At 42.5% G+C, this 258,945-nt stretch overlaps 17 protein-coding genes, 6 long non-coding RNA genes and 6 other non-coding genes across 46 annotated transcripts; 16 read left to right on the forward strand and 13 right to left on the reverse strand.

The window, feature by feature from the left end:
- Window positions 1-45,019: 45,019 nt before the first annotated feature.
- Window positions 45,020-73,926, reverse strand: LOC125972032 (uncharacterized). The gene is made up of 4 exons (XR_007482673.2): window positions 73,597-73,926; window positions 49,405-49,488; window positions 46,915-47,044; window positions 45,020-45,219 (listed from the first exon to the last, which is right to left on the reverse strand). It is a non-coding gene; the product is annotated as an uncharacterized lncRNA (long non-coding RNA).
- A 1,319-nt stretch (window positions 73,927-75,245) lies between these two features.
- On the reverse strand, window positions 75,246-93,053 carry kdm4b (lysine (K)-specific demethylase 4B). Of its 2 annotated transcripts, none has more exons than XM_049717279.1 (22): window positions 92,897-93,053; window positions 91,603-92,041; window positions 90,859-91,034; window positions 90,274-90,388; window positions 89,531-89,724; window positions 87,285-87,334; window positions 86,106-86,209; window positions 85,103-85,240; window positions 83,468-83,664; window positions 83,130-83,377; window positions 82,888-83,030; window positions 82,656-82,791; window positions 81,805-81,965; window positions 81,178-81,382; window positions 80,429-80,505; window positions 80,276-80,331; window positions 79,531-79,639; window positions 78,885-79,073; window positions 78,457-78,648; window positions 78,185-78,304; window positions 77,929-78,021; window positions 75,246-77,652 (listed from the first exon to the last, which is right to left on the reverse strand). In XM_049717279.1, exons 2-22 carry the CDS (start codon window positions 92,011-92,013, stop codon window positions 77,074-77,076), a joined length of 3,693 nt encoding a protein of 1,230 aa, XP_049573236.1. In that variant the 5' UTR covers window positions 92,014-92,041; window positions 92,897-93,053; the 3' UTR covers window positions 75,246-77,073. The 2 variants fall into 2 exon arrangements, with proteins under 2 accessions (XP_049573236.1, XP_049573229.1); XM_049717272.1 differs by having other exon boundaries at window positions 81,805-81,968.
- A 292-nt stretch (window positions 93,054-93,345) lies between these two features.
- Window positions 93,346-100,944, reverse strand: uhrf1 (ubiquitin-like with PHD and ring finger domains 1). The gene is made up of 17 exons (XM_049717303.2): window positions 100,798-100,944; window positions 99,082-99,244; window positions 98,709-98,975; window positions 98,191-98,342; window positions 97,679-97,894; window positions 97,357-97,472; window positions 97,069-97,255; window positions 96,870-96,993; window positions 96,564-96,671; window positions 96,302-96,406; window positions 96,025-96,131; window positions 95,770-95,932; window positions 95,549-95,686; window positions 95,358-95,454; window positions 94,766-94,914; window positions 94,481-94,579; window positions 93,346-94,391 (listed from the first exon to the last, which is right to left on the reverse strand). Exons 2-17 carry the CDS (start codon window positions 99,232-99,234, stop codon window positions 94,245-94,247), a joined length of 2,328 nt encoding a protein of 775 aa, XP_049573260.1. The 5' UTR covers window positions 99,235-99,244; window positions 100,798-100,944; the 3' UTR covers window positions 93,346-94,244.
- Window positions 100,945-101,409: 465 nt separating this feature from the next.
- On the reverse strand, window positions 101,410-108,471 carry kcnn1b (potassium intermediate/small conductance calcium-activated channel, subfamily N, member 1b). The gene is made up of 10 exons (XM_049717289.2): window positions 107,452-108,471; window positions 106,286-107,233; window positions 105,543-105,965; window positions 105,360-105,455; window positions 104,457-104,875; window positions 103,787-103,928; window positions 102,979-103,089; window positions 102,773-102,900; window positions 102,463-102,532; window positions 101,410-102,109 (listed from the first exon to the last, which is right to left on the reverse strand). The coding sequence occupies exons 2-10, from the start codon at window positions 107,216-107,218 to the stop codon at window positions 101,825-101,827; spliced, it is 2,607 nt and encodes an 868-aa protein (XP_049573246.1). The 5' UTR covers window positions 107,219-107,233; window positions 107,452-108,471; the 3' UTR covers window positions 101,410-101,824.
- A 146-nt stretch (window positions 108,472-108,617) lies between these two features.
- ccdc124 (coiled-coil domain containing 124) lies at window positions 108,618-110,937 on the reverse strand. The gene is made up of 5 exons (XM_049717334.2): window positions 110,624-110,937; window positions 110,025-110,202; window positions 109,724-109,913; window positions 109,497-109,602; window positions 108,618-109,326 (listed from the first exon to the last, which is right to left on the reverse strand). The coding sequence occupies exons 2-5, from the start codon at window positions 110,181-110,183 to the stop codon at window positions 109,122-109,124; spliced, it is 660 nt and encodes a 219-aa protein (XP_049573291.1). The 5' UTR covers window positions 110,184-110,202; window positions 110,624-110,937; the 3' UTR covers window positions 108,618-109,121.
- A 56-nt stretch (window positions 110,938-110,993) lies between these two features.
- LOC125966855 (uncharacterized) lies at window positions 110,994-116,446 on the forward strand. The gene is made up of 3 exons (XR_007480552.2): window positions 110,994-111,138; window positions 115,299-115,390; window positions 115,763-116,446. It is a non-coding gene; the product is annotated as an uncharacterized lncRNA (long non-coding RNA).
- On the reverse strand, window positions 111,431-115,878 carry cluap1 (clusterin associated protein 1). 2 transcript variants are annotated; one of them, XM_049717315.1, is made up of 14 exons: window positions 115,781-115,878; window positions 115,317-115,358; window positions 115,054-115,165; window positions 114,691-114,775; window positions 114,407-114,586; window positions 114,039-114,134; window positions 113,863-113,946; window positions 113,645-113,778; window positions 113,261-113,402; window positions 112,658-112,730; window positions 112,422-112,559; window positions 112,222-112,271; window positions 112,033-112,077; window positions 111,431-111,735 (listed from the first exon to the last, which is right to left on the reverse strand). In XM_049717315.1, exons 2-14 carry the CDS (start codon window positions 115,336-115,338, stop codon window positions 111,565-111,567), a joined length of 1,332 nt encoding a protein of 443 aa, XP_049573272.1. In that variant the 5' UTR covers window positions 115,339-115,358; window positions 115,781-115,878; the 3' UTR covers window positions 111,431-111,564. The 2 variants fall into 2 exon arrangements, with proteins under 2 accessions (XP_049573272.1, XP_049573280.1); XM_049717323.1 differs by lacking the exon at window positions 112,033-112,077.
- A 465-nt stretch (window positions 116,447-116,911) lies between the features above and the next one.
- Window positions 116,912-117,025, forward strand: LOC125976501 (U5 spliceosomal RNA). The gene has a single exon (XR_007484381.1). It is a non-coding gene; the product is annotated as a U5 spliceosomal RNA (small nuclear RNA).
- A 904-nt stretch (window positions 117,026-117,929) lies between these two features.
- On the forward strand, window positions 117,930-118,041 carry LOC125976492 (U5 spliceosomal RNA). Its single transcript, XR_007484372.1, has one exon. It is a non-coding gene; the product is annotated as a U5 spliceosomal RNA (small nuclear RNA).
- A 917-nt stretch (window positions 118,042-118,958) lies between these two features.
- Window positions 118,959-119,072, forward strand: LOC125976493 (U5 spliceosomal RNA). Its single transcript, XR_007484373.1, has one exon. It is a non-coding gene; the product is annotated as a U5 spliceosomal RNA (small nuclear RNA).
- Window positions 119,073-119,996: 924 nt separating this feature from the next.
- Window positions 119,997-120,111, forward strand: LOC125976503 (U5 spliceosomal RNA). The gene has a single exon (XR_007484383.1). It is a non-coding gene; the product is annotated as a U5 spliceosomal RNA (small nuclear RNA).
- A 1,295-nt stretch (window positions 120,112-121,406) lies between these two features.
- On the forward strand, window positions 121,407-121,520 carry LOC125976490 (U5 spliceosomal RNA). Its single transcript, XR_007484370.1, has one exon. It is a non-coding gene; the product is annotated as a U5 spliceosomal RNA (small nuclear RNA).
- Window positions 121,521-122,100: 580 nt separating this feature from the next.
- Window positions 122,101-122,313, reverse strand: LOC125976485 (small nucleolar RNA U3). The gene has a single exon (XR_007484365.1). It is a non-coding gene; the product is annotated as a small nucleolar RNA U3 (small nucleolar RNA).
- A 1,947-nt stretch (window positions 122,314-124,260) lies between these two features.
- Window positions 124,261-127,219, reverse strand: LOC125972633 (uncharacterized). 2 transcript variants are annotated; one of them, XM_049726467.2, is made up of 11 exons: window positions 126,804-127,219; window positions 126,421-126,566; window positions 126,221-126,333; window positions 125,981-126,137; window positions 125,828-125,914; window positions 125,647-125,730; window positions 125,464-125,556; window positions 125,289-125,384; window positions 125,035-125,135; window positions 124,796-124,970; window positions 124,261-124,677 (listed from the first exon to the last, which is right to left on the reverse strand). In XM_049726467.2, the coding sequence occupies exons 1-11, from the start codon at window positions 126,862-126,864 to the stop codon at window positions 124,531-124,533; spliced, it is 1,260 nt and encodes a 419-aa protein (XP_049582424.1). In that variant the 5' UTR covers window positions 126,865-127,219; the 3' UTR covers window positions 124,261-124,530. The 2 variants fall into 2 exon arrangements, with proteins under 2 accessions (XP_049582424.1, XP_049582416.1); XM_049726459.2 differs by having other exon boundaries at window positions 125,644-125,730; window positions 126,804-127,216.
- A 5,188-nt stretch (window positions 127,220-132,407) lies between these two features.
- Window positions 132,408-146,446, reverse strand: slc5a5 (solute carrier family 5 member 5). Of its 3 annotated transcripts, none has more exons than XM_049726658.2 (16): window positions 146,272-146,446; window positions 144,797-145,169; window positions 144,392-144,457; window positions 143,020-143,071; window positions 138,627-138,694; window positions 138,326-138,480; window positions 136,148-136,288; window positions 135,866-135,995; window positions 135,521-135,609; window positions 135,218-135,330; window positions 134,567-134,637; window positions 134,312-134,398; window positions 134,024-134,220; window positions 133,769-133,866; window positions 133,411-133,496; window positions 132,408-133,021 (listed from the first exon to the last, which is right to left on the reverse strand). In XM_049726658.2, the coding sequence occupies exons 2-16, from the start codon at window positions 145,166-145,168 to the stop codon at window positions 132,941-132,943; spliced, it is 1,806 nt and encodes a 601-aa protein (XP_049582615.1). In that variant the 5' UTR covers window position 145,169; window positions 146,272-146,446; the 3' UTR covers window positions 132,408-132,940. The 3 variants fall into 3 exon arrangements, with proteins under 3 accessions (XP_049582615.1, XP_049582623.1, XP_049582632.1); XM_049726666.2 differs by having other exon boundaries at window positions 144,800-145,169; window positions 146,272-146,444; XM_049726675.2 differs by lacking the exon at window positions 144,797-145,169 and having other exon boundaries at window positions 146,272-146,437.
- Window positions 146,447-150,034: 3,588 nt separating this feature from the next.
- Window positions 150,035-158,556, forward strand: jak3 (Janus kinase 3 (a protein tyrosine kinase, leukocyte)). 4 transcript variants are annotated; one of them, XM_049726542.2, is made up of 24 exons: window positions 150,035-150,175; window positions 150,736-150,970; window positions 151,063-151,180; window positions 151,484-151,601; window positions 151,699-151,844; window positions 152,016-152,319; window positions 152,903-153,019; window positions 153,109-153,266; window positions 153,331-153,442; window positions 153,517-153,697; window positions 153,846-153,970; window positions 154,191-154,322; window positions 154,431-154,518; window positions 154,870-154,994; window positions 155,074-155,212; window positions 155,401-155,552; window positions 155,629-155,779; window positions 155,900-156,027; window positions 156,346-156,535; window positions 156,730-156,854; window positions 157,293-157,465; window positions 157,833-157,950; window positions 158,022-158,135; window positions 158,217-158,556. In XM_049726542.2, exons 2-24 carry the CDS (start codon window positions 150,772-150,774, stop codon window positions 158,403-158,405), a joined length of 3,402 nt encoding a protein of 1,133 aa, XP_049582499.1. In that variant the 5' UTR covers window positions 150,035-150,175; window positions 150,736-150,771; the 3' UTR covers window positions 158,406-158,556. The 4 variants fall into 4 exon arrangements, with proteins under 4 accessions (XP_049582499.1, XP_049582514.1, XP_049582506.1 ...); XM_049726549.2 differs by having other exon boundaries at window positions 150,091-150,175; window positions 150,716-150,970; XM_049726557.2 differs by lacking the exon at window positions 150,736-150,970 and having other exon boundaries at window positions 150,067-150,175.
- A 240-nt stretch (window positions 158,557-158,796) lies between these two features.
- LOC125972729 (zinc finger protein 665) lies at window positions 158,797-162,157 on the forward strand. Its single transcript, XM_049726686.2, is given in 2 exon segments — window positions 158,797-159,154; window positions 159,772-162,157. Coding segments are annotated over 2 exon segments (2,085 nt in total). The 5' UTR covers window positions 158,797-158,961; the 3' UTR covers window positions 161,664-162,157.
- A 37-nt stretch (window positions 162,158-162,194) lies between these two features.
- Window positions 162,195-166,299, forward strand: LOC125972710 (oocyte zinc finger protein XlCOF6). Its single transcript, XM_049726645.1, has 2 exons — window positions 162,195-162,525; window positions 162,870-166,299. The coding sequence occupies exons 1-2, from the start codon at window positions 162,333-162,335 to the stop codon at window positions 164,801-164,803; spliced, it is 2,127 nt and encodes a 708-aa protein (XP_049582602.1). The 5' UTR covers window positions 162,195-162,332; the 3' UTR covers window positions 164,804-166,299.
- A 1,499-nt stretch (window positions 166,300-167,798) lies between these two features.
- Window positions 167,799-190,606, forward strand: palld (palladin, cytoskeletal associated protein). 5 transcript variants are annotated; one of them, XM_049726487.2, is made up of 20 exons: window positions 167,799-168,622; window positions 175,904-176,079; window positions 176,227-176,296; window positions 176,377-176,494; window positions 176,580-176,642; window positions 176,717-176,858; window positions 177,039-177,062; window positions 177,949-178,068; window positions 178,532-178,889; window positions 184,624-185,295; window positions 185,799-185,943; window positions 186,075-186,176; window positions 186,974-187,198; window positions 187,309-187,458; window positions 187,710-187,798; window positions 188,142-188,274; window positions 188,859-189,066; window positions 189,277-189,442; window positions 189,531-189,664; window positions 189,945-190,606. In XM_049726487.2, exons 1-20 carry the CDS (start codon window positions 167,799-167,801, stop codon window positions 190,106-190,108), a joined length of 4,083 nt encoding a protein of 1,360 aa, XP_049582444.2. In that variant the 3' UTR covers window positions 190,109-190,606. The 5 variants fall into 5 exon arrangements, with proteins under 5 accessions (XP_049582444.2, XP_049582449.2, XP_049582466.2 ...); XM_049726492.2 differs by having other exon boundaries at window positions 186,078-186,176; XM_049726519.2 differs by lacking the exon at window positions 167,799-168,622 and adding an exon at window positions 172,575-172,660.
- Window positions 190,423-193,492, reverse strand: LOC125972736 (centrosomal protein of 135 kDa-like). The gene is made up of 7 exons (XM_049726699.2): window positions 193,034-193,492; window positions 192,698-192,843; window positions 192,385-192,481; window positions 192,158-192,242; window positions 191,820-192,092; window positions 191,338-191,476; window positions 190,423-191,223 (listed from the first exon to the last, which is right to left on the reverse strand). The coding sequence occupies exons 1-7, from the start codon at window positions 193,300-193,302 to the stop codon at window positions 190,976-190,978; spliced, it is 1,257 nt and encodes a 418-aa protein (XP_049582656.1). The 5' UTR covers window positions 193,303-193,492; the 3' UTR covers window positions 190,423-190,975.
- On the forward strand, window positions 191,375-192,963 carry LOC137840681 (uncharacterized). Its single transcript, XR_011087581.1, has 2 exons — window positions 191,375-191,513; window positions 191,615-192,963. It is a non-coding gene; the product is annotated as an uncharacterized lncRNA (long non-coding RNA).
- Window positions 193,493-195,996: 2,504 nt separating the features above from the next.
- Window positions 195,997-216,304, forward strand: sh3rf1 (SH3 domain containing ring finger 1). Its single transcript, XM_049726634.1, has 12 exons — window positions 195,997-196,343; window positions 197,559-198,034; window positions 208,529-208,804; window positions 209,147-209,242; window positions 209,468-209,767; window positions 211,180-211,290; window positions 212,422-212,549; window positions 213,042-213,212; window positions 213,513-213,799; window positions 213,925-214,205; window positions 214,335-214,666; window positions 214,746-216,304. Exons 2-12 carry the CDS (start codon window positions 197,666-197,668, stop codon window positions 214,912-214,914), a joined length of 2,520 nt encoding a protein of 839 aa, XP_049582591.1. The 5' UTR covers window positions 195,997-196,343; window positions 197,559-197,665; the 3' UTR covers window positions 214,915-216,304.
- A 333-nt stretch (window positions 216,305-216,637) lies between these two features.
- Window positions 216,638-219,965, reverse strand: LOC125972759 (large ribosomal subunit protein uL18). The gene is made up of 8 exons (XM_049726735.2): window positions 219,834-219,965; window positions 219,330-219,399; window positions 219,137-219,252; window positions 218,929-219,063; window positions 218,524-218,726; window positions 217,053-217,230; window positions 216,876-216,964; window positions 216,638-216,798 (listed from the first exon to the last, which is right to left on the reverse strand). Exons 1-8 carry the CDS (start codon window positions 219,834-219,836, stop codon window positions 216,699-216,701), a joined length of 894 nt encoding a protein of 297 aa, XP_049582692.1. The 5' UTR covers window positions 219,837-219,965; the 3' UTR covers window positions 216,638-216,698.
- Window positions 219,966-220,569: 604 nt separating this feature from the next.
- On the forward strand, window positions 220,570-233,868 carry evi5b (ecotropic viral integration site 5b). Of its 4 annotated transcripts, none has more exons than XM_049726579.2 (20): window positions 220,570-220,836; window positions 224,759-224,973; window positions 226,374-226,563; window positions 227,512-227,736; window positions 227,820-227,894; window positions 227,993-228,118; window positions 228,204-228,347; window positions 228,521-228,610; window positions 228,674-228,771; window positions 228,867-228,927; window positions 229,014-229,067; window positions 229,741-229,773; window positions 230,314-230,460; window positions 230,945-231,076; window positions 231,233-231,373; window positions 231,548-231,706; window positions 231,829-231,975; window positions 232,042-232,137; window positions 232,958-233,053; window positions 233,375-233,868. In XM_049726579.2, exons 1-20 carry the CDS (start codon window positions 220,819-220,821, stop codon window positions 233,684-233,686), a joined length of 2,559 nt encoding a protein of 852 aa, XP_049582536.1. In that variant the 5' UTR covers window positions 220,570-220,818; the 3' UTR covers window positions 233,687-233,868. The 4 variants fall into 4 exon arrangements, with proteins under 4 accessions (XP_049582536.1, XP_049582545.1, XP_049582563.1 ...); XM_049726596.2 differs by lacking the exon at window positions 220,570-220,836 and adding an exon at window positions 221,471-221,739; XM_049726588.2 differs by lacking the exon at window positions 229,741-229,773.
- Window positions 224,980-226,228, forward strand: LOC137840682 (uncharacterized). Its single transcript, XR_011087582.1, has 2 exons — window positions 224,980-225,540; window positions 225,933-226,228. It is a non-coding gene; the product is annotated as an uncharacterized lncRNA (long non-coding RNA).
- Window positions 233,869-236,224: 2,356 nt separating the features above from the next.
- LOC125972753 (zinc finger protein Gfi-1-like) lies at window positions 236,225-239,671 on the forward strand. 2 transcript variants are annotated; one of them, XM_068652167.1, is made up of 5 exons: window positions 236,225-236,356; window positions 237,297-237,533; window positions 237,662-238,023; window positions 238,522-238,659; window positions 238,781-239,671. In XM_068652167.1, the coding sequence occupies exons 1-5, from the start codon at window positions 236,281-236,283 to the stop codon at window positions 239,123-239,125; spliced, it is 1,158 nt and encodes a 385-aa protein (XP_068508268.1). In that variant the 5' UTR covers window positions 236,225-236,280; the 3' UTR covers window positions 239,126-239,671. The 2 variants fall into 2 exon arrangements, with proteins under 2 accessions (XP_068508268.1, XP_068508269.1); XM_068652168.1 differs by having other exon boundaries at window positions 237,665-238,023.
- Window positions 236,995-238,981, reverse strand: LOC137840680 (uncharacterized). Its single transcript, XR_011087580.1, has 3 exons — window positions 238,847-238,981; window positions 237,644-238,686; window positions 236,995-237,530 (listed from the first exon to the last, which is right to left on the reverse strand). It is a non-coding gene; the product is annotated as an uncharacterized lncRNA (long non-coding RNA).
- Window positions 239,672-254,287: 14,616 nt separating the features above from the next.
- On the forward strand, window positions 254,288-257,722 carry LOC125972743 (zinc finger protein Gfi-1-like). 2 transcript variants are annotated; one of them, XM_068652165.1, is made up of 5 exons: window positions 254,288-254,419; window positions 255,360-255,596; window positions 255,725-256,086; window positions 256,585-256,722; window positions 256,844-257,722. In XM_068652165.1, exons 1-5 carry the CDS (start codon window positions 254,344-254,346, stop codon window positions 257,186-257,188), a joined length of 1,158 nt encoding a protein of 385 aa, XP_068508266.1. In that variant the 5' UTR covers window positions 254,288-254,343; the 3' UTR covers window positions 257,189-257,722. The 2 variants fall into 2 exon arrangements, with proteins under 2 accessions (XP_068508266.1, XP_068508267.1); XM_068652166.1 differs by having other exon boundaries at window positions 255,728-256,086.
- LOC137839552 (uncharacterized) lies at window positions 255,058-257,044 on the reverse strand. The gene is made up of 3 exons (XR_007482915.2): window positions 256,910-257,044; window positions 255,707-256,749; window positions 255,058-255,593 (listed from the first exon to the last, which is right to left on the reverse strand). It is a non-coding gene; the product is annotated as an uncharacterized lncRNA (long non-coding RNA).
- Window positions 257,723-258,945: the final 1,223 nt, after the last annotated feature.

Genomic DNA, 258,945 nt, shown 5'->3' on the forward strand with positions numbered 1-258,945 from the left:
CCTACCGGAGTTGTGCTAGTTCATAACGTAGATCACTCATGGCGTAGTCATAAATGTACGGTTGACAATTTAACCGATAGAAGTGGATACATTGGAACATAACCTACACTCTAAAATATTATTTGACATGGTATTAAATGCGTGGCTTTACAAAAATAGTCATTGAAGCGCACCCTTAGCCCTGAGTGCCATTGGCATGAGGCAAAATGCTTGAAAACACACACTCTCGCCCAATTAAATAACCATTCTGAAACACAGGACATGTAAGATAATATTTTTTAATCATTAATTACACCATTATAGCTCAGACATTTATCTAAACACAAATAATTAGTGACGACCCCACAACTATCGAAACACATCAATGATATAAGCTGGGTGACATAATCGTCCTTGACATTGGTACATAATGTAAACATTAGCCTAAGTGCAACTCAACGTGGCCGCATTGATCGTAAGCAGAGCTGTGGACAGTATTCCTATGCACATTCTCAGCAGCATGATGAAAATAAAATTGAACGTATTTTTTTTATTGTCGGACTCGGTGGACTCGGTCAAGATCAGCACTGAGTCCGAGTCCGGCAAAAATGACCGAGTCCGAGTCCCCGAGTCCGAGTCCACAGCCCTGGTTAGTAGGATTTTTTTTTTTTTTTTTTTTTTTAGCAGATTCTACCAGAAACGTACAAAAGCCCCAGACTTGTTCATGCCACAACCGGGTGCACAAATCCTAGTCTTTTTATTTGTAGTTTTCCTTCATATAATCTTGTTTTGAAAAGTAAAGTCGTGAGATGTGCAAAAAGGTACAACTAACTGATGTTTTTCATCAACATCTTCCTAAGCCATCCTTTCTGATCTTGTTTTAATTCCGAACTTGTTTCTGTCATGTCAAAACAGCGTGTGGCTCCAAGTATGCGTCAAGTCAAAAGGCGGCCTTCAGCTCATCACCATCCTCCTTGAAGCTTTTGTGCATATTTGAGTGCCTCCGACGTTTGTCAGTGAGAGCAGACTGGGCTCTGGTTGTACTCCTTCTCCTCAGCCTTTTTTCCCTTGTCTCGACAACAAAGCGGTGCAGAAACAGGGAAGAAATAAACCACATGAGCTGCCAAAACACTGAGTTGAGGATGCTGTGTCTTGGCAAGCTCAGGAATTTTAGAGTCTTCAAAAGTGAGGGGAAAAAAATAAAATCCTTGTAACGTCTTGCCTTGTGTTAGCCTTTAGAGTTTTGCTCCTAAATCACACTGGCCAACTGTTTTGGTCTGTTAGGTTGTCTATCCACAGTCAGCGGTGACTTTTACATTTGCCGACACCCAGTGGAGTATTCAGCCTTGAAAGGTTATGCGAGGTTTTGACCCAAAACAGCTCCATTCTCTCTCCTCTCTCATTCGTTTCCATCAAAATCTCCTCCATGACATTGAATCTATTTTTGTTTCAGAAGCAAATCCTGGATATGTGTGAGCCCAAACCATTGGAAAATAACCGCTGTCTGCCAAATGCCTTACGTTGCACACGCATATTATACACACACACACACACACACACACACACACACGCAGGCACGTTCACACAAACATGGCGCCCAAAGCAAAAAAAAAAAAAAAACATGACCGTCCTGTATTTTCAGTGAAACCTCAATATTTTATGAGCGCACCAAAGACAAGATATCTGAGGGGAATCCTCTGGTGGTAGCTTCTTATTTTTAACATTGCAGCTATCACAGTCACCCCTTGTCAACCATATGTGTCATAAATAATACCACAAAAGAGAGACAAAAGAGGGAGTGTGATGCAATTTAAAAATAACGAGAGGTTAAACTGACTTTAATGTATCAGAAATCTGCATTTTAATCGTTGTAATACTACAGTGATAGAAAGTAAGAGGAACTTTGTAACAAAAAAATATGTTTTCAAGTTGTTGTTTTTTTCAATTACAAGTATGAATTGGTTGGATGAGTTGTCTTTTATAAAACGTGAAAAAACTCATACAGGCAAGGCAGACTATACTTATTTAGTTAATTTAACATGTTTTTGTTCATTTGTTTGTTTTTGTTGTGCACAGTTCAATCTCACCTGTCACTGTCAGCATTTAGTTTTTGGAATTAAGTTTCTAGTGAAAGTAATATCCAAGTGAATATAAAATGGAACCATTTTTGTGTGGAGAGATGAAAATGGAAAACCATTATCTCAAAATATCAAAATATGCAAATGAAATGAAGGTAAAATAATATTCAGTCTGTACAATTTTACCGTAATTTCCGGACTATAAGCCGCACCGGACTATAAGCCGCACCAGCTAAAATTCAGGGATATTTTAGGTTTTTTCTTACATAAGCCGCACTGGACTATAAGCCGCACGTGCACGAGTTTTTTTACAAAGAAAGACAGTACACAGAAAGCCGTAAAAATCCATAAATACGCCGCGCCGCCATTTAAGCCTCAGGGTTCAAAGTAACCTTCTGAATAAAATGCATTAAAAGTTCACATTCATTACAACTTGTTTTTGATGAGCAAAATGTCAGAAGAATTGAATTTAAATGCTGATTGATTGGGTTTTAATACAATGCAAATGGTCCAAACAGTGCCACTGCTTTGTGTAATCTCTGAGTCACACGGCAGAGTAAGAGAAAGGGTTTAGAGCCCTTTGACGCAGGTCACCTAGCGTGCATTCCTACTAAAACTCATAATAGTCACAAGCAACACAGCCAGAATAAGCAGCAGCCATAGTAGTGTTTCAAAATAGTATTTTTGTTGTTGTTTTTTTCTTCAAGATACCGCACAACAGTGGTCCACAGCCTTTTTACGAGTGTGTAAAAGTGATCAAGTCATCACAAAAATCACGAAAAAAAATCTTATATAAGCCGCACCTGACTATAAGCCGCAGAGTTCAAAATTTGGGAAAAAAGTCGCGGCTTATAGTCCGGAAATTACGGTACTTGGTTAAGTAAATGATTTGAATCAATGCTTGTATTTCTAATCTTCTAAGAGTTTTCATGCAAATAACATGGGTTTTAGAATCCTACCAAAATGTTCAGAAAACAAACAACAAAAACAATGAAACCAGATGAAAGATGGTGAGAACATGCAAACGCCACACACACAGGAAGGTGGGAGCCAAGAAATTCAAACAAATATACTGTATAATTAGGAGAGAAAACGAAAACCTACCAATTATTGTCTTGTTGCCCAAGTACGAAACAAGAAAAATTTATGTCAGCCTTTACAATCAGCCAGTGGTTGGTTTTAATTTCCCAGTGTGGCAATAATCGTTTTCCACATCTGAGGACAGAATGCCTCAGATTCAAGAAGTGCCTCCTGTTCTTTTAGCAAAATGATATTGTGAATATGTGCGCGCAAAAATAAATATATTCAAAGCAAACACAATGCTTCCAGGATCATACTGACAAACTTAAGTTGGTGGACATATGAGGAGGATGCCCCATAGGAACATTCTTCACCGTCTGGGAGACTAGCCGGTTCTCTCCAACCATCCATTATGAATGGAGTCGAGTGTCACCCATATGCCTCATCCTGCTCTGGGCAGTCAGCGTGAAATATTCACCTGTTCCACTCCTTAAGTAGAGAGGCCAATAAATGGAAATAGAGGAGCTGAGGGAGCTCCTCTGTCTCTAAACACTGACGCCAGCTCAATTTCACAATGAACCTCCCATTCTACTACTGCAGTCAGACTATGAGTAGAAGCAATTTGTTTGCTCAGTCAATACCATGCGTGGGACAACAGTAATGTTATACATCATTTCCACTGTTCCAGACTGTTTTCCATTCACAATGTCCTACTTAGTATGTCAATATATTTAAAAGTGCTTAATTGTCGCGTGCTGGTCTTCAGGTGCCAAAATATTTGACGACTCGAAGAGAAATTAGTCCGTCAGTCTGTCTACGGTAAAACCACAATCTATACGAGTCAACCTCTGGTTTGAACTAATTGGGACAGGAGAGAAGCACACCCTCAACACAGGGTCAAAAGTTCTTTTTATTTTATTTTTTTGCAACATCTCTTTAAAACAACCACAGATATATTGAGCTTTTGAGGCCCCATTTTATTGGTACAATGTAACAATCTTTTTAACAATGATACTGACCCTGCCCCTACCCATACGTAGAAGTACAATGAAAACTTAAATTGTCCACAGAGTATTGTATAATTTGCATCAACTCACACTTTCAAAAACAAGCCAGTCTGTACTTGTCTTAAAGATGAACCAATCCTGTCCAACAGTCAGACAGTATAAATCTGATAAAGCCATGGAAACCGTCCTCTGGTCTCCAAAAAAAGACAAACTAAGCCTCACAATGCATTTGTCCCCTTGTGATATGCATCACATTGAATACAAACAAAAAGCACAATTTCAGTTTTTAATAAAACACCTAGTTTACGTTTGTACTTTGAAGTAGTAATAAGTCAGGTCCATCACCAGGGCCATCAACCTTGATTCATACTTACACTGCCCACTATCAGCACCATAATGAACTAGTATATAACCCTTTCATAACTTTCCAAGTTGGGCTGTACTGTCACACAAAGGGTCAAGCTGAAGCTGCATATCTCTTTGCCTCGAAAGGTAACGTACCACATACTTTATGCGCAAAGAAGAAAGTGAGAAAATGCATGAAGGGACGAGACAATCTGTAAAGGTATGGAAGCCATTAAATCCAAATGTTGAGTGGTAAGGCTGACTCATTGATTTCAAGGGGTAAGCTAGTCTATAGAAGACGGACTGGTGAACAAAGTTAACGAGATCAAAGCTCGAGTCGGGCAGCCTTGTGCAGCAGTCCTCATTAAATCTCATGGGGACAAAGAAAAAGGCTACAGAATAAAAGAACCTTGATACTATACTTAGACTAAGGCCAGGAAGTAGTACAAGATGGAAGCAGTCAACATTGGTGCCGGACTACGAATGACTTGTCACAGAAAGATTTCATAAAATAAATAATAGTTTTATAAAAGGTCTTTAATTGTATACATTAAATAATAGTACGAGTAGCGGCATTGTTCAATGACTTAAACTCGAATCCCACTGAGTGGTGACTGTTTGCAAATGTTTGCGAAAGCAGCGAATGATAATTTTTTGTTAGTGTTTGTTGAAGCTTGCAAATGGTTGACTAAATCAAAACCTACACACAGACTCATTATTATAAGGAATTTTGTTCATTTAAATTTCTTATTCATTTAAATGTCTTATTTATGTGAAATTACATACTTGCAAGAGCCAAATCCATATCCTAAATGTTCATATTAGCATTTTATCTCACTTGGTTACCTCCAGGAAATGTGGCGCCCTGGCATCACTTCACACTCCACTCACTCTATTGATTCTGTCCTAATGGATTTAAGTGGAATGTCAACTATCTTTTTAGCAGAATGTTCCCTGCAGTCTTCATTGATGCCATCCTGCATGTTTTTCAACAGAGGTAGCCCTCGTGTGGTTGTTGGTCACTAATATAGTTAATGAACTTACGTGAGTGGTATATGCAGCCATATACTTGAGATACGATCATATTTGTTAAAAGTTGAGCAGGGTATGTTGTAGGGCTTTTTTAAATACCGTATTTTCCGCACTATAAGGCACACCTGATTATAATGAATTCAATGAATGACCCATTTTAAAACTTTGTCCATATATAAGGCGCACCAGATTATAAGGCGCACCTTCAATGAATGGCCCATTTTAAAACTTTGTCCATATATAAGATATATACATTTGGCCCGCGGGCCAGACTTTGGACATGCCTGCTGTAGTGGCTCAATATTGGTCTATATATAAGGCGCACCTGATTGTAAGGCGCACTGTCGGCTTTTGAGAAAATTGGAGGTTTTTAAGTGCGCCTTATAATGCGCAAAATACAGTAATACAACATTCACTACTCGTTTTTCCCAAACGTTGCTATTTTTGCAGCATCATAAAAGTATTGATCAGTGAATATCTGGATCATTCTGGTGGGGGTTTCCTAAGCAAGCATTCAATAAATGTGTTGATGTTACTATTTTACAAAGGCTTTCAACCACAACCAGCAATGTGCCGGCCTTCCAACTAGTTTTTTTTTTTTTTAATATAATGCAATACTAATAAGGAAATGTTCTACTGAAGCATAAACACCAGTTTAAGCCTTACATCACATTCCATTTACATCACCTTTGGCTCAAAATGAAATTGGTGATGCAGTTTTTGTATGTACACACTGTTTGAGGAGGTAACATTCGATGAGAGGGCTTGGGCATATCACTTATTGGCTTCTATTAGGCATAATTAGAGATAGAGAAGATTTGTTGATGAATGGCCTTTGAGAGGGTCTTTCAATTCAAAATTGTGTTTACTGGCCTAGGGGAAACGAGTCTTTCATCTCGTGCAGATAAGAGTGTGATTTGTGGGCCACTCGGTGGCCTCGTGTGTATTCTCAGGTTGGATTGTTGCCTTGCTTTCTTCCATCGTCTCACCCGCTGATTAATGCTGATATTTGCCTAAGCTTCATAGCTCCGATGAAAAAAGACTTGCGATAATGGCTTTTTCGTTCATTTGCGGTGCCTTTCCATCTTTCTTTCTGTGTGTGTGCGTGTGTTGTGTGTGTGTGTGTGTGTGTTTGTTTTTATATGTGTACGTGTGTTGAAAGTTAAGGTACAGTCACGCTCTGTCAACTCCAAGAATTTCTTTTGGGGGGCCCAGAACTTGATGCTTACGGCCTTGTTGAGTTAGCATAGCACTAAATTCAGCACATGCCCACAGCGTTCCAAAGAGGAAAGAACTGACTTATTTTTCATGATTTTGCAACTTTATACCATATTTTCCGCACTACAAGGCGCACCGAATCATAAGGCGCACCTTCAATGAATGGCCCATTTTAAAACTTTGTCCATATATAAGGCGCACCGGATTATAAGGTGCACCTTCAATGAATGGCCCATTTTAAAACTTTGTCCATATATAAGTCCATATATTTGGACACGCCTGCTGTAGTGGCTCAATATTGGTCCATATATAAGGCGCACCGGATTATAAGGCACACTGTCGGCTTTTGAGAAAATTGGAGGTTTTTAGGTGCGCCTTATAGTGCGGAAAATACGGTACTTGCCATTTTTAGTCATTTAAATTTGGTAAACAAAGACATACTGTCATTTTTCAGGGTGAATTTATTATGTGAAATACTATACATTTTACAGAGGTCACCCTTTTTCATCACTGTTACTAGCAATAGAGCCAAGCCCTTGTCAGTATTACAATTTTAGGAACATCTATTCCCTGGAAAGCCCAAGTTTATTCACTTGCTTTACATGTGTGATTATTAAAGGAAGAGTAAACAATAAAGTGACTGCTTACTAGAATCTTGAAAGGATTTTCTCCACATAACAAACTAATTGACAAGAAACAATAGAAATCCCACTCAATTGTGGCGACTACTGTGCACATGATAATAAACAGTTTTAATCATTACTGCCAGTCACATCATAAGACATGCATTGAAAGCCCCTCTGATACATTGACTTAGGATTTGTATTCCCATTTGATCCGAGAATAGCAGAAATCGCACGCTGAGAACTTTTTTGAAGAATTTTTTTTATCAAAAGATAAAAACTGAAGAGAAACCTCTACTGAAAAGATATATGCAGAGGATATACAAAGCAGTGTGGTGACTTCAAACATTTAACCATAAAGCCTATAGCTTCTAGTTTGACACTGAACACATTTTTACCCTATGTAGACCGAACTAAAAACAATATTCTGAAAGGTTATCATCATGCATTAATATTAATAATAAACCTGTCCATTTTCTGTTTCTCTCTTCCGCCGGCTAACCTGAAACCTATCCCGGTTGACTTGGGGCAAGAGGTGGAGTCCTCAGCACATTGCATGAAACATAGTAGCTACCAAGAAACCATTCACACTCCACTTGGGAGTCTTCAAATTCTCTTGACCCAACATGCATAACTATGGAATGTGGCAGGAAGCTGGAAAAAAAAAACACGCAAGTTCAGGAAGATAATGCAAACCAGAGGGCCAGAGTAGATGTTCAAACCCAGGACCCTTTGACTGTGTGGCAGAAATGCAAACCGCTAGTCTACCATGCATCCTATTATCGAAGGTTTTGGTGAGAAATAAGACCTCCTTGTCAAAAAAAATTCATTTTTTAAATATTTTCAGTTTACATCAGCTACACTTGCGGAAGTGGTGACTGGCATGTGCAATACGTGCAATATACCGCACAGGGCAACATTGCTGGTGGGGCTGCAACATTGCAGACCGCCAAAATAAATTGCGGATTGCAAAAATAAATTGCTATGTAAATATTTGTTTTCCTATGTAAAGGCATGTTAGACTTGTTAGTCGTGGGGATAGATAAATCTCTCAATATGCATGTGTGAATATGACTCAGTGCTGATGCTGAATCATGAACCAATCTTTTAAACAGCTTGTGAGCGTAAACTAATTCCAGTGATTCGGTACAGCCCCAAAAACACTGAATATAAACAAGGTGGTAACGAAATACTAAAAAATAAAGATGATTAATGTAGAACGATTACGACAATGGTGTGTCTATACTTCAGATCTGATCTTCGGCCTTTAATACTAAAAGCTGAAGGTTTTCCAATTGTGCACCCCCTGAGGTGCCTCTCATCTCACTGGATCAGGACTGGGATGGTCACCCAAATTCCACATCGACAGAACATAATCTTAGCATCTCAGAAGTAAAGGCCACCTCGCCCCTGGATAAAGTACACTTACATTAGTTAGTACCTTTTCACAAAAGAGATCAATTTATCCTTGGCTGTCTAGATGTCAAGGCCAACTCAAAGGAATTACACTTTAAAATCATTGACTGAAGTACGTACTTCTGTGTTGTGAGTTTGAGATTTGCTGGAGGGGACAGGCATGAAATTCCATTGACACTGTCTAAAAAGCTAACTAGAATTGCCTTTTGGAGGCAATTAAGTGAGTGGGGGTTGGTCTGAATGGTTTCTGAGCTGCTTTAGGTTTAATATCACTTGTTTAATTATGCCATAATTCTGTCCTGTTGTATCAGTTTGTCAGTAGCTGACGTTATAATGGCACCACTATATTATGTTTATTTTTATAATACCATTATGTTTTGATATTTCTAATTTTATTACCATACCACAAATAACTACTCTAAATCACCATAAATCAATGATTCATTTAGATTTGTGGCATTAATCAATACGAATGTGTCTTAAACATTAGTAGTGCATATATATAAAATAAATATTTCCATTCAAGGTTAATATGTCTGTCTCTTCCTGGGGGACCATTATTTTGCCCATTATGCAAAATGTTCCAATCTATACACAAACATAATAAGATCGGGGAATTTGCGAGTTTTAATTTACAGCTTTGCATCTTGCATTATACTAATCAGACAGAAATTCATACCATATTTGAATTGCTCAAAGCTTTCCCTTAAGATCAGCTCGAATGCAGATGAATGCTTGATATTGATATACAAACCAAATCAACAACAAATGGAAGTATCAGCAAGTTGTGGTACTCGAGAAAATCATTTTTACTGATGAAACAGCTGCATACACACAAATGCATATACTCACACACATACACACACACAGAAACACAAACTGAGCGTTTAATCATTTGCTATGAGTGTACAGATGTAAAAAGTGCTGAACGAGCAAACCACAGTGAAGTAAGCATTACTTTCCTGTTCCATAGCTGACTTAAACTGAGGCACATGTACGTGTCCAGCTCCAGTGTTCCAAAATTTACCTGACACTGTATCCAAGCCTATATCTAAATTTGGACACTGTTTTAAAAAAGAAATAAGTAAATTTAAAAAAAGGGAGTGAAGTGTCAACCTTCACATCCCATCTCACCTTTCTTCCAATACCTTTAGCACTTTCTATAACAGCTTTGATGATACATTCAAACACATGTTATTGGTGGAACGACTGCATCTCTAGTCCTTGTCAGTATCATTTATACTTTATAAGAATATCTTTCATTTTTCACATGTCCTGAGTGTTAGTCACCTAAATGTTGAACAGAGGCTGTGATTTACCGAAGTCAAATTCCTTGTTTGACACGCTCAAACATGGCGAATAAAAAACTCTTGAATCTTGAATTTAGTATACAGATCAGGGACCTAGACAAAAAGGCCATTAAACCTCTATTTTAAAAGGAAAATAAAAATAATAATAATAATAATAATAATAAATAAAGCAAAAAAATGCAAACAAACCCAGCTTGATGGAATCTTAACAAGGATTTTATTTCCTCCTTGGATCTCATTGGCCAAATTTTTAGCCACATTCTGACACACACAGACACATTCACACACAAGGTATTCAGTTGCTAAGTCATTTTTCTGTTTCACGTAATGATGCCAGTCGTATCAGTCAACGCGGTGCAGTTGGCAGAGTCAAAAGACCTAGTCAAGCACACTGTGCCTTCATGAGTTAATTGGATGTGAAAAGACATGAATAAGATTTCGATCCTTTAGTTCAGCAGAGGAAAGAGGGGAGAACAGAAGAGCCGGAAGGTGTGAAAATAGATGGAATTGGCAGGTGGGATTATGTAGCACCTGTGCAGTATATTAATTCACTGCATCATGTGGCAGTCTTATCGAGACCTGCTCTACTACACTGTGCTGTTAAAAGAGTTAGCATCTAGATGGGCGGAAAAAGAACCGACGGTAGCTTGCCACATAGTGGTACCTGAGTTATCTTCAATATAGTTCAGCCCTTAAACTTAAACTTTGATGCCCAGTTTGGGAAGAACATACCCTGCCTCCATCACATATTGATGGCAACTGGGGTAATGTTCCTACCGCAATGTGTTTTTTTATCTTTCCCATTGACTTGAAAAACAAACTCTTTTGAAAGATCAATCTAGCTAGCCTAGAAAATCTTGAAAAGAAGATAAGGTAGACTGTTTTTGACATGGGTTATTGTTGCAGTCTGGTCCTGGTCTGGTCCTAGCCTAGAAAATCTTGAAAAAGTAGACAAGGTAGACTGTTTTTGACATGGGTTATTGTTGCAGTCTGGTCCTGGTGACAGATCATTTAATTGTATTGTAGGCCCATGCAGGCTGGGCGTACTATTGTATTCTATAGATGACACAAAACTAAAATACACATACTGTATTTTTTGCACTATAAGGCGCACCGGATTATAAGGCGCACCTTCAATGAATGGCCCATTTTAAAACTTTGTCCATATATAAGGCGCACCGGATTATAAGGCGCACCTTCAATGAATGGCCCATTTTAAAACTTTGTCCACATATACGATATATACATTTGGCCCGCGGGCCGGACTTTGGACACGCTTGCTGTAGTGGCTCAATATTGGTCCACATATAAGGCGCACCTGATTATAAGGTGTCTTTTGAGAAAATTGTAGGTTTTTAGGTGTGCCTTATAGTGTGGAAAATATGGTACATATACATTCATAAATCTATACATGTGTATATATATATATATACCCTGCAGGAATCATACGGTGGCCAAAGGAAGATATACAGACCACAGATATCAAGACACGGAAGCTCCTAACCATGCATGGAGGGTTCCATCCCAAGTCCAGCACCCTGAGACTGTACACTAGCCGTAAAGAAGGAGGCCGAGGACTGGCGAGCGTGAGAGCCACGATCCAAGATGAAACATCCAAGATCCATAAGTACATCAGGGATAAGGCCCCAACGGATGACGTGCTCAGTGAATGTCTCAGACAATGGGCATCAAAGGAAGATGAGGTGCTGGAGGGACCATCATGGGAGGACAAGCCCCTACATGGGATGTACCACCGAAACATAGCTGAAGTAGCTGATATCCAGAAATCCTACCAATGGCTAGAAAGAGCTGGTCTGAAGGACAGCACAGAGGCACTGATCCTGGCTGCACAAGAACAGGCCTTGAGCACCAGAGCAATAGAGGCCCAAATCTACCACACCAGACAAGACCCCAGGTGTAGATTGTGCAAAGAAGGTCCTGAGACAATCCAGCACATAACTGCAGGGTGTAAGATGCTGGCAGGTAAAGCATACATGGAGCACCATAACCAAGTAGCTGGAATAGTGTACAGGAACATCTGTGCAGAGTATGGACTGGAAGTCCCAAGATCCAAGTGGGAAACACCTCCAAAGGTGGTAGAGAATGACCAAGCCAAGATCCTCTGGGACTTCCAGATCCAGACAGACAGAATGGTAATGGCGAACCAACCGGACATTGTGGTGGTGGACAAAGAGCAGAGGAAAGCCGTTGTGGTTGACATAGCCATCCCAAATGATGGTAACATTAGGAAAAAGGAACATGAGAAACTTGAGAAATATCAAGGGCTCAGAGAAGAGCTGGAGAAGACCTGGAGAGTTAAGACTTCAGTGGTACCTGTGGTCATTGGAGCACTAGGGGCAGTAACCCCCAAACTGGAGGAGTGGCTGAAACAGATCCCAGGAAAAACATCTGACATCTCAGTCCAGAAAAGTGCAGTACTAGGAACAGCAAAGATACTGCGTAGAACCCTCAAGCTCCCAGGCCTCTGGTAGAGGACCCGAGCTTGAAGGGAAAAAGAGACCACCCACGGGGGGTGAGGAAAAGTTTTTTTTTTTTTTATATATATATATATATATACTATATATATACACACACACACACACATGTATATATATATATATATATATATATATATATATATATATATATATATATATATATATATATATACTTACAGTATATATACAGTATAAAATACAGTAATTTTATAGTAATTTCTCAAATCAAAGTTACAAATATATACTATTATATATTTAAAAAGGGGAAAGATTTGTGCTGAGATTATTTTAGTGACCTCTTTGCACAATGTTGTATGCCTTTATTTTATTAAATCCTATACTTATGCGCATTGTCATTACTGACCCATCTTTCCGGCAAATGAGCCAGAAATAAAACAGATGATGTTCCACGACCTATAAGCTGCAGTTGCTGAATAAAATATACCTGACATCTAAAGAGCTAGTGACTTGTCACTCCAAATGACAAGGTGGGCATACAATCGACTCGACACTCAGTGGGGACTGGGAGTGCCCATGCAGACCCCCTTGAAGGCTGTAGCAACCTCACAACTTCGGTGCTAACTACTAACCAGCAACGTTCAATGTATGTTCCCCTCTTAAAGCAGAAAAGAGGTGGTGGTAATTCACAGTCCAAATGGCTCCTTCACCCAAGCATTCTACCTCTTTATATTGGCTGCCATGCAGTATAGTGCATTTTTCGAGGCTAATTTATACGCAGACATGTTTGCTGCATCACAACTTCAAGTACAAGCTTTGCAAATAAGCATTATTTGGTCTTAAAAATAATTGGTTGCATTAAAAGGCTCGTGCGTGCGTGCGTGCGTGCGTGCGTGCGTGTATTTCAAAAATACCTCAGTGTTGAGAGTTAAATGAGAATTAATGTCAGAATAAACATGCAAATATTTTCATTAGATTCAATCTACAATTATGCAAGTAGTTTTACTTATGACTTGCGTATTCCAGAGAATTGATCGGCAGCAGAGGTTACTCTGCTTTCCAGTCACTTGTGTGTTTGTCCTTTACCAACAGCCACCATCACACACTTACATTAATCATCACAATTTAGGTTACCAAGGCCAACTTCAACTATACACAGTTGATTTAAAGTGTTTTTTTCTTGTCACACTCATGTGGTGGTCATGCTTCTCAAAGGAAAGCGTGCGAGCAGAAGTCACTGACCTCCGCTTCTTGCTCAGGCAGCATTGAGAGAGGTCGGGAAGCTGAAGGGAAGATGGCATTTGATTAAAGTTTCTCCACCGTTTGTTCTAACATGAATAATTCCATATGAAGGGTGTCAAAATGACTCAAAAGCAAAGGCTATCTGCGTACCTGTACAATCTTATGCATAGTAATGAGGCATAAACATTTAAATATTTGGATAAAACTGTGGAGCGTTTCTGTGAAGTGATGCTTTCGATGTGTGTGAGTGTTTAAAACTTCACATCAAATTAGATCTGAAGAAAAATTATAGTACATAAAAATCAGTAGGGTAGAATGTTTTCTTTCTTACAGCATAAATCTCTGAGTATCAATATGTGTCCCAATTGTGGACCAAAAAAAAAGAAATTGCTTGACTTTAACTTCCTAAGTTTCTGTGGAATTGCGTTCCCTCTTTGGTTACTTGGTTGCTCATTATTATCCTGCTCACCACCTTTCACTGCAGCTGACATATTGAATACCTTCCTCCTTGCAGGTTTGTCCCGGTGGCAATTTTAAGTGTCGACAGGCAGATGTAATCCACAAGCAGATCCGTGGTATCCAATGTTACAGCCAGCTTTCCCCAGAGTTTTTCCAATCAATAAAGCAATGGGAGATTACTTTTTTACACAAGTAACCAATCATAGAAGGGAAGGATAGCGGGTTAAACACTCGGGGGTATTTTCCTCCCCAAAGCCGCCACTGAAAGAGCACCCGCCTTATGGGAATATTGGATGTCATGCCATTGCATTGGGTAGGGGGAGAAATTCACAGATCCACTTGGAGCTGAAACATAGCAATCCTACTCAGAGGACAAGAAAAAGTTGCTCTTGACCTTGTGACGTATTGGATGAGGAAGTGTTGGATATTCATATGTTAATACAAGTCTCCTGTGATTCAGGTATTAAAAAAATTAGTACAAATTCCAATTTCGGTCAAGCTGAGATATTATCTAAAACACTGGTGTCAAACTCAAGGCCCGGGGGCCAGATACGGCCCACCACATCATTATATGTAGCCCGCAAAGACAAATTGTGCATCAAATTCGTGTGTCATTACAAGAATTGCAAATTGTCTTCACTTTTAATATATATATTTTTTTAATATTTGACCAGTTTTTACTCGTCTGATTTGAAAACGAGTTATTTGTCAGTTTGTTTTGTAGCTTTTACTGTATATAATATGAGGTGCTCATACATTTATTTGGGTTGACAGTCATAATGGCCCTCCGAAAAAGGCTATGACTACAATGCAGTCCGCGAAAAAAATGAGTTTGACACCCCTGATCTAAAACGTAAATACAGTGATCCCTCGCCACTTTACGCTTCACCTTTCGCGAATGTGCGACTTTGCGGGTTTATAAGTCACGGGAGAACAGCGTTTAAATACACGCTGAGAGCGCGGGGCGTGCCTCTGAGCAATGTGAGTCATCACTGCGTACACTTGCAGGAAATACGATGATGATGTGTATGCTCTTTGAGAATAAATAAACACTATTTTAATTTTAAAACTGCATCTCAAAGTATGGGTTTTTATTCATGTATAATGAATTGAAGAGACTAATTGAAATCCAAACATGTTTTCACAGCCACTTGATACATGAGCTTTGCCTTCATATTGCTCACTGTATTACTCAAGCTGCCTTTACGCTGTATGACTCAAATTGCCTTAACAATGACAAGATCACATTGTTTGATTCCCTGCACTACCAAAATTGAGTGAATTGGATTTAATAAACAGAAAGATGAGATTGAAATGTTTAGAGGGAGAAGTCCTTGAGATGAACTGACAATTTAAATACAATGATTTACAAAATGTTTTTTGTGGATCTGGGAAGGAGGCTAAAGACATTTTTGGGGGAAGAAAAAAAACAAACAATTCGCTACAAATGTGGTAGAATCATTACCACATATCAATATATGTTGAATAATTTGTTTGAAATCCCAAACTGTTACCATTCTAAAACCTTTACTGTACAAGCAATATTTTGTTATACAAAATAACCAGATGTTAAGAAGGTAAGGCATCTATAAGGAAATGCTTTATTTATTCAATTTATTCATAAATAAGGCATTTCCTTATAGATTCCTGGAGGCTAGTCTCCAGCACGCTAGCATTTAATGGTACACTGAAGATAGGATAAAAATTAGCCCAAATTGTAAATCAAGAGCAGAAGCAATCATGAATGGCCACCGGCAATGACAATCATCTGCTAAACTGGCCGGCAGATTTAACAGTCTAGTGTAACATATGGTTGGAATGACTCAATAGCTTATCAGACCACCTAACCAACCCTTTAGCTTCTTCTTCACAATCAGACCTCCTGAAACCCCCTTTGCGAGATATCATCATATTTTTCGTACACCTCCTTCGGCAATATGCAGTGCTGGCCACATCAGCCGCTATAGTGGGTGCCCCTGAGAGAGACAGAACGAGGAGGAAAGATGGAGAGAACACATGCTGACAAGCACCGTGTGCATCGGGAGGGGATCTGCGTGAGTACGTGTGTGTTTGACCAGCACACTTTCACGTGCGCATGAGCAGCCTGGGCGTGTGTGTGTAATTTTCACTGGGGTGTTTCTGCAATTCTCTGGATCCATGCAGAACGTGCAGTATGCTTCTGTACTTCTGGGGCTGTGAAAATTGTGGATGGGCACGGCTGGGGGAATTGTGAATACTTAAGGAGCATGGTTGGAAAGTATTTATGTGTGCAAAGACACAATGTTGTTGCATAGAGGGCGCTTCCTCTGCACAGAATGTTTTGTACAACAGAACATTATCAGAAAGAGAAAGTTCTTATCAATTAAGAGTACAGCACTAATTTTGAAGAAGCCAAAAAGATGGGAATGGGGGCATAGTTATGAGGAAGATGAGTGTGTTTGTATGTCAGGATGGTCGGCAGCTCACGTTTGTGGGCGACTGTAATTGAATGTACATTGAAATAAACAAGATGCCGAGCACATTCATCTGCCCACACAAGCCGAGTAGCTGATTGAATTTGTTAGTGTATTTATTATTTTCATTAGAGCAGGGGTGCCCAATACATCGATCGCGATCGACCGGTCGATCGCCTAGACCAGCATGGGCAAACTACGGCCCGCGGGCCACATCCGGCCCACGGGACCGTTTAATCCGGCCCACCAACCCTAAATAAATTGTATTATTAAATATTTTTTGGGGGTCATTTTGCCTGCAATGACTGTGTTTCCCCAGTAGATGGGGAACCACTCGCCTGCGCATTTACTACCGGAAGCCGTGTCAGAAAGCTCGGTGCACACTCACAAGTGCGTGTACGTACTCAGTAGTACGGAAATGGCGCACTCGCGCCCTATTTGTATCAGTGCCGAATTTAGAGCGTGGGCTGTAACGACAGCATTCTTGTAATTTGCGCGCCGACCTTTCGGATACAGTTTTACGCTAAAGCCACCCACAAACCTTCCCCTGGAATCCTTCCATTAAAATGAGTCGCCCAAGGAAAAGCAAGGTGGACACTGAGTGCCAAGTGTTTAAAAAGAGTGGCCAATTTAGCTCGACGTACGCGACGTGACGTTCAGCCACATAAACATCAACATCAACCCGTCACAGATCTAGGTAAACGGACCAACACCTCGGATCTCTCCTAAGAACAAATTTCACTCCAGACTATGACACACTAGCCAAAATAGGGAGACAAACAACACTGTTCCCACTGAAAATGAAGGGGAGGCTTTCAAGTTTGTTGTAAAAAGATGCATTTTGAATATGATCTGTACAAATAGCAGGGATTGAAACTAGCAACCATTCTCATTTTCAAACAATGCAGGATGCTCAAGGATGCACCACCTGTTTGTGACTAATCTTAACCTGTAAAGTTCTTAAGGCTTACTTTAAGGAAGTGTTTCCCGTTTCCTCACCTCTGTTACCAGGTGTTTGTGAGTTAAAACTCTGCTCTGATTTTCAGATACCCCTCACCGTGTTGCCGTTTTGATTATTTTATTTGGATGTATGCTTTCACCGATTCTTCAAGATGATATATTTGGTCAGAATGTTTGCCGTTTGATGTGATCTCATAAGATAAACATCTTTCATTAATCTGACCTGCAGGCACTGAAGTGATGGAGTCTGTTATTCATAATAACAGTGTCGTATTTTATGAGAATCACTGATAGCAGTTTTTTAGGGATTTTTTTTTTTTTAAATGCTGTTAATAAATGCATTTGTTTTCAAAACACTTTTTTTGAATATCCATGCTTTACTACCTACTAAAGGCCAAAACCTTTCATGCAATGACCTTTACAGGTCGGTTATATTACTTCACACAAACACTACATCCATCTGCTCCTGGTTCGGCCCCCCGGTCAAACTTTAAAACCCAATTCGGCCCGCAAGTCAAAAAGTTTGCCCACCCCTGGCCTAGCCACTACTGGTCGATCGCGTGGCATTAAAATGTTTTTGGGGTTTTTTCGCACTTGACGCGTGCGCAAACAACGGCGCTATTAACACAACACTGACGCTCGCGAGTTCCCTCCAATTGTCAGATCCCTGTTTTTTCTCTTAAACTTAAGAAAGGGTATAAAAAGGGCAGCTGGACATAGTAAAAAGATTTTTTTTTTAAATATATATATATATATATATATATATATATATATATATATATATATATATATATGTACATATATATATATATATGTACATATACATATATAAGTACATATACATATTTTTTTAGTGGGTAGATCTTTATGACTTGGTCATTTCAAAAGTAGCTCGCGAGCTGAAAATGTTTGGGCAGCCCTGCATTAGAGAATACATTCCAAAAACCATTTATAACAAAAATATAATGTGGATTGGTTTTGCACTGGGTGGTTCTCTGGAAGTGTGAGTCAGAAGTGTCACACGAGAGACAGGTCAAAATGGGTACTTTAAAGAGAAAATCAACCCCCAAATTTTCTTTACAATAATATGTTGTATTAATTTTGCATTTGTGGAGAATGAGTTAAGCATAAAAATTTACTTTTTTTGTTTTTATCCGTTTGAGGGGGCGGCCATATTGCCACTCTCTGGTCACAACCAATCACGGCCCAGCATCAGCAAACTCGCTGATATTCACCAACAATGCGAATCTCTGTCTGAAAATCAAAATGTCTGAAGATTTAATAATGAGCACTAAAGACATGGCTTTATAGCCTAGATGTATTTATTTAATCTCTGACTGCAGGACAGAAATTTCTCTAAAGTTGAATGTACCACGGTTGGTCCAACTGTCGCCATTATAAAAACTTCTGAACTTTACAGACAAATACCATTTCACCATCACTAATCGTCAGACAAGTTCAAAAGATGTTACTGCTGTTAAAATAAATATTCACCAGATAACACGCCTTCGATCATAAAGATGACCATTGACATGTGGAAGTGGAACGGGAGAACCTTTGAGGTTTCTCCTTTTTCACCCACAGTTCCGTTTTGATGGAATAACAAAGAACATTTGGTCCCGTCGGATCATGTTCTATATCGTCAGTGAATTCATAAATAAAACAGGGTAAATTTCAAATGACTAATGGCTTCCGCTGGAAAATGTTTTGTATGTTTGTTACACAAGATAGATAGATTATGTCTGCTGTTGCTAATGGTCCTGCATCATTAAGATTTAATAGCAGTATTTCCATGTATAGAGTAGCTTACAGACTTACAAATGCTCTTAGAGAAGGTTTTCAAGGAGGGGCTGGCTTAGTGGAAGAAAAAGCGGAATTATATATTTGTTTTCTTTTTCCCAAAATGTGTTTCGAAAAAAAATCCCACAAAAAGAATGTTAAATAAACCTAGTTGATTGAGAGTTCTCAACACAGCATATCTATAATGTTTGTCATTTTTCTTGTATTTATTATTTGGTAAATCATAAACGATCATTTCCAAACCTCAAATTACTGCCGTTAGACACAGACAGCACCTATCTGCTTGTAAATTTGAGTGAGGTTATTAGATGATACCCTGTTGGTTTTTATGCAACATAAAGCATGCCTACACTTTTATTATAGGCATTTTCCCTCCCCGCGCACACAACCACACACAGGAATACGGGAAAAAGGCTGACTCACCACAGCTTCATTACTCAAGTGAGTTATGAGGGTGTTTACACACTGATTGATATTAACCCTCTTTGTTTAATCTCCCAGGCCTGCAGACCACGAGCCAGGCAGCATGTTTGCAGGATTGCATTAGATTGGTGGAAGGTGCCTCAGAAGAGTGTGCAAAGTTCACAGCGCCCTCTGTTGAAGACTAATACAATTGCTCTCTGGAGCGCTCTCTCTCACTCACACTCTTTCTCTCTCACACTCTCTCGCTGTCTCTCTCTGTCTCTCTGGCGCTCTGTCTGGCTCTCGCTCTCTCTGGCTCGCTCTCTGTAATGGGACTACGTGTTTGACGTAACATTGCATTTAATTTGTATAATTGTATCTATAATGTATCTGTGTAATTTAAACAATGTAAAAAGAAGTGAAAAAATGTATACTTTGACCTTTGAAAAAATGAATCGTATAATCTCATAGCAAAATGAGACTGCATATTGCGCTCAAGCAATAATGATCATTCCCGAAGACTTGACATTCATAGGAATACTTTTACAGTTGTGTATTTATTTACATAAAATAATATACAGGATGTACTCATATGTAGTATGCCTGCATACAGGAGATGCATATACAATGGCACCCTGCATAGTTATGGTTCGGCATTTGCAAATTTAACTATTTACAGATTTGTATCTACCTATTGTTTGTTGTTCACAGGAAAACTCACCTGTTTGCCATTTCCTGTAACATGGCAAAAAAAAAATCTGAAAAGTGTTTGTTTCCTTGTTTTCATGGTAAAATACTGTGAACACTGTTGACTATATCCCCTGCTCCGCTCTCAGTCGCCAACTCGTTCACCCAATCACAGAGCTAATATCAACCGAGACAGCGGTAGTTTATAAATATGATGGCAGTGCCCACTGGCTGTTTTATTTGCATTTTGTGTCATTATGTAAATAAGATGACAGATTGCTAATTAGTTCATACATATAACACCAATTAATACAAAAATTACCTTGAAATCAGAAGTCTTTTTAATTTACAGGTCTTAATGATATGTTTATTAAATTCCCTTTTGAACAATATTTAGTAAATAATCACAGTCCCTTGTAAAAAAAAAAACTAGAAAAAGTAAAAAAGATTAAAAGCGGACATGTCTATTTTTAATCGGGCAAGTGAAATGTAGGTGTTTGGGGAATGTATCCAAGCTCGTTTCAGCCTGCCCTAGTCGCAGCATGGCATTGGTTGACCCGTTGACCCTTTGCTTGCTGGAAAAATAGGATCTGCACTCAGAGCCAAAAGTGAAATCGAGGGTCCATAAATTGGAAATCTTGGTCCCTTGTGTAGGCAAGGTGAGGACACAAGCAGTTTACTAACACTGTCTCCAGTTCCGTAATATTAATGTGATACTCTAAGACAATCATGTAACTACTAATGTTGTTCTGCATGGCATATCTGAGTCCAACAACTTGACACACTCTTGCTTTCTAGATTAATGTTGTCCTTAAGAAGTAGAGACTGAAACTTGAGAGAACATTTTTAGAACATCTAACCAAACAATTTGAATTAAATACTCATTATTGTTGTGCATCCAATCATATGTCAGCCATGATTTAACACATTTTTGTACCAATTCATTGCCAAAGACAATCGTGCTTTGCCGTTGTTGTTTGCAGTTCTGCACCACTGAAAACTACAAAGTCAATAATTAAAACATTTTTCACATGAATATATTTTCTAACAGTGGCAATCAAAATTGAATACTGCTATTTGTAGTAATGAATTGCATTAGATTGCACAGGTGTACTTAAAATTGTACCTGTTGCACTTCTTTTTTTATGAACTCCAACCTCTGAACCAAATGAGATCTTGTGCATTCATCCTGTGCCGCACTTGGATGTGTTTTAGAGTATATATTTCGAGATGCCTCTCCATTTTGTCTGCTATGGTAAGGTTTTGAAAGAATAGTACATTGTATTCCTACCAGGTTATATTACCCTGGTGCTATTGTAAATGTTTGCACCGAAATGTCTCAGCTCGGGTTTTGTTCATTTTAGCAAGGTTCCAAGTCTTGAGCAACATGTACAATGCAAAACCTATCAAGCTGATGTTGCTCAAATTGTGTACACTGTGTTTGAGGTCAGACAAACTTAAATTGATGCAGCTATAACAAGGGAAGAAGATACATTTGCACAAATCTTCAAGGCATAGGCCATGCTTCAAAGAAACTGTACTTTTTATTTTGTTTTTTCACACCATGCATAATCTTTTGTAACCTTGTCCGGGTCTTCAAACTCTACAAGGAGTTTCTTTATCATAATGGCTTGTTTTTTTGTTTTTTGCTCTGATATGTATTGTCAGTCATGTAAAAGAATTTCTGTTCAGTCGATCGACTCTAACACTGCACTCTGATGAAGGTGTACAAACATCACAAAGAGAGTCAAGCGAATTAAAGGACCTGCGCTTCAATTTCATGGGGTGCTGGCTGTAAATTCAAAGAGGATAAATAAGTTAAATAATTTCTGCCGAGCGCTGTAACATAACATGAATGATTGATGGCATTTTTCAATGCGCTCTACATCAGTTACTTCCGTCAAATTGCAAAGACCCAAGTGAACAAGCAATCAGGCATTACTGTATAAGCACATCCACAAGTGTCTACACAAGCGAGTGTGTGTCTGAGTGATTTTCACCTGCAGTGTGGTGGTAGCGTGAAGGGTGCTTCAGTCAAATGCTGCTCATTTCCACCACTCAACTCGCTCTGAGCCTCATTTGAGGCAACACTTGGCTGGCTGAACAGGTGGTGACATCAAGAGTCAAACCAACCATGTAACTATTGACTGGTATCTCCCACCACAAGGCTGTATACTGTACAGTAGACCAATGCTTACGCCACAGTGCTTGTTATAGAGTTTGCTGTTTTATTGAGAACAGATTTATTTCCTCACTTCAACAACTGTTATGACCTCCTTGGCTCATTAGGAGACATCCTTGTCATGTCCAAGATACCACTCCCATGCCAATTTCAACATGAGATGAACCTCATGTGAATACCATACAGCTGCTATGAAAAGTCAACAAAGGAATATAGCCCTAAAATTTGTTGTGGGGAATAAGGCCCCTAATATAGAGAAATTTGATGCGACTCTAGGGGAACATCAAATTCCAGTAGGTAACCTTGAAAATAATCCTTCTTTTCGATGTAATTGACAAATTGTCACTAAAAGGACACACAAGAACATGGTTTTATAAAAATCCATTCAAATTCACAAAAGACCTCTTTGCTAATGTAAAATAATGAAATCCTTGAAACTACAGAGCAGGATGTTTTCCCAAATCACATCACACCTCCTAATCTTAATCTCCAAATTTTTCTCCTAATTTCAAAATGGATGAAAAAAGGGAATATGGTACAGCATAAGCAGACAAGGTCAGCATCATCCCCTAGGATGAAGTTACACAAGAACTTGGATGTTTTACATTATCTTTGGATGCTTGTTAGGATAGTGCGGTAGAAAATTCCGAAGGTGTGGCTCTTGGCAGTGGCTCTTGAGTACAAGAGGAATACTAAACGACCAACGTCTTTCCCCTGACACTAACAAATTCTACCAACACCATCAGTACCAGCATTGATCAAAAAACAAAAGCAAAGTTAAAGTTAATCGCCCTCAGGTTCTGCAACAAGCAGGTAGGAGAAAGATAAATACCTAGTGATGGGCAAAAGAATTGATGGAGCGCTATCATGGCTAACAACAAAATTGGATACTTCATCAGATCAGCAGCAGTGGTAGCAGGTTATAATGTAATTTATCTTTTTATTATACTTCTTCAAACCACTTCAGGTATAGTAGGTGATCTGGGCTTGCTATGGTCATGAGGCAAAGTTTTTAAAGCAACCCAGTGTTTAATCAAACTGATTTTGAAGATTATAAAATATATTAAATTGAGCTAACAAAAGTGATTTTTTTTTCCTGTTTGTCGAATGATGCTGCAGCGAGTGGCAGTTTCTGCAATCAGTGTGTACGCTGACATCAGTGAGGCAGACTGCAAAAAAAATCGCAATGAGCGTTGTTATAAGCCCGTTAACGGCAAACCAATTAAAATGCATGTTTCTTTTTATGGAGAATAGTAAAGTGGACGGGTCGCCACCATTTGCATTTCCAAGAGAGGAGCCAAAAGTAAAAAGGCATCCACTGCTTTGTTCTTAATGACAGTAAATCCATTCAATTTTGAACCGCAATTACTTGAAAAAAGGTCAATGGATGACATTTATCTAAAAAAAAAAAAAAATTGTATAAACAGCTTGATTTTAGGAAATCTACACCGTGTTTATTAGTGACAGTCCGATTTCAATTGAAGCTTTTACAAAAAATTAACACAATAATTACCTTCCCTCGCAACATATTACATTACATTAACTTTTGAAGGAAAGTAATTATAAACTAATTACTTTCTAAAACGTAATCTGCCCAACACAGACAGCTTCGGAAGAGAGGAGAGCTGATGTGTTGCATCAACTCTCCTGTTCTGCCTTGTCTTAACACTTCTCTTCCAGTTCTTCAAAACACGTTTTTCATTAGTGTCAATCGGCTTGGTTTGTTTCTCAATAATACAATTCATCTAGCTCTTACTGGTGGTTTCTGTTGTTTTTGGCAGTGTTTAAGCAATTTGCCTCATTCACCCGACTAAAGTCATTTGCAATGTAAATTGAATATCTCTAAAAAGAGGCTGTTTGGCAAAATTTTGTGCATGTGGATACTCATATAAAACTAAAGAAAAAAGCTTAGATCCCAAATGAAAGCTGAATGTCTTATTATAGCCTACCTATGATCTTTCACAAGATACACTTTGACTTAAACTTCACCAAAAATAAGAAAATGCTGAAACAGTGAGACCAATTACTGGAGAGCAAAAGATGAAAAGATGAATGGTAGACAAGAAATCAATATTTATACTTTTATTTGCAGGCGCTGAGGTGCCTTGAGAAATGAGTTTAATGCGGTTGTGATCACTCTTAAACTAACTCAATACAGTCATATCTCAAATAAACCTTTCCTATTGAAATAAATGGAAATGCTAATAATCCATTCTAGTCGTCATCAAAATAACAACAAAACGTTTGATAATGTGTATTTTAATAAGAAAAAATATCACTGAATGTGAGTAGCGTTATATTACAAGCTTGCTCCACTGTTGCGCATCAGCATTGGCATTAAGCGAGCGGAGTGAAAGGCTCTTTGTTTTAAATAAATAAGGTTTAAAGCTTAAACACTTGTTTTGAATAAAATTGTTGAATATTGACCAAAACTGCTATCATGGAGTGACTTGAGCCACCATACAGCATTCGATTCTGAAGTCTGAGGCTCACAAGGCAAAGCAAAATTTACAAGACTGCTGTCTCATATCTTGGAAAACTTGTGAGTCGGATCACTTGTCAATTTATGTCACTGCATGATTTAATATTTATAGATATTAACTTGTTGGAATGGGAGTAAACTGAAAGAGGCTCCACAGCAAGTGTGAAAATGCATCACAAAATTCACATTGATGTCACTTGGTCAGAGGCGTGATTAAGTTGTTACCAAAAAAGTAATCATACCATTCATTAATTTTGTTCCAGTACTTTTGTTCACCTAAAATCTACAAATAAGTTTCATTTGTGTATTCAATCCTGATCTATTTAACTGGATATCAAAACCGATATGAATTCACTCTCCAGCAAAAATCATGTGCTTACTTGTCCCAATACATTTGAAGGAGTGTGTACATAAATGTGTTATAAAGCCTGCCCTCAACTAAGAGAAAAAAAAACTATCTGCTCCTTGGTGGTCCCAGCTGTAGTTACTGCTGCCTACAAGTCCAAACTGAGAAATTAAAGATGGAGGTAAGCCGGTCGTTGTGTGTATGTGCAAAGTTGTCTGTGTGAGCCACAGGCAACCAACCAAAGCCGTGGTGGTCAGACATTCGCCTGGAAAACACGAAGCTGAGAAAAGATAAAGCAGAAACTCAATTCTAAGACGGCGCTGTGTCCCAAGCCAAATGACAGCTTCCAGGTTTTTAAGCCTCTTACAGGACCAGCTTGGCTCCTTGCCCTCCTCCCTCGTCACTCATTCTCCTCATGGAAACGGTATCCACGGTAACACCGGGTGGCAAGGTAGCAAACCAAGCATGACAGAGATGGTGGATAAAGATGCGTAAAACGAATCAAAGACAGACCCAGCAAAATCTATGTGCAGCAATCTAAATCAGCAATGAATCGCAAGTATTTTGCTCAACAACTCTTTTTAGTCCACCTTAACAGTAACTGCTACCAACTGAATTAAAATGGTGTATCTGAATCAGACCCCTGACCTTTGACAAATTGCCTTACTAAACTGGGCCTGCCATTAATTTTGTTTCCTTTAAGGTATTGCCTAAATGCTTTCTACTTGAGGATGAAAATGCAGAAATCTCCCAACTCTTTAAAAGGTAGACTGTAATCTAATCAGAGACGTACTGAATGTCTCTGCACTGATTATTTATTTACTTGTGACAAGCAATCAATCAAAGAGATGCCATGAAAGGTGCTGGATAAGTGATGAAAGAAAAAAAAAAGACAGAAGAGCAACAATACATGGCAAGAATGCAAGGAGATGATGGTGATGTGAGATGTTGCCTCCGCAGCCCACATTATTGGCTTCTCTGAATAATTCACCTCCTGGTTGCTTTTTTTTTATTTGAATAAAATAATAAGTGAGGCCGATTCCTGCATATTTGCATGAGACAAGAAAATACAGCAATCTATATGCATGTAATTTCATGTAAGATTTTGACTGTGGTAAAATTATCATCTGAAATAATGGAAATCTTGACTGTCTTCATGTTTTATTTTATCTTTTGAACTCATTTTTTTTTCAACTGTAACAAAATGATTTTCTGTATATATTTATTTTTATTTTGCACAGGTTGTACCTAAAATATTGGAATCAAATGAATATTGAAAAAAATTGCAGGTCATTTAGGTTCAACATGATTCTATACAGTCCATCTGAAAGAATGCGAGGATTTGTCTGAAACCAGGGATTTAGTTTTTCTTTATTTTTTTGTCTGTTTACTTCATTTTTACACATCTCATCCACAATGACTGCAATGTAGGTTCTGGGACGAGCTTCCCCGGCCCTGTGCTTGCATTCGTGGGTGAACGTGCAACTGTGAGCTCGAATGTTCTATTACACAGTGAATTTTATTTTATATTAGCCATGTGTAAAAAGAAACCCAAATACATTTTTAAATAAACTGTAACTCTGTATTAGTACTACCAAATTGTCATTCTATTCAAATGTATGATCAAATGGACAGAAGATGATCTTAACGTTTGATAATCATGTACAACTAAGACTTTTGCTTTCCTCTGCAGTCACCAAACAGGGTTTATCTCCCCCTCGTAATTAGCATACCATTTTCAGCACACAATTTCACACACGGTAAAGCAAAAAGAGGTAGTGCTTGTTCATCACGACTTTAAGGCCCATGTATGTACGAGCCCTCGTGAGTCACATGCTATGTTCTCTCTTGGGTCATGCAAGGCTTGATAAAATACAATTTGATACGGTGACAGTGTGGTCCACCACACTGAATCTAATCCCCTTTCCACAGCCACTCTGTCTTCACCACAGTATGAAGTCGAAGTGATTGACATTATAATAGGCTCAGTTAAATTATGATGGAGGTCAAATTAGAATTTAATCATCTCGCTTTTACTCCTCTCCCTTGAGGGCAAAATGAATAAACATGACGAGTACAAGACTGATGGAATGGTGATACAAAAACTGATAACCCTCAATTTTTACTTTTGTTACCGTTTCAAATCATGAGGGGGGGCGTAGGGGGGGGGGGGGTCTCGGAGTGTTAAAAAGACACAAAGTGTATACAACATTGCCTTAGTAGAGATAAGGTTTTGATTGGAGCCATCATCTTGTTCGCTTGTAACAATAGCTTCAAATAAACAAATATCATCGTCGGATTTTTTAAAAATATTGTTATTTATTTGTCCATCACAAATCATCATGGATCATGGTCTAGGATTGGTGCTGATTCTTATCCTGGTTGCTTTACAATATCTTGGAGACCATTCCAGTAAAAGCTGACGGTCACAACGAAAAGCCAAGCATATTTTGAAGAAGATGAAATTGTACCATTGCCTAGAAATTCTGTCCAAAAATGTTTTGGTAACAAAGGCTAGCCTTGATGTCCAGTCCTCTCTAGAAACGTATCCATCGATAGCACTGCAGACCTACCTACACCAGTTGCACAAATAGCCTGTATATTATGCTATTTACTGTATATTATTGGCACATTATTGTCAAAGTCCACAAAGCACATGTCCAAGCAATGTTGCAAAGGAAACCATAACGATGCCTCAGCTCCATGCTGATTCTGATTCTGATGACGATCTCATCCAGCTCAATGGACCTGTCGCCGAGGAGCTTTTCAAGCAATTCAGTTATTAGAAATAAGAAAGTCCACCTCAGAGTCCCCAGACTTTTTTCTCATCCAAAACTGAGTCTGTTGAATCAAGAAGGTCTTAGAAATACACCAACCCACAGAATATTTTGAGCCAAGGTTCAGAAGTACCCCATGTAAGCATGCATGTTATTGATATGCAGCACAATCAATTCAGTACATATTTGCAGAATATCGCTTGAAAATGCCCAGGAAGCCCATTGTCAAGCAATTTCATTTAGTCAAAAACATCTGGCATTTTGAACGGGCCATTTTCTCATTAATGTTTGATATGTAAAAAGCTTTTCTCTGATTCTGTTCCTGTTGAATATGCAAAACGTCTTTCCTCTAATTGGCAGTTAGCTTCTTTGGTGGCCATGCCGGGAATTCACAGACTGACATACCTACGCACTGAGAGAAATTGATGGTTTGAGAAGCGAGCCTGTATAAGCTTTTGTGGCTGCAAGTACAATATATTGTACTTTATGACAAAGAGTGTAAAAATCAAGGAAGAAGCCTGTTACCAAAGATGACGCGTGAGACTAGAGCGTGTAGATATTTTGAGGGTGCCTTAACCCATTTATTGACTGTGACTGCCGCGTGGCTTGCATGCATCCTCCACGAAACATGCCCGTACATAGCACATATAAAGCTCAAAAATGCTCGGGAAATTATCCCACAATAACCTGAAAACATTCATTCCTTAACTCCTCTGGGGTTGGCAGGTATTGCAAATTTTTTGGCAGGTGCGCAGCTATTTTTGAGTTGAGTTGGCATGTTACAACCAATAAATTGGCAGGTACTCCAATAATGAATAGAAAATCTCTAACAGAAAAATCTGATCTACTCATTTCGCAATTCTTTTGCCGTCTATCATCTACTGCAAACAATCGACAAACTGCATAAATGTATTTATATAATTATTTGATTATTTCACATATTTCCATCTCTATTGTTGAATTTTAAAACATCAATCGAAAATAATAAATATTTAACTTTAAATGATGGAATACTTAAATGGGATTTGGAGATTTGTGTTTTGATGACCCATTAGTTGTTTTGGTCATGTCTCTCCTCTTGGGCTTCATTAAATCCTAATAATGTGAGAGTGTTTTGATGATTTGGGGTATACTGCCCTTCTTCTTCTCCACTCTCCCCCCGCATCCACCCCTCATTGGAAGGTCAATGGTGTGTGCCAGATATTGACGCACACTCATGATCAGGGTGGGCTCAATAAAGTACTCAAAGGCCTCTCATCCCAAAAAAAAAAAAAAACAGCTGGGAAATGCTCCAATATGCCTTCGACCCTACTGAGGATAAACTGTACAGAAAATGGATGGGTGGGTTTCTATGAGATTAGATGAGGGGTGATCATTTTCAAAATAATTGCTCTTCCATTCTGAGCATAGTATCTTTTACAGTCTCCATTCATTTTATTTATTCATTTTTTAGCTATGCCACATTTTTTGTAGCAATTAATAAGCAATAACACAATTATTTAATTAAAGTTGAAAAACGTTGCATGCACACAGACACACGCGCGCACACACACAATTACACGCGGATGCAGCCAGTAATTTTCTACATATACTGTATTAGTGGGTATAGATGCGAATTGCCTATTCCCATTAGTTCCATTCATTACACACTAGAGAGAGGCCTGATGTATCTTTTCCCCTCCGCCATCATAAGCTTCAGATTGGTTCTGGTTGGTTGGTGAACCAGCACCTAGCCGCAAAAAAAGCATATTGAGCTTCTCTAGAACTTTACTTTGGGTCATTTCATCAAGGGAGGGGCCTTTTGATTAACTTTCTGCCAGCCTCACTGCTTGAAGTACCTAAAGTATGATTTTCATGAGGGCTCAACAGTCCCCCAGATTCTAAACATTAATTCAATTCCGCTTGGGGTCACGTTAAAAAATCTTTGCATATCCAGTCAAAGTAAATGGTTCAATGTAAACTCAAATTCTGGCAAACTTATTTATAATACGCATTTTTGCTGATTTTCAAATGATTTTTAGAAAGCACTTCATTTGTTATCATACCTGGCGGGTCCAGTTTTATTAACTCTTATTGACACTGGGCATTTCAGTACATTTCCTAAAGATCAATTAAGCAATTATTTTTATGAAATATATACTACGTACATATATATGTTTTCAGATTCTCAGTCTGTATTTTCCTGTCTCCTGTTTTTGACGCAAGCAGTATGATGTGTCGAGGTCCGAGGAGTTGCGAAAGCGGACGACAGAATCAAAAGTGATGCATTCCTATAAGAGTGCAGGTCTGTAATGTCAACTCTAATCTGCTTTAAATCGTTATCTTGCAAAGTTCTTTCCAGTTTCTGTCAATGTTTTTTTCTAAATGAGCAGGCGTAACAAACTAGTAAAAGTAAATCTGTTGTACATAGTCTGAGTTCACCATTAACAATACATACAAAATAATGACTTTAAGTGGTTTCACATTTGAGCTGCTGCAAAAGAACACAAAGCAATGTTTAATGGGCTTCAGACCTTCTCTAATGCACCATAAAAATATGAGCATAATTTTCAAGTGAGACACAGGGAAAATTTTCCTTGCACTTTTTCTGACTGCAGTTTTTGTCCCGTTCAGGTTTTTACTATCCAAAAACAAACTCTGAACCAGAGTCCGTTGTGAAGGAAAACAAGTGCAGTGGCAGAAACTGTTGGGGAGCATTTGCAAAGGGAAGCTAAAGAAATGCAAAGTTCTAGTCTGGTTCTAAGCAGTGATTCCACGAACAACCACTCATGTCTTAAAAGTTATGAGATGATCTAGTCCAGTGCTTCTCAACCCCAGTATAATGTATAAAATACAGTAGCATAGTAGGTTCAAGTGTTCATCAGAAACAAAGCAAACATGTTACTCCTAAACAGTAAATGTAATATCATAAATCACTGTAACATTATGCACAGATGCAACATCACCACTGCACTTTGATATAGTAAAAAACAATCTGAGCAAATCAAAATATATTGTACTTATAAGATAAATAGCAATCAAACCTCAATAAATATCTCTCAAAAAAAATGTTGACTGATTAAATCAAATGTACTGTATTGGACTTAAGTAAATGTATTATCACAGCGTGGTCAGCATGCTATTCGTGTGTTGTGAATTGTGTTGAATTCACATTCAGCCAGTTTATTGGTAACAACTATTTTTGAAACTGGCACATTTTAAGGGTGTAAATGTCTCTTAAATGTCACAAAGAGGAAGCAGTCGCAAAGGTTATTTTTGACCACTCAAAGTGCATTCACACACAGCAGCACATATCTCAATCAACTGGAATATTTTTTGTCTGTAATGTCTTCAATATTATTGGCAGTGAAATTTGGTGCTTGATTGTAAAAGGAAGAAAATATTGACTCTCAAAATGGACCAGCATTTGACCATCCAGTTGGACCATACATTCTGAGAACTACCTGTAAATAAAATGAGATGGCCAGGTGAATATATCAATTTTTATGGTTTTCACAGCCTTAAGGACCCTCAGACGAAAACCATAACTATGATGTGGCCCGCGATGAAAAAGAATTTGACACCGCTTCAGGATGTTATTTAGTACATATTTGTTCTCTATGTGTTCCTCAAAATACATCATATTGATGTGTTTAACATAGAAATAAAGAGGAAATCGTACGAGGGTGTCGCACAAAAAAAATTGTTAATTGTTCATATTCAAGTTACACCACTGTGTACAAACATGTCAAATACCAAGTGTATTATTTCTTGCTAGAGATTTGGACCTTTGGACAGTCATCTGACTTTATAGATCTTTTGTAAACGGATAATATGCATGCAGAAACACTTAAGCCCTTGGGCAGCGGGTGCAACAGTGGTGGGTTACCTTTCTGCAGGCTATCATCATGCACTTGACAGCAAATGGTGTCAGATTTAATTGGAACAAGCACAATGTAATGGAGCGTGTCAGATGGCTTCCACTGTGCCTGAGAGGCAGTATGGTTTCTAGGTTTCGCTATGATTGCACACTCAAAGTGATGGAAGGAAGGTGAGGTAAAAGTAAAGAAATATGAATAGAGAGTATGGCTCATATTTTATTTGAAAGTAACAACTTAAGCATATAGAAATAGTCAAATTGGGATACACTAATATAAATAGCCCTTACTGACTGTCACGTGATCTAAATAGCATTCTAAGTATTCATGTTAGTAACATTCTCTTGTACCTCTATATTTAAGACTATCCTCATGTGAAACATCCTCAAAAAATCTTTAGTAATTGGATAATACATCAAAGAAGGAATATCAAACGCATTGATTTTGATTCATTTGCAACTTCTGTTAGTCATGTCTGATGAGATGGGTGTAGTGCTGTTGCATCAGAGGGCTAAAGATGAAAATGGCGTCTAAATGGAGGAATGAGCAAGATGGAATCTTGTAAAGGACTAGTGTCATGACGTGGCGGTCATGGGCAGCCTGTAAGTTCTGCCACTGGGAGTTGGACAGTTGTAACTTATTTTAGATTGACTGATGGGCACTGGAACCCTTTGGGGGCTGTCGGTTGCATCGTAGCAAAAATGTCGACCCACAAACAAGTGTATTGCATTAGGTAAGATTGGACGGAGCTCCATCTTTGTTCCTGTATTGTATATGTCTTAGTTTAGTTCTTTCTGATGGCCTTGCAATTTACTAATAACATTTTCTTTTCAGCAGTGCCCAGTGGGGATGGGTATATTAATTATTAAAAATGTATAACATTGATATAATGGCACTGTCCAACACTGTAATGAAAGTAAATTGAATGGCCATTTTTTAAACGCCTGTATTTAAACCAACAATGCCATCTTGAGGAGTAAAATAAAATACAGCAACTGGTTTATGAAGCAAATTTGAAGCTTCATTTTCTCCTCACTACAAAACAAATACCAAGCAACCACAGAGTACAAGGCTGGAACGCAAATGGTGTGGAAAGCTTGATGTTCTGACAGTGTCATTGAACAACCTGAGCTTAAATACTCAGAAACATCAGGTCATACCCAATCCTTTAAGACAAAATAAAGTTGATCTAATTCTATATGACAAAATAAAGATGACCAGGTCTTGGAGAAGTTAAGGAAAGTAGTAACGATTGCTCTGTTGTTTTTTAGGCTGTGTGGGTTTGTGTATGTACAATGACTTGCTCATCCTGCAGCTTTCTGTAGAGCTGTTGCAAAAAATAGCAAGCAAAGGCAATGTGCTGTAGGTGGGCTGAACACTTTACGCGCGCAGAAAAGGCTAGGCTATGAACAAGAGAAGCTCAAGTCATATGTGTCGTGTACATGACTAAATGCGTGCGGGTGTGCGTGCGTGCATGTGTGTGTCTGCGTCTGTGTGTGCGTCTGTGTGTACCTGGTGTACCTGGTTCGTAAGCACAGCCGTTTGCACAGGCAAGGAATAGTCCTGCTGCTCCTGTGTCTCAGACTGGTACTCATTTCACCATGTGTTCGATGTTATTTTAGTAGGAGCTGTCAGAATCGAGCGAATACTGCATGAATGCTACACGATTATTTGGTATCCCTGTATTGTTTCTCATTTTCTTTTTTCATTCAACTCGTGTGTAGCATCCCACTTTTCCTTCCTTTCTGCTCATTCCTCCTCCATCTTCTTTGCACCATTGCCAGACATTTAAAGTGTGGGGCAGGTAAGATTTCTGTCTTCTCGCTGTTAGTGTTAACTATTAGTTTACAATGGTTTAGTACGGCCAACACTTCATGCTTTGTATTTTTTACATTGCATTTTTTCAATTATATGGTCAACAACTTAACTGAATGTTTTTAGCATTCTTTACAAGGAGTTTTGAAATGAGCTCTGGAATGAAATTTTCTGCTGAAACGGCATGTTCTCTCTGTGCTTGTGTGCATTTTTTCATCATACTATTGCTTCTTTATGCAGCCAGAAAAAGAAAATTCTCTATGGGCTCTATTTTCATAGGCAGCACACCTGTGCTATGGAGTGAATGGCAGCAGATCCTGATTTTCATACAGGCACAAGGCTTGCTGGATTTGTTTGCCAATTTGGCAGACTGGTCTTTGCTAAGCTGCATGGGCAGATGCAGCAGGAGGACTGTCTTGGAGACAATTTGGAGGTTGGAAAGTCAATCTAAACCTTACATGTGCTCATATGATGCCTAACACTGGCACAGGGTTGGCGGCTGGTATATTGAGACAGTATCTCATTCATAAATATTTGAACAATGGGAACACGTGTACTTGAGGGGGTGGGGCTACAAATGCCTACTTCCACAGGTTCCACAGTGCTTCTTCTCACTGATCCTCCTCTCATCTGTGACATTACCAACATCATGTCTCAACTGCCTTCATTAACATAAATACAAATCAATCGCATCTGTACAGTTGATATGATCACTCCTTCTGCCACCAAGTAATGATAACTGCCACTTTGCATAATTAGTATGAAGGACTACACTGAAATAAGAACAATAATAAAGTCATAGAATTACAAGAACAAAATTGTAAATTCATGTAAAAATGAATATTCTTTTGTGAAAGAAGTAATATTATCAGAATGACCGTGGATTATGTTTCACCACCTAACTAGTTGCAATTTACTAATTGGAATTATGTTTTTGTATCATTTTGACTTCTTCTCTACAGAGTTTGCATTTTTACTTTGAAGTGGCCCAACTATCTATTTTTATATTTATTTTATTTATATCTATCTATATTTATTTATATTTATTTATAGTTATATTTATATCTATCTATATTTATTTATATTTATTTATATTTATTTATATTTATTTATATTTATTTATATTTATTTATATTTATATTTATTTTTATTTATTTTATTTTAGTATTTTATTATCTATTCCAACATTCTATTTCAAAAAAGGTATCAATGAGCCACAAAGTTGCTGCAATGACTTAAAGTCAATTTCACAACCAGCCACAATCATATTGCATTTAACGCTTGGCAAACTGACTTTGTCATAATTTTACTCTTGTGTATCAATACATTTTGGAAACTTTCAACTTTTACTATGGTCATAATATCCAGTAAAATTATGTTCAGCAATGCTTTGCTACATTGCTTCCCCCTTTTTCATAGCTATTCTTTCCTCTACCCACTCTCCATTTGGGATTTTGTCACTTGTTCTGTGTCGCACTCTCTCCCCTTCACTCCATCTGTCAACCCCTTCTCTTTCTCTTCTTTGGTGCTGTGCTTCTTCTGCTATCCCACACTCCCTGTCTATCCTCGCTTCAGTCAAGCTCTTTCACTTCCCACCTCGTCATCAACACTCCTGCTTAGCGGCAGCCAAAACAGCCTCCTGCCTTCCACTTTGAAGCAAATGGCCGTTCGTGTGTTATATCGCAATACATTTTTTTCCAGGTTTTTTCTCCATGTTAATCAGTCAAGGCAATTTACTTTGCTTTCGTGAGCAGTAGTCGCATAGATACAGTATAGCCACATTACATATATTTAATAACATTTAAATCATTTAGTTTTGCACAAGGTACATACACAAATACAGATTACCTGCAATTGCAACAAAGATATATCATATATCACAATTTCAGACTAATTTGTTAAAGCCCTCGCAATGCTAAGGTAAGGAGCATACACTTTACAATCATGTTCTGAGAATTATTATATTGTGCTAGTTAGATCTATCTCTTCTACTGAATCTCACAACAGATGGCTAGGCTGGTTGGCTTCCCCAACATATTCTCACAACAGCTCAGAACTACACACTGCCTTTGGGTTTGAAGCAAAAATACCTGACAAACTCATTCTAGCTTACTTTTAGCAAAGTGGGAGATGACACATACTGTATATTTATATTTTCGGTCATAATAACTACCTAAAAATCATTCAGTATATAGTACATCCAGTATAATCTTGTTATACCCTCTTAATGCATGTACTGAATGCATTTTACAGACATAATCTTGCAAAATGCTTGAGCTCCAAACTTTTCAATCATGTTTGCCTTTGACTCGTATTATAAGCTGACAGTGTGAGAAGTCGTGCAGCTTTAATGATTCCTGTGGGGAAAGTACTGTTGCAGGAGCAAGTCGTTAGAGAAAGAAAGAAGTGTCGAGCGAAAAGATAAGGAAAGAGGAAATGGATGTTGAACACAGCATTTTTGACATTTCTAGGAGACATATTGAGTAGACAATATGTAAATGAAATGGAAAAACTAGGTTAGAAGGCTCACATGAATGGTAAAACAGCAGCCGGAGAAGAAATCATAAATGGAACTTGAGAAACTTTTAAAATATCAAAACTATGCAATTTTCGAGAAATGCAACAGTGGTGAAATTAGGTCACTTTTTTTAATAAAATCAGAGGGAAAACAAGTATATATATTCAATACCCTGCAGAGTAAAAGCATCTATATCAAAATTTACCAGTGTTGTTTTAGGATTATTGGTGCTAAACTGACAGGTCAACCAATATGTGTTTTAGATTTGTTAATTTTTTTGTGGTTCGCACATCTTCTTTCAGTTCTGAGGTTTGGGGTTCAAATCCGGCCTCCGGCCTCCAGTCGAGTGACGTTCATGACTGGTGAGGCACTGACTTCTCTGGATTTGGATATAAAATATGAAGCCCAAAATATTTATTACATATTTGAATTTTGACCCTTATAAAAACATTTATTTTCATAAAAACATTTTTTATCTCACTTTTGTAAATAAAAAATTCACGTTTGGTACCATAATTGCATGTCTGCTGTTTCTGACCAGTCGCTCTCCAAACAAACAATAGAGATGAGAGTCACACAATAGAGACGGCTGTATTTATGTCACCTACGATTATCAAACTCGACTCACGATGCTTGTTTTCATTCATGGGTTATTCAGTATGAGGGCTGACTCAGACAGTTTCATAGGTCTACTGCAACATGTTTGGTAATTTTGGGGGATGGTTAGGTAGCTGGATTTATGGACATATGTCTTATTTAAACATTCTAAAATATTTATACCGACACAAATGAAAATTTCCAATAAAATTTAGTAAACTAGCAGTGCACACAGTGTTCCGGAAGTGTTAAAAGCAAGTATAAGCTCTGCGTAAAACATTTTTGTCTCAATGCATTTATTAAATAATACATTTACAGAGTATTTATGAATGTAGGAAATATAGGGTGAGCATAGTCATGAGTCATTGACCATCAAAATTATTTTGTGTAAAACTAACACGAAATAAATAACACAAGCAATGTGCATACAGCACAATAAATATTGATATGATTGTCTGCTTAGCTATAGCTACAAACTATGCCTTATCATTATGCTTAGTTATTTTATACTGTGCCCTAACCTTTTCCTGTCTTGTGTATTATGCTAACATAATAAGTGTACAGTGATCCAGATAGAGCACATGTCTAGAATACAAGACCATCTTTTTTCAGCATTAGGCCAAACATGCATGTAGTATAGTTTCCTCCTGTGTTAAGTCGCTGCCGAGGACAGCGTTGACCTTTTAAGGGCTAAAGAAAACACATCATTTTAATGTTGCTGAGACACTGCCACTGTTACTGGCTTAATTTACATTCCAACTCCATTCTGTGATGCATGTTTGCTGGATGTTTTTTTTTTTTCTTCCATGAACAAGTGCACTTTTTATCTGACATTCTATAAGTCGTTCACTAATGGCAAAAAGTGTCACTCATACAATTTCATAGTGTCTTGTGTAACTGTACATTATGTGTAATATGTGTAAGCAGTGCTGAAAATGAAATTAATATTAAAAAAGATTGTTATCTCTTTTCTGTCTAAAGCACCCAATTGATGTCCTTTCATATATTTTTCGTACAACACAAACATGCTCAAATATTCTACAATTTGCCAGGAATGAGGGAAATAGGGAATGATAGCTATCTAAAAAGCATGCTGATTCTGAGAGCTTGCATTTTGCACAAGGTGATCTGTAAAAGGTCATGTGCTTCCTCGTCAGCCATTGTTACAAAAATATCTTTGTAAAGCTATCACACTGTTTAGAACTAGGTGTATGTACAGAAAATACAGAGAGGAGATGGAAAATGTCAGATAAATGTCAAATGCCTGCTGGCTCTGTCCGTTGTATTACACCAACTGAAATGTTCTCTCCAGGGAGGGAGGTCGCAGCCAGGGTGACTGTGGTGTTTTGAGGTCAAGCTTGTTGAGGCTTTGAACAAGGCGATTGCTAATGCACTATGAATACATTACGAGGAATAAATCAACTATCGGGTAGCTGAAGCAATGATCAGTAAATCATAAGGGCTGAAGTGAGATGAAGTGAATGTGAAGGAATGGATAGTGAAAGGGTGTAGACAAAGTGGTCAAAGGTTGTATCTGTCACTGTGATATTACTACTATCTATGCAGAATCCAGATAGAGTCAGGGCTCCAGACTAATATTTGTTTTATTTGGGGCACTGTAGACCTTATCTGAAAATTTTACAAGCGCACATTTTACAAGTAAATTGACCTGCAAAGTAAATATTCAAATTTCTCTCTAAACTAAATAAATAAAAAAGTGGAAGAAGCTACCATTATTTTTTCTAATTCAAATTGTATTGTACACATTTCGACACAAAAGAAACCCCAAGTATAAGTTATACAGATTCAATACTTAAGATGTAAAGTTCATGTTCATACCGGCAGTGTGAGCAATATTGGCGGATTTTCCACTCTCCACAGGTTTTCAAGTATTGACAACACTACACCTGACCAGTTCAGGATTAGTGTCCTTGGAAAAGGAAGGTGATTGGGGAGGAAAGAGACACTGATCATCTTGTTGAGTGTGCTACAGCCTAGCCCAGCTGATACCAGTCGAAAGGCAGACTACACCCAGTCAAATAACCAAACACCCACATCCATACTGTCATTTAGCGGGGATCTATTCCAAGCAAAATGTAACCATTTAGGGGCACTCTGGAGCCTTGTAGAAATAATTTGTGTAATGTATGTAGATGTATGCATGATTTAATGACATATATGTGACACAAGCGCAGGAATTAATTGATAGCAACGCTCACAGATTGATGCATGAAAGGATGGAAGATGGTTGGATGAATGGATCATGGCTGGATAAATTACACAGCATATGATTAATGGAGTTGGGTAGAGATGAAGTGAGATTGTGGTAAAATGGTTGATATTGCTCTATGTAATTGAAAATGTGCTCATTAGCTTTGCATAGATTTTGTAGATAGAGGCCTGGATATAAAAAAAAGTGGTATGCAAAGTAATAAAAGGGAATGTGACCATTTGTCCAATGGTCAATACAACGATAGATGGTTAATACAGTTGTGAGCCTGAGGAACTGAATAATTTATACTTGTCACAAATCACAAGTCTCTCCATAGATGCCTCTTGTCCTTGCCGTTTTCCAATCTTTTGATTTGCTTATTTGTGGGGTTCTAATTTATGGTTTAATCAATTATCCATTAAAGCTTCTTTCACATAAAGACTACCGATGGTCATTGCCAGCAGTAACGTTGTGCTTAATATGCATTAGCATGTCCTCATATCCCCTTTCAACATTAATGGGCTGAGGCACTATTCCAGCTTTTATTTTGTAGTTTGTCTGTGGATTTTCTCCCTTTTTCAGATTAAGTTTCATACAACATGTGAGATCTCCACAGTGACACTACCATTTGGTGTGATGAGAGCAACTCGGATAGTGCTGCAAAAAAATATCTTCGGTTCAATTTGCAACAGCAATCTTGCAAAACTGATGTTTTTCATTTGGGTTATTAAAATGTTAAAACCGTTCCAAAAAAGATACACAAGTGTTATTCATGGCAAGCAAACACATTTTGATTGCCAGTGTTGCTATGAAATGATAACATTAACAATTACCTCCAAAATTCTGTCATCAAAGGGCTGAACTGTCACCGTTTTTACCTGTGATCAGTCCAACATGATTTAATGTCAATAGTTAATTTAATTCTATCAGCACAATTGGAGTGGTACTAGTTATTGATCAAACCAACAACCAAGTATTTTCAGTTTTCTAAAATTAGAATGAAAAGCAGCCATGCATCTCAAGTCTCCATTTGGCCAACAATCTGTGAAATTGACCTAATGATCCGAAATGCTCAGAAATTCATAACTGGGCAGACAAGGTACCCATGGTGACAAAACCTCTCACTGGAGGGACGCCATTGTTTATCAAACTATCCACAGTCAGTGTTTCATGAAATAAAACGCATATCCAGAACAACCACAAACACAATGAAGTCTAAATAAAAAGCATAATTTTGCTGAGATTAAATTATTAGATGATGCAATTTACTTTGATATTGTTTTGCTTTTGTTTACAGTTTGTAAAAAAAAAAAAAAAGACACAAAAATGTTAACTAACTAATCCAAATTCTTTACAGTTCTAAACAATGCTTTATACCGTGGGTGTCAAACAAATTTTTTTCACGGGCCGCATTGTAGTCATAGCTTCTTTGACTACAATTAGTCAAAGAAGCTCTGACTACAGGGCCATTATGACTGTCAACCCAAATAAATGTATGAGCACCTCATATTATATACAGTAAAAGCTACAAAACAAACTGACAAATAACTCGTTTTCAAATCAGACGACTAAAAACTGGTCAAATATTTAAAAAAAAAGATATTATTAAAAGTGAAGACAATTTGCAATTCTAGTAATGACACGAATTTAATGCACAATTTGTCTTCGCGGGCCACATAAAATGATGTGGCGGGCCGTATCTGGCCCCCAGGCCTTGAGTTTGACACCAGTGCTTTATACTTTTTACTTTATTCCTGTTTGTCTTACGCATGTGTTGGACAAGATATGTAGTATGAAGGATATGTTGTGCATTTTATTTAATCAAACCATGACTGCGGATGATAAAAAATTACTTTTCGGTTGTTATTTGCTTGCTCTGGTGTTGGGAGTCATGATGCACGGGTGTCAAAATGTTCGCCTTGATGTGGCTCTGCGTTTGTATTTATCAACAATGGACCAATCAATCATCAGGTCTTAGAGTCACTACACTCGCTTGTTTACTTTCAAACTCAGATTATGGAAAGCATGATGTGATCGCAAGACTACAATTACCGCACCCTAGAGCCCTTATACTCGTCAATGGAGACTTCAATCTTGCTCCTCTAATGCACGAACAGCTTAATTGTCTTACCAGAGGGAAAATCATTCTATACCTCATCCATGCTTAATATGACTGGAAAGGGAAATCTTGTGTATTTTCTGTAGAAAATAAAACATTTAGTTTTTTTATGATTGCATTACTGCATCAATTATTGTGTTTTATGTTTGGCACATATTTATAGCAGTTTACAGCGGTTGTTGTGAAAGTTCTCCACACGTACATAAATAATACATATATAAAGTTGATTTGAGTTGACAGCTCGCATTCAACTGTTTAATCAGTAGCTTCTAAAACCTTCCAAATTGCTTTAGTTTTATTCTGTTTTAATGCAGACTTTAGCACAAGGACTATCACTATCCTTATCCTTATGTTAACACTTTGCAGATTAGAATAAACAATTTACTTAGGAAACCAAAGTTTTGTTTGCGATAATCAAATATTCATGAAACACAGGGACATTTGGTATATACCGATAAAGAAAGATTTTAATTGGCAAGATTATTCAAGAGTATGCCAACCTTTACAAGTTAATGCTTTGCTATGCAACATGCAGAGTGCGGGTTGTGCAATATTCTGCCTGTTTTTATGGCTTGAAGATGGGACAGAAAAGAAAAACAAAATAGAGGCCATTGGTCAGTACTGTCTGAAATACTAAAAAGGAGCAGTTGAATTTTCACTTAAATGGAACTTTATGGTTTGATTGAAGCCCAAAATTATGTTTCTTCAATTTTCCAGCATTTTGTCACATAAAAGAATATGCTTAAATAGCATGAAAACAACAAGTGATTTATCCAATGGTGTGTTTGATACATGGCTGCTTGTGATTTTAAGCATTAGCCTAAAGAACATTTGGCACGTTTTATTGGCGAGTGTTTTCAGAATGGAGAAGTTGGCGGATTGATGGATGACTACTAGATTGGGCTTGGATGCGTTTCAGCGTTTTTCCATGGATAATAAGCAGCTAATAAGAAAAGAGAGGTCGGTCAGGACTCTACTTACTGAGTTTTGCTGATGTGGAAGCTAGTGAATAACCTACGTAACCTTATCTATCAGCAACTGTGGGGAGATGAGTGTGGTAGCATAAACCATTATTCATCCAAGAGAGCAAAATGTCATAGTCCGGTAGCACTCATTCATGTGGCACAAAAGTTCCAAAGTTCAGGTGTTCAGTGGCTAAGCTGCATGAAATATGTTCGCTACAATGTTTGGCAAATGTTGAGGAGCACTATTGCGTACTAGAGATGATAAAGACCAGGGATGGGCAATGTACATGCTGGAGGGGCCACAATTTTTCAAAAAATCTTTGCAGTTTGTAAAATAAATAAATAAATACCCGCCCCTCGCAAAAGAAAAAAATGCAGGTCGCAATGCAGAATTGCCCATCCTTGATATAGCCTGACTTATATTTGATGTCCACAAGACAGTAGTCCAACAAACCCTTTAAACTTTCTGAGCCTATTTTTAGTTTTTGTACAGCATTTAAATGTTCATAAAGTTGCTGGCTTGTTATACATACAGTAATAGTAATGTGTGTTATTCATTGCTAGGGAATTTAAAGAGGGCAACTCAAGGTACAGTACATATTGGGCTATTAGGTTCAAATTTTAACTTTAGTGCTACAACATTGCAAAATTGAGAAATTTAAATTTAAACAGGCAAAATAGTCATCAATTATTCTGCGTATCGCCTTTGAAGCTTCCAGCTACAATATCAAGCCGGCACAAGAAAATTGTGCAAAAGCAATCAAAGATCAAAGCTAATACCTACAAATGCGTACAGGTCAGATAAAGAAGCAAAAAGAGCTGATGAGATATACTGAGGAGTAACAATGTTCCTGTAAAACTGGCTACATAGCTGTTAAATATTCCAATCAATAAGCAATAGACCCAATACAAATGTTGAGTTGCTTTTCAGTCACTATTTTTGATCAGCAAAACAAACTGTGGTCGATGTAGACAACAATTTCCATGGTTGTTTGTCCTTTAATATCTTAAGGTGTGCGTGCAGTCTATGTGTTTAGAACAGTTGAGAAGGATTTCACTGAGGTCGTCACACTTCACGCAACAGGACAAAACGGCTCCTATTATCCTCACTGTGAAAGCCCACAAGTATATGTATCACTGCTGGAAACTAAAAGATATTTCCTTCTCCCGATGGAGGCACAGAGCCTTACAAAGCCACAGCAAGGTCTGGTCATCACCTTGAATGATACTGAGATTATATCGCCTTTACCTTGAAGGTAGAGGATAAAATAACATTGCTGTGTATTTTTGGGTTCAGTGCCTTATGAACTGCCAAGTGATACTGTATGTACTTTATGTAATAATTTAGTAGACAAAGGCCGTTAGTGATGGAGGAATGGGCTTTCGGCATCTGCTTTGATTGATTTTATTCATTTAAATAAAAAACATTCTTCCAAGCATTTCACACTAAATTTAAATGACAGTTATTCTCCTTTAGTTTGATGTTGAAACAAAAAAATATAGGAGTATCGTCTTGTGAGAGTGTCTGTCAAGTATGCAGACACTGGTGTCACACACTTGTTGAGTCACTTGAATGTGTTGTGCGCAATGTACTGTGTTGCACACTTAGCTCCAAAATCTTTTGTCTGGTAGACATCGAGAAAATCCATCTTATATTGGTCTGCTCCACACACATCCTGCTTTGCCTAACCAGTCTCCTTTTCAGATTTGTGCCTCACTGCTTCAACCACAGGGTTGTAGCTTCGAAATCTAGGTGAAAAATCAAATAGTGCCTCTTCATAGGGCGTCTTCTAATCAACTACAAAGTTGCAACACAATCTGGCTGGATAAATCTTTTAATGCCTCCACCTACGGCGTAATGCCTCCACCACAGGTAAACAAACTAATCCCCATGTAACTCACTCAAGGACAAGGAAGGATATAAACTATAAATCTTCAAACCCAAGAAAGACCATGAGAACCACCAGATTCTTTGCAAACAATTCTGTAGAGCCACACTGTTAAACATGAAAACCCGTCAATGTAAATTTCATAAAGATCTGTAAAGGAAAAACATCTGTAAAAAAAAAAAAAAAATCAGTCCCTGAAGGTTTTCCTCAGAAGCTTTTTCTCTTTTTAATTCAATGTTTTCAAGCACTTCAAGCACTGTGATGTTCTAGGACAGAGCACTCAATCACGAGTACGTTCAACATGGCAAATGGAAATCCATTGTCGCTTAAAACACATGACAATGTTTCCATTAAAAGGCTCATACTCTCCAATTTATTCAAGACTTTAAATACACGGCTTTCATTTTGAGCTGAACCGCAATAGGGTAAACCGTATCAACAGCAACGGGCATGACATCACAGCATTAGTTGCAAAGAGCCCTTTGAAATTGCAAAACTTACCAAAGGCTTGAATATAAATATGGCATACCTGTGCAACACAATCAAATGTAGATTTAGGGAGTTGACACTGACCTTTCATCAAATAAACATGAATCATCCTCTTAATTCTGAAAGCAAGACTCCATTAAGGCAGAGACTTTGTCTGAATAGGTTTTCGAGAGCTGACAATACTTTACAGCAATTCGCAATTTGGACATACATGCAGTTCATGATTTTCCGGTGCAAATAAAATGACTCTGTATAGTGTGTTGCAAAGTAGTTAAATTCTGTGATTTATTGAATTTCGGGTCCCATTTGCCTTATTGGGACTTGTATCATATAATGTACATACGGTCATTCACATTGAAGTTGGATGAAGTTCAATGTTCATTGTTTTTACACAACTTGCTCTTTTTGAACAAAGAGCTGAGCGTCAAAATTCACAAATGGTGTTGTTTTTTGATTCTCCCAGTCTCTCTATCATCATTGCAACCTGTTGATGACACAATAATTGTGATTATAGCCTAGCAGTGAGGTAGTTTGTTGATCAATTGTTAGGTCTTGCCTTGGTCTCATGATGTCAAAACGTGACAAGCATGACGAGGACTGTTTAAACAACAATTTTCAATACATATATTGTCCTTGTCCATATATTGTCCATGTCCTATACTGTACTGTAGTGTCCCGTACTGTGCCGTGACGTACTGGATTGGATTGGATCGGATCGAGTTCATGGATTAAGCTGTTATACAGTGATCCGTCGCCACTTCACACTTCACCTCTTGCGGTCTATAAGTGACGGGAGAATGGCGTTTAAATACACGCTGATAGCGCAGGGCATGCCTCGAAGCAATAGTGCTTCACTGTGGGCAAGTGCGGGGTGAGAAACACTACTGTTGGAAATTTCAATACAATGGTGTTTAAATTTCCAAATAATACATATAGCATTTCTACTTCGCAGATCTTCGTTTATTGCGGGTGGTTCTGAAACGCATCTCCCGCGATAAACAGAGGATCACTGTACTTTTTTGAATTGACGAAGCATTAAACTATTGGACATGTGGATTCAAACCTTTAAATTAAGTTTCATACACTAAGGTTCACCATAAAGGTTCTAGGATTATCTTCAAATTTCACCCCAAAACTTTTTTGTGAGTGTTAATTGTTCAAGTACTTTGCAATTCTATTGCACCACCATGCTTTTTGCCCTTCCAAGTTGAGGTTGTTGTTGCCTCATATTATGTCTGAGAAGGAAAAATGTGAAAATGTAGAACTGTGTTAATATACTTTTTCTCCCCTTTACCTTTAGATAAATTGAAATGTGTTTCCAACACTTGTCCTGAAGTGCACAATTGTCTTTTACTAAAATGATGGAAATGTCTAAAACTCAAACAGCATGTGTCCTTGTTTCACAAAAGATGAAATATTACCTGAGCAATGCATGGACCTTTTCACTTTAATTAAATGAGTTCAGAACACCATAGACGTTAGTTAATTGGCTATTAGCTCAACTTTATACATTGAATTAAGTAGAAATTAACCTTGCAAACTCCAAAGGGAGCCAGCTGCAAAATTAGATTCCCTATCACGGACATAGAAACAAGATAGTCCATATTTCCCATTGGTGTTTCTGTCAGTTTTTTTTTTTACCCAGCAAAAACAACAACATTCATTCTTTAATAAATGCTGAGCGTTACTTGAAATTTTATTTTATTATTATTTTTTTTATTATTATCATGTGTATTTTTTTTAGTTATGACTATTTAGGTAATCAAAGAAATAATTGTTACAGGGGAGGGAAACTACATAGTTACTCAATGCAGAACTCTGCAAAAGCTAATGTACAATGCCCTTGGTTCTTTTTTTCACAAGTCAGCAGCCTGAGCATGGACGGTCTCCATTGAAACATCACCATTGTCCATCAGACTACTGACTTTCCTACTGCATAAACAATAAACCATGCAACATCATGTCACAGTTGAAATACAGTACATGAAAAAATACTTTAAGCTAGTCTGAGGGCAACACTTACCGTTTGAAAACAGATGTGAAAAAATCCTACCATTAATGATTATAAATTATAATGTATATATGTCAGTAGTAGTCTGCATATTAGGATATAATGACTTGTGAAAAACAAGGAAATACCTTTAACAAGCAAGATCATTTAAAAATAATATTTACTTACCATCCTACGAAAATATCGCATTTTCTTTCACAGCTATGCAGATGACAGTCCTATGTCCCGCTGAGCAAAAAGGATGTATCCTCCTTAAGACCACCAAGATCAAATTATAGCCTGGATGTCATTGAATTTCCTAAATTTCAAAGAAGAGAAAACAGAAATTATGGTTTTTGATCCCAGTGGCCCGTATACATCCCACCCTGGAGTCTTATTTTAGGGCAACAGTCTCGAACTTGGGTTTTAAGTTGGACAGTGGTTTTAAATTAGACCGCCAAATCATTGCTGTTTTAAATCAAAACAATGAAGTTTTACAGGAATGCATGCTTAAACAAATGTTGTTTAACTATTTTTTTCAAATGTACACCAAAGAGGGAGCAACCTGTTGTTCAAAAAGAAATGCATTCCACAATTTGTGCACAATTGACTGCAAAACTCTTTCACCTTCAGTTTTGAATCTTGTGTGAGGAGCATTAAGTAAAAGGCAGTCAGCAGACCAAAGTGACCTAACATGACAATGAAATGAAGGCTGATCCACCTAGTTTGCAGAGCCTGACCACTGAGGACACTTTAAGTGCTGATTTTTTTTTTTTTTTTTTTTTTTTTACTGAATCCAAATATTAACACGGAGCCATTGCAACAAGAGTGATGTGGCTGCATCTATAATTGTGAGTCAAAAGACTAACAGCAGCTTTTTGAGAGAATTTGAGATGGTTTGTGACATTTTGTTCATTTAGGTGAAAAGAGAATTGAAACATTTGAGATTGTTTGCTCACATTTGAATTCTCCACCTTTAGCCACAAACATCACCACAAAACTATGACAGGCTTAAATGCCTCCTGCAAACTACTAATTCAAAATTCTTAAGTTTCATTATCACCTCTGTCTCAGTTACCTGGTACCATCTGTGTTTTTCCCCCCCAAGAATATTTCAAGACATTTGATATTTATAAAATTAGGAAAGATTATTCTGATAAAATGTGGGCATTGTCACAAAAAAATACCGCCCTAATCCCAGTCTGGGATTTTTATTTTAGATGTTCTATTTAAAATGTTAAATTTAATATATTAACAAGTAGTACCATTAGTAAATATATTCCTGAAGTTTTTCAAAAAGTTTTTGTAAAACACTGTGCGTCATGAGACTTTGATTTCTTCACTTGTCAGTTTTAATTTTACACATTTCTGCTACGTTTTGTAAAATACCCTGTGTGACCTGGTGTCAGTACCACACACTTTGCAATATTTCATTCATATTCTCAGTTTTATGGGCAGTTTCTAAAACCTAATCTGATCAAATGAGCTATTTTCTCTTTAGCTCATTCTTTCCTGAAGGTTGCGGTGAAGGTTGGTAGTAACTATTCTTAGTCTGCGCTCCATTGGCTCACACACAGCAATTCTTTCACTCTTTATTGTTCACCTCCATTCCTGGAGGGATGACGTTCTGGCACTTAGTGAAAAGTTCTCCTTGCCACAGAGATGGCATGCATTTGCAAAGTTCTAGCAAAGGATAAAAAGTCATGAGTATCATCTTGTGAGAGTGTCTGTCAAGTATGCAGACACTGGTGTCACACACTTGCTGAGTCACTTGAATGTGTTGTGTGCAATGTGCTGTGTGTTGCACTTGAAAGGTTTCTGATAACATACACAGATGGTGTCGTTCCCCATCTCGTTCTCTGGGCAACTAGTGGATTAAGCTTGGTCTCCACGGAAAAGGTAGCAAGAAGTATTTCCTTCCGCTTGACTGAGCAGTATTTCCCTTACTTTGAGCAATTCTCTCAGAGGAGAATACATTGATTCAAATTAGAGCTGTTGGGTTCTTGTGTTAAGACCTAATTGAGACTAAGTTGTTTTGGTTTTGTTTTTTCTAATACAAAATCCAACTGAGCGGCACAGGAGTTCAGCAGTGTAGGGTTCAATTCCAGCTCCCTGTGTGGAGTTCGCATGTTCTCCCCGTGCCTACATGGGTTTTCTTTCGGTACTTTGGTTTCCTCCTACATTCCAAAAACATGCATGGTAGGTCGATTGCTCATTCCAAATCGTATGTAAGAACGGTTGTTTGTCTATATGTGCCCTGTGATTGGCTGGCAACCAGTTCAGGGTGTATCCCGCCTCCTGCCCAAAGTCTGCTGGGATAGGCTCCGACCCGAGTGGAAAAAACAGTATGAATGAAGGAATTAACGAATGAATGAATTCTGACATGATGCAGTTGATACAATCACAATGTCATTTAAAGTGTTTTAACTTAACATGAATCAGATCCCCAGAAGGCCCCTTGAAGAAGCCTGCACTTTGATTTATGCATTTAATAATGTGGATTCAATATGCATATTGTGCCCTACTTGATATGTTATTCACATGAAAATATATCTAAGCAATATTATGGTGGCAGTCGCTGATCTGTAAGGACGACCGCATTAGAACTGGAGGGTTAAGGGAAACATTGCAACCAACTGTTGGTGCTATGGATCACTGGTAGTGTCGGGGTTTATTCACCCTGTGATTGATCGGCTGCTTGTCCAGATTGTAGTATGCCTTTCACCCGAAGTCAGCTTGGATAGGCTGCAAATCCCCACAATCCTGAAAAGGATAAGCAGTTAGAGAATGGAAGGACGTTGGAGAATATCTGGTTGGGGGTCATGAGGTTGTTGATGGCTTACCAGCCTTAATGCACAACCGTTTCGGGCTGTAATGTATCAACCTGAAGGGAATTCCCAATGGATAACAGGCCCCTGATCTTCAGTTACATTGTAGTTTGCCCAGATAGGCTTTCTACAGTATACACTTCGAGTGACATCAAAACTACCGTATTTTCCGGACTATAAGGCGCACCGGACTATAAGGGGCACCTTCAATGAATGGCCCATTTTAAAATGTTGTCCTTATATAAGGCGCACCGGACTATAAGGCGCATGTCAGATTTTTAATCCAAATCAAATCATTCTCCATTTTATCTTTTTTATTTCAACTTCAGACGCAACAAATTACTTTATAATCACAAAATAATGATCCATAGTCTTTTTGATTCATGATTCAAGTCTTCAGTGGGCCACTTATGATCGATTCCATGACACAATATTTTGGACCAGTTTACATTTAGGAATTTGGTCCATATATAAGGCGCACCGGACTATAAGGCGCACTGTCGGCTTCTGAGAAAAGTTTAGGTTTTCAGTTGCGCCTTATAGTCCGAAAAATACGGTAATCAGCGGTGCTGATATAGTAATGGCTGACATAAATGACAGTAATTTAAGTCTCATTCTTGCAGCAACTTTTTTGAAAAAGAAGCAGGTACTGCACGACGCTTCTATATTGTACATATTTTACTGACTCCATTTCTATCAATCAATTTGTCCAGTTACTCTCTAAATGCCTTTTTAGGCTGCACTGAAGCCCTACTTCAGAAAGCATCGATACAAATGGTCGATCAGGAACAATGTGGAACAATGAAGTCACTCTAATTAATTGTTTCCGTTTGGGTTGTACTCCAAACTGTGCAACATTTTGAGGCATTTTGCTTTGTAAGTTCCAATTTGCCATAGATGTGATTTGATTGTTTTGCCGGTGCTCATTCACTGCTCCTGTTCTTGTGGTTGAAGATAATGCGGGTCAAGCAAATAATGCATTATTTCATGGTAACAAAATCATGACTGAAGTTGGCAGACACTTGTGTATACAATCACACTCAATAATATCATGTCATTGTTTGTGAAGTCTTTGCTGCGATCATAATTGAGCCATTGTAGCACAACACTGATCACGACGGTGCTTCTCCGCTGATTATATCTTATCGTGTGTTGCTTTTGGGTTGTCTTACTTCCCTTCAGCTCAGACAAATGTTGTGCAGCTGGCCAATGAGCCATGAAGCGCACTTGATTAATTGAAAAATCTAAAGCGATAAAGACCTCAACTGCTGCTGCTAAGCCATGGAGCATAAAATGAGGTGAAGAGAAGGAGGGAAGAGCTTATACAACTACAAGTTAGTCTTTAGTTGATTACTTTACATTTCTGGAAAACATTCAATCTTTCAAACGTTGTCAATCCTAGGCCTCTGTGCGAAACATTCAGATTTTGGTATTGTATTGTACTGTTAAAATATGATTTAACCAAGTACTGTACTGTTTAGTTTTATTAGCTTTCTAGCTTGTTAACAAAAGACACATAGTCAAATAAGTTCGAAAGATCTCCCTAATTTGAGGCGGGGCATGCTTTGATTCAATTTAGGGGTACTTAAGGAACCAAATGGGCTACACAAATGGTGTCACACACATTGTAAAAGGACCTCTGGATGAAAGATGGACAAATACGGAAATTGATGAGTCTTCTGCCAAACCTAATTTATTTATTTTTTCAGTGAGCGCTACCCTGGGGTGCAACCTTGTCTTTGACATGGATTTAAAAGAAACTAACACACGGAAACCCTGGTGATTTTTCATCTGCCCTGAAACCCACTTCCATCCCTTTACTTTATCACCTCATTAGCGTGCAACCCCAGAGTATTCTTCAAGGTGTTGTAGGTGTAACGGCTCCAGATGCATGCTCTCAAAAGTGCCACTTTATTTGTTCCCTGCTGTTCACAGCAGCAACCTTCACCTACGTCTCTAGCACACCTGCTGCATTGGTCTATAAGGAAAGGGATGTACGGCAGTATGTGCAAAGGTATGCCCTGGTTGGAATGCTTTCTTGTTATTGTAAAGAAAAGCTAAAAGGCTTTCAACGTAAACAGCCACGCTTTCCCCACTGTGCCTCGGTCATCTTTCTCAAGAGACTGAAGCCTTTCTGCAAGTAGCCAAGGACGACACTTGGGGCCCAGAGTTAACAGACTGTGTACAACTGTAGTTTGACAGCAGGAGCTGTCAGATGGCATCTTTATTAAGTTAAATGAGGAGTCCTGGAGGACAGCACAAGCATCTGTTTCTTTTCTTCAATGGAACTCAACTCATAGAAAGGAACAACTTCACCAAAATGACAAAAGTAAATGTGACATAACGCAATGATGCAGCACAGTCTGCAGAAAAGGAAATAGAAAGCAAACTGCACATGTGGTTGGAGCAAAAGAAATTGTGGATTTTGTGTAGTTGTTTAGTCACAACTAAAACTTGATAAAAGTTGCAATGTCTTGTTTTAATTTCTTCATGGTAGATGAGCTTAACATATACATAGAGAAAAGTAGGCAACTACTTTTTAGGCCAATGGCTTCTGCTTTCAAGAAGATGCCTCAGTTTCCTCTCATGATGAAAATGTTGATTGGTTTAAATGACATTTGCAGACTCTCAAAAACATTTCCTCACTAAAAATGTTTCATTAAAATGGAAGTTGGAGGAGACAGTCTTTGCGAATGATTCACGGAGCGTACCTATTTCTCAGTTTCCACTGAGTTTTTTTTATTTTTTATTTCACCTCTCAGCAGTTGGTTGAGGATTAGTGTTAAAAACAGTTCACTTGCTCAATGGGGGGTCCTCATCTGGACATTGAAAACATGCAGAGCACAGAACTAAGGCTCCAGTTCTAATTTAACTGCCTTAGAGAAACAGAAGGTTTAGACTTAAGCACAACCTCCTGCCATCTTCTCAGACATTAATAATAAAATAATTTTAATAATATTGAAATATGCACACTGTGTATTCGTTTTTAATGTGGATCCAAGGTTTTGGGTATTTAATATCAATCTCTAGGTTATACTCCTCTGTCGGAGGACAAACACTTTTTCTGTTTTATTTTTATCATTTTAGTTGTTCCTAGTTTATCAATCTGTTTTTCCACTTATGGGCCCATGTCTCAGTTGACCAGTGGAATTGTATAGTTCTTGGTGAAAAATATCTAAAGGTCAAAATGGCGCATTTTACCAGCTAAGGGCATCCCTGCCAAAATAAACAGAAGTACATCACCATCCTACAAAATTGTGTTTAAGGTCATTTTAGAATCAGCCTAAGCCCTCCAAAATAATTTTGTCCTTCTTGTAGTCTAACCGGCCCCAGGCAAGATTAACATTTACCTTGGCTGGTGCTTCCCGTCCTTCATCAAGAAAATGTTCAATCTCTTGTGAGGTCAATCTGCCCTGATATATTTTGACCATTCAAGCTGTGGGGTGCTATTATTATCGGATGTCTTTGCATTTTACCCTTTCCAGCATGAAAGGAGCTTACATCACAGAATATGCCAAGTACATTGCAACGCCTTTGGATCTCATTGGAGCGCCTTATTCGTTTTTTTCTTTAATCGTGTCACCATCTATAGCATTCTTTATAAGATATACTGCTAAATGTACTCTGTCAACTCACACAGAAATTGATAAAAGCACTGACTAAAACAGGCGATTACCATATTTTCCGTACTATAAGGCGCATCGGATTATAAGGCGCACCTTCAATGAATGGCCCATTTTAATACTTTGTCCATATATAAGGCGCACCGGATTATAAGGCGCATAGAATAAATAACTCAACGTTGCTCAAACGTTAATGCAATCACAATATAGTAACACTCGAAATAGTGAAAACAATAACAATATATCAATAACTCAACGTTGCTCAAACGTTAATATCACACAACACACAAAATAAACACGTAAAGCTTACTTTAATAAATTAGTCCTCATCCACAAATCCATATTGGTCCATATACAAGGCGCACTGGATTATAAGGCGGACTGTCGGCTTTTGAGAAAATTGGAGGTTTTTAGGTGTGCCTTATAGTGCGGAAAATACGGTACACAATTTCTTGATTCATTTTTTTTAACATTGTCATATTTAACTGTCATTTGCATTCTTGTGTTTCTGTTTGCAATGTCATTTACACATGCTTCATAATAACCTTGATGGAAACTGCACGATTGTGGTGATGCAACGACTCAGCAGTCACATCATTCGTCAAATATGACTTGTTTTATGGCCGCCAAAGTGCACCTGTCCTTTGGAAGCCACTAAACAAAACATGGACTCTGATAGGCTGAGGTACAGCCACAAAATAATCGTCTCAGTGGCTTTTTTGTGACAAGATGGGATGTCGGTTTGCATGAAAATTATTTAATTTTCCCCTGTTGGTTGGTGCTCTCTGCTCCTCCCCAGTGATCACATAGCATTGTGAGTATTCCTCTTCTTTTTCCGGAGCAGTCGCCACATCTGACACGCCACATGTTTTATTGCCCACTAAAGCATAATGTTCCACTCCCCTTTGATATTGAATTATTTATTTATTTTCACGGCAACCCGTAAGTCCCCATGAACGATTAGGCGCCTCCGGCCAGCGGCTGCAGGATCTCGAGGGGTATTAAATATATTGCTGGCATTTGTTTCCCACCTCTAAGTGGATTGGAAGACTATACAGACAAATACTCATCCTAAAAAGCAGAAAAGCCTCAAGAACAAAACAAGTGTGATCTCTGCTCTCTCATTATTGCATCCGCCTGTCTGGTGGCTGTAGAAGGTTTTCATTGTCTGACGTCGATTGTTCTGTTTGACTAATATAGGTTGTCGTCTTGTGACTTGCGTCTCGGAATGCATCGGACATGATTAGGACACCTGAGACTATAATATGGTGTTCCATCTGACCTGCGTGACTTTTTGGGTTGAACAACCTTAAAATGTGTTTCAAGTCAAATCTGGCCTTGCTCATATTCTCCTGTCGATTTAAGCGTGTGTGCCGAGGTACAACATCATATTACGATATTAATGCTCATTTAATATGAGATTGTTGTTTATTGTTATTGCAGAGCTTTTCTGCAAAACATGGATTTTAAACTTGATGTCATCTGTTGTGAGTAATACATGGACATAGATTCAATCAAACCAACTTTAGCTGAATGCAGAAGTGCTACATTTAATCGATCAATTTATAATCAAATTAATCTCTAATTAGTTTGGATAATCAATTAATGGTTAAGCAACCTAGAACTTATCTAAATATTCAAAGCTTTAGCCTCTCAACAGTAAATATTGTCTGATTTTTTTAATCCTCTATGAAAGCAGACAGGTTATCACTGTGATTAATCAAAATAAGACATTTACAAATGTCTGCTTTTACTTTGGAGACCAATGATCAATATTTTAGCCAATTTTGTAACATGTTACAGACCAATCCAAGAGTAGGGAACAAAGAACAATATCTCTATCATTTTTTTAGGAGATGTGGATATAAAATGTACTTCCACTCACAGTTAGGAATGTTATATTATAATATATCTACAAACTACTGTTATACATGCATGTATAAACATACTTAGCAGAAGAAGTACTGTATATCTGTTTTCTAAGCTATGTACAGTATGACGATACTGGGCCTTTTATAGTATTTTCTAGATAAGAGAGGCATTTGTACCGTGTCTTGCTGCTATCTGTCACCAGAATGAAAGAACAGCAAGCTATCAGAGGAAATGCCCCCAAACCCCTCCTTTTTCCATATCACAGAGAGCAATGCCACAAAGCAATCCTTCGCTTTGCTTTCTGCTGACTGGCTAATTCTCTGAGCAGCAGTGGATAGAGAATAGATGTTATAATAAAGATGGAAGTTCTTTGAAAAGTTTATGCTCCTTCAGTTCTACTCTGCTCCAAACTTACAGAGACCAAACGCGACGAAACTGCTGCTTTATGTCTGTAACTAATAGATTGGATTTTCTTTTTTTCCATACTTTGACTATTCACCATGGGCGGTAGACGAGGAAATAATTCTGAAAACGTAATGATGTTTTTATGTTTTTAACGTACAATAGGTAAACTACAAAAAATTACTCAAACAGCATAATGACTGTCTGGAATGTCATTTCGAAAAGTTATTTTCCAACAGTATGAATGAGGAAGAAAATTTTCATCGTGAAATTAAAAATGCATTTTGCTCAAGCGAAAGAGTCTCTGATTATCCAAACGTGTCATTTGAAAAAGCGGTCATTTGTGTGCATGAGTGAGCGAACACATTACAGCAGATGAGCAGCGCTGCTTGGCAACCATCACTCGGGTCTCTTCCAAAAGATGTGACTTAAGTAGGCAAAATGGAAAAAGTGGAACTCTTTCCACAGAAAATCAGGACTGTCAATCATCAGTGATGTGCTAAAAGCAGCCCAACTAGTTTGGATCTTAACTTAACTGATTTTCTTCTCAACTAGTGAATTTATAGGCACACCACTTATTTTTGGGGTATTTACTTAATTCAGTTCTGCAAACATCCCCTGATGCGCTGACTTAGACACATTTTGCACGCATGCTAATGACAAAGAATATATTTTATGTTTCAGAACTTTCATAATCAAATAAACAATAAACATAAGTGACACAGCCAAACAAATTACCAATATTTATTTTCTTAGGTAACACAAAGTATAACAAAATATTCCACAATCAGAGGACACCTGCAATAATTAAGTGCGTCAATGGATTTAATTTAGTTGTGACACTGCTTTTACAGAGCATTAATGCATAGAGGAAGGCTTTTTTCATGTTGAAGTGATCATCCAGCCAGTGAACTGTAAAGCTAAGCAGACCTACTTACGCCTTTTCATATGTCCATAGTAAAACTTAGGTCACTTAGTCAATCATATGATAAATGTGTGCAGCCATAACATCATGCTTAGCAGAAAGATCATCAAAGTAGAGGCAGCTTGGCACGGTACACGTGGCCTCCAAATTTGTTAATGCTTTGTACTCAACCCAGGAAAAAAGGTTGGTTGGCAGGTGACATAATAGGATTTTGTCATGAATAGTGTGAACACTTCATGAATAAACAAAATATTTACCACTTTCTCATTCAGTGCAGCACTTCGCATTGCTGCTTTAGTATATTAAGTACATTGCTCAATTCATCATTGCAATTCTTAGTTTAAAGGCAAATATTTCAATTTGATTTTTTTCTCTCTTTGGAAAGATTACACCAGTATTGCCATTTGCAATGCAGTTATCCCAACACAACAACCAAAAACAATTGGCCATATTTTCCTTTTAAGAGCAATTGAAATTTTAAAAATAACGTGTCCTTCAGTGATTAGCACTTTTGTACTCGGACTTTATTTTGATTTTACACATACAGTACACTGGAATCAAACATTTTTTAGTTTTGACCATTTTCATGTTTGTTTCATTCTGCTGAACAATAAAACAATTCATTTTCATTTGTGTTAAACCCAAACAAATGACAAGCAGATAGAAAAAAGTATAAGCCATCCATTTTCGGAATGTATTCCTGCTTTTGTATTCAAAACTTACAGAGCCATGTCAATGTAAAACTGATTTCCAATTTCCCTGCCACAATCTTAAGCTTGACTTATGAATTCCTTCAGCCTCTGTGGTCAGCAGATAAAACATTACTGTTTCGTGTGCTTACATCTCCTGTAGGCTGTACAGAAATCCTGCTGGTGGAAAATTTTGTAGAATAGTGCCAGCAGTGGCAACCGTTATTCCTAGCCACACTCGACTGGTTCACCCTAATAAGTATGAGTGATCGTATCAATACTGCATTCTTCAGAATTTCAATAAGCTTGCGTCTGACAGACATTGATTCATTACTGAATCATTAATACATTTATTAGAGTTTTCAGAGATTGAAAAAGGAAAGAATGTCATCGTACATGCAAAGCTAAGCATGTGTAGTTGACATTTAATTTGTTTTTAATCAGAATAAATTGCATCAAATTGAGATTTTTTTTTTTAGCCAAATATGAAATTGCTTCAACTGCCCACTGTGGTTCATGAGACAAGTGTTCAATGTTGTGCTGTAGGTCACTTTCATGGAGTCTCTGCTTACAGTTTCACGGAGGAAATGAAGTCCTGACTGAAAATGACCAATTACGTAAGAGAGGTTTTGCTTCTTAACTTAAAATGTAATATTTGTGAGAATGGAAGTCTGGTGTCTGGTAATTGAATGAACACAAGGAAAATATACATATCACCATTGTATTATTATTTGATTGTCATTAATCCTACACTAATATAGGCACCATATGTTAAAAGTAAATTAAAACAGTTGCTCCACAGAGAATGAAAAAGTGGAATGTAAGATTGGGGAAAAAAACAAATTAAATCAAATTATGATTGATGTTAGTGTCACAGATGGCTGAGGCGTCAAATACGGTCAAAGTCTTTTTTTCCAGCTGAAGTTCTACACGGTCAACTTTAACGCCCCACCCAAACAGTTGTGGATGATCTCATTAGTGTCGCGACAACTTTGCGGAACAAATTGTCCAGATAAGTCGATCCCCCAACGCTGAAGAGAGGCACCGTGAAGCATCAGCCGACATTTTAACGGGGTCCTGTCTCATCTGGGTGAGTGCCTCTACAAATAGGGCGGATAGGGACAAGAGGGGAAGGAGACGGAGGTGAAGTCAGAGGTGGCAGATGAAGGAATCAGCCGGGTGGAATGGAAACCCTGTTCAAGGTTAATGAGCAGAAGGATAATGTTTTAGCGCCAAATACGACCCTGTCACTATCTGAGAAAGGGATTATGGCGAGAGGAGGATGTCAAGATAGTGTATATATGGTGTGCCGATGTGTTTGTGCGCGTGCATGTGTGCATGGGCGTGTGTGTGTGTGTGTGTGTATGTATCAATAATCTCTCAGAATCATCGTCTCAATTAAATTATTCATATGGGTTATCGTCATCTCAGGATGCAACATACGATTTTAGCATGCTGGCCAGCTTTATGTTCTATGGTGGCTTGGTCAGAGCAAGCCAAGTTTGACGACAAAAACAGGTCTGTAGCGATCTGCACACATCCAATAATTACATCATACTCGCCAGAGATATTACTATTTTATTTACTTCGTATTTTTGCCATGTTATGAGATAAATATCGATTCCAAACCGCCCCAGATGTACAATATGTGACACAGTTGCAGCAGCCTGTTGTAGCATTATTGTAACAGCCTATTGTAACTCTTTTATTTATTTCTCATTTATTGTATTTTCCTCCACCCTTTAAAATTTGTTTTTAGTCCCAGGCAGCCACCCATGCAACCCACCCTCTCTGCTCTACAGCATTCAAACCACATCAATGTAACACATTCTGTCAAAAGTCTGACCTTAAAGACAAAAGCATATAATAACACAGTTTCACCACACTTTCGTGGGCTATGTGGTGGCATCCATCCACCCATCCGTTTTCTGTACCGCTTGTCCCCACCAAGGTCATGGGCGTGCTGGAGCCTATCGCAGCAGTCACCGGGCAGTAGGCAGGAGACACCCTGAACCGGTGGGCAGCCAATCGCAGGGCACACAGACACGAACAACCGTTCACACTCGCACTCACACCTACAGGCAATTTGGAGTGCCCAATCAGCCTACCATGCATGTTTTTGGGAAGTGGGAGGAAACCGGATTGCCCGGAGAAAACCTACGCAGGCACGGGGAGAACATGCAAACTCCACACAGGGAGGGCTGGAGGTGGAATTGAAACAGCACCCTCTGAAAAATGAGGTGGATGTGCTAACCAGTGCGCCATGTGGTGGCACATCCAACACAATAAACGAGGAAATTAAGAAATGTGAACGCTAAATAAAACACCATAGTCCAACTAAAGCTTGGTGAATAGCATGTTTTTATTTAAAAGGCATGACTTTTCACAAGAATCGGCACTGATTAGCTCACACTTGTTTAAGTGTTACCAAGCTCGTCTTGAGCTGTTAATTTGCCTTGCAGTCTGTTGGACACTTTGAGAGAAAGTTGCGAGTGCCAGCCATTTAATGAGGAAGGCAATAAAAAAATAAATATCTATACAATTCTAAAAGAGCTCGAAAATGTTTCCACTCCATCCCCTTGTTACTGGATTCATCTTCAACATTCTTCAGAAAAGGTCAATGTGAATTTTTCATTTGTCCACTTAATTAGTCGTTTATATTAATTTCACTGCATTTGTATATGTAAATAAATAAACTGTATTTTGCATGTGGAATGGATTAATTAGATTTATATTACTTGCTATGGGAAATATTGCTTTCGATTTTATATGATTCGACTTTCCGGAACATACTAATCGCAAAAATGGAGGGTCCGCTGTATTAGAAATAGAAAATTCTACCTTAACTTGTTCGCCTAAGCCAAAAGTCGACGATTCAATCTCAAAACTTTACTAAACATTAATATAATTCATGATGATAGTTTAACAAAACAGAAAACACTGATCAATAAATTTGCAGCAAATCATACATCACAGTACTATAGAGGAAGTCGGGCGGTATGTTAGTTATTATTTCAGAGGCCAGAGAAAGTGCAATTTCAAGTTATTTTCGCCAACCAATTTTGGCCATCCACCGAGCAAAAACCTTCCAAGTTCTTCATAAAATACTGATTCTCGAGAGGCTTGAGGAGCGAGGCGGAAGGCAGAGTGCAAGAACCAGAAAGGAGGAGGAGGAATAACAGAGAGAATTGATCATGTGCTCCGAGTAAGCTGGCGCATTGGATGTATAGAAGAAACGCGAAAGAAAATGAGAGGATGGAAAATTGGACAATCAAACAAACACACAAACAGCAGCCAGACAATTTCAGAGGGTTGTAGCGACGCCCAATCGATTTGCTTTCCTTCATTCTCAACTGAGTCGGCCTCCACACTCAAAGTCATATACGCACAGTGATCTGCTTTATGAATACAATCATCCACGGGAGTGTCTCAGACGGCACCAGCATGTTAATATTGAATAATCACTCCCTCGTCTCGCTCACTTGCTTTCATTCTCTCTGAATATGCAATTTATTGACAGAATGAGAATCAAGGCGACTAAAACAACAAATTAGAGGGTTGGAGAGGCAACACTTCCGCTCCGAGTGACACAAGTTCAATTATAGCGGAGCATTATGTTTGGCAAACACAACCTAAATAATCAACATCATAAATCAAAATTTTTACAGCAACAAAATGTCTGGTATATATGACTGTGGCTTTTTTGGTAAGGTACTTAAATGACAAGCACAGAAAGTATTCAGGTTCCCCTGTTGACATTTAATGTGGTGAACCTGACGCATGAATGAATTATGTAGTGATAAGCAGACTCCCGTATTTTCCGTACTATAAGACGCTACTTTTTGCACAAGCTTTTAAACCCTGCGTTTTATAGTCCAGTACTGCTTATCTATTTGCTTTTTCACGACTTTTACGATATTGTATGATTTGTGCATATTACCTTATATATAGCAATAAAACATTAAAACACATGCGGCTTATAGTCCAGTGCAGTTTATATAGAAACAAACCAGAATTTTCCCTTAATTTTAGCTGGTGCGACTTATATTCGGGTGTGTCTTATAGTCCAGAATTTACAGTAATTAGCAATTAACCAAATTGTTTCGAGTTTAATGGAACAGAAAACATGTATGGCTATGTTGATTGTTTTAATTTGTGTCAGCCATGATTGATTGATCGGGATTTTTTAGATGGACAGACTCACACGGACAAACACACAGATACATAGTAGTCTGTATATTGAACACAAGCCCCCAAAGACAATCACCAATCGTTTAATATAGGAAAGAAAATTGTCCTTAAGTACGTCGATAATATTATCTACGCTGTTCAAGGGTCTATAAATCAATTTTAATCAGTCAAGAAGCCAAAAAATGACCTCTGGTGGAAAAACATGAATATACCTTGAAATGCACTCTGACTCACACATACAATCAATTAACTCCTGTGACTTCCTCTAACAATCTCTTCCTAACACTTCATATATTCTTCTTTCACTAAACTCCCGCTCTGTCCAACTGGGGTCAATTAATCATCAAATACTATTTGCATATTTGCAGATGGGCTATGCTAAGCTGATTACGGCCTGTTGAAGAGCTGCTGATTCAATCGGGCTTATCCTGAGTAATAATGCAATGAGGATTTGAGGAAAACAGATTTGGAACTATCTGACTTGATCTCATCTGTAGAAGCCAAATAAGAGATGACACAAACAAATGACCAAACCACATGCGTTGCTAGTATTTTTTTAAATTGAATTTCGGCATCCATAAAATGTGGGATACGTTATTTATTTATTGACTTACTGACTTACGTTACGTACTTACGTACCTTATATACTTCCTTACTTACTTACTTACTTACTTACTTACTTACTTACTTACTCTATAAACAAGACAATTTTTTTATAATAATACAGAAGTAGGCTAAAATTTAATATTTTAATAACATAAATACAGCAAGCCCTTGCCTCAAAAATGGTTTGTTCCACCCAATCCCTCCGCATTTTAAATGGCAGCACGTGAAAACATCCAAACACCTAACCTAGTACATACAATGTACGTACAAAGCAATATATTTTAATTGTCTGCTTTCATTGAGCATACATTGACTAATTTACTAGATAGCCCAAGCTCAAAAATATGTGCAAAGAACTATACTTCACAGAAAAAATAAATATGCTATACCACAACCATGTTATTGGCCTCCAAAACTGTTTCTCAAATCTTCTAATAACCAGAGAGAGTATAACCTTCATCAGAACCTTTTTCTTAATCTCGCTCCTTGTTGTTTCTCAGCCATAACACCTTCTCACCCCTCCAGCAACTCCTGCTTTTTTAATTTTTCTCAAACTTCTCCATCTTCATAAAATGGGGCTTCAAGACGGTGGTGTATTACTCGGAGATTACATCGACGGCTTTAATTCCAACTCTACATCTACGGCTTTAATTCCAACTCATGAAATGACACCCGTCGTGCCACCAAAGCAAGGCCTCCTCAAGCTTCTAGCACACGCAAACACTCATGTGTATGAGAAATATTTTTATATGACGACACCAACCACCTTATCAGCAGTGCATTTGTTGATTATATTTGCTAAAACTTCATCATTTTGATATCATTACAGTGTATTATATAATAACTGCCCTTATGCATAAAATGAATCCTATAAGGCAGGATTCAACAACATGGTGCCCACACCCTGAGATGACATGACCAGCCCTATTCTAAAATTAGCTGATATAAGGTGCATCTACCGTATTATCCGCACTATAAGGCGCACCGGATAATAAGGCGCATAGAATAAATAACTCAACGTGGCTCAAATGTTAATGCACTCACAATATAGTAACACTCGAAATAGCGATAACAGTAACAATATATCAATAACTCAACGTTGCTCAAACATTAATATCACACAACAGACAAAATAAACACGTAAAGCTTACTTTAATAAGTTAGTCCTCATCCACGAATCCATATTGGTCCATATATAAGGCGCACTGGATTATAAGGCGCACTGTCGGCTTTTGAGAAAATTTGAGGTTTTTAGGTGCGCCTTATAGTGCGGGAAATACGGTAACTTGTTTTTACTATGAAAACAACAACTGTATTTTCAGAAAATGCTTAAAGAGGAAGTCAACCCAAAAAATATTTATTTCCAATTATGTCACATGTACACCCACTAGTCTAAACATTCTAATTATAATTCTGTGTGTTGAATATGAGTTAAGCAGCAAAATGCACCCGTTTTTATCCATTGCAGGAGGCGGCCTTTTTGCCTTTTGTCGATTGAAAATGACATCAAAATTGCCAGGTCCCAGGTCACAACCAATCACACCTCAGCTTGAGAAAACTGGTGCGCCATGATTGGATGTGACCCAAGACCTGTTGTTTCAGAAGTGTGTATCAAACTGCGTAATCGGCACCCAAAAAGTAGCCATCGATTCCAAAAACGTCAGCGACATTTGGTATAAGCACTTAGCTAGCTCGAACACAAGAGGAAAGGCGTCCACGAATGGTAGTGACAACCAAACTTTCCAGAGATTGTCTAAGTCAGTTTTACTGTTTTTCTTATTCCTCCAAAATGAATTCTCTTGTCAATTTGTCTATGATAAGATGCTGTGTACGCCACAAACGAGAATGTTTCAACAGAGCAGAACCCACCATTGCTCACTCAGCTGGACAATAGTTCTGCTTTGTTGCTGATAATAAAGGGTGTCATCACATTAAATTCAAGCAGTTCCACTTTGAGTGGATGGAATATGGTTAATTCAAGTTGTAATTTCTTTGCTCCTCACTAACCCTAACGATTCCAAACAATTTTGACATAAAATGTGGTGCTGGCGGAGAGGGCGAGAGCATAGTCGCATAGCCATGTGGAGTCATACTGCCCTCTGGTGTTTACATGAAGCTAATTTGAAATTGTGCAATCATGGGGGGGCAGCAGAGGAAGTGTGTCTGATGAAGACAATTAGAAGAAACAGGACAGGATTAAATGCAGCAGCAATTCAGCTACACATACATTTTATGCCTCAAGGTGCTAATGTGTTGAATTTATTTTTATTCACGTTTGTGGTAGATGGGTTTCAAAATCATACCAGAACCAGTTTATTTATTTTTTTATATTACCAATGTGAAATTCACTATAATCTCTCCCTGTCATCTGTATTTATAAAACCAAGCCAGTTAGACTAAGTGGAATAAGTTGTGTGTACTGCCTTATGATAACAGTATTATGATAGTTTTCTACTCTTCTGTTATGGTTTCCAGTTTTCCTACAAAAAGACACTCACTCTAATGCAAAGGACTTTATATAGTGAAATGGGGAGAGACATTTCAAAGTTTTGTCGCTGTTCTGCATGTTGCAACAGCAACCCAACACTGCTGCGACTCACCCTTATTGGGTGCCCATGTTACCAGAGCGTGTTGTGCTGCACAGCATAAAAACAATGTCCTTCCCTTGTCACAAAGCTGCTAGTGCTCCAAGGAATCCATGTTGGAATTCAAGGACACCAAAGCAGCGTTGGTGTGTTGTGGGTTCTTCAAGGTTAAGTCAAATCAGCAGCTGTGAGACTCATGCTGTCTTTGTGTGGTTGGTTTGAATGAACACTCAAATTAATTTATAGTTCTGAAATGATGGATGACTGTGGACTTAGAAACAAGAATGCTATATACTGTGAGTTTATGGAAACTGGATATGAGGACACTGATATTAAATACACAGTATATAGGGGCATTGTGGCCTCAGATGTTGTTTAGGGGCACTATATAGGCTTATAATGAATACAAGCTCTGAGTAATGTGATTTTAGGGATGAGGTACACAAGGAGATTTTGGCCTTATGAATATCTATTATTGTGGTTTGAAAAAGACACTTTGGGATTGCAGTTTATGGCCCATAAATTGTGGGGACAAATGGCATACAGGAAATATTTGTAGAAGAGGATTATCAAATACATGTACTGGTAGTTGCAAATTTCATATTTTTCTTTTTGTCATTTTATGATCTTTCCTGTCTTTACCTACAGTTTTAGTAGTTTAAACAGTAGGTATCATGAAGTATTGTAGACTTGATATATGGGGACAACGCAGGACCCTATTTTGGTAGACCGACGCTCGCGCGCTCAACGTTAAAATGGGGGCAACTTGAATTTTTTGCCAGTTTAAGTTTAGTCTGCCGTGTTTATGGAGGTGCTGCGGTCATCTGGGTATGCTATCAAATGAAGCAGCCTCGCCCCCTGATGCACCTGCTAAATTGGTGACAGAAAGAAGTTTGCCCTTGGCGCATCGTCATTTTTGTGAAGGGGCAATGGCTTAATTATGCGTGTTTGTGGATTTGGAACACGCGCTACCCTCATGGGGTGTTTCTGCCACGCCCACCAGCTCAACTACTAATTTTGTGAGAAAAAAAATTCTGGACTGAAAAAGAAAAAAAAACAGGTCTACTGCCAGGCGCAGGCCGTCAAAACATCATGGAAATTTCAATATTAAGTTCAGTGGCAATATAAAAGACAATGATGCAATTAATGGTATTCTCGACAAATTAGACATTAATTTGTTGGGTATAAGGTGGTTTTGTGCCATCACAAGTACAAAGTAGTACAAGTAAAGTGCAGTTTGTATTAAAGCATAATGGTTACATGTATTAAACACCATGGTTTGCCAGTGTTGATGTACTAATGTAAACGTCGCGTCTTTTGGTCCAAGATAAACACTTTCACTTCTCCGAGCAAACAGCCTACAATTTTCTACAGCTACGAGGGACACACAGCCAATTATATTTTCTTCCCCTCTGGAGTCCATTAATCACCTCGACACAAAGGCCTTCCTTCCCTTAAAGGAAACTTCTGTCCTGCTATCACACTTCATCAGATTAGTGGTTAATTAAGAAATATGTCCCAGCATTTCAGTTTTAATTATCCGAATGCACGCCTCTTTTGCAAAGTAGCTTTGTGGTGACATGCACTGCAGGGAGGGCACCAAGTGAAAACAGACTGTGGCCTTTTGTGAAAGTAATAAGTTTAGCTTAATGATGATGGAATGGAAGGAAATGGTTCTGGGCAAGAGTGTCTCATTGGGAAGTCACTTGTGAAGTTGTGAAGTGTGTGCACATGTCACATTACAAGAATAAAGTGCATAGATATACGCACTCTTGTCACTGTAAGTTGAAGAAAAGAAAAAAAGAAAAGCTCAACGGCATCACAAATCACAGCCTCCAAAATTACAATTGCTCCCTCCTGGTCGTCACATCAATATGTCTGAAGTCAGAACAAAAATAAGGTGTTCATGGTGAAGCTAGTGGGAGGAAAGTTTACAGCTTCAACTATGCAAACTTCTGCAGTGACAAGCAAGAAACCAACTGACATATTTCCCTGTGCTTGTGTGGGTTTTCTCTTAGTAGCCCAACTTCCTTCCACATTCCAAAAACATGTCAGCTTCATTGAAGAAAACACTCAATGACAGCAGTACATATTTCTACCAATTGACTGTTATTACCGTCTGGCCAGTGGCAAAAAGTTGAACGAAAAACATTTGAAGTCATAAAAGTGTTTTGGTTTTAGAAAAAATGACTATCGACTTGAAACAAGTCTTTCCAACAGAGTCACTCAGCTTCTCCAGGCCTTTCACTTTTTCTTAAGTGCTTCTCATGTGAGTTTGCTTTTTCCTCTACAAACACCCATACTAGTTTGGCGTTTTGAACATGCCACAAATTATGTGGGTCATGTAGACCGGTGTATCCCAACCACTGTGCAGCGGCAAACTGGTGTGCCGTGAGAGACATTCAGCTATGCCGTAGGAAATTGTCCAATATTACCGTATTTTCCGCACTATAAGGCGCACCGGATTATAAAGCACGCTTTCAATGAATGGCCCATTTTAAAACTTTGTCCATATATAAGGCACACCGGATTATAAGGCGCACCTTCAATGAATGGCCCATTTGAAAACTTTGTCCATATATAAGATATATACGTACATTCAGCCCGCTGTAGTGGCTCAATATTGGTCCTTATATAAGGCGCACCTGATTATAAGGCGCACTGTCGGCTTTTGAGAAAATGTGAGGTTTTTAGGTGCGCCTTATAGTGCAGAAAATACGGTAACTATGGAGCGCATTGTAAACAGGATTGCCAAACCACTGGTCAATTAGCACAAGGCTTGGTCAGCCACTTGCAAATCGTGTTTGCATGGCTAATCAGAAAATCTTGAGATTTCATATTTTGTCAGTCTGATAATTGGCACATAGTATTCAGCTTAAGTGAGTGCTGCTGTGCGCTTTCGATAACAGTGATGGTCTGACGACTATGGTGCGTTTGCAAACTGATGGAAATTCCAGCATGTAGTTCAACCGGAGAACCTGGATTATCCATTCTTCACCAACATAAACTACACAGACAAATCGTGACACCTTCATTGTGATAACCACTCAGCTGCTGCCAGAAACAGCAGGGTGTTTTTAACTGTGACTTTGTTCTTTTTCTCACAATATTTACAGAGCTAGTCCAAATCAGTAAACAGTCATGTTGATTTTTTGGGATTTTAATCAAAATCACTTTCAAAAGTTTATTCCCTTTTAGTCACTTTTAAACAACTTTGCTAACACCGAAGATGCGGTGCTTCCTCTTCTACATTGCTTACGTCAGACTCATCATCAGTTGCAGAAATTATCGACACAGGCCTAGAGCGCCCTCTTGCGGTTTAGTGTGAAAATAACATGTGAAATTATTTAATAATGTGTTAATAATTTCACCCATAAATCGCTCCAGAATATAAATCTCACCCAAACTAAGAAAAAAACTGATTTATAGTCCGGAAAATATGGTACTAAAAATGTATAGATTAAGTGCTTCATAGTCTGATGGGACTAACTTTAGGGTGAAGGTCAGATTTAAGATTTGTCAAAGGTTCTCAGACTGCTTGATTAGATTGACTTACGGTGGTTGTTTCAAGACTTTTTGCCAGGAGTTCTAACATACATAAGAGTCATAAGACAGGGTGGCAGTTACATAAACCTCTCAGAAAATTCTCAAGCTGTAACTGAAGTTCCAAAATAATGGTGCCGACCTGACTGAATGGCAACCAATCCTGGGTAGGCTCCACCTCGAGCCCAAAGTCAGCAGGGAGTTGGCAGTTTGACAATAGGAAACTTTTTGGTGTTTTCAATTTGAAGGAAAAAAAGATATCCAGAGGTTGATTGCAGGATGAAATGAGGAAAGGCTATAGAGGGGTGTTTTTTTTCCATTGACGTCTGAACAGACAGAAGTTAAAAACATATCAGCTGAGGGAAAATGCAAATTGATTTGTGTTTGGACATATGAACAATTCATTGTGTAGAATGAGCGTTGACACCTATTTTCAAAAGTATCCAGACTACTTTCTGATTGTGGTGTGTCGGGACTGGGGGTGTACAATAATAATGATAAATACATAGGGTCGTAAGATACATTTCAGATAATTCATTCAAAAGTATCAAAAAGTGTTCCTGAAATCATGCACGACCCACTCCTTTGTGATACCAGAATTATTCATTGTTCCTTCATTTACAGTAATAGCAACTGGTAAGACATTTGCCATCATACCAAACTGCATGATTAGCTATTTTCCATAAATGGGAACAAATATAATCTTTTCTATCATTACACTAATCTAATTCAACTTGACTATTTTCCCCTTCTGATACTGATCTAATTCCGGTTTATTCTAATGAAATCTATGCAATGGCGCTGCTGGTGTGAAGATTAATTATAAGCATTAATCTCTCCTCTCGTTTGGATTATGTAACCAAATGTCTTTCAGTATTGTCAGTGACAAACTGAAGCATACAGCCAGGGTGAGACAACCACATGGAAAACAAATAAAAAGCGTATTTAATATGTACATAGTGAATGAGCAACACAAAACCCACAAACATGCGGCAACAAAACAGCGGCAACACGAAATTGATTATCATTCCATACAAGCATCTAAACACATGAAAAAGCACACTGTTACAAGACGCAATTCTCTTTCCCATTATCACTCAAGACCGTGCAATAATATATGAGACCTGTATTTACATTTGAAAACTGTCAGGTTTGTGTGACTGTATCCGGTATGCAGACTCATTCATTGCCTGCAGGACTGCATGCAACATTACCGACTGTGCAAAGTACCTAGCAATCAAGGGCATTCTTTTACTTAACTTCAGAGTACCAAGAGTTTATTTCAGCTAAGATGCTTGTTTGAGTGAAGCTTTTTATTTCTTGAAGAAATTGTGTCTGGATGGAGGGAGATATTGAAGAGGGAGCAACAGCATATTTTTGTTAGTTTATACAAACTTATATACTTTTCATACTTTTATACTGTTATACTTATCATGTTAATCAATGTGTACATATTCCTATTAATTTATATATTTTATCATGCCGATCAATGTGTAACGTATTTTCCGCTAAGTGACCTAGTGGTAGAGTGTCCGCCCTGAGACTGGAAGTCTCATGGGTTCAAACCCCGGCCGGGTCATACCAAAGACTATAAAAATGGGACCCATTGCCTCCCTGCTTGGCACTCAGCATCAAGGGTTGGAATTGGGGGGTTAGATCACAAAATGATTCCCGAGCGCGGCACCGCTGCTGCTCACTGCTCCCCTCTCCCCTAGGGGATGGATCAAAATCACACAGGGATGGGTTAAATGCAGACAAATTTCACCACACCCAGATGTGTGTGTGACGATCATTGGGACTTGAACTTGAACTTTATAAGGCGCACCTAAAAACCTCAAATTTTCTCAAAAGCTGACAGTGCGCCTTATAATCCGGTACGCCTTGCATATGGACGAATATGGATTCGTGGATGAGGACTAACTTATTAAGCTATACGTGTTTATTTTGTGTGTTGTATGATATTAACGTTTGAGCAACCTTGGGTTATTGATATATTGTTATTGTTTTCACTATTTCGAGTGTTACTATATTGTGATTGCATTAACCTTTGAGCAACGTTGAGTTATTTATTCTATGCACCTTATATATGAACAAAGTTTTAAAGTGGGCCATTCATTGAAGGTGCGCCCTATAATCCGGTGCGTCTTATAGTGCGGAAAATACGGTAAATACTCATCACTTTATACAAACACAGTGCTCCATCAGAGCACAGCCACAGCACACAGAGCAGGTAACATTCCACTACACAAGGCACAGCTCAGTAACGCCATGACACTTAGATACAAAATATGTATTCAGTAGATAACAGGACATTCAGGTGATGTTTTTCCTTCTTTTCCCTTCCCTTTTCTTCTCTTCCTTATTCCTGCATGTGGACATTATAAAGCCTTCTGACCGGAACGATGACGTTGTTCTTTCATCTGCTGAAGTGCCTTGTGCACTGACTGCCATTAAACAACCTAAGATCTTGCAAATAAAGAACCAACTGTTACTCCACATCTTTGTTTTCCTTGCTCAACGACGGACAGTAGAGCACACCTGGACAAGAAATATTTTTTTTTAAATTTAAGGAGTTGAAGACAAGCATCAGAAAATGGTGGAATTCTTTTACAAATGGCTCAGTGGGAAATTGAAGAGTTTAATCTCGTTCGTGAGCTAGATGATGGTTTCCAGGGTACATTTCAGGCTGAGCATAGAGCACTGTTTTCCGCGTATGTCACCTCGTGTACCCCAAAGCTCGTGATACTAAGACATTGTTTTAGCAAGGTTTCCTTCTTTGTCCTCATGCCATAACCTGTAAATACATCCGGCAAAGTAGCACTAACTCAATCCTCCAATCTCTCTCTTATCTGACATCTCAGCGCTGTCGAATTGAACATTTTAATTTCAGATGCCTTGCCATTGCAAGCACAGTACAGCTGTTGCATCATGTCCTCAATCCATTAGCTTCACATACTCTAGAAGAGTTTCACATATAAATGCAGCATTTAAATACACAAGTATCCATCAATCCATTCATTTTACAAACCGCTACAGGGTACACCTTGAACTGGTCGGTAGTCAATCACAGGGCACATATAGATGAACAACCATTTACATCTTCAAATGAAATTGGGCCAAGGCCACAAAAGTGAGTTTTCCTCCTAAAATCTTCCTTATAATGTAATTAAAAAACTTCTGGCAAAGGAATGAATAAAAGGCCTCAGTTCAGTAGCCTTTGTAACCCTGGCATAGCAACAAGCAAAGATTTTAACGGTCTCGTAATGGGTTCGCTAAAAGCTTGCTTAATTTGTTTTCTCCTGTAAATGATCAAAACTCCTTTTCTGCAACCTCAATAGTGATCTTTATCACAGAACGAAAGAAAATGTTCACTAAAAGATGAAAAGGACGAAAACACCACAGGCGACAGCACTCGAATGGGCTAAAGGCTAATTGTGTCTGAAATGAGATTTGAAGCAGCTGAATTAGCAGAGGCTGCAGCAAACACAAGTAGAGCAAGGGAATGGGGTAAACCAGTAAAAATAAGTACTGGTCACAAACAGGTAACAAATGTAAGGCTGGTCATGTTGACTTGAAACCCTTTAAAGCACAGATGTCAAACTCAAGGCCTGGGGTCCAGATACGGCCCGCCACATCATTTTATGTGGCCCGCAAAGACAAATTGTGCATCAAATGTGTGTGTCATTACTAGAATTGCAAATTGTCTTCATTTTTAATATATGTTTTTTAAATATTTAACCAGTTTTTAGTCGTCTGATTTGAAAATGAGTTATTTGTCAGTCTGTTTTGTATCTTTTACTATGTATAATATGAGGTGCTCATACATTTATTTGGGGTGACAGTCATAATGGCCCTTCGAAAGACTACAATGTGGACCATTGTGGCAATCGCATAGTAACACATATTTTCTGATTACTGTTTTAGGACAATGATTCAGGGATTGCTAAATAATCCATATAATAAAATATGAGAACATTATTTACAAGACAGTATTCCCCTACTACTCGAAGGAAATAGGGACCAAGCTCTGGCCCCAATAACAAAAATCTACACCTCCACACCTGCCTATATGTGCAACAAGATGGCAACATAGCACTACTTTTTGAAGCACTACTTTTGAAATGAAGCCCTTCTCTTCACCTTAACAGGGTTGGCCACAAATATAGACAATAGTTAAGTATACGGAGGAATACTATTGTACAATACGTAACAATAACTACCGTAAGTGGCTTGACAAAAATACACTCCGAACATTTTGTTTGTGTTCCATTTGGAAGTGCATGTGTGATACAAATGATGAATATGTGAATGCACAACTAAAGTAGTGATTATGTTGTTGCATCGCTAGCTGTGCTGTCAGCAGGTATGGACACCATGCAAATGTGAGGAGATGGATGAAAGTGGACTCCTTTGAAAGGAGGAGCCTGGGAGATTAAAAAGAAACAGGCTGCGGTCGCTCAAAGACTAATGGGCCGATTAACAGCTTCAAGGGGGCGGTCGTTTATTCGTCATGTGTGACTGAATGGAGATTCACTTCATTAATAAGGCCTGGCACTTTCCGGCTTTGTTTCCCCCCCCCTTCTCTTGTTCGCTACAAAGCCTCTCCTCCTTCTGATTAATGAATGAAGAGGAAAGTGATGAGGCACAGCAAACGAGAAAAAGCTGTGTCACCGAATTGGGATGCTCCATTGTGATGGTTAGCTATAAAAGTAAGTAGCTGTACACTCAAAAAAGAATAAGATCATGGGAGCAAGCAGGCAGGCAAGACGTGTTTACTCTGTAGGGTGTCCGTGGTTTTCCTTAAAAATAGGATGAGTAGCTCGGGCAACCAGTAGTGGCTCAGTGTAGCTATGTATGCTGGATCACGAGAACCCAGATGATGTAGCCGGAGCGTCTGGTTATGATGCCTCCTGGACTTCCTCCCAAGCACAGAGTAGGCCTGGGAATGCCTTGGGATCCCCTCTGGAAAAGCTGAATTAAAGAAACCTGGCTTCCTTGCTTAAACCGCTGTCTCATGGTTTGAATAATATCAGCTTTGTATCTAAATTACGACTCAAAATTACATACTGTGTACCAGCGCCATCATAGAGAAAACAACAATACCTGCTAGATTTGGTGGGGCACTCTCCCACTTCTTTTGTCAATTTTATTCTACAAAAATGGAAACTTTTCATAACACTGGGTACATTTTGTTAAGTGCCCTTTCCAAACACTATAATGTCAGATATTTCTAGATATGTAGCTGAAATAGATCCCAGAGGAACTTATCCCCTTCCTGACATCGCTGCAAGCCATTCAGCATGAAGGAGTGGGAGCTTTCAGCTCTGTGTCAAGGACAAAATCACAACATGTACCTCACAGATATATTCTATTTCAAGCATTCGCTAAAAATACACTGTCACTTTTAAGGGTTAACATAAAATGAAAATGAGTAAAAGCTAAAAAATTGATGGACTTTCTGTAATGTTTGTATTCTTTAGGTTCAGTGTTTGGATAAATCCCTGCACCTTGGGCTGATTGAAAGCCAATCGCAGGCCGCACACAGACCAACAACCATTGACACTTACATTCACATTAATGGTAAAAATGTTTTGGCTAATAACATACCCAGAAATGTTGGAGTAGATGCATGGTTTTAAACGTCGTGTAGGAGACAAGTAGTAGAGTCTTCCCACAACTGGAGGGAAATTATGTTCTCATTGCGGCTCGTCAAAAAGTCCAGTTGGGTCAACGTAAAGTTTTGTCCTTTATGTCCTCCTTTTGCATTTGCATCTCTTTAGTGTTGCCCCTGGGCGGGTGCAGCTGATAGAGAAATCAAACTGTGGGAGCAGTTAAAGTAATTGCCAACCTGGCACATACCCAGCTACTCTGCAAAGACACTCCAAGTCCCTCAGAATGTTAATGGCCACCCTGGCTGGTGAGGGCAAACTGTCTTGGCATTTGCAACCAGCCGGAAAAGGAAGCGTGCGTACGCGTGCGTGCACACGTACGCGCGCACGTGCATGCGCGCGTGCGCGTGCGCGTGGATGGGCGCGCGTGCTGGCACCAGGAACTTCTCGCTCTCAGTTGTCCTCATTGGGCTTCTCCCAAATGTATGAGCTCTTGTCAAGGTGAATTCGGTTAGCATATTGAGCATATAATCAATAAATTGAGAATGACGTATATCCAAATTACTATATAGTGATTTATATAATTAATTTATTTATTCAATTTATTTATATTATATATATATATATATATATATATATATATATATATATATATATATATATATATATATATATATATATATATATATATATATATATATATATATATATATATATATATATATAGTGTATAAATTACTATATAGTAATTTGGATATATACATCATCTTAAAGAAGAACAAAAATGATCGAAATGGCTTACCTCTTCGGGGCATGCATTGTTCGTCAAGGGATCCGGATTGACATCTGCCCAACAAAATGTTTACTACACATAAAGGTGAAAGGCTTCACCTTGCTGTTAAACTGGTCTTTTGGGCGTCCGCACAAGTTGAGCCATCATTCACAATTACGTATCCCTCTGGGCAACAAATTATTTTGGAAATGAATAAAGAATACACCCTTCATATGTCGACGGTTGTAATGACAAGTTGTTTTTGCAAGCAGTGTTTACCTGGCTTGTTTTTTGTTTTTTAAAGATAAAGGGCAGACATGAGCAGTAATTGCATGGGTTGCCTATGCACGCTTCAATGTTTTTTTTTTTTTTTGGTCTCACACACGGGAATCGAACTCACGGTGTCGGCACTCAAGACAGGCAGAACGCTTCAGTTTTTTTTTGGGAGGGGGGGTCTCATACAGACATTCATACCGTCATGGGAATCGAACTCATGTTGTCTGCACACAAGACGGGAAAGTGCACCCCGACACCATAAGCAACTCCCACACATTTCTATGTTGACCCTTTTCCTCGTCAGACTGTGACATCATGCGGCCTAGCAGTCTAAAAATAGCATGTGTGGTACTTGTTTCCCATCCAACAAAAACTAACATACTCAAAACCAGAATTAATCTTTTTATCTACATGAGGCTACTATTATTTTGAATACTATTGTATATGCATCTTAGGAATTGTCCATGAAAATCTTCAGTTTCCAAGTTCAATGAAATTTCTTGTATTTGAATTATGAATTATTCATCTCCTCTTCACTAGGAGTTCTTGGTCCAAGGATATGAACAATTTTGACATCATGAGACCTTACAGACAGATGATCTGGTGATGAGCAAGCCACTTTAATCCCTAAGAAATAACTTTTTTCATGGTTTCATTTCAATTGGACACAAAACCAAACATGTTCTCAGTTAAGAGAATGTGTGGGGGGTGGTGTTCATGTTTGACATTTACAGATTTCAATCACAATACACAAGACCTATGCTATGTACAAGGTGAAAGTGGAAAATAGTCCATCAGTAGTTTAAGATCTCTGCAACACAAACAGCCGTAGAAAACAAACAGATGCGTCTTCAAAGTGATCTGCCCAGTAAAGCCTGTAAAAAATTTTAAACGTCCATGTTTGCAACATCAATCCATAAAATGAAGATTAGAAAAGATACATAGTATAATCATACGACATAGAAGTTATACATTGCATCATACCTTCGGGTTCCTTTGTTTATACAACAAATTTACAAAAGGAAATTGATGATTTTAATGGGCTATATTACCAGAGGATCCTCACCAAATTCTCTTTTATTTAGCAGTACAAAGCCCTCAACTTTATTTTGTGAATGTAGGAACCCTGAGACAAGTATTGCAAGGGCGTCACCAAATGACCATTAAATAGTAATACATACGAGGTCTTTTTTTATTAACTACCTTTATATGTTCACAATGCATTCCGTGGACTGCCCGAATATCTGAATACGTATCCTATTAGACTTCATTCAATATCAAGACATTTAAATACTGACTTTACCAATAATACATTTTATACCCATTGTCCCATTAATATACCTCTTGCTGGAAAACACTAGTGAAAATGTTCTGGTATAGAACATTGTAGATGTGCGACTTTAGTTTTAAAGCCACACTTGGCTCGACTGAAAAATAGATCTTTATGTTGCTGGTTACTTGTACATTTAGAAACGAAACGATTTTGTACAGGACGCCGCCTAATTAATAACTACAGGGTCCGGCAAAATGATCTGACACATTTATAGGTTTAATAAAATGCAAATTAATGAAAAAAAAGTTTATTTTTTATTTTTGAAAAGTACATATAATGCCATTTTGTTGTTTTGTTTTGTTTCATTTCATTTCGTTTTCCAATAACGTTATATGTTTTGTTTCAGTTGCTAACATGAATTGGACTGGTGAGCATCGTGCTTTGATTGTGAACGTTTATCAAGAACGAATCTGTAACTGCAACACAACAAGCGTTCCGTTGGTGCTTCAGACTTGGTAGACATGATCCTGCTCGAAACACGATCTTGTTATGGGTTATTAACTTCAGAGCCAGGGGATCAGTATTGAAACGAAAATCTACTGGCCGAACTCCAGAAAATGTGGCAGCGGTAAGACCAAAATAACATTATTCGAAAACGAAACGAAAATGAAACGAAAAAACAAAACGGCATTATATGTACTTTCGAAATTAAAAGTTTGTTTCTTTAATTTATTTGCATTTATTAACCCTACAAATGTGTCAGATCATGTATTAGCTTTCTGACAACAACGAGAGCCAACCATTAATTAAACATTGTAACGAGGTACTGAGTTGATACCACCCAGAGGCAACACAAGCAACAGAGACAGTTCAAAATAATAATATTAAAAATAACTTCTGGAAAAACTGCCTTCCACCACCAACTACAAAATTAACAATTTTAGCAGAACAAAAGGGGGGGGGGGGGGGACCCCCACGCCATCTTGCTGCTACAAAAGCGTCACTGCAATGAATTTGTCAAAAAGTTACGTGCATTAAAAGAGTGGTTTCATATCTGAGCGCTGTTGCAACACACGTCCAGTGTTTGCAGCACTCGCCACACTTTCCCTCTATTAGCATCCATTCCATTGAGAATAGCAGAGTGGAGCTGTTGTCTAAAACAGAGTTCCTGGCGCCTCGTCCTGGGGGAAATGTGAATGCAGGAGGGTCTCCATGTAGGAGACGTAGCCGCTGCTCGGTGTGTAGCTGTCTGACGTGTTCTGCACGGGTGGGGGCGGGGGCAGTACAGAGGATTGTGCCGACAAAAGGGGATCCGAGTTCAACTGGCACCGGAAAGGGTTGGGCTGGGGCATAAGTGTTGGGTCAGAGGCCAAGTTCAACTCTGTCAAAACGTGGGACAATGCGCCGCCTGTGTCCATCGGAGCCTCGGGAAGCATGGGAGCAGCACGGGGGGGCGCTGATATCGTTGATGCTCTTGCACTCGTGGAGGACAGAAACTGTGAGACTGGCACTTTACTTGTGCTGCTATACTGCATTGATGCTGGTGTTGCTACAGGGGTGGTCGGGTGGGGTGAAGATATCGTCGCCATAGGGGTATTGGCGTGTTGGGTGGACGTAGATGGCAAAGCGCTGGTGCACGGAATCGGGGTGGAGTGAAGGCAGCGACGCTTGGCTGCTCCGGCTCCATCCGCTCCATGGGCTAAGGAAGTCTCCTCTTGGGATGTAGGAATGGCCTAAAACACCCAATCGCGCAGTACTTTGAATACGTTGCATCCATTCATGCATTTTCTCTAGCTCTCCAAGTTTATATAGAGAAACAAGAGCAGCTAATAAATATGTTCAAAAGCTTTGACGAATAAGGAGACATTTATTTAATCTAAAACGCCTGCTGTGATGTCATAAGAGTTATCTGACCATCTTCCTTCTAAATAAAATAAGGATGAATAAGATTTTGCTTACTGGGTCCCCATTAAATAGAAGCAAACAACAACCCCCAGAGAGATACTCACAAGACGAGTCCTGACCCTCTTGGGCAGTTCCTGGTCCAGCAGATGGATCTCTGATTGTTTTAGCAACAACTGACTTTTGTCCTGAAACTCAACCTGCAGATTATAATAAAATGTAATTGGATCATGGTAAAAAAAAAAAAAAAAAAAAAGATCAAGAACTAGGCATCAAATTATCGTTACATAATGTGAGATGATCAGCTGACTTAAACAGTCATTGAAACCAAAGAATTATAAAAACATAGTAATTCATTTTCACCTGGTAAAACTTGTGGGTGTGTTGTTTGACAAAGGAAGCATTGAGATCTTGCCCGTCGGTCGTGCTGACCACGATCAACTCCCCCACATCAGGAGGACCTCTATGCAGGCAGTCATGACTCTAACGAAGACAGAAGATGAGGGGTCATTTTCTAGAGTATGCTATTTTATTTTGTGCTTTTTATAAACAGCTACAATGACACATTTGTGTTAGTTTAGGAAACTTGGGTTTGTCCCTACGATCTAACACTCCCTTGGCTGTAAGGCACTCACCGTTATGTTTTCTGGGTATATGTTGTCACAGTACGAGCCGTCGTCAAAGTTGACCTCGTAGAGGGTTTGCGTTGCCATGCCGATGATGGTACAATGGTAATACCAGCTATCGGTGTTGCGGCCAATTACCCTTTGACCCAGTGTCGGGCCCTTGGGGATTTTGGCTGGTGTGATTTTGGCTGGTGTCCGTGGCTGGGGGGGAAGAAAATACAGTACAATAAAAATACACTCACCCCAATATAGGCTTTATCGTCTACGAGGCATTTCTTCAACAATGCATCCAATGTAACTATAAAAATGTCTGAAAAGCTAACTTACTAGAACAGCTTAACTTTATTTGAGGTTTATTAGAGGCATTGTGAATGTTGTGTGAAAAGTGGCAGTTTACATCCAATTAAAAGGAAAACTGCTGTTAGATTAACCCTTACCTTTGGAGTTGCTTCTCTATGCCTGTGACAGGTGACAGATACGACGTAAGGCCAGTCGGCTGGTCTCATAACAACTCCAGCAATTTGGGCGCAGGTCACATGAAAAGATGTTGCGCAGTTCTCTTCTGAACACTGGATGCACGCACCACGGTTCTTATTTTCACTCGTGCTATAGCAGAACACGCAAATCTACGATGGGGGCAGAATATAAAGACAACAAGGACACTGTCAGTTTTCAGAATTCAATACTGCTATCATGCCATCAAAGTAAGGGGAGGTTTGTCCATCTTGATGTCCTTTTGGAAGACTTGCATCACATGTTCCATCACAGTTACTAAGCACCCCTTGGGGAGAGTATCCATTCTACAAATTGCTTCATTTCCTCAGAAGATTGAGAATATTAAACCCAGCCCAAGCCTGCCACAATTCTGGTTTTGCAGCAATTTGAATCTACTTTTGATAAGTCCATTTTCCAGTCACTAAATATCCTTCGATGTCTTTAATGCTCCTTTACCTGCCTCATGTCAGCTCAGCAGACCCACATCTTTACTTGTACCATGAGCCATGTTTAACCAGAGGCTAAACCAGGGTGGAGGCTCAATATTGTTGAAATCAACATGTGTGCTCGAGATGCATGTTCACTTACCAGATTTTTCCGTGTTTCTGGAACTGCACTGACGTCCACTGGCTCTCTCTCACTGGGATTGAGAAAACGAGCTTCGGCCACAGCAATAGTACAGATGATGTGGACCCATCTGGAGCAGACACACCAATGAAACTTTAACAATAACCTCTGGTCATACAAAGTGAAGCCCCGCCAACAACTGATGTTAAGATGTGCCAGTAGTTTTGCTTGCATTACATTACCAATTTAAAAGTCAAAGCTCAAATCAAGTCAAGTCAAGTCAAGTTTATTTGTATAGCCCTAAATCACAAACAGTCTCAAAGGGCTTCACATAGCCAAAATTGACAATTAATGGCTGACAAATGAAACACATTTTTTTACCATCCAGGAAAGGGTCTTACCAAAGTGTGTGTGGTTGCGTGTGTGTGTGTGTCTGTGTGGTTGGGGAGAGCGAGAGTGAGTGAGTGAGTGAGTGAGTGAGTGAGTGAGTGAGTGAGTGAGTGAGTGAGTGAGTGAGTGAGTGAGTGAGTGAGTGAGTGAGTGAGTGAGTGAGTGAGTGAGTGAGTGAGTGAGTGAGTGAGTGAGTGAGTAGGGGAGGGAGAGAGAGAGAGACCAGAGCGAGAGAGACCCGAGAGAGAGAGAGCGAGCGAGAGAGAGCGAGAGCGAGAGCGAGAGCGAGAGTGCGAGAGCGAGAGCGAGAGAGAGAGAGAGAGCGAGAGAGAGAGAGACAGTTCCCTTCTTGGCAATGTCCCTGACCACAACCTACCTGTTGTCATTGGTAACCTTCAAAGCTCCTCCCCGCAAGTTGCAAAGACAACACTCCTGAAAATGTAAATACATTGACAGGACAGAAATGTGTCTTAATTCAGTTAAAACAGTCACATTTGCTTTGGGAATTAAAGTAGTAAGTGTCACATACCACTGCCCAGGCGCCTACGACACATCGAGAGCATGTCCACTTGTTTTGGACTATGTCTGGGTTGACGCCATAACAACCTTTGAGAGAGAAAGTAATGTGATTTAACTGAGCGACTAATTTAATCAACAACTTAGAACAAAAGTAGCGACAGTCATTCCTATTTCTTGTTCTCATCAATAGAAGTGCTGTCCCCCCCCCCCCCCCCCCCCCCCCCCCAGCTGAAACAGCTGATGATTGTTGTTTGCCTCAGCCTCAATGTATTTGGTCAAACATGCATTTTTGCCGTGTATGACTCAATCTGAAATTACACTATGCCTGCCATTTCTTTTCCAAATGTAAGACAGGGAAGAGTTTTCTGAGCATCAGGGTTGTTGTTTTTTTCTTTAGCCGCTTTGCTACTAAGTGTTAAATAGGTAGTCAAATAAAAAGGACATCACATTACCCTCATCAAAGGAGCTGTTACGAATCTTCTAAATTACTCAATTTCAGCCTGCCACCTTAAAATTCAACACAGGCAACATTTCAAATTTCCATGTCGGAAAGACAAGATTGACCTCTCAGATGTCCACAATTCATGCATAAAATGCATTCAAAAGCACACGGCCCATTGAAGAACTGTGTAATACCTCCAGTGTGCACCTTGTTAAGCCATAACAAAAGCAAACAGCTATGGTCAGAACTTCATTTTATATGAATGCCGATGAAGCGCAAGTGGTCTTTCTGGTTGTTTGAAATTCTTTTATACTTACTGGCATGAACCTGCATGTTGCATGAGGAGCAACATATCAAGACGCTGGTTCCATCCTCCCTAATGTAGTTGCTAGTTGGGAGAGGTTCAGTGCTGCCTGTCCCAACACTAAAGCACATCTCAGGGACGATTGGACGAGTACGATCTCCATGGCATGGAATAGGGGTGCGTTGGCTGTCATTTGCAATGGTGGGCTTATTGTGCGGCTAAAAAGACAGAAATATAAATGTGTGTACTTAAGGTACAATTTATACAGATGCAAAAATATCAAGCTACAAAAATGGTGTTAAATGTGACCACTTCCTCTTCCGATTTCCAAATCTTTTTTTTCCGCCAAAACACTATTGCTATGGTGCAATCCTTTTTCCCTTTGGAGTGATTGCTAAGCTCAAATGCAGAAAGAGTAATGCACCCCAGGTTCCAGGAGCAACATTTTCATGAGATTAAAAAAATAGCAGAAGCAAGAAGACAGAGATGATTCATAGATTCATACCTGCAATATCAGTTTTCACATTCAGTATTCCAAATACTTCTGTATTTTTCAGAGTTTCTAATTACAATAATCATTAGTTCGATTCCTGGATTACTTGTACAGTAACTTGCAGAATTGTGTGATGTGTGTAGATACCTTTTTGTAAGGACAGAAGAGGGAGCATACAGCGCAGTATGGCTCAAGTATTGACACAGCAGAATTGAACGCCTTCTCAGCCAAGAAGTTGCGGGAGCGATTCTGCCAGAGGTGATCTTGTTTCTCCATGCTGCTTTTCAGTGCCTCGGGTGAGGAAAGCTCTGCTGATAAAATTGTGACAAAGTTTAGAATCTGAAAAGAGTAGCAAGCATTCAGCAAGAAAAGCATTCTGTTTGGGAATATGGGGCGCTTAAATATAATTGGCTGATGGACACAAATAGCAGAGGCTTCAACAACTCGCTCCCATCGGTTGAGAATCAATTTTTCAGTGATTCCCCGGAGCTACTGATCCAGACAATTTGTCAACTTTGAACAGGACACAGGAAGATTTCTCAGGTTTCAACTTAATAACACTTTTCTTACACCCGTCATTTTCTCTTATTGCTTGTCATCCATCCACTTTCTTAAGGATAAGCCTTTAGTTGGGTCTGCAATCCCAAATCTTAAGTGGCTTTGATAAGAGTTCATTAGAAGTTATGAACCCTGACTCAATAGCTGACAGTCAGCACACAAAAACAAAATATAAAAAGCCAAGGCCTTAACACCTTATTTTTATTGACACTAAAGAGAGATGAGACTATCAGTAGTTTGTTTTTCTCGCTCTGAAATCAATAAGGGGGCGGGGGGTCTCTCAAATGGTGTAGTGTAGTGGACGAGACAATGGCCGTAAGGGGGGAAGAAAAAAAAAATTCAAAGAAGTTAACGGTTTAATAAGGGTTAGCAGTAATCAAGGGCAAAGTTGTATTTTCACTTTCTATGAAAGTGACAGTAAAATAAATATGAAATCATACCTTTGGAACCACTCGGATCTTGCTTGACAACGGACAAAGGAGACCGCATGGGTGGTTTGGTAAGAGGGTGGCGTCGGCTCTTCTTAACCTGTGTGGTCACCTTCATGTTGGGGTAGGTTGCCTGAGCAACAGTTTTCTGTTTCATTTGTAACAAACCACAAATCATCAAGTTTAAAAACATGCTTGTGTACTACAATCTATATAATAAATTAGAGGAAGACTAATATTATACCTTGTCGCAACTTATTTCTTCTGTGTCATCTGACAAGACAGACCGTGACGCAGCAAACTGTTCGAATGCTTCTTGAAATCCAGTGATGGCGGTCGTTTTTGACATTCCATGACCATCCTCCGTCATGCTCTGCTGTTGGGCCTCTGGTTCAGGCAAAGATGAATGAAGAGGAAAAGGGTGTCTTATTTAAATTTTGCATGAAAAAAACCTTTGACGCTCAGAATAGCTCTCAAACTCCTTACTCTCTTGAGCTGAGGTTTCAGTAGCTCGTGAGGCAGCTTCAGCAGCCTCCTGGTCCCTACGCTCCAAGGCCTCAAGGGTGATCATGGCCTCTCTGGCAAGACGGTTCTCTCTGTCCTGCTTCCGCTGAGCTTCCCGCTCTTCGACTTGACGCTGGTAGTCAGCAGCATTTAACTCAATGCCTTCTTCTGCCAGCACCTTCACCTCCTCAATCTTGAGACGGCGGAATTGTTTCATTTTATGCATGGCCCTGGGATGGTGATGACAAAGTCAAACCACATATGCATATAACTTGTATTTTCTGTGCAACCACACTCTTAAAATAGAGACGCGGCTTCACCTCCGCAGAAGGTTGGCTCTGTATGCGACACGATGCTGTCTCCAGCGCTCCAATTCTGGGCTGCTCAGCTCTGTGATCCGACTGTGGTCCAACGTTATGATGTCTTTTCCTTGCTTCCACAGATCATAGCGATCCGGTTGGAGGCAGCGCACAAAAACATCCATGGAGATCTTGACCATATCTTTACGGCAGGTGCACTGGAGGAGAAAAAAATAAGTTGAATCAATCACTTTAGAAAGAAGTCTCTGTGGGGCCATGCTCAATGCACTCAATGTGTTTGAAGTCCCTGTAAAGTGAAAAAGAAATGTCTTCTAAATTTCACACACTTTGCCAAATCAAACAGCATCAACAACTTGTACCAGCACCAAACTGTCCCCACATTCTCTGATGTCTTATTTCTCTCTGATGTCTTGTACCAATAGGTATGCTCAAGTCTGTTTCACCAAAATTTTAATAAGACGAGAGTTTCAATACAGTGATAACACAACTCTCCAGTATGTCCCATAATTAAAAATTCCACCTATATTCAACATTCCAAAACTATACATGTGCTAGTTTGCGGCTGCATGGAAGAATCTCCTTCACTGCTGGAGCAAATACTCAGTTTTGGTGTCCAAGAGAAGCACAAGATAGAAATGCTTACTCCGAGTGTGTAATATCAAAAGGGCACAATCTGAGCTATAAGGAAAAACATCCAAATGAAAAATACAATTGGGAGAGAAATGGAGACAGATTAAAACAAGATGGAGGACTAGGGGTGGATGAAAATATTTTGTTTCCTGGCTTGCTGTATCAAGCCTTGTGTTCAATTACCGAACAACAGAAGGGGCTGCTCTGCCCAGCAAAACAATATCTAACCTACACTGCATTTGAACACCACTTGAGTGGCACAAACATTAATATATGTTGTCTTGTGGATGATGAAGGAAAACTAAGTGGGGGGGCAGAAAGAGACATTGTTTCTGTCATTTAGTTGGCATTTAAAAAAGGACTATTAAATGCCTCTCTGCCCTCCAACACAAATAGTCTCTGAAATTGGCATCTATCACTGGCCATAGAAAAACTGGAGCATGCCACACAATAAGCCTCCACTTCAGACACTTGAGTGCGGGTATGGTAGATTTCAAATTATTTAGTTTCACTCTTGGGGTAAATAAATAATAAATCTGTCAATGCATCTAAATCAATGCCACAGCTTCTCAACTAGCCACACCCATGTGGAAAGTATGAAATGTTTACTACAAGGGTAAAGAGAATATAGCCTTTCATAAGGTACAGGATTTAAAAAGAACAGTTTCATCTCAAGACCACATAGTCCAATCGAGGTGGTCTCAAGAACAATTCCAGTTCAGAAACTGCTAATTAAAACAGCTTCAAGTCAGATTTGCAGTATACCGAGTTCTAAGAGACAAAGGTAGCCTAACGTGTTATGGCATCTTTCACAAAATATTGGTATGGTACATGCAGATCAGGATAATTTTTTTATTATTATTATTTTAGGCTACAAACTGTATGTATGGTATACATTTTGGATCATGACAACCAGCAGTACAATATAATCAAAGTTCACAGTAGGATAATACGTTTTGATGTGATGTATACCTAAAAAAAAAAAAAAAAAATCTATCATCTTACCTGAGAAGCTGTTTTGCCGTAGTCAACCCAACGCAAAGTGGCAAAGTTTGTGGATTCGGCACAGTTGAAACCATGGTTGAAGCCAGCATGGTAGCCATAAGGAAAAGTTATCATGAATTCCCCTTCATTCTGAGTTACCTGTTCACACAGACAAACATTTATTTATTTAGATGCTGTACACAATAGTTACTGAATGCACACACAAAGCTTCTAAGCATATACAGTCTTTTTTTTTTCCACATTTCTTTCTCAATATTTTTAAAGAGTGTTATTGGGTTTTTTTTTTGGGGGGGGGGTCGCCTAAAAAAGCACATTTATTTTGCTGTCATTTATTAAAACAGTAGAGTACAACTGCAGCCAGCCATTAGCATTTTATAGTTTCTCACATGAGCCATTTGAGAACTAAGTGGCCACTTTTAAGAATGTTTTAAGTCCACCCAATGCAAAGGACAGTTGTCATACAACACAATTTTCCATCCATCCATCCATTTTCTGAACCACTTAGTCCCCACGGGGGTCGCGGGCGTGCTGGAGCCTATCCCAGCCGTCATCGGGCAGTAGGCGGGGGACACCCTGAACCGGTTGCCAGCCAATCACAGGGCACACAGAGACAACCATTTGCACTCGCACTCACACCTAGGGACAATTTGGAGTCTTCAATCGGCCTACCAAGCATGTTTTTGGGATGTGGGAGGAAACCGGAGTGCCCGGAGTAAACCCACGCGGGCCCGGGGAGAACATGCAAACTCCGCACAGGGAGGGCCGGAGGTGGAATCGAACCCACACCCTCCTAACTGTGAGGCGGACGTGCTACCCAGTGCACCACCGAGCCACACAACACAATTTTGACAACCTCAATTATAAATTGAAACAAATGCTGCATGAATTTTTGCTGTGGCAATTAATAGCTCCCAGCTAGCAGGACAAATTGTAAAGAAAGTTTAACCATAAAATGTGATGAATACAGAAATGTCAGTTTCCAATTTTTGAAATTGCTTCTTACCCTGTCAAAGGGAATACTATATTTCTTCAGGATTGATGGAGAGATCAAAGTCATCTTGTGGCGAAGAAAAGCATCACACCCTTGGGAACTCCCAGGGAAGAAACCTGCAAGGGAATACAAACAACACAGGGTGTTGTGTAAGTCTATGTCACTTTGCAAAAACTCTTATCTTGGCAACTGGCAAGACTAGCAAGATAATAGTGGTTTAGCTTGAAAGGTGAAATCATTTTCTTAGCGGCAATCTTGCCAGGCTACTGTTATGTCACAATCAATGTTTTTTCAGTTTACGTAAAATGTGGTTTGCTCTGATTTCATTGCTATTTACTAATTATGCCATTCACTGGAAAGAAGGTGTTTTGTGTCTTAGAGTGTGATAGGAAGAATGAGTCATGGAAATGTGCAGAGAAATCAGTCACTGCACTAGTCCCCAATTTCTGCCTACTACAGGAAGGAGGAGCAGATGAAAAGATAAGGGCAACAACTGCCATTGTGGCAAATGCCAAAGGGAGCTTACAAGTAACTAAACCATTGTCACAGCCCCATTAGGCAATCCGAGGACACTCGTAACTGTCTTTTTTAGGATCCCATAAACCCGAGACAGCCAGAGCAGGTCGGGGCTTTAATAGGTCAACGGGTGCTTGTTAAATAATGTTAGTGCCCCTTTCCTCCCACTTTGTACTTTGCACTGCCAGCTGCTTTGAGACAAAGAGGAAGGTCGTAATTGGCATCTACCTAAAGCCTCTCTGCCAATATCAAACCTGATTGCAAAGTTCCTCTCTATATACACACCATATATATACACAATTCTCAGTTTTATGCAGACTTTGGGGTCCAGAATCGGGTAATCGCATTAACCTCGAAAGCGTGTTGTATAGAAAGTATTTTCTTTTTTTTTTGTAGAAAGGCATACATTTAGACAGCCGAAAGGGTCCTTTGTTACATTAATTTAAGTCAGGCATGTTGTTGGGCTGCCAAAGGGGTCCATTTGTCATCCGTCACCTACACACATCGAATCTGTTTATTAAAACAGAAGCAATACGCAAACGACAATATCCGATATTATATCCCGTGTTTTAATAACATCACAATGATTTAAATACTTTACAGTGAATTGTTTAAGGCGAAAGATGCTTGTCGTGTTACAAAGGATTAGAATAAAAACAACAAATGGTGTCTTACCTTGTGCAAGTCTCTCCAGTCTTTTGCCATGCTCTGGTGGGATACAATACCTGCAAAGTTTTTGAAGTTAATATTATTATGCATAATTTTAACATAAAGAGCAAAAGAAATGTGTACTCTATAAAATATGTCCAACAACAAAAATCGAGGATAACCACATTGGGAGGTGGCTCAAAATTTATATGGACAAATATTTGAAAGTTTATTGGACAGAGATTGTGAGACAAAGCGTCACACTGCCATCTATCGGCCTAATAAACAACTTCAGCTTTCTAACTCTTCACTGGGTTTGTTCAATAGCGTTTAACTACCCAATATCAAAGGCATCCTGTGGAAGGTTTAGGACAATTAAAATGTATTATTGTCTGTGTCACCTTTTGTGCACTTGATGAATAACAATGGCATAACACTGTGTGATATACCCAGAGGTAAAAAGCTGTGAAATTGATTACAAATTAAAATAATATAATTAAATAAATCAGATGATGTTTTTGTTTTTTTTATATAAATAAAACAGTCTAAAAATAGACATAAGCTACACATAAAATTTTCTCAAAGATAGAATTAAAAAAAGAAAAAAAAAACATTAAACCATTCCTGCGTTCACACTTAGGGCCACTGTTGCTTGGCAACAGAATGTCTTGATCCTGACTTTAAAGACATAGCACAAGCTTGAACTTTTACAAGACTCTGAGGTTCTTTCTCTGTGGAACGTGTACTTTAAGTGCAGGTCATGAGAGGCGGCACAGCAGGCTACGATGTGCTTTTCTACCCTTCCAGACATAAAACAGACAGAATGTCCACACTTGCACAATCAATACAGTGTGTAATAGTGTACCGATCCCTGTGATTACAGTAAACAAGCCCCGTTTTTTTTTCCAAACTACCACTTAGTGAGCAACATTGGAATTACATCTAAAATAAAGTAAAAAATAATGGAACCCACAATGGAGGTTCCGATCGTGTTTCATATAGTCTAACTACTTCCCAAGGATCCGACCTTAGAGGTGCAATAATTATAATCGACAACTAATTCGTAAATTAATCGATAAGGATTTTTGATTACTCATTAAACATTCATATACTATCCCAATCCTCATAATTTTACCCCGTCAAAAGAAAATATTGCCCAATATCATTCTCCATGGAAGCAGACTGATTATCTTGGTGTTGAATCAAAATAAAACGTTTGCTTTTACTTCTATTTTCCAACATGTTACGGACAAAATTGAGTCATAATTGATCTAGGTTTTTTGTACTATAAATTTGAAATAATGTATAAAGTATAATAAAAGGGATGGAAATTAAAAATAATTACTTGACTTGTCCATAGCCAAAATAATTGGCAGATCAATCATTTATGAAAATAATCATTAGTTGCAGCTCTATTTCCAAACAATTGTAGCCCACATTTTAAATTCAATATTTCATCTGGAAATCAAATCAAATTCAACAACTTGTGTTTGGGGTTAGTAATTAGTAAATCAACATATACGGTCAAACCTCAGTTTTCGACCACAATCGTTCCAGAAGGCGGTTCGAGAAGTGAATCGGTCGAATTCCGAATCTATTTTTCCCATTACAAATAATGGAAAAAATGTTAATCCATTCCAAGATGGGAAAAAAACACCTTTAAGCATTTTTTCATTTGCGCATTTTTGTCTGATCGTGCAACTGCAGCGCACCGCCGACCGCGCAACTGCACCGCGCTGGTCGCATTATTTTGACAGAGCCGTCGCTGAAATTTAGAAAATATTCTTAAAGTCCTGATGTACTTTCCAAATTTTAAGTGGACCTCGGTGCGCAGGAAGCTTAATTTGGTCCAATCGCGCAACCGCAGCGCGCCGGGCGCTCACTGTCGCATTGCTTTAAGAGCATCTTTGTGTTTTAGGATGGCTTTACTGCTCCCACTTGCTTTCTTTGGAGGCATGATTAGGGGTTAATACAATCCTCAAAGTAACGAAAATACAATAACGAACGGAGTCACTCGGCATCCAGGCCGCGCGGTCGGGTTTTCGCGGGTCCTTTCGGCTCATCTCGCGAGGTTCGACCACAGAATTTTGATTGACAACTGAAGCAAAAAAATCTCGAATTTTTCGTTGAACCGGGACGTTCGAAAACCGAGGTTTGACTGTACTAAATAACTTCAATACTAAACTTTACTTCACTTGCGCCACAAAGCTACATCCCACTACTGTAGTGCAACATGTAGATATTGAGCTATCCAATAAGGCAGAGGGACTGACCAAGACTTGGACTGGCCAAAATGCAGGTAGTTGATGCTGTAGAGATCCATGTCCTCAGTGTGCCAGGCAAAGGTGGTCTTCCACATGCCAAAGTACAGATAGGGAGTGTTCACGCCATCTATGACAATACCACACTCCTGCTCCACCATGTCGAGTAGCGTGTTCAGGTGGCCGATGTTCCACTCATTGATGTCCTGATAAGGGAGGGACAGGATGCACTTTTAACAGTCTCAACCCAGGCAATTGGACAAATACATTTTATAGTCTACAGATTGGGCTTTCATACATAGAAATAGACTAGATAATAATATGTTTCAGATACTCAAATGCTGGCGCAGCCTGTACATTTGTGGTTTCACCACTAGATGGTGCAATAGCTTTAAAGATCCTTTTTTGGGATTAGGTTTTAGGGATACTTATCTTGAAGTGTCTCCACATGCATACCCACAAAACCCTGACTGGTGTCTGGGCTGCCGGACGCTAAAAAATGCACTGGACCTTTGTTTATCTGGTAACTGGCTCTTATTCACTCATGTTCAGGAGTGTGCAGACATGACAGAGAGCTCAACATCGAGTCACATTATTACCTGATAAAAGGCTCATGCTTAATTTTGGACAGTTTCCAAACCATTTTTTTTTCAATTTCTATGCCTTAATTCAATTTGTGTGAGAATGAACAACAACCTAAAACTGACAACTTAAAACTGACTGACGCGCACGCACACACTTGACCAAACACAAACCTCATCATAGATGGATCCACTAACATCCGCCCCATAGATGGGAGAGACAAAAGTTAGGTTCTTCCAGTACTTTCTCTCTAGGTCATCAAAGTCTTTATGACGTGGTGTGCAGTACCTAAAACAAGACAAGACCCATTAAAACATATTACTGATAAATCAAAAGTCAAAGTCTGCTTTATTGTCAATTCCTTCACATGTCAAGACATACAAAGTGATCGAAATTGCGATTCCTACTATCCCACAGTGGAGACAAGACATATTACACCGAATTGGTCCACAGACAAACAAAACATTCAAGTAAACAATACAAAAAGTAAAAAATAAGAAGGCACATACAATGAATAAATAAGAGCAACTTGGTTGAAATGGTGCAATTGTGCATACAGCAGACAGTCAGTATAATAGCACAAAAGTACAAGTGGTGTAGTGCAAGAGGAATGGGCTGAGGTTTGGAGCAGTAGTTTATCAGAAACAAAACATTTCAAGAATGTTAATTATTTTAAAAAAAAACAGCACCAACCATCTATATACCCAAAAAGAATAACAAGTTGGCTTTGAGACCCAGTTGTGGGAATGTTAACTTACTTTTTACTGTTGGCCAGCTTGCGGTACTCGCCCACTGTCATGGATTTCTTCTGGATGTTGTACTGGGTAAACAGACCAGACTGACCAGTCACCACTTGCATGATGGGTGCAGGGATCACCATATCCTCAATGGCCTCATAGGATTTCCGTGGTTTCCAACCTTCCGGCGGAATCACCTAGTTGGGGACATGATATTTAGCATTTTCATACATTTAAATTGTCATCATCAGAATAAACATGTCTGCAGAGAGGCAATTTATTTAGTTGCAGCCTTAGTTAGGAGTTTCTCAAAAAATAAATTCAAGCAGTTTATTCCCCAACTCTTCTAAAATTGAAGGTTGTACCCTGACGTATTCTAAAATAAATTAAAGATGATGATTTGAATTTGGCACCACTGAGATAGAATTATGTATCATCATTTAAGACCTGCTCACATTGAGGTTGCTGCACACCCACTCAAAACAAAAAAAAGTGACTTCACAATGACAGCGCACCTGTGTCTTGTGCAAAGCAAAAAGTATGTTATCAACTGCCAACTTTGATGACACCTGCTCAGCAAAACATTTGCGAGACGTGCAGGATGACACTTTTGCTCCTTCCTGTAACCCGGATAAATAGAACATTTGTCTCCCTGTTTACCCTGACATCAACCCCTAAAAGGAACCTGACCTGCCTGTTGGAATCTGCTTGCCTATCAAACATTGGAGTAAAACAACTAAATATGTGTTTGTGCGTTGTGCTCACCTTGGCCAGACCAGCACGATGAGCTCCTTCACTCTCCATGTAGACAATATATTTGGCAAAGTCTTTAAATTCCTCCATGGTTGGACGGAAGGTCATGATCTTGCAGTTAGGGTTCTTAGTGCAGGACGGTGGTGGTGGTGGCGGCGGCAGAGGATCCTGGGGCAGCTCAGAACCAGAGGCAAGGCCATTAGCAATATGTGGTTGTGGAGGCTGAGGATCAGTGGCAGCCGGGCCAGGAATGGGGTATGAGGTCACCACGGTCTCAGCTATTTCAGTTAGCACTGGCTCCTGGATGGGAATCCCATTTTGAACAGTTGGCTCCTGGATGGGAAGCCCTTTTTGAGCTGCAGGCCGTGATGCTGGAACAGGATGAGGAGGCACCATTGCATCCATGGCTGTGTTGTTCGCCATTGGGGACACCTAAATGGTTGCAGGTAAACTTGAAAGAGAAAATGTGGACGTTCAGTATTAATCAGTTTGTAAATTGCCCCCCAAAAAATTAAAACAATAGAAACTGTGCAATACTGTTTAATAAAACAAATGAGACATGTATATAAAAAATACAATTTTTGAACATAAAGGGATGACTGCTATTCAATGCTGATGGCTTGTGTTGTAATTATATATATATATATATATATATATATATATATATATATATATATATATATATATATATATATATATATATATATATATATATATAAATAAAAGGTTGGTGAGCCTTGCTGTATGCCATTCACATTGCCAAGATCAAACAGGAATATTAACTTATCTGACTTGTTAATGAGTGGCGTGCCCAGTTCTTTATAACCAACACAAATGAGGGCCTACACCGACTGGTTAACGATCATTCAGCATAGTGAGTCGTTTAGTCAGTGATTAAATATTTTCGAACTGTAGAAGTGACCAAAGTATTTGATTCCGATTTAGCTCACAGTGGGTTGGACTTTAAAAAAAAAAAAAAAAACAGTTGCTAATGATAAGACTAGCAAAGGGTCACTACTACGAACGCTAACAGTGTACAGGAGAAAGAACAAATATCAGTTTAAGGCAGCTTCTGCTTGATAAGCGTGCATTTCAGACACATCCTACATTTCAATTAAATTGGTCATGGGAATTACGTTTGACTGCGATCTTCCATTGCCAACAGAGGTTAGCTCCCATTTAGCACAGCCGTACGGGCAGTTAAATGGAAGGAGGGGGTAAAAAAAACAAAACATCACGACGACTATGTCGATTAAATAATAAAGAAGAATGATGAACATGAAGGCACAATTTAGAGACTTGTTACCTCCTGCAGAAGCGTGTCCCTTTTCTCTCTTTTTTTCCTCAATAGATTATATGTCGTTTTCTACAAATTTAGTGTCCCGAGCTTCCTCTAGCATTTAGCAAGCTAGAGCAATTCGTGTCACGCCCACACCTAGAGCCGCATTTTACAATTGGCTGAATAACACCAATACTACGAGTATACCACAAACCCGTCAATACAATTGGCTCTTTGGATTGCTGACAGATGAGGTAGCCAATGAAAGCCGGCAATGATATGCCCCTTGACGGCGTATACGTCGTCAGCTGCTGATTATGCCGAGCACGTACACGCTTCACAAATCCTAAAGAAAAAAACCAAAAACGAATACGTTGAGGTTAAATTTCAAAGGGAAACAAACGACACAAAACATTTTTTTTATTTTATTTTATTGAATTACAATGCAATGACAAATTTGCAACATGTGCAAGCAGTTCTAAAACTATATCCAAACTAAAATGGACATTATACAATTTCTGAAAATATAAATTTGGCCAGCTGTGGGATGATATCCAAACTGTTGCAATTGATTGTAAATTATCATCGAAAGCAAGCATGTAATTTTGGTCCCTTCGGGGGGGGGCATCAAATGACTGGATAACAACACATTCATAAATTGTGACATAGAAAAAAAAATACACTTCTCAACTCAACAAATAACAGCTAAATGAGGGTTTGACACAACACTTTAAACGCACATATCTTAGTTCATTTCAATTATGTAATTTTATCAGCGGTAAAATGCAGTTTAACAAGCTAAAAAGACACCTGGTCTAGTTGTGACTTGGCTTCTTAAAAAAGAAAAAGAAAGCATAGCAAGGTAAGTAAAACAAAATATTTAAAAAAAGATTAAATTAAAACCAAAATAATCAGTGAAAGAGATGCCTAACAGATAGTGTAATGTGCCACAGCCAGTTTAATATCACGGCTGTAAAATTACCCGTTATAACTGAAATGGAAAAATTTTTTACTACAGAGATTAAGTTGACACCTTATAAGGAGACCAGAGAAACATAAAAAAATTGTCACTACTATCCCAGTGGTATTACCAAGTTGATGGACCAAAAAAATGTAATACCACATTTTACGGTTGCAACAACATAGGGATACAGGCAGTAAGTAACAAGGGGGAAACAAACAAAAAAACAACAACTCATCATTACCAACACATCATGGAAGATAGGAGCACTGAAGTCCACAGCAATGGTAGATTTATAATTCATAAAAATATATTAAGAGGAACAAATTCTTTATCGTCTCTAAATGAAAATTGCCCTTACATTTTGCATGTTTTTTTTAAATTCTACCAAGTCCGAGTTGGAGGAACTCTTGATCATCGGCCATTGCTGTAACCTGGGAAAAACTGATTAAGTATCTCTTGCAGATTCTTATTGACAGTCATGGAGTAGTTTTTGCCCAAGTCATGTCTGCAGGCCGGGCAGGTGTACACATCTGCCTTGAAGGAACGCTGAAGGCATTCCTGAATGTTGAAAACAAAAGAATTAACAGGTTAAGAAATTCTTTATAGCCACTTTTTTTTTTTTAACTAGCATTTTTTCTTTGATTTACCTTGCAGACATTGTGTTGGCACTCAGTGGTGATGGGCCGATAGACTACTTCTTGGCAGCAAATGCAGAGGAAAACCTCTTCAACTTTGTTCAGAAATTTCTGGAGGAGGAAACCATTAAGATGATTACAAACACTATTTTTTGCTAACAACCCATTTTATTTTGCATTTCTTATTCTCCCATCCAAGAAAAAACTGAACCTTCACAAATCTTGACCAGTTAGTCACTTTAACCTTGCTGCCTTCATGACCAACGTTAATTGTTATGTGATTGAGCAGAAACTGACCGGGCCAAGTGACAGCGACTCCATGGCTTCATCCCACACTTTCTTGTTTTGCCTGTCATTCTTGATGAGCACCTTCTGCTCTCCAGACAGCTTGTAAACTTCCACTTTGACTTTCTTGGGACTCTTGGCTGGTGAGTTCTTAGTGGATTCTGTCAGATGAACAGGAGAATGCTGAATAGTAAGTACATTAAAATATTTATTAGCACTGGGGGTATTGGAATTTTTCTTTGAACCCATCACTGAGGTAATAAAATGGGCAGATTTTGTTTGTGCACAGGGAAACTGATCATCCAAATAAAATGTTTTCAACTAAATGTCTTACTATAGAATTTTCTTTTGGGATGTCATCATTGCATAACATTTATATTCCTGAAAATAACCAACAGGTCGTAAAAGTATTGTACACGTACAATTGTGAAATTATTTTTTTTGACAATACACTTTAAATCAGAAGACTATAAATAATGCAATGTTCCATACTTGAAGATTTCCAAAGGTGGGATTCACACGAGGTGCTGATCTTTTACAATTACACTAAATTTAATGTTAGGAAATATCTATCAAACTACCCAAATGGAGAAAGTCATCTTACCGACGCTCTGAGACTCCCTCTTTCTTTTTGGCTTGCTGGGTGTTTCCTCCTCTTCTTCATTTTTGTTCTCTTTCTCCTTCTGATAACCAGCAGGATACTGTCACAAGATTGAGAGGATTCAACATTGAGGCAAGAAGGACAACAGTGTCGGAAACATCAGAATATTGAGATGAACAGTATATTTTATTTACCTGCATGACAAGTCCAAGTTTCTTGATACGTTCTTTGCCATCTCTGGTCCATGGTGCTGGCTCATCATCATCCCGCTTAAGGAGGTAGCGCCAAACCAAGAAACCAGATTTGCCTTTGGCTGGCCAGTATTTCACTATCTGAAGTTAAACACACACCAGTAAATATATGAATACAAATCTGTGAAATAACTGCTAGAAGCATTTCTGAATTCAAATCTCACTTTGTATATCCCATCATATCTGTTTCCTTCCTCAGGGCAGTATTTACTGTGCTTGCGACCCTTCCAGCTGCGAACCACTCGTACTGGCTTGCCATCCTTCCAGTTCTTTGCCTGAGCACCATTCTTCCAATTGACAGGAACATTGCAATTGAGAGCAAGTGCACTGCAGAGGACCAGAGCAAATCATTTCATACATAAATTTGAAATGTAGCTGATTTGAGATTTCACTTAAGGTGGCGCATACAGCAAACGTACCGGTTCATGTGAGTAAGTGTTTGATCACATGATTGCTCAGCAGTCCTCTTGTTCCCAGACAGATCTCGACCTCCAGAACCAGTGTAAGTAAACTCATTTCCATCATCCTACAATTCGATGACAAAACATGGCAGTTAATAAGTTTAGTTGCACAGGGTAAATTAGAGGAATGAAAATGACAACATTATCTGGCTAGCTTTAAAGTAGCAAATCACTGTTAATATTGTATTGATATTTTGGGAGTGAGGGAATCACTTCTGTCAAAAGACAAACATACCACATCATCCTCATAGCCTCCTGCTAAGACCAGAGAGTAAGCACCGTCATTGTTTCTGCCATGGATCCCAGCTACATGTGGTCTGTGGACACCAGACTCGCTAACCTGGAAACAACAAAAGAGTAGCGTGAAAACCCTTGGAAAGATCACACAATCTGTCAGAATAAACTCGAGGGATGAACGACTAGTAGAGCCAGGGCCGATTTCATTTAGAGCTGATATTGCTCTAGAACACCCTCAGATGCAGCCTTGATAAACTTACCTGTACTCGGAATTTCCACAATGAGCCAACAGGAACACCAGGGATTGGGCCATAGTGGTTCGATGGGACAATGGTACACTGCTTGGTTCGACCAACACAGGCCATTCCCTATGGAGAGGATACAATAAAACGTGTATCAAGACAAATCTTTGTATAGCACACTAATTGTCTAGGATTGTCTAGGAGAGGGGTTGGCAAGCCTAAATACTTAAAAAAAGCCATTGTGGACATCGACCACAGACAGAGAAAGGGTATCAAACCTTTTATGCTTCAATAATTTGAAACAGAGTGAAGTTATGGACTCACCTTGCCCCAGTCCCTCTGGCTTGAAGAGCTGGCAGAAGCCATTTTGGCTTTCTTCTTACTGTCCTTTAGCTTCTCTCCAGCACGCACAACCTCATTGGAGTCAGTGCGGCATTTTGGGCAATACCTGGGTCCAGTCACACGGGAAATGTTACATTATGACTCAAATTCAATAAATGACAGAATGTTTGATCATACTGACCAGTCTTCATCCTCTGGGATGGTGGTGAGTGGTGGGTTTAGGCAGTATGTGTGGTAGGCCAAGTCACATTCGTCACACAGCAACTGTTTGTCAGGATCCTGCTTGATGCCGCAAATGTTGCAGTTACACCAACGGCAGTTTTTATCGAGATCGTCCTTGCAGTGCTTGCACTCGGGTCCATTTGTTCCTGGAAGACACAAATGTGGCCTTACACTGCAGCCTTGATCCTCAAATAAAAAACACATGTCCATGCTACATGCTTCAAATTGAACCAAAAGTAATTCTTACTTTTCGGTGGGCTCTCTGATCCAATGGGTGTATCATTTTGAGAGCCAGCTGCCTCAATTTTGTAAATTTCATTTACAAACATAATTCGGCAGTCATTGAGCGAGTCCCCTGCATCTCTACAAAAGAATGAAACACATTTTTACATTGTCTCAGTTGTATGCAACAAAAGAGCACAATAAACTTGACAATTTGAAAGTTTCCCAAACAAATCTTGAGATTTCAATCAAAACACCCCATCTACAGTTGAGCAGATGAAACAGTAACGACAATCTATTATTTGCAAACATATACGCAACATCACATTTCACAACATTGAACCCACCCTAAAATGATCTTTGCATAAACCTCTCGCAGGGTGCGTGTCTCCTTTTTTCTCTGGATCTCAGCATCATACCAATACCCACGCTCCGTGGGATCATCTGGGTTGTAGTTGAGCATAACGACCATACCAGGCTCCAACTCATCCCACTGATACACAGACCGGGCCCTCGGGCGAACATCCTTAGCCAAAAGTGGGATCTCACCGTTCTCTGGGTAACTGTGAAGGAAAATCGTAACACTGTCATGTTAATGGTTCATAACCACTAATGAAATCTGATTAACACACTGGCAACATATTAACACATGACAGTATTTCAGGTACATGGGGTTAGATACAAAATGTGGCCATAATTTAGTACAGTAGTGTGATGTAAATGCGTTTAACTGTTCAATGCCACACAAATTATCAGGTAGAAAAAAAGGGTCTCCGTTTACACTTTATCCAAACAAGAGATCAAGCTCAAGGAGTATAGATTTCAAACAGTTGGTATAAATATTCACGTTTACGCTTACTCTTCATATTTCACATGGTACAGGATCTCGTCTTCGTCCTTCACCTCAACCACATCCTCTTGGGGAATCACGGGGCTCCTGGTGATTTTGACGATCTGGCCTTCAAACCACGCGCCCATATTCAAGTCCCTTGCGTCCACCATTTCATTGACCTTGAACAAATAGAGATTTAAGTATGAATTCAGAAACATCATGCAACCTTCCTATGTTCTGCTGGGATTAGGTATGGATAAAATACTAATGGATTAGTGGTTTGAAAAAAAAATAATGATGGAGTGGCACAGAACCAGGAAGTTGCAGACGTTTTTAGAACGCTGGAATTAATATATATCAAACATGGAGCGGGCGGGCCCTCCTGCAGCGATGTAATACAGTGATCGATTTTAACACAATTTAAATGTACCTGACTATTTTTCCACTCATTGTCTATTAAGAAAACATCCTACACTGTTTCTGTAAGGGTGGTATGTTAGGTGTGAGACTACAATTATAATTTTAATTCCAGGTTTAAAAATTACCTTGTAAAATCCAAATCCCGGTTCCAGGAGCTGCGGGGGGCTTGTTTGGGCAGAGGTACCAGCGGTCTGAACCTCCATCTCACCATGAGTCGAGCTCTTGTCAGACTCACTCTGGGTTGAGCCGCAGCCAGAATCAGAGTCGGAAAGCTCCGCTTCTTTGTCTTTGTTTTTGGTAACTCCAACACGAGGTGTGTTCTGTCTAATGAGCAACTGCACGATGTCATTAAGGCCCACATTATAATCGAATATCGTGTGTCCATCCTCCATCTAATGAAAAGAATTTCAGAGATGAATACAGAAATGTATGCAACAATATACAAATGTATGCATGTCAATTAAAACATTCCTTAAATCTAGTGTGATCACTCCTTACCTGCTTGCCACGGTAAAACAACCTCTGCCTTTCCGGCTCCACCTTAAATAGTTCCGAAATCTTCTGCCGTAGCTCATCCACCTTTGTAAGTTTGGACAGCGAATCCACCCTATGGGTCTCTTTGCCATCCATTGTTCGCACTTGAATCCACATTGCAGCTGCCCTGTGTTGAGATGGACTCCAGATTAGCTCAAAAACATAACTGCCCACTTAACACCTTGCAAGACTAATTGAAAGAAGACTCGAAATAATAAAGTATGATTTAAACAACAAAACACAAACAAAAACAATGAACACCTTCAGAAGTGCCACCCATCTGATTTCCACTGTTACACAATCCACATGGCACCCAACAGAAAGAGGCACAGTTTTGTCACTCACGACACAAGTAGTTTAAGATTTGAAATGAAGACAGGCATTGCTAATGTTGTTCTGTAGTCAACAAGGCACAAAATGCACCTCCCTCAGCTGAATGATGCAACCAAGAAATACCAAATGCAAAGTGGAGTATACTTGCTTCAAGTTCTGCATCCGCTTTTGAAACAGGGATCAGCATTGTAACATGCAAACCGGGAATGCCTAACGCCTGATGCTGCGAAGTTAACGGGCTTTTCTTTGGCAAAAGACCTGCCAAATCAGACATGTTGAAGTGCATTGTATTTCATTTCAGAATCTGAACTGTGTAGGTAATTACTATTGACAGCTTGATTACATGTGCCAAATTAAAATTTAATTGAGGGAATCTCTCTCTTTCCACAAAACGCACATGCATTCAAAGCTGTATCGTGCATTTTAAAATTTCATAAAGCAATGGAATGTTGTCCCCATAACTCTCCCAAGTCAAATATAGATCTCATTAACCCTAACCAATGTACAGTACATTAGTGTGACGCAATGAAAAAATGGGCTGTCGCTCTTGCACATCACAAAGGGAGGGCACAATCTCATTTAAATACAGTGCGGGAAACTTCTGAGACCACGCCCAGATCTTTTAAAAGCAAGGACATCCGGACGCGAGGGAACACTAGCAAGTAATGTGGCGTCACCCTGACAATGAAACGAACCTAAATATTACTTTCCACTCCGATTAAAACGAAGTATCCCAAAAAAATGAAGTGACTGACGGTGAATGTACGGAACACCTCTCGGGATGTTTGACGTGCACTTTGAGATCCACTCTTAAGTGATCCGCTACACCCAAAAGCAGAAGATCTAAAATCGGGACACTAGTAACAATGGAATGGCTCATTCCCACGATTATGGACGCATTTCACTTTGACGTTATTTCGACTGCATGGGTAACTTACGTCTTTGGAAAAAGATCGAATACGCATATTTTCTTAAGGGGGTTTCTCTTTCACGACAGGCACATACATGTGGTAAAACAAGTACATTGCATGCTTTTTGATCATTAGTTAGTAACCGTAAACAGCGACAGCGGATCATATTCACTCATTACGAAGTTTAACTTTACAACAGCGTGACTCGCACAAAGTTTTGGGCAGTTTGTTAGTTATAAACATCAGCTTTCGACACACGGCTAAAAAAATAGCTGGAGAAAGCGAGGGATAATTTGTCTAAAGTTTTACATTAGTTCGCCGAGATAAGTCATTGTGATCAAGTAACGATCAAGTAAGATAACTCTAGTATGGTCGGCTCTGGCTTTAAATATCAAAAACATTAAAAAGTGGTCATCGACGCGGAACAAGAGAATACCTGTTTGAGTGTCCTCGGGAAAAAAAGAGAAAATGGTGATTTGTTTGATTAATTCCTGTAACTTATCCGCAGCTCCAACAAGCCCAACTCTTATGCTTGTTGGTTTCCTTTCAATGAGTAATTCTTCAAGACTTTGATATCCCGCCTGATTTTACCATTGCTTTTCACTATTGGCTGCTTGTCTCCCACTCTATCACTTCATTGGCTGGGAGCACCGTCAATCTTACAGAGTAAATGGCGCTCAGTTTCAGCGCGCGAAATGAAATTCTCGCGGGCGCAGCTCACGTCAGAGCACTTATCGCGAGATGATGCGGTACTTTATATCAGCTATGGCAGATGGTTTGCCCTGGTTGTGGTAAACAACATTATGGCGGATGCTTCGTATGGTGTTCCAAGGCCTTGTTAATCGTCACTTCAAGTTGCGCATCACATCTGTCTGGCCTCTATCTAACAGTTCAGTTAAAAAAATTAAAAAATAAAGAATTAGCAAAACTGTTAACAGTCTTGATTGTTCTTAATCAGCATCGCACCATTTCATATTTGAATGCATGAAATGTTTAAATTTACTTTAATCGTTCCTCATTTTCTGTCAGTAATTACACACACGAGAAATACAATAGTAATTTTAATTGTAGTCACCAAATGACTTGAACATTGTACAAAATAATATAAAACAGTGAGATGCATGACATAATTAAATTGAGTTTAATTGTTCCTTATTTTTTGTCAGTAATTACACACACTAAAAATATATCATAGTATTTTTAGTTGTAGTCACCAAATAACTAGAACATTGCACAAAATAATATAAAACAGTGACCACGAATAGCCAAATAATGTTCTTAAGTTAATCACAAACAATCATGTATTTAATATTTACATTTAATGCAGCCCTTGCTATTGGTTTAATGCATTCAAACAGTTTACAAAATAAGATGACTATGTTGACTAACTTCTCAAAGTTTTCAGAATGTGTATGTTGCAAAGTTATCCAAATCGTAAGTTCTGCCCAGGTTTTTTATTCCTATCATCCATATGGCGTCTGTGATGAGATGGAGCCTTGACAGAGTGGCCTGGCGGGAACCGAGCAGCACTCAGAGCTTCGGGAGGACGATAGGAGGTGGACACGGCAGACCAAATCATCTAAAAAATCTTTTTGTATCTTTGTTATTGCTTGAGAGAGCACATCAGGCAGCGAGTGCATGTTGAGAAGCATCTTGTCCAGTTTGTCTTCCAAGGCCATGATCCTCCTGTCTAGCTCCTCACTTCGATGCTGCAGGTCCGACACCAGATCGTACATCATGTTCTGAGTCTAGAGAAAGTAGAAAATACGTGGAAACTTACCCATTTACTGGCCATGAAGCTGTACTAGCAAACTTGGAAGAGGTTTAAACAGGGATCATCTATCCATCGTTACAGAAAATTCAATTATCATTTGTATACGTACAAATAGTTGGTGGTTAAACTGATTAAATAGTCTAGTGTGTGTGACAAATAATAAGGTGTGCAAAGTGTACTATAATTCTTGATCCTAGAGTGTAAGTCACAGATATCGTATTAAGACAGCTGGGTACTGGTTGAAATTCTGATTTAAAAAAATAATATATCTCTTTAAATGCTTTAAAAAAAAAAAATAAAAAAATACAACATTGTAGATGCGAGTACCTTTGCAAGATCAGCAATGGTGTTGGCCTGGTCAGTTAGTTTCCTTTGCTCCATTTTAACTTTTCGCAGTCTTAAACATGAAAAATAAAGTGCACTTATTTTATTGCTGTCATAGTTTTGACTTAACTGTAAAATATAGTAAAAACACTTGTATAATCATATTTCCATGTATTTTTTCAGCAATACTAAAATTTGGTAAAATAAAGATTTAATAAACTCATTAACCTTATAAATTACAGATGTTATATCATGTACTGTACATGGTACACGGACTGGACCTTAGAATCTACGTTGTGACAAGTTTACCCACTGGTGAATAGCTTGCAGGAATTTACGTTGATGGTGGCGTACCCTCGCACGATCAACTTTCTTCACCAGCTTGGTGTGTTTGTAAATGAGCCATGTCTCTCTCAACACATTGGCTGCAGTATTTTTTACCTGAGGGCAAACAGGACTAAAATCACATTTAAAAAAAAACAAAAAGATATTTACAGGTGCTTGTACAATACAACTGACCTTTTTATAGAGCTGAGTATCCATCATGAAGTTATGGACGTGTTTCTCAGCTCTGGTGAGCTCTGACTTCCTCGCAACCACGGCAACCACCAAAGCTGTACAACCTGCTCCCTGAGAAAAGGAGCAGTGGATAATTAGACTGTGACTCATTGTTCACAGTAGAGATGGTTTTGTGAATACATTTGCTTAATCGACTGGGGTAGAAATAAATGATCAAAAGTTTTCTGTTTTGTATTTAATTTTAATATATTTAATCTTTTAATCTTTTCCAGTCAGTCGTGAATTCAGGAAGGGGATCCGGCTGCAGTCAGTTAATGCCTCCGCCATGTTGACAGTGTGCTCCTACATGAAAGAAGCTAACTGCTCACTCTCACAGCGGCGCTGAAGCCTGTTTTTAACTGTGCATGAAAATACCAAAAGAAAAAAAAAAACTCAGTATGTGTACATTTAGACCACTCTAGACTGGGCACAAAAATAAGGCCTTACATTTTTAGGAAGGGCAAAATACAAATAAAAATTGCCAATCTTACTGAAGGAAAAAAAAGTGGCAGCATTAGAAAGAAGATCAGAAATGAAAATACTCCTGGTCCAATTACAAAATATGCACAAAAACATTTACTCCTCGTGTTTTTGTCATTAAGGGGATATGCGCAGAGCAGATTAGAATACCAATATGAATCCTGTTCTGTATGTGGATTTGATTCATAAATGTGAGCAGTTGTTTAAGCGGCCATTGTGGGATTTTCTCCCTTTAATAGAAGGGGACCAAAAACTTCTGCTTCCGGTGAATGATTGTCATAAATCCTACCATGATGCCTGTTAACAGGCACACTCCTTTTCCGCAGTAAGTGTGAGGCACCATGTCACCATAGCCGATGGACAGGAAAGTGATAGAGATCAGCCACATTGCTCCCAGAAAGGTGCTGGTCACTTCCTGTGCATCGTGATACCTTTTGGAACATAACATCATGTCAGAAGTTAAGCACTCAATTTAGTAGCTTGTACAATGAGGAAAGTACCGTATTTTCCGGACTATAAGGCGCACCTAAAAACCTAAAATTTCCTCAAAAGCCGACAGTGCACCTTGTAGTCCGGCGACAGTGCACCTTGTAGTCCGGTGCGCCTTATATATGGACCAAATTCCTAAATTTAAACTGGCTCAAAGCATTGTGTCATGAAATCAATCATAAGTGGCCCGCTGAAGATTATGAATCATGAATCAAAAAGACTATGGATCATTATTTTGTGATTATAAAGTAATTTGTTGTGTCTGAATTTGAAATAAAAAAGATAAAATGGAGAATGATTTGATTTGGATTAAAACTCTGACATGATGCATTAATGGTACACCTTATAGTCCGGTGCGCCTTATATAAGGGCAAAGTTTTAAAATGGGCCATTCATTGAAGGTGCGCCTTATAGTGCGGTGCGCCTTATAGTCCGAAAAATACGGTAAATAAGAAATAGAAACTTGATACCTCTCACAGATGCGCACAGTCCATGCAGCAATAATCCAACAGGATACGCTGAACACGAGTAGGACAGTGCCAGGGCAGATGGTCATCAGAGTCTTCATGACAAAACGAGTGTCAAAGCTGATCTTGTTTAGCGCCCCGATGCTACGAGAAGATGCATCTGTGAAGAGCTTGCTGTGGAGTAGCATGACCCGGCCAATCAGGTAGAGGCGGAGAAACATGGGCACGGACAGGATAATGTCGACATCAGCGTCTGCCACCAATGTAGTGTAGTTGAACGCCATTCTAGTAGTCCAGCTGAACACATATCGACCTGGGATGGGATGGATGGCACACACGAGGAGCTCCAACACAATGAAGAGAATTCGCTCAAAGGTCATGGCGATCCGCCAGTCATCTGCACCGTTGTTCACCATGAAGAGCTGAAGGAAAGAAGTGAATGTTTCTCTTGTGTACTTGTAATTTCCTGGTTCCAACAGCAGGAGAATGTCATTTAGTAAATAATTGTTTGGAAGAAGGTTTTACTGTACTGTAAAAATCTCATTGAGTTTACCAGGGGTCGAGTTTAAGATTATGTGACTTTTAGCATCAACACAAACATTTTGGCATTCATTGTAAACTTTTAAGATTAAGATCTCTCAAGTATTGGATTTTACAATGGAATTCTGGATCTGTATTTAACATAAAATAATGTCCCTAGGACAAAGGAGAAACACCAACAGCACTTTCTATTGGTCGACTTCACCAAATGAAGAATAGCCTCAGTGTAGTTATTTCAAGTGTGGTTTGTAGTAAATCCATTAATTTTCCATTCCCCAGATTCCTATATCCCAGCTGACGTTCGTAAAAAAAAAAAACAACTTTAAAACAAAGTCCACAGATAACTAACAATGTTTGCATATTTACCTGGATTTCCCTCGCATGGTACATGAGAATAAGGCCAAGTAAAATAGTAGTCGAAACACTGATAAGACCTTTTAGTACATATGAATATGTGGACTCCTGTAAAAAAAAATAAAAAAAGACAAATAATTACATTAACACTGTGAGTGTAGTTTACACTAAATGTTAAAACAATTTTTTTAATACCTTGCTGTAAAATCCTCTAGACAGCTCAGTCTCAATCACCATGACAACAATGCCAAACATCCCACAGACCAAAGAGTAGTCACTCAGCTGTTTGCGCTTCCCAAAAAGAGCTCTACGCTGACCCAGTCTGAAGTTGATGTCCTTCTTCGGTGGTACGCTATTATCCTCTCTAATGGCGTTCTCACAATTGGTCTTACTTGAATCTTCTCTGATGACTTTGGAGAAGGCATCCTCCAGGAGGGTGCTGTGAAGAAGCTGCTGGCCCGATTGGATTTCATCCACAGTGGATCTTGCAGTTTCATGGCTGGCCAGCGACCCCACGGCATCACCATTGCCATGAGCGCCTCTTTCTGTGACTTCAGATGGAGTGATGTGATTTGTAGGCGAAAGTTTGGATCCACTGAGATGCTTATTGGTGTTTGTCTGCAAAACAAAGGAGAGTCAGCATTTAATAATGCTTTAACATTGTTTCTAAATAGGGCCAGGATTATTTTGTGTAGTCGAATGTTAGTACAGCTGCCTCAGGAGAAACATTTCTGTCTTACAAATGAAGATTTAAGAACGGAGCTTGCCGGGCCATACTTAGCCAACCACATCTCTGCTACTTCATAAGTATCAAAATGGTTCCTTATCTAATGAAGTGATACATCAACTTCAGGGGTCAAAAGGATGCTGACCCCTGAACTGGTTAAAAGCACAAAATATAATGTAATGAGTTCATGCGATTGAAAATAATCGTGTACCTGACTATATCTTCTCGTTGCCTCCTCTACTAAGTCATGATGGTCAAAAGAGCTATACTGACTGGTGGAGAAGGACTGCACACTGTGGTTAGTGGCTGGTGTAGAAGACCTCTGGGCGCAGGGTGTTCTAGTCATATGGTTGGATGAGAGATGATGACATTTGAGGATGATGGGTGGATCGTCGTGGGACTTCCAGGTTTCGCCACCACTGACTGAGTAACGTGAGTGTTGCTTTTCACGATCCTGACACCCCTCTCTCCAATTGGGCTCGCCACTCTCGGCAGGCAGAGAGTGTTGGAAAAGTTTCTTGATTTTCACGGGACATTCGTTGGCGGCATGCAGTGGGATGTTGAAGTTTGAATTGGCATCTTTGAAATGATTGCAAGTTTGTTGTCGCGGAAGAGACATTTGCTCTTGTTGGTTTCGGTACTGTGGCATGAAACAATCGGGACTAAACTTCTGTACTGAGGCATGGAAGATAGACGCTTCAGGATGTTGCTGCTGTGCACCACAACAGGAACAGGCACATGTGCCATTGTTTGGATGTCCCATACCTGTGCCTGGTCTCTGGACTGAGGATAAGGAAGAATCAGCCACTTCACCGCTAACTTGGCCACAAAGCAGCAGCCAGTCCTGATTCGTCCTCTGAGATATTTCAGTTTGTAGCGGTAACATCTGAGCGGAGACTTTTGGGGATGGAAAGACTCCGTTGTAAGTTTCATGGGGCATTGAAGGAGCATCATTTGTCTCCTGCGTTGGTGAAGTCGCCTTCATAAATGCTCCTGAGTGTTGTCCATGAATCCCCTCAGGAATTCTGGTCGGGAGTGACTGACCTCTTGAGGTGCAACCCTCACGTTCGTCATCACGGAATACTTGACCCGTTGTATCGAGGCGTCGGGTTGCATTTGTGGGTTTAACCAGAATCAACCGCATGGTGCTTCTGAACAGCTGAAACAATGACACAGTCGATGTGGAAATAAAAGTACCAGCTATTGCATGCATATGTTCTACTTTTCACTCATCAGAACATGCAATCAATACACATCTCTTTCTCCAAACAACACAATTCTCACTCTATCTATTTTCAGTAATTAACATTTACTATCTGAATCCACATTAATATATAAATTGAAGTACCAATAATGTGCACTAAAGCTGGTGCCTACCTTGGTTTAAGTCAGTAAACACTATCCCCAAAAAAGACAAAAAAAAAGATTGTTACAGTCTATTTCTTATTTTTCAGCAGAGTAGTGGAGGGTTCCTGCTTGGGAAAGCTCCAGAACCAAAGTGTTCAGAAGAGGCTCGCGAGGGCGCGCTTCCTCCTATGTGCACACTTGATCCTGGTACTTTGGAGACGGTCTCCTTTGAAAGTAATGATTAGAATTCAGTGTGAAGAAAGAAAATAGGGCAGCTGGCCTGGTAAAGGGTTGCCATGCAAATTTACGGGAGTGGGCGGGAGCTAAGTTAAGATGCAAACAACAGCGGACAGACTATGAAAGTGTAAGATCACAAGTCCGAGCTAAAAACCTATCAGCGTTTCCACTGATCAGCAAAACCACCTTGCTTTCAAAGCAAAGTGGCAAATAAAAGATGAGTTGCGCTCGTCATTGATGCGCCATGGTTCAAAGGCCTTTGCCAGATTCTCTTATCTGCCCGGACACAAGCGTAAGGCTGGACAAAAGTGTCCCATTATTAAATCAGCTTGTGAATGCATCAGATGGGTTAGAGCAAAGCCGACCTGCAATGAGCAAACGTTGCCACAAAAGCAGTTATTTACACCCGAGGATAAATCCCAACTGTGACACCCAATAAACAAGCGCATGAAACGTTTTCATTTTGGTTTTGGTGGTCGAACATTTGCCATGCACTTCTTCAATCAAACAATTCCACCCAAATTTTTGTCTGCATTATTCTCCAGATATTTAATGCAAGTTTTAGTGTCAAGCAATTTTAATGTCATGTTCTTTTTGATGTCCAAAACAGAACAATAATCATTTTCGTCCACTTGGCATGAGGCAAAACGACAAAGCCTGCAAGTCTGCTGCCTCAGCAGCTATGCGTGTGAACGTTGTCGTGTTGTAGAAACAAACAGAAATCTTTTGTGACAGCAACACTGTGGCTGACCTCTCATGAAACCCATTCAGGATGTATGTTCTTTTCTTCAGTGTTTGGCAAATACACAAATATTTTTCTACAGACAAATTTGGTGGCACTAGAAGGGAGAGTGGAGTCTTTCAAAGTTAAGATGTTTTCCCGCCCCTTTAATCTTCTATTGAATGAGTAATCAATAAAATGTGAATGGTTAATAAGACATTCATGCAGCAGAATTAGCTCAGATGTCATCGTCCACTTTAATCTCTGGTAAAATGAGACTTTAAAATCACAGCAAACTAATGGCCACAGTCAGGTGGAAGATGCTCAACTCAGCCACTCAAACACAAAGATGATCTTAAAGGGAGAAAAACAAAGTTCATCATTGAATTTATAATAATTTGTTGGCTGAGACAGAATACTCTTTTGTAAATTAAAGAAAAAAAAAAAATCACACAGTACCATGCTCAGCATTTGTCCTCACCTTTGGATGTTTCACTTGAACACATTAATGTCAAAGCATGTGAGATCAACCTCTTACTCTTTAAGTGTTAGCACGATGCTGTGCGAAAGTCATCTCAGGTTGGTTTGACACATAGTGGCAAGTATTAGGACGACCAATGACCGACACTCAATTTTTGATGAATGAAGATGGTCTTGCACTAAAAGTCTCCAAGGTGCATCAGACAGTTTCCAATGGGTGTTGGGCGCTTATGGGGAAATGTGGATGGGACGGTCAATGCCTTCACTTTGAGTTGTATGCCGCAAACTTTTGATTAAGGGGATTCTCGGGAGACTTCATCCACTCCTTCTTCAGCAGCTGCTTCAGCTGAGACAATCTCATGTTCGGGTTTTCTTTCTTCAAGCGAGGCAAATTGGTCTCCTCGTACAACGTGTAAGCTGCTTTTATCCGCCGCTCCGGGTGGCGGTCCAGGTCCTCAGGTGTAATGCTGAAACAGGAGAAAGAAACACACCTATCGCATAAGTAAACTTATTTGTACAGACATACAAATAATTGGGCTGAACTTGACCACGATTTGCCACCTATGTTCAAACCTGTTAACTGTTGTGAATCAGAAAAAGCAAGTATGAAGGATCCTGTCATGATTGTTATTGTTACCTGAGCACGGCAATGGCATCTTCTACAGTTCTAGCTTCCACAGTTCCTTCCTCCTGCATAATTCTATTCACGTTTTCCTCCAGTGGAATCTCCAGATGGCTCTTGTCTGTGGATTTAATGAGGGTTTATTATTTTAAGATGTTATGATTGGAAGATGAGCTAATTTCATTGAAAAACAAACACCAAATAAACTCTTGGTTTTACATGAACTTCATATTAGCGTTTACCTTTTGGCTTGAGCTGCTGAGGCTGGGGAACACTCTTAATAGACTCCTCGATCTGGGCCCGGGTCAACTTTTCACCACCTCCACCCTCCTTCTGGGATTTGCCTTTTATTCTGGCAGTCTCTTCATCCAGGAGTCGCTGGGCCTCCTTTTTCCTCTCCAATAGCTCAATCCTCTTCTTCTCCTTATCATCCTGCAAATGCAGAAAAAATAGACTAACACGTGTTATTTTTCTGAACAGTTAACAACTGGCCACAAAACATGGACAGGATGTTTCATAGATCAGATTAGGGTCAGGGTTTACCTTCCTCTGCTCTTTTTTCAGGACATGTTTGTCAGTTTCCTGCCACAGGGCATCATCCTCTTCCTGCTTCTTGCGCGCATCCGCCACAGCCTTGGCCTCAGCCTTGCGGGCTCTGGCTGTGGCCGCCTTGGAGTTCTCGCCCTGGAACTTCTTCGGCATCCCAGCAACCGCCGTTCACCTGACATGAAATAAGAACACGCTGTCACCATAGAACGTCTTTGATAATCTAAATTATGTAAATTAATCTAAATGAATTGTAAACTGGAAAATTATACTGTACATTTTTTATATAGTTTCTCGTAGCATTCCATAATTTTTTAAGTCGTTCAACTTTAAATGTTAAAATGCGAAAAAGGTAACGCTGTCACAAAATAATGGGCAGTTTTTCCTCAAAACATAACCCCCAAAACAGTCAAACACACCAATATGATATGCTTTTGTTTTCAAACTAAGGCATCAATTCTGTATCGAAATGGAGCTACTGCTAGCAGATATATACTGAATACATGTCAAGTTTGTTTACTTGTCACTCTTCTTTAAGAATTTAGTGACGATAATAATGCAGCAAAGGAAATAGAGCAATATTTAGAATCCCATACCAGTATGAAATGAAATTCGGGTCGTAGCTAGAATAGTCTTGTTTTCGTAGCATCTGCCATATCCCGTCGACGCACATTGATGACGTAAGTAGCAACTGAGTCCACTGTTTTTAACGTCATAAAATCCGGTCACTGAATAAAAGTCACAATGAAAGTTTCTTGTTGACTCCAATGCGTGTGAATTAAAATTTAGAAATGAAACTATTAATTCATTTTCTGAAAGCTCGTAGTGTTTTGCTTTGTCGTGGCTCAAAATTACGAATAAAGAAGAAAAAAGAGTGACAGGTGTCATATCGCAACAGCAACACCAAGCGGCTGCAGCGCGTTTCTTTCAATATGACGCCAATGTCATGGCAATAATGCATCAACAATTACATTTCATTGCGACGTCAACACCAAAGAAACACACGTCACAAAGATTGGTGCGTTGTTGATTTTGCACGAAGATCACATAGTGATGGGAAACCCCACATCCCTCGAAGTCTAGTTGTTACCACTGAACGCAGCAAGTCAAGGTAAACTATTTTAAATAAATGAATCGTGGACTAAAGCTCATAAATATCAATCCTCAGATCTGATGCATTGAATTCAAGTAACTAGGAGTTTTGAATCAAGTCTATTTGCTTCAAATATTTTCTGAACTGCTAAGGAAAGGCGATCTAAAAGTTATATACTTAATTACTGCTACTGTATTGTTATGATGTTATGACATCGATGCTTATGAATGTAGTACATTTGTTTTCCTTATGCCAAACCGGTCCAGTATATGAGCATCGAGGTACAGAGAACCACATCAAGATGCTGTGCTCCCATAATGAAATCTTTAAATGTTACGAGTCAATACAACAAAAAATAACATCTACGATGAGCTAAAATACAAAATAGAATATATGACAGAGCACATCTGTATTTGAGTAGAAATAAACATTTGTTTTTGTAGTTCAGAAGTCATTGTCACTCTCGTCGAAAAGAGGGGGTCTCGTGCGTCCTCTGGAGGAGCGAGGTGCTCTGGCCACACGGTCCTCCAAACTATCATCATCTAATTCTTTGCTCTCATCCTCGCCTTCCTCCTCTTCATCATCTTCATCCACTTCTATCTCACTGTCTTCTGACTGAAATAGAAAAAAGGCAGAAAAGCCATTAATAAAGGGCCATATCGTATTTAATAGTTGTATCTTGACAGGAAACACAATAAAAAAAAACAAGCACTATTGATGGTAAAGAATTTTTGCTCATATCCTGAAACTACAAGTGCAAATTAAAGTGTATACTAATTTAAAGGGGGAAATCTTCCATGGGAACTCTTATATGATCTGGATAATCCAATGACAGAAAATGTCAGGGTGGATAATCTAATTTTATTGCACAAAAGTATAGAATAAACTACTAGGCGTTGGCCCTGCACAAACCTGTCCTTTCAGTTGTTTTGGCCTTCTGGAAATTGCTAACGCAGGCTTTAAACACAAAAGTGGGTGCAAAGAGATTGGTGAGATAGAAATAAAAACACAATCTTTGAAATAAATTACTGAAGAGGCTGTTCTTCGGATAGAGATAGCAGCTGTACGTGCTGGATACGACTTTGTGAAACTACTATTTACCTCATCACTGTCACCCCCCTGCATGTTCCCGGTGAATCTTGTTCCTCTTCCTGGAAGAAAATATATGGACATAAGTTGGTGATAATTCAAAACATATACTCTGAGTGTTGCAACTTGCATTTGGATTATTCTAATATTCATCAGATTTCGTCCCACATGATAGCTATCGCTGAACAAATAAATAGCTTGAGATGACATACTGAACAAATCGCTCATCTGTTTGGCAGCCATCGAGCCATTTCGAGTGGGCCGCGGATTCGAGGGTCGAGACTCTTCCAAATCACTGTCCATATCACCTTCATCCTCAAGAACATCCATGTCGGAGTCCACATCTTTCACTGAACAAAATTTATAAAACGAACGCAACATGACACTTGTCAACGCCATCCTATACTTAAGTGGCTGATTGGATATCAACGTTATTGAGAGTTCTCACATGAGCTCCTCATTAGATCTCTGTCCTCCTCCTTCAGATTTTGCTGCATCATCCTCAGAGTGTTTTCAGCTTCCTGCGAGGGAAAAAAAAAGACATCACACAATAGATAGTAAGAAATGTGAGGCACGCAGCCTTTTCAGATGAGCTAACCACTAACTACACTGAGCTGTCCATTTTAAACTACGTAATCAAACTGGAAATTATATGACATTTAGAATAGGTTTTGAGAAGTTGGAGATAAATACATTTTCAGACTAACCAAACTGTGGATAATTAGGCAATGGGCATTACAAATCAGCCCCTTTGGTTGTTTTTTTTTTTGTAAATTGCTAACTTGGCCTTTAAATAAGCTCTTAAAAACGTTTCCATCTTATTTACTACTTTAAGTATGTTTCTGTTTGTAAATGTTTCCCATACATCCCATTAGTTACTTTATATATTTGTTAAAACTCAAATGTGACACCAAAAGAGAACTCAAATGTGCCACTAAAAGAAAGTTGGACTTATGAGAAAATACAATGAGTGCCACTTAAATGGAAAATTCCGATCTGTATCCGATCTAGAACCACCCACAATGTGAAAGCAACAATACGGGTCACCCACCTCAAACCGTTCTTGCTCCAGCTGATGGTAATCTTCGAGTTGAGACTCCAGGAAACAAAGGTTTTTAAACTTTGCCACGTAGATTTCATACTGCTTCTGCAGGTCTTCTTCGATCTTTTCATATTCGTCCATGAAAGCTGGTCTGACACAGACAAGCATGAAGAAAAAATGTTTTAAGAATTACTTCTGTTCCTATGGCCCTCTCAGACTTTTTTCATTTAACAATAAATTAAAAAAAAAAGTTTTTATTTTCATTTTTTCTCATAGGAAAGAAAATCAATTCATTTAAATTGTCATTTGCACATTATGCTCTTTCGTTGGCTTTTATTGTGCGAGAGGAGAGCTCTGCTATCTGATTCATTTATGGCAACATTGTGAACTGACCGCACACTTTGCAGCGTTTGAAGTCTCTTCCGGCTCCTCTCTAGTTCCTGTTTCTTCTTTTCTATTTTGGCATCTAGATTGGCTTCATCAGACACAATGTTATTCAGCATTTCTTTGGTTTTCTCCACCGTTTCCTTAGGAACAAACACAGTATACATGTCAATTCCCAATTTTAAACATATTTAGAGAAATGGCAGTAAAAGAAAGAGAATACTGACTAAGGCCTCCCTGATGGCTACTCTCAGAGCCTTTTCAGTCACATCGATCTCCAGAGGTCGCGCAATGGCCGCAGTTCTCTTTTCCTAAACATAATACGCACACACACACACGGACATTCTTAAAGACAACAAGGCGTTAACATCGATTAGATGAGATACTGTGTGGTTGCATTCACCCTAAGTTCCACCTCCTTGCCCAGTAAATCGTACAGAGATGCTCCTTTTGACGTGACCTCTGAGGCTAGGTGCCGAGCTTCTTTGAGGTCAGAAATCTAACAGGAAGACAGAGGGAAAAGTACACACTTGTGATACAATTCCAGATGTTACAGATTTAAAAATAGGAACAATGTGGGTGGGTGCGAGTAGGAGCATATAATGTGCAATAAAAAAATATTCATTTTAAAATGATCTGATTGTTGTAGTTCTCAGTGGTGTGTATATTAAAACATGCAAACTCTCTTAGAAATACTGCACGAGAAATAGTTCTTATTGTTTGCGTGGAAACCCAACTGATTAAATTGCTTCATATTAATAAGCATCTTACCCGTGAACTAATGTCAAACTTAAACTTGCTGCTGTCCTCTTCAACTTGATCTTCCAGCCCCATCTGCTTGGTCTTCATCGCGCTGTACAGCACTGATGTGATCTTTATCATCTCTTTGACCGCATAGCCGTCAGCCTGGTAGAGGCGCTTGGTGTTCAGCTTGATGTGCGCTTTGGTTGCCTGCAACAAGTTCAGAGAAGTGAGCAACAGGTCCAACATTGCACAATGTTAAAACAACTTTTACTACCACTGTATTGTTTTTTATGCTTAAGACGACACATCACCATGAACTGAGCCACGGCCTTTATGAAGAATACTCTGTCCGACTCTGTCTCTACATCTGGAGGAATATCCATCTGAGGTTCATATCTACAGATTGGAATAGGGTGCAAAATGAGAACTTTCTTCAAGGGGACTTATTACAAAAACTAATTAATTGTGTTTACACTACTGCCTCTAGTCTACATATAAGATTAAGATAAATAATGTTATGTTTTGATCTAATCACAACAATGACTCACCTGCAATAAAAATGCACCAATGATCAAAACAATGAGGTAGAACATAATTTGTTTATATTAACAAAAGTGTTAGTTCCTGTTTCAGTTAGAGATGCACTAACATTCCAATTAGATGAATGGATGTACCTTTTAACGAGCCATAACATGATTTCTGCCACCAGATCGAAGTTAGGTGTTCTAAAATTCTCCATTGAAATCAAGCGGGGATAGCCCAAAGCTCTCATCATTTCTGTGAAACCTGCCATTGGAAGGTGTTGAACATGAACAAATGTGAAAACATACGCGAGAGCAGAAACATTAACAAATGTGAGATCACATACAAGAGTGCAAAAACATTCAAATTTCTTGGGTTTGGTTTGTGTATGCGACAGATGGTGAGGATGGCTTACTTCTCAAGTCTCTGAAAGACATTGTGACCCGTGTTGTCCTCACTGGTTTGCAAAGGGGATGGAAAAGCACAAGTGTAAGTGACAATGAATTTCAGTTCTCGCAGATTTCAATAGCAATTGATAATGTGCTATACTGTATAGCAAAAATGCTATCCAGAGAACGCTTGAAAGCCAACATGATAACATCGCTCGATCGTTAACACGTCAACTTTCAATGCACAAAAACAAGATTTTTTTTTTTATTAAGACGATTTTGTGGCCAAATACATTCTTAAGGCACATTACCGCATGAAACTAGAGATGTTTGTGCCTTTCGGGAGACAAGGTTCATGGAAGAAGCGAAGTGAACGCGTAGTCGATGAAAATGCACAACCGACTGTGTACAATTTAATAATCTTTTCACGGTTGAAAATTAGTTAATAGTCATTTGAGTGTACTGTTTACAGGGAGTCACCAGGGGTTACCTGTTGATGATGAATCTGTCGGTCAGTCGCCCTCGGAGATCTACTACACGGAAAAGCCAGTGCCACTCGCCCAATCAGAATTTGCTATGCTCCATTCGAGTCCAATGGGAGACGAGGATGTTGAGCTATGCGTTGTGTCACTGTTTTTGGAATTGTGAGGCAAGATCAAGAAATCATATTTTTAGCGTGCCTATGCGTTCCATATTTGAAACATTTTTTGCATACAATACATATTTATTTGTAAAGCGCATCGTACAACAGCTGAAACTGTTAAAAAACACTTTACATGGCCCACCCGATTACCTAACTTGAATTAGTGTGACCAGATTTGGTTTCTGAAAAAGAAGACACAATTTTTTGGGAGGCAACAGTGTTGCCCTATCTAGTGGTTCGACGTCTGGTCACCCTAATTTATGGGAAAGCCAATCGGGTATGTTCGTACCCGGTGCAACAAAAAATTTATTAACCCTCGAACGCCACCATTGCAGTGGAGGTGAATTACACTACAACCCATGCCAGCAACTCCAAAAGCCTCGATCATTTGCGCCACAAGGGGGATACAGAACATTTCTGAAGACTGGTTTAAATTATCTATCTAGGTTGACAAATTACGATTGTATTTTGTTTCCAGATTTGTGTAGATTAAAGTCATGAAAGTACATCAAATACCAGCCGTTTTTTGGTTTTAATTACATTTTTATTCAAAAGAAAAGGTTTGATGTTAGTTTTAATACAGAAAAACAAAAAACAAAAATCGCATCATTTTCCGTTCTCCATTTACCTACACTATAAAGAAAAACTAATGGCCAAAAGGTACGTGCACCCAGACAGAACTGGTTTTACTTGCAATACTCACACCCAATCAATAAGCGACGCTATTGAAAACCAAACAAGTGACGTCATCGTAAACCCACCATCCTTTGCGCTGTCAGTGTTTACGAGACTACATTACTGAACACCAAATACTTGTTTGAACTATGCATCTTAGTTGAGTGTTAAGGCCTCCTAAATATATCAAATATATGAAGATCTATTATTTTTATCAAAAGGTAATGGTTGCTAGTGTGACACCGCCTGTTAATTTGGTGAGACTAGCAATAGGGTGGCTCGTTTAGACAAACCGAGAACAGTTCACTCTTGTTTCTCTTCAGATCGCAAAAATCTTTCGCCTTTTACTAAAGATTTCCGTGGGGAGGAACAACAAGAGTATATCTGAATTTTTTGACGCTCTGCGAAAGCGGAGCTTCCTGAACTTGTCAAAGACAACAATGATTACGCAATTGAATCCGAATCACGCATGTACAAGTCTCAAATCTTACAATCTCAAGTAATTGTTCTTGGGAAAGTGAAGTCACACATGTTAAATAGGTCAAGGCAAATCACCTTATTAATGCAATTTTATCCACAGAATCTGATCTTAGTAACGTGAAAAGACAAGATATAACTTTAAGTAACCATCATTGTCCAATGTGTCATAAAGGTAATTACGATAGCCGAAGGTGGTGACTTGCGGTACCGCTCCCGCTGACGTGTGTGCATGTCTGATATAAAGGGGCGTGATTCTCCAATAAACACGTTGGGTACGTACAGAGGGCACGACTCATTGATCGGCAGGGTAGTGATCCAATCATGACAACGCCATTCTCAGCCTGCGCTATTATTTTTTTTAATGTATTCTTAATTTTATATTCAAACTGAAAACATAAACTAAATAACACCAAATTCATCGTGTCTGAAGTCAAGTCCCGAGTCTTTAACTTCCAAGTCGAGTCTCAAGTTTTTTTTATTTTTTGTCAAGTCACAAGTCATCAAAACAGCGACTCGAGTCCCCATCTCTAGTTTGCAGACCAAAAACTATAATTTAGGCCTTTTTTTTTTTAAATGCAAGTTAAGTTCCAGCAAAATCAGTTAAGCTTTAGTGACAGCTTTTGGAACATCCACCCATTCAAATATAAAACTGTCAATTATACTTTGAGCAATAAATTAATAAATGTTCTACAAATGTATACTATGTATAAGGAACGATAATCGGAGCCATTTAGCTATTAAATTATTAATTATTAAAAGGAAATGGTTGCTACTTTGACACCGCCTGTTAATTTGGTGAGACTAGCAATGGGGTGGCTCGTTTAGACAAACTGAGAACAGTTCACTCGTTTCTCTTCAGATCGCAAAAATCTTTCGCCTTTTACTAAAGATTTCCGTGGGGAGGAACAACAAGAGTATATCTCAATTTTTTGACGCTCTGCAAAAGCGGAGCTTCCTGAACTTGTCAAAGACAACAATGATTACGCAATTGAATCAGAATCCGAATCACGCATGTACAAGTCTCAAATCTTACAATCTCAAGTATTTGTTCTTGGGCAAGTGAAGTCACACATGTTAAATAGGTCAAGGCAAATCACCTTATTAATGCAATTTTATCCACAGAATCTGATCTTAGTAACGTGAAAAGACAAGATATAACTTTAAGTAACCATCATTGTCCAATGTGTCATAAAGGTAATTACGATAGCCGAAGGTGATGACTTGCGGTACCGCTCCCGCTGACGTGTGTGCATGTCTGATATAAAGGGGCGTGATTCTCCAATAAACACGTTGGGTACGTACAGAGGGCACGACTCATTGATCGGCAGGGTAGTGATCCAATCATGACAACGCCATTCTCAGCCTGCGCTATTATTTTTTTTAATGTATTCTTAATTTTATATTCAAACTGAAAACATAAACTAAATAACACCAAAGTCATCGTGTCTCAAGTCAAGTCCCGAGTCTTTAACTTCCAAGTCGAGTCTCAAGTTTTTTTTATTTTTTGTCAAGTCAAGTCACAAGTCATCAAAACAGCGACTCGAGTCCCCATCTCTAGTTTGCAGACCAAAAACTATAATTTAGGCCTTTTTTTTTTTTTAAATGCAAGTTAAGTTCCAGCAAAATCAGTTAAGCTTTAGTGACAGCTTTCGGAACATCCACCCATTCAAATATAAAACTGTCAATTGTACTTTGAGCAATAAATTAATAAATGTTCTACAAATGTATACTATGTATAAGGAACGATAATCGGAGCCATTTAGCTATTAAATTATTAATTATTAAAAGGAAATGGTTGCTACTTTGACACCGCTTGTTAATTTGGTGAGACTAGCAATAGGGTGGCTCGTTTAGACAAACTGAGAACAGTTCACTCTTGTTTCTCTTCAGATCGCAAAAATCTTTCGCCTTTTACTAAAGATTTCCGTGGGGAGGAACAACAAGAGTATATCTCAATTTTTTGACGCTCTGCGAAAGCGGAGCTTCCTGAACTTGTCAAAGACAACAATGATTACGCAATTGAATCAGAACCCAAATCACGCATGTACAAGTCTCAAATCTTAATCTTAAAATCTGAAGTATTTGTTCTTGGGCAAGTAAAGTCACACATGTCAAGGCCTTAAATAGGTCAAGGCAAATCACCTTATTAATGCAATTTTATCCACAGAATCTGATCTTAGTAACATGAAAAGACAAGATATAACTTTAAGTAACCATCATTGTCCAATGTGTCATAAAGGTAATTACGGTAGCCGAAGGTGATGACTCGCGGTACCGCTCCCGCTGACGTGTGTGCATGTCTAATATAAAGGGGCGTGATTCTCCAATAAACACGTTGGGTACGTACAGAGGGCACGACTGATTGATTGGCAGGGTAGTGATCCAATCATGACAACGCCATTCTCAGCCTGCGCTATTATTTTTTTTAATGTATTATTAATTTTATATTCAAACTGAAAACATAAAGTAAATAACACCAAAGTCATCGTGTCTCAAGTCAAGTCCCGAGTCTTTAACTTCCAAGTCGAGTCTCAAGTTTTTTAAAATTTTTTGTCAAGTCTCAAGTCATCAAAACAGCGACTCGAGTTCCCATCTCTAGTTTGCAGACCAAAAACTATAATTTAGGCCTTTTTTTTTAAAATGCAAGTTAAGTTCCAGCAAAATCAGTTAAGCTTTAGTGACAGCTTTTGGAACATCCACCCATTCAAATATAAAACTGTCAATTGTACTTTGAGCAATAAATTAATAAATGTTCTACAAATGTATACTATGTATAAGGAACGATAATCGGAGCCATTTAGCTATTAAATTATTAATTATTAAAAGGAAATGGTTGCGACTTTGACACCGCTTGTTAATTTGGTGAGACTAGCAATAGGGTGGCTCGTTTAGACAAACTGAGAACAGTTCACTTTTGTTTCTCTTCAGATCGCAAAAATCTTTCGCCTTTTACTAAAGATTTCCGTGGGGAGGAACAACAAGAGTATATCTCAATTTTTTTGACGCTCTGCGAAAGCGGAGCTTCCTAAACTTGTTAAAGACAACAATGATTACGCAATTGAATCAGAACCCAAATCACGCATGTACAAGTCTCAAATCTTAATCTTAAAATCTGAAGTATTTGTTCTTGGGCAAGTAAAGTCACACATGTCAAGGCCTTAAATAGGGCAAGGCAAATCACCTTAGTAATGCAATTTTTTCCGCAGAATCAGATCTTAGTAACTTGAAAAGACAAGATATAACTAAGTAACCATCATTGTCCAATGTGTCATAAAGGTAATTACGATAGCCGAAGGTGATGACTCGCGGTACCGCTCCCGCTGACATGTGTGCATGTCTGATATAAAGGGGCGTGATTCTCCAATAAACACGTTAGGTACGTACAGAGGGCACACTGATTGATTGGCAGGGTAGTGATCCAATCATGACAACGCCATTCTCAGCCTGCGCTATTATTTTTTTTAAATGTATTATTAATTTTATATTCAAACTGAAAACATAAACTAAATAACACCAAATTCATCGTGTCTCAAGTCAAGTCCCAAGTCTTTAACTTCCAAGTCGAGTCTCAAGTTTTTTTTATTTTTTGTCAAGTCACAAGTCATCAAAACAGTGACTCGAGTCCCCATCTCTAGTTTGCAGACCAAAAATTATATATTTTTTTTAAAATGCAAGTTAAGTCCCAGCAAAATCAGTTAAGCTTTAGTGACAGCTTTTGGAACATCCACCCATTCAAATATCCATCCATCCATCCATTTTCTGAACCGCTTAGTCCCCACGGGGGTCGCGGGCGTGCTGGAGCCTATCCCAGCCGTCATCGGGCAGTAGGCGGGGAACACCCTGAACTGGTTGCCAGCCAATCGCAGGGTACACAGAGACAGACAACCAATCGCACTCACACTCACACCTAGGGACAATTTGGAGTCTTCAATCGGCCTACCAAGCATGTTTTTGGAATGTGGGAGGAAACCGGAGTGCCCGGAGAAAACCCACGCGGGCCCGGGGAGAACATGCAAACTCCACACAGGGAGGGCCGGAGGTGGAATCGAACCCGCACCCTGCTAACTGTGAGGCGGACGTGCTACCCAGTGCGCCACCGAGCCGCCCTCTCCATTCAAATATAAAACTGTCAATTGTACTTTGAGCAATAAATTAATAAATGTTCTACAAATGTATACTATGTATAAGGAACGATAATCAGATCCATTTAGCTATTAAATTATTAATTATTAAAAAGAAATGGTTGCTATTTTGACACCGCCTGTTAATTTGGTGAGACTAGCAATAGGGTGGCTCGTTTAGACAAACTGAGAACAGTTCACTCTTGTTTCTCTTCAGATCGCAAAAATCTTTCGCCTTTTACTAAAGATTTCCGTGGGGAGGAACAACAAGAGTATATCTCAATTTTTTGATGCTCTGCGAAAGCAGAGCTTCCTAAACTTGTCAATGAAAAATATCTAAAACTCCTGCCTTCATGCTATTCTGCTATAGTTTACAGACCAAAAACTATAATTTAGGCCTTTTTTTGTTTTTTGTTTATGCAAGTTAAATTCCAGCAAAATTGGTTAAGCTTTAGTGACAGCTTTTGGTAACATCCACCCGTTCAAATATAAAACAGTCAATTATGCTTTGAGCAATTAATTAATACATTTTCTACAAATGTATACTATGTGTAAGGAACAGTAATCGGAGCCATTTAACTATTAATGCATTAATTATTAAGAATAAAAAAATGCCCTCGTGTGGCACAGAAGCTAACTGGAAGTATTACAACCCACATTTACAATATAGTTAATTCGTCTTTTTAGCACAGTATGTGTCGATGTTGAAGTTGTAAAAACTTAAGCCATGTAAATATATCTAGTTACGAGGTAAAAGTACTTCAAAAAACATGAAAGGTTACTGCCATTGTTAGTTAAATGAATTAATACAGTTATTACAATCATAGCGTGACAAATATTGGGGGCACATCACCACACGTAGCTTAATTTTTATTCAATCAATTCCAAAGAACTACTCTGATCATGGTCCTTCCCTCAATGCTACACAAGGAAGCATAGAACATTCATCAAGAGCGGAGTATCTATGATCAAATCATTGCTCTCCGCTAGGTTCACGCTTAGGAAGAAACAAATTCTTATCATCGTGGTTAGCGAGACTATTCACTGTATAAACACATTTCTCAAGTTAGACACTATAGAATTGATCCCTGGCAGTATAGTTCTGATTCAACAATGAGGGGGCGGCGGGAAGTCATCTGCGAGTGTACCATTTTTACCCAGAGGGCAACTTCACTACACCACGACTAGTAAAGGACTGTTTAGATTGTATTACAAAGAGTGCCGACGTCATTAGGGTATTTGGCAACACAGCCATGATTGGCTGAGCGCTCAATCACGTACCCACGATCCTTTGCGGCAATGTTTAGAACAAGCACATTTTTTAACACAAAGTATACTTGTTTAAATTGTCTAAATTGCAAGGCTTTAAAACTGCTTGTGTATACTAGGCTTTTGTTTTAAACATGAAGGATTTTATTTAAAAACGACCATGTTAAGTAAAGGTTTTAAAATTAACATAGAGGCTTTTAAAAATGCCTATAGTAGCCAAACAATCAATTTTACATTGTAGACACGTTTCAGAATCCACCCGCCGTGAGCACGGATACCGCTTGCAGTCATCAGAAAGAATACTTTGTATTGCCCATCCATCCATTTTATGTACCGATTCTCCCCACAGGGTTCGCGGGCGTGCTGGAGCCTATCACAGCAGTCATCGGGCAGTACCCTGGAGACACCCTGAATTGGTTACTAGTCAATTGTAGGGGCCGTTTAGCATGCTGAAATGTAGCCATTAAGACTTCTTCCTGATTGTTGAAGGTACTGCCATCCACATTTTGAACTGGGGAGAGTACGAACGTAATCCCCCAAGACCAGAAACTACACAGCCGATATTTCCGCATTTAGGGAAGTCGCGGGGTCTTCTCACAGAGTGCAATGGATGCGCTTTAACCTGGGGTCCTCATCTTCTTGATTAAGGTCTCACACCTGTTAAGCAAGTGTGAATATAACGTTGCCGGCCCCGTGTCTTTCCCGCAACACCATCTTCAGTCGGGGGCTAATTTGCTACAAAAGTGTGAGCACACATACTCAGTGGATGAGACAGCAATCGTATAACTGTTAACATAGTACCTTTAGTCATTGACCAAACCAATCTAATCGTAGAACTGTTAACATAGTACCTTTAGTCATTGACCAAACCAATCTATATAAAAAGTACACATGTAATTCCCACCATGCATTGCTTCTTTTCCTGCGCAATACTCACTTCCTGTTTTTTTGTGGTCAGGAGGGGGAGTCAATGCTGCTGCCATCTAGCGGTGTAACGGCATATAGCTTTAACAAAATCCATATTGTCACGCCCGTGCCAGAGGACGCTCAGCCGGCAACTTCCCTCAGCCACACCCCTTCATTACCGCAATGACTGTCACCTGCTCCCTCATGTATTTAAACCCTGTCCGCGTGTTTCCTCTCCGTCGGTGTCTCCAGTTACTTCCCGTTTGTGGCCATACCTGTTGTGTCTTCGCCGGGTCTCGTGTGTAGGCTCACGGTCAGAGCCTCTTCCTAGTCTGTGCTTGGACCGAGGGGAATCCCGTTTTCCGCTCGCTGTCCGTGAGCCTCTTTCCGCCGATTCCTTTGTTCACCTTCCCCCTTCCCTTCAATAAATCCTGGTTCAAGCTGCATTTGGTCGCCCTGGCTCAACTCAATCCTGACACATATACAGTAATCCCTCGTTTATCGTGGATGATTGATTAAAAAAACCTCCCGCGATCAGTGAAATCCGCGAAATACGGTCTCCAACAAGTACTGGGCAGGCTAACGAGTTAGCGGAAAGATGCCAATTCGCGATCGTGCTAACACGCGAAAACGGACTTCTAAAGGAATGTAAATGAACATTTGGAGCATTGCCCTAAAGGTTAGACAGATGTTTCCTCAATTTAGAAGTTTTATAGACTTTAAATTTTGAAAAAAAATCTACGATGTAGTGAAGTCGCGATAAACGAAACGCGAAGTAGAGAGGGATCACTGTATTACTATTCTTTGAGATTGTACTAATGCATAATAATAGATAATAATTGACAATTAAACCTGGTGCAAAAATAACCAACTAAATTAAGAACCATGCTTTTGTAATGTTTTATTAGACTAAAATGGAGCCAAAAGTTTGACATTAGAATGGAGAAATAATTGAAAAATAACAAAAAAAACCGATCAACATCAATCAACTTCTGGAGCTTCATTTGATATATATTGTTAAATGATTTAAGAAAAATAAATCATGTTAGAGTAATTTAACAAACTTTCATATTCATATGTATGGTTAGAATGCTACGAATGCAAAATGATATCCAGACAGGAAATGCTGTTTCAGACGTTGCGATGTCATATCAGGGTAACATCTGTCAGCGTCGCGTCAAAATGCACACTCACACGCTTGATCTTGTCTAGGCCAATTCGGTACTTGTAGTCTAGGTTGACGCCGCCATTGAGGGTCACGTGGAAGGAGTTGGCGTCACATTGGATGCGGATCTGAACATTCAACAAAATGGGGAAGGGGGGAGCAAAATGGTGACTGAAAGATTAATCAAAAAAGCTTCGAGCAATTAATGTTGTTGTCAGGAAGGTGTGATATTGTGATTCTTGTCACCTCAAAGAACTGGCCGGGTACAAAGGGGAAAGAGGCCAGCTGGCGCTCCTCCTTGCCATATTGGCCAGACAGCAAGCTGTTCCGCACAACCACGTTCTCATCTCCTAACCAGTTGAAGCGAAGGCTAACTTGAAGTGCGAAGAGGCCATCGTCACCGGCAAGGTTGATGGTAAACCTGCAATGCAAAAGAACATGTTGTCGTGGCAACGGCCTTAATTGTGGGGCATGTGTCCTAGTACCGTTTTGCGTTCTGCCAGAATTTTCCTTTGACAATGATGATGTTGCCCATCCTGAGACCTCCAACCAGCTTCCCACTTAGACCTGGGCCACTCTTGGAAATCTGACAAAAAGAAATGCGATAGAATGACTACAAACCACTGAAAGTGCAATGGTGACTTAAGGCACATTACAATTATCTCAAGTTTGTATGGGTTGAAATGTTCAAGTAAATACTGCTTGACAGCATTTGCGGGGGGAAAAAAATCAGACATACCTCAACACGTTTCATAATCACCGTACGGGAGCATCTGACTTCACCAGGTGAACTTGGCTGGGGATTGGTCTCAGTCTTGCTGGCTTTCTCTGGCTTCTAATTAAAAAAAAAAAAAGTTGGCATAATCACAAGGTCACACTCCTGGTCAGTGCCTGGATGGGAGGAGAACACTCACAGGCACCACCTTTCCTGCAATGGCCATCTGGGTGACGAGCTCCACTGCATGTTGTTCAATGACATTCAACTCTTGATTTTCTTTTGGCACCACCTGAAAGCAACACACAACGTGATCAGCTCCACCTCACTCCTCCTTTCTTAAACACAATGGACTCGAGGTTGCCCCGTTTGCACTTACCACCTTTTCCACAATGGCTATCTGGTCGATGAGCTCCACTGCCTGTTGTTCACTGAAGTCCAACACTAGATTTTCATTTGGTGCCACCTGAAAGCAAGCAGTAACGTGATTGGCTTCACCTCACTCCTGCTTTCCTAAAAGAATGCTACACACGATGGACTCAGGTTGCCCCGTTTGCACTTACCACCTTTCCCACAATGGCTATATGGTCGACAAGCTCCGCTGTCTGTTGTTCACTTAAGTCCAACACTTGATTTTCTTTGGGCGCCACCTGAAAGCAAGCAATAACGTGATTGGCTTAGCCTCACTGCTCCTTACCTAAAACAATGCTACGCACAATGGACTCGGGGTTGGCCCGTTTGCAGATGTAGTTGGCTTTGGTGCTGTCGCAGTCGTAGTTGAACCAGCGACCCTCAACGCGCGTCACCATGGCGCCACAGTGTGCACCCCACTTCCCTTCGCCATAGTTGTTTGGCTGATTTTCCCCCCAGTTCCTGTAACAAAAGCCTCAGAGATCCACCAAATCTGCCTAGCGACATTTCTGGGTTAAATTTGAGACTTTCAGAATACCACTCACGCCATAGATTCAGTGAAGAGACTTCCATCTGTCCAACTCCACACTCCCTCCGTGTGCTCATCCGTCAGGCCTAGCCAAGCCTTGGCCTGTCTGAATGTTGTCCTCAGCCAGTCCTATATGAAATCAGAAAATACATAACTAGGCAATGGATGGATGGAGGGAGGGAGAGCACAGCTGAGGCAGAGGTGTGATCATGTAACCTTTTCATCGCCATCCAAAATGCTTGTCAGCTTGCTGTCATGTGACAAACAGAAGGCATTTGCCTCCCTCCATGTCTTGGTGTCGCTGGAGAAGTAGTAACACTTGTCCCCATAGTCCAGCCAGCCCTTTGGACACTCAGACTGCCCTGGAAAGGTAATAACCCAAAACCATGACCTCTTAGTATAGAGGACCAATTTTGATTTGGTTAAGCATTATTTGGATGTTTGTTTCAATATATAATTTTTCCAGTATATAGCTTAATATTCAATTTCTACTTTTGGTTTTCAATCAATCAATCAATCAATCAATCAATCAATCAATCAATCAATCAATCAATCAATCAATCAATCAATCAATCAATCAATCAATCAATCAATCTCACCACGACTCAAAGGGAAACAAAGCAAAATCAGAAAGAAGAACTCTTTGGGTTGATGCATCATCTTGAAGCTCCTCTGGCTAATGCTCCGTGGAGGTCGACTTTTGGATCTAGTCAGCTCGGTGCGATGCTTGGAGTTGAGTTGCGCTCGTGCACCTCCTTTGTGCTGCGCACTACAAGCAATGACGACGATAACGACACGTCCACAACAAAAGGCGAGAGAGCCGTTCAGCGGCGTATACTCTTTCTATCAAAGAGTGAAAAAACCCGCATGCAATAAAATCATAATCATAAAATTATTATTCGTCATAAAATGTCACAAATCGTATTTCAGTGTTCTTAGAAAACAAGTGAAACATTTTGTGTGTGCGTGGAAATGTGCGTGTGCGTGTGTGTACGCGCGTGTGTGTGTGTGTCACGTCGCGTCCCCAACTGCTCCACTATGTGTCTGGTGTCTTGGTTTCTGTCTGTGTGTTCGCCCCTCCCCTCCTGTGTGCCCATGATCAGTGTGATTGTTCCCACCTGCCTCTCGTTACCTGTCGTGTATAAAAGTCCTGTCTCCCCCTCAGTCCCTGTCGGATCATTGGTTTTGGTTGCTGTCGTGTAGTCTTCATGTCCTTTTGGTTCCTGTCGGTGTCAAGAATGTTTTCGTTGGGAAGTCATTTTGTTTTGCTAAGTCATGTCAGTTTACCGAGTCTGTATTTTGAGTTCCGCCAATAAACCCTGGTCCAAGCTGCACTTGGTCGTCCTGCTCCATGCTCCACCCGACCGTGACAGAATGATCCGACCATCACAGCGGCCAGCGCTTGGACCACCCTTCACCACCAGCTCCCGCTGCGACGCCCGATCCACATCCGAGCATGTTCCAGCGCCATGGGCTTGCAGCCGCCATCGGATCTTGCTCCAGCGACGCCGGACTCACGGCCGCCATCGGAACTCCCCCCCGGCGCCATCAGCTCCGCGACCGTCATCGGACTTCGCTCCCGCGACGCCGGACCCGCGGCCGCCATCGGAGTTCCTCCCGGCACCATCGCCTCTGCGACTGTCGTCGGACTTCGCTGCCGCGATGCCGGACCCGCGGCCGCTATCGGAGTGCCCCCCGGCGCCATCGGACTCGCGGCCACCACCGGGCTCCATCCCAGCGTTGCAGGACCTGCGGGCGTCGCCAGATTTCGGGCCAGCTGCACCGGACCCGCGATCGTCCCTGGCCCCACTCCCACTGCTGCGGCGCGTGATGGCTCTTGCCGCCGCGCACAGCCCCGCCTTCCGAATGCCGCCGATCACGGTACGGACTTTGTGAGTGGCCGCCGATCGCGGTACAGACTTCCGGAGTCGCCGCCAATTGCCGTACGGATTTCCTGAGTTGCCGCCGATCGCGGCACAGACTTCCAAGTCGCTGCCCGAGTGCGATTCGGTTCCCCAAGTCGCCGCCCGAGCGCGGTTCTGTTCCCCGAAGTTGCCGCCCGAGTGCGGTTCTGTCCCCTCAGTCGCCGCCCGAGTGCGGTTCTGTCCCCGCAGTCGCCGCCCGAGTGCGGTTCTGTCCCCGCAGTCGCCGCCCGAGTGCGGTTCTGTCCCCGCAGTCGCCGCCCGAGTGCGGTTCTGTCCCCGCAGTCGCCGCCCGAGTGCGGTTCTGTCCCCCAAGTCGCCGCCCGAGTGCGGTTCTGTCCCCCAAGTCGCCGCCCGAGTGCGGTTCTGTCCCCCAAGTCGCCGCCCGAGTGCGGTTCTGTCCCCCAAGTCGCCGCCCGAGTGCGGTTCTGTCCCCCAAGTCGCCGCCCGAGTGCGGTTCTGTCCCCCAAGTCGCCGCCCGAGTGCGGTTCTGTCCCCCAAGTCGCCGCCCGAGTGCGGTTCTGTCCCCCAAGTCGCCGCCCGAGTGCGGTTCTGTCCCCCAAGTCGCCGCCCGAGTGCGGTTCTGTCCCCCAAGTCGCCGCCCGAGTGCGGTTCTGTCCCCCAAGTCGCCGCCCGAGTGCGGTTCTGTCCCCCAAGTCGCCGCCCGAGTGCGGTTCTGTCCCCCAAGTCGCCGCCCGAGTGCGGTTCTGTCCCCCAAGTCGCCGCCCGAGTGCGGTTCTGTCCCCCAAGTCGCCGCCCGAGTGCGGTTCTGTCCCCCAAGTCGCCGCCCGAGTGCGGTTCTGTCCCCCAAGTCGCCGCCCGAGTGCGGTTCGGTTCCCCAAGTCGCCGCCCGAGTGCGGTTCGGTTCCCCAAGTTGCCGCCCGAGTGCGGTTCGGTTCCCCAAGTCGCCGCCCGAGTGCGGTTCGGTTCCCCAAGTCGCCGCCCGAGTGCGGTTCGGTTCCCCAAGTCGCCGCCCGAGTGCGGTTCGGTTCCCCAAGTCGCCGCCCGAGTGCGGTGCGGTTCGGTTCCCCAAGTCGCCGCCCGAGTGCGGTGCGGTTCGGTTCCCCAAGTCGCCGCCCGAGTGCGGTGCGGTTCGGTTCCCCAAGTCGCCGCCCGAGTGCGGTGCGGTTCGGTTCCCCAAGTCGCCGCCCGACTGCGGTGCGGTTCGGTTCCCCAAGTCGCCGCCCGAGTGCGGTTCTGTTCCCCAAGTCGCCGCCCGAGTGCGGTTTGGTTCCCCTAGTTTTTTTTTTTGGGACGTCGGGAGCCGTCCCTTGTGGGGGGGGTTCTGTCACGTCGCGTCCCCAACTGCTCCACTATGTGTCTGTTGTCTTGGTTTCTGTCTGTGTGCTCGCCCCTCCCCTCCTGTGTGCCCATGATCAGTGTGATTGTTCCCACCTGCCTCTCGTTACGTGTCGTGTATAAAAGTCCTGTCTCCCCCTCAGTCCCTGTCGGATCATTGGTTTTGGTTGCTGTCGTGTCGTCTTCATGTCCTTTTGGTTCCTGTCGGTGTCAAGAATGTTTTCGTTGGGAAGTCATTTTGTTTTGCTAAGTCATGTCAGTTTACCGAGTCTGTATTTTGAGTTCCGCCAATAAACCCTGGTCCAAGCTGCACTTGGTCGTCCTGCTCCATGCTCCACCCGACCGTGACGTGTGTCCATTTTTTTGACCCAATTTGAGTTGTTATTTTTGACCCAACACTTTTTTGAATAATAAAAAAATATATAATGTTATCTATTTAAAATATGTATTATCTAGGTGTTTGGCCACACATTCCATGAAAGACGCATGGAAATTCGGAACAATAGCGTCCATGGTCTTTTAGTGTAAAAAAAAAAAAAACTCTTACATGAAATATAGGTTGGTGCGTTTTGATATACCAGACCTGACCCCCGATTTACGAGCCGTCGTTTGGTTGATGTGTGGCAGTGAACTCAAGTCAGCTCAATCATCATCCATTTTGCTGAGGAAAATACAGTTTGTTTGTTGCAAACAGATAAGACCAAACATTGTCGATATGTAAACCGTAGGTGAGGTCAGGCAGGTCTGCAAACACCCGGTACCTGGACGGCCCTTTCTGGTGGTTTGAGCGCAGGAGTGTCTGGCGGGGAGCGGGGGTAATGGTGCTGTTGGTGAGAGCGCTGTCGTGTCTGAGGGGGGTGCTGTAGTGCGCGATGACAAACAAAATGCAATTTCAAAATTCCCCCCGGACATTTTTCTTTGTCTCAAAAGTAGGACGTCCGTGAAACAGAGGACGTCTGGTCACCCTAACTTGAATCCAATCATCGAGAAAGGTGGCATTAATTTGAAGCTGTCATTGCAAACAAAAGCAAAGTGTTAATTAAATACCAGTTGGCATGTATGTTCAATAACCCCAGTGTCATTTCACATTAATACACACAACTTAATTTTCTGATTGTAATTGTTTTATTTTCTTTGTATGCTTGGATTACTTGGGACAATGGGTTGTTTCCAAGATCTGGTGAAAATTTCATGTCAATTGCATCCTTTGGAAATATATTTACGGTGCAACTTATTAACTGCATAATATTGAGTTCTCTGCTGGTTGTACACAGCAGTTGACTTGTTGGCCACAAGGCGGCGACAGCGCCCAGTGTTTAGCAGAACCGTGTTTTTTTTTTTTTTTTTTTTTTTTTATCCGCATTGCTATTTGCTGGTCTTAAGCACAGCACCATGGACCCAAGCGGTGAACAGCCTCAAAACAACCCTGCTACAGGAAACCAATCTCCCGTCCCTGTCCTCGACAGTAAGCGATTGAAAGAGCTGGAAAATGCTGCTTTGCAGACCACATTGATATCACAAATGGATTCAGATTCGGGGACGGAGGTCGTGAATTCGACCGATCTGCCTGCCGAGCAAGAGCAGCTGAACGGCTTGAGCTTGAACCACCGTGCGGAAGAAGCTGTGTCGGCAAGAAATACGGAGACTGCGCGCGTCGAAGAGGAGAGGACCCTGACGGACCATTTGAACAAACGATTGCTGTCGTCTTTCCTGGAGAAGCTAAACAAAAGTGACTTGGCGCTTCCCGGAGTGGAGCGTCTCGACTGCGCCGTAGCCGACGAGGACTCGAACAGGGCCGCAGAAGAATGGTGACTCACCGGGACGCCCGTCCACGCGGAAGTTGCTTCGAGCTCCACCAAGAACAATTGAAGACACACAACATCACATCCAAGCTACACCGGCAACTGCTGCAAAAAATGCAATGTTGATTTTGTACTCTAATGGTCAAATACGAACTAAAAGTTTAAAGTTATGCTTATTGTAAATTCATTTACTACACAATTCGCCCATTTATTTAATATTGAATGCTGTGTAGGTTTTCTGCCATTGGGCAGCACATGGCTCAAAGAACTCATCACAACTGAAGTTATATCTGAAACCTTTGAAACTATTTGCAAAATAAAGCATTGAAATATCACAGTGGACAGTTTGTTGCTGAATATTAAGGGTAGAAAAGAGCTCCAACTGTGGCACAGAAAGGTTTGCCGAGTTCCCAAACAGACGTAAAGAGGAGTACAAATCATGAAAATACCCCAATCTACAAATTTATCCTTGGTGCTAATGCGACATTCAATTCTATCCGATTGTGATTAGTGATTTTGAGCAATGAAAGTGTTCAGTATTCAGTAGAAGGCAATTTTAATTTATATTCATGTATTTAAAATACAAATATAGACTATTTGTCACAGGCCGCATTGTAGTCATAGTTTCCTTCGGAGGGCCATTATGTCTACCCGAATAAATGTATGAACCCCTCATATTCTAAACAGTATAAGCTACAAAACAAACGGACAAATAACTCGTTTCAAATTAGACTAGTAAAGACTGTTCAACTATTTGAAAAAGATGATTTTTAAAAGTTAAGACAATTTGCAATTTTAGTAATGACACATGAATTTGATGCCAAATTTGTCCACGGGCCACATAAAATGATGTGGCGGGCCATATCAGTGGACTACACCTAAACCATTATTTTCAACCTTTGGTTTCAATCTGCTTGTATAAACAGAAGGTGATTTGAATTTCAGTGTATACTTATGTATTCAAAGTACAAATACAGACTACATCCAAACCAATATTTTCAATCTTTGGTTTCAACCTACTTTTCATAAATGTGTTCAATACTTACACTACCGGTCAAAAGTTAAGGGTCACCCATACAATTTAGTCTAAACTTTTGAAGTCACTAAATGACAGCAAGGGATAAGACAAGTGTCTGCTTGTCTTACTGTGGCCACAAGAAACTCGACACTACCGAGCAGCCTCATCTCTCCACCAAATTTAATTTTTTATAGTGACATTAGATAGCCTGGCCACACTTATAACATTCCTAATCATTCATCACCACTTATATTCATTTGGTTTGATCACAACCAACATTCTTTCAACATTTTGTCAAGAAAAATACTGGACTCATTTACACTAGTAATAGTCTTCCTTGAAGCACTTGACAGTTCTAATATGGACATTTGTATTGGAACTCCAAAACCTTGACAGCCGACATAAGGCTGGCACAGAGAGAGACAAACGAACATCGTTTGTCAAGTCTGCGCTGTGACTTATTACAGAAGTTGACTGAAAGAAGAATTTGGTTGTTAATTTATATTATGGAATCCCATCAGGCAAAATAGAAAGCACGCGATTAGTTCTGAAACAATGCATATATACAGTATATTCTTGGGATAAAAACTTCTGTTTACACTTGCACAATGTACTTAGTAGTCTTGGTTTTCTATTTCTTTTATGTGTTTGTTTTATCATTTTCTTGCAGCTCCAGCACAATGGACTTAGTAATGTTAAGGTTTTCCATTTCTTGTATGTGGGTTTTCGTCACTTTGTTGCAGCTCCATCATAGGCACACACTCTCTTTCTGTACCCTGAGAAAGGAAAAAAAAGGAGTTGTAACTGATGTTTTCAAGGGTCACTGTCACTTGTGGGTAGAGCAGCCAAAACTGTATTCTGTATTGTTGGTTTAGAGTAATATAACTCAAGCATAAGTAAAAAGTAGCAAAATGATCATTTTCTCTAATTTTGCTATTCATAGGTATATGTGAATGAATTAGTTTTACACTATAAACTATGTCCTGACAACGTAATTCCAAATATAAACATTTTTATATAAAATACATGTACAAAATATATATAAATATACATACAAAATATTAGAAGTTTTTTGTTGTTTATTTTTATATTAACAAGTCCATTCATCCATCCATTGCTATTTATTATTCTTGAGAACTCAAGGGAATATGACATCATCACTTACCCTATGCTGTGATTGGATGACTGCTTGTTTCTTACCCAAGTCCCACCATAATAATTCCTCTTTAATATCAACTCTCTTTGTTGGTCCTGCATATTGGGAGAAATATGCTCACTTTTAAAATAATGTGATGTGAAAAAAAAAATATATATATATATCAATAAATAACATTAAAATGAAAGAAACACTATAAAACTGATTCAACCTCCATAAATGCATCCCTCAAATTTACACTTATTTTTGCCAAAAGACACATAAGACACGAGAAGATATGTGTTACCAAGCAAATATTCAAAATAATCACATTGCTAAATAGCAATGTGATTATTGCGCCCTAAGTGTCTTTATAGTGTATGCTTACCTGTCGCATAGCTCACGAGGAGCCCAACTAGAACAACTGAGCTTGTTGACAGGGCACCAAAATAAAGATAGGAGATGGAGTACAAGTTATGCAGGCCCCTAGATGTTGGAAAAGATATCCATAAATATCTTTACTGTCTGGATGTCTTGGACCTTACTAAAATCATCAGATCCACACACATATTTTTTGCTTGTGTGTATTTAATTAATTTCAGAATGGAAAAACAATGACAATTGCTTGTTAGGTATAACTGACTGTGGGTTGTCGTTTTGAGGTAGGGTTGACATCGCATGTTGATGCTGAGTGCCATTCAGGGTGATGTTTGCAGGTTCACACTCGTCTGCATAATTAGGCAGCACGCCCATGGTCCTAGGACTGGGTGGGTAAAGAGTGGAACCAACGGCCAGCCACAACGAGACACAGTAGCCAGTTGCTATTCCTAGGTATGATCCCTGAAACATCAAAATGTGCAATTCAAAAATTGGAACAATTATTGAAGTGTTTTCTAAAGCTCCATCATATTGCCTAAAAACAAAACCTCACCACTCTATTTGAGGCAGGAAAAAACATCCCCAAGATGAATACACCTAGTAATGGACCACTGACCACACCCATGATTGTAAAGGACCCCTGAAGAGAGAGCACAATTAACATTTAAAATAAAGACAAATAAAGAGTCTGGAACAAATGAGAAAAATAACAAGGAAGTACAACAATCTGGAAGTCAACCAGCATCACAGAACAGATTCAACTTTCGAAGGTGATGCCATACACAATATTGGTAATTTGATTATTTACCTGAAGAACTCCCCAGTCCATGAATGCGGCTAGAACAGCTACGATTATACAAGCAACTCCATAGAAAAATGCTTGAAAAAAAATAAAAAGAAAGAATCAGCATTATTTTGTCCTCACTGTATGTGACATCTCGTACCACCAGCCTGTTGTGCTCACACTATACAGAATACTCAGCTTAATCCAGTTTAAACAAATAGGACTAACGAAATGGTAAAGGAATGAATGGATGAGTTCCGTATTTTCCGGACTATAAGGCGCACCGGACTACAAGGCGCACCTTCAATGAATGGCCCATTTTAAAACTTTGTCCATATATAAGGCGCACCGGACTTTAAGGCGCACGATTAATGCAATCACAATATAATAACTTGAAATCGTGAAAACAATAACAATATATCAATAATGATAATATCACACAACACACAAAATAAACATGTAAAGCTTTCTGTAATAAGTACAAAACAAAACAGTCAGATAGATCAGTAAACTTTAAAAGTTAAAGATTAAAATAATAACAAATTAACAATTTTATGAAAGTTGAATGATTTTTTTATTAGATGTGACTATAAGGTGCACCGTCGACTTTTGAGAAAATTTGAGGTTTTAAGGTGCGCCTTATAGTCCGGAAAATACGGTAGTATTCAACCTTACACAGCCCTTTGGAAATGAGGAGTTGTTTCTTCTGGCTCGAGTGGCGCACATAATGTTGAAAGAGGTCCTCCATTGTGACTGCAGCCATTGCATTGATACTTGTGGAAACTGTGCTACATAAGATACAATATAGATAAAGGAAATTCTTTCAACATTTAAATTTTTTTGTTATCATTGCAGTACCACAAGTGACAAGTGATTCCCAACCTACTGTATATCTTTGCTCCTCTAACAACGCCTGTTTCATATAGTGACGGGCAGTCCTATTAAACACTCGATTTTTTTTTTTCAAGATTGAAATACCTCAGAGTGCCACTGTATGCACAGGCCAGGAAAAGACCCGGAAAGCCAGTATGGTTCTGGAATATATCCAGCACAAAGTATGGCATATACTGCAACATGAAAATGAGGAGAGATACAAAGCATTAATGCCAACTAATTTTGAATGTATTTTCACAATGGCTAGCAATATCTATCAGTTTTCAACACTGTATTGTTTAACTTCATAGAAACTGAAGCACTTATACAAAAGAACCACTGAATTACATATGTTTGCTTTTCCATCAAACTGGTTTATCACTGATAAAAGCCAAAAAGTGAAAACTATGGTAATACCAAGAAGACAACATCAAGCAGCGTTCAACTTACTAGATCAGGAGAAGACACTCTGCCAGAAATCAGTGGATCACATTTGATATAATATGCAAACATGACGATTCCGCAGATAACTGCACTCCCCACAATTAGGTACAAACCTAATTGATTGACAAATATTGCCCTGCAAGAAGTCATAATTCCAAATTTAAAACTAGCTGCAAAAAAATTCTGTGAAGCCAGGATTAATTAAAGGATGGGATTCCCGTTATGTTTAGTTTATGGTATATTTCAGCACTGGTGGAAATTAGCATAAGCATTGCTAAAATGACTCACCACTTGGCCTCTCTTTCGGTTCTGCAGGAAACGTAACGTTGGACTTGAGCTTGGTTTACTCCATACATGGATAGCCACAAAAGCGAAGCCCCGACAGTCAAACTCCAAAAGGTGTAACGTGGTCGTGGGTCGATGTCAAAACTGTACAAACGTGATCCGAGGATAGCCACTTTAAATACAACTAGAATTAGCAATTTCTGGAAAAATTGTGTTGCACATACAGTGTATTAGAGAAGCATTTTCCATTGATTACTGTTTATTAACTAATTACTTTTGTTTATTTGGTATTGTTAAGTGATTAAAAACACCTTGACAAAGGAGGCATTGATTCCAACAGTTTCCAAATTAATTCAGTTACTTGTTTGGTCATTCATTTCTAAAGTAAAAACTAGTGTTTGTTTTATTTCCCAAAATTCAACACTTAACCAGATAAATGCAGGTAATGCTATGCTACACAGTGCTCTACACATACAGTGGGGGAAATAAGTATTTGACCCCTTGCTGATTTTGCAGGTTTGCCCACTTACAAAGAATGCAACAATCTACTATTTTAATCACATGCACATTCTAACAGTGAGAGACAGAATCCCCCCAAAAATTCCAGAAATTCACATCATATGAATTTATAAAAATTGATAACCGTCTGATGAGGAAAAACAAGTATTTGAACCCCTGGACAAACAGCATGTTAATATTTTGTAGAAAAGCCATTATTGGCCAGCACAGATGTCAAACGGTTTTTATAGTTGGTGACAAGCTTTGTGCACATTTCGGCAGGGATGTTGGCCCACTCCTCCCTGCAGACAGCCTCCAAATCATCCAGGTTCCGAGGTTGTCACCTGGCAACTCGAATTTTAAGCTCCCTCCAAAGATTTTCAATTGGATTCAGGTCTGGAGACTGGCTAGGCCACTCCAGAACCTTGATGTGCTTCTTCTTTAGCCACTCTTTTGTTGCTTTGGTGGTGTGCTTAGGATCGTTGTCGTGCTGAAACACCCATCCTCGACCCATCTTCAGCTCTCTCACTGAGGGAAGGAGATGTTGGTCCAGAATTCTACGATACATGGCCCCGTCCATCCTCGCCTCAATACGATGGAGTTGTCCCGTCCCCTTGGCTGAAAAGCACCCCCAAAGCATGATGTTGCCACCACCATGCTTGACGGTGTTCTTTGGGTTGTACTCGGTGTTCTTTGCCCTCCAAACACGACGAGTTGAGTTGAGGCCAAAAAGTTCTATTTTGGTCTCATCTGACCACATCACCTTATTCCAGGCCTCTTCTGAGTCGTCCAGGTGCTGAATGGCGAACTTCATGCGGCCCTGTACATGTTTCTTCTTGAGCAGGGGGACCTTGCGTGCGCGGCAGGATTTCAATCCATGACGGCGTAGTGTGTTACCAACCGTTTCCTTTGCAACTGTGGTCCCAGCTGCCTTCCGTTGATTCATCAGTTCCCCCCTTGTGGTTTTGGGATGATTCCTCACCATTCGCATGATCAGGGAGACCCCCCGAGGTGAGATCTTGTGTGGAGGCCCAGACCGAGGGAGGTTGGCGGTGGTGTGGTGCTTCTTCCATTTCCTGATAACTGCACCGACAGTTGATCTTTTCTCTCCAAGTTGCTTTCTGATTCTCTTGTAGCCCATCCCAGCCTTGTGCAGATCAACAATCCAGTCTCCAGACCTGAATCCAATTGAAAATCTTTGGAGGGAGCTTAAAATTCGAGTTGCCAGGCGAAAACCTCGGAACCTGAATGATTTGGAGGCTTTCTGCAGGGAGGAGTGGGCCAACATCCCTGCCGAAATGTGCACAAAGGTTGTCACCAACTATAAAAACCGTTTGACATCTGTGCTGGCCAATAATGGCTTTTCTACAAAATATTAAGATGCTGTTTGTCCAGGGGTTCAAATACTTGTTTTTCCTCATCAGACGGTTATCAATTTTTATAAATTCATATGATGTGATTTTCTGGAATTTTCTTTGGGATTCCGTCTATCACAGTTAGAATGTACATATGATTAAAATTATAGATCGTTGCATTTTTTGCAAGTGGGCAAACCTGCAAAATCAGCAAGGGGTCAAATACTTATTTCCCCCACTGTATGCTATGCGGGTCCTAGTGAAAGATCAGCTGGCTCTAACGTCATACAAAGATTACTCTTTGACTAAGGAAGTTGTACTCACTTACGCATTAAAATTAATCCGCAATCCATTGTTTGCAATTTCCAGCACTGCTGCAGGACCACCCACCAGAACGATGCCACGGATATAAATTGCCACAAAGCCAGAAAACATGACAACAATCTGGAACACATCTGTCCAGATCACAGCTTTTATGCCCCCCTATAACAGACCAATAATACAAGGGATACTTAGCCACACAGGGATAGCTTGAGACATGTGTAACGAGTGTCTAGTGCAGTATTTGTCAACGGTTAGTGAGCATGGATGGGAATGATTAGATTGATGGAAATGATTATTGACTTTACCAAGGTTGTGTACACGGTGCAGATAATTCCGGTAGAAAACAGGGACATCCACATATTGAGCCCAGTTGCTGTGAAGGAAAATAAAGAGAGGAACCTTGGGTGGAAGCCACTAATTGTTAATGAGGTACATCAAATTGTTAAGGTCAATCAGACAAATGAAACCATTGTTAATACATTTAAACAATGACATGACAATGACAGTGAGACCTGGAAGGACCTGGGAGGAACGCCCCCCCCGATCTGAACCCGAGCGGTGTTCTTTTGTTGGACTTCTGTGCTCGACACGGATTTTCTATAATGAGCACCATGTTCAAGCATAAGGGTGTCCATGTGTGCACTTGGCACCAGGACACCCGAGGTTGATGATCGATTTTGTAGTCATGTCATCGGATATGCGGCCGCATGTTTTGGACACTCGGGTGAAGAGAGGGGCGGAGCTGTCAACTGATCACCACCTGGTGGTGGGTTGGCTCCGATGGTGGGGGAAGATGCCAGTCGGACCTGGCAGACCCAAACGCTCTGTGAGGGTCTGCTGGGAACGTCTGTCAGATTCCCCTGTCAGGAAAAGCTTCGACTCCCACCTCCGGCAGAGCTTTTCCCACGTCCCGGGGGAGGCGGGGGACATTGAGTCCGAATGGACCATGTTCCGCGCCTCCATTGTTGAGGCAGCCGACCGGAGCTGTGGCCGTAAGGTCGTTGGTGCCTGTCGTGGTGGCAATCCCCGAACCCGCTGGTGGACACCGGCGGTAAGGGATGCCGTCAAGCTGAAGAAGGAGTCCTATCAGGCCGTTTTGGCCTGCGGGACTCCGGAGGCAGCTGACAGGTACCGGATGGCCAAGCAGAACGCGGCTTCGGCGGTTGCTGAGGCAAAAACCCGGGCATGGGAGGAGTTTGGCGAGGCCATGGAAAATGACTTCCGGACGGCTTCGAGGAAATTCTGGTTCACCATCCGGCGTCCCAGGAGGGGGAAGCAGTGCACAGTCAACACTGTTTACAGTGGAGGTGGCGTGCTGCTGACCTCGACTCGGGACGTTGTGAGTCAGTGGGGAGAATACTTCGAAGACCTCCTCAATTCCATCGACACGCCTTCCATTGTGGCAGCAGGGCCTGGAGACTCTGAGGCGGACTCTCCAATCTCTGGGGTCGAAGTCACTGAGATAGTTAAAAAACTCCTTGGTGGCAAGGCCCCGGGGGTGGATGCGATCCGCCCGGAGTTCTTAAAGGCTCTGAATGTTGTGGGGCTGTCATGGCTGATACGCCTCTACAGCATTGCGTGGACATCGGGGACGGTGCCTCTGGATTGGCAGACTGGGGTGGTGGTTCCCCTCTTTAAGAAGGGGGACCGTAGGGTGTGTCCAATTACAGGGGAATCACACTCCTCAGCCTCCCTGGTAAGATCTATTCAGGGGTGCTGGAGAGGAGGGTCCGTCGGGAGGTCGAACCTCGGATTCAGGAGGAGCAGTGTGTCTTTCGTCCTGGCTGTGGAACAATGGACCAGCTCTACACCCTCGGCAGGATCCTTGAGGGTGCATGGGAGTTTGCCCAACCAGTCCACATGTGTTTTGTGGACTTGGAGAAGGCGTTCGACCGTTTCCCTTGGGAGGTTCTGTGGAGGGTGCTTCACGAGTATGGGGTGCCGAGCCAACTGATAAGAGCGGTTCGGTCCCTGTTCACCGATGGCAGAGTTTGGTCCGCATTTCCGGCAGTAAGTCGGATTCGTTCCCAGTGAGGGTTGGACTCCGCCAAAGCTGCCCTTTGTCACCGATTCCGTTCATAATTTTTATGGACAGAATTTCTAGGGGCAGCCGAGGTGTTGAGGGGGTCCGGTTTGGGGACCTCAGCATTGCGTCTGTCAGGACTCGTCCCCGATCGTTTCATAGTTCTGTTCGTGTGTCTGTGTGCTCGCCCCTCCCCTCCTGTGTGCCCATGATCAGTGTGATTATTCCCTCGATGCCTCGTTCCACTTCCCTTTTCCCTCAATAAACCCTGGTCCAAGCTGCACTTGGTCGTCCTGCTCCATGTTCCATCCGATCCGTGACAGAACGATCCGACCACTACAGCGACCAGCGCTTGGACCTTCCTCCATCAGCTCCCGCTGCGACGCCCGATCCACGTCCGTCGTCCGAGCATGTTCCAGCGCCATGGGCTTCGCAGCCGGCATCGGATCTTGCTCCAGCGACGCCGGACTCACGGCCGCCATCGGAGTGCCTCCCTGCGCCATCAGACTCGCGGCCGCCAACGGGCTCCACCCCAGCGTCACTGGACCCGCGGCATTGCCGGGCCTCGTGCCAACAATGCCGGACCCGCGATCATCACAGACCCTCCCCCCAATGCTGAAACACTAACTCCTGCTGCTACGTGCAGCTCTGGCTTCCTGTATGCCGCCGTGCGTGTGGCTGTGACTGTTGCCGCTGCACGTGGTTCAGATTCTCCGTTTGCCGCAGAGTGCGGTTCTGTTTCCCCAAGTCGCCGTCCGAGTGCGGTTCGGTTCCCCAAGTCGCCGCCCGTGTGCGGTTCGGTTCCCCAAGTCGCCGCCCGTGTGCGGTTCAGTTCCCCAAGTCGCCGCCCGAGTGCGGTTCTGTCCCCCAAGTCGCCGCCAGAGTGCAGTTCTGGTTCCCCAAGTCGCCGCCCGTGTGCGATTCGGTTCCCCAAGTCGCCGCCCGAGTGCGGTTCGGTTCCCCAAGTCGCCGCCCGAGTGCGGTTCTGTCCCCTAAGTCGCCGCCCGAGCGCGGTTCTGTTTCCCCAAGTCGCCGCCCGAGCGCGGTTCGGTTCCCCAAGTCGCCGCCCGAGCGCGGTTCGGTTCCCCAAGTCGCCGCCCGAGCGCGGTTCTGTCCCCTATGTCGCCGCCCGAGCACGGTTCGGTTCCCCAAGTCGCCGCCCGAATGCGGTTCGGGTCCCCTAGTTGCCGCCCTAGTGCGGTTCGGTTCCCCTAGTTGTTTGTTTTTTGGGACGTCAGGAGCCGTCCCTTGTGGGGGGGGGGGTTCTGTCAGGACTCGTCCCCGATCGTTTCATCTTTCTGTTCGTGTGTCTGTGTGCTCGCCCCTCCCCTCCTGTGTGCCCATGATCAGTGTGATTATTCCCACCTGCCTCTCGTTACCTGTCGTGTATATAAGTCCTGTCTGCCCCTCACTCCCTGTCGGATCGTCGATGTCGTCACGTTTGCTTTCCTTGTGGTTCCTGTGTGTTTCGAGTCTGTTTCTGTTTGCCATCCCTGTCGGTCAGTCTGTCATGTTATTAGTTTGCCAGTTCTCGTCTGTTTCCCTCGATGCCTCGTTCCACTTCCCTTTTCCCTCAATAAACCCTGGTCCAAGCTGCACTTGGTCGTCCTGCTCCATTTCCATCCGATCATGACAGCGTCTCTGCTTTTTGCAGATGACGAGGTGCTGTTGGCTTCTTCAGGCCGTGATCTCCAGCTCTCACTGGAGCGGTTCGCAGCCGAGTGTGAAGCGGTCGGGATGAGGGTCAGCACCTCCAAATCCGAGTCCATGGTCCTCGGTCGGAAAAGGGTAGAATGCCCTGTCCGGATTGGGGATGAGATCCTGCCCCAAGTGGAGTTCAAGTATCTTGGGGTCTTGTTCACGAGTGAGAGCAGGATGGCGCGCGAGATCGATAGGCGTATCGGTGCAGTGTCGGCAGTAATGTGGACTCTGTACCGGTCCGTCGTGGTGAAGAGAGAGCTGAGCCAAAAGGCAAAGCTCTCGATTTACCGGTCGATCTATGCTCCTACCCTGACCTATGGTCACGAGCTATGGGTCGTGACCGAAAGAACGAGCGGACACAAGCGGCCAAAATGAGTTTTCTCCGCAGGATGTCCGGGCTCTCCCTTAGAGATAGGGTGAGAAGCTCGGTCATCCGGGAGAGACTCGGAGTAGAGCCGCTGCTCCTCCACGTTGAGAGGAGCCAGATGAGGTGGCTCGAGCACCTCATCAGGATTCCTCCTGGACGCCTCCCTGGAGAGGTGTTCCGGGTAGTTTCCTACCGGTAGGAGATCCCGGGGACGAACCAGGATGCGCTGGAGAGACTATGTCTCTCAGCTGGCCTGGGAACGCCTTGGGATCCCCAGGGATGAGCTGGATGAAGTGGCTGAGGAGAGGGAAGTCTGGGAGTCCCTCCTAAAGCTGCTGCCCCCGCGACCCGACCCCGGATAAGCGGAAGAAGATGGATGGATGGATGGATGGATGGATGGATGGATGGATGGATGGATGGATGGATGGATGGATGGATGGATGGATGGATGGATGGATGGATGGATGGATGGATGGATGGATGGATGGATATGACAATTTATAAGTTGCTACACTGTTGTTTTCTTTGGTATTAACAATATCAAATCTCTTGATTGCCCAAAATAAAATTCAACAAAAATGTCATCTGAGCAAGCCCTCTTACCCACCTTGGTTGAGGATCAATGCTGGTGCAAAAATGACTACCCCTGTGTACAGCACCTGAGGAAAGCAAATAAACAGAGAAACAGTTAGCCGATTGACCACATCAAATTGTCAGTAGATTTGATTGTTTGTTCATCTAAATGTCAGCGGAGTTGTTCATAGGTGACACAGAGTTCAAAGGTTTGCATGGATTTAATGATTTGGAGTGACACGGGTGGTTTGATAAACTTGTTATTCATGTTATAGTTATTTGATATGTAGTTTAGTTATATAGGCCTGTGGAATAATTGGAACCGCAACCGACGATGAGTCCGACGTCAGCGCCGCATGCACTTCTCGAGTCAGCAGTGGCGTTCGTTTACAACAGAGGATGAAGATTTTGATCGATTTAATGATTTGGAATGACACGGGTGGTTTGATAAACTTGTTATTTATGTTATAGTTATTTGAATAACTGTCAATATGTTACGTCAGGAACGTTCTCAGTTCCTCGTTTGTGTTTATGTAACGTTAGCATAGCCTGTCGTTGCCTATTCATGTCTGTTCTTGGTGTTGTATTTTGCCAAGTAAATTTCTCCCAAAAATGCGACTGGTACGCCAATGCAACTTAGATATGTTTTTCTTCTTCTTTATTATGCATTTTATGGCTGGTGCGACTTGTACCCCGGAGCGACTTATAGTCCGGAAAATATGGTAATAGTATTTTTTTTTCCCCCACTGGAGATTAATGTACAGTCTTCCTTTTTAAAACCGATTCTACAACCAATATAATATTGTTTATTCAACCACAATGATGGTAACTCTACACAATTTGTAGTCATTTTCATGTTGAACTAATTACACATGATTTCTGTTGGGATTATGCTGATGTCAATATTGGTGGATAAGATGATGTGCAAACTTAACTTGTCTGATAGCGGGAAGCACAACTTTTTAACTTTTTTTTAGTTTTAGTTTAGTTCATTTCGATCAGCAAAATATATACATCATATTCAGTACAAAAGCATCCACAGAAGGTGAATAAAAAAATAAATAAATAAATAACAGAAACAAAACAAAATGAAAAGAGCCCTAAGGCTCAAAGTTCAGAAAGCTGACCGAAAGGGTTAAGACTGAAGCTAAATAGCTTGTAAATGCACTAACCTGTTTGCCTTTAAGTCTTACATGTAGACATATGCAGTACACATGCATACATTTAAATACAAAAATGCATATATTTACAACACCTAGTGTTCATACATATACATACATGCCCATATACATGCCACCTACCACCTATACATTTAGATACACATACACAAATAGAAATACAAAATGTCCCATAGGTCCTGATTTAACTAAGCAAATAAAACGAAAAAGTGTGTGTGCTTGTCTTACTGTCGCCACAAGAAACTGGACACTTCCCAGCACCTGCATTGGTCTGCCGAACCTCATCTTCAGATACTGTGATGGGCAGACAGGCCACACTTATAACATTCCTGATCATTCTTCACCTTTTATATGCATTTGGTTTAATCATCAGATTCATTATCAACGTTCGTTCACTTTGTTAGACGAATACTGGACACATAGTCACATAAGAAATAGTCTCCCTTGAGGTACTTTGTAGCACCAAGCAGTTACACTGGTCAACATTTTATTTATAAAATGTTTAAATTAAAAATTTAAATACATTTAAAATAGATTTAAGTCAACTGTTGTAGATTATTTTTTGTGCTGATTCTGCGTGCAATGCAATTTATACAGAATTTTCATTCATACAGAAGAAAGTCAATTACATACAACCTGATTGGTGCTCGTGATTCCAAGCCGAAAGAAAACCGGCAGGAACAAGTAAGCAGTCATCACAGAGTTGATGCTTTGTCCAAGGCACATGTAGAGGAATTTGGATCCATAGCGATAAGTTTCTGAAGGAACTCCCAAAACCTGAACCGCTGACATAAAGGAGGCACAGAGGGAGAGTCCAACGGGCACCGTTGACATACTGCGACCACCAGTGAAGAAGTCATCGGTGCTATCATTGTGTGGCTGCTTCTTCAAAGCCTGATAGAGTCCTATGGCCATGGAGACCAGGAGCATCAAAGCAAAGACTACATAGTCAGCCACAGCAAAGGTCTGTGTGGTCGGCTCGCTGGCTGATTCTTCTTCCATCATTCTACGGGACAAAAAACTCTCACTTTAGAATTTGAAATTATATTTGGACATACCGGTGGCACGATGCGCACTGGTTAGCACGTCCGCCTCACAGTTAGGAGGCTGCGGGTTCGGTTCCACCTCCAGCCCTCCCTGTGTGGAGTTTGCACGTTCTCCCCGTGCCCGGAGAAATCCTGGCACTCCGGTTTGCTCCCACAGCCCAAAAACATGCATGGCAGGCCGATTGAGCACTCCAAATTGCCCCTAGGTGTGAGTGTGGATGTCTCTGTGTGCCCTGCGATCAGCTGGCAACCAGTTCAGGGTGTCCCCCGCTATACTGCCGGATGACTGCTGGGACTGCTGCGGCCCCCGTAGGGACAAGCGGTATAGAAAATGGATGGGTGGATGGATGGAATTATCAACATAAAGTCCACCTCCAAGAGCATCTCGCAAGAATAGACCCCGAATGTAAGACGACCCCCACTTTTTCAGTCTTATTTTAATGCAAAAAACACTGTCTTATATTCGGGCCATTACGGTATTTTGTTTTGCTGAGGTAGATGTGCAAGCTATTTAAATCCATTCTAATAGTTGGGGGTGGATTGATTGTTTATTCAAACTAATATTGATTGACTTGAGGAGTCAGAGATAAGTCATGGTAGTCAAGCTGCAGCGGGCCAAAAATTAGCAGTTCATGTCATTGAATGTCATTGTTTTTTAATGTCATTGTTTTTTTGTATCTCGTGATGGATAAGTCATTTACATAAAAAACATTTGAAACAATATTGCAATAAGTTCTGCAATTATCTGCGATGAAACTTGAAGGTAGTCAGATATCAGTAACACTTTTTGGTCATTATTTTATCACAGAAAACTAAATTATTAGAAAACTGGTCGAATGTTTGACAGGTTCTTTTTACATTCTTAAAAAACAAAAAAGAAGTTAAGGAAAAAATATATAATTGAAAAATATACTCGACTTTCAAGTGCATCAGATTATTCATTAATACTTACAATTAGCATTATTATTATTTCGCAAGCAATTGTATACTTTGATAGGCTCCCTCGTAACTCACATGTAGTTAAAAATGTGAAATAAATGAATGATAATTTTAAAGACTAACCGTTCTTGGGTAACAGCTTATGGAGTCTGTCAGTTGGAATGTGTGATCTGTCACGTCTCGTCCCCAACTGCTCCACTATGTGTCTGTTGTCTTGGTTTCTGTCTGTGTGCTCGCCCCTCCCCTCCTGTGTGCCCATGATCAGTGTGATTATTCCCACCTGCCTCTCGTTACCTGTCGTGTATATAAGTCCTGTCTGCCCCTCACTCCCTGTCGGATCATTGGTTGTGGTTGTTCGGTGGTTTGGATTTATGTTATGTGTTCATGTCATGATGTCTTTTTGGTTCCTGTTCCTGTCATTGGTAATGTCACCCTGTCTTTTTGTTTCACGTCTTTTTGGTCAGTCTCGTTGTTAGGTTTTGTTAAGTCATGTCAGTTGCCGAGTTTGTTAGTTTGCCTTTTTTGAGTTCACCAATAAACCCTGATCCAAGCTGCACTTGGTCGTCCTGCTCCATGCTCCACCCAAACGTGACATGATCATCTGAACAGCTGCTCTTAAGTGTGCTTGTCTAGGTTCACAATGCTGCAAGCCCTTAGAGAGAGCTTGGTTAACCCATTATAAAGAAACCCCGAGGATGTTTAAACTTTTGACCTGTTGTTCCAAGTCCATGTAAATTAAACTATTCAACAAAGGCAAAATCTTTTAACACATGCTATTCCTGAGTGTGAACAAGTGTAGAATATTGAGAGATGACACTAACTCTATATATACAGTACATAAAATATTTGCTGAATGTTTTCCCTAGATAAACATAACTAAGGTGTATTTATTTTGTACTTAGGTCAGTTAGTTCCTTGTCAAGTGACTTCAGCCATGTTCATTGTGTTGAAGTGAATTTTATTGCATGATTAACATTGGTGTATTTATTTATTCGAGTCTTTAGGCTCATTGTCACTAAGTGACTTCATCCCTGCTATTTATGTTTTAGAAGTGAATTTAATTGCTCCTGCTTTCTGGATTTTGAATTTAGAAAATAAAAAATAAATAAATAAAATACATTTATTTTCTTTCTGTTTTCCATTTTTAGCCGAAAAGACGAGAAGCTCTGTGGGAGTTTTGCATTCCCCAACATTTGTGTGCCAAACAGTAGGAATATACGTATATACCTATCGTTTTTACTTGTCTGATTTGAAAACGAGTTATTTGTCAGTTTGTTTTGTAGCTTTTACTGTATATAATATGAGGTGCTCATACATTTATTTGGGTTGACAGTCATAATGGCCCTCGGAAAGAAGCTATGACTACAATGCGGCCCGCGAAAACAATGAGTTTGACACCCCTACATTATCCACTAGACAAACTCTGAGTCCGTTTGGTAACAGAAGGCCAGCGCAACAATATCAAGTCACTTGGTTTTGGCTTTGTGTACTTTGGTTTTTATTTTTCTCATCCGGAGCGTGGCAGTGTATAAGTTTTTTATACTGTTTTCCATGTTTTGTTAAAATATTTGTGGAAGTTGTGGAAGGTATCCTCCAGACAAACAAAGTGGAAACAAAGTCATCACGATACCAAGGCACATGTTTAATCTAATAAATGAGAATCCAACAGACCAGAAAAACTAAATACACCAGAAAAACTAAATACACTCATATGTTAACAATTGTTAATCGGCCAGATAAGCAACACTACCAGTAACCATTTTGTATTTTTACTGATCTACTCAATCTTTTGAACATGTCCAAATCATATTGCACAGTATTTAGTTTTGCTGAATATTTATGAAACTTTAGGTTAAGGTGACGCAGACAGGATTCAGCTTCCGCACTGAAGGGTGGGTACGAGTGCATGAACGTTGCCACTCGTGCCGTTCTTCTAGGGTTGCCAAACTGTCAGGTCTAAGTACCATCAGACATTATTTCACACACTGAAAGAAGAGGAGAAGACAAACAGTATTTATTTTGCTCGCGAGGAGAATTACATAGAAGGCCCAGTTACAGACCTCCACCAATTCTGAGCTCCTCTTCCGTTATCTCCTCTTTTTATTTTGGGTTGCCCTGGTTACAAAAGGCGTTGCTACGCTAAAGGGAGGGGAGATTGTGGCTGTAGCAATGCTGATTAGCAAACTAAAGGATGTTGTGTGGTGCTAGGCCTTGGCCGATTCGTGTCCCCAGCAATGCAGAGTCTGTCCTTAGTTGGTTGTCAGCCTCGTCCTAGGCTGCGATCTCCAAACGTGCTGGGTGCCGTGTCCCTGTAAAACAATGTTCTAGACTTTCTTGCTAAGTATCACACAATAATAATAATGAGTAAATAATCGGATACCTCTCGTGCATACACTCCAACAAACGTTAAGTAAATGTGAGATAACTTGCATCAAGTCTACTTATACAAACATTGATTAAATATGGGATAACTTATGTGCAACTACTTCAACATGTATGTCTTTTCTGTAACACTTTATATCAAAGAAAAACTGTCGCAGTCAACAACAATTTATGAATAGAAACTACAAGGTTTAAAAGAGAAAGAACTTCTCTCGAACTGAACAAAGAACAAATGTGTTCTGTTCATAATTAGTGAGGGCCTCTCACAGATAAGAAAGGAAGGGAGTCTAAGAACTCCTCGGAGCCAGACAGAGATCTTTGTTTAAGCAAACATGAGGCCTCCGGTTCAGGCCGACCAGCACTTCTGCAAAAACAATTATTCCAACACAAACACATTTTTTTTTGCGGGCCGCATTGTAGTCATAGCTTCTTTCAGAGGGCCATTATGACTGTCAACCCAAATAAATGTATGACCACCTCATATTATATACAGTGAAAGCTACAAAACAAAGTGACAAATAACTCGTTATCAAATCAGACAAGTAAAAACTGGTCAAATATTAAAAAAAAAAGATACTATTAAAAGTGAAGACAATTTACAATTCTAGTAATGACATGAATTTGATGCCCAATTTGTCTTTGCGGGCCACATAAAATGATGTGGCGGGCCGTATCTGGCCCCTGGGCCTTGAGTTTGACACCTGTGGGATAATGAATCATGTAACAACAACTGCCACAAATAAAGTCCCAATGATCATCATCACACACACATCTGGGTGTGGTGAAATTTGTCCTCTGCATTTAACCCATCCCCATGTGATTTTGATCCATCCCCTGGGGGAGAGGGCAGCAGTGAGCAGCAGCGGTGCCACGCTCGGGAATCATTTGGTGATCTAACCCCCCAATTCCAACCCTTAATGCTGAGTGCCAAGCAGGGAGGCAATGGGTCCCATTTTTATAGTCTTTGGTATGACCCGGCCGGGGTTTGAACCCACAACCTTCCAGTCATAATTCAACAACATGCATGCACGTTCTGGATGAGGCAGTTCACAACACCCAAAACTAAAAAAAGAAAAAAAAAAAACTGCTAGCTGTAACTTCACCAAGCCTAATCTAATGGAGACGTTCTTGGAGTAAAAAAGTAAACTATGATGGTAATCAAGCACAAAACTGATGAGAAATACAGTAGCTATAAAAATAACATTTGATATACAATCAGTGAAATGTTTGCACTTCAGAAAACACAAATATTGCTGTGACAGGAAACTTCTGAGAACCTCTGTGCTGAACAGAGAAACCACAGTGGTCGGTTACTTCTGTTTTCCGGTTCGACAGTAAATGCATTCATCCACGGAACTAAATTTTCATACAGTGGTTGCAAATAAAACAAGAATATAATCAGGATTATACCACAAATCCATCTGGAATTACGATAAAAATCAGAAAAAATGCGAGAGAAATGACTTCAAAATTCAATTTACATTCAGAGCGGGGAAATGAAAAAGAGCGACTGATCACATGACGTTTGCTCGTCTAAAACAGGAAAACCAAAAACTTCCTGCCAACTCAGACACACAGGCAAATAAAGAAAAGAAATCCGTGAGCAAATTATGAACCTTAGGAACTGTACCATACACATGTAAAGGTAAAAGACGCTTTGTTTTATCCTTATTGTTTTTGTGTTTTATGTTTATGAAGAAAAAGGGATGGTCTGCTTAATTGACACCTATATTATATTTATTCATCAATTTGTTTCACAGTATTTGAAATATGTGGGAATTTGAATTTTGCATGGGTATTACATGAATCACATGAAAGAAATCACAAGTGTGGCATTAAATATTCTTATAATTATTTATAGTGGAATATTATGAAGATGCCTTATTGTGTTACATAATATGTAATAGAATGATGCTAAGGAAAATACATATACTACATACGTATTACATATGTATTTTCCTTAGCATCATACGGCGGTTCTAATTCAAACAAAGGCACTGATTTCATCAGATTAAATAGAATTCACCAAAGATATTCATTTATTTGTTTTTCCAGACATGAGAAATGATTGTGAAGAAAAGTACCTGTGCAAAAGAGGGGGGGGGGGGGGGGGGGGGGGGGCGGAAGCAATGTGGGCTGAATATAAAGGAGCTTTTGATGACTTTCTGTGTCCACTGATATCGAGAATTGTCCCCCTACTATTAGATCTTCAGTGAGTTGATTTCATCCTCAGAAGCATTCATGAATCTTAGCGAGGAGGAACGTACTCCTCTAATGATCAGAGACCGTGGAGGCAGCCAGAGGTCCAGTTCAAGCACTGGTGCTACTCTGCAAGTACACTTGTACTTCTTCCCTCCAACTAAAAATGCAATGACAATACATATATTATCTGGCCAAGTCTCTGCTGAAAATGTTTGCATCCAAGCTGCCAAAAGATGCGGTAAGATGACAATATATTGGTGGTTAAAAAAAAATGTCTCCCTCTTATAGTCATGCTATATTTTGTGTATGTGCGTGTGTTTATTTCTCAAGGAATCTTACCAGTTTATCAAAGTTTATTTGGTTTGGCATCTGGTGGTCTCTCTTTCTGGTACCCTCCATCACATATGTTCAACACAGAAGAAAACATACAGGTCCACTTCAGAGTGAGGTTTGTATATTTAGTTGGCCAGTTCTTACGTCAGTACTTCAGAAAGGAACAATAAAAACCCCTCATCAATGTGAACCTAGCAACTTTAAGTCAGACATGCTAACTGCTAGCGATTCAATTTATTTTTTCTGACACTTCTACATTGAAAATGAAAGTTTTTCTTTCTATGACGTTTTGGCTTCAAAATCTCAGGTTCTCAGTTAAACCACAATATTGTATCACACACTTAATTTACTTTACTTTTGAAACACAATTTGGTTTTGGTCAATTTTAGACCAAGCCTTATCTGTGATTCCTATACAGGTTTTTCTTTGGAAACTGGTATGGACAGGGATCAAGAATGTCATACCGCTACAGTCTAACCAGAGACACAATTAGTCCTGTGCTTGACTACTCTGTCATTGACTATCTCTTTGCCCAGGTAAAGAAAACATGAGCTATAATATATTTACTGGGAAGCCTTATGTTGAAATGTATATTTTTTTATTCATATCTTACTGATTTCTTTGGTTACGTAGGTACGAAATGATTTCATCACAAGTGAAGCTGGAGTGGCTCCACCTTTGAGTGTTCAAGATGAATGCCTTGGCTTGGCTGTGCTGGACTTGTGGAGGATAGCAAAGGAGGAACATCTGAGTGTTAGAGAGCTCTGCAAGATCACTAGGTAATTGCAATATTTACACACAAGTGTGATTCTCTTAATTTGTGGAAGTGGTCTTGGAATTGGATGGTCTTCTACCTCAGAGTTCATTTTCTGTGCAGCAGTTTTTACCGACTACCTGTCAACTGGTTTAATTTGAAATAAACAAGAAATGTGCGTTATCTATACCCTCAGCTACAAATCTTGCCTTCCTGAGTCACACCGCCATGACATTCAGAAACGCAATCGCCTGGATCGCTATCGAATCAGAAATGCTCTCCAACGTTTCCTGAAAAAGCTTGGAAATAGCTTTGTGGACGAGTACAGCCTGAAACTGAAGTACTTGGTTCAAATGGCTGGCATCGTTCCCACTTTAGGAAGTGAAGTATACCACGTCAGCGCTGGGTCTTCTCACTCCACTGGAATGTTCACCCATGTGAAAGTCTCTGGGGAAATTGGAATTCAAACCAGCGGAAGTCGTTATCCTGATGGTTCCTTGGTGAGCTCAAAATTATTTCTCTTGTGAATCGTGCCACAATCTTGACCACGGGTGTCAAACTCATTGTAGTCATAGTTTCTTTCGGGGGGCCATTATGACTGTCAACCCAAATAAATGTATGAGCACCTCATATTATATACAGTATAAGCTACAAAGCAAACTGACAAATAACTTGTTTTCAAATCAGACTAGTAAAAACTGGTCAAATATTAAAAAAAAAAAAAAAAAAAAAAGAAGATATTTTTAAAAGTGAAGACAATTTGCAATTCTAGTCATGACACAAGCATTTGATGCACAATTTGTCTTCACGGGCCACATAAAATGATGTGGCGGGCCGTATCTGGCTCCCGGGCCTTAAGTTTGACACGTGGTCTTGACGATTTGATTTGGTTGGGGCAACACAGTGACCAATGCCAGGTGGTTTACAAGTCTATATCAAAATTTTATTGGTTCGAAACCCAGCTCCATTCTTCCCTCCTGTTATGCAACTTTTCATATTTCCACTGTGCTTTTTTTCGGCCTTTCTCAGCTGGCAGCTAAATATGAAATAGAATGTACCACATATACTCATCTTGCTCTGTAGGAGTGGCAGAGTTTCTGTGATTTCCAGGACATCATTGCCATCAGTATGAAGCGGGTAGCTCAAGAGCAGGGAAACAGCAGGATGGTGACTGTATTTCGTCATGATGACAGATACATGGTCAGTCGTTTTTTAGTGCGGATTGTGCCCAAACATTATTCAGAAAAAATGTTAAATTCCCAAGCACTACTCTTTCATTTGCATCAAAGGAAGCCAATTTCCAGACTCGCAGAGAAGCGCTCTCATTTGTGTCGCTGGTTGATGGCTACTTCAGACTGACCACAGACTCCATCCACTACTTCTGTCATGACACTGTGCCTGAAAGTATTCTGGAGGATATCAAAAACCATTGCCACGGCCCAATCACGTAAGTTCTGTTGACAAATGATTGAACTCAGACCATATCACCTATGAATGACATTTTCAATCAGATCGGAATTTGCAGTTGACAAGCTGAAAAAGTTCGGTGCTAAAGGTGGAACATTCCTACTCCGGCAAAGTCCCAAAGATTTTGATAACTTCTTCCTCACTGTTTGTATTCAGGTAAATTGTGCTTTAACGGCATACCAAGATACCAACCACAAGATTGTAACCATGTTGTGTTTATGTTCGTCAAGACTCCGCTTGGACTTGATTACAAACATTGTCTCATCGTTAAGAATGAGCACTATCGTCTTCCTGGTGTCCAGAAGTCCTTTTCCAGTTTGAGAGAGCTCACCAGCTTTTACCAGCAAACAAAACTTGTGCTGGATAACGTGCCTACCAAGCTCGGCCATTGCTGTCCTCCCAAACCCAAAGGTTGCTTTCTTCTGAACTGAATATGCTATGCTAAGTATACCAAGAACATAAGATATATACACATCAAAACATCAAAACTTCCAAGCCAATTTTAAGAGATGTGGCTTAAAATTATGCAATATAACAATTGATTCCGGTTTCTCTGTAGAGCTTACAAATCTCGTCATCATACGCAACGGAATCTCTGTCGAGGTCCGAGGGTCCCCAACACCTGAGAGGAAAAAGTTCAGTCATATCCAGTTCCACATGATCAAATATGAAGACCTAAAATGGGTATGTTATTGTAGCTGCAAAACTGTCTTCCGATTGTATTGCTTCCTGGAAATTACCATCATATACTACCTCTGTTATGATGATCTACTTTTTGTGAGACTTGAGGATTATTTCATCTTAAACATTTTTAATGTTTTACTAACAGACTAAATTTTAGGTTCTGGTTTTCTTAACTCTCATCACTTGTTTGCTTAATCTGGTCTATGCTTACTCTTCCTAGGGGGAAAGCCTTGGACAAGGATCCTTTACACGAGTTTTTAAAGGCTCTAAAACAGACATTCGTGATGGGGAGAAACATGTGACTGATGTTCTACTTAAAGAACTTGATGGGGGTCACAAGAACTGCTGGGAAGTGAGTTTAACTTGATCAGAGAACATACATAGATTGTTTGATATATTGATCTATCAATCAAGTTGCATCCACATTACATGTGTGACTTTGTATTATCTGTCACTCAAGTCCTTCTTTGAAGCTGCCAGCATAATGAGTCAAATCTCACACAAACACCTCCTCTTGGTTTATGGCATCAGTATCCATGGAACAAAAAGTAAGTTGAAACCTAAATGCAGGTTCAGGACATTTCCCTTTACTCCATGCTGTTACAAATGTATCTGATATGTTTAAGTAAGGAGGTTCTCAATGTGATTTGATTAAAGTACCATATTTTCCGGACTATAAGTCGCTCTTGAGTATAAGCCGCACCCCCGGCCAAACTATGAAAAAAACTGTGACTTATAGTCCGGAAAATATGGTAGATTAGTTTTGTTTTTTACATCTGCAAAAATACACATATGCATTGATAAGTTTTATTCTTCAAGATTCACTGCAAATTACTGGAGCCGTGTCCTGTTGCTTTGGTCTGAGTTCTCGCAGCTGTTAACCTTCCTACTCTTTACAGATATAATGGTCCAAGAGTTTGTAAAGTACGGGGCCCTCGATCTTTACCTGAAGAGGGGGCGGTCCGTGTCAGTGAGCTGGAAACTTGACGTAGTCAAACAACTTGCATGTGCTCTCAACTTTCTGGTGAGTAGAGATTTTCAATGTGGATGATGAGACGTTTAAAAAACATGACGTTTGTTATTGAAATACGTTGTTCTTGCAGGAGGAAAATAACATTGTCCATGGAAATATCTGTGCAAAAAATCTTCTACTGGCCAGAGAAGGTGACACATCTCAGGGCATCTCTCCTTTTATCAAGCTAAGCGACCCTGGCATCAGCGTTGCAATGATGGGCAGGGATGGTGAGAAACTCCTCTCATCTACTAGTGACGAAAAAAGGTGGTCTGAGATAACATATCCTTAATTGATGCCCACAAGAGAAATTCAGAAAGTATTACCTATCACAGAAGGCAGAGTGTACTATTTGTGTTCCATAAATAAAGTTAGTAATATATTGTAATTTTCTATTGACACTATATGATAATTTCAGTTATCCTGGACAGAATTCCTTGGGTTGCCCCGGAGGTGTTGGAGGCTCCAGACAAACTGACCTTGGAGTGTGATAAGTGGAGCTTTGGTGCCACGGTGTGGGAGATTTTTAATAATGGCAATGCTCCACTGCAAGACTGGGACCTTGAACAGGTACGTACATCACTTCATACCCGAAGATTAAATATGTATTTGTATAAAATGTTTCAAATGGTCTTGTTGTTTGTAGAAGCAGCAATTTTATGAGAGTTTCCAGCAGCTGGCGCCCTCTCAGTGGACAGAGTTGGCCGAGCTGATCAGTCAGTGCATGAACCACAAGGCCGTCTTCAGACCGTCATGTCGTAGCCTCATCCGTGAGCTCAACAGTCTCATCACATCAGGTGCTGATGAAGTTTTTGTCCTACTTCAGGTTTAGGCCTCTTCACACATTCTGCTGACAAAGTGGCCCAAACAAAACTCTTACAACCATGACTGACATTTATTTTCTGTTTTCTTTACAGATTATGAGATACTTCATGCCACTGAGCCTGTCACCCTCAACCCTGTGTGTCAAGCATCTAGTCATGCACTGCAGGACCAGACTTTGTTTGAGGAGCGACACCTACGGTACATCTCCCTACTCGGAAAGGTACACATGAAATGACTTAAGTAGGCTCCATACGACAGAAATATGTGACCCCATGACAGGGCTCTAGAATCGTGTTTTTCATGAGCACAGTGGCCACTGGCACAACTAGAAAATTTAGGTGCATAGACTATAAATCAATTTGTGAATAAATATTCACATTTTCACTCACCTTTACTATATTGCTAAAATTTACAGAATATAAATGCATTTTTAAAAAGAAAGACATTTTAAGGGTATAAAATGAATAATTTGAGTCCAAAATTTACATGCACGACAATTACTGATCAAGTTAATCTGATGTCTTTTTTTAAACCGAAGGGAAATTTTGGAAGCGTCGAACTGTGTCGTTACGACCCACTGGGAGATAACACAGGCGAGATGATTGCTGTGAAGAAGCTCCAGCCTAATAAGGAATCAACCCTGGAGGACTTTCGTAAAGAGATCAAAACCCTCAGCATGATGTGCTGCGACTACATCGTCAAGTATAGAGGGGTCTGCTACAGCATGGGTAACACAAATATCTGTCAAAACTATTTTGCTTTCGATGTGACAAGCTTGCGAACAAACACGTCATGTTACATATATAGCACCTTTCCACGTTTCTCGTCTTTGCGGCATTCTGGGATTTGGTTCCGAACTTCATTGTAATTTAGAGTGCTTGAAGCAACATCGAAAGATAGTAACCTTGAATTGTGTTTTCAGGGCGGCTCACGATGAGTTTGGTGATGGAATATTTACCACATGGGAGTCTTATTGTGTATACACAAATCAACCGACACAACATTAATACCAGGCGCATGCTACTCTTTGCTTCACAGATCTGTAAAGTAAGATTTGAATATATAATCTTACATGCAGTTTTCTTGCTTGTGTGAATTTAATGTTGACTATGAAGGAATGCAAAATCTTCATGGTCTAAGTCTTCCAACTACTATTTTAATGGAAAAAAAATTAACTCTTGTCTCCATGCTAGTGTTGGAGAATAATGCTTCCAGGAGGGCATGCATCATATTCTATGACTACAAAGATGCTGCTCAACCGTTCATAACTTATCTTGCATGTTGTTCTTCTTTATCTCCAAGAACAAGAACAACTAAATTAACAATTAATAGAACAATTTTCATTGAGGGGGGAGTCCAACAGAGATGTTCAAACAATTGGAAAAATAGTTGTGGGCAGTAAAAAAATCTTACTTGTTTTTCCCATGCAGGATGTGTAGGCAGAGATGATGAGTGATGTGTCAAATATGTGTTTTTATCTTCCAGGGCATGACATACCTGCAGACATTACGCTATGTGCATCGAGACCTTGCTGCCAGAAATATCCTTGTGGCTAGTGAATCACTGGTTAAAATTGCTGATTTTGGACTGACCAAGATTGTTCCTTTGGACAAAGAGTACTACAGAGTCAAGCAGCCTGGAGAAAGTCCCATCTTCTGGTGGGTCTTTTCATTTTGGAAAACATGAAGGGAGGCCAGTTTTTGGTGAATACTGAAAACATTTGAGTTGTCACATCAAAATATAAAACAAGATCTTAGCATCTCAATTTTTACTGCCCTGTACTTAGAGGCTTTGCTTCTTGAACTTGTTTTTTTTTTTAGCTCCTCTAGATAGCTAGAGAGTGTTGGTTTAAAGAAAGGGGTTGAAGAAGTTCAGGTTCAGATTTTAGTTTTAAACTCTAAAGAATACATGTTGAGCTCTTGTCTCACGTGTATACATTTTGATGTCAGCAAAAATAATTTACTTCACTGTTGCACTGCATTTGGAGGGACGTAATAGTCAATGATACATCTGTGTTCAATGCAGGTATGCCCCAGAATCCATCAATGAATTTAGGTTCTCCCAAAAGTCAGATGTGTGGAGTTTTGGAGTTGTTCTTCATGAGCTCTTTTCCTACTGTGATGTAAAATCCAGCCCCAAAAAGGTGAGCACTTTTACACGTGTGGTTGGCCTAATTAATCTCAAACCATGCATGATCATTTGTGCATGTTTTAGCTATGTTTGCAGGAGATTGGAACTCATGTGCATGGATTATCCGTTTCAATACATCTACTAAATATCCTCAAGGACAACTGGAGGTTGCCTACCCCTCCAAACTGCCCACCCAAGGTAAAGAGGGGGTTAGCTGTATGCACTGTAGTATTAGTACATCCACATACAATGTCAATGAAAATGTCATTATCGCACCAGGTCTACGGTTTGATGAGGCAGTGCTGGGTTTACAACTTTGAGGAGAGACCGTGTTTCTCCAGCCTGGAGGATCAAATAGAAATCATCATGCAAGAAGAGGCTCAGAGGGAGATCCCGACAGGGAGATCCTCTCACACTGCTTCCAAAAATGTCACCACATCATGTTTACAGCTACTGAGTGAACATTAAGATCATCTGTACAAGCGCTTTCCAGCAGGATCTCAATGGTTAAAACACACACAGGAAGGGAAAGTGTGGCAATAATCTTAAATTTTTCTCCATTTGTTAAAAAGTTTGAGTCCTGTTACCATGTCACATTAAAGTCATTTTAAGAAGACAATCTCCAGATCTGAAGTGTCTTTAATTGGCTTCTTTTGTTAAGGAATCTGTGTCTGAATTAAAGTGGTATTGTAGAAATTCAGAAATTCATTTAAAAGTCAGAAAGTGGGAATTCTCATTTTAAAGTCAGAATTCTGAGAAAAAAGCTCAGAATCCTGTGACCCCATTTTTCTTCTTCTTCTTCTTCTTCTTCTTCTTCTTCACTGGCTCTAATCCTTTTCCGTAAATCCGGGACATCTCCGTGATTTTTTTTTTAGGACAGACCATGAAAATCCGGGCCTATCAGGAAAATCCGGGACAGATGGCATCACGACGCGCAACCACCAGCCGAAGAAGAAAAAGGCGGAAGTTAGCACCACATCGCTAAGCGGAGGACGACCAATGGGATTTCGTCCGGTGTAGAAAAATGTGTAAAATCAGAATCCTGCGCGAGCTGGTCAAGCAGCGAGTAAACGTGGCCATCGAGGAGATATTTGAACTGTTTGACCAAACCCTCGGGGAGTACGAGGAGGAACTTTGCCGAACTAAAGCGGAGAACGTGCGACAACGCGAACTACTGGATACTGTTCTCAAACCCCAAGTCGCAGTACACGCAACAGGTTTGCGCAAATATGGTTAAATGTGAACGATGTATTTTCTTAGCAAATTGTCCCCGTAGCTTGTATATAGTGGATCGAATTGACGATTAGTTTCAGTCCACCTTTGCTCGCCAGCCTCCATCTTGACTGGCGCTACCTGCATTTACGGTCAGCTTTAGGAAAGGATGCACTCCTTTCGGACAGAGACGTGCAAAATCACACGCCATCTTGTTATGTGCGTAAAATGTCAAAGGTTAATTTACATGAAATCACAAAAGAGCATCATCAGACAGGTCTATTAATGACGATTCCAATGATAATTTTGAACAGGAAAAATACATTCAAGTCTCCTTTCAGTAAAGTAATATGACATTGAGTACATATGAATATAATAAAAGCCAAATAATGACTATTATTGCCGAGTGAACAGGGCACATGCTCATTTGCTTAAACAGGAAAAACAATCGACCACATGACAGCTCATAATTGGTAAACCTCATAATATAGCATCCTCGATTCGAGATACTACTATATTGATTTCTTTCATGATGAGACTGTTACAGTACCTTAGATGACATGTGACAAGTATGAGAAAACCCTCAAATCTATTCATTGGTCATGTATTTTATGCTGTGCAGACATCCAGCAGGTGTTGGTGCAGAATCAAGAGGCAACCGCTGAAGAGGGCGAGCCCCCATGCATTAAGGAGGAAGCGTGGAGTAGTCAGGATGGGGAGCAGCTTCAACGGCGGCAGGAGGAGGCTGATGTCAAGGCCTTCATGCTGTCCGTCGGCGTGCCTGTAAAGAGTGAAGATTATAGCCCTGAATCTCAGCAGCTTCATGGTGGGCAAAGTGAACAGAACAGAGAAGCTGACATTCCACTGTCAGATATGGACGAGGTGATGTCACAGTCGTCCAATACGGACCACCCGGAGAGCGCCAAAGAAACTTTGGAAAAGAACTCCCAAGGCGATGCAACGCATCACACAGACAACAAACAATTCAAGTGCTCCGAATGCGGCAAAACGTTTACACACAAAGGAAGTTTAAAAATCCACATGATCAAGCACACCGGAGAGAAACATTTTGCTTGCTCCTGCTGCTCCAAAACCTTCTACTTGAAGCATCACATGAACCAACACATGCGAATACACACGGGGGAGCATCCCTACTCCTGCTCGGTTTGCGCTAAAGGATTCCGAGATAAGTACAAGCTCATCAACCACATGAGGACGCACGTGGCCGAGAAACCTTTTGCATGCTCACTTTGTATGAAACAATTCTCCAGTCGGGCATGTCTGGCCTTGCACGTGTCAACCCACGCGGAGGAGAACCCAAATGCCTCCAGTAGATCCAATCAGAGTCAGTCACAAGTAGTGAGCAACTTTGCTCCACTTTCAGATCCGGAGGACAAAGACGCAATGGCTCCATTTTCTGATATGGATTGCAACGATGACAGCCAAGAGGCGGGTAAGAAGTCCGACGGCAACGACGAAAACAGTAACTTCATCTGCTCCGAATGCGGGAAAACCTTTGACCACAAGGGGCATTTCAACAGACACATGATCACGCACACTGGGGAGAAACTTTTCGGCTGTTCGTTTTGTGCCAAACGCTTCACCCGCAAATCTGATCTGAAGGTGCACATGCAAATCAAGCACACAGGTGACAAGCCTTTCAAATGTACTGTCTGTGCCAAAACCTTCCCTATCAATAGATATTTGATCACGCATATGAGGAACCACGACGCCCACCCCCCGTTTAGCTGCTCAGCATGCGGGAAGGGTTTCTCCGCCAAAGAAGAATTTGAAATGCACACCGCCACAGAGGTCGAATGAGGCGGATCGCAAGCGGACGACACGCCTCTGCACTCTTCGGAAACGGACCACAAAAAGAACTCTAAATGTGCCCCTGCACAACACGCAGGCTTCATCTGCTCCGAATGCGGCAAGTCCTTCGTCCAGAAGGCCACGTTGAACCGGCACATGCGAATCCACACCGGGGAGAAACCTTTCGGCTGCGCCGTTTGCGGCAAACGCTTCTCCCGAAACGGAGATTTGACCATCCACATGAGAACACACTCAACAGAAAGACCCTTCAACTGCACCATGTGTAGCGAATCCTTCTCCCTCAAGCACTACTTGAACGTGCACATGAAACGACACTTTGCCAACAAGCCTTTTGCTTGCTCCGTGTGCACCAAACACTTCAACACCAAGGCACACCTGAAGACACACATGAAGCGACACACGGGGGAGAAACCTTTCAGCTGCGAGGTGTGCGGCCGCTGCTTCTTCTGCAAGCGTGACGTCAGGACGCACATGAGGACGCACACGGGGGAGAAACCCTTCACCTGTCCCGTGTGCAATAAAGGCTTCTCCACCAAGACGTATGTCTCCATGCACATGAGAACGCACACCGGCGAGAGACTCTTTAGCTGCGACGCCTGTCATAAAAGATTCACTTTTAAGACACAAGTCTACAGTCACGTGTGTACCGGATATAAAACCGGCAATAACAACACTCCGTGACTTTAAACAGCATAGCAGACTGAATATTAAGTTTAAAGTCTTGTCGTGTTTTGTGTTTGACTATGGAGAATGATTTCTTGCCAAAACCAGACTGGCGAAAAAAATAAATGGGTAATTATATTTTTACGTTACTGACGTTAAAACAGCCTGTGCAGCTATTTTTTTTATTGTGCTCACATTCTCGATCTAGTTAAAGAATTTTAAAAAATACAGTTGTGTTTGATAATGATCATATTTTGCATGTGTTTTTACATAATATTCAGGTTTTAAATGATAGGTTTCATGGCTTAACATAATTATGTTAAAACCTGGAATGTCTGTTAAAACATAACTAATGTAATAACGTGATATGGAACTTTTTGTTTCTGGTATGTCACCAATACGCATGCGTAGCGAAACAATCTAACTCGCTGTTATTACAATTTAAAACAACGTCAGGTTTGATCAAGCACTATTTGTCGAAACAATACAATAAACATCAAATTTAAAAACTAGCAGGTATGGAGAAGGAAATCGATTCGTATTATCTAATTCAATCCAAAAGAGAGCAGCAAAGGGCTGCCGTGGATCTTAACTTCCGCCCAACTGCCACCGAAGAAGAAAAAGGCGGAAGTTTCGCGTCGCATCGGCGAGCGGAGCACGGCTAGCGGGATTTGGGCAGTGTGGAAAATGTGTAAAGTCAGGATGCTGCGAGAGCTGGTGAAACAGCGACTAAACGTGGCCGTCGAGGAGATCTTCCAACTGCTCGAGAGAACCATCGCCGACTACGAAGAGGAACTTTGTCGAACCAAAGAGGAGAACGAGCGGCAACGCGAACTACTGGACGCTGTTCTCAAGCCACAAGTTGGATTACACACGTCTGGTTCGTTCTCGAGTTCATCTTTCATGTCCGACAATAACTATTTGCTGCATTGTCTATTTAATATTATAATTATTTTCTTTGAGCTGGATGTCGTTGGCGTTTGCGACCACAATTTTGGCTTGCGTGTCTGCATTACGGTATTTTCAGTGGCGTTTTTTAACAGAAGCTACTCCAGTACAATTGAAGTCGTCCTGTGTTAAAAATTAATCACTTGATATTGTGCAGTATTTTATTTACCTTTTCAAATGACTTTTTCCACAGGTCATCAACTAAAATGATGACAGCCTAATTCCCCCTAAAAATGAATAAATTCACATTATCGTTGATGTTTTTATGTTCTTCAGACATACGGCAAGTGTTGGTGGAGAGTAAAGAGGAGCAGCAGGAGGAGCCAACAGAGCTCTTTCATGTTAAAGAAGAAGACGAGGATGAGGAGGAGGATGAGTGGACCAGCTTTGCTGTCAAGAGCGAAGATGACGGCGTTCCACGCTGCAAGGAGAGCCAAGGATGCGCAAGCTTGGAAATTGAAGCAAAAGCCGATACACAACAAGCAAACACCCGCTTCGCTCCACTAGACGCTGACGACGCCTTCTTCGCCTCTTCTGACACCAAGCACAGCGACGACGCCAGTGAACCTTCGGACCCTAAAAGTGACAACAGACCATTAACCTGCACGGAATGCAGCAAAACGGTTGCCAATAATTTAAACACATGCATGAGAACTCACAGTGGCCAGAAACCGTTTGCGTGTTCATTTTGCTGCAAAAGCTTCACCAGGAAGTCCGATTTGAAGGTGCACATGCAGATCAAACACACGGGCGAGAAGCCGTTCAGCTGTGACATCTGTGCTAAAAAATTCCCCGTCAAGAAATACTTGATGTTTCACATGAGGACGCACTCTCTGGAGAAACCTTTTGCTTGCTTGACCTACGCGCAAAGTTTTGCCATCAAAGGCGAATTGGAAGCGCGTGGCGCATCACAAGCGGACATTGCCGTCGTTGTGTCGCACTCCTCCGAGACAGACTCGAACCCCAGATCCTCCAAAGGCGACCCGGCGCAGCCCGCCGACAACCGAGGTGGCCCAAGGTTGGAAATTGAATCTAAAGTTGATGCACAACCATCAAACGCCTGCATCGTTTCACTATCAGACGCCGAGGATGCCATCTCCACCTCGTCCGAGCACAGCGACTATGCCAAAGAATTTTCAGACCTTAAAGGTGACAACAAACCGTTAATCTGCACGGAATGCGGCAAAGCGTTTATCCAGAGGGGAAATTTAAACAGACATATGAGAACGCACAACGGCGAGAAACCGTTTGAGTGTTCGTTTTGCAGCAAAAGCTTCACCAGGAAGTCCGATTTGAAGGTGCACGTGCAGGCCAAACACACGGGCGAGAAGCCTTTCAATTGTGACATCTGCGCTAAGAAATTCCCCGTCAAGAAATACTTGATGATTCACATGAGGACGCACTCTCTGGATAAGTATTTTGTTTGCTCGACTTGCGATAAAATGTTTGCCACCAAAGTCGAACTGGAAATGCACAGCGAGCGTTGCGGCGCATCACAAGCGGAGGTCACAGCCCCTGCGTCGCACTCCTCCGAGACAGACCCAACCTCAAAGCCCGCCAAAGGCGACTCGACGCAGCCTGCCGACAACGCGCAGTTCATTTGCGCCGAATGCGGCAAAACATTCAGCCTGAAGGGAACGCTGAAGCGACACATGCGCACGCACACCGGGGAGAAACCCTTCAGTTGCACCGTGTGCGCCAAAAGCTTCTCCACTAAGTCGGACATGAAGACGCACATGGCGACGCACTCGGGCCAGAAGCCCTTCGGCTGCACCATTTGCGGCGAGACCTTCTCGCTCAAGCAGTACTTGAAGATCCACATGAAGCGCCATTTTGCTGACAAGCCTTTCAGCTGCACTGTGTGCGCCAAGCGCTTCTTCACCAAGGCGCACCTGAAGACGCACATGAGGACACACACAGGGGAGAAACCTTTCAGCTGCGAGGTGTGCGGACGCTGCTTCTTCTGCAAGCGCGACGTCAGGACACACATGAGGACGCACACCGGGGAGAAACCCTTCACCTGCCCCACCTGCAATAAAGGCTTCTCCACCAAAGCCTACGTCACCATGCACATGAGGACGCACACCGGCGAGAGACTCTTCAGCTGTGACATCTGTCATAAAAGATTCACCTTCAAGACACAAGTTAACAGCCACGTGTGTACCGGCCAGAAAAACAGCCGGAAAGCCTCGACGGCGCTTCAGAAATAATATCAGATATTTTATTTAAAACAATTTTAAATGGTCCCTCACATTCTCAAGATGAACTCACCCACTCTACGCTGAAAAACTCAAGTATTCACACCCATTTTTGCCTTTTATGTTCTTCCTGTAATCGCCACTAGATGCCGCCAAAGCCCTGGCTAATAGGAAAGTGGAAATTGGTGTTAACGCGGGACTGAAGTAAATGGGACACTTCACTCTCTGACGATGCTACTAGCAAACAAACTAGCGCTGCAACTAACTATTATTTTAATCATCTGGCACATAATGAAAGCAAAACTGGAGTGAAACGGTCAAATCTTTACATCTTTCTGTATTTTTTTTCTAAAGTAAGGTATTTTATATTGCGTTTTTAATGTAGAAACAAATCCCTGAATTCACTTTACATGGTCGCTCGCTAAGTTTACATGTGTATTTGGGGTTCCTCCTAAAATTTCACTGTAAAGCTCATGTGTACGAACTTATGTGTCATGCAAAGACAATCTGTGATGTAGGTCAAGCTGGGTGTAAGAATAGAAATATATTCTAGGACTATTCTTACACCCACCCAGATAAAGTAGGCTATCTGCTATACATGTTGCAGTGAAATCATCTTGCTATTTTAAACCTTTAAATACATGACACTCTTGTAGCGTGATGACGAATACACATATTTTATGGGTGCGTGTTTATCAGTGGAAATTCCTTCCGGGCCTATCTTAAGCCCACTCCACTGTAATCAGTAGATTTGACGAAGAACCCGGAATAGCTTAGCAAGAGCACTAAATGCAATAGCGTGGGCCCACAAATAGATGAGAAGTGAGGCTCTCAAGCTGCTTCCCTTACCTCCGCTGTCTCTGGACTTGCTCCAAAAGTTGCCATTCTGAGCCCTGGGATGCTCCTCATATGGTCACAGTTGCCCTGCAGCCAAGCGTAGAAGCCCCCGGCTGGCACTGTAGCTCACTGTCTGATTTGGAAGTTCAGTCAGTGTCATCCAGGCTGTGATTTCCTCCTTAAATGACTAAAGTAGCTTAAGAAGTGTCATTTTTGCTTGGCGGGACAAAGATCTGACAGTCAGCAGTGAAAGGAAATACAATGCCTTCTTAGGATGGAACTCAGGCGCGGCAAATACAATGGGCCCCAAAATTGAGCCCTGTGGAACACCATACAACCGTGAGGCAAACATAGAAGTAGCATCTCTAGCCCTTGAGAGCACCACCACTAATGCACACTAATGCGTGGTGCTGGAAATAAGCCAATAGAATTGTTTGGTCTATCGTATCGAACGCTGCGGTCTAGTCCAACTGACCAAGCTCCTGAATCGAGCTTTGCACAAACGCCTGTTCAGAGTCCAGTTTTTTTTTTTTTTTCATCAGTTGTGGTAGTAGCAGGCCTTTGTCAAGAACAGAGCCTATTTGAAGAAACTTGCCATGGATAGTGTGAAATTGTACCTTTTTTGCCATATCTGCAGCTCCCTTGTTTTAATAAAACAGTGATGCACGAAAGTCGTTAAAAGTGAATGACATGTCTATTAGGACTTGACCTTGACCGCCCAATAGTGCTGAGTTCCCATTTCTAAAGTCCCCCCATGTCCATTTACAGATGAAACACAGTGGAGCGTATGGCTTGACACTAAACAGAGCACGTAACCATGACACCGACACTGTGACATCACGGATCTTGTCGTCACTTTAATTGTGCACTCGCTTGTCCACAGATGCAAGCGCACAAGTTATGTTTGTTTGTGTGACACATAGTAATCATCCATTAGGTGCAATACCTTAATGTCACTTGCCTCCTTGCCAGTAGCCCGGCTGTGAAACCCGAGTCGGGGGAGAGCCAAATTTAGCCCCCCTACCTCCCACCATCACCACACACACACCGGGGACCGCAGAGGCACATCGGACCCTGTACACGAGAGGTGGTCCCGCTAGCTGCCGTACGGACCAATAAAGAAAGGCCGCTTCTTCCTTTTTGGGCTCATTCCCGAGGCGAAACTGAAAGGCCAAAACACAAGAAAAGAAGGAAGTTTGGACGAGAAGCTCACTTGAAGGCGAGTGTGTGTTCTGTTGGGATTATTAGTTCACATTTTGATCAGGAACTATTTAGTATTTAGTGTCAGGTATGGGGTGGGAGAAAACTAGCACTCAGCATTGGCACAGATGTGGCTACTATTCAGTTGTGTTTTTTAAAATGTGCTGTAAGGCTGCAGCTAGCGATTATTTTAATAGTCGATTAACCTGGCAATTAATCAGTGAATGGGACAAAACTTTTAGTTGACATCTTTTTATTCCTTTTTTTTAGATTGATGGGACAGAAAATGCAAATCAAATTGGTTTGTAACATGTCAATGTCATAAATGACAACGTGTCACAAAAGTAAAAAAATATTAGCGTAACCTAGCCCACCCATGTTCTTCTGCTGATTACTAAAGAATGAAAAATATGACAAAATTATGTTTGTGTATTATCCCTTCCTTTTAAATTGTGATACATTTCCATGGAATGTGTTCTTCTCCTGCGCAATACAAATTGATCCCATTTAATATCCTTCACCAAAGGCCTGGCAGGCTTCGTGTGGTGTCGTGTGAAAGTTTCCGCATTCAAATTTAATGCTGTCCTCCACCTTGTGGCTGCTGACTTTGCATTCTGCCTTCATAAACATGCTCTACACTTTATCTTTCATGGGATGTTCACCGTCAGCCCTGCCCCCTTCCTCTGGCTTGGCCCATCGTCCGGGCGGGCGTCGAGGTGCCTGCGGCACGGCCTCGGCGGGTTTAAAAATAAAAGCAGCTGCTCCTCGGGACGCCATCAGGCACCCGAGCACGTAGCGATACGTACATGGTTGTTTCGTAACACCCCACACGTTCAAAAGGTTGCCAAAAAGGCTCTGTGAAATATATATAGGCCTGGGCCATGTTTTAAGTAACGTCTTCATGTATAAAGACAGTACGGTACTGGTCGATAAATCACGGAACCCAACGTCTGGTTTGGTGTTTTGCAGGATGCAGGACGGGAGTTGGAACCAGCCACTACTCCCAATCTCTGTGCTGCTCAAAGACTCTGTGGAAGGTGTAGCCGCCACCCTGGAGGGGGATGCCGCCCTCTCGGCTGACCTGGACACTGGCGACGGGGACTTCGCCGACCTCACTGCCTTCCTGAGCGCCGATGAGATCAACCGCAGCCTGGACCTGGCCAGGGAGGCTTTTGAGGAAACAGTGGAGGATCAGCACCTGGACCATCAACAAACCCCCTCGCAGGACAATCAAGTTGTCCAGGAAGCTAAAGCCTCTAGCACGGATGACACCAGCCCACCTCTTAGTCAGACTGATGTGTCCTCATCTGAGAAGGTGGGCCGGCTCAAGGCGGGCCCGCCGGTTTACAAGCAGGATAAACCTCGGCTACTCCACGAAAGCTTGGAGTTTAACGACCGCGTGTCTTCGGCCTCGGAGTTCTGCAGCCGCGCCGCGACCTTCATTGAGGAGCTGTCTTCCATCTTTAAAGGTTCCTCTCAGCAAGAGCACGGGGCGGAAGCGGAGTCGTCAAGCCCGGATAGTGGATATCTGTCACCTGGGAACCAGCGGCCGGGCCCTCGGGGGGCTCAAGCCGTGCCCGCCGCCTCTTGCCAAACAGAGGAGACGCAGCAAGCGGGCCCTCCGGAGGGAGCGCCGGCCGCTCCCGAGCGCCAACACGCTGGGACGGCCCCGTCCGCATCGGGACCTTTGTCACCGCCGTGCTTTGTGCAGAAGTTGAAGAGTCAGGAGGTGGCCGAGGGCAGCCCCATTCGTCTGGAATGCAGAGTCAGCGGAACCCCGCCGCCACTCATCAGGTAAACACACACCAGTTTAGTTTACTATTTGGCAAGGATAATACGATTCTCTGCGTGAGTCTCTGGGTGTGAGCTGTGGCCAACATCAGCTTCTGTGTGAAAGCGCTGATTGCGCTCGCTGTGTTGACGGTTCCCCACTATTTGGCAAGCAGTTGAATGTGACTTCGATGTTTGGGGGGGTCAGTATTTGGCAAGTGGTTGAATGTGGCTTCACTATTTGGCATGAAGTAAAGCAATACAGCTACATGCGTGTTCATTATTTGGCAGAAAGCAAAACAGTACGGTGTATTGTAAGTGTGGGGTCATTATTTGGCAAGTTGTATAATTCAACTCTATGAAAGTCTGTCAGTGCCAAACAAATACAAGAATACATTATATTATTATTTTGCTAAATTTGCAGGTGTACCCATTGACCTCCCAATTTAGTGACATCAGAATGTGCTAGTGAGCGTTCGCAGACTGTCTTGACAGCAGCCAAGCAAATGTGCAGGTATCAGTGACACAGTCCAGACTGATCGCTGTGCTGTCGATAAGGCCCAGCCAAAAAGTGCTCGTGTCCACGGGCTCGCTTGACTTTCACTTTCTCTATAACACGGTACAGTAATGTCAGTACCAGATCCAGTTGAGGCAGGGACACGTCTAATTTATGTCTGGATATTATTCCATTTGAGAGGACACACACACTCATACAAGTAAAACCATTCACTTAACAAAAACAACTTAGGTATTCACAGCATGCTAAAAATACACTTTGGTCTTTTTTCCAGACGTGTCAAACATACACACACGCAAACACTCCCACACACTATTTTTCTCTCGAGAGCTCAGCTGTCAATTGGACTGCACGTCTGTAGAGTGACCGCTAGAGGGCAGCATATTACTATGAGTTCGTGTGTCTGATGCAATTTCTTTCAACAAATGATATCTTCAGGGTGGTTTTATCTCACTTTTCTTGTATGAAAGAAGTTTCTAAAGAGGCTCTTCGGATTTCAGCCTTCATTTTGTCGGCCACAGTTTATCTCCTTTTGCTAGAGTCAAGAATACCTTCATTAATATCTAGAAAATCCAGTTTGCTCAATAGTAGTGCACTCTGGTGAAGGGAGTCCGTCATCATCTCGGCCTCGACTCCCCATCGAAGCGAGAATGACCTTTTGAACAATTGCTTCCGAGAAATGCCACTGGTGCTCGATCCCTAAACGATGCTGCGCGTCAGTGGCTTTAATTAGCTTTTGAAAACCAAAAGACTCGTTTATTTCTTCATCCCCACATTTGCTTTCACGCAGACAAGCGCCATGTGTTGTTACTGTACGAGCAGATGGCCCCAAGCAGTGAGAAGTGGAACAAGTCGAATGAAGTCATAGCAGGTGACCGGCTGCTGACTCATGACGCAGCCCCTTTGTAATGCTGACTCTTTTAACGACTGCGAGACTTCACTTGAACTCCTCCTCATGTCTGCAGGAGGAAACACGAGAAATTTGTTCCTTTATAAAAAGAGGAAATCAGAGCACTCCCTGATGTCACTTTGCCTTTGACGTCCAAGTAGTGAGTGGGCGCTTCCATGGGAGACAGTTTTAATTAGGGCCAGACTGATCTGGATTTAGATATTTGGCAGAAAACTATTCCGATAACTGTTTATTTCAAACAAAATACTGCATATGAGTAAATTATCATGAGGGGTCGGTGTGATTGCTTTCGCTTTTGTCAGTTTGCACGGGTGGAGAATCCGGCGAGATTTCGCAAGAGGATGTGAGCCTGTCACTTTGACGTATTGTTTGCGTCTCACCATCACGATAACTGATGTGTGTAAAGATATCGGGAGTAAAAAAAACGCAATAGCTCAGATGCTCACCCATTGCTATTTCTCGCTGGCATGTCAACAGCGGTCTCCCCCAAGGTCGCCTGGAGACAGGGTGTGAAGTTTCACCCAACAAGGTGAGACTTCTACACCCCCTCCTCCAACCAGTGAGGTTGTTATTGCATACTATCCCAGAATCCCCTCTAATCCGTCGCTTGACAACAATCCGATCGTGGGCATCATAGTGACACGAAACACTTTGAGGCTGAGCCTCGTAAACTTGAAAGAAGCCTTTGTGAGCGCTAATTGTGACCGCGGGATGACAAAACATAATGAAAAGCAAGTCTGAGCCTTTAATGCGTTCAGCAACCACTCGCTGGAAGCCACATGACAGTTGAAGCGCGGAGAGGGCCACAGAAATCTTGGGAACTTGGCCAGCGTGACGTCATGGCTTTTGTACCGTTGCGTTATCTCGGTTTGGCTCGACTCGGCTTCGCATCTGCTCGCCCTCACCTGTTCCGTAACTTGACGTCCATTCGGCTTACAGTAATGGGCCCTTTGTTGGCTTCTTGGAGTCTTTTCCTGGATGTGCCAGGAGGCAGCGTTTGATGTGGAGCTGCATTCATTTTGTCTTTTGTGTCTCGACATCTTTAATACAGCCGTAAAAAAACAAATGTCGGGTCTGTGCATGTTTTATGAGCAGATGAGGCAGAAGTGCAGTTGTTTAAACGCTCCACATTGACAGTCCGAAGTTTCATTAAATACAAAAAGAACGTTCTCAGAGGGTCCTCCAAGTCCCCGCATCACCGTGACCACAAATCGATTAGCTGTTTGATTATCGTTTCCCAAGACGTTAGCATGCGGGCGCCTTCAGCCAGCTGCAGGCGCTCCATGTCAACAAGATGGATGAGCGCGGTCACGGAAACCGTCCGAACGTCCAACAAATTGATTGTGTTTGCCCAAGCGAAGCGGTAAATTGGAGCAGGCCCGCTGCTTTTCGGCCAACTGTTGATCCCGGTCGGGAATGGGTCCGGAAACATTTGTAAGATGGCTTCCACCGCATTCGTATGCGAAGTCTTGGGACTAACATGTTGACTGCCGTCCGGCTTGTATTCAATCAATACAATGACCTTTGCCGCCTGTCTTATTTTTAGCCGCTCAAGTTGCTACACAGCTTCACAGATGAAGTGTGGCCCCTCCTAGTAACAAGTTCCACAAATAATCTCACTCTGGGGGGTCTCCCCTGAGCAAAATAGAAGGCCCCCCCCCACCCTCCCCAGCAGTTGTGTGTGAATGGATGTAATCTTCTACAGACAGAAAGCGAGCGAGAAAGCAGCACACTAACCACCAAAACTATTTTCTGCGTGCTGACGGAGGAACATTCACTTTTAAACGAGCTTTTGGGATCACTCTCTGCTCAAGTGCTCGTGCGTGTGCAGAAGCAACAAGGCTGCAGCCATCTGTCCTCCCGTTGCCAGGTGCCGCCCCTCCAAAGTGGTCGCTTTAGCTGGGGCCTGATCCCGGCCGGCAGCTATTTCGGTGGCATCCATAAGAGGACTGTCTCCTTATGCCATGCGGGATTTGACAAATTTGCAGGACAGATGAGGAGGAAGGATGGGCTTCCCTGTTTTTTTAGGCTGTTGCAAACTGATAAGTGGAACAAAATGGATGGATGCATTTAGATTTGTATAATTGCATATATTTGGAATATTTGTCAAATATTTTATTAATTTTTTAAAAAATATTTGTGAATTCATTGAACATTCATTTTCTTTTTTTCAGTACTTTTGTGTTGTAAATCATTTTAATTTTGATTTTAAATCTTATTTTACATTGCTTCAGCTTGCATTAGCTCAAGTGCACCAAATGGTTCATCCAAAAACAAGCAAACATACTAATGATTAACAAATTTAATGTCTCACAAGATTTTGCTGGCTCGTGAACACCAAATCCAATTCATTTTCCCCCTCCAGACCAATTTCCAAAATTGGAAAGATTCCGTTTGATTTTGTTCATGTCTATTCTGGCAACCCTTCTTTCATCTGGTGTGGAATTTGGCGACTCGGGGTGAGGCGGGTCGGGGTGGGGGGGCTCCCACGCCCGCCCTCCTCACCCAGTAAATCCGGGCATGTGTCACTCTCACTGTGTTTGCGTGTGTTTGTGTATGTGTGGTTGCGAGGCTGTGAAGTTGACGACAAGAACAGGGAGCGGCACTGCACGGCTCAGCACAATATTTCACATTTGTGAGTATTTGATTAGACATATTGATTATGTATTGGCACCTTCAATAATAAAAAGGCATCATTGCCATTCAGGTGAATGATGGAATGAGAAACGATCATGTTTGGCTTGAATGAAACACTAAGGCCTGTTTTCATGTTTAAAGGCAAACGTTAAATTTGCTTGTTAAATCCAAGTTCGCAAGTTAAATGTCTGTTTATTTGGTGACAAGCGTGTGCTCATGTGTAGATCAGCTGTTGCACGTCCCTCTCTATTTTAGTGGTGTGTGTGTAATGCTCACACACATACATTGTAGCCGAGTATACCTTGACGTTTGACTTTCAAATTGCAGACTAACGATTTATTATTTTTGCCAGATTGTAAGGATTATTGGTTCACTCCTTGAATTTCCCCACGAATAATGCGTGAATCGTCGAGTCTCGGTCGCTGACTCCGATTTAGGGCCTTTCTATCCTCGTCATACCCCAGCTGTCCACCGAGTCCAGAATATTTCGCCTGACCCTTCGCTGCATGCATCTTGTCTGTCATGAAATGTCTTCTTCTGTTTTACTGTGCCGCATTCCTGCGTTTATCATCTCTGGCCGGCCTCCGCTTTGACGCACAAGTTGCGATTGTCCCTATTACAATAATTACAGACAGTGCGGAAAAATCTGTGATGAATTACAGAGACACAAATGTTTCCTTCTTTGTTGGTATTTGAGCAAGGTTTTGGAAACAAATGACAGTTTTGGATCTGTTGTCACAAGTTTGGTACATTCGAATCCATCTGTTTGATGACTAAAGATGGTAGACTGCTACATTAGCTTAGCATGTTAGCCGCCATTTGCTTGTCATGTGTGATCAAAAGGTGCCGAAGCTGGTTTGAAAAGTTTAAAGGATCTGCATTATCTCTTTGACAAAACGGACCATGGAGTAAAGACATATGTTAATGCTATGTTGAATACTTTTTTTTTTTTTAGAATGTTTGACCTCACATTAGCACGTAATTTTCTTGTTTACAGTGAAACATTGTTTGTTGTGATTAATTCATTCCAGAAAGTCTGACTAAAGCAGAACGGTCCAACATTCAAAGCAGTATCTCTAAACCTTTGTTGTCCAACGTTTGGCACTTGGAACTTTCTTTCAAATTATGTAAAAAGGGTTCAACACAGGGCAAGCGTATTGCTCAATGCATGCTTTTATTAACAACTCGAGAGCAACAACAGGACAAGGACATCCTGTCACAAATCAGGCCTTTAAAATAAAAGCATTCTTACAATGTGCTTGTTTATTGATTGCGATTGTTAATAAGCCGCCCCGTGGTCCAATTACATGAAACCATTATGCTGTAAGCTTTTATTAGGAAAGTCTTGATGTGCTGGCGAGGTCTTTTGCCTGGTTAATAACGACTTGCTATACCAACTGTTGAACCCTAAAAATTAATGTCCATCGATTTTGGAATTTTTGGGGTTCTTTTGCGTAAAAAACAGAACAATCATCTGCCTTCTGTCAGAAGAGTCTCTCTCTCTCTCTCTCTCTCTCTCACACGCTCTCTTGTGCTCACTCTCTTCGGACGTCTCTATTGTAGTTTGTAATTAAGTCTAAAGAGCAGCTCTGCTGGTCCAAGTGCACTTTTCTTGAACTCGTGCCGTTCGCCGAGCTTTGCAACGTTGGAGCCACAACAGACAAACACGTATAAGGACGTCCTCTTCGCCTCCCCCTTTTTTTTTGCATCCTACATCAATTATGAGACGTGTGTTTGCTCGTGATCGCTCTCCCACGCTTCCTGTCCAGATCGCATCGCCACCATCTGGCATGGGACACTTTTTAAGGTTTGCGGTGAAACGCGAGAAAGCCGCTCCAGCAGATTTTCCGTCAGCGGCGGAAAAACTAAAAACAGGGCGAACGCAGGCCAAGGTGGCTCTTTGCACGCACTCGGACGGCCGGTACATGAAAACGTATTTCAGTTAGGGCAAACTTTTTTTTGGTCCCCTAATGGTTGGTATGTTGCCTGTGTGCCTGCTTGTTGGCAGGAAGGTGGATGAGCAGGATGGCACACATGTTGGGTGTGTGTGTCACCAATGTGGAGGTGAATGACCCTTCACTCAGCATGTCTTGAATAATAGCTCTGGGAATTGCATTTGTGTGCAGAGGAAATGGGTGGTAAGGCTACACCGAGGCCAAGAAAAGAATCTCCACCTTTACATTCACGCCCCCTCCCTTCCTCTTCAAATGAGGCTTTTTTTTTTTGGGGGGGGGGATGGTTTACTGCCGCACGCCATACGGAAATAAACGATAACATCTGTTTCTCGCCGACATTGGCTGAGTAATTATGTGCGATGATGCCGGACCATTAAAGTTGATTCATCCGGGACGTTATTGTTGGCTGCTTTGGGACATTTTAGTCGTCGACTCTTCGGCCTGATCAGTTTTGCCGACTAGCTAGTCGCATTCTCAAAATTGACAGCGTGCTTTTGCACAATATTACTTGTCTTATTAGTCTTCTGTCAACAATGTTTTGTGACACTTAGATCACCTCGCGAATAGGTGAGTTTTTAGCAGTAAGCTGTTAGTTTCTCTTGAACGATTCTCACTCGATCACGTTCCCAAACAAAATCGGAATTTTTTTTTTTTTTTCATGGTATGTCGCCTGTTAAAGTACTTTCTATCCCTCCTCTTAACAGGTCTGCTCTCTATTGTGTTAATGTGCTAAAATGAGAGCGTTGGCCAAGTCTAAGCACTTCCTGTCGCGATAAGACGGCGCAACACACCCGGCCGGGTTTTGCTCCACCTGTCATCATCATTTCCACAATTTTTCCTCTCTTGCCACCGCCGTTTGACTAATTCTCTACGGGCACTTTCTCCCACTCACGCTGTCATGTGTCAATTCTTGCTGAATGCCGCTATGCGTGTACCGTCTCTTTAAATAACCCAGATTTTGGTCTCAAACGCAAACGCCACCTTCTGTAGCATAAATCAACTTTAGGTAAGGTTAGAGAGAACAGGGCGGAAAGGGCGAACCTCCTTCCCATAAATGTGTTCCGGCCTCGGGCTTGGCTAGTGTTCGCCACTTGACTCTCAGACGGGCGTGGGCAGGTGTGTGTGTGTGTTTGTGTGTGTGTGTTTATGTGAAGGCTGCGAATGAGTCGTTATTAGACCAGCAGGCCTCTATATCACAAAATAAATGATTATTCTTTCTTTTTTTTTAAATGTTTTTATTCCAAACCAACAGTTAAATGTGCACTTAAAATGTCCTGCTCGTGCAGGTGGTTCTGTGAGGGTCGCGAGCTGCACAACTCCCCCGACATCCACATCTTGCGAGATGGCGATCTGCACACGCTGGTGATTGCCGAGGCGTTTGAGGACGACACGGGCCGCTACAGCTGCGTGGCCTCCAACAGCCTCGGGGCGGACAATACCTCGGCTGAGGTTTACATTGAAGGTCACTCACCGCCTTATTTTGCGTGTCGCCATTCTTCCTCTTTTTTAAAATTATTTAAAGCATATTTGGGCATGAGTAGCTTGCTTAATAGATGGAGTAAATAACTATCAAAACACCAATCAAACTTTGTTCTAAATCTCGTTTCAGGAGCGTCTTCCTCAGACTCGGACGGAGAAAGTTCGCCGTCAAAGTCCAGATCAGCCAGCAGCATGCCCGTGTACGTCTTTATTTATGCTTCATCATTTGCTGACCTTGCCATCAAGTTTAAAAGTAAACATGATTCACATGGTCTTTTAGACTACAGAAGAAAACAACGACCATGTCCCTGACCATACGCTCGTCGTCCCCCAAAACTCCGGAGGTGCTGCCTCATCGCACCACGCTGGTCCAGTCACTGTCGCAGCCTCTGCCACGGGTGAAGATCCAGTCGTGCTGTGTTACAATACGACAATTCGGAGCCACGTCCTCAAAATGTTCTTGTTTGCGTTTGGTCCTCTTAGACGCAGAGCCCGGTGTCGTCACTGTATGGCGGCGATGGCTCGGGTCCGCCTACATTCTCAAAAGTAAGTGACCCAAATTTTTCTCACTTGTCAAAATGAATCTACTTTTTAAAGACACGCTTTGTTGTTGTTTTCAGATGCTGCAGGACACTCAGGCCTCCGAAGGTCAGGTGGTGGTTCTGGAGTGCAGGGTGCGTGGGGCCCCGCCTCTCCAGGTTAAGTGGTATCGCCAAGGCGAGCAGATCCTGGACTCCCCGGATTTTCGAATTCTCCAGAAAAGTATGTAACTTTAACTTTTAAAGCTAATGCTAATAATAATTTTATGCTAATCATCAAATTAGATCATCTTTTGCACAATCAGAACGTAGCAATTGTTATATAAATTTGCTCTGTGTCTTACTACCTGGCCAATCAAAATGATTGATTTTCTTTTTCTCCTCTGTATGAAAAATACACAAGAGCCCCGATCCGCGGCGGAGTCAGGTATGTTCTATGATCATCTTTCTGACTTCACAATCTCCAACGGTGTTGTCAGAGGACGCAAACACTCTGAATTCAGGTGTTTGCTGTTCAGACTATGACTCACCTGCACGGACGCTTGTTTTGACTCACCGGTGTGCAAACGACATAGAAACTGCCGTCCTCCCCTTGCACGTCTCATGCGTCTGTCATGTCTCATTTACAAACGGATAGCGTGTCAGCATTGGAGTCGGTGTCTCGTTTCCACTTTACTGCTTTAGCCCCGAGGCTACGTTTACTCGCCGCATGTTCAAATGATGCAACCGATCCAAAGAGTCACGGTGAAAGATTTGCACTTTGGAAAAAAGGGAGATTAACCAGAGTCAAACTAAAAATCTAAACTCAATTCTCAAACAGTATTAGGCAGGTACAAAAGGAAGGAAGGAAGGAAGGAAGGAAGGAAGGAAGGAAGGAAGGAAGGAAGGAAGGAAGGAAGGAAGGAAGGCAGGCAGGCAGGAAGGCAGGCAGGCAGGCAGGCAGGCAGGCAGGCAGGCAGGCAGGCAGGCAGGCAGGCAGGCAGGCAGGCAGGCAGGCAGGCAGGCAGGCAGGCAGGCAGGCAGGCAGGAAGGCAGGAAGGCAGGAAGGCAGGAAGGCAGGAAGGCAGGAAGGCAGGAAGGCAGGAAGGAAGGAAGGAAGGAAGGAAGGAAGGAAGGAAAGAGGAGGCAAAGAAGGAATACAGAAAAATATATTTTGTTGGTTTTCAAAGTTAATGAAAGTAAATTGAGAAAATCGGATGACCTAACAATCCCTGTGGGACCCCACAGCACACATTACTTGTATCCACACTACATTTCTTCCAGTTGTCTAATATTCTAAATATTAAGATACTGTTTATTTTTTTCTTCCTCAGATGAGATCTGTACCCTGGTGATTGCCGAGGCCTTTCCGGAAGACGGAGGCTTGTTCTGTTGCACCGCCTCCAACCCGTATGGTTCAGTCAACAGTTCCGCCCAACTAACTGTAACAGCAGGTGTGTCAAATATTTTATTTCAATTGGGATCGGACTCAGGATCAAGACAGAGATTGGAATTAGGATTGGAATCAGTGTTAATCTTGACATCAGAATCTGCATCAGATTGAGAGCAGTATCAGTATTACAATCAGAATCAAGTTTAAAAGTAACATTAGAACCATGTCCAGATGAAATTGGGATCATGACTGAGATCAGAATTGGGATCATAAACTTTGGAACCTTTGGGAAATTTTCCACCCCTTTGAAACCTCAAGTGTACCTGATGTTAGGGTTCATTTCGTGCCAAAGTGAGTGCATCACACAGTCAGATGGGGGAGGACTGACTAAACAGGAAGTGCCTGAATTTGAGTGGGGGCTGCTTGAGATGAGACGATACACAGACACTGACTTAGATGAAAGCCAGAGTGAGGGGGGGATAAATAAAATATTCCCATTCTCCCTGATGTTTATTTCCCCTCAGGAGCCGAGGACTCCTCCTCCAGTAACGGCATGTCTGGAGATAGTTCTGCACTGGATGGGGTGTCCTTCCCCCCACCGCCCCCGCCCACTGAGATCAGCCTGCTGGAACTGCCACCCAAGATGCCGCCTCAGGAAGTGGCGCTGTGGCGCCCGGAGGCCGAGGGAAGGCCCGAGGAGATGAGCGGCATGCCCAACGGCCAACCCACCTCTCCGCCATTTCCATCTGCGGTACCCGCACCACCCCCTCCCCCTCCGCCGCGATCTGACCACTCTGCTATCCGAGTCCCATCGGACTCACCTCCCAACCCTGGAAAGCTGTCGCCCGCCCCGCCACTTCCCACCAAGCCCAAACCTAAACTGTGAGTACCTGCCCCCGCCGCCTGTTTGTAGGAAGAGAGGGGGCGTGCTGAACCGTAATCATAACCGCCGCCAGGGAGGCGCCGCTGGGAGACTTGATCGCGGTGTGAAAGGGTTAAAAAAGGAAAGCGGGGAATCCCGTAAACAAAAGCATTCCGCTGCCATGACAATATGCCAGCTGCCGCCTGTACGCGCATTTACAGCAGAGTCGTGTTTCGGCATTTGAATTTGCAGACTTCACGTTCGAGTGTCTAATTACATTGGTCATGATTACGTGACTCGGAAGCAAAGTTACTGTGGTTAACAAAAATGAATAATAATGCATAAAACTGAACCTGATTTTGTTGCTTTTTTGAAACTGGTTCTGATTCTAATCTTGATCTTGTGTGCTTACCCTGATTTATTCAATTATGATTCAAAACTTTCTCAAAAATTCTCCTCAGAATTGTAATCCTGATTCTGATCCTGATTTTGGTCGCAGTTTTAATGCTGCAACTTGCACTGATTCTGATGTTAATTTTACTCTTCATTCAGGTCTTCACTCTGACGTGATCCAGATCTCAATCTTGAGCCTGTTTTCAGATCCTACATTTGATGATTAAGTTCTTAACCTTAACTCTGATAGATCTTCATTCTTCACTTTATTTAAGGATTAACTTCAAACATGTTATTGATATATGGTGCCGATTAATTTGTCTCTTTGCAAATAGCAACATTTGCAAACACGAACCAATTAGCTGAGCTGATGTCGTGTTACCGATGCGTTTTTGGCTGCCAAGCATTGGTGGAATATCTCCGCCGTGACTCACAGCGTGTTTGTGGAAGTGGAAGTAATGAACTCTCTAATGAAGTCTTAACAATGGCTCCTCGCTGAGGTGTTGTTTGTGGTTTTGTATGCTAAAGCAGCAGCATGTGTGCTTGGGATGTGGTTTCTTCAGCCAGCAAAAGTGAGAGTGGCTCCCGTTCCTAAAGGAAGACAAGAGAAAGAGGCCCGAAAAAAAAGGGGGGTGCAGAATGAGAATGGAGAAAAATCATATCATGGCCTCTTATGTTGAGAGATGGGCAGTCCTTAAATGGACATGGAAGGCCTGTCATTGGCTGAGACGCAAGGCCAACTCGCCACGCTATTGGCCACTCAGGCGAGAATGACCTGCATGGAATGGAGAAAGTTTCCAAAAAAGGAAGAGAGCTGTCGGAGCTGACCTTACTCACAGGACGGAGAAGGGGGAGCAGTTTAAGGGGGTGGGGGGTGCACAGAATGATGGAAGCGGGTCACAGAAGACCTCAGTGGACTCGTGAGTTGACAGAATGGAAACTAAACAGCAGACAGCAGACGCCGTGGTACCCCGGAAAGAACATTCCGGTTTGCTGAACACGGAGCACCACACACACGCACACACACATCAGTCAAGGCAATCGCTCAAGTGAACTGAACTGAAATGATGACAACAACTTTTTTGTTTCTCATCTTCTGATCTTAATGCGACACTCTTGATCACAATCTGGATTTGATCCTGGCTCTAATTCTGGTCCTTATTCTGACATTAATTTGTTAATGTCAATCTGAATCCCAACCAGATTCAAATGCTGGTTCTGATTCTATATACCGATTCTGATTATGAATGTTAATCATGATACATGTCCAAAATCTGATCTCAGTTTAGATTCTGGTCCTGCTTTATATTCCAATCTGTACCGAACCTGGTTTCAATTCAGGTATCAATCCTTGTCTTGATCTCCTTATAGACCCTGAAACTCATCTTGTTAGTATGTTATGTTAGCTGCTCGTCTGCTAATCGAGGATATTTTACACTTTGCCCACTGTAGTGAGTCAACAATGACAATGACTCAGAGATCCTGGCCTCATGTCACTTTGACCCCGGGCCCCCTGCCCCAATACACACTCACACCGACATCCACTTGGCCCCCCATTTCCATCGACATCCATCCACACTGATTCATCAACAGACTGGAACACATTCAACGTGTGGGTGGATTACACCCCAAAATAGAAATGAGTCATTCCCCAAAGTATTGTTGTTTTGGAGTGACCCTTTTAACTGATTTATAATTGTTATGACAGTGACACTCACATGTCTGTGTGTGATTAGAGAATCTCTCCTCTGCTCTGTTGTGATAGCGGAGGATGCGATGTGGTATGCTTTGGATCCCAATTTTTTTTTCTTCCCACAGGTAGATAGAACTTGAAGCATTTGCTCTCTTTGTCATGTGACTGGAGGACATGGCAGGGAAGCTGTTTTACTCTGAAAGTTCTTTTATTGTGAAGGCTAAGGGAGGAGGAGGCCCTTGTTGGCAGACAGCCTGACTCATGCAAAGGGCGGGAGGGCCAGCAAGTGAGGGAGGGAGTCGGAGCGCGTCTGTCAGCGTCTGGGCCGCCGAGCGTTCCCTATATAGGTCGCTGCTACCTGACAGGGCCGCAGACGTCTGCACGCTCCTGCACGGAAAGGACGCCAAGCGCTCAAAAGGTAAAAAGCATCTCAAGCGTTTGCTTTGGACTGAAAGTTGCCGGTCAAGTTGTTCGACAGACTCTGCGCCTTGATTTGGACTTTTGGAATAGTTTTCCTGAGTTTGTGTGTTTGGGATTAGACTAAGGTAGCGTCTTGCTTTGTTTGCTTTTCTTGTCATGACAAACTCTTTGAAGTGCGTCTTTCTCTTTCACCTCCTCCTGCTGCTGCTAATCCAATTTGATGGAGATGCTGTGGCGTTGTGATATGAAAAAGAATGCGTCCGGCATTCCTTGTGTGATCGAGGGAGAGAGGAGGAGGATGGATGAAGTGGCAGAAGGATAGTGGTGGACGTGTAATGTGAGACGCCAAGGGAAGAAAAAGCCTCTCTTGTGCTGCCTTTGAAAGGAAAACAGTCTGGTTCTATTTTGTGCGCGTGTATGTGTGTGTGTGTGTGTGTGCAATTAAAGGCTGCGGAGAGCCAGGAGGCGGGTTTGAAGGGAACGGGTGGGGGGTGGGGGGGGGGGTCCTTTGGAAATGGGCCTTGTTGGAGAAAGTCTTTTCCAAGTCAGCTGACAAAAGCAGACAAAGTGAGGAATCAACTTTATTTGTTTGCTGCTTTACAAACGTGTGACATGTTGAGTGTCCCGTGTTTTTGGGGGGGGGGGGGGGGGGGCAACGGTCAGCCAGGATTTTCCCAGAACATTCCTATCAGCAGAAATGTTGCCAAAGCTGTCGGTGAGGGTTTGAACTCCCTCTTTCAACTGAGTTATGACTTAATTACATAAGCGTTCCTATAAAAACTTTTTAAAAAAAGTAAAAGTTGCAGCAGTTATTTTCGGGGTCAGGATTGAGGCAAGGAACCATATTTGGGAACTTTAGCAGGGCTAGCTAAAGGGGGGGGGGGGTTATGAAATATTAGAAGCCTTTAGTATTAATTTTATTATGGGCTTGTGGATATTGTATTTTCATTCATCCAGCTCATTCCCTTCTTTAGGCCTTGAATCAATCAACTATATTTTTTCTATTTTATAACGTTATCATACTTTGTATTGCTTGCAACACTACAAAAGGATATATTTGTTGTTATTTTTCTGACGCACACAATGTTGACGGATGTGATGGTTGTCGGTGTTGAGAAATGATGACGCGTTTTTTGTCTGAGGGCCGAATCAGCTGGTGTAGCACTTTGGTGTCGCCTGACTCACCTTCAGGAGTCTGTTGTTAGTCAACATTCACATTTCCTATGGCCCCTGAATGTGGCGCTTGTCTCGCCTGGCTGGCCTTGTTTGCAAACATTCAGGAACGGCCTCATTAGCGGCCATGCATGCTTATCACCCCCCCCCCCCCCCCCCCCCCCAACATTTCCTGTCATCAGCTGGCTTGTAAAATGAGGCAGCCAGCTGCGGCCATGCAGCTGCAGCCATGCAGCGGCGGCGGTGGCTATTTATACTGAAAGCAGAGCGAGACCGAAATGCGGTGTCACAACTGGAATGAGGAGCAGGGAGAGGGCAGCGCCTTCAAAGTCACTTGCCCGTCCCGAGAGCGCAAACACAGCTGCGTTGTCAAGGCGACGGAGGAACACTTCCCTCTTTTAGTCGGGCCTCGGGATGTTTGAGGAGCGGCGAGCATTATAGTCACACACGGCAGCTTTGTCTTGTGTCACAGATCTGGGGATGAAATCTTATTTATTAAATTTGACAATATTTTATCAATATTGTTTTACTTTAATACTTTTAACATATGATGCGTTATGTGGTAGTCATAATGTGGTATTCTTGGATAGATGGACGAATAGATTATTTAAGGTCTGGAACGTCGGGAGAGGAGAAAAAAGTTTCCTCTCTGCTGGTGCTAGAACGTTCACAGTCGAGCACAGCCAAAAAAGGAAATCAAGCTGCTGCAGAACGCCCGCCAGCTGCCAAACTATTCCAGTAAAAGAACTCTTTTGCTCTTTGGGGAATGCAAGGAGCAAATGCATCTTATCCACGCTGGACTGACGTGAGCGTGTGGTGATTTTGAAAAAAATAAAAATAAAAATACGATGTAGGATTGTTGGGAAAATAATTTTCAGGGTTGCATGATTTTGTGATTGTGATTGTTGGACATCTGGAAAAGATTGAGGGGGGGCACTTGAGCTCACCCCTCCGGGGACTTTAGATTATCTTTACCTCTGGGATGTGCCTTGGATTCAACAGGCACTTTCAAAGTTCCAACATTAAACTGACCTACATTCATGTTTTTTGCAGATTTTTTTTGGGGGGTGTTCAGTGACTGTTGGAACCGTCGCTTGGCTTGCTGGTTATTCACGATTAAACAGAATAAAGAGACTAGAAATAATTCACAGTAAAAAAAAAAAAAAAAACTATTCACACGTTTTGGCTCCTTTGACTAGTTTTAATGATGACTGCCAACATGGACAATAGAAATAAACAAAAACTAGAACTACACAACATGTGTTCCCCTTTTAAGCAATGCAGATTTCAACACAGTAGGGCATCACAACAGGCATCAATAGCCACAAGCATATATTCTTTATCCCCTGCAAAGAGTGACAAATACAACTGCAAAGAGTGGCTCCATGTACAGTACGTCGTTCAATTATAAAGTTAGATTTTTCATCACATTTGGGCAGTTTAATGTCATGGTCTGTGTCTGACTTGTATGAAGGAAAGTCAGCATGGTGCTGATATATTATCAGCCCACCGCTGTCCACAAAACGTGTTGACAATGCACAGAGGAGATAAGTGTCGCATCAGCGCTTCCTGTTGTTTGCCACTCGTGTGTCGCTGCTGATACTGAAGTGTGTGTGTGTGTGTTTTGCACCCAGATGGCGAACCTTTGCGTGGTTTCTCCTGAGGTGCGGTCGTCAGCGTAGTTGAGATTGACCCGTGGGATGTGATTGCAATCGAAGCGAACGCGTACATGACAACAAGGTGGAAGTGTCAAAACCATCCAAAGTGATTTTGCTTCCGTTGCTGATACTCGTTGAAATAATGTTGTCTGGCTACTCTTGAGAAGATGCGATAGCAGCACATTTCCATCTTTTTTTTGTTTTAATCTAGTTTATTTTATGGCAATGGGTGAGATGACCCATGTTGTTTTGTATCATTTTTTTCCGAATCCATACTGTGCCCCCCTTACATGAGCTTAGTCTTCCCCCTCTTCTTCTGTGGAAGCAGGACGTTGTAAAATGTGACCCGGCGGAATCCTGTTATGATAACAAAACAGAAAGTGAAAGAAAATTCTGATTGTTGTTGTTTGAATGCAGGAACGCATCGCAACTGAAGCAGCTTCAAGAGCAGATTCTATTGGAGCAGCAGGAAGCTGCCCTCTGGCAACAGCACAATCAGGAAGTCCCGCCTCCGCCGCAGGAAGCGCTCCCATCCGACTCGCCATCCCCGCCCCTCCCTCCTCCTCCCTCCTTCCAGGAGCTGGAGAGCAGCACCGCCATGCAGGCCAGCACCTTCAACTACGCGCGGCCCAAGCAGTTCATCGCCGCCCAGAACCCCGGCGGGGTCGGCGGCGGGTACGCCGCCCATTCCTCAGGCTCCTCGGGCTCCAGCCTGTCATCCCCCCTTTCCCCTCCCAGCTCACATAAAGCTTTCAGCAAGATGACCACACCGCCGTTCTCCAAGGGCATGGACTCGCCCGGCTCACCCTCCTTCCCACCACCGCCGCCGCCCTTCTTTGTGTCCGCCAACCTGCCTTCGCCGTCGGGCGGTGCCCAGGAATTCCCTCCGCCACCGCCGCCACCTCCTCCCCCGCCGCCTCCTCCACCCGCATGCGTGTCCCCCGCCTTCTCGGACACGTCCTCGCCTTTTTCCTCCGTCCCGCCGTCCCCGGCTTCCAGCTTTCTGTCCTCGATGTTGCCGGCCACGTCCACCATGCCGGCTAGCCCCACGGTCAACGCGTTGGGCCTCCCCAAAGGAAACGGCACTGTGTGAGTTCCCAAATTCAATTTTAGTGATGCAGTCACAACTGGGGCTTGGTTTGACTCGCTGGAAATTACTTTTTTTTTTTAAGTGGCAGCTAGAAATGCTAACTGCAAAGAGATGGTGCAATAATGTACATTTGTGTACATTAAGCCTTGGACTATTTTTTCCCTCTAAATTCAACATGTCAGTAAATTTTCATCAGTTCACTTCCCTCCCTTCATCTTGGCATTCCTGCTTTCGACTGTCAGAGATAAGACGACCACTGAGGAATGTCAGAGCTGGACAAGGGCTGATAAACACTAGCAAGGGGGCAGATAGAATGTTCGGACTAAGAAAAGTCAAAGTAAAACTACTCATCCTTTGCTCAAGCATAATTTTCATTATATAAAATAATCACATATAATTTTACAACTTAAAGTGTTTACTACAAATCTATTTATTTGTATTTAGTGGAATTTATTTTTGTATTTGAATTTTAAAAAGAGCGTTTGTGTTTGTGTTGGAGCAGCAAAGCCTTCCCCAAGAAGTCGCCGGCCACCCGCACGCCTCGCATGGCTTCCGACTCGGACATTCAGGGCTCTAAGGACGCTGTTATTCAAGACCTGGAGAGGAAGTTGCGCTTTAAGGAAGAACGTGTCAGCAACGGGCAGCAGGTGTGTGTGCCCCCCCCCATCTGCAAAGCCTCCTTAACACACAGCTCCTAACAGTGTTCAACTAGGTGTGTGTGTGTGTGCGCAGCGCTACTCACACACTAACCCGCGCTGACATGCATCCATGCTTGCAGAAGCTAACCTACGAGGAGAAGATGGCTCGTAGGCTGCTGGGCGCTGACAACGTCGCCACCGTCTTAAAGGCGCAGGACTCCGAGGAGGAGCCCACCACGCAGGTATTCATACACAGAGGTCGGGGCCCCGAAGGACCTTTCCACTCCAAATATTTTCCATTCCTGTTCTTGTCCCAATACTTTTGCACAATTCATAACAGCATACCAGTTGTTGAACTTCTTCAGAGTAAATTTCCCAATGTTCTTCCAGTTCCGCTAGCTGTCCCAATACTTTTGCACACCATATAATTGTATACTTGAAGTGGTTTTATAGGCTTCACCTCGATGTTTTCATCCAGATACACTTCCTGTGTGTGGCCCAATACTTTTGCACGACAGATTGCGCATGTGCTTTTCAATCTGACCATTGAAGAGGTGTGTGAACTCTGGACAAGTGGGTGTGCGTGCAAGCGTGTATAAAGTATAAACATTGAAAAGTAGAACATCAACCTCCCTCAAGTGGCATGTTGATGCAGAGAGTGTCGCCTCCACCGAGTGTGTCTTGTGAACACACACACAGCCTCCATTTTGTGCATTCGGGGCAACACCGTTCAATGGAAGCATTCAGTAGGGTCAAAGTGGAAGTTCAAAATAGAATTTCTAGCCAGGGTTGGGATTCAAGTCAAGAGGGTCGCTTCCATCCTTCCTTCCTTCCTTCCTTCCTTCCTTCCTTCCTTCCTTCCTTCCTTCCTTCCTTCCTTCCTTCCTTCCTTCCTTCCTTCCTTCCTGCTTCTTTGGCGCCAAGCATGCTCACCGCTTTGCTTGATGGGAAGTCGTGGTGCATTTTGAGGTCCGTACACGGCCACTACGTCAGTATGGCGCTAATATGTTTGTTTGTTTTTCTCATGCGTGTGTGTCAGGAGTACAAAGTGTCCAGCTTCGAGCAGCGCCTGATCAGCGAGATTGAGTTCCGGTTAGAGCGCTCGCCCGTCGAGGAGTCGGACGACGACGTGCAGCACGACGAGGAACACGTGCCCGGCAACGGGGCCCCGCCCTCCTTTCAAAACAAGCTCAAACACTACAAAGTGTTTGAGGGCATGCCCGTCACCTTCACCTGCAAGGTGCATGGGGACCCCAAACCAAAGGTGAGCGTGAGCCTTTTGTGACTCCACCTGGACGTTGACAAATTGAAGAGACACTCCTCATGTATCATATTAGCATTTGTTGGCTGTACATGATGAGATGCATGTTGCAGGTGTACTGGTTCAAAGATGGCAAGCAGATCTCCAAGCGCAGCGAGCACTATCGCATCGGTCGCACCGCCGACGGCACGTGCACGCTGCACACGGCTGCCGCCTCCCTCGATGACGACGGCAACTACACCATCATGGCCGGAAACCCTGAGGTGCCAAAATGACTAAATCATACATTTTCAGTATTTGACCTACACCAAGCATGTCAAGTTCACTGACAACACTTGACTGAGGTGTGAATGTGCGCTTTCTTAAAAAGAAAATAACCTACAATCAATATATAAATAAATAAAACGTGCTCTCCCTATGTCACGGAGTTGTTGGTTGGTGTCTCACCATCATAAACGGGGTGGATGTTTGTCTAGTAGCGCCTCCTGGTGACTTATGCTTGTATTACACAAAGGGCCGGGTGAGCTGCACGGGCAGGATGATGGTGCAGGCAGTCAACCAGCGAGGTCGCAGCCAGCGCTCGACACCGGGACACATGCGCAGGTGAGAGACAAAACACACACACGCACACACACACACACGTGTCAGGGCCTGCAGCGGCTTGCGGGCTTGCGTCACACTTCTTTTGTGGACCCGTTGTGCTAATGAGAGGGCACGTTTGTTTTGTTTTCCTCCTTCTTCACTAAAGTGGTTGGTGACAGAATGAAGATGAGGAAGAAATGTAGTTAAAAAGTTGAAAGAAGTCATAATAATAAATCAAATAAAATCAAGTATATCAGGTAAAATTTCAAAGTACAATATGAACCAAAGAAATAATAGAGAATACAGCTCTATGTCAATAAAATATTTATTTATTCATTGAATGATTCTTTTCATCGACATCCAGGCCAAGGTCGCGTTCCCGAGATAGTGGTGACGAGAACGACAACATCCAGGAGCGCCATTTTCGCCCGCACTTCCTCCAGGCACCCGGCGACCTCATCGTGCAGGAGGGACGACTGTGTCGCATGGACTGCAAGGTGAGACATTTTAATCATAAAAACAAAATCTTATTTGAGTCTTAACTCAACTAGTCTTCGCACTATTGGGGTAATTCTTAGTTTCTTTCACTTGTTTTTGTTTGTTTTCCACTCGCATGTGGTCTCCCTGTCTCGCCTTCAGGGATTTTTTTAGGAAAATGTCAGAAGATAATAAAACACAAAGTCTTCCTGCTGTGATTCCAGCCCAGTGTCTGAATGTCAGCGCTATTTATAGCACACATTTATTTATTTCCATGCCGCGCCAAGGCTGCCAAAACTTTCCAGAGAAAATTCCAGATGGCAGAAACTCAGCCAGTCTCACACACACACACTCAGGTTTAGAATGCTAATTTTCAATAGCCTGTGTTTCATTAAGCTAGCAGGCTTCTGTTTTTAAATGGTTTAAAAATGTTTTAAATACGACTTTAATTCTTTTTTTTTTATATGTGCCGGTTTGAAACCCACAGTTTTACTTTTTATTTGGTTTTGAAATGTTTTTCTCATGGCATCATGATGTATGAGTCACTACCCTTTGCACTCTCGTGAAGATACATGCAGGCTCAAAAGTGGTGTCTTGATTGCAGGTGAGCGGGCTGCCCACCCCAGACCTGGTGTGGCAGCTCAACGGTCAGACCATCCGGCCTGACTCAGCCCACAAGATGCTGGTGCGCGAGAACGGCGTTCACTCGTTGGTCATAGAGCCCGTGGGCGCCCGCGATGCCGGCATCTATACGTGCATCGCCAGCAACCGCGCCGGGCAAAACTCTTTCAATCTCGAGCTCATCGTTGCAGGTAAGATTGCTTTCTGTAGGCATAAAAAGCAGGATTGAAGAGGGAGGATACGACGTTCATAATCTTCAGCAAAACTAGGTTGAAGTATTTGTCTATCTTCTTAGCCAAATGGACAATATCACATTAGTGTGGCCATCTGGTGGTCAACTGTGGAATTACACCCAAAAGAAACAGCACTAATGTGGTTTCTTTTACATGTCGCCTGTGCAGCTAAAGAGCTGCACAAACCTCCGTCGTTCACGGAGAAGCTCCAGAACACCACTGTGGCCGAGGGGCACCCTGTCCGCCTGGAATGCCGCGTCAGCGGTGTCCCCTACCCGCAAATATTCTGGAAACGTGAGAATGAATCACTCACGCACAACACGGACAGAATCAGGTGAGCGGGCGCCCCGGAAAGAAAAATAAAGAAATAAATTTCTTCTAAGTCTGTGTTGTTTGCTGTTTTTTTTTTGGGGGGGTGACAGTATGCACCAGGACAACTCTGGCTACCTGTGCATGATCATCCAGCCTGCCTATAAGGAGGATGCCGGTTGGTACACAGTGTCGGCCAAGAGCGAGGCGGGCATCGTCTCCAGCACCGCCCGCCTTGACGTGCTTGGTGAGAAACAAACAAAAAAACAGCACAAACAAGACCAAGGTTGTTCAAGGGATTCATCATAAGTTTGAATTCTAAAGTAGGAAAATTTACAAAGTTGTATTTCACAAGGAACTGAATTATTAGTATATTAATCATAATTCTTCTAGAAACAAATCATAATATCACAAGGAAAAGTTTTAATTGAATTAAAAAGTCAAAATAGTCCTAATATGCTGTTGTCTTGTGTCCTGAAATGTGCTGACTCTATCTGTCCCCCCCCAATCTTCATGGGTGTGGCCAGGTCAGTGGCAGCACCCGGCGAGCGCACGTAAGGCCAAACCGCTGCGACCATCCAGCAGCCGCTACGCCGCCCTGACAGAGCGTGGCGTGGACGTCAAGGCGGCCTTCTTCCCCGACTGCAGCCCTCTGCCTCCAGGATCCCTCGTGGAGAGCGATGACCTGTAGGGGACGCCCATCCGTCCCTGTCCACACCTTCATGCTTTTTTTTTTTTCTTCAAAGTGACTGGCAAGTGCAAGATGGAGAAGGCGAGAAAGCAAGCTAGTGAGGCCGGGCCTTAAAGGAACAGTACCAGAAAGTTGTGTGTCGGTTTTGGTTGTTGAAGAAGGGACTGTTGTTTTTTTTCAGTGCGACGTGAACGCTTTTCAGTGTCACAAATTGTTCAGTTTATTTTTGTATTTAAAAAAGAGACTATTTCCATAGCCAACATTTTAAATTATATAATTCATCTATATCACAACACTTTTTTTGCATGTGATCGTGAACACTCGCGTGTGTACACAATGCCAAACATCATTTTTTGTTTTTCCTGTCATAATCGCATCAGGATTAGTAGTAATTCATCATGAAGCGTGTTTTCCATGCCCACCCGTGCCTGTATACGGATTTATCTTCGCCGATTAGTTCATGAACCTTGCAAATAAAGATTCTTATGACAGCTCTCACTTTCTGTATAAAACACACAAGTCTGTTGTATAAGTGTATAAAATATTGATCTAAAATATCTTTACCAGAATTATAACTACGTGAATGTGTTCAAAAACTGGTGTTTACCTAGAAAAGTGAAAGCGTCATTACGTAGAGCCGTGTCATGTAGGTCACTCAGTTGACCGGTAGGTGTCGCCAGTATGTGTTCATAAGGCTATTTCAGGAGGAAGTACTCATCAGTTTTCAGGTGTAATTATTCAGCCTTTGGATTTATTTTCAATTAAATGGTCATAATTATGACTATCCCTAAGTTGGTTCTTGGCGTAAAGTGCTTTTCCTTGAGGTAAGTGTTGTCAGCGTTGAAAGAAAAGGCGCGTTCATTCGCCTCATTTACAGTCGCCTTGGAAGTTGGCAGCCAAAACCACCTTGTTTCCCCTGGCTTGCGTGGGACTGTACGCGGTGGCTGCCGCGGGTGCCGTGACTCTGAGGAGGCTTTTGTAGCGCTGGGCCTCACGGCGGTAACGATCGCGCTCCTCCTCCAAGCTCTTGATGGCAACAGCCAGTCCATGCGTGGGCTCGCCACTGCCGTCTATGTTGGATTTGCCACGGCCCAAGCCCAGTACCAGGCCTCGGTCTGAACCACACAGTATGTCAACTCGTTGATTACGCAAAACTTCTTGAATATATATTTTTTTTATACTTTTGCCCCCCATTTCTCCCATATTGCTAATGTACATTAAGAAGTTACCATTAGCCATGATCCTGTCCACTTTTTCTTGCAGTGCGCTCTTCTCTGCCTCCAAGAAGGTGAGCAGTCCCTCCAGTTGCTCATTGCGTCCTCTGGCCTCTGCCAGCTGCTCCCGAAGACGACTTTGCTCGCAAACTTCCTGACCGGTAAAAGATGTCGCACAGCACATGAAAAAGGCAGGTTTATATCTGTCTGGTGTATACCCAGGAAAACCTTTTGGTGGCTGGGGGATGTGCGTACGGGACCCTAGAACATTCATGGTTTGTCTGCATTCTAGGACCGTGCACACCGATGGACAATTTAGAGACTTGCATGTTTTGGGAATGTGCGAGGAGGCCAGAGGATATGCAAGCTCCAGATGAATGTCTAAGCCCAGATTTGAACATTGAACCTCATCACTGTGAAATTCATTTACTGTCCACATATGCACAGCGCTGCCCATGAAGCAAAATAACATATAGACTCTCCAAACCATCACCTACTGCTTTTATTTTGCTAAGGTTCCCCTCCAAGTCCTGGATGACTTCCTGCTGACTCAAGATGACGTCCTTGGAGGCGGACAGCTTCCTGTAGGCCATGTTGAGCACACGCTCCTTCACCGCCACCATCTGAGCCACTGTGCCATCCTTTCGCGCCAGCTCCCGATGCGCCTCCTCGTTGCGGGAAGCCAGCTCGGCCGCCTCATCGCTCTGTGTCTGCCGCAACTCCTCCAGTTTCTGCTCCAGCACCCGCTTGGCCTCCTCAGCCTCTGCCAACTGTGGCACACGCACGGTTCTAGAGATGCCCGGATGACACCCGTGGATGCCACTCATTCGCTTACTTGTCTGGTGATGTCTTCGATGTGCCCGTGAGAGAAGTCCAGCTCTGATTTGAGTGTGAACACCTCTTCCTGTGGTTCAACCAGCCTACAAGTGATCAAAGTGACATCAACAGTAAACCCTGGACAAGGTGCCAATAACCATTCACCTACCTGTAAAATCTTCCAAAAATATAACAAAAATGATTATGAAAATATGAGGATGACCCATACTTGATGAAACAACAAACCTTCCAGATAAATCTTCATCACCACCAAGATGGGGCAGTCTTACATCAACAGTCTGTGTAGACTGGTCAACCAAATAAATTCTGATGTTTTTATCACCTGAACGCAAAAAAACAAGTTATAGAAGTTCTATGCGCAGAAGATAAAGAATAGATGCTGGTGAGTATTGTCATTTGTCTTTCTACATGTGTTGCTTCACTGTGTGTGTCCAAATATCCATTACTGAAACACAGCAACATTGATGCTAATTTTATTAGCCAGTCTATTTTGCATGGTAGTAGATTTAGTTGTCAATGCCATATGGTAACATCTGACCTGTACGATGGTCGCCCGAGTCCAGTTGACGAGCCAGCACTGTCCTGTACGGTGGCTCAGATGAGACATATGTGTGATAGTATCGTTCAGGCTTTCCCGCTGACAGTTTAGCATCGCGAAGGCTAACTGTGGTATGCACCAGATCGCTGCAAGCCATACAGATTATCCACTTCAGTGTTATTTATTTAGTGTTCAGCATTTTTTTCATTAATCTATAATACCATTTTTTTTTCTACAACAATCCGAACAATAAAATGTTCATTGTCTGTCCCAGTACTGATAACTTTGACAAGGCTAACAAACTAATGAGATGATGAAGATCAACAAGCGTCTCACCTGAAGAGTTTAGCAACCAGTGGCACTGAGTCAATTCCAAAATGGTGTCGGTAGCCCAGCTGGTCCAGACGCTTCCTGAGGTGGCTCCTGGTCTTGTCAATGCTGCTATCCATGGTTCTGATCCGAAACCATAGGCCTGTTGAAACTATTTCCACTTCATAGCTGTCCTGTAAATGGTGACCAAAGGATGTCACTCCCAAACACATAGGTGCAAAGACATGCTCTTTATGACTAACATCAAAGTTCCAAACACTGAAGTCACCACACATCCGATTGTACCTTCTGGCTAATGTGTTTCTAAATCTGCACAGTAAATTTCCCAAATGTTTCTCATAAATCAAAACTGTTTAAACCCCAAAACGTGTGCAGGTTAGAAGCTAGTTTAATCCCTCAAAATATATATATAAAGTTTCAATTATATTGCCTTTTAATCCCCCGAAATGTTGCTGGTTAAAGTGTGAATACTGTTATTCCCCTGACAGTTGCGAAAATTAAAGTTCTCTGAGTTTGGGGGACACATTTGACACATTCAATATGGCGAACGTGCTGCCGTATCGTAGGAATGCACGGATGCGAATCGGTCACGTGACTCACACGTCACTCGCTATCCTGATGTGCCGCTCGCTTTAGACGCCAGGGGGCCACGTTGAGTTTATTTTGATTTGACCTCTCCGATGTAATAAATCCAAAGCACGTTAAGAGCCAAAGGTCTTATTTGACATAAAAGTAAAAAGGGTTACTTTCATCCGTTTAATTGAAATCTAACTTCTCTGTGAATTTTTAGTTTCACTTTTAATCACAAATGGAATGCCAACTGCGTAACAGCATGAAAATATAGCTGCTGGCTGTCCTCTATTCTCATTTATGTCAGGGTATAAAAAATCCTGTGACATTCCATTACGAATCAATGATTAGAATAGATTATTTAAGGGGACGTAATGTACACACTGACAGCAGAGGCCATTTGGGAGCCAAACGTTTTTCAGGCCTCGCCGCTGTAATACAATTGCATTTTTGCCGACTCAGCAAGTCATAATTCAGTCTAAATGCGGATCGCAGGCTATGCACAATGTGCACTAAATTAACTCCTTGGCGCTTTGTTTTTTGGTGTGACATTATTATAGGCTGCCTTTGGCATCCCAGCCCAGTCTTATCTGTTTCATTAGCAGCCAGCTTTTTACACTTTGGCTGCCCCTGACTTTGTGGGGGGGAGCAGTGCTTTGTTTTTTCTCAACTGGAAAGGTGAAATAAGCAAGGAACTCAAAGAGATGGGTTGGCGGATGTTGGGGTTGAAATTAATCTGACTCGTTTCCCATAAGACCTAACGTTGTCTTCCCCCGGGGAGGGCAGATATATGCACGGAACCACCATTAGCCAGCAATCGGCCCTTTGTTGCCTCGGGCTGGCTTATTAAATCTTATTAAAAAGTCTAATCTTGGTAGCGTCATAAGCACAAGAGCTTTTGGTCCTGATGGAGTATAGCTCCAAGTTGTTCTTTGATAGTTAATAAATGCTCACTTGTCGAGCAGCATTACCAACAAAGGCTCTGTAATCACTTGTTTGCTTTTCTTAGCGTTCCAGAAATATCACAGATTTGAAAGCACAGTTAGCAGTGGAATTAATAGCAGCAGTGGGCCACATGTAGGACTTTTCTGCACACGAGTAGAACATCTTTGGCGTACTAGTAAGACAACATGACAGCTAATCGTTGTGGGGACAAAATAGTAGATGGGCCTTGAGCTGGAAATCAAGGATGGTAAATAATTTTCCAAATGCTCAAGTGAGTGACCGTGCGTGGAGGTCAAGCAGTAAAAAAACAACAACAGCATGACGGTGGGGGCCATTGTCTGAGCGAAAGTACAAGGAGGGGAATGCATTGTGGCAATATGAGCCGGAGGATGGGGAGGCGAGGGTGGGGGACTCCTGCCAGCTCCCATGAGATCACGTGTGACGGTGGAACGCAACCTCCTTATAAATCTGTCGCTTTATTGCACCTTCTCTCCTCCCTCTTGCGCAATATCTTCCAAACAGGATCAAAATAAATGTTTATTGTCTGGTGTGCTGCATAACCCCGATGGAATTTTGACACTTAGCAGGCGAGCAATCACACTCAACGCTCACGTTTTAAATTATATATATATATTTTTCAGTTTTTCCTGAAGGGGAAATGTATAAAGCAGTGGGACAGTTTTACAGTTTGGAAAAACATCCAAGAACTAGATAAGCCTGGGTTGTGATTTCATAAAGAGTGAGGACCAAGAGTCAGAATAATCTCGTCCAAAAGGACTTTGCTTTGCCGTTAATGGTGTTTTCGTCTCACACGTCGTATTTAGCAGTCTGTACCTTGTCAAATGTGTTTTGAAAAATGCAGACACAATAATTATATTAGCCTTGTCTGCATTTTTAAAAAATGGCTTTTATTACAGTATTTGTACTAGTAAGTCTGAATTTCGAGTTGCAGCTGGTGAAGTAAGATGAAACAAAATAAAACAATAAAGTCTGTTCTCCTGCTGACAAAGAAATCAATTCAGCAAAATTTTCAGGCATTCTGTAGAAAAGATGACAGATTAGAATAAAAAGTGGAGTTTAACCACATCACACACAACAGAATTACATACAAATATAATAATATAAATACTAGCATGTGCGTTTTAGGCGATTAAATGGAATTAAAAACAAGTTGACACATGGTGGCATGATTTAGCTCACGCCCTTTTGACAAAGCTTCGACGCCCGCTTTGGGTGTGCCTCGGAAATTACAACACTCATGCATCGAGCCTAAAATACCGGCAGTTTAAAAGAGGATCGTGAATTGTGTGTTTAATTGAAAAAACAAAGAATAAAGAACCAACAAAATAAAGAGTCTTTTCAACAGTATTTTAGTTAGATACGCTTCATCGTGCGTGCCCCCTCCGACAAGAAGTTGAAATTCTCAGTGTCTTTGAACGCCAAACAACTCCCTCCCTTCCCAGTGTTTGCAGGTCCAACAGAACAGAACAGAACAGGACAAGCGAGTAGCATGGCGGTCCGTTGACGCGCTCCGACTTGTCGTCGCTCGCCTCTCCTCATCTTTGTCTAACAAAAACTGCATCAACAAATACTTGGAGACGCCATACACCGGATTAAAACCCCCACCCGACATAACAGAACTCCATTTTCGGTTTTTCATAATAGGCGGGGGGGAGGCTAGTAGTGTTAGTAGTAGTAGGAGTAGTAGTAGTAGTACTGTAGTAGTAGTAGCGGGGAAGCTTGCTAACTAGTAAAGCTAGCCACAACTGGTCGAAGAGGGACACGAGCGGTAAACGAAGAGGTAAGTAAAGTGTGTACATTTGCTTGTATTTTCTGTGATTTCCGTCTAATTCGCCACATTTCCAGTGCTTTAAAACTTAGTAACGCCACCAAGTTACCGCTAGCTGCGGAAATGTAGTTTTCATTAACTCATAGCAATATTGCCCAATTCAGTTTGAACGTTTGGGAAAGGATAAAACAGCAAATTCAACCAACAAAAGAGTTCAGATTTTAGGGATTTTTTAAAAATTCATATTGTTGTAGTAAGTTAATTAAAAATGACTGGTGCAACCTATTCTATTAGGCTAACAATATTGTGTTGTTGCATGTGTATGACATGTAATTGCATATATATATATATATGTGTGTGTGTGTGTGTGTGTGTGTGTGTAGGCAGAACTTAATTTACTTTTACACTTTGCATTTCAATTACTATAATTAAAATAATTAATAATGCTGTACGCGTCCTTCTACCTCGTCGTGTAAAGTTACATGCTATTGCCTAGGACATGCAGTGAACTTGCTGTGGAGATGAGATGCAAACTGAAATATCCTCTGGTGATGTCACATTGCATTGGGCTGACTACAGTACACCAGTTGGATCCTACAAACTAGCACGACGCGGCCAATCACGTCAAATGGCGGAGTAAAATGAGAGAAACAAATTTCTGTGTATTTCCTGCAAGGTGTAATTGTGTCTCAATCCGGCCATGGGAGTAATGTGCCAGATTGCAGGTCGCAGGTGCGTTTATCCACTTTGCGGCAAATTAGATTAAACGTGAACTTTAAGCACCTCTGAGTTAACGCTAATCATCAATCCTATAGTTGCAGTTTTTAACACAATTTTCTACTCCTGTGTATTAATTCATAGGTTTTCTTCTTTGTTTGAGGTGGATTTTTCAACCACGTGGAGCCAGAGTGCCATTCCTTCTTGTTATGAAACGATAGAAATGCAATCAAAGTATTATTACATATTCAGGGTCTAGCCTGCCTCATCATAGAACTTTTTTTTTAAATCCAGGAAATTTTTAAGTATGATGTTGGATGTACAGAAGGGTCACAAAGAACAAAAAGTTATGTTTGATTTGAATCTGACTTGAGATGAGACTATGATCAAATTCCAAACGATAATATGTGCGCCAATATACTTGAGCCATATGTGATTGTTATGCACGCATCCCGTGACCTGATTCTCGATTCTGTTGACTAATCTGCTCGTGTTGACCCTCTTTTGCAGCTCATGCCCAGGCCGTGGCCCTAACCAAGGAATGGCAGCGACGTGACACGGGTGGAGCGAGCGTCATGTTTTTCTGCTGAAGCCACCGGGGCCGAGCGCTCGCAAGCATGGATGAGTCGGTGCTGTTGGACCTGCTGGAGTGCCCCGTGTGCCTGGAGCGTCTGGACGCGTCAGCCAAGGTTCTGCCCTGTCAGCACACCTTCTGCCGACGCTGTCTGCAGGGCATCGTGGGTTCCCGAGGCGAGCTGCGCTGCCCGGAGTGCCGCACGCTGGTGGAGTGCGCCGTGGACGAGCTGCCCAGCAACATCCTGCTCGTGCGCCTCCTAGATGGGATCAAGCAGAGGCCGCGCAGACCCGCGCCCACCAACGGCACCACTGGAGCGGCGGCGCGGGCGCACGGCAGCGGATCCCGGAACGACCAGGGCGCCCCTGGAGCCCAACCCCAGCGGGCGCAGGCCAAGAGCACTCTTGTCCGGGTAAGTCTTCAAGGCACCGCATACTGTGTCTTAATTGCTTCATTTTGCATTTGTTACACTTTTTGTTTGTTTGTACCCTCAAATTTTGGCTTGCAATGCAAAAAAATTGACCTAGCGACAAGTGCTAACACAAGTTGGGGCCTTTTCGGACCATTAAGTGCTGCATCCACCCAATGCAGAGTTTGGCGAAACTATCTTGAGGCAAAGCAGCAGACGTGGGTGCGGCTGCCTTATCTGTCTGCTCCTGCTGACTGTCAATAATAAATTCAACACGCCTGCGGTTACATTTGTGATTGGATGAGCGAGTCCGCAGCAGGGAGTGGAGCGAGGTAGCATGAATAGAGGTTGAACATTGACTTTCTGCTCGTGTGGACAACAGATTTTTCTGTGTTTTTGACATTTGGGGCTTTTTTTTTTGCTGCGGCCATTTTCTGCAAATCATTATACATTCATAATAATATTCGTCCCAGCGCCGATATGCGAGTCGAACTTGAAGGCAGAAGCGCAAAGCGCACGACCACCGCGCTGCCCCCTGAGCTGAAACAATAAAGCGCAAATCCGCACGGATTAAAAGCAGCACGTTGCATTACCGCCGCTAATCTTTGCCGCAGATTAACTGCGATCAGAGTGAAATGGAAAGCAGCTGGTTGACTAACGGACGTGATTGAGATCAGTTAATAATTTAACACACAAGTTTTACCGCCCTCTGCTCCAGCCAGCAGTTTTCCGATAACGAGATTTCGCACTTTTTTATTTCCTTCTGTTAGTCTTGAGCACTGGAGGTCCATTCGTCAATATTCGATTACATGTGGTCAATATTAGGTTTTAGATTTATCTCATGTCCTTCATCTATTTCTATAGCATTCATTAAATAAAACATTAGTAAACTGCTGCTGGGGAACGCCATGACATTTCTGAGTACTTTTTTGTGTTGAAACTTGTTTAGCATGTCAATCAACTGATCATCGTCTGTTGACATCTGAATCTATGTTTGACACTAATGACTCCAGTTGTCGTGTCTTTCCAATTCCTGGAGAATTCCCCGAAAAAAACAAAAAGGCCAAATATTTGAATGGCCCCTTGTTGTGACCTGCACCAAAAAGGGAGGATAGGCTTGATGAAAAGATGTCAAGACCCTGTGTAAAATCATCAGAATGTCAACAGGCCGATAATGGATCGCCCCGGCCCGAGATCAGAGGCCCTCCTGTAAATTGCTACTGGGCGACCTGCCTCGCTGGCTACAGTATCGCTCTATTCATTCGTGCTCCTTTCAAAGCTTGTTTGGGCTTTGGGGAATTTCCCTTGGCTCTGAAAAGCCCGGTCTCAGCGGACCTCTCTTCGGCTTTCAGGCCGTGTTGACATTTGACACGTTCCGGTCCGGGTCAAACAAATGCCGGTGCGATTTTGTCTGATGCTGCCGCTTGTTTGAGAAATTGCGACAGGAAGGAAGTTTGAGTTTCGCTCTCATGAAAATAGTTTCTTGTGCGTCGCGTGGCGGGTGTTCCGCTAATGACAGACCAAAGCCCGGCTGTGCAGGTGTAAGGTCTTCGCAACATGAAAGGGTCTGGATCAAAGCCGGTGCCGATTGGCCGCTCTGATCCCCCGACCGGCCCCGCCTTGGGCCCTTGAGCGCTTCACTAACCTCGCTCAACATTCTTAGCTTCACCTCTTCATTGTTGGATGGCCCAAAATGTCCATCTGGAAGCAGCTCATTTTGGGTGTCCTGCCCCACCTCCGATTTTTGTTTGGCTGAGAGCCGCCCGACGGGTGCACAACAGGGTTTTGTCTCGGGCCCCTTTCTCATCTTACCGCTTAGCGGAATGACTGGTAACAGAAGTCGATGGGTGTTAAGTTGTGGCGTCGTGACCAAAGGGGACAAATGTTTAGTGCGGCGGCGGCTCAGCGTTGCCCCCCCACCCCCCACCGCCTTAACAGCATCTCCGGGGCTGCGGCAGTTGTTTGACACTCTTTTCTGGCATTTGCTTTGACTTAGTTGTTTGAGCGGGTGGTCCGCTGGAACCCTTCAGATTGATGACTCACATCCCACGGTGCTCGGTAACAAGGATGTTTTGACTTCCCCTTGCCCTCATTTGCCTCGTATAACTTTTTTTTGTCTTTTGTTTTTTGCCAGCGTAGATTGAGAACAGACGGCCGGCCGAGCAATGCAAAGAGCCGTTGGGTGCTGTCTGGGAGTCAAAGATCCGGGTTCAAGAGTCATTGTAGTCAGGGGGGGGAGGGTCTGTGTGTGTGTGTGTGTGTGTGTGTGTGCATGTGTGTGTGTGTGTGTGTGTGTGGGGGGGGGGGGGTTCAAGTGGGAGATTTGCGTGGATGTCTTCACTTATTATGGTCGAGTGGCGAATTGAGGCTTTCCTCGCATAGTGGAAACAACAGTTTGCCGCTTGGGCTTACAAACGCGACCACAAAGACTTCCTCGTTCCCACCAGCTGAATATTATGAGAAAGGATTTATTGATTAATTCTAAACAGATTCCGACTGGTTTCCCCTCGACACGGCGTGCGTAAATCGTGTATGCGACGCTGATGGCGCTCATCATGGGTGTTCCGGCTGCACACGTTCACGGCATCGGCTGCAGCTGCTCGAGATGTTCTACGCTGTCAAAATAGTGATGGACGACCTTCTTGTGTTTCCGTCATCGTTAAAAAGAAAAAAGTTGACTTGACCCGCGGCAGAGGGAGGTTGTTACTTTTTCCACCGTGTTCTCAACGTGAACACATGGAGCCTCTTAAGTCATTTGTCGCTGCTCTTTGCCCGCTGACGGGAAACAGGAAAATATTTTGTCGGCGGGACGTCACCGTCTTGTGTAATGAAAGCCTTTAACAAACAGTTTGTTTTTCTTCGTCAAGGCCTCTCATAGGCACATCAAACAAACGGGACACCGGACAGTGGATTTTGTTTCCCTGTTATTTTTTGTCATTCATTTTGTCGTCGATTTATACTGCGGGCAAAAAAGAATGTTTGTGTTTTTCTTATGCGGAGGTTCTCATTAAAATTCCCGCACGCCTCCCTCATCTGAGGTCGGTGATTCACGCCGGCCCGCTTTGATGACGTCAGGCTGTTGTCGAAGCCGCTCCTCGTGGCCGGCCGGCTGACCTCCGTCCGTGTGACACAAGCCCGTCATTATACCGTCACGCCGCGCCACAGAGCTGGCAAGCCGCACCGTGGAAGCTTTCCATCGCTGGGATGTTTTCCCCAAAGGCTTTCGGGCCGCCCCATTTGTGAATTTTTGCAATGATGTCACGCTAGTTATGTAGCTCATGCCGCTATCGCTATTCACCTTGGAAACACAAGCCAGATCGGATTTTACGATTACAAATGGTGCCACGGTGACCTGAAGTGAACTTTCTATGTTGCGTACCAGGCAGTAGCTGTTACCAGTCATCCTGTTTATAAGAGTAAAATTGGGTTGTTAGGTTGGTGATACTTTTCTTCACCCAAAGACACGTCATTGAATTGTTTAGCATTCGGGAATAGCTCCCAACATACCATGAATAATGAACACATGTTGCATATCACCTCCTGACACGATACTCTTAAGGCGGCCGAGCCGGCAGTCCATCATACGCAACCGAACTCATTCGTCATCGCCATAAATCCCGTCTGTGTTTTGGAAAACATGCAAGGAGTGAGCGGGCGAGCGGCTGCTTATGCTGTGGGTAATTACCGTCCTCGCCATGTCGGGGTTTACGTAATTCCCAAGGAGAGGTTCAAAAGAGCAAATCATGTGATTGCACCCTGGTGGAAGGGAACGCGACTCCCCCCGGTGTGGACTTTGTGTTTCCCTTTTGTCTTGTCTGTTTCCCTTTCAAGACACAGCTCAGAAGGACTTTATTTTTTTTTTGTCCGTCCCACCTTAACCTTTTTTTTTCTCAAACAGAAGGAGATGGCGTGCGTTAGCGTGAGGAATTCCATGAGTAGTTGCAGGTCATCCCAACCCCCTCCCCTCATTCCCCCACCCCCATAAACGTGTCTAATCCTGTCCGGCACATCCGTCTTCTGTACATCTTCAAGCTGGAGATTATTTGTATTGTGCTGTCATTGTGTTTGGTAGAAAGAAGCAACGTCACTCTTTGCCTGATGAACAAATGCCATTTGTAAAGATGCTCGGGGTCTTTTACGATAAGCTACGCTCTCGTGTAGACGAGGCGACGTGCGGCGACACGCTTCTGCACCTGAAAGCCTTTGGGCTGAGTCATGTTTTTTTTTTTTTTGGTCTCCTTGCAAGAATGTTCATCTTGACGACAAACTCTTTGCCCGTCATTTTCCCGTTCGTCTCGGCCTTTGATAAAGCCGTTGTCACACGCGGCGGGTTAACTCTGGGTGGTCCGCCGACCAAGCCGCCGACCGCTCCAGTCACCCTCCCCCGTTTTGCTTGGTCTCATCTCTTGCAAGTCTGTCAGCATGACTGTGCCAGTGGAAGCAGTCATTAGCCCACTCACCACATTCCAATCGCACCTGGAGGCTCCCACAAAATACTTTTGTCGTCCAGCAGAAGAGGGCAAACACTTACGGAACTTGTCACGTCTATCAAGCATGTAGGATTGGGATTTTAACTTTTTTTAGATAATCAAATACTTTGGTCATACATGCTTGCCTAGTGATGTACTGTTGACCGATTGTTATAAGGCAAAGATAACAAAAATTTTGTTGAAAACAGAATTGGACAAAAAGGTGTTTAAAAAATCAACTGACAAATACGGAAAATAATCAGACAACAAAAGTCCCTAAAAAGGAAATCTGCCAAAAATTAAAATAAAGGGAATCTGACCAAAATGACAAGCCTAACCAAAATTGGCCAATATTTTGATGGAAATATTTATTTATAGAATACATATTAGTACTTTTTTTTTTTTTTATCCCAGATATTGGCATCGTCTTCACATTAAAGTTCACATTAATTAGGCCCTAAAAGCGTCACTCTGTCAGACTGCGACACGTTCTGACTTGTATACATTTTGTCTTATGTAGCCAGCAAACTCCGTCGTAAAGCGAGCGCCACATCTTCGGTGGGATTTTTGCCTGCAACTATTTTGTCAGCTGCAGCCACTCTAACTTTTCATTGTGCGGCTGCCCTATTCCCCAAGAGCCCCCATAGTACCTGCCCGGCCCATGAGGAAAACTTTGACCTTTCACCCTTTGTTGTGATTGGTGGAGCTGCCGTGATCAAGCACGGGCTGTTTGGCTGCTGGCATGTTAAGTGTTTTGTTCCCGTCCCCGGGGCCAAATAATGATTTGTGGAGAGTTTTGTTTTCAGTTGTTTGACCTGCGACCCCCGCAGCTATTACCGGCTCTGGATGCATCTTTGATACGCTCCTGCTGGTTGCCTCGGGCTCACCTTGAGTGATGCACCCTTTCAGACCTCCCATAAAATAAGTGAATCTCTGAACATTAGCAACATGAAAGTTGGTAGGCTTGTCTATCATGAGAGCCACAAAAAATGTCTGCAGCAGCCATCGAAGGATTTAATTACATAGATGAACAAGATTTTGAGCGTCTGCTTTTAGCTACGGCTCTGTCGCCGATAGGTGTGATTAATTCTGGAGAACTCGAGGAGCGCTGACAAGAGTCGCGCTCAAGGCGGTCGGCCATTATCACCCCCTTGCGCGCAAACACCCTGCCACCACTCCAGGAATACACTCCGGCTGTTTGCATCTCTTCCTAAGCACGTCTGATTATCTGGAAGTGCACTTTGAGCCCATTTGTCCCGTACAAACACTAATGCGGTCCTGACGTGACCAAATGGCCGTCGTGTTTGCTTTAATGAGTCGCGGGCGAAACACAGGTGTGTATTCCGTGCAGCTTTTATCCATCTGAGCAGTTTCTCCGTATAACCTTGGCAGAAGAATCCCGTGATGTCCGTGAACTTGAAGGCGAGCCAGCGGCTCCATGCTACATCTGGACTCGGTCCAGGTCGGAATGAACAAACACACTGGCACTTTGTTTACAAAAGTGGAAATTTGGAGAGAGTGAAAAATGCGCCTTCTCGCGGCCATGTTTGTTTCTCTGACCCCTTGCCAATTCTCTGTCAATATCTTTTGTTTGTTAGCCATTTCCATGGCCATACAAATACGAGCTCACCCAAGCAAAGTTCTTCACTTGCCAGCGGCCCAGGAAGGAACAGGTACCGGTCAGGACAGGAACCAAGCATAAGTGGAAGGCAACATAACGGCCCTGTAGAGTCCACTCCCTTGACTTCCGCCCTCCTAATGGAAGTCGGTCAGAGCGGGGCAGGTGGCTCCCGTTGAATGACTCTGTGGAAACAAAAGCGCCAACAGTGCTCGCTTTTAGCCGCGTGGCGGCCAAGAAAGCGAGGAAACGCTTAGTATTCAGCTGCTATTGACTGGCCGCTGCGTTCACTGTTACTGTGACATTTGCGCACCAAAAGCCTCTCTGTAGCTTGGATACGAGTTTGCTTCTTATGTGCAACTCGTCTCTTGGTACTAATCCACCAAATTCAATCTGATCTGATTGGGGCCTGAAATAATGGCGCCTTTGTAAGATCAGAGGTTTCAACAATCTTATTGCTTCATCATGCCCACCCAAGTCTAACACTTTGGTTCTGTCTGGCGAGGCCATACAGCCGTGTGGCATTTGTTTTCCATTGATGAAGGTTTGGGTTAAAGGTCATGATCCAGTAGCGTGTGTCCTCTTGTTGTGAGTGTAACATCAATAGTTTGACTCATGACCTCATGACTCAAAACTGCTCAACGTAAATAGTTTTTGTCGTGACGCAAGTTTAGGATGGCACGCCACGCTGTCTCTCTCACCTTTGTCGGCAGCATTGTAGCTTGCTAGCCTCCACTGCTGCTTTGTGCACCCTCCATACCGCCGGGCCCCCGCGGAGGCGGTCCTTAAAGCTCACTGGACTGTATGAACTGGCACGCCGTGAAAGACTTTTGCTCTCTCGGCCTTAAGTCAGAAAAGCAGAGTGGGCCGTCCGCTGGCCCACCCAGAACATCCTTTGCCCTCCCGGGTAAAGTACCCCACTTGGGCTTAGACAAAGTGCTGCGCCAGTCTTGCTTTTGTGTAAAAAATGTACATCCCAGCAGTAAACCCACATGAGAACCGCATGTGTGTGTGTGTGTGAGACATCCCATAAAGCTGTATTAGCTCCCTGCTAAAATACTTTTCCTTTGCTCGGCTCAGCTATAGCTTAGTAGCCGGACTCGCCAGAAGAATGTTATTATAAAACTCAGTGCTTCCAAGCGCCTCTTTGTAGACACAAAATCTCAATGCAATTCCTGCTTTTACACATGGCAACCTTATGGGGCCAGGTAGCCGACTCCGGGAACGGATGGCTTTGATCATCAACCCGCTTCCAGGTTCTCATGAGTGAGCTCCATCTGAACTTGAGCGGCAGGTCAGGACCCGGCAGTAAAACCGAAGCGGGCCAAGGTCAGCGGGCGGTTAGAGCGGCAATGCCTTTTGTGACCGGCGGGGTGAAAATCTGTAAAGTTGTCTCGTTTCCAATGGAAGCTTGGACTTGCGTCTCTTGAAGTGCTACAACAAGAGTTTCCGTTCCAGCGCTTGTTGAAAACCTCCCGTTCTCGTCGTGTGATCCATCTGGCTCGCAGGCAGCGCCTTCTTGAGTGAGCGAGCGCATTCGTGCCTGCAGTAGATGGCGAGCCTCATTTGCCGTGTGGTGAGTGGCAACAAACAACAGCGCGGGGAAATTGTTCTGCAGCAAAGTACTCGGCTAAGCTCGAATGGCTCATTGCAACTTCCTCCCCACTAGATCAATTAGTCCCACAACAGTGAACTGAGCTCAGCTTTTTATGCTTTTGGCTTGTTTGCTTCCACTGCAGAAAAAAATTAAAAACTGGGTTTCCCTCGTACTGCGGACCAACCTCTGAGTTGCTAATAATGCTATTAATATTAAAGGAGACAAATTACAGTGGCACCTTAACTCCGGTCTTTCCCCCCTTTGCTTTTCCTTCAAAAATCCTTATCACGTAACAAATAAATTTTGTGACTAGCTAGTTACTTAATTTGCTCTTCCGACAATCCTAAAGGCTAACCCCACCCAAAAAATGTTTCCATGGAAACAGACGGCAGACGACGTTCTATTTTCAGCAATTTCGCTTTTTGGCCCCTGGTGCGGTTGTATCATCTCACCTCAAAGTTTTCTTTCCAGACTTTTCTTTCTATTTTAATAAACCTGATACCCCGCCTTCCTTTGTCTGCCCGCGTGCTTCCGTCCACGGCCCAGTTCCTGCGTTTTACACAAAGAAGCCCTCAGGATGCAAAGGCAGAATGGCAGGGCGCTGAAAGGAGCCCTGCTGTACAACGGTCATTAAAAAAAAAAAACGCCATTAGGAATCAATTTCATGCAGCGCTAATGGAGTCAAGATGCCCCCCTCACCCCCCACCCCCTCCTTGTCTCGTGGGCGGCTGCAATTGTTGGGCGGCAAATGACCTGCTAATGAACAACAAATGTCCTGACAAATGACCACCTGGCCGATATCTTGGCGGACGTTTGGGCTAGCGCTCAGGCGGTCACCTGCGGAGCTGCACAGGCGAGAACGTAGACACGGAAGGGGTCGAGATTTCTGTCTACTTTGGCCAGACCCCGACTGCTGACGATGCAAACGTGGGTATAAAAATATGGTGGATGCGTGGGCTGTGCACTTGATGGCAATCTAGTGACTCGGGAGGAAGCTGCGAAATCCCTTTGGCACACTCTTGTAATTGCATTAGCCACGATAGAGGCGTGATTGTGCACAACAGCTGAGCAGTGTCAAGTCTCCGTCCGAACAGACATGCCTTTGATTATTAGAAATCCCTCTGCGCCGCTTCCAAAACCAAAAGTATATTTTTAAAGGCCGTGCTCCTCAGCTGACTGTGTGGAAATGGCGGTTATTTTTGGATTGCGCCACACTGAACATTTCCTGTGTGGACAAGCGCGGCGGCGATGCGCTCTGTTTTGGGACCGTGGGCCAATGAGACCAAGTGTGTCTTTAGCGGGTGTCCCTCCCTATGCTGGCATTGGAATAGTAGATGACATCACCTGGAAAAGGAAAATCGTTGCATTTTTACACAAGACATGCCCCAAATGAGAGAAGCAAATGGCGTCTCATGTGGCCATTGTAGCCAATCGAGCGGACACATTTGTGGCCATTATGTAACCACAGACTCCCTCAATCTTGGTCACGGTTATTTATTACTTACTGTGTCCTCACATCTTATCGGCTTTGTCATTTGCTCCCGCCTTATTATTTGCATTTTCATCACAGTCCTGATACCCCCCCCACCCCCCCCTGAAAGGAGGCCCAGTTCCAGTACAAAATGTAGGGGGACTGCCCCCAACTCCCCTCACGGTTCCTGCTCCCGGCTGAGGCAAGGCAATCGGCGAGGCCTCATTGGTTGTGTGCTTCGGTGTGTGTGATTGTGTGCAGCGGGCTAACGTCAGAGCGGCTCACCATCACCGCTCGTTGTGTACTCCGTCCGCTCTCCCCGGTGCCTCCCGACGCTTCATTAGCCTCCAGCGAGACCATCCAGTCTCCTCCCCAAACTCTGTTTACCCCTTCGTTTCACAAAGTGTTTGGGATTCACATCACTGGCACCGATGTCCAGCAATCAGCGGGATAAATGGTTGTTGTGTGTGTGGATGTGGGGGGGCTTGGTTGGAGCTGAAGCCTTCCTTCGAGACACCCCTCCTCACGTTGAATGGAGAACATTGATGTTTCTCCGGCCTGCTACCCCCCAATTGGCCTGGCCCTCTTTCCTTGGATTGTCATCCCTTGAATGGCCCTTTCAGGGCTTTGGAGGCTAAGATATAAAACCTCCTTCGGGGGCGGGGGGTGTTAAAGGGACTGGACTTCTGAAAGTCTTAGTCAGACACAAATGTTTGTCCTTGACAGACTTTGGAACGTCGGGTCTTGAGCGATGTTCTGTTTTTGGGGGGAAATAAGAATCTTTCAATATGGTTTGCTTTAGTCTGAAAATGTGTGAGGTACCTTCCAAAAATGTGTTTCAGCAATGATTTTTTTTTTATTCACCACACAAAGCCAAGTTCAGAGAAAGGAAAATATTCTTTCCATCTTTGCCGAAGATATCCTGGATTTATCTTGTAATGTTTTTCAGCATGCGTCTGTTTTATAAAGCTTAACTTTTGAACCATGTTCCCACATGTTCATGTCTCAGAGAATCTACACAGAAATTTACAGCTTGACTGTTTTTGTTTGTTTATTTGTTGAGAAATCCATTGATGGGGTTTTATTCAGGCCAGAGCAATCAACATATTCCTTTGGCCCCATTTTTTGACATCCTGGTAGCAAAGAACTATGTAGGATTGAGTTGAGGTGTTTCATTTAGACAAAAGTAATGCTTTGCTGTCATATTGTGGCACATGTAGGCAATTATATTACCATAGAAATCTATTTAGAGTGGTGTTAATCCGTCAAGTCATGTCTGTCACGTAGTCTACTAAGTAAAGTTGTGTCCTAAATTCATGGCGGCTCCACATTGTGATTTCAGGGCATCCCGCAGCTGCCGTGTGCCAAGGCGCTCTACAACTACGACGGCAAGGAGCCGGGCGACCTCAAGTTTAGCAAGGGCGACGTCATCATCCTGCGCCGGCAGGTGGACGAGAACTGGTACCACGGCGAGATGGGCGGCGTGCACGGCTTCTTCCCAACCAACTTTGTGCAAGTCATCAAGCCGCTGCCGCAGCCGCCGCCACAGTGCAAGGCGCTCTACGACTTTGAGCTCAAGGACAAAGAGGCCGATAAGGACTGCCTGCCGTTCGCCAAGGTAGCCAAAGACTTAATTGCGTGTGTTTTTCTTTGGGTTGAAGCACCCTAAAGAAATGCATGGTAATTACATTTTGTCTGGCTTCTTGATGAACGGCTGTAATTAGGCGAGGCGGGACCGAAATAAAACGAGTGCATATATAGTGAGAGCGGGCCCATTATGTGAAGACAGCAGTTTAGCTCAGCCTTTAGCTGTGTCGCATCTCCATCTTTGAAGTGAAAACATAACAGCAGACAACTGTGCCAGATCGTCTAATAACATGAGCAAAACTTAAAATAAAATTCATTTAAAAAAACACTTCCAAATCAAGTAACACATTTTCATATTCATGTTGTTCTCCAGGACGACATTCTCACTGTCATCCGCCGCGTGGACGAAAACTGGGCAGAGGGAATGCTGGGAGATAAAATTGGAATTTTCCCCATCTCATACGTGGAGGTAAGAAAAACAGGATGCGGCAGAATTAATATTCGTCGAGATCCAGGTCACCGCGTAGGTGGCTTCCTGTTCAAACACTTATTTTTAGAATTATTTTTTGACAGTTTGAGGTGGCGAGCTCAGAAATAGCAGCACACGGAGCTATTAAAAAATTCTGTCTGATTGTTGGCATGCGAGCGCCTCACGAAACCCCGCCCACCATTTCCATTTTCTCCTCCCTGCTAGTTCAACTCTGCCGCCCGGCAGCTCATCGAGTTGGACAAGCCCTCCGACCACAACGGCGAGTCGGGCGAGGGGGCCTCCTCGGGGCCCCAGAACAATGGCGGCCATCGGGACAAGAAGAACAGCAAGAAGCGACATTCCTTCACCTCTCTCACCATGTCCCACAAGCCCATGCTGGCTCCGCCCCCACAACGCCACTCTATGGAGATCAGCGGCCCGGTACTCATCAGCTCCAGCAATCCCACTGCCGCCGCCCGCATTGGCGAGATCAGCGGTGGGCTCTCCTGCAGCGCACCTTCACAGGTAACGACACACCTCTGCCACCATAATTGGATATTTGTATCGTTATTTCCTGTAATGGAAGTGTCAAAGTGCTACTTTTGTCCAAATGAACCTGTTAACAGTTCCTTGGTGCCAAGATGCCAAAAGATGGCGGCAAAGTAATTGGCCTGAGCATGAAAAAAAAAATCTGATTTTTAAATTAATCTGCCCCATGTCACATCCCCCCGCAATGCGTTTATGAAATCTGGTTTAGTATTCCGTGCCGATATGACGAATCCAGGCCAAAACATGATAAATGACATAATGCAAACAACGCTCCATCCGAGGATTCGAGCAATGCGTGGCTGCATGACTCCACTCGCCCGTGCAAAGCGTCCTCGGGCCCCCTCCGGGTCCCTGCGGAGCGCGCCAGACATGACAGCAGCTGCTTTATGGTCGGCAGCTGCCGGAGGTTTTGGACGTGGTTAGGCACGCTCACAGACGTGCCAATTTGTCTGAGGCCGCCTGCGCTGTGAATAGACCCAAGTAAGGCGCCCGGTGTCAGTTAAGGTGTTTAAAGAGCACTAAAATAATAAAGAGGAGCCGAGGAATGCGCTAATCGTTCTCTGAGTTGCAGTGAGAAAAACCCAAAACATAAACAACCTAAATAAACTCACTAAAGTCAGAAAATAGCCATTTTGAGCAAATTCAAGAACTTCCTTGATGAGCGTCCAGTGTGCTGCGGAATGTTACCTGATGCAGTTCTCAAGTCTTAAAATACCCCACCTCTACCTGACTGATCCTTCCAGCAGGCAGACAAAGGACAACAAAGGTCGGCTACCGTCGCCCAGGGGAGGATTTTATTTTTTTGAGCCAACACGCCCGCCATCACTTCTTTTCCTCACAGTGCCGTGCTTAACGCCATCAAGCAAAATCACATCAAGTCTGGCAGGACAATGACTTGTCGAGACATTTTCGAGATGGCGGCTTTAGTTGGAGGTTCACCTTAAGAGGCGTCCCAGCCGGCCGGGTGCACTCATGCGTGGGGAGGGCGAGCCGGCAAGCCAGCGAGCGAGCGAGCGAGCGCGCAGGCCTCAGGGAGATATTGTGCCAGCGACACTGGGGCCTTGTTACCACGACACCGCCGTGCTCTCACGCGCGCGGCCGGCCAATCGGCTGTCACGCGTGTCACCTGATCTCGGTCAGCCAATCCCAAGAGTTGCGCTCGCCACCTCGGCGAGGGGCAAGCTCACACAATGACGCCCACGGTGAAAAAGTGTCTTCTGTCATTACGCTCTACATTCTATCAGGAGAGCACAAAGTGTGTCCTAGACGCCACATCCTGCACTTCGCTAATCCTTCATTTTCAAGAGTTGTCCAATATTTGTTAACACTACCTATGGTGGAATTTTACCGTCATGTTTGTCGAGCCCCATTTCTCCTGTGTTTGAAAGGTACACATTTGCACAACCGGACTGATTGTGACTCCGCCCCCGAGCAGTCCCGTCACCACAGCAACGGTCTTCACGTTTCCTTCGGACACCTGCTACGCACCCATTCCGCTGGTAGGTGCAGACCTCTGACAAAGTGTGTCCACGAATATTGCAAAGCCATATTGAGAATTACAAAATTGTGATTTTGATTTGCCTATATGCAAATAGTTGTCTCTGGAGTGCCTGCCTAATATTGAAGTAAATCTTTCGTGTTCACTGTTATATAAGAGTGGAAGCCAGAACTTGCTCTCCCTTCTCAACGACAATTATGGGCTCTGAGGGGCTGGTGAGCGAAGTCTGCCACCTAGTGTTAAATACTGTTACTACAACTCAACACCGCTCACTAAACATCTTCAAAAATGAATTGAGGGCAAATCCAGGGGAGGGATGCCAGTTGCCCGTCCCAGCTTTAGCTGCTTGCAAAATCAACCCCTTTCTACAAATTTAGCCTGAGAAAAAAAAAGGGGCAATAATAGCTCTCGGCCAACACAAAAGCACACACAAACTTCCTCTGCGTGTGTGTCTACACACTGGCGTGGCGAGTTAGTGAATGAGCAGGAATGCGCACACAAAAGGTGGAGCTCTCCGCTTGGCTTGGGAACCCTACGTGATGTTTTTGTACAGATGATTCCTGTAGCCCGCTGGCGGCCTAATTATCTCAGGTTCAGCGTCGCCAGTCGACCGTAACATGTTTGCACCCTCGTGCACATACCGCTGGGGGCGAGGAGGTCTCACGGTTGCTCGGTTTGTTGACTTCTAAACAGGTTGTCAGCGACCTCACCGTGGTGGAGCTGCATCAACTAGGCAGCCACGCGGCATGTGGAGACAATTAAAGGGTAAAAGGGGGATTTTGCCATCGTTGCAAGCGCCAAGAAGAGTTAGAGTTGATCCGAGTTTGTCATTTCATATGGTCCGCGTTAAAGTCTGGGACCGCTTGTGCAGCTGCGCCGTCTCTTAGCAACAAACAAACAAGCAAAAAAATGGAAGGCAAAGTGGAGGTCAGATGGACTTGCTTTGTCACTCCTACACAAACTGGGCTCCAAACGTTTTCCACTGACGGCCAGTCCATTTGGTTATTCTTCACATTATGGTTATGAAACATGCTCAAAGCAAGCCAAGCTCAAGCCCAGCCCGATTTCCACAGAACATCCCGTGATCGATCATCATCATTACCTTTACGCTCCTCTCTTATCATCCCGGCAGGACGCTCTCCCACCACCGCCACCTCCTCCGCCACAGTCGTCCGCTGGAGGCGCTGGGTACTCACCGGTGGCGGGGCAAAGACCCTCTCCTAGCGTCAACGATCAAGGCAGCAGACAAAGACCCACAGTGTGAGTTGGGAAAACCGTCAGGACGCCTTCAAAAGCAGCCACCTGTTTTCATCCGTCTCAGGGGGTGGCCATTTTGTCACTTGCTACGACTGACTTGCCCTTTGAAAGAATGTCTCAGGGTCTTCGTGCACATGCTTAATACCAGCGGTGATGCGTTGAGGTTCTGTGAGTCAGCCTTGACTTGCAAAGCACACCCCAAGGTAGCAAGCACACTCATGCTGTACCTATTTAGAATGAGATGCCCCTAGGCCCGGTCTCCCGCCTCCATCTGTGTCTGCTTTTGCACACACGTCCCGAGTCTCCCAGGGTTCTCATGCTGACAAGTTACAGCATCCCAGCTGTGACTACTCGCCGGCCCCAATAGAGACATGACCCACAAATTCCGGGTCACACGTTTCTCGCGCAGGGTCCGCTGCATTGTGAGCAAAGACAAACTTCCTGTTCTTGCTTCTTATGGGGCGTGTCTTTGAGATGTTTGCTTTGCGGCTGCAGATATGTGGCCATGTTCCCCTATGCCCCCCGCAAGGAGGACGAGCTGGAGCTCAGGAAAGGTGAGATGTTCCTGGTGCTGGAGCGCTGTCAAGACGGCTGGTTCAAGGGCACGTCCATGCACACCGGCAAGATCGGAGTGTTCCCGGGAAACTACATGAGTCCAGTCAGCAGGTAGGTCGGACTAAAACAGGCTGTGTGGTTTTTTTTGTGGAGAAATGTTTGATGCACAGTGGGCGCTTTAATGTGGGAGGCAATGCATCCAAAATGTTGATTTGGGCGCCATCTTGTGGCAATATAGCATCAACTCTTCAGGCTCTGTCCTAATTTAGGTTTACGGTCAATCTGTCTTTCGATAAAACAACCATTTATCTTAACGCTAACAAATGACTGAGATCCTATTCAGTCTTGTGTGCCGTGTCACACTTGTAACGTAACCTACGCCCCCCCCCCCCCCCCCTCTCAACATTTTAGGACTGCGTCGGGGGGCAACCAGTCCAAAGTGCCCATGAGCCTGTGCACGCAGGCGGGCAGAGGGATCACCATCGTCAGCCCCTCGTCGGGCCAACACGGAGCCATTGTGGCGGGCCCGGACTCTGCCAAACATCCTTCTGCCGTGAACTCCGTCACCTCTGCCGCCACTGCTCAGTCGGCAGTGCCGGTGACAGCAGCTCAGACGGCCACTGGCCAGCAGCCCAAAGTGCCGCTTAACGTCAACTCGCAGATGACGGTGAATCAGGCTCGCAACGCCGTCAGGACGGGTAGGTCCAACGGGACTGGAGGTCTCAACCACAAGCCTGAAAGATGGAGAACTTCACATTTTATTACCAAATGTGGCTCAAACCAACTCTGTATTGTTTTTTGCATTCGGTAATTGTGTTTTCAGCCGCATGCCACGGTCAGGACCGGCCTACCACAGCCATCCAATCCGCGCCAGCCGGAACCTACCTCCCACACCTCACTGCGTGCTCCCAGCCCTCCCCCGGCCCCGCTCAGGGCTGCGCCCGGGCGTCGGTGGCACTTGGGTGCGCCGCCGCCTCCCTCACCCCGCCCAATGTCAGCGCTGCCTCCCTGGACGGTGACACCTTGAGGCCTGTGCCCGTCCTCGCCGGGAACGCTTCTGCTCTCAGTGCCGCCCTTGCATGCCGCCTGGACAAGGACATCAAGGTAGGCAACATTTTTTTTTGCCTCCTTTTTGGGGAAATGCAACATCCAAAGATGTTCTATTTTTGTCTGTGTGTGAACGCCACAAAGTTTTTAACGTCGCCTTCCAATGGTGTTTTGTTGTTGCCACAGAGGGAAAAGAAAAGTCTTCTAAAGCTGCTGTCCAACAAGAAGAAGTCTCGTCAGTCACCACCTTCCTCCCCCACGCTGGAGTCGGAGCAGGCCGCCGCCGGAGAGTCGGGCCAAGGCGCCTCGGGTCCAGAGGCCTCCCTTCCCTCCGGCTCGGATGCCGACGCCGCCATCGCCGCCTCTTCGTCTCTATCCTCCGCTTCCTCGTCGGAGCCCGCCTCTCATCGGAGGACCGCCGCTTTGGACGGAGGCGCTCCTATCGCGCCTCCTCCTCGCCAGCCGTGCTCCTCGCTGTCATCTCTGCAGCATGACGCACGGCCCATCGTCTGTGAGAGGTACCTGCCCCGTAGACTGCATACTCTTTAAAGCTGAATCTTCTCAATCACATTTGTTTTTGTTTTGCATCTGAATCAGGTACAGGGTGGTGGTTTCGTACCCGCCACAGAGTGACGCCGAACTGGAGCTGAAGGAGGGCGACGTGGTGTTCGTGCACCGCAAGCGCGAGGATGGCTGGTTCAAAGGCACGCTGCAGCGCAACGGCAGGACAGGACTTTTTCCCGGAAGCTTCGTGGACAGCATCTAAACCTCTCCCTGCATACGATCCTTTTTTTATTTTTTTTATTTATACCCTTAAATGTGTGCCTTGTACTGTTTATCACTTTATTGTACATAAGGACACAAACAGGATTTAGTTCCGGACAATTAGTTAATATAGATATGTTACCTTTTTTAACTTATTTCCACAAAACTGGTCTTTCTTTTTTTTTTCTTTTTTCAAGCGGTTCAAAGGGTTAAACTGGCACGTGTCCTCACTTTTTTTTTAAACAGGCGAGGCAGTGCAGGTGCATCTCAGTAAATTCGAACATGGCGCAATATGGCATTTATTTCACTAGATGAATTTAAAAATTGAAAGTCATTAATTACATGGAAAATTATTTTCTAATCTTGATTGACAGACTGAGCGGGATGCAACTTGTATACGGCCCGCCTTGAGACTTGGAAAAACAAATCAAGCCTCAACGGAACTGCTTGTAAATTAATCCGAAGTTCGCTTTGGACGAGCTGTGCTGCTAAACAAACGCACCCCGACGTAGCGCTGCTGCATCAGAGTGACTCACGTTGCAGTAACCTCACACTCCTTAATGTGACGCTGCCACCACGACACAACATAGAACATTTGTCTCGCTTTTGTGAACATGCTGGAAGTTTTTCTAATATATATTTCGAGAGAGAGAGAGAAAGATTTGTTTTGATTGATCTCATTTTGATCGTTTTTTTTTTTATCTACTTGAATTACCGTAAGATTTATTTTGCAATCCGAGAGATTTATTTGTATTTTTTAGTAAAATGAACTACACTCAGCAGTTAGCATTAGCAAATATTTGTTGTCCATTTTAGCTGTGCACTATTTCTGTTTGTCTTTATAATACAGTGAAACCCTGCATTTTCCTGGTTGGACTTTAGCAACTTCATGCCTCCCCCTGATAGGAAAACGTTTGCTGGACCTTTTTTAGTGTGAACAAAGTGAACCACTGTGATGATTTCTTAATTCACTTTCTTGCTGAAGACTTCCTTGCAATATGATACAAATTGTTTTCCAAGCAGCCCTTTTTTATTTTATAAGGGACTAACAAGGCCACAGAGATGTAATATTACGAGGAAAAAATATAGACAGAATTCATATGTTGTAGTCTTAATACTTTGTATAATTGGCTTAGCTGCACACATTCAGATCCAGAATAAATTAGGCTGGCAATTCAATCTTTTTCTACATTTTGAGAACGACACAATTCTCCTGCTAAGCACTTGATACACTGTATATTTGTTGTTGTCTTAGTTGGTTGGGGGGCGCTTTAGTTTCACTGTCTGAAATTGAAATCAATCTTATGCTCTATTGTGAAATTCAGATATATTTGAGGGAATTGCACATTTTTAAGAGGCAGTTTAACAATAAAAGCTAATGGTTACCATGATTGTGTTTGCACACGCCGTCTTTATATGATTGGGAGAACTGGGAGAACGCTGACGGGAAGTGACAGGCGAGTTTAGGCAGTCTGAGTAATTATGTATTATACTACCGCCCCCCCCCCCGGTGGTCAATGTGCATAATGTGTATGTTTACAAACATTATACAGTGCTTTCTCACTATATAGTATTTTAAATAGTTTCATCAATTTGTTTGGAGCTGGATTTAGGCAGTCTGAGTAATTGAAGTCCCTGAAAAGTAAAAACAAGTTTTATCAATTTTATTTTATGAAGTTGATGAAATCCTAAAAGTATGTGATAAAAGCAAGAGAGGCAGTGTGAACATTTTCCATAGATTTATTAGAACAAAATTCTGGCTTAGAAGCAACATAGAGCGAGGCCTCACTCTGCTTCTTCCTTCTCCTGAGCCCGAAGGAAGCTGGCTTTCTTCTGGGCGACACGGGCTTTCCTCTGGGCCAGAGACATCTTGGGACGATTCCACCTGAGGAAAAAGACCCCATTAGCAAGGTGACATCTGGAATCAAGACCCCTTAATTCTATATCCCATATCTTGCTCACCTCTTCTTTGTAACCTCCCTGGGAGGCTTCTTTTCATGGACCGGGTTCTCACGAATGGCGGCGTGAGCTTTTTTATACATTTCCTCAATCTGAAAGACATGTTTTGGAGATGACTTAAAAACCGCACAAGACAATCCAGAGCGTTTGCTAGCTGCTATGCTTTAGGGCAGCACTCGCCGATTCGGGGGTAACGCCGTTCTTGATGAAGCGCGAGAACTGCTTCTTGTAGGCATCCTCGTCGTCCTGCATCAGCAGGCTCATGTACTCCGACACGTTGATACCCAGGATGTGCTTGCGGTGGACCTCGGCGTTGAACTCTTTGCTCTCTGTGTCGTACCCCGGGAAGCGCTTGGTGCTGAGGAGACGAAAAATATGGAAAGCAAATATTGAGCACAAATATAACTTTTTTTGCTTACAGGGTATTTCAGCAAGCACTTAATACAATTAGACAATGTGGTAACTCAGCCCTGATGCAATTGATGCCCTACCTGGTCGCCACGTCAAAAAGGACACATCAAGCAGGTAAGATTCTGACCGTAACCAAAAATATTGCACTCACAATTACAGCTTTAAACTAAATTAGTTTGTAAGAATTGAGTAAATATTTTTTCCCATTGCACACACCATAGGTGCAACAATCTCAAACTAATCAACAGACAAATGATTGAAACGTCAAAGCAGAAATGCATATTAGCCACGCGAGATATCCACCTCAGAGCATAGCAAGTATAAATTTTTTTAAACATCAACTCACCGAGTTGCCAATGTTCATTTCAAGATAGTTATAGTAATTTTTTTAACAACTCAGACACAATGGAATTATTTCCACCTTTAGCAGCATTTGGCATACTTTGAACTTTCACCACGGCTCGGTGGCGCACTGGGTAGCACGTCCGCCTCACAGTTAGGAGGGTGCGGGTTCGATTCCACCTCCGGCCCTCCCTGTGTGGAGTTTGCATGTTCTCCCCGGGCCCGCGTGGGTTTTCTCCGGGCACTCCGGTTTCCTCCCACATTCCAAAAACATGCTTGGTAGGCCGATTGAAGACTCCAAATTGTCCCTAGGTGTGAGTGTGAGTGCGATTGGTTGTCTGTTTCTGTGTGCCCTGCGATTGGCTGGCAACCAGTTCAGGGTGTCCCCCGCCTACTGCCCGATGACGGCTGGGATAGGCTCCAGCACGCCCGCAACCCCCGTGGGGACTAAGCGGTTCAGAAAATGGATGGATGGATGGATGAACTTTCACCAAGGGTAAAGTGTAAAAGCAACGGGACGCGCGAGGTCACTCAAAAAAAATAAATACTGATGGAAGTTATTTACCGGTTTTAAAAAGGTGGAACTTAAAATTATCAACCAAATGGGACCCAAACCATCCCATTTGTCAAAAGGCCCTGTTATTTCCTGTTGCATGAATTGACTTTAAAATAATTTTGCAAAACATAATGGATACCTTACTTCTGTTAGATCCATAGCACTGTCCTCAAACAAGAACATCTGTGCCATTAATCTGAGCAACCGAAGTCAATTCCTTAGCCGGGCACTCAATGATCATGCCAGGCAGTATGCAAACCATTCTCAAAATAGTGATCATAACCTCAGTATCTTCTGTTAAAACTGTTTTTGAATGCACTTTTTGATGTTGGATCAGCTGACCTGTGTGGGATGCTGAGGCCTCCGTCCACAGCGCCCTTGAGGGCCCCGAACACCTTGTTGCCAGTGGAGGTGCGAGCCAGGCCAGCATCCAGGTAGCAAGTGAAGGCTCCCGGCTGGCCGTCGATGCTCTCCACGTTGAACTCCTCGCCATTCACATCCAACTGGCCCGCGTACACCTTGTCAAGGCCAAACTTGTTCAGGAGCTGCAAGAGGACGAGGAGGAGAAAGGTTGGCGACTCTTTCCTAAATGAGAAGCTGTTTAAATTAGGACTGCGGGCGACTAGATTAACCGCAAAATTTGGTAGACAATACTTTCTGCCTCAAAACTAATCAGTGACAACTGCGTCTGGTCGTAAAGAGGCCTGGTGTCTTAGCTTCACACGCCAGGCGGTGGGCAATACGTACCCTACGGGCCAGCAGCAGACCGGTGCAGTAGGCCGCCGCGTAGTTGGTCAAACCCACGGCAACACCGTACTTGGGCAGCTCGTGCGAGTACGCCGCACACACAATCACGTCCCCTTCGATTTTGGCATAGGCGATCTGTGACAAAAAGCATTGCATGACATCAGTACTGCAAACGCCATAGCAACACAGATAAAGCAATGCAACCTACCTGGCAGATGATATCCCGGTTGGTGAAGCGGACGATCATTCGGTACTTGGGTGTGTTGTACTTGTTCTTGTCTTGCACAACAAGGCGCTTACGGGCGAAGTAGTCAGTTTTCCCCTCTAGGAAGAAGCACAAGAATGTGATTTTATTCCTTAAATTTCGAACAACTATCAAACAAGTGTGTGTGAGAACGTACCTCTCCTCCTGCGGAATTTGACCTGATACCTCTTGAAGTAGGCCTTATTCTTTACCACTTTAACGAAACCCTTCGGGGAATACACAATAGAAGTAACTGCAGTGAACACAAATGCCAGAAAATTCAGTAGACTTAACGGGCTGTCAGTGTTGCGGGCTAGTTAGCACGGAGTCCCATTGGAAGTGAACGTAGTGTTAGCTGCATGCTAACCGAGCTCGCAATTGAAATGGCACGTCAGGTGTTTGCTGTCAACGACGGTGTGAGGTGTTAAAACAAAACCCGGTGCAATTAATGACCGTGAATTGAGTTGATATGCGACAGGAAGTGGTGCGTTTGTCCGCACGGCCATTAGGCCACGTTGAGGCAGAGCCGGCCAGCAAGCACTGTGCCCACAATCCACGTTCATCATTCACACAGCTGCGTGTTTTGATACAAAAATCGACACCGAGTGCAAGATGCACGTCTTAGGTACGCATGTAGACACATATTGGGAGAATTACAAACCATTTTGCAGTCTTTCTGGCCTCCTTATGAAGGAGCCCGGAGCCAAAGACTGGGAATTGACTCCGCTGCACGGGAAAAAGGAAGTTGCCTTGTGCGCATGCGCAGTAAATAGCGTGTCTCAGGATGGGGGAATGAGTCAAGCAATTTTACTACACTGCCCTCCCTTGAACCGGGGCGAGACTGCAGCAGAAATGTTGGTACCTCGACCGCAACCACAAAGTTGTCAAAAGCAGGTTTGCAGAGTTTTATCTTTTCTCACAACTTTGACACTTAAATCATACAATGTCGCACATGTTATTCAACTGTTCTATTTTTCTCACCCAGACTACAGCAGCCCCTACACAGAAGTTGAGTTTGAGACACTTGCTTTACAGCAAGTTGTGACAGTCCTTGTCAGGTATTCTGTCTGATTGATTTGTTAAAATCGAAATAAAGGCAGAAGATGACAGGTTTTTTTAAAAAATGATTTTTACTTATGTAAGAAAACTGTTTTAAGAACTTCACGTTCTCAGTGTGCAGTTTTTTTCTCCAAAATAGTCATTAAGATGGATCAAAACATGTCAGAAACAGTGCAGGATGTGAGGCCTCCTCTCCCCATGGAGTTTTTCTACGTCATCTTTTTTGTTTTTTTTTTCCTTCAGGAGTGCCATGCTGGTCGGCGACAATAGACGTGCGTCAGCGTTGCCGGTGTGAAACCAGAAAAGTGGGTTTCATGACTGATCGTGTGGTATGTGAACGAAAGCCGTCACATTAGTCACATTTTCACCTCGGCAGGTAGTGAGGCTGTGCTCCCGGTGGAAACCTTCACCTGTCACTTTTTAGCCACTGGGATACATTCTCATTCACAGATTGACAAACTGAGACCGTATACTACACCATAATTGTGGATTATTAATTATTATTGGTACTGATTGAGACAAGATGCCTTAACTCAAGGAGCCACCCGTAATCTGACACGAGTGTTCCGGTGATGTCTTTCTTCTAAATGCCATCTGAACTTCAGGTAAGGCATTCTTGGGAGTCAGGGGCCGATTAGATAAAGGCAACACACAAGAGTGACTGTTAGTACATACTGTACATTACAAAACGTTGTGCCAAATGCAAAAGATCATGAAAGTCTTTGTACTTAATGATTGAGTGATGTTATGTTATTATGCATTTTGTTAGAATCTTTTCTTTAAAATTCAAAGTAGGGTATAAAATTCTACTGCACAGGGTGACTACAAAGTCTCATTACAATTCTACACAATTCTAACAGAAACAAATGAACACTATGCAAAATGTTGGGTTGTTCTTGTGATTTACGTTTTAGATTTTCAATTTTGTTTGATAAAAAAAACTTAATACTATTATTAGAGGACATCATGACCACATTCTGGTTTGATGGGTGGTACTGCATTGAAGTACGCGTTTGGCCTACTGGTCTGTATTTCTCTCATAAAATATAGATATAATTCAGAAATACATATATTTAAACCCATTATTTGGCACATAATCACTGAAATATATTGAAAACTATTATTTAAATCGATTTCTCTCGTCGTCTCATATTTAAAGTGTAGTTGCGCACTCCGACCAAGAAGTGTCGCTGACGTCAAAGAAAACAGTGAGTAAGGGGCGCATGCGCAATGGCATGTAAACACCGCCTGCACGGCTGTAGGCCGTCTGCCCGAGACGTTGCTGTCCACGTATTAGACGGCCGCGATCGCACCCAGCCCATGCAAGGAGACAACCGACAGACAGTAAACGCTCAGCAATGCTAACGCGTCCCGGTGGAAAAGTATCGAATAAAAAAACAACTTTTTCTTGCTTTGTTTCTACGCGAGAATGCGGCGGACGATAGCTTAATGCACGGGAAACACGCCAAGCGAGGAAGTTTGGCGCGGCGTGTTAAATTCGCTTCAAGGTAAATGGATGTTCCCTTTTTTTCCATCCTCTCCCTTTCGGGGTTGTCTACTTGCTGAAACTATTTATAAAACGCCGGCAATTAATAATTAATTAGAAATGAGCATTACGTGTATTTTTTTTTTCTTTTCTTGCAAGATAGCTGCTAGCCAGCTATGCGCATTGTTAGCTTTGGATACTCTTTTGTGATATTTCAGACTAGTTTTTACATAAAATTAAAAATTCAACTCCATACTTCGCCCACTTGTGTTCCGGGATATTAATTTAACGCAAGTTGGTGAGCTAGTTGGTACTGCTCGATCCTGGGTATCTCCTTTCAACACTCAACACCAGGCAGCCATAAAAGGAGCAGATGAGTCTTGCATTGTTGTTTCCAAGTTGAACGCTGCTCTACTCAAAAGAAGAAAGATGAAGAACACAATGATGACAAAATGATCAGTCACTGTGTGATATAAAGTGGGACGGCTTCTGAATCTGCTGTCATTTAATGAAACTAATCCTAATGAATTAATGGTGTCACTAGCAAGCCCAAGAGCAAAAACAAAACAAGCCAGCCAAGATTCAACCGGCCAAACCTTTGACCAAGCTTCTCTTTGAACTGAGCCGCTGACTTGTTGATGGGGGCTTGCCAGCAGTTGGAGACCAACTGAAGTCATGCAGGTGTCACCAGTTAGCAGCGGGGCGGCAACCGCATATTGGTCTTACTGGGTTGTTTTGGTTCAGTTGGTCTCAGGAGAAACACTGCAGAATCAGCTCAATTGACTTGCTTCGCTGAATCGAATCAGCAATCTCAGTGGAAACATGGCAAAGTCAGATGATTTGGTTCAGAATGATGGCGACGGCCGACATCAGACCACCATCTCTTCACATTGTTTACTTCGCAGTGAACGTATAGAAAGCAAACCAACTTTTGTGTTCATACATAAGGAACCGGAAACGACTCAAGTGACTCAAATCATTTTAGTGAGTGACTCAGCGTAACCCGAGTCTGTGAGATGAAGCGATTAGACCAGCATTGGTCTGCAAGTGGCAACATGTGCTACTGCCAGAGCAGCTTCAAAAAGTCCTCCATGACTTCTTTTGGCCATTTCCCCATGAGCGTTTAGCGCGATGATGATGATGCAGCAGCAAAGGAGGAAATAAAAGTGTTCAAGTGGTGCAGTGGTCAGCATTAGTGCGGTGACTCCAGAATGTTATGTGAATTAATGAAGTCATGATTCGTGTATCTGCTTGGAGAACCAAATTAAAATGTCATTTTGTTTGAACAAGGCGTGTACAATTGCTCTGCATCGCACTGAAATCAGCTGTGCGTTTGTAAATATAAGGTGTAAACAAAGAAACAGACTAGAAGTCATCAGACTTAGCTTTTAGCATTTACACCCAACACGTTAAGACGTTTGTAGATTACATAGGCTGTTTATCAGTAGCAGTTGTATCGGGAGATAAGCAAAACGTCTGCTTTCATCTGTCCTTGCACAAAGTGCATTGGAGTACCACCAACAAAACAGGTGATTTCAAAAAACCAACAGAATTGAAATTATTGACAAAATCAAGGTGCAGCAAGAAGTAGCTGGGCAATATCTATAAAGGCTACAATATCGAAACATCAATCTGTTTTTGTGCTTTTCTTTTATGTTCCACAAGAGAGCGCCAGTGTTTGTGTTGGGGAGGAGCTAAGTGTGGCCTGGGTTGTTAGTGGAAGTTACCAAGTGTCTTTTGTATATTTATTGTTTTGCTGGTGCATTTTTCTCTTAAGCTAAATTATCTGTAAGCCTTTTATTTTCAATTGTGATGTAAAATGAGTTTGAATTAATATGAAAGTGCCAAATGAACAATTCGAAACATTTTTGGGGTGGGTTTCAATTTCTCTGAGTGGCATTTATACAGTTTTATAATCTATTTTACATGCCTAGTAGTAAAAATAAGGCAGAAATGAAAGTCAAGTATGTGTGTACATATTGTGGGTTGTTGATATGCGTGAAGTACAGGAAGAGGAACAAGCTGCAGTCACAAATGTCCTCCGGCTCGTGAAACATTTGAATAAGTGGCTTCTTTAACACTACTCGCTCATTAGCGATGCGAGCCACATCTCGAAGACTCCCCCCTAACCCTAACCCCTCCCAACGCCGCCGCCTTTTCTCCTTTTTTTCTTCTGAGCTTTCCGGCACACAAAAGCCGAGTCGCTCGGTTGTATGGGGAAGCCTCGCAAATGGAATGTCCGGCTGACCGCGAGTGCCACTTGGCCCTGAGGGTAGGTGAGGCTGAAGAAATTGACTTTTTTGGACCAATGTTTTCAAAACTGCCGTTCGGGGACCTCCTTGGGTTCTGTGAGATGTCACTTGGAGGGTCATTTGCAAATGTTTGAAAAGCGTTGACAGTGTTAATGCTAAAGTGAAAACAAAATCCCATGAACACGCAAAAAGAAAATTAACGTTGATTTCAAATAAATATTCACTCATAAATCCTGTAAGAACACATACAGGCATTACAATAATTTAATGCACATCTCCTTTTTAATCTTAATCTTCGATCCCTGTTCTGGACCTTTTATTTCTGGGCGTCCAGGTGAGTGCAGCATTGTGCTTCCTGTAACAGGGAGGTGCTATCTTTACCGCAGCACTTTGACCTGCCAGTGTGATCAAGCATATGACTTCATGAGCTCCGTTCAAAGCGGTCAAAAGTTCCAAAGCAGAATGTCATGCTGGCGTTATGCTTGACTGGATGCTACCGTAGATACTGGCTGTCTATGCTGTCTCCAAAAACCGGGGCAGAAGCCGGCGAATGACTTGGAATCATAGGTAGGGAATTTCAGACGTAGAGATGGAGACTCCTAGGTTCCTGTGCTTGTTTTTTCCCCACCCCCATTTTCTGTTCATTAAAGGTTTATTAGCGTTCGTGGCCAATAGATGGGGGGTGCGTGGGTTGCAACATTCATTTAAGACAACTAAACAGCTCTCTCTGTCTTTTGCAAATGACACTTGCGCGTTCTCTATCATTGATGTGTGCATTTTCCTGGACAGGTGGCGACAGACAAGGTTTCTGGTAAGCTGAGTTCCACTCTCTCATGGGTGAAGAAGTCTGTGTCGCACACGGTCAGTCAGATGGCTAGCCAGGTGGCCCCGCCCACATCCCTGCCGACCTCCGCCTCCGCGCCGTCGCTGTCTTCGCCATCCTCACCGCCTCAGCTCAGCCCCGATGACGTGGAGCTGCTCGCCAAGTTGGAGGAGCAGAACAGGTGAGAAGAAGAAAAAAAAGCCATCCTCACTTTGATTCACTGTGACTTTAAAAGGCGGGGCCTTGCCCTGTGAGTGATGTGGGTGTCAGCGAATGAGCGTGTCCAGTTGGCTGGCTGGCTGGCTGGCTGGCCGGCTGGCTGGCTGGCCGGTTGGCTGGCTGGCTGGCTGGCTGGCTGGTAACTCGTTTGCCTGAGTGGACTGACTGCGTGGTGCCCATCAGTAGCTTGCGTATGAATTTTCACAGATAAATTGGCCTTTCGGTATCAAACTTGTTTGGGTTGCGTGTGAATCCCGCTGAGCAATCGCCTCGCTGAAGCAGCAATTTTGCAGGTTTTCCGTGTGAATTGCAATCAAGCGAGTTCATAAGGGCACAATTGCGTTCGGACAGTCCACTGTGTTTGCGGTACGTTTTTTTTTTTTTTTTTCCCTGGTCTGAGGCCTTTGGACTTTGCAAACGCAGATAAAAGTCATCCAACAGTATAGTTGAGCAGCACACGAGGAACTTGTCTGTAAACCGCTCCAGATCTTGAAGATGCGAATGAAGACAACATCATGAACTGGTCCTGGTATGCTGCTTTTCTTCTCAAAGCTCATTGTGGATTCCAGGGAGGTCCAATTATTGTTTTTTTTTTTTTTTATTCCAAACAAGAGTCTCATGCTGGTAAATTATTAGCCCAAGTGCTTGTGTGTTTGCATACCAGCGGGTCCACGGAACCTTAAAAACTCTTGTGAGTTTCCTTTAAATCTGAACTGAAACATTTCAATTCAGCAGTGAACATTTTCGCATGTCCTGTCTGTACTAATTTATTGTACAGACAGTACATGTTGCCGCTGGTGTTGGTTCCACACAATTGCCTGTAATTACTTTACAATATTAAGAAAATAGTGACATCAACTTTGCATTTGACACAATTGTTGAACTTGCTGACAAGAAAACTTAGTGTAGCCTCACACACAGTTGCGAGCTGAATGGTGGGTGTCGCTTTTGTCGAGTGGGAAGCCCTCCGGCCGGCTCTTTGCGGCTACGGGTTCCGCCCACACGACCCAGATGCGGCTGAAACCCGACCCGGCCCCTTGACGTCAACGCTGCCGCTGCTATTTTCCAAGATGGACTGCCCGTTTGCTTGAAGACACGCAACATCAATGGGAACTATTATTCACTTGATTATTAATTTGAATTGTTAAGTTGATTAAGTTGGTCAATAAAAAAGGAAAATAAATCTGCTGGTTCTTTGAACCAGCCTGGTAATTGAACCTTTATTGACTGCAGTTTAAAATGGTGTTTTCAAAGGGGTGAAATATAAAATCAAACCAAAATGCAGTATACATAAAATCCAATTTGAAGAGAGAAAAGGGCGTCTGTGGTGCTTGCCCTCAATCCATTTTGATTGTCTCGCAGGCTCCTGGAGACGGACAGCAAATCCCTGCGCTCCATGAACGGCTCGCGGCGGAACAGCGGATCCTCACTGGTGTCCAGCTCCTCGGCCTCGTCCAACCTCTCGCACCTGGAGGAGGACTCGTGGATCCTGTGGGGGCGCATCGTCAATGAATGGGAGGAGGTGCGAAAGAAGAAAGAGAAGCAGCTTAAGGTGAAATGTGCCGCCACGCTTTCCTGAGCCATCGCGCTACGCTAGCACGTGGACGTGATGACTTAGACTCGTAGACAAATGTAGTTCTGTGCCGCCATCTCGTGGTATATGTAGGCAATTACAAGCCACGTCAGTTACTGATTTTCGGGTGCAGACCTGTTGAGTTTTTACAAAAGCAAAAAGTGAAGCAGTGTTGTCTTTCTAAGCTCATCAAATGCTGGAGGAATATATATTAAAAAAAAAAAACTCAAACTGGATTTGCCTCGTGTGTGTAAACACACTATACAATTGGTCCTCCTTTGCCTTTCCTTGTATATCCTGAAGAGAGCAAAGTATTTTCCGTCACTATTTTTGTACGAGTCACCCCCCCACCCGCATTGAGTCCTTCAACATCCTATTTTTGGAAAAGCTAATTTAAGCTCACCTTTCCGTTTCATACCTCACTTTTGCCAGGAGGAAGTCACACGCTGGTGTTGATACCCGACACCCAATGGTGGAGTAGCAAAAGTTAGGAATAAATATTTTTAGGAATAAACGTTTTTAACACAAAGGCGGTGGTGCCTGAAAAGTGCACGTGTGTGTCCAAAGCAGCTGTCTGCTCTAAACTCGCACAAGTCCTGGTCAAAGTCAAGCTCTGGCCCAAATGCACCCTGGCCCGAGCAGATGTGCGCACACGCACAAAAACACACACGTGCGTGCATCATAGCAGGAAAGAGCAGTGTGCTCCGTCAGCACAGGAAATTTCTTAATCACGTTGTGTCAGCAGTAATGCATGGAAAAAAAAAAATCCTACGCATGTTCTTATAACATCATTAAATTTGTTCCTTATCGTGGAACAAAAATGGAGGGTAACTGTTGGTCCAAAACAACGACGACCACTGCTTTGGCTGCAAAACTTTAAATTGACAAGCAAAAATAGCAGCATTGATTTGCAAAGTGCACTTCCAGGATCTGGTCCGAATGGGGATTCCGCACCACTTCCGGGCCATCGTGTGGCAGCTGCTGTGCAACGCTCAGAACATGGCCATCAAAGACCAGTACTCGGACCTCCTGAAGATGACGTCGCCATGCGAGAAGCTGATACGCCGCGACATCGCCCGCACTTACCCAGAGCATGACTTCTTCAAGGAGAAGGACAGCCTGGGCCAGGAGGTTCTCTTCAATGTCATGAAGGTAAACAATGACGAGGCCCTTTGACGTCGCGTTAACGCAGCGTTACCACAGCATTTCTCCCGCCCATCTTGTTTGCTCCTCAGGCTTACTCCCTGGTGGACCGCGAGGTCGGTTACTGTCAAGGCAGCGCCTTCATTGTCGGCCTGCTGCTCATGCAGGTAATTGTCGCGCTCTGACGTCGCCCGTGCGAGGGAACCAAAGCTGAAACCCTCACGGGGGATTTTTTTTTTTTCCATATATATATAATGTCCTCCAGATGCCAGAGGAGGAGGCCTTCTGCGTCTTTGTCAAGCTGATGCAGGACTACAGGCTGCGGGAGCTCTTCAAGCCCAGCATGGCGGAGCTGGGCCTCTGCATGTACCAGTTTGAGTCCATGATCCAGGTAGGAGGATCAAAAAAATATGATTTGGATCTTTTCACAACCCAAAACATCACTGTCGCCAATCTCGACCATCTCGTCCTTCCAGGAGGATCTCCCCGAACTCCACATGCACTTCCAGGCTCAGAGCTTCCACACCTCCATGTACGCTTCCTCCTGGTTTCTCACCATCTTCCTCACCACCTTCCCGTTGCCTGTCGCCACCCGGATCTTTGACATCTTCATGTGCGAGGTGGGTACTTGCAAGAGACGAGACTTCAGATGAATTTTGCTTCTTGTCCATCAGCGCCACCTGCTGAATATTGAAAAAGAAATTCCCAATTAGACGTTCTTGGGCTATTTAATATTCCCGTTTGCTCTTATAATGCTTTGCACCCAGTCACTTACGATGCCGTCTGTGCTCAGGGCTTGGAGATCGTCTTCCGAGTGGGCCTGGCCATCCTGCAGATGAACCAGGCAGAGCTCATTCAGTTGGACATGGAGGGAATGTTACAGGTGCAACTGCGTGCGTGATGTAGTGAGGCCGTCGTTTGGTCTGACTCGATGGGTCCTCTGCAGCACTTTCAGAAGGTCATCCCGCGCCAGCTGGACACAGGCCCAGACAAGGTCATCCAGGCGGCCTATCAGTTCAAGTACAATGCCAAGAAGATGAAAAAGTAAGCCGAGGCTTGTTTCGCTCTCTCTGTCGCTATCTTGTGGCCGCTTTTGGAAACGCCACCCTGGAGACCTACTTGTCTTTTGCTGGCCTCAGGTTGGAGAAGGAGTACACCACCATCAAGACCAAAGAAATGGAGGAACAAGTGGAGATCAAAGTGAGTCCAGCCACACACTTTGACTGTTTTTTACTTTTGATGTTTAAAATGGTTTTAACCTAATGCATTTCACTCACTTTTGGTAGAGGCTGCGCACAGAGAACCGCCTGCTGAAGCAGAGGATCGACACTCTGGAGAAGGTGAGTTCCGCTTGCGTCACAGCAGATCTGTGACGACTCCCTCACCTCGCACTAACCGGCTGTTTTGAGAGTCGGCGCGCCAGTCGGTCGCCACGGCGCTGCCGCTAACCGAGACCGGGCCACACGTGCATGTCAGGTTTGCGCCGCGTTCACGCCGAGCATGAGGCGGACACTCGGATTCTAACGCATTCCAGACGTCGTCATCTCAGGCACTCGATCGCTAACGCCGTCCAACGTTTGGAAGCTCGTTTATGAGCCCCCTCATCAGACATCCTCTCTTGCTCGTTCTTCTTCTCTCTTTCATTCTCACAAGTTCCTCTCACTGTTGCTAGCACATCTCGTTTTTTCTAATGGCATGCTCTCTTACTTTCTTGCACGTAATGTTCCTTTTTGCACCCCAAGATGTAAACATGATGCATACTGTTTCCCAGCCAAGGAGATTAAAATCAGTAACAATTACACTACTAATCAAAAAACAAACGTAACTCAAATGTTGGTTGGGAATCATTGCATTAGGAGGTAAAACTGAACATTGCCTTTGACGCTGCATCTATTTTTTTATTTTTTTTCTTAAAAACAAAACAAAAATCATTAAGTATCTTTTGTGTGCTTTAAACTCTCCTCTGGATTGTCTCTCTGCTCTCTATTTTGTGGTTATCTCTGTTTTTTGTAGGAAAGTGCTTCCTTGGCAGATAGATTGATCCAGGTACTTTTCCTTCACTTGATTTTTCTCGCTGCACCCCCTCTCTCCTCCCCGTCTCTCCTCTCTGCCCCTGATTAGCATGAATCAGTCCTAAAGGGCTAATGATGCACATTTAGAGGAAATTATTTATGAATTCACCAGGTAATTATCGTTCATGACAGTATCAAATACATGCATGGAATCCTCAAATGACAGAATCCAGACAAAGGATTGAATGTTGTTCACCTGAACAAGCCAGCACACTCCAAGCATTTATGAAAGTCAGAAAATGCTGATTGGCAGAAGTTCAAACTGTTCATATCAATAAACTTTTAAGGCCAGTTTAATGCTCCTCTAGTGCCTCCGGAGGTGCAATGTTGTATGACAAGCCCACTGTGCACTTGTTTGTTCAGGTGTTTGGGGGGAGGAAAATTTCAAAGCAGCATGTCCTTTCAGACAACCCCAATCTTTTATACCTTTCTTCCATCGTCTTCTTTCACTTGCTGTCGGGCTACCTATCTCACTTCCCAACCCCCGTCCGCCCTCGGTCGTTTGCGTCCAAAGGGACAAGTGACTCGGGCTCAGGAAGCGGAGGAGAACTACTTGGTCAAGCGGGAGTTGGCCACGCTCAAACAACAGAGCGAGGGGGTCGCCGCTCAGCTGGAGCAGGCCAACCACACCATCAGGCAGCTTCAGCAGCAGCCGCAAGCGGTAAGGACGGCCACCGGGAGGCGCCACCGCCCTCCGGAGCCAAGCCAGATCAGGGTCTTGCAGCAAGTCATTAAAAAGCTTTGTCTAAGCAGATCGGCGACTAAAATCCACAATGAAGACACGATCACGTTTGGTAATCGGGCCTCAAGGAGATGCTCGCATTTGGCCTGCTTGTTGAGGCACGCATGAAGTCCCACGTGGACATTCTCCCCACACGCTGCCTGTATGCAATTACAAATGTCTTCACACCCCGCACATCTGCTCTCTTGCCGTCATTATGTTTAGTTATTAATTCATGCCAGCGCATGTTTTGCATAATGTGACATTTGGATGTTTTATTCATAAGGCGCCATTCTCCCGCTAAATCTATCCCACCCACGATTGTGTCAGGCCAACTCTTTGCCAATTATTGTAGGAAATCATCAAGTCATGCCGAGCAAAAAAGAAATGTGGTGTGGTTTTTTTTTTTTTGTGCGCTTGTCAGAAGGGGGCACTACGCTGCTCGGAGGAGGCAGTACTGCAGCTGGAGCGAGAGTTGGTACAGGCCCGGCTGAAGGAGGCCGAGTCCCAGTGCGCGCTCAAGGAGATGCAGGACAAGATCCTGGAAATTGAGAAGGTGATGCATGAAAAGACAGAACACCTATCATATTTATTTCAACAGTAGATCAAATAACAAAATGGCTTCAAATAACGATATAATATTTAGCCTTCGAAAGGTTTGCATTTGGCTTCGGCCTCCTAAAATGTAGTCAAATGTTATTGCACACTGTAGCGCAACACGTCGCTGCCGGATGACACCAACGTGGCGCGACTGCAGGAGGAGCTGATGGCTGTGACAGTCAGAGAGGCTGAGGCCCTTACAGGCCTCAAGGAGCTACGTCAGCAAGTTCGAGACTTGGAGGACCACTGGCAGGTGGGAACAGAAAGAAAATCTGTTTTTGGTCATAAGTTGACACTTAAGTAATTTCTTACACTGCAGACATCACATCTTTTTTACAATAATGTGGCTTCCCAATTATTACATCAATTATTGATGGCTTTATTTAGCGATTCTGATCACACCTCCACCCCCCCTGCACTTTTGCAGCGCCACCTCGCGCGAACGTCCGGCCGTTGGCGGGAGAGTCCCAAGAAAAACACGTTGAGCGAGCTGCAGGACGAGCTGATGAGCGTGCGGCTGCGGGAGGCCGAGGCGCAGGCCGAAGTGCGAGAGACTCGGCATAGGATGCTGGAGCTGGAGACCCAGGTTAGAAAAATGTTTTTTTGTTTGTTTTGTTTTGGGTTTTTTTTTTGTTGTTTTTTTTTTTTTTCTCGTTTTTTAAATTTTTTTTTTATTTTATAATTTTACTTTGGGGGGGGATTTTCCAGAATAACATTCACGCCAACCAGCTGCGGCGAGCGGAGCAAGAAGCCCGAACCCTTCAGGATCGCGTTGAGACGTTGACCACTCAGAACAAAGATGTCCACTCGCAACTTCAGGATGTCAAGCGGCGACAAGCAGAAATGGAATGCAAGGTACCGGATGGACTCTGTGCTGATTCGCGCTGGGAGTCCAGTGTAAAAATTGTCCCCCTCTCCTAGAGCAAAGAGGAGGTGATGGCAGTGAGGCTGCGGGAGGCCGACAACATGGCCGCCATGGCCGAGCTGCAGCAGCAGATCTCCGAGCTGGAGATTCAGGTGATGGAATTCGGAGGGCAAGCGGGCCTCAAAAGTAAAACAAAATGAATTAACGATAGTGGAAAAACACTAAAACAGAGATTTTACTCTCTATATAACGATAGTGGAAAAGCACTAAAACTGAGATTTTACTCTCTATAGACTTGTATTCAACATTTCAATGACTGCATAATTGTTTTACTTTCAATTGACGAAAAATGAACTTTGGTGCTCGGTCGTTATCAGTCCCGGCGTCTGTGTGTCCCTGCAGGAAGTGGTTTCACTCTCAACACCACTGCGATGCTTTATTTTGTAAGATGTTACTGACGCCATATCAAACTTTTTTTTTTTTTCTTTGGGAAAAACATTCTTGAGACGTTAAACGGCCACCGCTTGCCGGCTGGCTGCCACCTGTTTTGCATCGCAGCTGAGATCCAGGAAGCTGTGGGGAAAAAACCTCAAAAACATCATCAGGCCTGTTTTTGGACCTCCTTGCGAGGGTCTATTGGGACTCCTCGGTGATGCAGGAAGTTGTTATTTTTAGATTACCCACCCCCACTTGATGGGACCTTATCCGTCGTGTGAGCAAAGCTTGCAAAGTTAATGAGTGATTGAATTCGTTTAGTCAGTGTTACCTTTTTCGTGTTAAACTGTATTCAGATGCTGTCCACAGTTAGCAGGATACATGCGCCGTTAGGTTGAGCTGCATAGCACAGTCACAAAATGCACCACTGTTCTTTTGACTTTAGCTTTAGCTAGCTAGCACTATTTGACATTAGCACCCTATGTAGACATTAGAGAATTTTAAAAAAAGCTTAACAAGTTGTTTTTGGCGGTCTAGAAAGAAGAAGGGAAGGTGCAGGGCCAGCTGAACCACAGTGACTCCAACCAATACATCACAGACCTCAAAGATCAAATTCAAGAGCTCAAGCATGAGGTAATGAGCAAGATTTTCGCACCTTTACGCCTTTTTTCATCCTAGCTCTGAGATTTGTTTCCTGGTTTGACTGAGATAAGTCGAAGTGTCAACTACACCCAAAGCGCTTCCTGTGCAGCCGTCGTCACGTTGTTATGACAACGCACGCAACCGATCCCTCACAAAGTGGAGGCCAAGTATTGGCGAAAGCTGACGGGCGATCAACACATGCTAAGCTAACGTTAGCCTCAATCGATGTGATTCACTCAAGCTTGTTCACTTTTCAATGTCATGTTTTCTTTTTAATGATGTCAATCATTCCTAATTGTCTGACTTGCACAGATCTGCTGCCTAAAGGGACAGCACGGCGTCACCTCCAAACCGGCCGCCTTTGACGGGATCCACATCATCAACCACTACGCGCACCACCGCGACCCTGATGACCCTCACGACGAGGGCTCGTATCACTCTTCAGATGAGGACGCCGCCAGGGACGGCGGCAACAGCGTAGGCGGCCGCCGCACATTGCTCCATCCCAAACTGGGCGGCACGGACAGTGAGGAAGACGAGGACGATGAGGACAGCGAAGCTTTGAGGCTCTCCGTACCCACCGCCGCTGCCAATGTGGGAAATCGCAAGTCCACCACTGTGTGATGCATGGAACTTTCCAGACTGGGGAAGTGATTATGACTTGGACAGTACTGATCCTACAGAGACAGGGTTAGGAACAGGTAAGGAATTATTACCCGGTAAAAGACAGTTCAACATTTTATTCTCTATCACACTTCATTCAATGGGATTTTATATGAACATGATTTTATAAATCAACAACTCTACAGTGTGTGTGTATGTGTGTATTGTGGTCTTTTTTTTTTTTTTTTTTTGCCCTCACAGGAATTAAATTACATTTCAATTATTTTTAAATCTACCCGGACACAAGCCATCATGAGAGGAAATAATCTGAAATGGACCTAGGAGGCCTCTCCAAATGGGCTGCGCGGGAGCGGAGAGGGGCATCACACAAGGGAGAAAGGGGATGCTTGTTTGTGTTGTGTGTTTGTTGATTTAATGATACTTGGTTGTATCTCCAAAGTTGTTCTGTTTTTGTTCACTCCATTTCACACACTTGGACGGGGACTTGAAACCACACTTTGTTTTTTACCTGTACTGGTCTGGTGCTGGACTTGTAGCCGTACTTTGGCTTTAACTTCAACCTGGAACATGGCTTCAACTGGGAGTTGTACACAAAGTGGACTTGGATATGGATCTACACTTGTGCCTGGATTCGGATCTATACCTGATTGTTGACTTGTAACTGGACATATAACTTTACCACGACTTCAACATCTACTTGGGACTGAACTTTGACTGGACTTTGTAAACAGACCTTGACTTCAACCTGGACTGGATTTGTGAACATATTAATATTAATTGGATCTGGACTTTCACTTAAATCTGCATCTGGAGCAGGACTTTTACTTGCACCTGGATTTGACTCTGCACCAGGATCTGGTCTTGTTCTTGTATCAGGATCTAAGCGTTTACTTGGACCTCAATCTGGCCTCTGAATTTGGACATAAATCAGAGCTCTAAAGCTGGATCTGACGTAGTTCAGATAATTTTATCAGCTTGGTGTCAGTGATGACATCACATTTATCTGGTAGATGTTTGGACAGCATCAATGTTAAACATATTTTTTAAAGCACTTTGGGAGTCAGCCATACATTGCACACTCATCCACGCACAGTTGAGTTTGTGTGCAAGGAGTTGACAGTATAACATTTGTTGAATTTTTATTATGAACTGTTTATAATAAAATGGCAGGCAGGCAGGAAATAATTGAAGGCTGCTGGTGATTCTAAACAACAAAACCACAAAAGTCTGATAACAATCTGTCACTCAAAAATCGAGTGTGTGTGATTATTGAGTGCGCCTTTAGATCTCTGCTGTGATTTACTGACATGGATTCCGTACAGCAGGGGTGTCAAACTCTGAATGTAACCCCTTATAATCGCAGAGTACAAGACTTTTTTTTTTTTTTATCCATTCACGATGGTTGCCCTGTGAGACTACAAGACAAATATGTTCTATGTGATGGACTTATTTTTTAATAAAAGCCTTCACGTTTAAAATAAAAGCCCCACTATACATGGTCATTTTTAAATCCTTAGTCATTTTTAAAAACTTGCTATACATGGGCCCTTTTGAAGCCTTACTATACATCATTTTTAAACTGAAATCCTTGTTAAATTTTTGTACTCATATTCAGTGACGTGTGCGCACTTGCTGGCAGGAAACGCTGGCGTATGTACACGTGCTCGTTTTTATCGTCCACGGCGTCCTATCTACGGGCTTCTCGCTGGGCGGAAGTCTAATCGAGCTCAGGCACGTGTCCCTACTCGCATCCTGTCGCAATTCTGCTCCTTCTGATTGGCGACGTGCATCCGTACGGCCATAATTTGTGTGTATACTCACTCCAGTTTGGATATTTTCTGCATCTTGTAAGGATCCTGTCATACAAAGGCCGTGTGAGATTCACAAAACAGACAGAAAGATTGACGCTTCTTTTACTGAACGGGAAAACAGGCAAAAACAAAATGAAAACAGCCGCAAAGGGAGCTCGCGAGCGTAGAACTAACCACGTGATTGCTACGCCTGACGTCACACATCAGGCCGTGCGCTTTTCCCTGTACACTACTTTATATTCGTGTCCATTCGCTTTTTTATTTGCTGAAAAGGTTGGTTAAGCATCTTAAAAAATATTCAGTGAAAATCTAGTCCTCTAGTTAAGAGTTTATCTCTGCATTGCGCTTAATGTTATAACTGGATTATAAATGCGATTTTCATTTCTAAAAACACAATTGGTCATACACAGTAATTAACATTCCAAATAGAGTCCGGTGAAAAGGGTGATTTTTGAAGCATCCCCGGCGATACAGTATTTTGTTTACAGTGTTATTAATAACAAAATAATCACGATAATTGCCGTTAAACCCACAGGTGTCGAACGAGTACCCCTTCTCGTCCCGCTAAATTGACAACAAATAAATAAATAAAGCTTCTATTGTGTGCGGGATAGTGAAAGCGCCTGGGGGCTCATCTTCCTCTTCCTCGGCGTCACCTGTGCGCGTGACACCTGGCGGGCGGCTGGCGTTCTCGCGCATGCGCGTCGCGGCCTCTCGCTTGAAAGGCAGCAGTAAGCAGAAGAAAGAAAAGAGAAGAATTAAGAGAAGAGCGCAGCGGAGAGGATGCCTCGCTCCTTCCTGGTGAAGAGCAAGAGGGCTCACACCTATCATCAGCCACGAGCACTGCACGACTGCACAGGTAACAACCACATGCATGACATTTCCTTTCAAACTTGACATTTTCTCTGAGTCATGGGGAATGGCAGTGAATTAATTAGACAGTAAATACATTTTTAGAAACTGTGACCATCTGTTAATTTTTCTCCCAAAATCTCAACGCTGACTGTAAAACAAATATTTTACACGATTTCTAAGCACTGTGAATACATTGAAATATGACACTTCGTATTTTTCGCTGTGATGTGATTAGAAACGTATTCCCCAGTGGAGGAGAAAACGCAACTCTACTTGTTTTACCAATAAATTAAATTTAACGAGTTAGCAGACGCACGCATTTTCACGCTATTACGTTTAAAATGACAGTGTCTATATTTTTTGTCGCTGTAACAATAAAAACGATCAACCATTCAAACAAATTACAACTATTACAAATTACTATTACAATATTAAAATTAGACAAATTGTTCATATTCTTCTATTTGTTATACTACAAAATGATTTGAGTGAAGTCAAGTGGAAAGTGCTGGGGGAAAACGTGCACTGTTGAAATAACCACGTCGATTCTGACGTTCTCACTCTTACGTTAAAACATGACAAATTGTATTTTTCTGTTGTGATGTTACAAAAATTTAGTCTCTTGACACTGACGCAAAAAGATGACGTTTTCAAACCTCAATTTAATTGTTTTATAATTAAACACCTTTACGGGGTTTTAATTAAAACAATGAAATAAAATATTGTTGTATCATGTTAAACTAAACATTAGTACTAAATAGCCCTGTGTCTCCGCACAATTTCAGCATATTATCGGGATGAAAAAAAAATCTGACCTTAATGACAGAGGGAAAAAACATTATTTTTTTCTTTAGTTATAGTCGTGACCAAATTATTATTTTTAGATTCGTTTAGAGAATTATTGAAAACTCCCCAAATGACTTTTTGCATTGGTGGCGGATTAGGTCCTTGGAGTGATGGTGGTGGGTATCCTCCTGCGGACCCGTCCGGTTCCGCGTGGAGCTTTCCCGCAGAGGAGGCGGTGGTGACCGCGGACGCGTCGTCTTTCTCTCTGGGTTGCCTCGTTCCGAAGGCGGCTGACTCCTCTCCCAAGTCCCCGTCAAGCTGCGCAGGCGGTCTGTGCGCGTCCTCGCCGGACTATGAAGGCTTCTGGAGGCCACCGTCCCCGTCTGCCTCGCCTGGTACGCACAATGATGGAATTAATTGTGATTTGCCGCTAAAAATATCACTTGTATGATTTTATATTTTTGTCGCCAGAATCGGTTGACGTTAACTCTACGTTTAAAGTTACCGTCCTCTTTTCTTCCAGTAGATTCGCTCAAGTCTTTTTCCCCTTTGATGGACGATACGACGGCCTTTTCAGTTCCCTTCCGGCCGTACGATTGGAGCGGATACTCAACCCCCGTTGTGCAGGGCCTCTATCCAGCCACGGTCCCTTCAGTGCACGGCTTTTACGCGGAGCCGGGCGCGCAGGTGCTCCAGCAGTCGTCCGCTTACGCTCAGCAGGCGCTGCGGACTTACGGTCGCCACGCCGTCGCCGCCGCCTCACTGCTCTTCCACGACAGGGGGGCCCTGCACGCCCACCACCTTGAGGCCCACCGCGAGGCCCCGCCGGATGTTTGCGCCAGCCTGACGCTCCACGGCGCCTTCAAATGTGTCAAGTGCAGCAAGGTGAGACTTTAGAGGAAGTGGGGCTGCAGCACCACGCACACACGCGCTATCTCATAATTGGTGGGACGCAAGACGCAGGTTCAACATATCAACAAAAATGTCACAAAAAAATAATTCTGCCATCTAGCGAAGGAGCATTTAATTGCTGTACCTGTCACAACACGTCACACTTGGAAGAACTAATTCATGATACATTTCAGACCACTAAGATGAAATTGGATAATTTACTACCCAATGATCTCTGATGGCACACTAGATTTTTCAGCTTCTTGAGTATTTTTTTTCTTTACAATTTACTGATCCCTACATTTGAAAACAGCTATTTCTAGTTCTCATTACTTTGTCAAAAGAGGCTGATTACTACTTTCAACCTTAGCGGATGACGACATGATCAACAAATAATGATGAATAATGATTCAGCATTTGTCTAAGTGGAGAAAAAAAAAATTGCATCCATGTTGTTGCAGCAAATAATCCAATTTTGCCCGCGTTTGGCAGGTCTTCTCCACTCCGCATGGGCTGGAGGTGCACGTTCGCAGGTCCCACAGCGGGACTCGGCCCTTCGCGTGCCCCGTCTGCAGCAAAACCTTTGGACATGCCGTCAGTCTGGAGCAGCACAAGGCCGTGCACTCGCAGGTCAGTCTTATGTTGTCATTTTTCTATCTGCAAAAATATAAACGGATTTTATATTAAGGCCGATTAATTAGTCGGGCACGAGTTGGTGACTCATGATTGACTCCTGACCGCCCCGCTGCAGGAGAGAAGCTTCGACTGCAAGATTTGCGGCAAGAGCTTCAAGCGCTCGTCCACGCTGTCCACGCACCTCCTGATCCACTCGGACACGCGTCCCTACGCCTGCCAGTACTGCGGCAAGCGCTTCCATCAGAAGTCGGACATGAAGAAGCACACCTTCATCCACACGGGGGAAAAGCCGCACAAGTGCCAGGTGTGCGGCAAGGCCTTCAGCCAGAGCTCCAACCTTATCACGCACAGTCGCAAACACAGCGGCTACAAGCCCTTCGCCTGCCACCTCTGCAGCAAAGGGTTCCAGAGGAAGGTTGACCTGCGCAGGCACAAGGACACGCAGCACGGGATCAAGTGACGGCAAGGCGCTAACAGACTTTTTTGCCAATGCTTGTTTGTCTTCTGTCCTGGGACCTGTCCTCGTCTGTTAAACCACCACCACCAAATATGTTGCTATCGGAAGGACAACGTAAAAGTAAAAGACAGACTTCTCAAAAGCACCAATAGCGCAGATTAATTCATGTTGAATGGGTCTTATACCAAAAATGTCCATACTGATATATAGAGACGTTAAACACTAAAAAAAATACATACATAAAATACTAGAGATTAGAATCTTATGTTTGTTGTCACTCAACCTCTGAAGTCATGCTGGCAAAATATCAAGTCAGATTTGAGCATTTTCTTTTTCTGTTCTCACCACTCAAATGTTTTCTCCTCCTGCTTTGACCAAACTGCACTAAACGGCAGAATGAATGAATGAATGAATGAATGAATGAATGAATGAATGAATGAATGAATGAATGAATGAATGAATGAATGAATGATTTGACAAACCTACAAAAATTGTTTTCAACCAAACGACAATACATGAGATGATTTATTAAAGACAAATAGAACGCGATTGAAGGAGTCGTCTCAATTTGTGCGTAAAAACAATGAACATTTAAAAACTATGAATTTTATGTGGATGTCATTGTGTGCCTTATTTGTTATTTTTCATGTTTTTGGGTTATTTTTGTGATTTTTGTTCATGTAATTTTGTACTTTGTGGGTGATAGAAGAATATTAGCCTGGGTTCGGATTCCAAGATGCAGAAGGTCGTGCGGGCAAGTGGTACAGTGCTAGTCCCCCAACTTAAAGGTTGTGTGTTCAAACCTCAAGTTGATGTGCAGCCTCCCTCTGATGGAATGCTTTGTTTCATTTGGGACCAGTTGTACATTAAAGGCATGCTTTTAAAGTTGGATTTTATTGGGTAATATATTTATGCTTTTTTGTTTGATTTTTTTAATGTGGATTTTTGGTGTGATTATTTAGTGATTTTTTTTTTACATAGACGTGTGTAAAATTTTCATATGATTTTTTTTAATGTGGATTCTTTATGTGATTTTTGGTCTGGGGCTTTTTTTTAATGTGGCTTTTTTGTGTGCTTTCTTTGCTAAGACAGATTTGACCATTGTTTCTTTCCAAGTTGGTGTTTTTGCTGTGATTGCGTGTGCTGTCGACATGTTTGTTTTGGCCACCTGGATCATGTGTTTACACCATCAACAACATGCTGATTTCTTATGTTTGTTTTGAGTTTTTTCTTACGGTTGCCAATTGCGCCCCTGGCCATCAACAAGAAGATGACGAAGAAGTCGCTGAGTACCTGATGAGCTGCAGTAAATCACCTTCCTGATAATGATATCAAAACATTGAGAATAAGAATAAGAGTGTTCTTTTCTGTGCACTTGAAATCAGTGACTGACAAAGATTTTGCTTGCTCACGCCTCATTTGGTCAACATGAGCGAGGTCTGTGGAGGCATTTTAAATATTTTAAAGGCCATAAAAAAAAAGGGGCACGATGAAGACGAGAATGAGGATGGCTGCGTGGGCTGGTGTCTTGCAGAAAGAAAACAGCACACTGGTAAAATAAGGATGTTAATATCTTACAATTATTTGTTTAATTAACATTTCATGTTCCACAGAGAGTAGGAGAAAAAAGTCAATCCCAGGAAAAAAAAAAAAAGAAGCTTCCATTAAATGTAACCACATTCCCGTCATGCCTCGGGCCACGTGCACAAAATCAATCACGGCTAGGCCCGGGCTGGACTGTGTCTTTTTTTTATGATTTATTAATAGAACCTGTGGGTTTCTTGGGCCTTTTAAAAAGGGATTCAAATAAATAAATCTATGCTGCACATACAGTACATCAAATTGTAAAGTAATAAAAGACAGCATGGGCTGTTCATCAACTCATTGTATTGTTTCAGGTGTTTATGCAAAACAGAGAACAGAGGTTTGCGCTTGTTTAACTGTAAAGAGACAAGCTGCTGATTAGTGGAAAGCACAAAGAGTGTGAGTGGGACCACTGCCCTCCAGTTACCCGGCACCTCGTTATACTCGAGTGTGTGTTGTCATAATATTTGCTCGGCTTTGTTTTGTACAGGTCTGACGACTTCTGCGCATTGAGCCTGCAAGCTCACGGCAGTGATTAACTCAACGCCGGATTCAAAGAGTTCTGCAAAGTTTGGGTCATACACATGACATGCCCCCCCACCCCCCATCTTTTCTTCAACATGGAGGCTTATTCATTATTCACCTGATGTGACAAACAGTGCAAAGCAGCTGTCAGCGCTGCAACAAGGCGCATGCACAAATTATTCATGACGCAGCAGTAAGAAAAGAAGGGAGAGCATGAAAATAATAACAAGAGACACACTGAGCTCCATAACATTAATTTAACACCGTCACTTTATACCTTTGGTGAGCGACGCACAACAAACATACAGAACACACACACGTACACAACACATATACAACGCCCCCCCCACACATACACATGCACGCACACACGCATGCACACACACACACACACACACACACACAAAAAACACACACACAGGATTATGGTGCACCCAGATTTGATGGGAGGCAGTGATGTATTGTTCTTTTCAGTTTTTAGACTTGTTTCTAATGGCACGTCCCAAGGTGCTTGTGTGTGTGAGTGATTCTAAATCCAAGGCCACACACACACATACACACACGCACACTCACACGCACACTCACACACACACGGTCACATATTAGAAATCGGCGGGGGCCAAATGATGAGGCCACCTTGAAAGCTTTCCATTAGTCGGGTCTGGGGCCCCGAACAGCGTGAGTCGGGGGGGAGGGGTGTGCACGGGCGTGTATCTGACTTGATGTGTGCGTGTGTTTAGCCGCTTCATTTAGCATCACATATCAGAAAACGATTGCGTGTGAGCTGAGCACCTTACCGATGGTGACCAGACCCGAGTCATTCCGGGATCAGCAGACATTCCGCCTCCTCCACTTCTCTGTCTTGTGTGTGTGTTTGTGTGAGAAGTAAAGGAAAATGTGCTTTCGGCAGTTTGCAAACATATGTTTTAAGGTTGCGTTAAACTTATAATCATATTAATATCTAGTATTAGAGTGCTCGTGTGGATTGGTGGGGGGCGAGGAATGTGCAGACAAACTGCATGAACTTGTTTTCTTCAAAGTGTTGTGGAATAGGCCCGGATAGGGAGTACCGGAGGAGAACATCTCAAGGTCGGTTAGGAACAAGAACAACAGCACGTCTATGAGACCGGCCTTCGAGGGAAAAACCCAACTGTCTGACCTCAGCGACACCTGGACCGGGGAGGAGATGGCCATCGACCAATCATCTCACAATATTTTGCATGCTTTAATATTCATATTGTGTTTCTTTAAAACTGGGCAACCCGGAAGAATGTGTCGTCTTTTGGTGGTCACAAAAACGCACGAGTTTTAGTGTGAGGGACCCGGGACCCAGGCCTGTATTAGTGCGCTCTGTCAGGAATAAATAATTGGTAAATTTGGTCTGATTGATCTACTGGTCTTCTCTTTGACAGAACGAACTCGCAAAATTGTTAGGTGCGCCAGTGTGTGGATTAGGACATAGCAATTTATGTGTTAAGTGTTGATCGCAATTTGGAGTCAGATCAATAACTAGAATCCGTAACCTAACAATTTCTTGGTGACCCCGACGTGATGTCAAGAGAAGGGTAATTGACAACTCGTGGTCTTTAGCCAAGACACCGGACAGTGTCAGGGACACTGTCTCCCGGTCGGCGAACCGTTTGGAATAAGCGCACAACGTTGAGCTGGTACGACGTCTCCTAAACCCTGAGCTCATCACCGATAAGGTAAGCAGAATACCTGTTACTATAAGTCAAAATGCTGCAAATTGAAAGAGGAAATTTAAGAGGAGACTGTCGTTCAGATCAAATAAGGTGTGCATGAAGTTAAGATACATACGGTGAATAAGTTTGGAACTTACGTGTGTAACGTGTACGGTAAAGTCAGGGACTTACGCGTACTACTGATAGGTCAGGGACCTAGTGCTTCGTCGTGGCGGACAAGGGTGCGGTGACGATCGTATTCAAATAGCTGGGGTTAATAAAGAGATCCCCGAGGGGAAGTGAGGCCTCCTCAAAAAATATCCGGTGGTAACAGTTCCTCCTGTGAGAGATCAGACCGCTAAAACATCCAAAATGAACCAAATTGGGGGGAGAGTGAGTGTGCGCGCAGAGGATCCTCATGAGTGGGTGTGTATATGAGTGTGTGTGAGTGATGTGTGTTCTATGGAAGAATGGTGTGTTTAAGTTAAGTTGGTTAGAGAAACTAAGATGAGCAAGGTGTGGCAGTAGAGAAAATAAGGTGTGTGACAGAAAGTTACTAGAACGGTGGCTTGATAGGATGAGAATAAGAGACAACAAATGTTGTGTAGAAGACATTGAAAGATGTCGAATGTGAACATGATGAAGGGCGCAACAGCAAAGTTGGCCTGCCCTTTGAGAGGTTGCGACTGATGAGCGTGCCTGCACTCGCGCGTAGTCGCGGGTCTGGGCTGTGCGCGTGGGCCTGTGCTATGCTCGTGCGGGCGGTGGGCCGGCATCATGATTGTTGCAGGAAATGGCCAGCCTGTAACCGGTCAACATTGATGCCACGACCCTCTCGCACGGGGGGTGCTATAGCCCGGGCGGGGCAGGGACAGTGTGAGTTTCTCAGTGAATGTTTGAAGCAGTGAGATTGAAGGAATGTATATGCTGATGTGGAAGCGCAAATTGTGAGTGGTATTGACCGATAGAAAGTGGCAAAGAAGCTACATGAGAGATGGATTGTGCGTGCGTGCGTGCGTGCGTGGGTGCGTGCGGATGCGTGTGTGTGTGTGTGTGTGTGTGTGTGTGTGTGTGTGTGTGTGTGTGTGTGTACGTGCGGTTGTGTGCGCGCTCGGTGTGTGCGTTTATGTGCACACCCTGTGTGCTGCACCCACACAGTGTGAGGAGGAAGACGGCATGGATCAGAGAATGTTCAAGAAAGGGGGGCTAACTCGTAAATAATGAGGAGCTATTGGGAGTAACCTGTTTGTCCTTTCTTTAAGGTTAGGTTAGGTTAGCAACACGAGCGATTTAGAGGTTCAAAAGAAAGACAGTTAAAAGAAAATAACATTTTTGATTTGGACAATTGCAGGCTAACAAGAGCATGAGAAAGAAGGGTAGAGAAAGCGGTGAAAATAGACAAGGAAAGAAATGAATACAAGGGCATTTATCCATCTTTGCATGATGTGACACACCCGAGTGCCCCAAAACTCGGAGTGAGCTATGTTGGACCGCCGCCGTACGGCGACCCCGGAGTAATGGTTCCGGTGGTGACGCTGGGTGGTAGGATGGTAGTGGATGTCGAGGGCGAAGGCGAAAGGGCGGATCAGAGTATTGTACAATTGATTGAACAAGCAGTAAATAAAGAGAGGCGACGGGCCCGGGAGGGGGACACATCCCGCGTGGACACATCCCACGTGGACACCTCCACCCCCGGTCTGAGCCTTCAACCGTCCAATGTGACGAAAGGAGAAAGCTGGCATAGACTTACTGCCGAGAATGAGGAGCTAAAAAAGAAAATTGATCAAGCCGATGAGCAGCGTAGACAGGAAGCGCAGATGTTAAAATGGGCAACAGAGAGAGAGAGAGAGAGAGACACGGAGAAAATATAATTTGCGGAGTGGTCAGGGACAGATGACACAGGCCGAGGTGCAGAAAAATGAATTGATGTGTCCGCTGGTGACCACATCGGGCGGTCAGCACTACGAGCCCATGGTGCTCCGTGATGTGACCACGATAATGGAAAATATGCCCCCACTTCACAGAGGAGGCAAGGTGTGGCTGAACAAATTTTTGGCTCTGATGAGTGGGCAGAGCTGTACACTCGGTGACATGCGCCAGATGTTGGCAGGAGCATGCTCCCTGGTGCAACTGCAGGCAACTGAGGAAGCAGCAGGCACAGCGAGACTGGGGAGGGAGGTGCCCTTGCCACAAGTAGCAGCGCCCCTGTTTGAAAACATTAAATTGACTTTCCCACAACCCACCGATCTGGCCCCCACTATGTTTCCTTATGATGTGAAAATGTCACCTGCACAACATTATGTAACATGTGTGGAGAGTTGGATTGAAACCACAGGTCGACATCCGGCTCTCACGCACGAGGCAGAGGTGCTCTTCCGAACGGCGCTGCTGGATGGACTTCCGCCAGATGTGAAGAAGCAGCTAATGTCAGATCCTGACATTCTGGTTTGTGCCGAAGAACGATTTAAACGTCATCTTTTGCATCACTGCAGAATGTTCACTGAGTCACAAGCTAAAGTTGAAAACGAGACAGACGCATTATCTAAACAGTTGTTGAAATTACAGTTGGCAAAAATGCATGGTGAAGCTAAACAGTCTAAATCACAGAAAAAGGAAATGCAAATGTCACAGGCTCTTCAGGTGGTGGGGCGCGGAAGGGGCCAGTTCCGGGGCGGATACAGAGGCCGGGGAGGGAGTGCACCTGCTTACCCGGGGAGGGCAGCATACAAACCCCATTCGCCCAACGCATGTTTCATCTGCGGCGAAACCGACCACTGGGCAAAAGAATGCCCACAGTATCGACCGCGCGGAGCCACCCGCCCACAAACGCACGGAGGTCAGTACTACCAACATGATGATCTCTGGTGTGGACAATTTGAATAGGGCTGCCCAGGGAGCCAGGAAAGCAGTGGCCCGGCGGAGCCAATGCTTCATGTGACAGTGGAAAGAAAAACCTGTGAAGATGCTGGTGGACACAGGAGCAACTTATTCATCAATAAACACTGCCCTTCCTGTATCCTCACTGTCAAAGAAAACAACAACTTTAGTCGGCTTCTCGGGACAACCACGTACTCTGCCTTTTACCAAACCACTTGAAACTGTGATCACCCGGACAGGGTGTAGACTGTGGTACAAATACATCCATTCCACAGACACTCCGATCAATTTGATGGGAAGGGACTTGCTGTCAGCCGTTCAAGCCAGAATTCTGTGTGGGCCAAAGGGAGTGATTATTCAATTTCCAGATGGCATCAGCATCCAGTGCTCACAGCAGCTACAACAACATGGTCAGTGGCTGATGGCGCCCCTACCGGCAGAAGCAGAAACTGCAACCATCTACTGGGCCAGGCTGGAGCCAGAGACCCCTGCTGGTGGCGGTGTGTTCTCGACCTACCTACTGTGGAAGCCTGGATCTGCTCACTGGCGCCATACCACCCACCTGTTGATCCTTTGCATTGCACTCTATTTTATGACCGAAAAAGTGATGATGTATATCGGGATTTGTTTGAAGAAATTGAAGGGCACATGTGGGATTTAACTTCATCGTGCATTTTGATTGGTAAAGAGGGAGTCGCAGCGGCAACTGAATTGACATATGAACAAATGCAGTGGTTCAAAATGACAGAGAAAGGGGTGCCACACATTTCGCTGGCTCTTGCCCCAGGACACGAGGCCAGACAATTGGGCTCAATGGTCAAGCAGTTGTTGCAACAGACCGATTGGCGGAAAACTCACATTCCTAATTTGTACTGGTCTGAGTCTCAGAATGCATACCAAATTAAACAACCCATGGCAGACACAGGATTGCTGGAGGAGATTATGGTGTCCCGCACACACGGTAGGGAGTTAACTGATCATGAGGATGCTGAAGTAATGCTGGCGGCCTTGCCCGACACACTGTGGTCCCAGGGTCCATTTGATGTCGGGTTTTGTCATTCGGTGGCCCCTATTGATCTCCAAATGGATGAGACGCAGCCTATCAAACGGCCTCAATATCGTTGGCCGAAAGAGGCGGACCAAGGCATGGAAGACACTCTGTGTGGCCTCTGGGACGCAGGGGTGTTGGAAGTGTCCGACGGCCAAATCGCACTCCTTGCTGTGGCGTTACCAAACTGGGTGGAGCTCGGGTCAAGGTGGACAGGAGCTTCATTGTGCACTGAGTTTGACAGAACTGAGGAGATTTGATAAAAATTGAATAATGCGTAGAGCTACAGAGAAAAGCATCATAGTCAGAGATTGAACAGATTTGGATAAAACAAATAGGCTAAAACGGTAAGAAACAAGAGCGAGATCTGATATTTTGGCTCGTCAGGCTTAAGAAGTAGAAGTCGAGTTAGATACATTTTAGAATAGGACATTTGGACTAAAGTGGATTCGGTCAAGAGGAACAGGGGCATTTTGGCATTTTAACAGGGATTGACAGCAAGGGAGATTGAGGATAGAAGATCTGGACAGCAATGACGTAAATTACATTAAAAACTGCCCATTCTAGGGAGAGGTGCTGGATGGTGTGACAGGCAGGATTTTTAGGAAGAGAAAAAGGGGCGAGTTAGACTCGCCAAGAGGGGCAATAAAGAGAAGCAGACTGAGAAACATATTTGAGCTAGACAACAGGAAAAAGGGGGAGAGCCAAATGATGATGTAAAAATCCAGAGGGAATAGTCGGACCCATCTTTATTGAATTTAATTAGGACAATTAATAGAGATCGAGTTTGTAGGAGCAATCTGAGGTTATGGAGGCTCCCCTGACACGCGGGTCCCACAGTCGTCTCCCCCCAGATAGACATATATGACAATTTGAGATGAATCTGATGGGCGAGTTTATGGAAAATTGAATTGGAGATTTTACAATAGGTCATGTTGACAAGTATGTCCAAATGTGAAGAGTTACTATTAGGAGTCAATGTTTGCCTGCACACTAACATACTAACTTTGCTTAGTGTGGGAGGAGAGCTGAGTGATAGAGACGGATGTGTGTGTCTGCGAGTGTGTGGATGGGTGCGTGCGCATGTGATCATCTATGACTGTGTGTGCGCAATATGATTGGCCAGAGAGGTCTGAAGTTGGGGTGATGTGTTTGCAATTGAGGATAAAATTCCTCTCACCTGAAGGGGTGGTACAGACTGGAGGGTCTGGAACTGGTAAGTGATGAGTTCTGACCGGAACCATGGCTCAATGATCAAATCAGGGGCACCATCGACAACAAAACGATGTGATGGAGAAGGCCCATTTCAGTGATATGGTCAGACAAGACAGAACTAGTATCGAACAGCAAGACTTTGGACGATTTGACGTGTGACGACATTGAGCTCACCCGACGGGGTGACGGACTAGGTGGACAGTGACCAATTGTTTGACGCTTGAACGTGTTTGCGACAATAGCACGCTCTGCTTTGTTTTTCTGTGTGACTTGATTTTTTTTTTTTTTGCAGCATCAGCCACCAGCCAAGGAGCGGATTGCGCGTTGCTTGCGTAACTTGTTTTCATTCTTGCAGGTTGTCGATTGCATTCGTGGAAAGTTTGTGTTGGATTTACATGAATATGTTAACCCTTGCCCTTTTGGTTTTTATGATGAACTTGTTGATAACGTGGTTTTCAGGACATGATCCGCGGGCGCCAGGATTCATTTTATGACTGTTTTAATTTTGATACTTGATGTCAGTTTTTGTGTGTACAAATGTCCACTGTCAGCCGGGCTATAAGCTCACTGACAGGAGTGCGATGATTTTTGTTTGTGTTGCCGAGTGTGTGTGGTGGACAGTCAAGTTTCAAGGACTTGGGGTGATGGTCCCGGGGCCCAGATGGTAACTAGAGGTTCCGCGGGCCTGGCTACAATGAGTGTGGTGATGAGAGGGGACGCTTTGCAGGTTCCTTTTGATACGTAATGACACATTGGGTGAATGTGTCAAAAGGGGGGAGTGGTAAAATAGAAATGGGTGAGTAGGTTTCAATTTGTAATTGTGATATACAAAGTTTTTTTTCCAAATTCACTTGCTTTCAAGCTTTAACAGGACATGCCAGAATTCACCCAGCAATGATGGAAGGAGCAGAGGAAGACCAGTGACATCTGGTTGTGGTGTGGAGATGACAAATTATAGGATCGCTTGCCGAAGAATGCATCAGGTATCTGTGCCCTCGTGTCGTTGATAATGCCTGTGGTGGTTGTCCCCATTGAAATACAGAATCTCAATTGGAACCTGGAGTCCCCACTGGCGGGGCTCCTGAAGCGAGCCAAAAGAGACATTTTGCCCCCGTGGTTGAGCGACGACGATCCAACATATATTGACACTATAGGAGTGCCCCGGGGTGTGCCAGATAAGTATAAACTCGTTAATCAAGTGTCCTCGGGATTCGAAAGTATCTTCCTATGGATCACCCCCAATAAAAATGTAGACCGTATTAATTACGTTCATTACAATGTCCAACGGCTGGGTAATTATACAGCTGAATCATTCGCCGCAGTTCATGAACAATTGCCTGCAACGTCGTTAATGGCGTTCCAAAATAGAATTGCGTTGGACATGCTATTAGCTAAGGAACATGGTGTGTGTGGAATGTTTGGTGATGCATGTTGTACTTTCATCCCAAACAACACGGCACCAGGAGGCCGACTGACCAGGGCGTTGGAAGGACTAAGGACACTGAACAAAAAGATGAAAGATCATTCAGGCGTACACACCGATATTTGGTCTGATTGGATGAAAACGTTCGGAAGCTGGAAAGGCCTCATCATGTCTGTGCTTGTTGCTGTAGCTATTTTTATTACAATTATGATTTTACGCGATTGTTGTTGTATTCCATGTATTAGGTCACTCACTGTCCGGTTGATCGAGAAAACCGTCGGCCCGTTGCCACCGATGGGCCAATATGCCCTGGTGACTCAACATGAGCATGAGGGGAAGGAAGGATCGACAGCGCGCTGGTAGCTGTTTGCTAAAGTAACGGGTGATGACCTCATAAATGAGGTCATGAGAGGGAATAAAGGAAAATGTGCTTTCGGCAGTTTGCAAACATATGTTTTAAGGTTGCGTTAAACTTATAATCATATTAATATCTAGTATTAGAGTGCTCGTGTGGATTGGTGGGGGGCGAGGAATGTGCAGACAAACTGCATGAACTTGTTTTCTTCAAAGTGTTGTGGAATAGGCCCGGATAGGGAGTACCGGAGGAGAACATCTCAAGGTCGGTTAGGAACAAGAACAACAGCACGTCTATGAGACCGGCCTTCGAGGGAAAAACCCAACTGTCTGACCTCAGCGACACCTGGACCGGGGAGGAGATGGCCATCGACCAATCATCTCACAATATTTTGCATGCTTTAATATTCATATTGTGTTTCTTTAAAACTGGGCAACCCGGAAGAATGTGTCGTCTTTTGGTGGTCACAAAAACGCACGAGTTTTAGTGTGAGGGACCCGGGACCCAGGCCTGTATTAGTGCGCTTTGTCAGGAATAAATAATTGGTAAATTTGGTCTGATTGATCTACTGGTCTTCTCTTTGACAGAACGAACTCGCAAAATTGTTAGGTGCGCCAGTGTGTGGATTAGGACATAGCAATTTATGTGTTAAGTGTTGATCGCAATTTGGAGTCAGATCAATAACTAGAATCCGTAACCTAACAGAAGACAAAGAGCGATTGCTACGGGTGACATTAAAAGGACGCTTAAGAGCAGCGTGACGAGATGAAGCTTTTCTTGTCTTCTGTCACGGTCGGGTGGAGCATGGAGCAGGACGACCAAGTGCAGCTTGGACCAGGGTTTATTGAGGCAACTCAAAATACAGACTCGGTAAACTGACATGACTTAAACAATAACTTGACTGACTGACCGGGACGTGGAACAAGAAGACAGCAGGACATGACGGCACCAAGACAGGACGACAACACCGAACGACAGCAACCAAAACCAAAACCATAACCAATGACCAAAACCAATGATCCGACAGGGAGAGAGGGGCAGACAGGACTTTTATACAAGACAGGTAACGAGAGGCAGGTGGGAACAATCACACTAATCATGGGCACACAGGAGGGGAGGGGCGAGCACACAGACAGAAACCAAGACAACAGACACATAGTGGAGCAGTTGGGGACGAGACGTGACAGAACCCCCCCCACAAGGGACGTCTCCCGACGTCCCAAAAAAAAAAAAACTAGGGGAACCGAACCGCACCGCACTCTGGCGGCGACTGCGCGGACAGATCCGCACTCTGGCGGCGACTGCGCGGACAGATCCGCACTCTGGCGGCGACTGCGCGGACAGATCCGCACTCTGGCGGCGACTGCGCGGACAGATCCGCACTCTGGCGGCGACTGCGCGGACAGATCCGCACTCTGGCGGCGACTGCGCGGACAGATCCGCACTCTGGCGGCGACTGCGCGGACAGATCCGCACTGGCGGCGACTGCGCGGACAGATCCGCACTCTGGCGGCGACTGCGCGGACAGATCCGCACTCTGGCGGCGACTGCGCGGACAGATCCGCACTCTGGCGGCGACTGCGCGGACAGATCCGCACTCTGGCGGCGACTGCGCGGACAGATCCGCACTCTGGCGGCGACTGCGCGGACAGATCCGCACTCTGGCGGCGACTGCGGGGACAGATCCGCACTCTGGCGGCGACTGCGGGGACAGATCCGCACTCTGGCGGCGACTGCGGGGACAGATCCGCACTCTGGCGGCGACTGCGGGGACAGATCCGCACTCTGGCGGCGACTGCGGGGACAGATCCGCACTCTGGCGGCGACTGCGGGGACAGATCCGCACTCTGGCGGCGACTGCGGGGACAGATCCGCACTCTGGCGGCGACTGCGGGGACAGATCCGCACTCTGGCGGCGACTGCGGGGACAGATCCGCACTCTGGCGGCGACTGCGGGGACAGATCCTACAGAGACAGGGTTAGGAACAGGTAAGGAATTATTACCCGGTAAAAGACAGTTCAACATTTTATTCTCTATCACACTTCATTCAATGGGATTTTATATGAACATGATTTTATAAATCAACAACTCTACAGTGTGTGTGTGTGTGTATGTGTGTATTGTGGTCTTTTTTTTTTTTTTTTTTTGCCCTCACAGGAATTAAATTACATTTCAATTATTTTTAAATCTACCCGGACACAAGCCATCATGAGAGGAAATAATCTGAAATGGACCTAGGAGGCCTCTCCAAATGGGCTGCGCGGGAGCGGAGAGGGGCATCACACAAGGGAGAAAGGGGATGCTTGTTTGTGTTGTGTGTTTGTTGATTTAATGATACTTGGTTGTATCTCCAAAGTTGTTCTGTTTTTGTTCACTCCATTTCACACACTTGGACGGGGACTTGAAACCACACTTTGTTTTTTACCTGTACTGGTCTGGTGCTGGACTTGTAGCCGTACTTTGGCTTTAACTTCAACCTGGAACATGGCTTCAACTGGGAGTTGTACACAAAGTGGACTTGGATATGGATCTACACTTGTGCCTGGATTCGGATCTATACCTGATTGTTGACTTGTAACTGGACATATAACTTTACCACGACTTCAACATCTACTTGGGACTGAACTTTGACTGGACTTTGTAAACAGACCTTGACTTCAACCTGGACTGGATTTGTGAACATATTAATATTAATTGGATCTGGACTTTCACTTAAATCTGCATCTGGAGCAGGACTTTTACTTGCACCTGGATTTGACTCTGCACCAGGATCTGGTCTTGTTCTTGTATCAGGATCTAAGCGTTTACTTGGACCTCAATCTGGCCTCTGAATTTGGACATAAATCAGAGCTCTAAAGCTGGATCTGACGTAGTTCAGATAATTTTATCAGCTTGGTGTCAGTGATGACATCACATTTATCTGGTAGATGTTTGGACAGCATCAATGTTAAACATATTTTTTAAAGCACTTTGGGAGTCAGCCATACATTGCACACTCATCCACGCACAGTTGAGTTTGTGTGCAAGGAGTTGACAGTATAACATTTGTTGAATTTTTATTATGAACTGTTTATAATAAAATGGCAGGCAGGCAGGAAATAATTGAAGGCTGCTGGTGATTCTAAACAACAAAACCACAAAAGTCTGATAACAATCTGTCACTCAAAAATCGAGTGTGTGTGATTATTGAGTGCGCCTTTAGATCTCTGCTGTGATTTACTGACATGGATTCCGTACAGCAGGGGTGTCAAACTCTGAATGTAACCCCTTATAATCGCAGAGTACAAGACTTTTTTTTTTTTTTATCCATTCACGATGGTTGCCCTGTGAGACTACAAGACAAATATGTTCTATGTGATGGACTTATTTTTTAATAAAAGCCTTCACGTTTAAAATAAAAGCCCCACTATACATGGTCATTTTTAAATCCTTAGTCATTTTTAAAAACTTGCTATACATGGGCCCTTTTGAAGCCTTACTATACATCATTTTTAAACTGAAATCCTTGTTAAATTTTTGTACTCATATTCAGTGACGTGTGCGCACTTGCTGGCAGGAAACGCTGGCGTATGTACACGTGCTCGTTTTTATCGTCCACGGCGTCCTATCTACGGGCTTCTCGCTGGGCGGAAGTCTAATCGAGCTCAGGCACGTGTCCCTACTCGCATCCTGTCGCAATTCTGCTCCTTCTGATTGGCGACGTGCATCCGTACGGCCATAATTTGTGTGTATACTCACTCCAGTTTGGATATTTTCTGCATCTTGTAAGGATCCTGTCATACAAAGGCCGTGTGAGATTCACAAAACAGACAGAAAGATTGACGCTTCTTTTACTGAACGGGAAAACAGGCAAAAACAAAATGAAAACAGCCGCAAAGGGAGCTCGCGAGCGTAGAACTAACCACGTGATTGCTACGCCTGACGTCACACATCAGGCCGTGCGCTTTTCCCTGTACACTACTTTATATTCGTGTCCATTCGCTTTTTTATTTGCTGAAAAGGTTGGTTAAGCATCTTAAAAAATATTCAGTGAAAATCTAGTCCTCTAGTTAAGAGTTTATCTCTGCATTGCGCTTAATGTTATAACTGGATTATAAATGCGATTTTCATTTCTAAAAACACAATTGGTCATACACAGTAATTAACATTCCAAATAGAGTCCGGTGAAAAGGGTGATTTTTGAAGCATCCCCGGCGATACAGTATTTTGTTTACAGTGTTATTAATAACAAAATAATCACGATAATTGCCGTTAAACCCACAGGTGTCGAACGAGTACCCCTTCTCGTCCCGCTAAATTGACAACAAATAAATAAATAAAGCTTCTATTGTGTGCGGGATAGTGAAAGCGCCTGGGGGCTCATCTTCCTCTTCCTCGGCGTCACCTGTGCGCGTGACACCTGGCGGGCGGCTGGCGTTCTCGCGCATGCGCGTCGCGGCCTCTCGCTTGAAAGGCAGCAGTAAGCAGAAGAAAGAAAAGAGAAGAATTAAGAGAAGAGCGCAGCGGAGAGGATGCCTCGCTCCTTCCTGGTGAAGAGCAAGAGGGCTCACACCTATCATCAGCCACGAGCACTGCACGACTGCACAGGTAACAACCACATGCATGACATTTCCTTTCAAACTTGACATTTTCTCTGAGTCATGGGGAATGGCAGTGAATTAATTAGACAGTAAATACATTTTTAGAAACTGTGACCATCTGTTAATTTTTCTCCCAAAATCTCAACGCTGACTGTAAAACAAATATTTTACACGATTTCTAAGCACTGTGAATACATTGAAATATGACACTTCGTATTTTTCGCTGTGATGTGATTAGAAACGTATTCCCCAGTGGAGGAGAAAACGCAACTCTACTTGTTTTACCAATAAATTAAATTTAACGAGTTAGCAGACGCACGCATTTTCACGCTATTACGTTTAAAATGACAGTGTCTATATTTTTTGTCGCTGTAACAATAAAAACGATCAACCATTCAAACAAATTACAACTATTACAAATTACTATTACAATATTAAAATTAGACAAATTGTTCATATTCTTCTATTTGTTATACTACAAAATGATTTGAGTGAAGTCAAGTGGAAAGTGCTGGGGGAAAACGTGCACTGTTGAAATAACCACGTCGATTCTGACGTTCTCACTCTTACGTTAAAACATGACAAATTGTATTTTTCTGTTGTGATGTTACAAAAATTTAGTCTCTTGACACTGACGCAAAAAGATGACGTTTTCAAACCTCAATTTAATTGTTTTATAATTAAACACCTTTACGGGGTTTTAATTAAAACAATGAAATAAAATATTGTTGTATCATGTTAAACTAAACATTAGTACTAAATAGCCCTGTGTCTCCGCACAATTTCAGCATATTATCGGGATGAAAAAAAAATCTGACCTTAATGACAGAGGGAAAAAACATTATTTTTTTCTTTAGTTATAGTCGTGACCAAATTATTATTTTTAGATTCGTTTAGAGAATTATTGAAAACTCCCCAAATGACTTTTTGCATTGGTGGCGGATTAGGTCCTTGGAGTGATGGTGGTGGGTATCCTCCTGCGGACCCGTCCGGTTCCGCGTGGAGCTTTCCCGCAGAGGAGGCGGTGGTGACCGCGGACGCGTCGTCTTTCTCTCTGGGTTGCCTCGTTCCGAAGGCGGCTGACTCCTCTCCCAAGTCCCCGTCAAGCTGCGCAGGCGGTCTGTGCGCGTCCTCGCCGGACTATGAAGGCTTCTGGAGGCCACCGTCCCCGTCTGCCTCGCCTGGTACGCACAATGATGGAATTAATTGTGATTTGCCGCTAAAAATATCACTTGTATGATTTTATATTTTTGTCGCCAGAATCGGTTGACGTTAACTCTACGTTTAAAGTTACCGTCCTCTTTTCTTCCAGTAGATTCGCTCAAGTCTTTTTCCCCTTTGATGGACGATACGACGGCCTTTTCAGTTCCCTTCCGGCCGTACGATTGGAGCGGATACTCAACCCCCGTTGTGCAGGGCCTCTATCCAGCCACGGTCCCTTCAGTGCACGGCTTTTACGCGGAGCCGGGCGCGCAGGTGCTCCAGCAGTCGTCCGCTTACGCTCAGCAGGCGCTGCGGACTTACGGTCGCCACGCCGTCGCCGCCGCCTCACTGCTCTTCCACGACAGGGGGGCCCTGCACGCCCACCACCTTGAGGCCCACCGCGAGGCCCCGCCGGATGTTTGCGCCAGCCTGACGCTCCACGGCGCCTTCAAATGTGTCAAGTGCAGCAAGGTGAGACTTTAGAGGAAGTGGGGCTGCAGCACCACGCACACACGCGCTATCTCATAATTGGTGGGACGCAAGACGCAGGTTCAACATATCAACAAAAATGTCACAAAAAAATAATTCTGCCATCTAGCGAAGGAGCATTTAATTGCTGTACCTGTCACAACACGTCACACTTGGAAGAACTAATTCATGATACATTTCAGACCACTAAGATGAAATTGGATAATTTACTACCCAATGATCTCTGATGGCACACTAGATTTTTCAGCTTCTTGAGTATTTTTTTTCTTTACAATTTACTGATCCCTACATTTGAAAACAGCTATTTCTAGTTCTCATTACTTTGTCAAAAGAGGCTGATTACTACTTTCAACCTTAGCGGATGACGACATGATCAACAAATAATGATGAATAATGATTCAGCATTTGTCTAAGTGGAGAAAAAAAAAATTGCATCCATGTTGTTGCAGCAAATAATCCAATTTTGCCCGCGTTTGGCAGGTCTTCTCCACTCCGCATGGGCTGGAGGTGCACGTTCGCAGGTCCCACAGCGGGACTCGGCCCTTCGCGTGCCCCGTCTGCAGCAAAACCTTTGGACATGCCGTCAGTCTGGAGCAGCACAAGGCCGTGCACTCGCAGGTCAGTCTTATGTTGTCATTTTTCTATCTGCAAAAATATAAACGGATTTTATATTAAGGCCGATTAATTAGTCGGGCACGAGTTGGTGACTCATGATTGACTCCTGACCGCCCCGCTGCAGGAGAGAAGCTTCGACTGCAAGATTTGCGGCAAGAGCTTCAAGCGCTCGTCCACGCTGTCCACGCACCTCCTGATCCACTCGGACACGCGTCCCTACGCCTGCCAGTACTGCGGCAAGCGCTTCCATCAGAAGTCGGACATGAAGAAGCACACCTTCATCCACACGGGGGAAAAGCCGCACAAGTGCCAGGTGTGCGGCAAGGCCTTCAGCCAGAGCTCCAACCTTATCACGCACAGTCGCAAACACAGCGGCTACAAGCCCTTCGCCTGCCACCTCTGCAGCAAAGGGTTCCAGAGGAAGGTTGACCTGCGCAGGCACAAGGACACGCAGCACGGGATCAAGTGACGGCAAGGCGCTAACAGACTTTTTTGCCAATGCTTGTTTGTCTTCTGTCCTGGGACCTGTCCTCGTCTGTTAAACCACCACCACCAAATATGTTGCTATCGGAAGGACAACGTAAAAGTAAAAGACAGACTTCTCAAAAGCACCAATAGCGCAGATTAATTCATGTTGAATGGGTCTTATACCAAAAATGTCCATACTGATATATAGAGACGTTAAACACTAAAAAAAATACATACATAAAATACTAGAGATTAGAATCTTATGTTTGTTGTCACTCAACCTCTGAAGTCATGCTGGCAAAATATCAAGTCAGATTTGAGCATTTTCTTTTTCTGTTCTCACCACTCAAATGTTTTCTCCTCCTGCTTTGACCAAACTGCACTAAACGGCAGAATGAATGAATGAATGAATGAATGAATGAATGAATGAATGAATGAATGAATGAATGAATGAATGATTTGACAAACCTACAAAAATTGTTTTCAACCAAACGACAATACATGAGATGATTTATTAAAGACAAATAGAACGCGATTGAAGGAGTCGTCTCAATTTGTGCGTAAAAACAATGAACATTTAAAAACTATGAATTTTATGTGGATGTCATTGTGTGCCTTATTTGTTATTTTTCATGTTTTTGGGTTATTTTTGTGATTTTTGTTCATGTAATTTTGTACTTTGTGGGTGATAGAAGAATATTAGCCTGGGTTCGGATTCCAAGATGCAGAAGGTCGTGCGGGCAAGTGGTACAGTGCTAGTCCCCCAACTTAAAGGTTGTGTGTTCAAACCTCAAGTTGATGTGCAGCCTCCCTCTGATGGAATGCTTTGTTTCATTTGGGACCAGTTGTACATTAAAGGCATGCTTTTAAAGTTGGATTTTATTGGGTAATATATTTATGCTTTTTTGTTTGATTTTTTTAATGTGGATTTTTGGTGTGATTATTTAGTGATTTTTTTTTTACATAGACGTGTGTAAAATTTTCATATGATTTTTTTTAATGTGGATTCTTTATGTGATTTTTGGTCTGGGGCTTTTTTTTAATGTGGCTTTTTTGTGTGCTTTCTTTGCTAAGACAGATTTGACCATTGTTTCTTTCCAAGTTGGTGTTTTTGCTGTGATTGCGTGTGCTGTCGACATGTTTGTTTTGGCCACCTGGATCATGTGTTTACACCATCAACAACATGCTGATTTCTTATGTTTGTTTTGAGTTTTTTCTTACGGTTGCCAATTGCGCCCCTGGCCATCAACAAGAAGATGACGAAGAAGTCGCTGAGTACCTGATGAGCTGCAGTAAATCACCTTCCTGATAATGATATCAAAACATTGAGAATAAGAATAAGAGTGTTCTTTTCTGTGCACTTGAAATCAGTGACTGACAAAGATTTTGCTTGCTCACGCCTCATTTGGTCAACATGAGCGAGGTCTGTGGAGGCATTTTAAATATTTTAAAGGCCATAAAAAAAAAGGGGCACGATGAAGACGAGAATGAGGATGGCTGCGTGGGCTGGTGTCTTGCAGAAAGAAAACAGCACACTGGTAAAATAAGGATGTTAATATCTTACAATTATTTGTTTAATTAACATTTCATGTTCCACAGAGAGTAGGAGAAAAAAGTCAATCCCAGGAAAAAAAAAAAAAGAAGCTTCCATTAAATGTAACCACATTCCCGTCATGCCTCGGGCCACGTGCACAAAATCAATCACGGCTAGGCCCGGGCTGGACTGTGTCTTTTTTTTATGATTTATTAATAGAACCT

Source organism: Syngnathus scovelli, chromosome 10, assembly GCF_024217435.2.
Source record: "Syngnathus scovelli strain Florida chromosome 10, RoL_Ssco_1.2, whole genome shotgun sequence".
Lineage (NCBI taxonomy): Eukaryota > Metazoa > Chordata > Actinopteri > Syngnathiformes > Syngnathidae > Syngnathus > Syngnathus scovelli.

Coding starts and splice junctions, on each gene's coding strand:
- kdm4b (XM_049717272.1), bottom strand. CDS start 92,013: ATGGCGAACAACACAGCCATGGATGCAATGGTGCCTCCTCATCCTGTT. Junction 85,241..86,105: donor ATAGTATTCCCTTTGACAGG/GTAAGAAGCAAT, acceptor CTGTGTGAACAG/GTAACTCAGAATGAAGGGGA. Junction 78,649..78,884: donor ATAGAGAAGCAACTCCAAAG/GTAAGGGTTAAT, acceptor CTTCCCCCCCAG/CCACGGACACCAGCCAAAAT.
- uhrf1 (XM_049717303.2), bottom strand. CDS start 99,234: ATGTGGATTCAAGTGCGAACAATGGATGGCAAAGAGACCCATAGGGTG. Junction 98,343..98,708: donor CGGGATTTGGATTTTACAAG/GTAATTTTTAAA, acceptor TATTTGTTCAAG/GTCAATGAAATGGTGGACGC. Junction 97,256..97,356: donor ATCAGAGAGCCCACCGAAAA/GTAAGAATTACT, acceptor TGTGTCTTCCAG/GAACAAATGGACCCGAGTGC.
- kcnn1b (XM_049717289.2), bottom strand. CDS start 107,218: ATGCGGTTGATTCTGGTTAAACCCACAAATGCAACCCGACGCCTCGAT. Junction 104,876..105,359: donor ACCATGCGAGGGAAATCCAG/GTAAATATGCAA, acceptor TCTTTCCTTCAG/CTCTTCATGGTGAACAACGG. Junction 102,110..102,462: donor CCATTGCTGATCTTGCAAAG/GTACTCGCATCT, acceptor TACTTTCTCTAG/ACTCAGAACATGATGTACGA.
- ccdc124 (XM_049717334.2), bottom strand. CDS start 110,183: ATGCCGAAGAAGTTCCAGGGCGAGAACTCCAAGGCGGCCACAGCCAGA. Junction 109,914..110,024: donor TGAAAAAAGAGCAGAGGAAG/GTAAACCCTGAC, acceptor CTGCATTTGCAG/GATGATAAGGAGAAGAAGAG. Junction 109,327..109,496: donor GATGCCATTGCCGTGCTCAG/GTAACAATAACA, acceptor CTCCTGTTTCAG/CATTACACCTGAGGACCTGG.
- cluap1 (XM_049717315.1), bottom strand. CDS start 115,338: ATGTCTTTCAGAGACTTGAGAA. Junction 115,166..115,316: donor GTCTTTCAGAGACTTGAGAA/GTAAGCCATCCT, acceptor TTCCAATGGCAG/GTTTCACAGAAATGATGAGA. Junction 113,947..114,038: donor GCAAGGAGGTGGAACTTAGG/GTGAATGCAACC, acceptor TATTATGTTTAG/GAAAAGAGAACTGCGGCCAT.
- LOC125972633 (XM_049726459.2), bottom strand. CDS start 126,864: ATGATGCATCAACCCAAAGAGTTCTTCTTTCTGATTTTGCTTTGTTTC. Junction 126,567..126,803: donor TTGTTTCCCTTTGAGTCGTG/GTGAGATTGATT, acceptor TTACCTTTCCAG/GGCAGTCTGAGTGTCCAAAG. Junction 125,731..125,827: donor TAGCCATTGTGGGAAAGGTG/GTAAGTGCAAAC, acceptor GCTTGCTTTCAG/GTGGCACCAAATGAAAATCT.
- slc5a5 (XM_049726658.2), bottom strand. CDS start 145,168: ATGATGGAAGAAGAATCAGCCAGCGAGCCGACCACACAGACCTTTGCT. Junction 144,458..144,796: donor TCACGAGCACCAATCAGGTT/GTATGTAATTGA, acceptor TGCCCATCACAG/TATCTGAAGATGAGGTTCGG. Junction 143,072..144,391: donor TCCAGTTTCTTGTGGCGACA/GTAAGACAAGCA, acceptor TGCTTTCCTCAG/GTGCTGTACACAGGGGTAGT.
- jak3 (XM_049726542.2), top strand. CDS start 150,772: ATGAATCTTAGCGAGGAGGAACGTACTCCTCTAATGATCAGAGACCGT. Junction 150,971..151,062: donor CCAAGCTGCCAAAAGATGCG/GTAAGATGACAA, acceptor TTATTTCTCAAG/GAATCTTACCAGTTTATCAA. Junction 153,698..153,845: donor CTGTCCTCCCAAACCCAAAG/GTTGCTTTCTTC, acceptor GTTTCTCTGTAG/AGCTTACAAATCTCGTCATC.
- LOC125972710 (XM_049726645.1), top strand. CDS start 162,333: ATGTGTAAAGTCAGGATGCTGCGAGAGCTGGTGAAACAGCGACTAAAC. Junction 162,526..162,869: donor AGTTGGATTACACACGTCTG/GTTCGTTCTCGA, acceptor TATGTTCTTCAG/ACATACGGCAAGTGTTGGTG.
- palld (XM_049726487.2), top strand. CDS start 167,799: ATGCAGGACGGGAGTTGGAACCAGCCACTACTCCCAATCTCTGTGCTG. Junction 168,623..175,903: donor ACCCCGCCGCCACTCATCAG/GTAAACACACAC, acceptor CTGCTCGTGCAG/GTGGTTCTGTGAGGGTCGCG. Junction 178,890..184,623: donor ACCAAGCCCAAACCTAAACT/GTGAGTACCTGC, acceptor GTTTGAATGCAG/GAACGCATCGCAACTGAAGC.
- LOC125972736 (XM_049726699.2), bottom strand. CDS start 193,302: ATGTGTGGTGACTTCAGTGTTTGGAACTTTGATGTTAGTCATAAAGAG. Junction 192,243..192,384: donor GATGAAGATTTATCTGGAAG/GTTTGTTGTTTC, acceptor GATCACTTGTAG/GCTGGTTGAACCACAGGAAG. Junction 192,093..192,157: donor TCGAAGACATCACCAGACAA/GTAAGCGAATGA, acceptor CGTGTGCCACAG/TTGGCAGAGGCTGAGGAGGC.
- sh3rf1 (XM_049726634.1), top strand. CDS start 197,666: ATGGATGAGTCGGTGCTGTTGGACCTGCTGGAGTGCCCCGTGTGCCTG. Junction 213,800..213,924: donor TCGCAACGCCGTCAGGACGG/GTAGGTCCAACG, acceptor TTGTGTTTTCAG/CCGCATGCCACGGTCAGGAC. Junction 214,667..214,745: donor CGGCCCATCGTCTGTGAGAG/GTACCTGCCCCG, acceptor CATCTGAATCAG/GTACAGGGTGGTGGTTTCGT.
- LOC125972759 (XM_049726735.2), bottom strand. Junction 219,253..219,329: donor CAAATTCCGCAGGAGGAGAG/GTACGTTCTCAC, acceptor GCTTCTTCCTAG/AGGGGAAAACTGACTACTTC. Junction 216,965..217,052: donor ACGGCGTTACCCCCGAATCG/GCGAGTGCTGCC, acceptor CATGTCTTTCAG/ATTGAGGAAATGTATAAAAA.
- evi5b (XM_049726579.2), top strand. Junction 227,737..227,819: donor TTCTCTTCAATGTCATGAAG/GTAAACAATGAC, acceptor TTTGCTCCTCAG/GCTTACTCCCTGGTGGACCG. Junction 228,928..229,013: donor AGGAACAAGTGGAGATCAAA/GTGAGTCCAGCC, acceptor CACTTTTGGTAG/AGGCTGCGCACAGAGAACCG.
- LOC125972753 (XM_068652167.1), top strand. CDS start 236,281: ATGCCTCGCTCCTTCCTGGTGAAGAGCAAGAGGGCTCACACCTATCAT. Junction 238,024..238,521: donor AATGTGTCAAGTGCAGCAAG/GTGAGACTTTAG, acceptor CGCGTTTGGCAG/GTCTTCTCCACTCCGCATGG. Junction 238,660..238,780: donor ACAAGGCCGTGCACTCGCAG/GTCAGTCTTATG, acceptor GCCCCGCTGCAG/GAGAGAAGCTTCGACTGCAA.
- LOC125972743 (XM_068652165.1), top strand. CDS start 254,344: ATGCCTCGCTCCTTCCTGGTGAAGAGCAAGAGGGCTCACACCTATCAT. Junction 255,597..255,724: donor GTCCCCGTCTGCCTCGCCTG/GTACGCACAATG, acceptor CTTTTCTTCCAG/TAGATTCGCTCAAGTCTTTT. Junction 256,087..256,584: donor AATGTGTCAAGTGCAGCAAG/GTGAGACTTTAG, acceptor CGCGTTTGGCAG/GTCTTCTCCACTCCGCATGG.